Source organism: Cuculus canorus, chromosome 17 (assembly GCF_017976375.1).
Source record: "Cuculus canorus isolate bCucCan1 chromosome 17, bCucCan1.pri, whole genome shotgun sequence".
NCBI lineage: Eukaryota > Metazoa > Chordata > Aves > Cuculiformes > Cuculidae > Cuculus > Cuculus canorus.
The window spans coordinates 5,751,585-5,974,481 of record NC_071417.1 but is presented as its reverse complement, the minus strand read 5'-3'; the positions used below and the strand labels follow the sequence as shown (position 1 = coordinate 5,974,481).

Below are 222,897 nucleotides of genomic sequence, written 5' to 3'. Positions count from 1 at the left end.
AAAGTTCTTGCTTTCAAACTCGGCACAGAACCTAAGCAGCAGGTGAGCCAAGGCTGCTGTGGGCTCATGTCTGACGCTGCACTCTGGCCCGTTTGTGGCTGCGTTATGCTATTACTGCTCTGTCAGTCCTTAACCACACACTGCAGCTGCCGACACAGGGCAAAACCACCTCCATTATTTCCCTGTGCTCATCGTTAAAAGCTTGTATTGACCACAGAAACTACCAGAAGCGTTTTTGTTACTGTTTGCAGCTGGACCCTTGTTGCATTAACTGTCCCATCGCAGTCTTTGCAAACCATTCCATCAGGCACCACCTGTATGGACGCAGCCTTCCCAGCAACAGGGAAGGCAAAAAAACTGTGACAACCACAAAAAACTCAAGGGCTAAATAAGAGACAGACAATGTGAGGCATTTCTTATTAATCTCTAGATTTGATAGGTGTTTTTTTTTTTAATCTGGCAATCAAAAATATGCACCATTTTCTCAAAGGTAAGGAAGTTCCATAAAATATAAAATAACAGAAGGGTTATGGCAGACAGACAATTGATTATTTTGAGAAAAAAAAATGATGAGAACATATAACATCCACAATGTATGCGGACGTCCCTTGGAAGGTTTATATACGCTACATGTACTTCAAAGTACACAAAAACTGCCTGTTTGGCAGGCTGAGAAAATTGGAATACATTTTAGGAAGGTCATGAAGAAAAAAAACACAAAGTAAAATGAGTTATTTACATTCAATAATTCAGTACCCTTTAACATCTCTATATACATACACACTGTCAGTCACATCCAGACTGCGACTGGATCCAAATGAAGCTTCTTGCAAACACAAAATACAACCCCCCTTTGATAATTCACCTGACAAGCATTTACAAGTTGCAGAGCTTTCTTCATTTACAAAGAAAATTACCACAGACTGACCAGCGAACCAGCATCCTTGGGGAACGTGAGGTCCTTACAGAGGTGTGTGTTCTCTATGGGCCATACAGCAAGGGGAAAAAAATGGAAAACTTGCAGTGCAGAGGGGGGTTTAGGAGGTTATAATTGCATTTACTTGGTCAGACACACCTTAAGGATGAAACAAGTTAACAAGTCAAAAATGAGTTGCTGTCAAGGGACAGTTTAAAAAAGAAACCCCAATTTTTTATCCCTTCAATTCTGAAGTCAACTTCAATGTGCATCTTCTACAGCATGCTTCCCAACCTCAACCATTTTACATCGAGCTTTGCTCCCATTAGAGACACCCATCCTTTTTAAATTTTATTTCCATTTCAGATGGTGATGTGTACAAAGCAGATCAATGCCCCACAAGCAGGAAAAAAAACAGAGATGGTTCTTGCCCAGCCAGATAATTTATCTGACCCGACAACTGGTGTCTCCTTTTTCCTCCCTATGAAGATCTTTGTCTTATGGGCAGTGTTGCAAGGGGATACTGCAGAGCTGTTCCTTATCCCATCCGCTGTTCTATTTATATTCCTCTTCTCCCCCAAGCTTTATCAGCAACTCTTGCAAGGAACAAACTGCTGCTGAAAAAATACACCCCAACAGCCGAGCAGAAATTGTTAAGAAACAAAAGTGTTTCTGTAAGCATGAAGACTAATTTTTTTAGGTTAACAGTTAAGATGTTATAACACTCCAGAGCTGGATGCAGAGGTGTTAGTAACTGAGAGAACAGGCACAGATGACCAAGTGAGGGAATGGATTTCAGGAATGGGAACAGTTCTTATTGGTCTTTAAGCTGTTTTTTTTCCCCTCCAGGAGACACAAGTCCATGGGAAGCTGAAAAGAGTGTGAGTGAACAGCACATGCTGCGAACTCCCCAAATAAAGCAGTACGGTTTGGTTACCAGAATATCCAATGCAGTATTTGCCCATCTCAACCACCAAAGTCAGCACTGCAGGCTCAGAAGAGCACTTAGGAATAAATTGTATTTAAATAATGACTTTTGTAAAAAAAATTAAAAATCAGTATTTGTGAAGCTACCACTTCTAGAACTATCCATCTGAGGACTGAGATCTAAGCTACTGTCATCATCTCAAGCTGGCAGAAGTTTCTACCCCAAATAATTAAAAAAGGACACACAAGTCCACACACACCATGCTGTTACCAACGACTTGGTTCTCTGCTGCAATAGTAATCTGTCAACACACTACTCAAAATCCTATTTTCCTGGAATGGATGCCAAATACATCCCGTGGTGGGTACAAGACACTTGAACATCCTCCCCCAGCCCCTGTCTGTGGGCTACAGTTTTGCAGGGCATCAGTTCCCAGTGGGAACACGTGTAAACTTCCCTCTCCTACTGGAGGATTAAAAAAAAAGCAGGTCAGCACACCCAGGCACCTGCATTTCAAGCACTCAGAGGGCTGCAGCAGGTGCTACAGCAACAGGGAACACACCAGGCTGCTCTAGACCTTATTTCCAGCCAGGCACAGGTGTGTGCAGGGGATTCACCCCCTTGACCCTTTCAGACCAGGAGCTGAGGCCAGCAGGCAGGCACGCTGTCACTGCCCCAGGTGCTCGCAGGCAGCACTAACAGAGCCTCAAGCAAAATTATTCACCTAACCAAACTTACTTCAGCCTGAAGTTGTGGAACTTCTGGCATGCTACTGCTGTGACACTTGAATGCAGCTCACCAAGTACTTACAGAAGTGACACACTGCAGGGGATCGCTCCTCTGTCAGGTGAGCATTGCTTACAATACGCATCAAGGTTTACACACAGTTTAGTTCTTGCCTCATTAAGGAGCTCAACTATGGAACAGCTGGAGTGCAAGAGAAGCCTGGTTAGAGCAGACTAGAGCATGCCAAGTCCTGTCAGATTCCAACTGTACAGACTTGTTAGTTTCTTTTGGAATACAGCAATTGCCTAAACAAGACTCCACTTCTTGTTAGTACAATAACTTTTATTTGACATCTACAAGATCATTATCTTGTAGTATTTTTGGACAGGTTTATACAATCTCAATTTTTCAATAGTGCAACCTGTGCAAGCAAGAAATGACAAACATTGTCCTTCACTTTCTTATAAACATCTACTATTATAGGCAAAACAAAACTTACCCATATTATAGATAAGTGACTATTCACATTTGTACATTACAATTTCTTTTAAACAGCTCCAGATAAACTCTACAATGTCTTACAACATATTAAACAGTATTCAAGTTACTGGGTAACAGAAACAGCACATACAGCGGAACCCTCAAGTGTTTCCCATTCTCTAATTTACAGCTCAAGAAAGGTTCATTTTACAAGTGACAAATTAAATTACATTAAAGAAGTAAAAAATATAAGATTGTATGCGAGATGGAAGTGAATTTGCACTTAAGTTTCCATAACCACCTCAGATTAAGGAAATGCTTCAATTTAAGGAAAACCGGCATTCAGCCATCTTTGCAGTACACATTAGGAATACCATTAATACATTAAAAATTAACTAATTTTAAGATGTTTATCACAAAAAGAACATGTTGTAGACTCAAATATATAACCCCCAGGACAGAACCAGAAAAAATGCAACACCTGGGTATAAACACTATAAAAATGCAATAATCAATGCTGTACAACTAAGATTGTGTTTCTCTCCGAATTCCTGTTGCGTGTATTTATCCTGCCCATGCCTGTTTCCAAAGACATGCACTGTCAAACAGAAACTGGGAAGGAACCCGAATGCATGATGTGCAACCTCTAGGTTTCATGCTTTTATAAACTCATAAATTGAAGAGAAAAACCCAATATATATTTTCTATATATATACCCAATACATGCATTCGAGGATATCTCCCACAGCAATGGCATCGATGCACTGCGTTAAACCCTGAGCATGGTATGACAAGGTAAAAATAAAGCCTGCTTGGGGATTTTCAAGCATTTTCAAACAAATTGTGGTTTGTAGCTTAAAAGGCCAAAAGTAAAAGCAAACAGGAAGCACTACAGAGAGCATAAGGAAAGACAGATGCACCACCATAAACAACTGCTGGCTTTCAGTTCTACCAACCTTTTTAGATCTCTTTATTCTCATTGAGAGCACACAACCAAACTTAAAAGGTTATATTTCTTTGGAATCTGTCCCTGATTTTTATGCAAGTGATATGCTTTTACAGCCTTTTCCTCAAACACCAAAGTCAACACCTGTGGTTTGTCCTCTTATGCATTGTTGAAGTTGGTGATGCTTTGCGGGTGATGCTGCTGCCAGATCTGCTGCTGTTGTACTGCAAGCTGCTGAGACTGGTCTGATGTCGACAGGAGGTTTACAAGGGGCGATACACAATTTGCAGGAATGATCAAACCTGAAAACAGCGACAAGTCAATTGTTTCATAAGCATGCAAGCAATCCATTATTGAAACCTCAGACTGATATTTAATTCACGCAACAGTCAAAGATAGTTTCCAGCATCAAGCCTAACCAAGCAAAACTACAAGTTCTACTTCTCAATAACAGGTTTATCTTCAGAAGCCACTAGATGTGTTAGGTCACAAAGCACTGGAAAGAAGTTGCCATTTTGCCCTCGAAGACAAGTTTTATTCTGCTGTTACCCACCACCACCTAAAACCAGAAGTCGCCTACTTTTGCTTTTCTAGTCTCACAGAAGTTGCAACACCATCGAAGTTTAAATATTAAAAAACTAAGTTTGCGTTCTTAGAATACAGTTTCTAGAGCAGGAGCTGACATGGTATCGCACATCCACAGCGAGTCCGTTTTTTAAAAAAAACCAAAAAACAGATTTCAACCTCCCAGGTACCTGCTACAGGGGCTTCACCAAGAGGTTTAGCAACAAGAAATTACAATCATCTTGAAGTCACTCTGAACTACTGACTACGTGTGACTCTCAGTAGCTCACAACCATGAAAATAACCATTTCAAGGGCTTGCTATTCTTTGCCAGAAGTGAGAAAAGAGCGAAGCCCTTGGGGTTTCACAGGTAGCTTGGCTGGAAGAGGCTGAATATGACATTGTTGTTCCTAGTGTACCAGAAGAATCCAGAGAATGTGTTCCAAAAGCTGGTAAAAGGTATCTTCCTTCTCTAACCTGACTCAAAACAGCATTTGTACTACAAAGATTTTAACACATTGACAAGCATCTTGATAAAGATGCACATTACAATTCCTTTTAAACAGCTCCAGATAAACTCTACAATGTGTCACAACATATTAAACAGTACTGAAATCTGCTACGTGATTCTCAATATAGACTGATCAGTAAGTTACAACTTCCTTCTGCTCCAAGATGGAAATAAAGCACTTACCTACAATCCTCTGCCCATCTTCTGTTCTTAGACGAACGATCTGCATTTTCACATTAGTACCACTCACAGAGGCGAGAACACCTTCTACTTTTGTCCAGACGCTCAATACTGAGCCACACAGCACATAGTAAGTTCGACAGCGGAGTCCCACTTCACAAACTAGTCCCAAGCCTGCCTTCTTACAATTACCTCTCCTGCAGCATAAAGAAAGAAAGCTTTCAAAAGAATTCTGCAAACAAAAACTATCCGATTTCATTAAAAGTGAGACTTGAAGTTATTTAACATTCAGAGCTGAGCAAGGGCTGCAAGTACACAGTAAGGGGAGCATACTTTGTCCACAGTGCGCCTCTAATGGTACAACTTTGAGAAGTGCTGGTCTATGTAGGACCACATCATCCAAATGTGCAGCAGAGCTTTAGGTCAAAGCTATCACTCATTTACAATCACCTGAGAACCAGAATGTTACTACGAAACTGGTGTCTGATCAGTGTATTTCAGAAGCTCCAAGATTAATCCGAAACTTCTACCAGTTTCACTGTTCCTCAGGAATTAAGACATCAGCTGCTGAGTTCTGACACCGAAGAGGTAGCACAAGAACAGCTGTTCCCAATATCCATCTCATTTCCACCCCCCCAAACTCCCTCCCCCCCTCCAACAACATCTGAATTAACCACCCACAATAATAGATCAGATCAAGACACAAAGTACAAGCTACTCCTGGGTCATTACACTTCCACTGGAGCACAATCTATAAGTCAGCATTAATTTAATACACTGGGACTTCAAGGGCAAGTGCAAAGCTTCATGTTTCCACTCAAAGGTTGGGTCAGTTGACTGATCATGAGACAATTTTTCTTTAACAAGAAACACAAAATTGCACATCAGTAAGAGAAGAACAGAAGTAGTGGTAAACCCATTAAGGTAAATGGCTTAATTGAAAGCATCTATGTGCATGCAAATACTAACCAGTAAGCATGGGTGCAGGTATCCGCAGAAGAATTGTACTGCTCTAGCCAGTGTGGCAGAGCATCTTCAGAAGGTACCTGAAAAAGTAACTCAAAGTCAGAATAACAAAGTAAAACACATCAAACCTTGTAGAGAACAAAAGCAATCTGGTCATTACTATGAGAAAAGAGTGAGCATCAACATTCTGATGGTAAAGAGGTACATTATCCTATGTTACTATAATTTCAGGCTATTCACTGGAAATGCCATCTCAAAGGATGAGCAAAATGCTTGAACAGAGCAGGATCTCAGCAATAAGAACAGCAAAATTTCAGAATGTTTACAATCAACTTAAACCCAGAGCATCCTCAGGTTTTTATGGTGTTGAATCTGTAAAATTGTTCAGGTGTTAGGTATCTTCCCAGCCTCTAATTAGGACAATCCATTGCAGCATTTAAAACATCATCAAGCAAGCAACTGAAGCTTCAGAATAATTGCTTGGCATGCACAGTATATAGCTGCTTATTTAAAAGTATGTTCATACCCCCTATACAGAAGCTTTTCCTTGTTTGATCCTAGAAAACTCATTTTGCACTACCCCACCACAGATGATTTATATTCAGAAAGCTTTGGATATAAGAATGCACAAGTCATACAGGCCCACTTGAAGGGACCCAAATACAAGCTCTGCTCTGGAAAAACAAGCTTCATTTTTGACCTGCCAGAATTTTTATGTAAAAGGGAAAAAAAGAAAGTCCTTCTGTATCTTTTTAACTTTCTTCCAAGTTTAAAACTAGCAAAATTTTAATGGTTACCTTCTTATATTTCTTTCTCAGGTCTGCACATGTTTCTAGTTTGAGTTGTTTCCCAGTATTTGGTCGGTATACTAAAAAAAGTTTCTTTTTAGGATTCACCTCTTTCACTAGAATAGCAGTTTTCTTGTTATTTCTTATCTGAAAAAGAAAGACAAACCAAAAACTGCCTAAGTTTAAGCACACTGACAGTACCTACCTTGAGTGATTCCATCATGTGTTCTTTACAGAGCAATAATGTGTGTGTGCATGCAATTAAGATAACAAGTAATAATGACACCTTTAGAAGGCAGCAACACTGATATATATTAACGTCGCAACTTTTCCTTACAGTGAAAACATCAGGTTTCTTGATGCAGACTTAAATTAGAGCTATTAATTTAGCCTCACATTCCTTTCAGAAAATAGTCTAAGCAGCTGAAAGAAAGAGTACTTCATACTTAGCATTGGAAGCAAACCTAACATGAATTTTAATGTAAGATTAAAAGTACATTGCAAAACTGGACAGTAATTTAATTTGAACAGTACATTTTTCAGGTGGGACAGCACATTTGGTTAGCCCCCAAAACACTTCTCTGAACGTAACATGAGACAAAGAACCTTACCTGTAGTGATAAATAAAACCCATCATCTGGACCCGTCTGTTCCGCCCAGATCTTAGTCGCTTCATCCCAAGACATTCCTCTCTCTACGCTGATCTAGAAGACAGCGATGCAGGGGTGTTTGGGAGCAGGCTTTAACAGTTACAGACATGGGAGCTGAAGAACCATAGAACCACATATTGCCCAGGGACAGGCCTGGAAACTCCCCTCACTCAGCTAATTGCTGTGTTCTAACTTATTGGCAAGAAAGTTCTATCAGTTGATATAAAGAAGGTACAGATTTGACTTACAGTGTACAGTTCTACATGTCCAGAGGTAGAATATCCAGGAGTTAAAAACTTCTTGACATCTGCCTTCCTTACTTTCTCATCTCCAGAACCCAAATCTTGAAAGGAAAGGAGAGTGTTATTCTGTTTTCTTCTTACTTAAGTACAAGAGTACTAAGAAATCAATTTACTCACCTAAGATGCCCATATCATATCTTCCATTCTTTTTAGCATTTTGAATAACTGCATTTAATGTGTCCGAAAAGTACTGGAATAAAGCATTTTGCTGATGTACTTCCATACCAAGAATTCTATTCAGAAATTTCCCAATATTGTTATAATCTTAAAAAAACAGTAAGAAATACACATATTAGGTCGAAGACTAAGTTTGATGATGACAAGCTCTCAATCAGCATTCAAAGCATCTCAAAAAGACTACTTAAATACATTCGGAAATGAAGAAAACATTCTGAAGTTCTCAAAAACCCCAACTTTTTCAATAGTTAGAAATTCAGTTTTCTTGCTAGGAATTCACTATCATGATATTCCTAGAGACATTCTAAATATATACTAAAAAAGCAAATACCTTTATCAAGTGTTAATATTCCAGATCTGTCTTCTACATTTATCAAGCCCACGCCAATTAATCCCTGACGAACATCTAGGAAAAAGAAAGGAGTTAAATCATAGCAGCTTTGCTATCTAAAAATAAAACGAATGAAACAACAGCTTGTTTATCATTCTTGTTTCAGGATCCAACTCCAGAACTTCTGACACCCCTCAAACACGTGACTTGCAATTTTTACCCAAGACACCAGTAAGAGAACTTTGCCTTCTACGCTTCCAAGAAGCACAGGCAGGGACAACTACCAATGGCACTAGACACTAGCCCAGGGAAGAACAACATATTGCAACAGATAATGTGAAAATTAAGTTAGAGAACTGTATGCAATACTTTGGCCAAACTGATACAGAACATGCCTTATACTGAGAGAGTTCACACATCTTAGTTCATACATGAACTTCAACATCCAAGCAATGTACACAGGAATAACATCCAGCAAGAGCCTATCTAGGCCATCTGATTGGTTTAGATAGTAACAGTGTTTTCTAGCTCTGAAGTTATTTGCATTTTCTGCATACCGGTGAACGAACAAAACTTGGTTATTACATCCAGCTAATTACACTTACCTTTGAAGAAGTCTCCAGGAAAATCAGGAGGTGGCGAGACCATCGGAGAGTCCAAGTTCACAATGGATTTCATAACAATCTCTAAAGCATTTCTGCCATACTGCATAAGAAAGAGAAAATTGTTCTAAAAACATGATCCAGCGTTTATGCCTCAGCCCCAGGCACACGTGGTTTAACAAGTATTTGTAATTCACAGTAAAACATTTCTCTGCAATAGTAACGGGGAAATGGGTATTAGCTTTGCAGTTATAAACTACACTTACACTATATAAACAGCCCAGATTTCCAATTAGAACTACTAAGTTAACCTTTTGGTTGTGACCAAAAGGACATATCATTTACTTAAGACTTAAGCAAATGCAGAAAAGTAATTTAAACACCTATGGGTGTTCCACATAGCCAGTTCTTACTTCTGTTGGCAAAGCCATCTCAGAGAGAGGCCTCCTACCAAAAAGTAATGCAGTTAAAAGTAATACACATCACAGGAAATGGAAGAAATCCTTCCTCAACAGGTCACTTGTGGAATAAGCACCACAATACGAGCTTTCAAACAGAAACAGAACAATCACCTTGTTGTCAAAATTGAATCTGCTGAGGTCTCGAGTTTCCGTAGCCCGTCTGTCACCATGGGTGAGGGCTCCCTGTTGAGACACACTTTTGTAATTAAACCAAATTTAAACAAGAAAAAGTTGTATTTTCTCAAATGAAGGATCAAACTTCTTAAAAAAAAACCTTACCAAGCTCTCCAGTCTTTTTGCAACTATAGATGCAAATCTTTGCTCTCCTGCCAATTCAGAAATAAGGAAGACATACTCTGGAGCAGTCACTTGGTTGGATCTATGAGTCCTTCCTGGATAATTAAGTCGAAGTACAAATGTTAAATAAATTCTGCCTCACTGAGCATTTCTAATAAACTATGAATTGTGAAGAGTAAAGAGAAAAGCTAGAACTTAACTCTGTCGAAAATTAGCTTCTACTGTAATGCAGCCAATATAAGGTAGTACAAACACCCTAGAGTTGTGACAGCTTTCATAAAGACACTCTATACGTGAAAAAAAACCAAACCCCTATGCTGCAGCATAAGTTCATTTCCTAGGTTTCTCTCAAAGCTTTCAAGACTATTAACTATGACTATAGATATAGCTGGTTCTGTCTACAGATAAGGGAGATCGGAAGGTCTGCAAGAGGTCACTTAGTCAATCTTAGCTGCCGTGAATTAGCAGGAAATTCAGTTAGTGTTACTGAGTTTGCTAGGGGAAGGATACAAAAAAAAAAAGTTATTTACCAAACTGCTGTATCGCTCTATCCGCGCTCCATGGCAACTCCAGAGTCATGTGAACTCTCCGTCTCTGATTCTTAGCTCTACGGTCTGCTTGCAATGATATACCAGAGCTGGCAGCCTCCGAGATTATGGCAATGTTCTTTTATTAAGAAAGAAGTTGTTAGTCACCAATAAATCCAAGATCAAGCTTCAGTTTTCAGTCTCCTAAAACACTTAATTTTACAGTTACTACCAACATGGGTCTGGAATGGTTTCACTGTGATTTGGTCTTCCTATCACGAAGAGCAGGGGAGGGGAGAAAAAGTACAGTTGTCTCTAACAATTTTTGAGTGAAAGGAGTAGGTTTCGCTTTACTTTTCAGCACCACTTTTCTGTGCAGATGAAGAAAGGCAGTATGCTGCAGTCTCGCCATTCCAAAGGGCAAGTTTCTCTAATGCCAGCCTGCACTTAAGAAAAAGGGAGGAACACAAGGAAACTTGCTCCAAGAGCAAGCCACACAGAAAACAAATTTGCTGCTAGTAGCGTGCAAGGAAGAGGATCTGGACATTCTGGTATCTGAAAGCATTTGTCTTGAAAGAATGCGTTTGGACTGTGCACAAGTGACTGACAGGAACGTGAGCATTTACACATCACAGATCACAGAAGTTCCACAGAACAGCTATATTTACTTGATTTGCCCTCTTGTGGTAGCTCATCCCACATGAGCCACAGGCAAGCAGAGTGGGATTTCTTCCCCTGCCCCTGCTTCCTTCTGATCAGCTTCAATCCTATCATTATTCCAGTCAGTATTTCCTTTCAGAGTGCAATGTAAAGGACAAAAGCTATCACTCTTTCCAGCATTCCTTCTCAATATTTGTTAAGGTAAAACAACCTCCACCTTTTCCCTTCAGCCCCTCACTGAAACTTTTTTCATACCATGTCAGTCTGTTTTTTCCCATTTCTTAATTTCATTATTTCCTCTTGGAAGCAGAGGGAACAGTGATCCAGATAAAGGAATCACAGAGACATGGAGGGTTTATCTGCCTTTTAAACAGATGCTGTTTTACATGACCAGCTTAAAGGTTCCAACTTTCAGTTTGGCACGTGTGTATGCTTAAGTGCAGGCCTCCGTGTCCACCAAAACTACAGCCTGACCTTTAAAGCGCTGCAGCCACCTACTAGGCAGGATGACTGAACATACCAGTTTGAAAAACAAAACACAGCAGTAAACAGAAAATGCTTGCTAGCTAGTACTTATAGTATTTAAAAAGTGACTGTGGGATAATTGCGGAGTAACTTAGGCTAAGTTACTACAGCATCTGGCAGGTTTTTCTAAACTGTGTCTCTTTAAGCAGTACCTTATCTCCATCCATGAACCTCTGCTTTTCTGTGATGTTCAGAATTTCAACAGGCACATCAAGTTCAGATCTTGACTCATAAGATATGCTGCCATCATCATTGCTTACAACTCTCCCTTTGCGGCCTGTCATCTTTAAAAATAAAAGGGAACACAAGCTCATTATGGCAATACCGAAAGTATCACATGACCAAAACCTTCAAGTAACAATGCCATTTATTCATACCTTAAAATAGATTCAGTAATTTACTCCAAGTGCAAAACTATATTAGAGAACTTGGATTATTTTTTTGCTCGATGCCATTATCTGCTATGTGAAACACTTAGAAGGAACTCGGGGGGGGAAAACACAACAAAGCATATCTATGTAGAAATGATCTAGTACTGTATTACTGTGCATAAGGGATTTACCAAGAACACTACGAAAATAAACTGACAGTCACGATTGTCACTGATTTTAACTGGGTCTTTTAAATCACAGTGATGTTTTTACTTGATAGAGACAGGTAGCTTAAAGCATATTTCTAAAGTTACTGAGAAAGAGATAATTTATCAGGCTTTTCACTAATGAGTTCCAGTATACAGGTTCTTATTCTTCATTGCCTAGGAAGATGAGCTAGACCCGCTTTCTGTTTCATATACACCAGCTTTAAATCTACCACAGCTAGAGAAATATCACTAGAAAGGTAAGTAGTAACTGGTATGATTTACCCAACAATAACCTGTTGATCCATTCAGAGCTCTTCTTTGTATTCTAATACAATCTTCAGGTATCTTTTTAATTCAAAGGCATTCACAGCAAAAGTAACTCATATTTTCATCCCTGTCAGATTACCATATAGAACTGCTAAATGAGCTCTCTTTAATAGATACTCAGGTCACACACAATCCCGAAGAATGACAACAATGACTTACTGCAGACAGATAACTTATTACAGCAGAAAAAAACCCACAAACTTTCTTATTCCGAGCACCACCTCACCTCTGCAACATTTTCAGGACCACCCAATTCATCTATAAGCTCATCCAGTGTATTAGGTGGAAGGTCTTCAGCCAGTTTTTCCAGTTTATCCAGCAGTTCCTTTTTCATTTGTTGGGCCCTTTCCACAGCATCCTGACTTGTTACAAAGCTGCTGTTTGTGTTACTGCTCGCTGAAATTTAAAAGAGACTCTTCAAGATTTAGAATTTCACTGCCTAATTGCTAAGAACATGAATCAATGCCAAAGAAACTTATTCTTACCTGATGTGTTGGTACTAGAAGTGGTGGTACCAACAGTGGAAGTAAAACAGCTAGGTCGTTTTGATCCGAGACCAGAAGCTAGTAAGGCACTTTGAATAGAATCTGGGTCTATACTTTTCTTCTTTTTCTTGTCTTTATTTTTTTTATGCTCTTTTCTAATTAACCATGGATCTAAAGTTAAAGAAAATATTTTCAATAAGTTTCAATCATTTACTAAAAAGCCATCCTTTCCTTTGAAAGGCTACATTCTCATTTTAAAATGTGAGTTATAGATGCTTTAACTCCAGCCTGTAAAAATCTACTCGAAGATGCAAACAACATTCCACACCCAATTCCAGTCTCATTAGAATTAAAATTACATGCTTATCAAACACTCATTTTTGGCTCACTGAAATAGTTAGGGAAGACTTTATGCTTCCTATCTGCAAGTACAGTTACTTGCTTGATGCAACACAAACTGCCTTACCATCTTCATCATCTTCACTGGATTCATCTCTGAATGGGTTGAAGTCATCATCATCTCCAGAGCTCAAAAATTTGGAGCTCTCATTGTCACTTTCTTCGTTATCTGAAGCATCAGACTCGCTTTCACTCTCATCAGAGCTGCTACCTGCAAGGCCACCTGTTTTGCGAGCTTTTTTGGCTTCTCTGCTTATTTCTTCACCTAATTCCATCACCACCATCACCCCAGAAGAAAAACAAAGATTAGTTTGGACTTTGCAGCCTAATTCTGAGTTATGTTTTGTCACCACTGCATACAGACTCGAGAAATGCTCAATTTTAACCTGTTTAAGACAATCTAATCTAAGTTTTAAGAAAGACCTCTCTCCCAAGATTTGTTATGATCACCTACTTTTCAGTAAGAACATAATCAATCTGGTAGGGAGGAGTGGTATTAGGCTTCTCTTTACTGAGCCTCAGGAAAAAGAAAGCAATTATTTGCATGATGGCATTAGGAAATGATCTGACATGTGCACGCCATTTGGGGCTATTATCCCACACTACATCCATTCAATTTTGAACAAAGTAGTAACCAGAATCTACAGGTTGTATTGCTTCAGCAGCGGTTTTAAAATCTACCAATGGAAATTTCTAACAAAGTATCACAGACTTGTAATACATACTTTGTCATGACTGTACTGATATTCCCATATTTTTTCTTGAGTTCATTGTTAGACAGCTCTGAAATGGTGATTTTCACTATAGTTTTAGCTTAGAACTTAACAATTACCTTTCCGTTTCTTTATTTTGTTCTCCTTGCAAGGGCTGTCTCTGGGTGAATTGTTATTACTTTGAGCAGTCAAGTCAATTCCCAACAAGCTAAACAGCTTCTTCCTGTCAGGAGCTGGAAAGTGCTTTTCAATAAGAGACTGGAATACTCCTCTGTTTAAGAAAAAAGGGTTCTTCAGTTTAATTTGCAATTATTTGAAGTAGAAATCTAACATTTTAACAGCCTGATTGACTTAAGTATTCCTTGCAAATGTTACTACACAAACACTCTGTATAATGATCACTCGTATTACTGTATGGTCACCCTCTTAAAAGTAGGGGACATTGACTTCACAGCACTGTTACTTATAACTCATTAACATTTGATATCAAAACCAAATTTATTGCTACTGCCATTTTCTTTTTCGCTCGCAGTTTAAATGACAGATTATAAATTAAGATCTTCAGCAAGGCAGTCTCAAGATTTTATCAGATGAGCCAGATCCAAAGAGGGAAGTTGATACAAATGCAGTGCACACTTGCCAAGTCTTTCCTTCCTCCCAGCTGCTCACATCTGAAAATGCCATTTCACAGAGCGCTAGTAATACTAAGAACTAACCAATGGTTCACTTGAGTAGTACCGTCAGAGTTCATGTACAGGTAGTTTAAGTAAAGAATATCTGTACTAAGGGATGCCCAATTTTCTGCACAATGATGCATGTTTTACACATGAAAAGACAAATCACTACACCCGTACAAAGATGGATTAGGATTAGTTTTGCAAAGGACAGTTCCAAAATTCAGTCTTACTTTGCTGTAGAAACAAAGTCATTCAGTTCACCACCACCTTCCTCCAAAGCTTCTAATGTTCTTGCTTCTCCTGTTGACTGCAGGCCAATAACAACACACTAAAAGACAAATGCAAGGCATTGTGACCAAGACGACTAGCTTGCAAGTTTTTTTACCTGAATTTCAGTGCATTAAATAGCTTCAACACCATAAAGTCCAAAAGTATGCTACTACATCTGAAAATATTTGTGTTAAGCAAAAAATCCTAATAGCTTTACATTTAACAAATAATATAAAATAGGTCTTGATCAACTTACTTTCCCATTCTTGATTTCTTCCCGAGCTAGCTGCACCACTCTCTTCACTTTAGACGCTATGCAGAGGTACTTGAAAAACCTCTGATGAGCTGACCAGAACTGACCCCACATAGACTTTTTCATTCGTTGTTCAGCATCAATAAGATCGGCTGCTTGTTGAAATCTCTCTCTAGCACTGACCCACTGAAGAAGAAAGTTAATTGCTTTACACTTCACATTTCAAGGCTACACAGGTACATTGTCTAATATTCAAACGAAGACAGAAGACAAGTTTAAAGTTGCAGTACTACGGGACTGCAAGTCAAGCTGTTTTAAAGCTGATGTTATACACCTCTAAGATAAAATTTAGTCACTGTAGCTGTACAATATAAATACCAAGTCATACTTAAGCATTTCTTCAGCAGGTAGAGACCTTGCTCATTTAAATCTATGTACAAGGACTTATTCATTTTATCTAATACAGCAGTGGTTACGTACAACTAGAATATGCACTCAAGAAAGACAGTCCTCTTAGCATTATGGACAAAATAATTAAGAACAACATGGAAGAGAACACCAGCAGGGGAATAAATGAAAACGTTAAAGGGAACCACAGCTACAATGCTTTGGATTTGATCTGCCACGCAAGTAAAACTACCACTAGGCACTGCTTAACAATAACCAGCACACCACTTCATTCAAGAAGTGCATGCAGCCTATCTAATGTTTCACAGCTTGTTCTCAGCTCAGTTGCCTGAAGAGCAAGGACTGGGGCAGACACGCGACCAACAGGTGAACAGCTTTATCTTGGGCAGCAATGACCCAGGCCTCTGAAGTAATGCTAGAATGCAGTGGATCTGGAAGATACCCCAAAACCCACTTACACTAAGATCAGACAAGATCCCATTCCTGACTCTGAACAGGTACTACATGCTATTTCAGGAACATTCAATTTTAAACCAAGTAACTTCAAACTCTCTGAACGCAATACAGAAAGCGAATTTTAAAAGGTATTCTTACCAGTTTCACAGATTTATTGTACATTTTAACATATTCCTGTGAGAGCAGAACTTCATCGATTTTGAAAGTTACACCTGAAAAACTCAACTGTCTTGCTATGTACATTCCTCTCAGCTTCATATCCATGGCAACTATTTCCATGGCACCAACACCTCTAAAATAAAGGAAAAAAATTCAGTCCATATCAGAATTTTGAAGAGGAAGTATTTGTTAAAAAAACTCACGCGTTTTAGAAAACGGCATGCTTACAAATGTGAAGGACTATGTTTTCAAACTCGTTCGGACTGTTCACATACATCCAATCAGGGGGCCTTGATGTTTAGCCTACACATCCCTGGCCCGTGAACATTAAGTGTATCCCAAGAGGTATAAACACTTAAATAGTTTCTTTTTCCCAAAAGACCTAACATGCATTAGGAGACAGTACCTCACAAACTGTAATTGAATAATGAGGTTGGCCCTAGTACATAACAATCTTGCATTGCCATTTTATAAACTCCACTGAAGATTTAAAATAATGAATACAAACCGTATTAAGCTATTCAGATTTATGCCAATAATAGAATAATTAAACTAGTAGGAAACTTCAGTTCTTCTCAACAGCAACACACCTACAGCAATACCTCAAGAGCACAGTCAACTGCAAAGCTACCCTACTCACAAGCTTGGGCCTGTAATATCATCAGTGCTCAGTGGATACTTACTCAGTAATGAGGTAGAGACTACACTCACACTGGCTAGAAAAAACAGGCATCATGTAGATGGTATGCAAGGACACGCACACCCAGCCCTACTGTTGCACTCTAAAGAATTCAAAATTCTTAAGTAGGTAAAGCTTTAAGATGCTCTCCTACCAAAGCATGTAGGAGTTGCATTTTCTACTGATTTCTCACATTTAGTTTTAGTAAGCTCTGAAATACAAAGTACCTTCCAATGGTATATCTAACTTTTCTGAACTGAGTTCTTAGGCCAGAAAGTGCAAGAACTTCTTCCTGTTGAATTAAGCTGAATGCATAAACATGATAGTGCTTCTGCACATTGGGACATCAACTACACTGAGCGTACTCACTATACAGTCTGTTTTCATGACAAGCAACAAAATATTTTCATTTCTTATCACCCACATTTTAAGAGGGCTATTCTCCCAGCAAGCTTTTAAGTCTCTCAAACTTTCCCATCAGTGAGGGTAATATCCAATTTTTTTGCCACATAAGACAGATTACATTTCTGCTTGATTTAAAAGCTAGTCAGAAAGGCAGAGGACTATGAGTGAGCAAAGACAAAGGAAACAAAGCACCAGTGCAACCATATGCATTCTTGCCGAAGCTCTCTGAAATATTACCTTCTTTCCACAGCCTGAATAAAATCGCTGAATTCTCTAAATGGAGTTCCTTCACCCCATATTCCAAGACGGTTCATATATGCCATATTTCTTGGCTCAGATGCACCTATGAGAAGAACACACTCAGTGCCAGTGCCAGTAAAAACAGAGACATTTAACACAAACCAAGCAGTACCTACCTGTGGCACTAGCATAAACAACCCTGGCTTTTGGAAGTTTATTTTGAAGTTCCAATACAGCCAGACCTGTTTTTGTTGGTTTTGATGAACCAACAGGACACAGATTCTTAGCTTTATGACACTCATCAAATACAATCTGAACCGTAACTAAGGAAAAAAAGTTGTTCCACTTATTTTTAGAAAGAAGAGCTAAAACGGAAGACAAAAGGATCTGCTAATTAGAACAAGAACCACTAGTAATTTTTCACTAAATCTTCACTAATATTTGGCAAGTAATTACTTAAGAGAACAACTGCCAACAAGAGTTCTTTAAAGAACTATTGGTACTAAAAAAAAAAGTTTAGGAATTCAACAGAGAAAATTTCAGTGTGCACTTAAGGCAACATCATCTTTTAATTTGATGTGTTCATTATAGAAAAATCAGAAGCTTCACTCTTGTACCAGAGTTGTGTGGCAACAATAGGACAGTAATAGATTTGGCATGAAGTTTGTAAAACTTCAAGTCCCATGTCATAGCACACACACAATTTTCTGTCAGGAATAAAAGAACAACACTTAAAAATATCAACAAATAAGAAACCCACAAGACTTTCTTTGAAGATGTAAGCTTAAACAGTAATTTGGTTACAGTCAACTGAACTCCAGATAAAGGATACAACTCCATCAAAGTCTTCACCGCACCAGTGTAGAAGCTGCTTTAATCTGGTTTTGTATTTACCACCAGACTGACTTTCACCAATAAGAGAAGAATAGGTAGCAAAGATGACACCTTTCTTCACACTTCCATTATGTTTGGAAGAGATTTTCCCATACTTGAACTGCAATACAGAGAAAAGTTACAGAAATTACTCAGAAGAGAGCCCTCCTCAAACCCATTTGTCCTTTGATTAAAGTGCATGGGTGGTCTTAACCTTAAGCTGTGTACACTCTGAATCACCTGTATCCCTACACCTTGATTAAGGCATAACTGGCATCTGCTAATGTGGTTAATGGGTTATACAGGATCTGAGGCCTCAAAAGGACAGCCACGTCCTTTGACTACACAATTCCCTTAACTTAAATACAATTAACATTCAATTCGTTACCATAAATGACAATTTCTAAAGCTCTGCTGTATTTTAGAAATTAAGACTCCACAAAGCAAAAATACCAACTTAAAACAAACTAAGTTCAGCGAATTCAATCGGGAATCCCACTTTACAATTTATGCAAGTGGCTAATCCTGAGCAGAGCCAGTCTCCAAAAATAACTTCACATGCTACAACTGCTTTAATAAATAACTGAGGAAGCCTATTATTCAAGTAGTTGATACAAAACATATTAGATAAAACGTACGCTGGGAGATAGAAAAGAAAAAAATAAAATGCTACAAAGCCTAAAACATTTAAAGAACACTTCCAACTTCTAGAACATACTCCATTAGTAGTGTCAGTAGTGGCTTGAAGAGTGAGGTTTGGCAAAAGATAACACACACTGTGACTTAACCCTACAGGGGGCCTATTTACATGATTAACTTAAAGCACCATGTGTTCTTGGTAAGATTAAATCCTGTCAAACAAGACCTAAACAAGTTTACAGAAATTAGTACATTCTTGCTCTTAAAACAGTCAACATGCACAACTTGTCACACAAGCGTACCTAAAGTTTTGTCTCAATTGTACATAGTAAAAAGTTTCCACACCTTGTTTAATGAATGAACCAATATGTTTTTTGCTCCAATATCTCTCAAATCTCTTTCAGCATCGTATTTCAGATCATTGGACACGCTAAACCTGAAGATATAAAACAAAGTATAACCTGTAAGTTACACCAGAAGCTCAAAAAGCAGTTAATACAACATTTGTTGGAACATAGATTACACACTACAGTGTTTGCTAACAAATCCTGACTTACCAGACTGCTCTTTTTCTGCCTAGCAAGTAATTTTCATAGATTATTCCAGCTATGGTCCTTCCTTTTCCTACACCAGCACCATCACCTATCAAGAATCCAGCTCTGTCTCCATTGGGCAGGAATGTTTCATGTTGCTGCAGGAGAAAGAAGAAAAAACTTGTACCCGTTCTCCAGAACACGTTGCTGTGGATGGCAGAAGTGAGCAAACGTAAGAAACATCCTACTGGATGAGACCAATGGTCCACCCAGCCAAGCAGCCTCACAACCACAGGAAGACAGGATTTTTAGGGACAGCACATGAGCCTCACTGCTTTGTGATCCATTCTCCTCCTCCTTCCCTCTGCACCTGGAATTGCTGTACAAATCTGTCAAATTCTTTACGTGCCTACCACAAGACTGTCTGCTTTTTTTTTTAAACCCACTGATATGCACCTCTACAGCCTTTTGTGGCAGCAAGACCTAGACATCCACCGCCTGTGTGAAGTATTCTTCCATTTTAAACCCATCTCCTATCAGTTTCACTAGGTTCTGCTTCGGTCTTGGTTTTGTGGGATTCCACTGCCTTCTTGATTATGTAAACCTTGACTTTGTTACCTTTCATTTTTCTCCTCTCCAGTCTGAGAGGTCCCAGCCTCGTTATTTTCCATAAGAAACTTCTTCCCTCCTGTGACAATCTTAGCTGTCCTTTAGCTTCACTACCCTCCCCTCCGAGATGCAGAGAGCTGCATGAACATCTGATGTGGGCACACTGAAGTTTAATATAGCAGAAAGTAACACCTAGTCTTGTTCTCTATACCCTTCACAATGATGCCAAACTGTGTTGGCTTTCTTAGCCTGCTGCTACTACAGCCATAAAGTTATTTCAGAGAAACAAAAATAACGAGTAAGATTCCCCTTCTGATTTTTAAGACAGTTTGAGGTCAGCACCATGGAAGTGGTTTAGACAAAGCTTTCTAGGCCTACTATTCTCAAATTCATCTGAATTGAAACCCACCTGGCATCTGCCATTAGAATGCAACTCAAACCTTTAAGATCTTATTATTTTATCTCCTTTTGAAACTGATATAGCTGCACTTGTCAGATACAAAGTTTTTCTTCTTAAGTTCTATGTTAGCTTTTAAGCTATACTAATGTCTAGCATACCTGGGCTGCGTAAGTGATTGCTTCAAGTTGCAAAGCCGACAACCAGCCACTGTCAATTGTTTCTTCAGATATCGACGTTTGGTACCACACATCAGGAGGAGTCACACTAGACAATGAGCTGGTTTCCACTACTGGGTCAGGATGACGTAGACCGATTTTCACTGGTTGGGGAGGCAGAGGCAGGGAGAAGATGAAAACATGAAACAGTTCTGTCACTGCAGCACAGACTATTATATTTCCCAAAACAAATTATAACTGTACATTGCAACGGCTGAACTCAAGAATTACAACATTTCATTGCAACAGTACATCAACTGTTAAACAAACAGCATCACATGTAAAGGAACACACTAACATGAATTTACATAACACAATCTTAACTTTGTTTCTCTTCTCACTACTTCCAAATTTTATGAAATTAGATAAAATCCAGTTCATAGAAAAGTGTCTGTGTACTCAACATATTTCAGAAAAACCGGTCTGAACCTTGCCTTCCCAAAAGGCCAGAGGCAGCTCCAAGACGTCAGAATCACAAAAGCAACATTCTTAGTGCTGTTTTCAAGCAGCATGAGAAAAGATTTAGAACAGACAGTTTAATTGCTGACCTATCTCAATGACAACAACAGTAAAAGATTCACTTTTTAAAAAAAATAAAGGAAATCAGTTGCCAAGCAGTCAGTCAGGAACAATGCAGAAAGAATGTGTTTAGGGTAATGTCACACCAAAAAAAACAAACTAGATTCTTAAGTGCAGCAGTGACCAGTCAATCCTTTTACAAACTTTCCTCTGCTCAGGCATGAAATGTCTTAACACAAGTAGAAAAGCCTCATCTTTGTTTAATCATATTTCCAAAACAAGCACTGCTCAAAGATACACCACAGAACTCCTTTTCTATAAAAAAAAAAAAATCTGCATTTGTTCCAAAACTAAACACTATAGAAGAGAAAAATTTCCTAAGTAACTACAGAAGAGTAAACAACAAACTAGCTCTCAAAACATTTCAGCCTTTTGATGTAATGAAACGTTAGGTCATACATTTTATTGGCATATACTCAGCATAAGTTTCTGCATGGCCCATTTCCTCTTCATCTTCTTCCTCAGGTTCCTCCTCTTCTTTTACTGCTGGCACTTTCTAGAATAGAGCAACACCTGCATTAATCACACAGCACATTGTTAACACTTGATGTCCAGGAAGTTAACACAAGAAATGAAGCAAGCACAATCTTGCACCTAAATGTTTTAACATGTGTACTACATGAACCAGTGAACACCTGGGAAAACAACAGACAGAAACCTAGATTTCTTACACTCTGAACAATCCTCAAAAACAAAGCCAGGGAACTTCCTCTCCTTTGCAAGGAGATTCAAGTGCTCCAAACTCACACAAACAGAATTAAAAAAAGGAACACTTCTTACAGAATACTAAATCCAAACTATGACTTAAAGAACACTGCCTTGAAAACACAACAGCTAGTTAACAGCTGACACCTGACTTCCAAGCACTCCCATGAAGTCTCCTGCAGTTTCACACTCACTGCGATTTCACAACTTTGGGGAGTAGTTACAAAAGTCACAGTTCTATCCAGTACTCTCTGAAACCTGACAGTTATCTTTTATAGTAATCTTGAGCAATGTAAAGATATGAATTTAAATATGTGAATTAAACTATTCGCTAGATGACAAAAAAATAAAATCTTCCATAATTGCTAATTTAACATTTAATATTAAAAAAAAAAGAACTCTAATAACCCCTTCTGTTTGCCAGTCACTAAGGAGCACTGCTCATTACATCCCATTTCTAGCTATCAGTGAAGATGCTGGAACTTAGGTGTTTACAGCATCAGAAAGTATTTATATAATATTTAGAAAAATCAAATGATAGTTTGCATCTTAAATCAAACTGCCCAGAAGGTCTGCATTAAAGCCTTCTTGTTTCCTCATTGCTAGTTTAAGACATTTAAAGAAAATGTCTTAAAACACAGAGCAAGTGATTCATTTATCAGCTTTAATTGGAGCACACACTTCTGTGTCCAAAAAATGACTTTCTGTTGAGAAGAGTAATTTCTTGAAATTGTCATTTCCTACACATTTCCTACGCAGCTGTTAGTTTTAGTCATCTAACCAAGTATTCATCTAGTGGAGAAACTACCCTTTTGAACAAATACATGCACTCAATTGTACTCACAAAAGGCAGATATGCGTAACTACTGAAACTAGTCACATGTGGTTGGGGCCACTTAAACAACATTCATTTGGCAAGCTAACCATTTGTACTACTTACCATAGTAGGTGAAAAACTTCTCATTTTAACATCATTTATCCATATTCTTGCTACTTCTTTTGTGGAAGCCTCCTTCTTCACTGCACCATTGCTTAGATCAGCTACAAAAGAAAAGCTGGGTTTTAACAGAACTCTCTCCGAACATCAAACCAGATTAATAAGCTGGAAGAGAAGTTTAAAATACCAAGAACACTGATGCTTCAAGAACACAGTCAATGTTTTGTCCAAATTAAAGTCTCTGAGCTAGCCATTAAATCTTGGTATTTCTTTGACTGAAGAAACTTCCTATACAAAACCACTGCACAATTGTGTATTAGTTTCAGTATTTCAAAAAAACCTAACCCATCTACTTTGGACCTTCACCAAATCTATGCACAGCATTTGGAAACACTCCATTTTGTGAGCCTTTGAAGTTTAACAACAAACCAGAAAGCCCAGTGTTTCAACAGAAATTAACTTACCTGGTCTGGTGGCATTTACCACCTTAGGAGAGACTACAATTATTTCTGCAAAACAAAAAGCCAACACTTTCAACTCAATTGTTTAAAATCTATAACAGTGTCCTTCAAGAGGACAACTTATTAACTCTCCTATCCCCTGCCACATTTGGAAGCACCTGGCAATAGGGCTTAGAAGGGAACTAAAAAAATTTAAACAAGGATAGACGTAAAACATTGAGAGCAGTTGTCAAGCTTCCACTATGCTGACAATCAATGCATGCAATAAATTTAGCATAATTTTCCCTAAAAAACAATTAAGGCAATTGCAAAAATAAAATTTTCCTCAAACAGGTTGCATAATTTAACTTTAATATTTTCCAATCTAGAACTCCTGCTGCCTGAATTATATGAAAAGATCACATTCCATTCTCTCCCTTTGAGTTTTCTACAAGTACTTGTCATTTTTAGGAACAAATAAAGATTCTGAAACACAAGCACACAAATAAGAAATGCAGTTCTAGAAACTGCAGGTCTCCTTTTTGCTTAATACAGTAACTAAAGATTCAACTTCTTTTGGTAGCTGCAACAGCTACTATGTATCTGTGTTACCTATCACTTAGTGCTTCTGACATTTTTCATTTAACAGAGGGAATAAGCCAGCCCTATGAAACTTTCTTCCCTCCTTTTCCTTGCTCCTTTATGCTTAACCCCCACTTCAGCTGGTGTCTCAACTTCAGTTTTTGGTCAACCACTCCCTAACAGAAAGCAATGAAACAAGGAAGCACACCCTTTGCTTGAGTCCTGACAGCTTCATTTATTGCATACTCTATCTACATCTGAAAAAATAGGTTACTTCCAGCCCCGCCTATAAAATCTGTCTCACTTCATAGACAATGAAAATACAGTATTTCACCCTGTGTACCTTTCAGAGTACCTTTCAAGTAGCAATATAGATATTCAAACTCAACCAGTCTGATCTTGACCTCATGCTAAAACCAGAACTTGAAAGAACCGCGTCATAAAAATACACACATGCAGCTTTTGCCTTACATTAAGCTGACCCTTTAAGTTGCCCACACATTAGAAATAACATCCAAGCTAAAAATATTAAAGGAATCACAAAATGAAGGGTTAGAGCATGGTAACAAAATACCTATGGCATTTAACACCACATTTAAGTAGTAACATGGGCACAAAGAGCAGGTTTTTATGATCTGATGCCTCCCTATGGAGCACACATGGATAGAGATTTTTCTCGCAGGAGATGCGTTACAGAAACGCCCTGTCAGAGGAGCTTCAACACGTAATACAGGTCTAGTGTGGAATATGCCAAAAAGGTACTCAATTGTCACAGTTCCACAGCAAGTACACAGAACAGAAACTGATGTAGACTGAAGTTATACAGTTACATCAACTTCAGTAATGTTCATGAGTTAGTCTTTCCCAGCTGCAATCTAAAAACATCATCTTCCTCAGTCTTTGCAGTAAATCAAGAGGTTGGGGGTTTTGTTTTGTTTTTTGTTTTGTTTTTTTTTAACAAGCCTGTTATTTTGTATTACTTCACCCTGAATTCTAACACAGGTAAAGTTAGAATAGAATTTATCAAGTTTTCTGGACCATTTCATTTTACTGTTATATCCTACTAATCAACAAAAATACAAGATGTACAAAGATCTCAACATCTTATTTCACTATTTGTCTGAACGCTGTATTACGAAGAAAGAAGAAAACTCACTTGCTGCTGTTGCTACTGGTTGGGCAATATTAGGAGGTGGCTTCAATTTCATGAGTTCATTAAGACTATTATTCTTTAGCAGATCTTTCAGCTGAATCTGGTCCTTCGAAGGTGCAGTGGTCAAGGCATTGCGTACTGCTGGTGCTGCAACTGAGGGCCGAGTGGTTGTGCTGGTCTGGATGATTTTTGCTACAGTGATAGTCTGCCTCGTTGTTGTAACAGGTGTTGTTTTTGTCATCACTATTGTAGTCCCTAAAGTTGGAAGCTGATTTATTTGATTCAGCACAAAAGTTGTGGTGGATGGTGGTTGCTAGTAACAAAGAACAGGAACATTTTCAGAAGACAGAAAAAAACCTGACTTTATTAGCCTTCAATCTACAGCACAGGAGTCATCATTTTTAAGATACTTGTATGTTAGAAATGTCTCCCTATGACATGCTGAAGATGCTAGAGTAATTATCTTCCGGTGCAACAGTCTGAACTAGAAGCATCTATCAATGTATTGCCAAATTTATTTTTCAATAGTATTTTTAAATTACATTTTAAGGAAACATAGGATATAAAACAATAGGATGAAGGATTCATCACCTGGGCACAAAACACTACTATTACACATACATGCACAGAAACCCTGACCTGAAGAGAATTTCCAGTATATAGGTTAGCTGCACAACTGTCAGAATACATAGCTTGGATTATTGAAAGTGTACACACAGCTGTAGAGGCACTGCAGCACACACCTTCCTGAAGATCTACTCTTTTACATTCTCATGTCTGGTACAACCACTAGCCTGTGGTGCTTGGAATTATCTGCAGCTAGAAAACATAGCACACAATTCGGGTATAGGAGACAAGTATACATAACCTCCCCCCATCTCCATAATTTGCATGCAGGGGAAGTCAAAGGCACACAGGAGATCTCAATGTTTTTCCGCATACTGCTTTGTCCTTCTTGTCATAGAAATCACATCAACTCATGGATACACTAATCTTTCACATTCTTAGTACAAGCAGAACAGACAGTGGCAAATTAGCATTTTACAGTCCCGGCTCTTTTCTTACATATGACTAACGTACTGCACTGGGTTTAGGTGGCAAGGTTTCGGTAGCAGGGGTGGTATCTGTGAGAAGATGCCAGACACTTTCCCCAACATCTAACAGAGCCAGTTCTAACCCACTAGAAGACAGACCTGCCACTGGCCAAGGCTGAGCCAATCAATAATGTTGGCAGTGCCTCTGTGATAACGTATTTAAGAAAGAGTAAAAAAACTGTTGCTACAATCAGCAACTGGGAGAAAGGAGCCAGAATGTGAGAAAAAACTACATGGACACCAGGGTCCGTGAAGGCAGAGGTGCTCCAAGCACCAGACCAAAGACCATCATGGAGCAGACTGTCTCCCTGCAGCCCATGGAGGCTCATGTGGCAGAGCAGACATCCAATCTGCAGCCTATAGAGGATGCCATGGTGAAAGAGGTGGATGTGCCTGAAGGACACTGCGACTCTGGAAAGGTGGCGAGGCTGGATCAGGTTTGTTGGCAGGACATGTGGCCATGCAGAGGACCTACACTGAAGCTGTCTGCTCCTGAAGGACTGCACCTCATGGAAAGAGCCTACGCTAGATTAGATCATGTACAACTGCAGCCCATGGTAAGGACCCATGTTGGAAAAGTCTGTGAAGGAACTGATGGAGCAGGTGGAAGAATACAAGGAAGAAGGAGTGGCAGAAAGAATGCATGATGATGCTGGGAGCAAAGCTGAGCCCAGGAAGTAGGGAGGGATGCAAGGGAGGTATTTAGATTTGTTCTCATTTCTCATCATCCTACTCCATTTTTAACTGACAATAAGTTAATTTCCCCAATTTGAGCCTGTTTTGCCTGTAACAATAACTGCTGATCTCCCTGTCCTTATGTTGATACATGAGCCTTTCATCAGTTTCTCTCCCTATCCAGTTGAGCCATAGAGTAGCTTAGTGGGCACCAGATGTCCAGCCAAGGTTAACCCACCACAAACACACACACAAAATCTTCTAGTACCAGTTCTTACCCGAACATTTAGTAAGGCTGGAGCTGACAGTGTCTCCGTTTCTTGCTTCACCGCAGCTGTGGCGTCAGTCTCCAAGCCCACTTCTAATGCACTAAGTGGCACTGACTGCAGATGAAAGACAGCATCAGGAAACACTCAAATTAGCAGGAAAAAACACCCTTAAGATTAAATATCCACCCACAAAATGCGAGTTTATGGGGAAGTCCATAACTGTGCTCATTCACAAAGGTTTTACTGAAAATAATCAAGTGTTTGATTTAACACTCAAAGAAGTTAAACATACAATACCTTGTTACTTAAATTGAGTGAAAAAGTAATTAGTTTTGTGATCTCGATACTCAACATGCTACTATTCCCAGTCTATGTCTGAAATGGTCACGTTCCTGCAGATTGAATGCTGTCATGGAGCTCGAGCACCATATTATACTACACTTTTTGCACATTTTATTGGACAGCAGCTAGACTGCAGTGATACCGAGTTCTCCACAGATACCTGACAGTATGCCCCCACTTAGTGTCTAGAAGCTAAGCACATTTAAGTTTATACTGATCTCAATAGATTGCTTTTATTGTATAAAAGTTTAAAATTATTTAGCAAGTCATTTTCTAATCTCAAAACTATGACAGAAAAAATTTAAGCAAACTCCACATTCTTCAACCATTTGCTAATGGACACCACCCCCCACTGCACAACATATGAACTACAAGCTCTTATGTCCTCTAGCAAATGAGCTAAGTTCTTGTTTTAACCTGCTGAACAGCTGGAGTTGGTGCTGGATTTGCAAGAACCACATCCGGCGAGTCAATATCAAATAGATCATTCGGACTTATTCCACTCTCACTCAAAGCAGCAAGCAACAGATCTTGTCCTGGCTCCACCATCTCTAAAAAAATAGAACCATAAACATAAGTTACATTTAATTTTTATTTTGTGCACACACGCTCATATTTAAAGTTCCCTTTCCTGAATTTAAGGGCATAGTGATGCAGTCTCTTACATACAAGGAGTTTCACTTTCTACATTTGCTCTGGCTCTTCTGTTCATTCGTAGATTTTCCATCCCCTTTATTTTTAAAATCTTTTCAATATACCCAACATATTTAGAAGCTGGAAAAATAGTTTACTACACAAAACACTACCACACTCATAACCTTAAAAAGAAAAAACAATACCTTTTCCAGTCTTCATCACATTATATTTTTAAGCATTACAAGAAATACGAGGAGGCAGAAATGGTGAGATTGTGTTATGCTAATAATATGTCTCTCAGTGAAGCACACCGCAGGTGAAAAGCACAATTAAAACTCAATTAGTTTATCTTGTAACAACAAGTTAGTGATAAAAAGCTTATAAGGAAAGCTTTTATTTTTTTTGCTTGTCATTATATTAAATAGTAATTCATTCATTGGAGAAATTCTGTTTTGCCTAGCGGAAGGAACAAATGTTCCACTATGTCTTAGTGTACTATGTATTAAATAGGTCACGAACATCAGGTCACAGATGCCAAGGAATATTAATTTCAAAAAACTATTCCAGAGAATGTAAATTATTTAAAAAGCAAAACTCTAGATGTTTTAAGACGAAGAGGAAAGATAATGTGTTTTGCTTCCTTAAGAGGAAGCCCATTTACCCTAACACTAAGGCAAAATTTAGATGAGTTCAAATAACATGCTGTTGCTTATTCCAAGCAGCAATTCCTTTCACTTATTTTCCACCTCCCCTCCCAGTAACACTCACTGGTAACAAGATATCAAAAACTAACAGAGCTGAACACTGACTCTAAAGCACCTAAGTACACAAAATTATGTATTGTTATTTTAGACACAATTATTCAGGGACTCTGAAACAGCACTCGCTTGCTTATCCTTCTCTATGCACACAGCTAAGCCACATCCAGCTGGTTGGTCACACATTGCTTAGCACGTTTGGCAGAACAGGTAATTCTTGTAATAAAACAAGCCTCAGGCATTTAATTCTTATTCTTCCTAGTTTTAGTCCGTCCAATAGTAGGGAGAGACCTTCTTTTAGTGGACTAATTTTGAGATAGTGGCACAACTGAAGATAAAGGCAGGATGTAGTAGGACAATTCCTGACCATAACACCTAGCGGTAACAAAACATCAAAAACTAACAAAGCATCAAAGACTGTACTGTCCAAAACACCACCAAAGCAACAAACCCTAACTAGTGGGACTGCTACCAACCACATGCAATCCCATTAAACAGCACTTGCTGTGCCAGAATTAACGTTTTTTTTTTTAAAAAAAAAAAAAAGGCATTTGAGGTGAACAGATAAAATTGGCAGTATGGCCTGGTTTGTGGTTATCAAGTACAGAAAATATTAAGAAGTATTAAGACATCTAGTAGATTTAATTAACATGGCAGCTCCTTCAAAGGATGTCACGTCCCACTAGTCTGTCTCCTAGAACCCTGAATGGGTCAAGAAAAATGAATGAGAACAGACTGTTAGCTTTACCTCTCAGAAGGATTAAGCTTCCCATCTCAAAAGGGGACTACACATATACTAAGTAGGATAAATTATTCTCATCAGATTACTAATTCAAAACAGGCAAGAGGAGAAAGAGTAAGTCTGCAGATTAAGTTTTAGCTTATCAGTACTTTTGGTACTAGGAACTTCAGAGCAGCCATTGCAAGTGAATTTCTCTACGGAAGAGGAATTAAGGCTGGTTATCCTGTCAAACCAACACTTTGAAGTTTTAACTTAGTAGTATCAATTTGGGAAAGAGGCATAAGCACTCTTCTACCTTTGTTCAACATGGTCAAGAACCAAAAAAACATCTACATGCACAAAGGAAAAGAAGTCAGTTGTGCCATTATTCACTCCGCATGTCGTTTTGATCACGCCATCTATAAAAGAAGGTAACACTAAAACTTGGTTGAGAGATAAGTGGCTATACTGAACAGAGGCATAAAGTCAGAAGTTTAAGGTCGTTTACTTAAGAGAACTAGGGTGAAAAAAATTACTCAAGAGAAGTCCTAGTCGTCTCTTGCAATACATGAAGGAAAGGCCTTTCTATGAAGCCGAGACTCAAAGCAAAACCAAGGTTCAAAAAAAAAAGCCAGCATCACACAAAAACACATCTTCCCCAACCATCCTAAAATGGTGCCATAACCTCCCAATAGTGGTTATGGACACAAGTCTTTCAAATTTGACTTGTGTCAAATTGGACACAAGTCTTTCAAATCAAATTTAACACATCCACAGTGATACTGAACTCTGCGTTTTTAACCTTTAAAACAGTCATATCTTGGGTATCTCGAGACAAATCTCACCAAGTTCAGAAAAAAACCCCATTCACAGCACTAACACTAATTGCTTACTTCAAAGTTTTCACTAGATGACTAGCGCATAGCGATCCCTACCATTCCAGAATAAGTTCCTTCAGTGTCGAAGATGCCTTTCTTAGCAGGGCTGCTTTCATGTCCCCAGCTGCATCTCTCATGCTAATCCCAATTTTAACAGTCTTAAAATTTAGCAGTTGCTAACAATCTGGTAAAAAGCTAAGTACAACAACAACAATTGTTTATTTGTCTGCCAGACAGTTTGGACAATGCAATATTGACTAGTTTCACCTACTTTGTTTCTGTACACTAGGAACAGAGCTGCATTGTTTGGAACTGGAACAAAAGGAATTCTGAATTTCTAGAATTTTACATTAAAATAAATGAATAGTTAGCACAAATTTCAGGCTTTGTAAAACTTTCAAGCACCACAGCTTCCCTCCCCCCACCCTCTAATCTCCCCCCATCAGTTTTAATTTAGTAAGGAAATTAAATGAGAAAAAAATTCAAGAGAAGGCTGCATTGTGGTGGCTTAGTTTATTTTTTGTGACACACACAAGTCAAGCCTAAAACGTTATCAAGCTGAAACAGCTGCATAATCTTAAGAGGTAGGAGGCTCCTTCGTTAACATAAGTGAAAGCAACTTTACCAAGCTCTGCAGCTCAGCTCTGGCAATACTATATAAGGACCTGCTTGCCACATCCTAAAAATCTCCAACAGAAAATACTTATAAAAAAAAGTTGTGAATATTACAAGCTGTTCCACAAGTGTGTCACCAGTCAAAGAACTGTTCCGAGCATACAGAATCCTGCAGAGAAGGTCAGTGTTTAGTGAGGCTGTCCAATGTCACTAAGCAAGACTCAACCGGTTCGATAAAACTAATAAAAAAAGTCTATCAAATTACAGCAGCAGTAGAATCTCGATTATTTTCTTTGTCTTGAGAAAAAATATAAACTGTTGCCATTTCAAGAAGGGCTACAAAACACATCAAGAATTTTGGTAAGGTGTTCTTCTGGTGAAGAGCACAGCCCAAAACCTTTTTTGATTAAAAAAACCAGTTTTGCTACTACTGCACATTAAGTAAATAATTTCTGATTTAAACATACTAAACCAGAATGCCATGTTTAATATTATGTCACGTATCCATGCCAACCCGGCTGTCTCCCTCCCTCCATTTTAGCTATGGTACAAAGAGGAAAAAAAACAATAAAAAAACCCAAGAAAAATAAGAGGAGAATCCTAAACCAGGACAAGGCTTTTGATTTTTGGGTCTGCCAGTTACACGTTGTAACACTGTATACCTGAAGTATTTAAAAATCACAATGAACTACAGTATCACAACTTAGCCCAAATCAAAAATTGCAATCAACCAGGCATAGCTGTTGCCAAACCCATCAGACACTGGCCCCTGTGGTGTCCCAGCTGCACACTCAGGTTTTAATCTTGGCCTTGAGCACCAATGCATTTCCAATGTATTTCAGCAACTAATGTTCTCCTTTTATCAGAAGGATTTTTCCCATCAACTTTGAGGAATATATGTCACTGGAACTATACTGGAAGCCATTAAAAACAAACTCTGAAGTGATAGAGAAGACAGATATATCCCCCAAATTCTCTGGCTGTCTAAACTGGGAGTTATTATCCACCTAAAGATGCCACATCTCCATGGGTGGACTCTCAGAAAAGAGGTGGAAGGGCTGCTAGCCCCCAATCCCACATAAGGAGATTATCTGGTTGTCCAGATGATTTCTGCACATCTCGTAACTTTTGAATCCAGGAGGCAACCGAGGTAACAATAAAAGAAAAAATCCAACTAACACATTGCCTTCTGGTCCTTTCCAAGTAATCATCCAATCAAAGACTAAAATACTAATTACTGAACTCGCTCATCCTTACATGCTCTAACCTTAAGACCAACGGTTAACACTGCATTTACATGTACAGAGTTGACTTTTGATTTTTGTGAAAACAACACCAATTCTGTAAAAAAACACACTAGTTTTTCAAATGTTAGTTACCTCTCTAAAATCAAAGCTTGTAAGGACATAAGGAACAGTTTGCAATACCGTGGGTTTCAACTGTGCCTCAAAGCTCTCTTACAACTGTTGCATGAAATTTACAGTAGGGAGGATGCACTATCTAAAAATGTGAAATTCAGAAGTTGTTAAAGAGACTAAACAATGCAATTACTTGGAATGAAATCAGATTTTAGACTAGATACTTGGAGGCAATAACTTCGCCAACATTGAAAGTTCCTAAGAAATAAAAACCCAGAATAGATAAGAGAAGTATCTGAGTACTAGAACCCTTCCTCAGTTTTGCCTGGGAGTGAGCTCTAGGTTATCTCAAGACACAAGAAACGGAGTAACCACCTCCACTACCTACTTCTAAGGCTTTTAAAATAGCTATAAGCCAAAGAACTTGCCTGGACAAAAAGACAAACTGCCCACGTCTTATTTTTAAAGACCAAGAATTACATTTAAATATAACATATGCCTGTAAGGAAGATATAAAAAAATAATTCCTATGTTGTACTGTTACACAACTTCTACTGTACTAAATTCTTCGCTTTACCTCATCAACCCGAGTTTCTCAATTTAAGGGGAAAAAAAACCCATGCAAAACATTCATCTTTGTATTTAAATAAACTCTGTAGAACAAAACCAAACTAAAAACAGAATACAAGCACCTGGAATAAAGTACAAGAGTTCCAGTTTACACCTTCAAAAGCAGCGCGGAGCCCAGTCAGCTAAAAGAATAACGAAATGACCTACAAAATAGCAGACAAACCCACAAGGCCTCTTCCCCTCCGGACTGTAAGGGCATTTTTACATTAAACAGTTACACACCCTAGCAACCTCTGTTTGAGGAGCGCTCGCTCAGACGCGCCGGGCTCCGCGGGCCCCGAGGGGCGGCGGGGGGGGGCTGCCTCGCTCCCGGCGCCGCCACCCGCCTCACGACACGTGTTCCCGACATAAACTTCCGGGTTGGGCTGGAATTGGCTGCGTAATCGTGTCCCATGCGCGACTTTTTGTTTGCGGCCCTTCGCCTGCTTAAAAGATCCCCTCCGAAGCGCCGGGACCCCGGAGAAGGGCGAGAGGGCCGCGCCCACAGAGCCGCTCTCGTAAATCACCAGCCTCCGCCCGGCCACAGCGGCTTCATTTGCAGCCGCAGCCGCTCTCCCGGCGCGGCCGGAGCGCACAAAGGCTGTAGCCACTGTGTCGGGAGGGGAGGCCCCGGCCCCCGCAGCCCCGAGCCGGGGGGGCCGCCCCAGGGGGCGGGAAGCTCGCCCAGCGCCGGAGCAGCGGCGCCCCCACCGGCCCTAGCGACCGCAATGTAGGGGCTGAGGGAGCGCGAGGCGCAGAGCCCCTAAGGGGCAGCCACCGCGGCGCTGAGGCCAGGAGACCCCCGCGGGCGCCGCCGCCGCTCAGGGAGCGCCCCAAGGCGACGGAGCGGGCCCTCTACCAAGCGAAAAGACAGAGCGGAACTCACTCTCTCCTGCTCTCGGGTCCTCCCGCAGCTGGTCGTGGAAGCCTCTGCTACTGGCGCCGCCGCCCGCCGCTTTCTAACTCACCGCCGCCATCTTTGCCCTCCCTCCCCTCTCGCACGGAGGGGGAAGGGGGGGGTTGGGGCTGCGCGCCGCGCCGCACCACGTGACCGCCGACGCGCCGCGCCCTCCTCCACGTGACACCAGCCACTGCCCGCCGCTGGCGCGCGCTCCGCGCCACGTGACCCACCCCCACCCGCGCCAACCTGGCCTCCCCAGTCACGTGTCCTCCGCCGTCTGGCGCTCACCCCCCCCTTTCCCCGGTCCCGCCGCCGCCAGGCTGTGTCGCGCGCTGCCCCGTCACGTGACACGCCGCGCCTCGTCCCTCCCCGCCCCAGGAACGGGTTGGAGGCAGCGAGCTCCCCCCCAAAAAACCCTGTCATATCCACCGTCCTCAAAAAAAGCGATGTCCCCCGCGGGCGGGCCCGGGCCCAGGCCGGCGGCGGGAGCGGAGAGTGACAATCCGGGCCCGGTTCCCGGTGGGTGGGGGAGGGGAAAGACGGAGGCGGACGGCTGCACGCGGTCACGTGACCCTGGCTCCCCAAGATGGCGGCCGGCGCGATGAGGCAGCGCTCTCGCGAGATACAGCTCCTCTCGAAGCATCGCGGGGGTGGGGGCTGCGCGTGCGCGGAGGCGCGCGGCGGGCGGTCCTGCCTGAGGCGGTGCGAGGGGGCGGGAGCGTTCCTGTGAGAACCGGCGGGGCCTGAGGAGCTTCCCGGGGCGGTGAGGGGCGGAGCCGGCTCTGCCGAACCGCCGCCGCAGCCCCGGCGGGCCCGCCGGCTCGTGGGGTTCCTTTCCTCGTATTTTACAAGCTGCTAATGCGAATTTTTTTGCTGCAAAGGAGTTTAACACTGGGAGAAAGCTTTTCAGTACTTAAGGCCCTCAGACTGACAGCGCCTTGATAAAAAAACATCTTCCGTTCCAGCTTAAGACTCACAGGATGGTTTGGGCTGGCAGGGGCCATGGCGCTCATCAGTCCAACCGCCCTGCAGGAATATCTACGACTCATCGAGTTGCTCAGAGTCCAACCTGACCTGGCCTTGAACACCTCCAGGGATCGGACATCCACCACCTCTCTGGACAACCTGTGCCAGGGCCTCAGCACCCTCAGCGAGAAAAGTTTCTTCCTAATATCTAGTCTAAACTTCTCTTGGTTTAGTTTAAAACCATTACCCCTTGTTCTATTGCTAAAACTTTTTTCCCCTTCCTTCTTAGAAGCCTTCCTTAAGTATTTTGAGGCTGCAGTAAGGTCTCAGAGTCTTCTCCATGTTGAACAACTGCTCTCTCAGCTTCGCCTCATTCTCAGTTGCATAACAATACAACCGTTTTTAAGAACTTTTAACAGAATGGAAGAAGATACAAATTAAGTGTGGACGGTCATGAAATCTGCTTAAAACATTTGGTACTGCTCATTCAATTTTATACAAGTTAACTTATTTTATCTTTAGACAAACTTAAGGATTAAAATGACTAATACAGGATCAGCCAGATTTAGGCTAAGCTATTTAAAGACAAAGCAATGTTAATTAAACGAGCTTAAGTAATTCAGATTCATCAGTGATGCTTCAGACACTAAATGGAGGAAAAGATGATGGAAGCCTGGCCAGAGATGAGAACAATTTTAATGGCAGCTAAAACCTTGATTATTACCCTCTACACACTTCAAATAAAGGCACAGTGAAGAGTAGTTCATGTGCAGTCTATCTAATGTTAGCTGCATCTAAACAGCTCCCTACAATAGTGGCAAGAAAGTGAGTTTTGATGTGTTGAGTTGAAAAAATAAGTTACCTGCCAGGCCTGTGAGCAGAGCTGATGATTGTCCTCGAGTGGGAGAGGTGAGTGATCCTGCTGTATGCTTCTTACTGGTGTGAAATGAGCACATGCAGAATTATCCGCAGGATGCTGTTTCCATAGGGTTTTGAATGCAACAAGGATCTCACTGAATGCATTTTTGTTCAGAGATGAGCTTTTTTATCCTTAGTAGATGCTATTCTGAATGTAATTATATTTTATAATGTATGGAATATAGCTAGCACCCACTGGCATTTTACTATATGACTTTATACAAGAATGTTGCTTAATGTAATGCTCAGGAGTTGCCCTTAAGGCATCATTTTTACTTGCTTGCTAATGGAGAGATACAGTGGCTGAGACACAAATTGTCAGGATTTCATCTTGTTAAAAAGTAATTTATCTAACTGTTATGATAGTGATTTTATTTTACAAAACTGACAGGTGCTGTGTGAGAACTATATTAAGAACTTGTTCTCAGGTGGAAATATTTAACTAACATCTTGTGTTTTATTTGAAATAAACTGCACTTTTGAATTTAAACGTAACCTGTCCTAAAAAAATAAGAGATTTTTTAAACTGGGTGAAATATTAGACTGCAGGTGTTTACTTTTAATATTTTCTTTCCTTTCTGAGGTAATCCAACTTCATGTTCATCAATTTTTCCCTTCCCCCACAAAAGTATTCCATGTTTCCATATTAAAACGCCGTTCTCTCAGAAGCTGCTCTCACAGGGCTACACAAGATAATATGTAGGTCACTGGGTTTTAGAGCTGGTGCTGGCAGCCGCGCTGTGCCCCAGGAACATGGGAACCGGCCAGCACTTCCCGTGTGCCGTGTCCCGTGTGACCTGAGTCACGGTGACAGGCGCTTTCAGACAGACGCCTCCTCTTTTGGTCTACAGCCTTACGTGTGATAATGTTTTTACTTCCTCTCAGTACTGGGTTTTTGGAGCCAGTTTTTTTTTTGGTTTTTTTTGGTTTTTTTCTCTTCTCTTGAAGAGAGCCGGCGCGGGGGGCGATGCCTCAGCACGTTCTGTCAACGCATAGCGCGAGCCTACCGTGCCGGTTGGAGATGATGTCGTTTCCTTTGTCATTCTAGAGAAGGTAATTACTGGGCTTGCTTTGCCCTCTACTGGGGGCCTGCACAGCTGCAACGCAAACTCGGTTGCTTTGTTTAATATACATCTATAAACTTAATATTAAAACACATCCAAGCCAAAAAAAGCTGAGCAAAACCACAGTAAAGGTGTTTCCACAGCTTTCCCAAGACATTAGAAACAACGTTCCCCAATTACTGCCAGAAGGAAATCATTATTAGTAATTTATGAAGGATTTTTTCCCAGTCACATCCTAGCTGTGTGAAAAAAACCGTGCGAATTGGGGTGGAACAATCAGAGCAGTGTCTGTCGAGGGCTGCAGTGCTCTTCTGGAGAGCTCGGTGTGCCCGCCTGAGTGAAGTGCATCGCCATGATGCGCAGTTAATGTCGGCTGTCTGCAGTCTTGTGTCCGACAGAGTTCACATGCAAACCCCAAGTGCGTTGCGCTCTGTGAAATGCATATGTACGCCTTGTTAGTGACAATGCAGACAAGAAATCATGGTAATAATGCAGAGACAGACTTCTTTTGCAGAAGAGCTATCATAAAATGCAGGGAGCGTAAGCCCTCTGTCTCCTCTGCAGTCACACTAACTTTGTGTCTTGTCCGCTCGCCGGCGCAAGGGACAGCCTGGGGAGGATGGAACCGTCCCTTTGGGGCATTTCTTGCTGAAGTTGACAGTGGTTTTTTTCTGTTCTTAAGGAGAGGGATAGTTTCTAGTTGCATCATCATGCTGGACTGGCTATTTGTGTTGCTGTAGGAATGCCAGAGGGAGCAGCAGCGAGCCTGTGGCTGCAGATAAGCCCTGGGTGGGAAGCCACCCTTGTGCTGATAGCACTGTGGGTCAGCTTACTTATCATGGCTCTGTATCCTGAGCACACACGAGCAGCTGCTGTCAGGCAGGTCTTCAAAGGGCTGGCACAGATAAGAAGACAGGTTAGTCACACGTTGTGGCTCAGTGTGATTGTGCTACTTAAGATGGTGCATCAAAGAGATCCTGCGGGGTGATTTCCTAACCCCGTGATGACACCCACTGCCCAAGCAGAAACAGGCAGTATCCCAGGGTCTGCGTGCCCTCTCATCTCACTGCTGCTCTGCCCTTGGCAATCATCCTCACCAGATTCTACAGTACCCGTAGGAGACCTGTCATGAGCTTCATTCAGAACAGAGCAGCGATGCCGGAGGCTGCCTGAGCCCTTCTGGTGACCGCTCTGTGGCTTTGCCATGGCTTAGCTGCCATCGCTATGGAACGAGGATTGCACAAGGATTTTGATGCTCAGGTGCAACGTTTGAGTATTATCTGTTCTCCAGGCAACCTTGGAGGGTGGAATTAACGGATTTAAGTTTCAACCAGGGGGATTTCAGCTAGACGTTGCATAAAGCAGCCTAGTAATTTTGCAGACCGGAGCTTGGCAACCCCGCTAGAACCCGGGGTGCCCCGGATCCCCTCCGCGAGGTGGCGAGGAGCCGCGTGCGCTGCGGGAGGGGCGGAGGGGCGGCACCGGGCGCCGCTGCGGCTCCCCCAGGCTCGGCGGCCCCGGCGGGGCGCGCTCCCCACGTGTCGGGGCGCCGCCGCGGGGGGCGGTCCTTCCCGCCCCGCCAATCGGCGTGCCCGTTGCCATTCGCACGGGCCAATCGGCGCGCAGGGGACGCGCGTTTAAACCGAGTTCCCAGGAGCGGCGACCCCTCGGCGGGATGGGGCGGGGCGACCCCGCGCGCCAATGAGGGCGGCTGGCGGCCGAGCCGATGGGGCTGCGCAGGGCGGCGCGGCGGCTTGGCGGGGCCCGGCGGGGCGGCCCGGGCGCAGGGCGCCGCGGGGCCGAAGGTGCGGGAGGGGCGGCGCGGGGCGGGGGGCGCGGGGCGGCGGGGCTCCTCCCCCGCGCGGTGCGCGCGGCTCGCGGGAGGGGCCGGGCCGCCGCGCTCGCCCTGCTGCAGCCCTTTAAACATGGCGCAGGCCGTGGCGGACGGGCGATGACCGCGGGCGGCCGCGCCCGGCTTAGGCGCTGCTCTGTGTCCCTCGCCCCTAGGGAGGAACATGCCCGGTGCCGAAGAGCCCGGCCCCGACAGCGCCGACAGGAAGGGACCCGGCCGGCCCCATGCTGGCGAGGTAAGCACCGCTCGGGCGGCTCCGCGAGGTCCCGGCCGCGGGGTGGGCGGTGAGCTCTAGCGGGATCGGGCTCTCTCCGCGTCCACCCGGGGCTGTCACTCGGTGGTGTCTCCGTGCCTCCTCCCTTCCCCTTCCCGTAGCTCAGCCGCGGGCCGATGTCTCCCTGCGGCGACCCCCTGGGACAGCCCCTGCTTCCCGGGATCTGGCACGGCCAAAGACGTGGCAGCCGTGCCTCGGTAGCGGGCAGGGAGCTGGCAACCAGGGGAGGAAGCCCCGCTGCGGAAAGAGTCGTTCTTTCCATGCTAATGGTGTATTGAAAGCTTGAAGGCTCCGCTGCAGTTCGCAGCTTCCTTCTGGCTTCCTCCAGAAATTCCCGTATCTCACCTCTTCGCTGAATCTTGATAACTTTGCCGCGGGGGATTCGCTGCTTACAAATGCTAAAATGGAGTGGTTTTATGGTATTTCATCCTCAAAAGCTGCTGTTTTTGAATGAGGAAGGCTTGTCTTTCGCAGGCCTTCCAGAAATACTGGGGGTCGGGGACTGACCTACTTTTTCTCAGACCGTTCTATTGTAATATCCATCTTCACTGAAGTTTGTTTGTCGCCCGAGATTTGAGCCTCTAACTTGCCTTATTTTGTGTATTAATTATGTACGCATTTGTTACTTGTGATTATGCTAACTATTGAAATTATCCTGTGTGTTCTGCTGTGTGCTTTCCTTACGTTTTTGGTGTTTGTATGACTGCATATGCTGGAGGATTGTTTAGCCAGCTATATTAGAGCTATTTTTGAACTAATAGGGACCTTTGTGTGCTTTTATTAAAAAAAATGCATGTTTTTATTGTTTTAACTGGCTTGCAGTGTCTGAAAATTGTTTTTAGTTGAGTCAAAGTATGGCCAAGACAAACTCATTTTGGCCAAGTGTTGATGCGGTGCAGTTTCACAGCTGAATCTGTGTGCCCTGCACAGCCAAACTTGGTGAGGTGGCAGGAGGCCATAAAAGCAAAGGTGACGCGTCTCCACTGAACTCTGTTAAATTTGATACTGCTCACTGTTGATGTTCTTGGAGCTCGAGCTAGTGTGCAAACACCGCTCTGTGGTATTGGACCATACCAGAGGGTTTTACCATGTTCCTGGCTAGTTATGAGTGCTTTGTGGGGGGTCTTCAAAGTTTCTTTTGCTGTGAAGAACTTTTACACGTTATTTTGTGAAATATATTGGATAAAAAGAAAGCATTGTTGATCTCCCAGACCTCACCGAGAAGTGTCACTCAAGGTAGACTGTGTGACACATTCCTGTCTTCTGCGTTGCTCAATTGAGCATATGATTAACTGCCGTAACATTTGACACCTCATGAGAGCGTTTGAGTAAGCTCATACCTCTCTGGCTATGAGAGTTATGTTCTGGGCTTGGGCAATTTTTGCTGCGTTACTGGTATTTTTTTTGGCTTGCACTCTTTGAGGCCACTTTCCTCAGCTCTGGGTTGGCCTTTTTTTAGCAGTAGAGTTCATACTGTGAAGCACAGATGGAACTCGGAGTTAGTTATGACTACCCCATCCTGACACGTTTCATATGAAAGTCTTCTGGTATTGAGAGTTTGCATTAGTAAAGTTCTCGGAGTGCTTACCACTGTTACGTTTTTAATTAGTAGAAATAGCAACAGCAGCAAGGGTGATGCATTAAAGCACTGTTAATTTGCATTAGCATGGTCAGCCATCAGCCTTGGGTTTTGCAGCATGTTATGGGTACCAACGTGATGTACCGGGCATCTCTGATGTACTGATTTCTGTGTGGGTCTGTTTTAGGAGAATGTGTTTATTGGTCAATCCAAAATCTACAGCTACCTGAATCCTAGCAAAACTGATGGTGTTCGTCCTCCACTCCAAGAAGAAAACTCTGTCATGTATCACGAGATGAAATGTCAGGGCAAAGCACTAAATAAAGCCTACAGGAAAGGAGATGGTAAGATTGATCTTTGGATTTTTTTCCTCATTAAATGTTGGTTGTGTGTGGGGTAGACTTCTTGTAAGTGCCGGCCCTTTAGCTCCTGTGGGTTTTGGCTGAGTGGTGTTGGCCCCTTGGTACCACAGTCTGTAGCTTTGCACTGCAGGATCCACAGAGGCTTCTTCTCCCTTGTTGGTGTTGGATATTGTTTACGGCAGTAATTTAGTATGCTGGATGAAAACTGTACAGTTGTTTCAAGCACTGCACTGAAGGTGCTGCATGCTGAGGTTTGGAAAACTGAGCCCCAAGCCTAATGTGACAAGTGCTTGGGCTTTGTTTTACCCTTTCTCTGCTCACCCCTGCCTCTGTCTCTGTTCTGCATGTGCTGTAGCAAGGACTAGTCAAAAGCTGAGTAACAGCCTATGTGGGCTCTGGCAGAAAGAGATTGTATTATTCTCTCCCTCTTTCTCCTGTTTGACAGAACTAGAAACTTGGACTAGAAACCATTGGAATTCATTTAAAGCTCTCTGGTATAGATGTTCCAAAGTTCAGAGCCTTGCTTTATTTTCCTATCACCAGGAAAAAAGAATGGTGGCAATATAATTGAAGGTGCTATGAAACCAGAAGACCAGAAGGAGAAAGAAGATGGGCACAATGCTTCGGTGCCCTCCTCTGATCAAAACCAAGAAACTGTAGAAACTCAAAAGACACCCCTGCCTTCAGATGGTGCTGATGAGGCAAATGCTGCTAAGCCAGCTCAGAAAAAGATGGTTAAAACAAAACGTGGACCAAGAAGAAAGTGAGTGACTTCTGGAGTTGGGAAAAGCTTTTCTTCTGTTTGTCCACAGGAGGGTTTGATCTGTGTTTTTCCTTTAGGAAATACATTAATGTTGCTCTTGTTTTGCTGCCTCTTTTAAACAAATCATTATGTTCGGGGAACAAATCTTAAAAGGCAACTTGTTTGGTTTGGTTTTTTTTTCCCTCAAGAATAATGTGTTTGAAAATAACATATAATGTTGAAACTATTTATCTACTCTGTGGAGGACTTTTGTTGTTCTTGCAAACAAGGCTGGAGTATTTTATCTCAAGTCAAATACTTGCTGATCACCTATAGGAAAATAAATTAATGAACCATTAAGACCTACTTTTCTGTGGACAAATGGGAATTTGTCTTGTCAGAAACAAAATATTAGGTTAATTACAGTTGGAGGCCTCCTAGCTGAACTGATGATCTTTCTCATGATATCGGAATAATGTGACCTAATGAATTCCTTGCCAAGCAGTTTTCATGACCTAAATTTTAGATTCCCTACTGCCAAGGCACACAGGGCTCCTCAGACTTTTAATGTAACCTTCAGCTGATTTCCAATGGCATCTCATCCTTGTTGTTGAAGAATTAGTATCAGGGTAGTGAAAATAGCATGGGGAGGAAAGGGACTGTAGCTTTTGGCTTTAAGTGGAGTGTACTGATAACAAACACTGGTTCATATTGATCATCTTTCAATGTACCAAGATGAAAATAAAAAAAAAAAATCTTATTGTTTATTATTTACCTCTGTCCTAGAGATGTCACAGTCTGAAATACTTGTGTTTTGTGTTTCTTATGCCTTAGAACGCAAGGAAAAACACCGAATCGAAAAGTGACAGATTACTACCCAGTTAGAAGAAGTTCCAGGAAAAGCAAATCTGAATTGGAGGTAGCGCTTCTTCTTAAAATAACATTACTTACAGCATGGCCAGTTAATTGAATAGCGTGTAACTACCTGTAAATGGCTTCCATTGGCCAAATACAGAATGTTTTGCACTGGAAGTATTATTGAGAACATTCCTAAGATCTGTAGATGCTGATCCAGTCCTTCTAGGACAGACTAACTGCTTGTATATTTGGGGGGCAGAAATCTCTCTACCATTTAGCTCTGCTAGAAATATGGGGTGGTTTGGAAAAATAAGTGTCGCTGGCTAATAATTTTTTTTTTTGCCATAGAATAAGCAACAAAAAACTATCAACATGGTTTTGTTTGTTCTTGTCTCTCCTGCAGACTGAGGAGAGAAGGAAAATAAATGAGCTAATTACAAGTGGGAAAGAAGAAGGAATGAAGGTAACTGCAATGCCAGCCTGAGTAGCCATGTAGCGTTTACACAGTACCTTGCAGTTCGTCTGTTTAAGCAGAAAGTGGTGGAACTTTATCAGAACTGCTGCAGTTCATCGGCAGTGGAGAAAAACTGGAGCACGCCGTCCTCCCTTTTGCTTCGGTGCAGTTTGGCTCTGGAGAATATCTGTGTGCAGCCTCAGTCCTAAATAATGAAGTGGTTTCATAGTCTTCACTGAAAATGCATTTGCTCCCTTTACTATCTCATTTCTTGTGTTACCTTCCAGAAATGGGGTTATATACAGCATCTTACTTGTCATATGTTTAAAAGGTAACACCCACATACTGTCTGCTTGGTAATGGATTCTCAGCCTGCTCACAGCCGGTTGCTGAGAATCTTTGTTATGGCATTTGGGATAATGGGTTGTGCTGATTTTCCTCCCTCTGCCAGCAAATACTGATTACTGGGACCAAGTGCTTACCATTTGGATTACTCTGATCACCCTTATAATTTAAAGCAGAAATGGTTCCCGGGAAGTGCAGAAAAGCTGTGATTCTTGACAAGCAGCAGCCTGCAGTTAGCATTGTTACATCTGTGACAGGGACAGGAGAACTTGCCTGGAGTTGTCTGGTTTACACGGGGAGGCAGGAATAATAAATTATACTGGGTGATAAATGTAATTTCTGTGATTGATCTTTCCTTTCTCTAGCTTTTTAACCTGTGCATGGTGATGATGATGGTGCACATGAAATGGAAAAGCTTACTGTCTCAGTTAATACATAGTTTAAAAGAAAATATAGACAACTCTTCTCTGTGTATGCTGTTTTAAAAAGTAGTTCTTTGATTAGAAGACCTGTATCAAAATACCTGGTAACTCGGGGTGTATCCCAGATTCATCCTGTGTCTGTAGTACACACAAATACCCTGCTGTAGCATTTTCATAAGGACAAATCACTAATTTCCTGGGAAATGGCATATTTGTAGTCATGTAAATAGTTTCTAATTACCCAGCTGATTTTCTTTTCAACTCAACAGATTGATTACATCGATGGCAAAGGGAGAGGAGTAATTGCTACTAAACATTTTAATCGAGGAGATTTTGTAGTTGAATATCATGGGGATCTCATTGAGATCACTGATGCTCGAAAGCGAGAAGCCGTGTATGCTCAAGATCCATCCACAGGCTGCTATATGTACTATTTTCAGTACCTCAGCAAAACATACTGGTAAGCTTCTCTTCCCTTACATGGATAATTGAGTGATAGAGGCTTTGAATGCTGCAAAGTCTTTTCTTATTTTCATGAAAAAAAAAAAAGGAATTTGAACCCTGAATGAGGAAATTACTTGGAGCGCTCTTTCATGGTTCAAGAGCCTCCTGTACCTTTGGGCTAAAAGGAGAAGTGACTCGAAGCCCTGTTGTCTGAAGTACAGCACAAGCTAAATGGAGGGTTGTATTTGATTGGACGAGACTTCCAGCTCTGCCATGGACTTCTGCCTAAACTTTTTCTTATGTAAAATTAACTGCTTTTCTTGAGTTGCAAGGCTTTGTTCATGTTGCAGGCAATGTGAACAAGCTCTCAGGGAGAAAACCATTGCCTTTCAGTCTTTGACTGGGTCTCCTCTCATGCCTACCTCACCTGCATGCCTTATCACTCTATTTGCAGTTTCATTTGCTGCAAACTTCAGTTCTCTGAGCAGCTACTTGGGCTAGGCTCTTTCCTCCTTGGCTAATATTCCTGGATACTGGAGTATTGGTCACTTAGCCTGTATACTGATTACCATGAAGTGCTCTCTATCCTAGGTGTCTGACCTTCAGGCTAGATACCATAATGATAGCTGCTAGAACAATTTTGTGCAATAAGGGGCTCTAGAGCTTTAGTTTCCAGGCCTCTAGAAGTTGGGCATGTAGTGTTTAGGCATTCTCAGCCTTCTGTGTGAGTAGAGACTCTTGCTGGTTTACTCAGCAGGCATTGCTTAGCTTGGAGACAGCTTTCCTGAGGGCAGGGTATTTAGGTTGTCAAGCCTTTCTTAGGCTGTTGTATACCTGGGTTCTGCTGTTCTTATGAACAGCTGAAAGCTGCTTGGAAATGGGCAGCTCCAAAACACAGTCCAAAGTTTTCCATTTCCTGGGTTTTGTGCTAACTTTAAAATCTTCCAGAATCCCTTTAGTTTACCTGCATCACTGTATCATGTGATGTCTGTTTAATCATGTGCATGTTTAGTAGTGTTCTGTTAAGCCTTGTTTGGATTCCTCATTCTTTATTGATTTACACTTTGGCTTTTGTCCACGGATGTGATTGCGTGATATGCAACAATCCTGCATTCTGTTCTTGTTCTTTCAGTGTTGATGCCACAAAAGAAACCAATCGTCTCGGAAGACTGATTAATCACAGCAAATGTGGCAATTGTCAGACGAAGCTTCATGACATTGATGGTGTGCCTCATCTCATCCTGATAGCTTCCAGAGACATTAAAGCAGGTGAAGAACTGTTGTATGACTATGGAGACAGAAGCAAAGCTTCCATCGAAGCTTATCCCTGGCTGAAACACTAATTCATCCTCTCTGTTTGGGTTTGGTTGTTTTGGACTGAGTGCTGTACAAGGAGTCAGTGGATTTTTCTTTTTTTCTTGTCGTCACTTCCCTCAGCTTTTAGTGGATTGCTAATGTTGTTCCAAGCTCCTTAAAAACTACTTTTTTGCTTTGCGGTATTTAAATACCCATTAGAGTTTTCCAGGCAAGCTTGAATAATTGACCTTAGATTGCCAAAACTTTTATATTGTGAAAGGAAACCCTCCCTAAAATTTGAATACTTCTCCATAGTGACTAGTGCCACTTGAGCCTGCAGTCAAAGACTTGTGCAGAAACTCACTTTCTTGGGGTGTGCTTCTGCTTTCGCAATGAAATGTCATGCTCCGCTTTGGGGTTAGCGTTATGACAGCAGATGTACTTCTGTGCTCTGACTCGTGCATCCAGTGGCTCGGCTGCTTGTCAGACTGCTTTTTGCAACCCAGTGCTTATGGGCTTCTCTGAGGTGGATGCTGCTGTTGTTCTCAAATAATTTGTGGTAGGGATCCAGTTTTTCCAGTGTCATATCTCCTCTTGGAAGTGAACTTGAAGGCACTGGTGCTGAGGGAAATGGATGGTCAAATTGGCTGCTTTCTTCAGAGAAATGACTCCAAGCCAAATTGGGATAGATTTTGATAGGCTGGGGTGAATATTGATTAGAAACATGAAGATAGAACTTCACAGCGAGAATCAATGTTTGAAATTACTATTTTCTAAAATTTAAGATGGTACCTTTTTATAGCTAATGGCTGATTCTTGGAGATGTCTCCCAGAGGATTTTAAAGAAGTAAAAGAAAAGGCTCTCTCCAAAAATGTTTTATTACCTTCCTATGCGAATTAGCCACATCAGAAGCTATTTATTTACTGTGAATGCTTGTAGTAGAGCATAGCAGTTCCAAAAATAGGAGTCGTCTTCATATGCAGCTTCAAACTGTAATGATGGAGTTCATGCAGTGAAGAAAGTAGATTCCTTATTGCCTGGTCCTGTAGGTCTGTCCAGCATGGTCTAGTCCCACTGTCCTGAATGGGAGTTGAGTGCTTAGCATCTTGCAGATGTTTAACGTTACTGTTGGAGAACCAAATCTGTGATGTAGGCGGGCAATACAATGCAGGTCCTTTATGTTAAAGATGAATTCTTACCAGTTGGAATTTTTGCCAAGGCAGGCTTGGCACTTGTGTAGATGAAAATGGCTGTGAGCCATCGGCCACGCTTGCTGCTGGAAGATGTCGGCAAGGGACCTGTGGCTCCATTAATATCTTTTCTTCCTCATGTCTTGAAGGCTGCTGCTGTTCCAGCTAATGCCCTCTAGGACAATCCTATATGCTTGCCTATGTGATAGGCCAAATGGCAACAACATCCTGGTTGTATGCTTCAGCAGCAAGAGAGGTGGCTTAGTGATGTGTTTTTTAAATTTAAAACTTGAAGACAGTGTCTCTGTAAAATAAAGAATATATTTATTATTGATCAAGTGGCTGCTATGGTACCTGTCTCCATTGGAGATCGTTAGCATTTTGAAAGAAAGCTGTGAAAATCATTAGCCATTAAATGCTTTATATTATTTACCACTGAACACAAGGCAAGCTTATTGGAGACAGACTGTGTGTTTTCACCATTTCTGAAGAATTAACTGGAGACATGTTACCTTATGGATATCAAGTTACAGGTAAGTTTCGTTGGCTGACTTGTTTGGGTTAGCACTGATTTTTTTCTCTGGTCTCAGTAACAGAGACTACAGCAATGTGTACAGTATCCTGTTTTACTAGAGCACTTCCTTGAAGTCAAAATTGGAATAAAATGCTTTTTTTTTGTTTATTTCTTTTTATTTAAATATTTGCTCATTCGCTCTCAGGTCAAATAGCTTAAAATATCTGTTCTTCAGCATCACTTTTGTAAATGAGAAAGGGGGAAGATCTCTCCCTATTTCACATTAAAAATATTGTCTTCTCTGAAACGCTTAACAGGTAATCAAGTAGCACTGCATCGGAAGATGGTAATAAAGCTGATGTTGCACTGAATAAGTATACTTTACTTTCTTAGGAACTGATCTGTGTATATTATTTCAAGAGTACTTTTTGCTGAAACATGCCATTTGGATTTTTATCCTTGTTCCTTATAGGAAGGTTTCCCCTTCTGGTAAGGTGTAAAACACTCAGCAGGCAAAAAGACGCACTTGGGTTGGGAGCTAAGCTTCCTTTGTCAGGCTCGTGTGGCTTTGCCAGAGGCAGCAGGGTTGCTCTAACAGGACAGGAACCTCTTCTGAAGTAGCTCTAGCTGAGGAATTTCTTCCTGTTTTGAGAAAGCAGCTGTGCAGCTCACTTGGCACCAGAGGAAATGTAACTGTAATGGTTCCCCAGAAAGACCAGCCCAAAAAGGCTGAGGTGCTTTCCTGACTGCTTTAGCTAGTGAACTCCCCCCTCTTTTTTTATTATTATTTTTTCATAAAGAACATCTTAAATGAATAATTGCAGCTTTCATTATTGTCTCTTTCCACTGCTTGTGGAGAGTGGCCTAGGGCTATGTTACAGTCTTCCATCTCTGCGGCAGGGTGGTACTTTAGCTGTTTCATCTATGCAGTTCATTACCTGAAGTTGTTTCACTAAGACTTAGTGATTAGTGTGTTCTGGGGCATAGTCCCACCTTTTTAATGGTGATTAGAAAATGCTTTCCTGGGTTAAACCACAGGAGAGGATGGAGTTCAGAGCACACATGAAAGTCTCTTCAGCTCAGAGCTGTATTGTAGCTCTTGCTGGCGAGTGATTAATTGGTGGTGGTTGGGTTTCCACCCTTCTAAACACAAAGCCTCTGCTAAGGAAATGCAGTAACTTCCTTCCCTGCTACCCTGCTCCAAAAAATCCCTTGTGGGGACCTGGCCAAGGCTTATTAGTATGTTGAAGATGGCAAAAGTACTTTGGCAGTTGTGTGCCCTGGCTAAACCAGCCTGCTTAGTTCAGATGTCTTTGATGTTGCCTTGCTAACCAATTCTCTCTGAAAGGAGACTGTGGTTCTAGCTTCTGCAAAGCCACATCCACATTGTGCATCTGAGCAGATGTATGAAGTGTCCTATATTTTTCATGTTGCTAGCGTACAAGAGGGAATCAAAAGATTTCAGAGCCTGCTTTCACTTCTGAAGATAGCAAGATCATAGCTTGATACCTGTCACTGCTGCTTTTATGTCTGTTCAGGCCTTTCTGCTCTGGAAATTCTACTTTTCTAATTGATATCTTTTGAGCTTCTCTTTCTATTCCTTTGTTTGCCCTATATGCTTCCACTCATAATAAATCTCATTACCTGGGCTAATGCACAGCTTGTGACATCTGACTGAAAGAAGAGAGATTATGAAAAACACAACTGTCTACTGTGGGAGAGCTGTAGCTGTTGAAAGTGAAATGTTTGGTGCATCTGTTCCAGTTGGAGCATGTCTGCACCTCTGAAAGAGACGTCAGTCCTTCACATGGGCAGAGTGTGATGCAGCAGCTTTTCTTCCCTTGCTGTGCTTTTCATCATCTTTCATCTCTACCTCAAACAGCCACTCTGGGGTGTGCAGGGGCTCTGTTGTCACAGCCTGAGTGCATTGTCCTTTTGTGGGGCTGGGTGTGACAGGCTTCTGCCTGCATATTGCCCAGCTAATGCAAAGAAAGACAAAAGCCACGGTGGCGTTTTCTTCAAGTAGTTCTGTGTTGGTGTAGGATAATTACTGTCTGCAGAAGATCAGTGGGGACTGCAATCTGAATGGGTACTTCCTTCCCAGCACTTCTCTACGAATGCACTTCTGAATGGCCTGTAGCTCTTAAATATCTTCATCCTGCAAAATCATTAGGGCTGAACACTTTTATGGGTGGGCAGGATAAATATGTGATGGTACAGATCACAGGCTCTTCTACTAAGAATAAAAATCGCCTTTGTATAAACGTTTATTCTCTACATGTGTGTAATGTCTGGTAGGAATCTTAAGAAATATAAAAAGGGTTTGTTTAAAACAGTTCCTAAAACAGTGAAGTAAAATCTATTCTGAAAGAATATTATACAACACAATTTTTGAGTGCTTCTTTGCTACAGCAGGAGCTTTCTCTTCCAGTCGTTGACTCCCTGATGCCTTAGAGGCAGCCATCAGTGCCACTTCTTGAGAATGCTCATTTTCCATGTTTAAAAGAGAACCTAAAAAAAAAAACAACAAAAAGGAAATTATAATGTACAACTGGAAAAGGAGTGTGCAGTGATAAGGCCGTGTGGATGTGTTGTGGGGGACTGGAGGGAGCAGTCTGGGATTGTATGAAGCAACTCTATCCACTACCAACAAGGTAAGTAAACCCCCAGGGAGAGCTGGCTGTTCCCACAGCAGAGTTGTGATGTCCTAGAGGAGAGGAAAGGATCGCATAGTTTTGCTCTGAAATGCTTGGTTTTCCTAGAAAAAAAACAATGCCCTGCTTGCCGGTGTGGACACTGCTTTCCTCTGGAGTGCTTCTTCCACAGGAAAGGATTACTCTATCAGGGTTTAATTTTACAGAGAAAGGAGAAAAACAATACACAGCCAATACACAAGGCTTAAGTTCAGAATTCGACTCTGGATTCCCTAGGCGTGAAGCAGGCTGGAGTCTGCCTAAATATGCAGGCACACTTACAGTCGTTTGATGATTGTCTTCTCTTCACTGTCCCTGCTGGTGCCAGGGCTGCTGCCGCTGGCTGCTTTTTCTAGTTCTTCAGCTTGGTCTCTTTTCTGTGAGATGATCCCACTAGGAAAAGAAGAGGCTTTGTTTTTTTGGTTTTTTTTTTGTGGCTTTGTGCATAATGTGCCATTGCTGACTGTGTTTAAACCCTTCCCTGGGCAGCCTCGGGCATGGGTGAATGGGTGCTCACAGGACAGGGATGGCAGCCTTGCCTATTTCTTGTAATGAATGATACTTATATTCCTTAAACACGACAATGTCATTTTGCTTATGCGGAGCTTTAATGAGAACACAAAAAAAGTAACAACCTGCCTTCTCCACAGGGAAAGAATGTCAAAGCATAACAGGAGTGAAAGGGAAGTGTAATCAGACATTGGATATGTTACAAGAGTCCTAAGATGACAGTAGGGTGCAAGACAAATGGTGAATTTCTGCATGGGTGGATCTGTGGTACCTTCAGCGCAGACACCAAAGGCTCACACCACACAGCTGGGAACAGATGGGAGATTCCCAGCTTCCCTGCAAGGCAAGTGGCTGTTCCTCTTTCCATCCTATAAAGGAGAAAAGAAAGGCTTTGCCTGAGCTGTAGATTTTGTCATTATGCTTCAATGCTGCTGCACTTCACACACCTACTTTAAGCAAAAGTTTCAGATTTACTGAAGGAGGTTTTCCCTGCTTGGAATGGGGTTAAATTTTACCAGCTTGTATGCTATGCGATGCTTTCACAGCATGCCAGTTTACTGTCCTGAGCTGACCTCATTTGTCTTGAGAGCTGAGTGGATCACAGCTTGTGACTGCAGTAGCTGAACGCTGAAAGTAGCGAAGAACCACTTGTCTGGAAATAAAAATACAGGAGAGGATCTAGAAACTAGTGTGACATCAGGTATGGGGTAATTCTGAGGCCAGTTCTCCTCTTAGAGAAAAATGGGACTGTGAGCTGTGTGGTGACACTGCAGAGCTCTCTCTGCACTATAGCTTCTCAGAAATCATGATTAAAAATGCAATCCTCAAATATTATCAGTCACTTTAAGCCATTATCTGTAATGATGTCAGTTACCTTGTGCTAACAGAGCTTATTTTCAGTTTTGGTATTTTGGAACATACATTGCACCCTTAGCAAGTCTGCAGATGACACTAAGCTGGGTGGAAGTGTGGATCTGCTGGAGGGTAGGGAGGCTCTGCAAAGGGATCTGAACAGGCTGGACCACTGGGCTGAGACCAACGGCATGAGGTTTAATAAGGCCAAAGGCCGGGTCCTGCACTTGGGGCACAACAACCCTGTGCAGTGCTACAGACTAGAAGAAGTTTGGCTAGAAAGCTGCCTAGAGGAGAAGGACCTGGGGGTGTTGGTTGACAGCCGACTGAACATGAGCCAGCAGTGTGCCCAGGTGGCCAAGAAGGCCAATGGCATCTTGGCTTGTATCAGAAACAGCATGACCAGCAGGTCCAGGGAGGTTATTCTCCCTCTGTACTCGGCACTGGTGAGACCGCACCTTGAGTACAGCCTTCAGTTCTGGGCCCCTCACCACAAGAAGGATGTGGAGGCTCTGGAGCGTGTCCAGAGAAGAGCGATGAAGCTGGTGAGGGGGTTGGAGAACAAGTCTTATGAGGAGCGGCTGAGAGAGCTGGGGTTGTTTAGCCTGGAGAAGAGGAGGCTGAGGGGGAGACCTTATTGCTCTCTACAACTACCTGAAAGGAGGTTGTGGAGAGGAGGGAGCTGGGCTCTTCTCCCAAGTGACAGGGGACAGGACAAGAGGGAATGGCCTCAAGCTCCGCCAGGGGAGGTTCAGGCTAAACATCAGGAAAAAATGTTTCACAGAAAGGGTCATTGGGCACTGGCAGAGGCTGCCCAGGGAGGGGGTTGAGTCACCTTCCCTGGAGGTATTTAAGGGACAGGTGGATGAGGTGCTGAGGGGCATGGTTTGGGGAGTGTTAGGAATGGTTGGACTCGATGACCCAGTGGGTCCCTTCCAACCTTGTGATTCTATGATTCTTTCCTATATATATATATATATATATATGGTTGTACAATTCTAATTAGGATTTTGTGTGAATGTTTAAAGGGAAGAATTTTTTTTTTTTTTTGGCTTAAGCTCTATGAGGAGACAACCACACAGAATTACTGGAACTGGAAAGCAGCCTCGACACACTTGATGCACAGCACTTTGATTTAAATCACTAAAAACCTGAAAACATTCACCATGTTAATTTTTAACTTGGCCTGTAATAAACTGGGTAACAGCTGGGAAATCAAAGTGAGAAGCCATTCCAATGACTGCACAGCACAAGTAGGGAGCTGAGATGGGGAACTGGTGCCTCACTGTGCTGTGAGAAGTGCTATGGAGCAGTTCGTAAACAGAGTTGGATATACCTTTAACTTCTTGGTTTAACCTGCCTGTTACAGATACCACAGGGTTACTTACTGGGTCTAAGAGGTTGTTACTGAGAGCTCTCAACTGACTTCTAAAGGGCTCAGACATTTTGTGTCTAGATTAAGAAGTAGTTTCTTGCCCCAAAGAGTTTAATACAACCTGATGATGAGGGGAGAACAGCCTTGGAGGTGAATTTGTAACACCAAGAACAACACCCTTCCTGCATCCCACCCTTCAGCTCCCACCCATCTTCCCAGCTGGTCCCTTCTAGAAAGACCAAAATCCTTCTCTGAAAGCCCTTGTTCTGCACAGTTCAAGTGCCTGACACAACCCTCTGTTGGCAGTTTTAAAAAAACCCTTCAACTTATCTTGAATGATGATGAAAGGGCTTAATATTCTGCTTTCCAGATCAATGTTGTACCCCTTGTGGGAGCAAAGGAACAGTGGACAAACCAGCATCCCCCAGGGGAAAGCTGCAGGAGGAAGGAAATTTTGACTAAAGCTGAGCTGGAAACCCCCGTGCTCTTTGGTACATAGTGTGGCTTTAGACAAGAACTGTACATGTGCAGCTGCTGTGACTACATAAACATGTGCAAGAACCAGCCTGTATGTGGAGTGGGAGTAGGTGTATGTAGGCTGATAGCAGTAGAGTTACAGGAACAAGCTGCAAACTCTGCAGAATAAGAGGAAGTTTAGTTTTACAGTTATGTGGCATAGCAACTTCATGATTACCCCAGTTTTCTTTGCTTATTTGTAGGCTCTGGAGAGCAGAGACATCCCTTGCACACCCAGACAGCCCACTCTAGGTGCTCAAACCTGCAATACTGTGATCTAATAAGCTCCTCAGACAAGAAGTAACTGTCATTAGTTCTTTGCTGGCTCCACAATATACCTCTTGTAGCATTGTAGCTCCTCTTGCATAACAAGAAGCTGAGCTTTCAGCTGGTTACGTTCCTGCAATACATCTTGCAGCTCCTGTAATGTGAACCGGGGCCGGTTTGGATCTGTGAGGTCTATTACCATTTTATCTGGTCCAAGGCTGAGCTGTAAAATAAACGGTGGTGGTCACGATCTTGTAACCTGACAAAAACAGGGGTCTCCTAGACTAAGAGCACTGAATTTTATAAATATATAATAATTTGTAGAACTACTGGGAGTTACTTCATCACAAGCCTGATTTTTCAAAGCAATTAATTATAGTTCTTTATATTACTTTGGTATTCCCTTTGTGTCTGAATTTCCCAAAATAGGGCCCAACTGTGATAAGCTCTGGTCACAGAGAAAAGCAACATCTTGCAATCCAATTTGCCAAGAAGCTGCTTTTATCTGCTCTTCTGATGAGGGGAGAGACTGAGTAATCTGTCAAATGTCACACCATAACTCTGTGGCAGATATAAGAACTGAATTTTCCTTTCCTAATTTAGGACCTTTGTGGTACTGGCTTTTTTGGTCACAGACACAAGTTTCTCTTGCATGGGGTAACAAAGCTTTAGCATTTGCATAAATGGCAAGTTGTCTTCCCGGGAATGGCGCTGTCAGACCTGCACAGCGGTGGGTTTGTATGCTGTGAAAACCTGTCCATGTGTGTCTGCGCCCCTCTGCCAGCACAGAGCGGGGTTGGTGACTACAGTGAAATGGGTGATGATTCAGAGCATGGTGACTTTATGGGTATGAACTGGAGACGGGCAGATTTAGACAAGGCATAAGGAGGAATTTCTTCCCCATGAGAGTGGTGAGGCCCTGGCCCAGGTTGCCCAGGGAAGCTGTGGCTGCCCCATCCCTGGAGGGGTTCCAGGCCAGGTTGGATGGGCCTTGGGCAGCCTGAGCCAGTGGGAGGTGTCCCTGCCCATGGCAGAGGGTGGAACTGGATGGGCTTTAAGGTTCCTTCCAGCTATTCTATAACTCTATGATGCTACCAACACCCAATGAAGAGCTGCGCTCTGGAAATGTCTTCAAGGCCTTCTATAAAGACAAGAAGCAAACGTTTTGAGGGTTGTTCTGCTGTGATAAAAGACACTGGTGACTATGGCACAAGCGTCCTCCAACCCCTCTGGCGGTTCCCGGCGGAGTGGACGGGCCACGGTCTGTGCTGGGAAGAGACCCCCTGGCCCTGTGCCGCTTCATGGCCGAGCGGATCCCGGTCCCGCCTGCCTTACCTGGGGCTGTGGGCCCGGGTGCCCCCGCAGGCTGTCCCGGGCCGGGCCGCCGCTCACCAGCGCCTCCAGCATCTCCAGCACCCGCACGATCCTGAACTGCAGCCGCGGCAGCGCGGCGGGCGCCGAGCGGAGCTGCCGTAGGTCCCGGCCCACCACGGCCGAGATGTCATACACGTCCCCGGCCGTCAGCTCGAACGGGCTCTTCTCCAGCGCCCGCTCCGGGCCGCCATCCTCATCCTCATCCTCACCCTCCTGCTCCTCCCGCACCTCCTCCCCGCCCCGCTGCATGCCCCGCGGCACCGCCCCGCCCCGCCCCGGCCGGGAGGGGAAGGGGAGGGGCGGAGAAGGGAAACGAGGAGGAGAAGAGTGGAACGAACGCCTCTGGGGGCGGAGGAAGCGGCGGGGAGAAGGGGAAGGAGCCGGGAGAGGTGAGTGCGGGCAGCTCGGGGGGAATTTGCCCTGGAAGGGGCCTCGAGGCCCACCCGGTGCCGCCCCCTGTTGCAGGGGCGCCTCCCGCTGGATAAGCGGCTCCAGGAACCATCGACCGGGCCTGGAACCCCTGCCGGGATGGGGCAGCCCCGCGCTCTGGGCAGCCTGGGCCAGGGCCTCCCCGGGAAGAATTTCTTCCTAATGTCTCATCTAATTCTTCCCCTTATAATTTAAAGCCATTCTCCTTCTCCCTATCACTCCATGCCTTTGGAAAAAGCCCCTCCGCAGCTTTCCTGGAGCCCTTTTCAATACTGGAAGATGCTTTAAGGTCTCCTCGGAGCCTTCTCTTCTCCAGGCTGAACAACCCCAACTCCCTCCGCCTGTCCTCGTAGCGGGTGAACTCCAACAACAGCGATGTTAGCAGTTTATTTAAGCTTTTCAAACTTTTGGGGGATTTTTGGATGAAAAATACTGTATAGCAGTGCTGAAAGTGGTTCTTGTATTCCCTGCTCTTCTTCTTCCTAAAATCCCTGTGCATCCATGTGACGCGTGTTTTTTCCTCACAGGACAATGACTGACTGGGCCCCCATCGCAAAGGAGTACGACCCCCTCAAAGCTGGGAGCATCGACGGCACGGATGAAGAGCCCCACGACCGTGCCATATGGAGGGCTATGCTGGCACGCTACGTACCCAACAAGGGAGTTACAGGAGATCCTCACCTCACCCTCTTTGTAGCAAGGCTCAATCTTCAGACAACAGAGGAGAAGTTAAAGGAGGTATTTTCCAGGTATGGAGACATCAGAAAGATCCGTCTGGTTCGAGACCTGGTGACGGGCTTTTCAAAGGGTTATGCATTTATTGAGTACAAAGATGAGCGTGCTCTCTTGAAGGCCCACAGAGACGCCAACAGGCTGGTTATTGATCAACATGAGATCTTTGTAGACTTTGAACTGGAAAGAACCCTCAAAGGATGGATTCCTCGGAGGCTTGGAGGTGGTTTTGGAGGTAAAAAGGAATCTGGGCAGCTACGGTTTGGAGGACGGGACAGACCTTTCCGAAAGCCCATCAATTTGCCAAACATGAAAAATGATTTCTCTGGAGAAGGATCAGCAGAGAAAAGAAACTGGTCTTGTGAAGGAGCAAGGGACTGGAGAACAAGGGACCGAGACTACGAAAGGAGCAGAGACAAGCGATGGTCAGAAAGGGAATGGTCTTGGGCTTGGGGTGACAGTGAGAGAGAGAGGGACTCCAAAGAGGAGAGGAGCAGAGGGCGGGACAGGAAGGACAGAGACAGAAAGGACAGGGATAGAGACCGGAGCAGGGAATGAGATACCAAGGAACAAAGGGACGATGACTCCTGCACCCATAATGTTTCAGTTGCAGATGTTCCCTTTAGCTTGGGATTGTGAGCAGCGTTCCCAGAACCAGGATCTGTGCTTACTGCCTTGGACCTATGACACTTGCCTGCTAGGAGTTGTCTGTAGTTTGGTCGCTAATGCAGTTGATCCGTGTTGAGTTGTTCTTCAGAGAAAATAAACTTATGTATTAATATTTGTGAACCGGTGAACACATTAAAGAAATGCACTGCGTGTACGGGCACCCCCCTGGAACCAAGTGCACCCCGCGTTCCATGCCTGTCGGACTGCCTGGAGTAGGGCTCATGAGAGCACTCTCTATTTAATTATGTGCCAGATGTCCACACTCAGCGAGACAGGTGCTTTAGTCACTTGTTGAAGAAATAGTAATGAAATACAAACTCAGCTTCTGAAAAACAAGGCCCAAACCAGAAGCTGATGGAAAGTGATTGTTTTCCTGAAGACACTGGGACAGGCGAGATCTTTAGCAATAGCATATCCTTAACTTGTTCCATGAGGGAGAAAATCGTGTAAAGAATCTTTTCTTTTTTACACCATGGGATGATGTAATTCCCTTTTATTAGAGGAATGTGCACTGCAGAGCAGGAAGCAGGTCAGAAAATGCCTGACGTTCCTGATCCATTCATGGACCATCACTGAAGGATGGTGGTGTGGTTAAACGTGCCTGCAGCTGCTCCCACTCTGTCCTCTTCACCTCTCACCTCAGTGAGGTCCTGCCAGCACAGGGTTTAAATCTTGTTCTGAACACTGGGCTTACTGCTGGTTGTAGCTGACCTGGGGAGAACGGAGGGCAAAGCATCTCCTTTTTCCGAGCCAGGATGTGCATACACAGAATACACACGTGCATACACGTCTCTCATTGAGAAGTTTACAGTGTTTTCTAGAAAAGGCTCTGCTGCATTCTTTATAATCATAAGCCATCCCAAAATATTTGCTAATGTATTTTAAGTTCTTTTGGGTTTTTGTCAGCCTTTGAATGACCCTAACCTAAACCTTGCCCAGTTTGAGGCTTATTTCCATGAAGAATGTTGTATGAGCCTTTTCCAGGTGAACGAAAACAGACCCATATCCCCGTGAAGAGATGGTATTAACCTTCTACAACAGAAAAAAAGACACAAGTCTGCAGAAAAACTTGTTTTTCAGAAGTATTTATTAAACTGTTAAAATTATTTCCTGCCAACAAAAAAAAAAAACAAAAAAACAAACCAAAAACCATCGGTGATCCTGCCCTTTGCAGACAGGATTGTTACACCCCTCACCTGGTAACGTCCCAGCCCCTTTCCTAAAAGCAGATTTTATGGAATATTGAGAAACAATACATGACAGATCTTCAAATCTTTATATACTCTTCCCTACGTGCCATCCTTTCCGATGGCACTTGGAGTGTATAAACTCAGCATTTCAGATGTGAGAACGAGGAGCAGAGTGGTTAATGCTAGTGGATCAGGAATAACTAATTAGATTTTTGAGGTAACGGGCTGCAGAGATGAGTGGGGAAGGCGGCACTGTGTAGTGATGGTGTGAAACTGGCTGCAGAGCTGACCTGCACTGGGCTCTGGCGCTGGGGAGGAGCTTTATGTGCACAAGGCCAGGAGATGTCCTTTGTGAAACACCTCCTTAGGTGTAGGGGAAAACCTGTGTGCTCTGTGTGTTTCGGTTATCCCCGCTCACGGCTCTCGGCTGATTATGCTTATTCAGGCTGTGCATCTGCTGCAGTCTTGCATTGTTTCTGATCACTGCATCTTCCGAATGTGCTAAATGACTGTAAACTACACTGGGGAAAGACTCTACAGGCATCACTCACCACTTAACTGCCTGATGTAACCGGAGTGTATTTTTTTTTTCTAATACAGAAGTGAAATCGAGATCTTAGCAACTCAATTATCATTAAATTAAGACACTCCCCGCCACTGCCACTTAAGAGCTGGTTTTCACCCAAGAGGGGATAAGTGCTGCTGTTTTGTCAATACAGCTTTCTGTAAGCATAAAACTTATGTTCCTAAAAATAACCAGGCAAGAGCGTATCTGCCCAATGCTACACCAACGCTACCATCACCAGTTCCAATGCAGATGTCTTTCATGAAAGGCCACGTTTCCTCCCTGCCTCAAACTGCAGTGGCACCAGGGAGGCCCAGGGAACACTTTTGCTCCCTAGAGCACGTGGGAGGTCTGTGTTGAAAACAGCACAGTGACAGTCGGGAGCAGAGCAGAATGCAGCCCCTTGTTGCCAGGAATGGTTTCCTGGCACAGTTTCCCTACAGACAGGCTAAGCATATTAAAGAATCCACAGTCTTGGATCACCCTGCATTAAAAATGCCTGGGCTGCACTACACCCCTCTGGCTCACTCTCATCTAGGGAGTCCTTTGAGACCTCCTCCTCCATTCCACGCCTGTGAGCATGGTTTCCTGCTCCGAGTGCTCTCCTGAGAAGAGGCTCTTTCCAGAGCAGCTGTAGCTGCTGTGTGCGGGTGAGGCACGAGCAGCAATTGCAGCCCCCTATGCTGTGTGTGCAGGTGTTACCTACGGCCTCATCATGCCAACGGCAGCGGCGTCACGCTCCAGCACACGCTCACCGAGCACGCAGCCCAGCTCACAGGGGACTTCAGCGCCTCCCTCACGAGGAGCCGTTGATGCGCTCGTCCTCTCCCACACAATTAAGTGCCTCCATGGAAAGTGTGGAGCAGAGACAGGGTGTGCACCGACAACCGACTATGCGACAGTTACGCTCCATGGGGCTTTAGTGTGATGGGTTTCTTAAGCACAGCCTCAGTCAGATCCAACGGCCTCACAAGTTCAGGTGCAAAGGAGATCCAAATCCCAGCTCCTGGCTGCTCAGCTGGGCTGGGCGCTTGCTGGCAAGTTAAGCCCCTGTAACTACAGGCTATCAAACATCAGCCAACACCAGGGGAGCAGCCCACACATAGAGAATGCATCTGCCCAAGTAGTGTTTAGACTGTCAGAGGAAACGTTTTGGGTTGGGCTCCTCGCTAAGTTAGTTAAAATAGTCCCTGTCAGCTTGGCGAGGCTGTCTCCCACTCGGAGGTCAGGCAGTCTTATCTAGACAGAAAAGTGGAGTGTGACTTCATCAAACATCTGCCCATGGGAAAGAGACCTGGTTCCTTTACAGCAGCTCTCTGCTGCTCTAGGGGGAAGAACTGGTAAGAAAGAAACAATTCAAAGTGTTGGACTTCCTCCTTGTAAGCCATTTGTTTTCATTAATACTGCAGAACTCATGGCAAAATTCAAGGCATGCTCACCTCATACCTCGGCTTCTTTACGCTTTAGGCACTATGAGCAGCAAGGTAAATGTACATTCACTCTCCCTCTCGAGGCTACTCCAGTTTATCAGTTTGCATCGGGTGGATCTCCAAGGGGTTACTCTGCAAAAGGCCAGCTGGCCTCGACAGGACACAGCACTGCTAGAAACTGCCGCAGAACTGTCCAGCTGGCACACCCCTCCTGTAAAAATCCTTACAGAAGTAAAAAGCAAACAACCAATAGTGTTACAAACAGGGTAAAGGAGTCTTTGCCACTACATACTGTACACTGCAAACAAACTTCTAATAATGGCACAGGTCCTTTTTTTTTTTGGTTTAAAGAAGCTTGTGTTACTGTAGTTAATGCGTGAACAAGACCGTAGACTTGTTATTCAGCACAAAACAAGTCATCTAGAAGCTTCGATGTCCCAGGGTATCGGCTACTGTTACTACAAAGCTTGGATTCTGTTTTCAGCAGTCACCAAGTAAACAGCGAGGGATCCCTTTCGAAGAGCACGTCTCAAACACAGCCACTGAGGTGTGCAAGGCAAATAACAGTGATGAGCTGCCTGATTTGTTTACAGAAGCTTCTTGTGACTGGACTGTCAAGATCTACTGCGGTAAACTGAATGCCTCAAGGTTTTAGTCACAGGTGCTGCAGGGCTTCTTGTCCATGTTCAGTGTAGGCGTAATCTTTATGTGAATTTGACCATTCTCCAAAAGTATCCTGGAAGTGGACATTTTTCTGTGATGCCTGCATACGTTTCTTATCACGAGAGAAGAAACTAAACCTTCCAGGAAGGGAGGGAAAAGAAAGACAACCGTTTGCCATCTTGAAAACACTTCAAACACCCAGTACGATGCACAGCACAACAAAACATCTGCAAAAATCAAGGCAGTGAAGCCTGATGGGAGCACATGTCAAAATGTTATTAGCAATGAAGTCATTGCAATCTCAAGCGCTTTGGCTATGGAAGCTTCAAATAAGCTCTAAATGCTGTTGACTCTACGAGGTGCAGGTATCATTTTAGATGTATATCCCCTTCCCCAGCCCTGAGATAAAGCAGCGCCACGGTACAGCTTAGTTTCTTGGCATAAGTAAAGTGGTATCTTTGGTAGTAAATATATAATTTACCATAGAGCAGAAATAGAAAATGTTTTTAAGGGTGTCAGCAGGGAAGTTCATATGAAAACAAGCCTCCACATTTTTTCCAAATGTACAGATTTTGATACATAGACTTGATTCCTGCAAAAATAAGTAAATGCATGCATGTGCACAGGAGTTTGCAAGCTCCAAAGCGATGCACGCAAGTGTGCACGTCATTTCCTGTCACACGCTTTGAGTGCTCTAAGAGAATGACGTACATGAACCAACAGCCATTTAATACAACAATAAACTGCCAGCTGACAGCAGAACAAAAAAAATACAGTTGGAAAACTCCTTAGTATTGTTTTATTTGTATAGGATGAAATTACTCGATTAGTTGGATTTAATGTCCATCATGAGTTCAGTAGAGGAGGTGTTAGTGCTGTGTTTAGGTCTGCTGAGAAATGCAAAAGTTGTGGTTCCAGCTACAAAGGTTTGAGTTGGCTCCTCACCCTTTGGGGTGTAATGGTGCTTTAGGAGGTAAATATCGTTTTGCTTGCACAGCACCGAGTATAATGCAGTTCTGCCCCAGGACAGGGATTGCTAAATGCTTCTACAGTAAGAGGCTATGCAAATATAAACTCAGCTTTAGTAGGTGATGGAATGTTTGTCAGGGCACAAGCCTGGCCCTGTGTCCATGCCCCACTGTCCTCACCATTCTGCCTCCACCGCTGCTCCTTTCAGTCTCCCCTCAGCACCCTGATCCCAACCAACCGAGCCGCCCTGTGCAGACCCGGGAGCTCTGCTTTCGCTGTCTCTGGTCACACAGAAGGCTGTTCTTGAGTGTCAGGTGAGGTTAAAGGCAGCTTTCCTGAAAAAATATCCTATCTTATGTGCAAGTAAGCATGATGGTAATTATTAAAAATATCAACAATATTAAGAAAAAATATTTCCTGACTAGAAAGGGATATAAAAAGCTACACAAGTGCAAAGGCAGATAACTAACATTGCTAGCAGGACCTGAACTTTTGCATTTCCTGGCTTCAAACGTGCAGCCTTAATAGTGAAATAAGTCTTTTGCGCTTAATTAGCCTCATACTTTTCTACCACCTTCATCACATTCACACACATATGCTGTGTCTTTTCAGGGCCAGATCCAATCCCAGCTGATAAAAGAAATATCTGGCCACTGAGGCTTTCTGTGGAGCATTTTGGGTCCTGCACGGTCAGGCTTAGTACCCTGAACCCAGACAAAGCAGGGCTGTACTTATGCAATAAGTTTCAATAGTCACAGTTCAGTAATTTTTCATTTTACCATGAATTGAAGCGAGAGAAAAATATGTTCATAAAATCTCTACAAGAAGCAGAAGGGTTAGGCTTTTAAATTCCTTCTGAAACAATGAAAATTGTTATTATGCCTAGAAAAAGCTCATGTCTGGAAAAAGCATGTCTGTGTGGAGAGGAAGGGAATTCATTACGGTTTTGCTGCTGCAAATATGAAGATCGCTAAAGCAGCAGTTCTGAGACTTTGCATTAACAATGATCAGCACGTCTCTCAGGGACAGCCAAGAATAGGATGACAGAATTGATTACTGAGAGTGTATACACTATTCCAAAATACATAATTAGAGACAAAATATACAGTGCATAGATAGAAAGATATGGAAACAATAGCCTATAATCCACACTGGAAATTAATGTAGATATCAGCCATTACGTTCTGAGCCATTTCAACTGAGTTGTAACAAGTCATTAGAATGGGTTTCTTAAAAAGCACCAGTGTAAATTGTGTATAGGCACACTTAGTGAGCAAAATTAACAGATGCTGGTTAAAACTGCACATTGCAACGATTTCTTATGGAATAACCATCGGTTTAGCATGGTACATTAAGGCAAAACGTGATAAAATGTCAGTGCTTGAGGATGAGCATGGAGGACTGCGATGAGCTGCGTACTGACTGGTCATTCTGATTGGCATTTTTTCTTCTGTGATCCCACAGGCAGCCAATGAGAATGCAACCAGCAGTGCATGTTAATGCCGGATCATGCAAAAGGAAACCACGGTACCAAACATTTAAAAAAAAAATCCTACAAGGGACACAAGTCTTCTTATTGGCTGCAATGTGGGATCGTCTGGAATCAATCCAGCTGCTACCATGGGCATTATGGCTGTAAAGATCCTGGTCAGGAAAGTACAGACACAGAAGAGATAAGACTACAGCAAGGGAAAGAAAAAGCATTCCATTAAGAAGAAAAGAGGCAAACATGATACACAGGGTTACTCTGAAGTACCACGCAGGACATGTTACAGGGAGAGGTGGATCTGCATCACCCAAGACAGCTCTCCTCAGTGAAAAACTCTTACTTAGAAAAAGCAGCATTGTAACAGTTTGAATTGCTTTTGAATTTCTAAAAGATACCACTTTTCTGTTGTGAGGCAGCCTGCAGCCTGGGTTGGATTTCATCAAGGTATCACCACCTCTAGCAATGCAGAGCAGAGTGCACATTTTTCTTCCCAAGAGACAAACAGGCACATACATCATGAAATGAGGGATGAAGGTGTATGTTAAGAAATACAGAACAGGACTCTGCTGTGACTACTGGGTATTTGCATGGAAAACAGGGTTAGACAGGACCAGCATCACAGTTAAAGATTCTACAAATGTTACAACTGATAATTTTAAGTTAAAAAAGAGTTTGCAGGTGAAATCTTGAAATAACCTCCTATGCAGGCTACTTGGTTAAAGGGCTTGTGTGTCTGTTCCCAAAGAACCTGCGTTGCTTCACATGCAGAAAGATGCCAACTGCAGGCAGCTAAATACTTAATTGAAACCTTGCAACTCCTCTAGCAGAAATGCTTTCCAGCTGGCCAGCAGCAGCAAGACTGTTTCTTTGTCAGAGTTCAGCACTTTCACTCTGCATTATACAACTCATGCAGCGCAGAGGCTGGGAGAGCACGCCAGGGGGGTGCTCTGCACCCAGACAGCCCCACACAAACCTGCTGACACACCTCCAGCCATACCTGGAACACCCTCTGTTTTTCTAAGGATTCTCCTCACAGGTTCTCCCTTGTGCCAAATATTTTTTTGAACTGTGGACTAATGTCAATTAAAGATTAAGTTGAAATCACGAGAAACATTTCACTTGTGACCAACCGCAGCTCTCCCCAATGCAGTCACTCTAACGGCTATTCTTAGATTAAATATGCAAACGAACAAGCAAACATTATCATTAGCAGAGGCTAGGACTTCTCTTTCTATGCATTGTGGCACAGTCTCGGAGCTGCAGAAACGAGACAAACACATCAGCTTTTGTAGACTGCAAGAATAGGAAGAAAATTTATGGCTGTTTCAGGCATTACATCAGTGACAAACAAGCACGTATGCTTAAAAAGGAAACAAAAGGGCGTTTTCTGCTCAAAACAGGGAGCATTTTTAATCCCTGTGCTTTTCCTCCTCAGGGAAGGCCCCTGCTTACACCATTTCATCAAAACTCTGACATGTGCTGTGGTGGAGACAATGTAGAAATCAAATCAGTCTGAGATCAGAACTCAGAGTTCGCCTCAAAAGTGCAAATCCTGGGGGTGAAAAGTGTTGATTTCTGTAACTTCTGCTTTCCTTTCTTTATGGGGATGGAGCATAGAACTACCTCAGCACATCTTAGATGGCAGAGGCTGCATATACCTCTGTCTCATACCTTGAGATGGTCAAGAGCCCATTACACAGGCAAGCATAAAACTTCTCTTGAGAGGCCAGTGGCAGTGTCTCCTACTTTTGTACTTTAGCTTTTTGTTTAATCAGGAGGAAAAGTCTGAAAACAGAGGGGAAAGCAACCCTGCTGTCATTTGCAAAGGCGTCCTGAATGTAGATGTCAGCATTTTTCTAATGTGACATGAGTTTTTCTCATGTCACAGGTATGGAGAGCGTATGCGCCTCTGTGCTACCCAGGTGGCCAAACAGCAAGGTGCTGACCGCATCCTGCCCGGGAGAGCGAGAGGGGGCTCTGCAAACAGCTCGCAGCGGGCAGGGCTGCAGATAGGGTGTTACAACAGGGCAGAGCAGATGCCGCATTCGGGTTCTTTGTTTTTTCAGCAGTGAAATTTCCTGTCCTTTTAAAACCCATCCACAAGTACACTGTTGACACCACCACAGAGGAGGGGAAAGAAAATAAAGCCACACCAGACAAATCCTATCTAGACAGGCTGCAAGAATAAGCCAAACCTGAAAATTATTACCATCCTTCGGGTTACTTAAGTAGATAGTTTTATCTTCCTTTTTTTAATATGATGGCTAAATGAAGAGAGAACAGAAAGAAACCTGGGGACAGAATGACAGCTAAAGGAAGTAATTTCATCTGAACAGCAGGTTCAATACGTGCTTCCATTGTTTGGCAGAAGAATACTCTTGCCTCTTCCAAAATGGGCCAAACCATGATTTTGTTTTATCGTGTGCAGTTTTAGTTACATGAATTTAATGCAGAATCTGAGAAACAGAAGCATTAGACAGGTGTTTGAAAATGCGCATTGACTGAGTGGTCTAGTGCCCAACAGACTTTCCCTAAGAAATTAACCGAAAGGGAGAAGGCAACGAGATAACCAATTGAAAACACTTTTGTGGCTCCTGCCATGGCTCCCTGCGTTGCTTACGCGCGTGTGCAGAAGGCAGAGTCAAAGCCAATACCGTGTCAGCATGTGCTCTGTCTTACAATGTCTGTTTACATTTCTATGTTGCATTTGCTTCATAAATCAAGCATGGAAAAGTGCATTCAACACAAACTGCGTAAGCTGAAACCAGCCATCCCCTCCAACAGGAGAAGCTGTAAAAAGTACTACAATAAATTTAAAAGAAAAGATCTTGTGAGACAGAGTATTATTACCATCACAGTTACTGAATGAAAACTTAAGTTCAAGCTCCAAGTGTGTTTTCTAGTCATGTGAGAGGAAGGGTTCTCTCAGCAAACAGAGCAGCATGGACAGAACTGGAGTCTACTGAAAATAATCAAAATTGCCCTCCTGACTTTATGGTGTTTTGGATCCCATGGATCTTCCCATGGAGCTTTCTCTCATAGGGCTGCTGCTATGATTAAACAAGGACTGAAGGTTGTGGACATGTGGGACGGCTTTTTATGTGGAAACAAATGACTCTTCCAAAATAATTTATGCAGTTAAAAAATAAAGCTTCCAGAATGACAAAAATCCAAAGACTTGCTATATGGTTATAGGACACAATTTGGAATAAATGAATGTGCAAAAAGGGAGTTTCAACAGACAAATGGATTGGCTAATGCTGTGGTTTATAATTAAATGGTGTACCAGTAAACACACACCTCCGACAGTAAGCTTGGGTTTCAGACAGCAATATGAACTACTTCACCAGAAGAAGGTGGGGCTCCTTATAGCCAAGAAAGCTCTAGCATCCTCTCCAGTGAATTTGTTAAGCAAAGAAAAGGGTTTTGTGCTACACACATTGTGCAAGTCGGGGGCCAAAAGCTCAGGTCAACATGACGAGGTTATGGGCAAACCTTGCTCCGCACGCCGAGCTGCTACAGGTCTGAAACTGGTCTTACTCATGAACAACGCTCTTTATGGTTTTGCAAATGTGCCTGGGGGGCCAGTGGCTGCTGACAATCCACCAACTTAGGATCTGTGTGTTGAGTAACTGGGTCTTGAACTTGAACGGGAGCATTGTTACTGAAGTTTTGCACACACAGGACAGGCTGAGTGCTGCTCTGAATTACTAGCACCTCCCTCCGGAGTATGACTGTGTGGTCCAAACAAGAAAATTCTCTAGGAAGATCAGGTGTCTGTGTTTAAGACCTCAACTGCACATACAGGCTGTAATAAAACACTGAAAAACACACTCTTTTGGTTCGCCTGAATAGGAAACATGAGAACCAGAGTGGGCTTCTTGCGCACACCAGTCTGGCCCATCAACAAGAGCACATGGAGTGCTGTTGGACTCCCTGCTGGTCTCTGCACAGAGGGAGCATAAGATCCTGCAGGAAATGATCTGAGACTAGATGACCCTGGAACCAGGCAAAGTTTTGCTCAAAGCCAACTGCTGTGTCATGACACCTGTCAAATGCTCCTCCAATGTCTCTCACAAATGCATTAGGGATGTACTTAACTTTTAAATTCTTTAAAATTGTCCCACCCGTAACAAACTTAGTATTTGTAGGCTATATCCAGTATCCTTAGAAAATATGCTACTTACAGTCGTTTGATTCCAGATTCAGGCTGAGTTGAGGGTTTTGGTTGAATTATAGGTGGAGGTTGAGGGGATCTAGTGTCTTCTTCTGTTTCCTCACTTGAAAGAAAGTATAATTAATGTTCCCCTCCCGAGCCATGGCAGCACTTTCAGTTCTAAAATGCAATCTAACGTAGTACTGTTGATGAAGAAATGCAAAAAAAAATCTGTCCAAAGCTCACTGAAACCACTAGGAGATTTTTCTGTTGACAAAGGAACAGCACTTGGAACTGGGTCTCCTTTCAATATTTTCTTCCCATTTGGACGAGGAAGAAGAGGAATGCATTGAATAAAAGGTCTGGAATTTTCATTTTAGATCCCCTCTCATCCTCATGTTTCAAGTTCAAAACTACTAAATGTTTATAATATTTCTAAGATTCTGGAGAAACTTGGGAGTTAGGGAAGGACATAGTTTTTCCTGATTTTGAGGAACCAGATTCAAACTAAAGCCACATGCTTGCTATCTCTACTTTAAGTCTTTGCCAAACTAAAAACTTGCTGGATACTTCAAGACTATGTTTATTGTTTCTAAGCAATGTCCTGTTTTTCACAGCTTCTCTGTGTACGGCACACAACAGGAGAGGCAATCTAACCTACCTTTTGTAATACAAAAGCTCCTCTTGAAGTAAAAACACTTTAGATTTCAGTTCATTTCTTTCATGAAGGACATCTCGGAGTTCCTGCAAGGTGAATCTTGGACGATTCGGATCTTTTAAGTCCATTGACATCTTATCTGACTCTGAGAGGCAGTCATCATTGTTTGGTTCTGCCTAGGAAGTGAAACATGGGCTTTAAATTTACCATGTGAGTGCACATCTGAGAAGTCTAAGGTATTTATCAGTCTAGTTCCCAACGCCTTCATTCAGCACTATTAAGTCCTCTTTTAAGAGAAACACAGCAGTTTGAAGAGGACAAAAATGTAGAAGGAATTTGTTTTTCATGTTACAGACCGTCAGCAAGAACAGCTCAGTGATGTGATCCCGTTGCTCTGTCCTATGCACAGGCTGGTGAGACCAGGCAGGCTCTGAGAGACCTGAGCTCTATTTTACCTCTCTTCACCTGGTGTTTGGGGGAAGCTTGCAAACAAGGAAGACCTAAGTGTTGTGACCTACAGCCATAGCCTTGTGCTCAGCAGTCTTTCATAGCATTACATGTTTGGGAAAGCAAACAAACACCAATTGTTTCTAGCAGGCCTGAAAACAGGGTCCAACCTGAGCGACCTCAGAGGTGAGAAGTTTTCTTGTGCAGAAATTCCTGCAGAATCCAGACTGCCAGAAGGTTCATGGGAAATGTATAGTTCAAATTCTGATAAGCAAGTCAGTTTAAGGAATTCATACTTTTAACAAATGTGGTAAATCAAACATCAGCCTTCCACATAAACACTGAAAACACTGCATAGCAAAGACCATGAGAGTTCCTTCCGGCTCCTCCCACAAAGAGAAACCTCCTTTGGATGTAAATATATTAAGTGGAGATTTAAATTTATATCTCCTTAATGCCTTTATTAAAAAAGCAGGATTGGTGTTAGCACCAAGATCTAGCTGCAAAGAGGAAGAAAACTGCAGATGAGATAAGGCATTTACACGTGCATATCCCTGCCTCTTTATTTCCTCAAAGATGAGTTCACTGGAAGGAATTTTCCTGGAGGAATTTTCTCTCTCCCCACCCAGTTTCTGTGGCTCCCAACAAGCCAGCACTTGCAGTGTGGGAACATGGTTGGATTCCCAGGCCTGCAGGGTTGCTTCCAGTCACCCAGCACTTGCACACAACTATTTGGCCCCAACTACTTCTGACAATGTAGTCTGTACAAACACAGCTCACAGACCATCGTTCAGGTCCTCTGCTGTTGTTCCACTCAGTGGCTGCTCAGGACCAGTCCACGAGAAATCAAAAGCTTCTGGGAAGGGCACTTAGAATCAAGATGCTGAAAAGCAGCTAGAAGCCTTTAGAGGTCTGCAGGATTTCTGACAACGTAAGCAGGGCACGCTGTTCCAGCAAAGTACATTTGAAATGTGATGCTTTTTGCAAGGACTGACTGGAGTCCAGCACATGAAATCAGAGATGACAGCAGCCGGGTCAGCCACCCGTCCTTCCAGGAGGATGCAGAGATCAGAGTCGCAGAGCTCCTGCATTGCACTGATGCCTTGCTGGGATACAACCTGGAATCTGAGGAGCTAAGTACCGAAATTCTTAAACAGAGTCCATTTTTTGTAAGCCTGATCCTTCCCTCTTTAGAGCTTATACATTTGTGACACAGTTTTGCTACCTATTCATATTTGATTTCAGGTTAAACTTGGCTGGGCTAAGGTTGGTGCAGTATCAATTCCTACAGCAGGGACTGCAGTCCTTGTCCTGCAAAGACAAAGCAGCAGAGCAATGCTTGCTTGTCCACTTATTGGGATCCACCCTGTTCATTCAAATGCATTTGTTTACACAGCCTACAATAAAGATTGATGCAACCTAACAAGAGGTTCAAAGGAAATTACCCAAACAATTTTCCACTTCTTCACCTCTCTAGATTAGAATCTGAGCCGATGCCTCTTTTTTGGTTGTATACATGCCCCATACTTTTGCCCAAACAAGCTGGTTTTGCTAGGTTCTGCTCAACTCAGTAAAGACTGAGCAGTCTGTAGTCAACAGAAACATTTTTGCCTGAAGCCAACAAGCGATGTCCATTCCAGAGCATGCAGCTATTCTAGCTTTCTGCTTGCCACTGCAATTCCTGTCTAACCGTCATCCTGGCAGAGCGAGCGGGGAATGGCTCTAATTAGAAGAGGCGTCATTGCCACAGAACTGATGAGTTAGAGAGAGGTAAAGAATGTGTCCTTTCTCTCCAGAGACTGAAGACACTTTCACTCCCACTGGCTCCAGACCTAAGCTCCACAGCCCCGTTTTCAAAGCTGGGGGTCCTGGCTGAATTAACAGCAATGAAAACATTCTTTTCATTATTAATACAGTGCTCACCCCATTCAGCAGTGACATGTTAACACAGCACTGGCTGTCACACTCCAGGGGGTACCTCGGTACCCCATCAGCCTTTGCCTCTGTTTCTTGATGTATATTCCTGCCTGCTACAAGTGAATTGGATGTTTCACTCCCTGATGTAACCTACAGGCGTTTACAATGTCACTTGGTACTGGAGCTTCTACTGACACATCCAGCCAAACAGCTCCACGTCACAGTGCCCCTCTAAGGCCTTTCAAATCACAATATCCCTTCTTCTATTTTGTAGTCTTCTAAGGGCTTATTAGGAAAGGGAAACACAGCATGTTTGCTTTAGTAAGACAGAAGTAGCACAAAGAAAAATAACACGAACCAGGAAGAGGACAAAGGGATGCAAGAGATCAGAGCTCCATCTTTTTCTCGGGAAGCTCCCCTCAAGCTGGCGTTCCTACTGCTCCGTTCTCAGCTCAATTTGCAGATTATCACTTTGCCTGTTCCTGCAAGTACTGAGCATGCAAGCAGTAACATTTGCTTTTCTTGAACACTTGTGCTAGGAACATCACAATGCACAAATTCTAATCAGTATCAAAAGCAGAAATAAGGCCAAAGCTGGTTCCTCTAAAAGATGCCTTCAAATATTCATACGTTGATTTGGTAGTAAAGATCAGCTTAGTCCTGACAGATCAAAAGCACCATAAGCACTGCGAGGATGAGGAGCTGGGGGTTCTGTTGCCTCTGGAACCCCCTCTGACACAGTTTATTTCCTACTGTGGTTCATGTGCCATCACCATCACAGTGCATTGCACAGTTGGGACACCTTAGGACTTGCATATTTGCATACTCAGCAGGGCTTTAAATACTTGTCAGCCATTTATCTTTTGGAAGAGGCAGACCGTTAAGGGATCAGTTTGATTTCCTTTAGGGGACGGGGCTGATCTATACAAACAAAATTAATCCAAACATACTAATACAGCAACACCAAAACACCACGTGCCTCCAATACAAACTCCACAGAACTTGTATTGCCTCTCCATGTTCTTAGCAGCACACACTCTTTTGAAGCTGTGATTTGTTCTTGTATCTGGCAAATTCTACAGCCTAGTGCATGACCCATAGGTTACACTTGCTAGGAGACAGGATGGGTAGCCAGGTTTTAGGGGAGAGCTGTTTTCTAACGCCCACTGTGAACTTCTGCTGCCACTCCGCTTTCTGTGTGACTGATTCCTTCCTTTAAGAAGGGGTCTGTTCCACTGAGTCATCATTCATCCTTACAGGGCCTTTCCTGTCACAGTGCTATGAGTGATGTTGCTTTCTATAAGTCATATTTGAACATGAGATGCTGTCCTCAAGTCCCACCATTGCCTCTGCTATATATCAATCACATTTATCAAAACAAGAGGTACTTGGCATGAAGTCCAAAGCTTTTGGAAAGGCTGTTTAATAATTGACTTAAAATGCCTCTTACCTTTACTTCCTCCCCATCTTGGCTGTCCTCACCCTGCAGTTTTTCTCTCAGTTTCCCCAGCTCTGCTCGCAGGTTGCCCATCTCCTGCTCCTTGGTTTGCAGGTATGCTTCTAACTCCACCTTCTGCTCAATCAGCGCCTTCCCCTGAGCCTCCACCACAGTGATCCGGTGCCGCAGGTCATGGTTAATCTTCATTAACCTGTTCTGCTGCTGCTGAAGCTGCAAAACATTGACACAGTAGATCAGCATCCATTCTGCCATGATGGCCAAGTCCCAAAACACCATGATAAAGAAAAAGTAGTGGGTTCCCGTTGAATTTAATCTGGAAAATTATCCCCCTCCCTCACCCCCCAATTAGTTGTTTTAATGTCTAATTATCTACTACTGTTGCAGTCACCAGATTTTAATTGGTTTCTAGAGTAAAGCAGCATGTCTCCCCTACCACAAGGAATTCTCCAGCTAAAAGCAAATCCCTCACTCCTGATATTATGTTTCAAAAAAGCAAAGTTCAAGGACAGAGTGGCTTATGGGATTCTGGATCAAATCTTAACCCAGAGTAGAAGAGAGAAAGACAAGACAGAGGAATCTTTATTATTCAATTTATATGATAAGTACTTCACCCGGAGCTCTTAGGCTCTCTCATAAGGGAGGATGTGTCCTGCTGGGCACTGTATGGACAGCACCAACTTGAAAGGCTGTGGCATCTGCCAGAGGCACTCAGGGAAAGCAGAGATCATCTAGGTTGGGCCCTCACTAGCACTAGAAAAGTCCCATGGCCTAAGAAGATGAGGCAGCATGAGTATGGGAAGCAAAATATGGGTAAGGAGGTCATTCCTCCTGACTCCGAAAGAACCAAGACATCATCTGATTCCCAGAGTCACAGTGGAGTCTGTGACTCATCTAAGACTAAACCTGGATCTCTTGCACTCATCCTCTCAGTGACCTTCTGTTCACTGTTGGCAAAAGTGACCTGAGCTGGGCTCTGGCCCCTTCCTGGGCACAGGGGTAAACTACCCTGCATCCCTGGAGCAGGAGCGCATTGAAGTCCCTGCTGCCAAACTGCAGAGCGTGTGAGTAAAATACACAACAGCCCACTGGGCCACAGCAGGGAGCTGGGGGTGGGGTGAGGCAGGGCATGCTGAGGAGGTTTGCACTGCCAACACACAGAGGCTCAAGAAGCCAGAGCAAGTTACCCATCCTGTTCCCATGAAAGGGGAGAGGTACCAGGTCTTTAAGGAGACAAACAAAACAACCTCTCCATCTTCCTCTCTTGTTACACTGGATTCCAGTCACATTTCAAGTGTGCCTGGTCCTTCTGAACATAGCAGAGGATGCACGTCTGCACTGAAGACTGCCTAATACTTGTGGACACTCCACAGTTAGGCCAGGTGCTTCAGTTTCTGGACTAATGACCTGGCATTGCTTACAAATTCTACATTAACTTAAAACCTGAAACCAGGCTATGGAAGTATGGGTGAGAAAGAAGAGAAACAGGATGATAAAGAGCCACTTACAGCCTCTACATCCTCATTTTTAAGTCCAAGTTCCCGGTCCTTTGCTCTGATTTCATCCCTCTGTTTATCTACCACTTCCTTCAGCTTCTTCATAACTTGCCGCTCTCTCTCTGACATTCCTGGTTAAAAAAAGAACACAGAAAACAAACTAAGGACAATCAGGAACTGCTGAGACTGAGAACAAGAACAGTAAGTAATAATCAAGTAAAGACTGGAAGGTGAAGGTGCAGGCTAGTAAAATTACAGAGAAGCTGTTGGAAGTTGCTTTACAGATTACTCCAAGGCTAACAGGGAACAGAGATGACACAAACCACTCCATAAAGCCATAGCACAGAAACTCCTTATAACAGTAGAGGGACACTGATACACCTTGCTGCCTCAGTGGTAGTTCTACATCAGTGTTTGCACTGTGTCCCACGGAGCTTGGTTATCTGTGTGATAATCTGCAAAACCAGCTAGCCAAGACCCTGTGAAAATTGTAAAGAAGATGCTCTGGATCCTCAGCATGATCTAAACAAGAAGTCACGATTGCGGATTGCGCCTAGATCCAAGCCAGCTGAGGTGCACAGGGCTAGAATGATTCTATGCTGAAACCCAGTTCTGTGCTGGGTGAAAGGGAGGTGAAGCAGGACCTTCACAAGGTACCTCCACCCTAGATCTAGAACAGAAAATTAATCAGAATTACAGTCACGTATTTTCTCCTGATGTTTTGCAACCTCCTCCCCATCTTATTGTTTGACATTTCACATTTAGAATAACTGCACTTCAGACAAAAAACCTACATGGCATTTTACTTGTGAAAAATGTTTGGAACATTGCCAAGAATCCAACATTGATCCTGTGTAAACAAAGGATTAGATTAATCTGAAATCTGACTAATGAATCATTAGGAAATGTCATCAATCAGAAACCAGGAAGCATTCTTCAACTATTTGCCATTAGAGAAATAATCAAGAACTCCTAGTACTGCAGTGATAGGTTCTTCAGAGCAAATACAGACTAGATGATTTAGCTCGGTGAGATGACAAATCTACTACACTAACTGTTCCTGATATCTGCACACAGACACGTAGTTTGATGGTCCTAAACTGTCACATCACATCATGTTGCGTGACATCCCATAGGATGGCTTGAAGATGAAAGACTGGGACTGGGGCAGTGTGTGGCTGCTCTGGCCAAAGTCCAGTCCAAGCAGGAGCTCAATTTCAGGGCCTACAGCTTTATTCTATTACCTCTGGCAAAGTACTCAGTTACGTGGGTCCTCAGCTTCCTCCATTTACAGACTGCAAGTGGTGATAATTCACTCACCCCGCTGGGGTCGCTGGAAAGCCACCTCCTTTTTCATACATTAAAGCAGTTCCACATCACTCATCAAGAATATGCTGGATACACATCACACGTATCCAATGGTACAGCAGAGAACGGGTCACCCCTCTGCTGGCAACAGGACTGGTGATCATGGCTGGCCGGGAATTTGGTTCAGAGGACTTGTTTCTGTCAAACCTCAGAAAAGAGCTGAGCGACACAGTGTTTTCATTCTAGTATTACGTTCTCTTCTTATTTTAATTCTGTGGTAAGTTTGTGTGCTTCGGCCCCTGGTCCTCATTATCTCTCTGTTCTATGTTCTAGTTCTTCATAGGATAATTTCAATTCTTCACCGTAGTAACAGCTCATATCCACCAGGAAGGAGAAGCAGACACTGACACATACTGCTACTTATCTCTTGTAAATGATCCACACTTTTCTATTGCAACACAGGTCTCACACACCACTGCACCCACAAATCTCACGCCAGGTTCCTGGATGCACCCCCTGCAGGCAGTCTCAGGGCTGTGACCTAAAACATCAGCTGTATTTTAAAACAAAAAAAATCCAGACCTTTGCCTTGGAGTACAGAGAGACCGCAGTGAAACTTTAGACTGGAGATTTCACCCCAGTAGGAGCTAGCAATAGTGAGTGCAGCTATGTTCATTAGCACTTGTGAGATGCTTTGAGATCTCTATATAGCAGCTGCTATTTAAAGTATTAAGTACCATTTCAGTGCTGATTGCTCTTCCTCCCACTGTGCTCATTTTTCTCCCTAACAGTGAATGTAAAAGACTTCAATTGTGTCACTACATTATCACTTTCATTTCAAGAGAAGAGGAAAGAAAAGGTGGGAAGTGTTTGTGAAACAGTCTTCCATTTCCTCAGGCACTGGGGAAGAGGTGAGGGAAATCACTAAGTGACCTAACTTAAAGTAATTATCTCTAAATGATTCCAAGTCTACAATCTGCAAGATCTGAAACGGCACACCCAGCTGGCTTCCCTAAGCACATCCTATGAGCAGCTTCCTGTGGATTGCTGTGGTCATAGCATTGTTCAAGCAAGAGAAAGGAAAGCAGCCAGGAAAAAAAAAAAGGAAAAGAAATTAAAAAAAAAAACCAAACAAACCAGCATCTTTTATGTTTATGTTTAGGGACATTTTTTAACCATTTACTGTTGTTTATACAAACTTCTGTCACAACAGGCCAAAGCACCAGTCAGGGCCTGCGGCACTACACCACTACCCAAACACTCAGAAATTTGCTTTGCTATTTGAAAGGGAACTGTAGGTTTTTAAGCAGCCTAGCACAGGAGGTTCACGCCACTGGTGACATCCTGCCGCTTGTCTCTGCTACCACAGCCAGGCTGAGACAGCAGCTCTCTTCACTGCAGAGGAACAGCAGCTTGATGGTTCCATTTGACACACATTGGGTCAAGTTTGCTTGTGGAATATTATTAGGATATCCCAATCAGTCAGAAACATCACGTAGTGCTCAGTTTGATCTTGGAAGCAGTAGCATTCAGTGTTGCAGGCTCCTCTTCAACCCCTCCTGTGTGTTTTGCATTCTCCCACCTCCTTTCACATGAACCCTGGTCCGCTCAGCCTCTCAGCAGATGCCCTCTGTGCAAAACACTCCTATTTAGATAAGATTTCATCTGCCTCTTAGAAACATCTCCATTATGCTAAAGGGAGGCTCTGTGAACTCTGATGTGACTATTAATTGGCAAGGATTGAATCTCAAAGTCTTGTATATCTGAAACACTGGCCTCTGTTGCCTGTGCTAAAAATAACTCCTTTAACTGCCTGGTGAACAAGCAGCAAGCTGTTAATCCCAGGGGCTGGCCGCTATGGGGAGACATGACCACAATACTAAATCACACTGAGATACAATGACTGGAGTCCGGGCAAAGTTAGTCCAGCTAGCAGAGCATTTAGCTTGAAAACCTTCCTCTATAGACTCTACGTGTACCTGATCAAATGATGGAGACTGAAAAAAACCCAGCATGACTGCTTTTTGACACTACCCAAACAAGTTAGTTGAGACAAATCTATCCCTAGTCATTAATGACAAAACTTCCTGAAAAGAAAACAATTGAGTTTGATATAATACATGGTCATAAAAAAAGTGGGGTTGCTATAAATTAATGTGATTTCAATTAAGTTGATGACTTTGGCTAAAGAACATCAGTGATTGCAGAATCTGGTCTCTGAATGGCTTTATGGAGTTTGTTTGTGTTATTATATTTGGGCAGACACAGTAAAAATAACATGAAAAGTATGTCTGGCATTTGCTTGGCTAGCTGAATGTGAAGAGTATGGCTATATTTAAATAGCACATGAGCTGCAGGGAGCTAGATACCTACTGGGAGAAGGAAATAAAAAATAAAAAAACTAAAAAAAAGGAGAGAGAGAAAACAAAGAGGAAGTTGTTTCTTTATAACACGATATCGTAGTCTTCACGGTCCATGATGGACCACTGTCATCCTGAAATTTTGCATGGAGTTCATAAGGGTGACACCGAGCTACTTCTATGTCATTAATCGAATCCTGCACAGGAAGTGTTCCGCTTGTTTTTAAAAAGTGGTGATCTTGAGAGGTACAAACAGTTTTACTTTTTGAAGACATCATGGTACTCCTCCACAGGGCAGGTGAGCAGTACCTGACTTCTGGGAGGAAGCAGTGCAACTTCTGCAGTGTTGGATGGAGTTCCATCCACCTACAGGAAGCTGCCATTTAATCCCAACCTTCATTGTCTGGAAAAGGATATTGCTTTGTTCCTAGTGCTTTACTGGAGAGCTGCCGTGGCTCAGCTGCATGGTCTGAAAACCAGAGTGTCAGTGACTTTGCCCACTACACAGAATGCCAGCCTTTGAGGGAGCCAGGACTCTACTGATAATCAGAACCTACTGTGAAAGCAAAGCTGGGGCTTGAAGAAGCAGCAGCGTCCTGTCCGTGTACAAACAGTTCAGAAAGCCACCCACTTGCAGACAGACTCATCATCACAGGCAGGTTTTGCTCCTGGAGTAATGCTGTGGCCACTCTCAGCTCTCTGCCCCATCTCAGCTCAAGGCTATGTCACTCCCAAAGCTGCACAGCCTTTGCTTTTCAACTCCTCAGCTTAAACCTCAGGAAAGTATCAGGAGCTTGCAGGGCTCATAGAGAGCTACAGCTTCCTCCAGCTACAGAAGGCTTCACGCTTGCAAGCTCTCAACCTACTCGAGGACTTCAACGACCGTTACATATGCTGGAAAAGTAGCACAGGAAGCTGTAGTCAACCCAAGAGACTCCTGGAGTGCATTGAGGATAATTTCTTGGTCCAGCTAATAGAGACTCTGACCTGAGGGGATGCAGTACCAGACCTGATGGTCACTATTACAGGTGAGCTTATTAGTGACTTTAGGACTGGAGGCAGCCTGGGCTGCAGTGATCATGTGCTGGTGGAGTTCAAGGTCCTGAGGGATACAGGACAGCTGAGGAGTATACTCAGGACCCTGAATTTCAGGAAAGCAGACTTCCAGCTGTTCAAGGAGTTACGTGGTATGACCCCCTGGGACATGGTCCTTGGACATGGAGGGCAGAGAGGTGACTATTGGCAGCCAGCATGGCTTCACCAGGGAAAAGTCCTGTCTGACCAACCCAGTGGCTTTCTATGATGGAGTAACAACAGCAGTGGACACAGGAAAACCAATGGATGTGACCTATCTGGACTTCTGTAAAGCACTGGACACGGTACCCCACAATACCCTTCTCTCTAAATTGGAGAGATATAGATTTGACGGGCGGACTGTTTGGTGGAAAAGAAACAGGCTGGATGGTCATATTCAGAGAGTAGTGGTCAACAGCTCAAAGTCTAGATGGAGGTCCGTGACAAGTGGTGTCCCTCAGGGGTCCGTATTGGGACTGGTGCTGTTTAATGTCTTCATCAATGATATAAACAGTGAGATTGAGTGTACCCTCAGCAAGTTTGCAGATGACACCAAGCTGAGTGGTGCAGTTACCACACTGGAAGGACAGGATGTCATCCAGAAGGACCTGGACAAGCTGGAGAAGTGGGGCGGTGCAAACCTCATGAGGTTCAACAATGCCAAGTGCAAGGTGCATGCGGGTTGGGGCAATCTGCGGTTTCAATACAGGATAGGGGAAGATGTATTTGAGAGCAGCCCTGCAGAGAAGGACTTGGGGTGCTGATTGAAGAGAAGCTCGATATGAGCTGGCAATGTGTGCTCACAGCCCAGAAGGCCAGTCATATCCTGGGCTGCATCAAAAGAAGCGTGGCCAGCAGGGCGAGGGAGGGGATTCTGCTCCTTTATTCCACTCTTGTGAGACATCATCTGGAGTATTGTGTCTAGTTCTGGAATCCTCAACATAAGAAGGAGATGGAGCTGTTGGAATGGGTCCAGAGGAGGGCTACAAAGACGATCCGAAGGCTGGAGCACAAGAACAGGCCGAGAGAGTTAGAGTTGTTCGGCCTGGAGAAAAGGCTGAGGGAAGACCTTATTGCAGCCTTTCAGTACCTGAACGGGGCCTACAAGAAAGCTGGGGAGGGATTGTTTACAAAGGCTTGTAGTGATAATATGAGGGGGAATGGCTATAAACTGGAGAGGGGCAGATTTAGACTAGACATAAGGAAGAATTTCTTCACCATGAGAGTGGTGAGGCCCTGGCCAAGGTTGACCAGAGAAGCTGTGGCTGCTCCACCCTTGGAGGTGTTCAAGGCCAGGGTGGACAGGGCCTTGGGCAGCCTGATCTAGTGGGACGTGTCCCTGCCCATGGCAGAGGGGTTGGAACTGGATGACCTTTAAGGTCCCTTCCAACCCAAACTATTCTATGATTTGATGATTCTATGAAATGGACTCGGTCTCTACCAGCCTCAAACAAAGTGCTACGGACTGTGCACCTGCTCATCTCCTCTTGCCCTTGGGAAAGAGCTACTGCAGAGCTGTGGGTGAGAGCTGAGGGCAGCAATTGTTTCAGTTGCTGCAGTGAAATCTATCTGTATTCACAAGTGAGAATTTTACGTCTTGAACTTCATTCTGCTTCAAGAAAGAAGTTGCCCTCAAATTGGTTGTTTCAGCTCTTCAGAATTCACCCACTCCCTGGATGATAAACCTCTTCACTTACCGGCTGTTGGTCCCAAACAAGTGAGAGAACCCTGAAGGCAGGTAAAACAAGTAAAATCAGCCTCCTATTCCAGAAGAATATCATGATAGTCTCCTAGAGAATCTCCATATGGCAGACTGATATAATTCAAAGAAATCTCAATTTGCTGCTTTTCAAACAGTTATCCTGAAGAGATCAACAGCTGCACTTATTTTTGTGCATAATGGTCTGAAATAAACACTTCTGGATTATTCCATTTGTAATAGAAAACACAAGAAGCACTTAAGAATGTTTTTTTCAAAATGTGAACTAAAACGATAGATCAAAAAGTGAAGCTACACTTTACTTTCAGAGATGCTTCTTAGCTAAACAAAATGTTGTTCAGGCTTTTCTTTCCCTCCTGCCTCCACCTTTTATCATGCAGCGTCATTGTGTTTTATGACATTTTCTATTCAGGTGAAACATCCACCTACCCATCCACGAAAAACCCCAGACCTGCATTAATCTATAGGAAAAGAGCCAGAATATCCAGTTAAAAGAGTATTGCTTTTTATAACAAAAGCGAGTACTGAATTTGAAGTATAAAACTTGCCTTCATGCTTCTGAAATTCCTCTTCTGTGAAATTAATGTCTTTGTGAGACAAGTTTGTCATCAGTTGTTTATTCTCCTCCTGCAGCTGTGCAATTTGGGTAAGAAGGTCCTGTGCTTCCCCTCTCCAGACATCCTCCACCAGTTCTAATTCCTAAAGGGTAGACCGGGACAACACATCTTTATTTTTAAAACATGTTAAAGAGTCTTTGACTCAACTATTGACAGATGAAACCAGTAACAATCGTACTACGATTCTTACAGGACACAATTAAGTGAAACTACTTTGAATTTCTTAAAAGACATTTTTCAAATGCCTGCATAAGGAAACAAACTATCAAAGTCTCCTTTTGCTGTATGCCGAACATAAATACATGAGGAGACAATTCCTGATCCAAACATTTCTGACATGCAAGTTCCCCAGAGGTTGACTCCTTATGCTCAGTTTTGCTGTGAAGAGCAGATTAAGGGGACCGCTACGTTAAACAAGACAACCCAACATGAGCAAGAATTACCTCCTGCAGCCCAGGAAGCAGCCAGAAAGGCTGTTATAATTGTAATAAATCACATCCTGTGGGCCAGGGGAGCCAGCGTGAGTCCTGCTCATTTTGAAAGAGTAGTCTAGATTTCTGTTATGAAACAAAACAGTGAGTCCGTGACAGAGCAGAAAACCTCAGGCTCCTGGTCCACGCAGTAAATGCAAGACAAAACTGTGCTGCTTCTTATGTAAATTGTTCTATATGGAATGTCTCGAGTGGCATCTACGTTAGCGGCAGTGAGACCCATCAAAACAACAGCTCCCATTTGTCAGGACACTGCCCATCAAGAGCAGCTGTCGCCAGTCCCCTGAAAGGTCAAATTAGGACAAAAAGTGTAAAGTCTTCAAGGAAAAACAGCTGTATTTAGAGATCTCCTTGTTCCGAAAGCCTTGGCCAAAAATCCTACTTCTGCAGTGGCGGGCATTCTCTGCTCCATTTTCATGTGTGTGCTTCAAACAAAAAAAAGCTGCACGCCAATCACTGGAGCCAGGCTGAGTCACTTGCTGACTCTTACATTCATCCAGCATGCTCCTCTCCTACCTAACAACAAAATACATTCAGACAACAACCCTGCCAAGCGCAGCTCTAGGCTAAAATAAGCTCTGCTGAGAGATTAAAGGATAGCTTTCTGCTATGAATGCATGCTCTGATAAAGGGAAATCGTGGCCCTATTGACTTCCCAGTCCAAATACTATTTTATTCCACACGTATTTCTGCATCTCTGTCTTCTTATAACGCTTGCTGAAAGTTTCACAGAAAATAGTAAAAAAAGATTATAAGTAACATATAAGCTATATGGACTCAATTAGTAAGAGCATTTCACAAATCGCCTCCGTTTTACTTTGAACTATCGTGAGAAAAAGCAAACCTGCAATGATACTTAATATTGCCAAATACCTCGACTATTTACAGCGATGCTGCATATTACAACTCTGACGTGCTGACCTAGTTTAGATAACAAAACAGCACATTCATTGGTTAAAAGCTGTAAAAACAAAATAGAACATACACAACCCCCCCAAAACTATCTAAACACATATGATTTCTGTGTGGCCACATTATAAACAGACAACTATATTAAACTTTCTTATTTATTGCTACTGAAGAGCCAAATGAATTGGAGCAGAAATTAACTGCCGAGCCCTCAGAGACAGAAGGCAGATCCATGGGCCAGTCAGCTCAGGAAAATCCAAGTGGTGCTAAGCCAGGGTTATAGGCGAAACAGAGTCACATCAAAAGATTTTGAGTGCTAAAATCTCACAAACTGATGCTTGCAAGGATGACTAAAAGCTTTTCTGGATTGTTTTTTGGTGGCTTCTGGGTCACAGTGATTTCTCAGTCTCCGGCTTTTTCTGCTTACCATGACCTGTCCTGTGGGGGAGTCTTACAAACCCTCATGCTGGAACACAGATGGATGTGACACCACTGTTCCATGGGGACCTGGTGCACTGGGAATTGCCTTGATTAAAGAAGTGTGTGTATCTCGTATCGTAAAAACGGATTTCCACCAAAGTTTGGCTTGATAGTTTGAACACTCTGTGAGCCGTTTCTTGACTACTGTAGAAGGTGGCAGAGTAGAGATGGTTAACTGGTGGGGATCAATTGACATCTGGCAAGCATTAAGCAGTCAACGCGTTAAGGAAACTTTTTAACACCTATCTGAACTTCAGAATCATCTGCACGGAACATCAACTTGTACATCAATACCTGGCATTGCTACCGGGCCCAGGTCAGTGTCCACATCACCAGGCAGCATTTTGTAAATATCTGAGGTAAAGAATTACTGGTGATACAGTGGTCTCTGTGTGAACAGTGAAGAGATGGGATTTAAGAGCAGTTCTTCCCAGAGGTGACATGCCGCTAGGGCTCAGGAAGAGCTAACTGGATTGTAGTTAGTTTGTCTGGGCCCAAACAAACAAAGCATGGAACCTGCACAACAGACCACCCATTCACCTCTGAGTTAGATCTGTTAGACCTGAGCAAAGACACAGGTTTGGTACACCTATCTATTCTCTCAACGCTCTTCATACTCTGGAGACTTAGGGCTTTATATATTAAAGATCCAATAGAACCCTTTTCAAAGACACTGCCCTGAGAGATCTTCTGCAAAATGTTGCCGGAATTACCCTGGATTTTTCATATGCTAAGCAAAAGTCCTCTTTTTAAATCATAAAATTAGAATTTATTTAAATTAAAGACAAGTCTTGAAGTTTGAGGTCTCTCTTCCAGAAATCCCCTGCCTTCTCTTTATTCTGAATGTGTGTGTGTGTGTGTGTGAGCGGCATGAGGCAGCAGCGATGATTTAGCACAGCCAGGTACTAGAAGTGGCATTTCTTCAAACCAGGTGTTGGGATGGTTTAAAGAACAGATCTGCCACTTCCAGCGCAATAAGGGAAGCAGCTCGTGCCATGTCACCACTGATCTCCACCTTGTGCTTTCATGGGAGCGGGGTCAGGGGACACCACGACCACTGCAGACCAAGCCAAGGGACAACACCTTACCATCAGAGCATGGAGCAGGAACCCAGGAGAGTGCTTTTCCCTGGTATTCAGCTCTAACACTGCCCTGAGACCCTCCCTCCTCCGCTCCTCTCCTACCACTTCACTGCCCGATGAAGCCAAACCATTGCCAGCTCTGGAGAGAGCACAGACCTTTCCTGGCCTAGCAGGATCCGGCCCCGTCCTCCCACCAGGAGACACGAGGGGAAGCAAACGCAGCTGCTGGAGAAGGGGTGGGGAAAGGAAACTTCCAGGACGGAAGAGAACCACCACCGACCCCCAACGCCGGGGCCCGCCCGCGCCCCGGCCCCGCTCTTTGTTCCCGGGGGGGCCTCGAGGCTCTCCCGGGGAGGGGGGGCGGTTCTCCCGGGGGGCCCGAGCCCCGGCCGCACCTTCTGGTGCTTGCGCTCCTTCTCGATGCGGTCCATCCTCTCCAGCCGCAGGCGGTCAAGCTCCAGGCGCAGCTCCTCCATCTCGGGGTTGATGTGGTTGCGGCTCACCAGCACCTCCAGGATCTCCAGCACCCGCACCACCTTAGGCATGAGGCGGGCGATGGCCTCGCACCCGTGCTGGTCGATCACCCGCTCGAACTCCTGCCCCACGGCCGACGCGATGTCGTACACGTCCATAACCGTCAGCTCCGCCGCGTTCTTCTCCAGGGCGGGCGGCACTCTGCCGCCGTCCATGGCTCGCCCGGCGCCGCAGCTCCCTCATAGGCGGAGACGGGGCCGCTCCAAGCTCGGGACCGCGCGCGGGCCGCCAGGAGCGAGGGGGGGCGTTAAAGTTGGCCGGGCGGTGGGAGCCAGGGAGGGGCCGGGAGCGGGAGGCCACGCCCCATAGATGGACACGCCTCTCGCTGGCCCCGCTCCCACTGGCCCCGCCCTCTCAGAGACGCATATCTCCATTAGCACCGCCCCCATTGACCCCGCCCCCTCATTAGCTGCACCGCCCCCTCATTGACCCCACATCCTCGTTGGCCTCACTTCCCCGCTGGCTCCGCCCCCTTGCTGGCTCCGCCCCGCCGCGCCGGCCCCGCCCCGTGTCCTCGCCCAGCACCACTAGCCCCGCTCCCTCCATTGGCCCCGCCCCCTCAGACCCTCACCTTCCCATTGGCCCCTCCACCTTTCTGGCTCCGTCCCCTTGTTGGCCCCGCCCCCTCGCTGATCTTATGTTCCTGCTCGCCCCCTCCATAGCTCGCTCCGCCACCTGATTGGCTCCGCCCCACATTGGCCACGCCCCCTCAGGGTACACAGATCTCCATTTCCCCGCCCCCTCGCTGGCCCCTCCTCTCGTTGGCCCCACCCCGCAGCGCCAGCTCCACCGCCCTTGCGCCCTCGCCCAGCCGCCCTGGCCCCGCCGTCTATGCTGGCCCCGCCCCCACCGTCCCCTCTCCCGCTGGCCCCGCCCCCCCGAGCTCTCATAATCCCTTTGGCTCCGCCCCCTGCTGACCTCGTTTCCCCACTGCCCCCGCCTCCATAGCTGGCTCCGCCCCCTCGCTGGCTCCGCAGCACTAGCCCCGCCCCATGTGACTCCGCCCCGTGCCGTCGCCCAGCCGCGCTAGCCCCGCCCCCTTCGCTGGCCCCGCCCCCTCAGAGCATTCACTTCTCCTTTGGCCCCGATCTCCTCTGGCTCCGCCCTCTCGTTGACCTCACTTTCCATTGACCCCTCCTCCACAGCTGGCTCCTCCCCCTCATTGACCCCACCTGCTCTGCAGCACTAGCCCCCGCCCCTCTCTAACCCCGCCCGCCCTCGCTGGACCCGCCCCGCCCGCCGGTCGCGGCCAGTGTCGATGTGGAGCGGAGCCGGCGGCTCTCGGGGCGGTGGAGCGCATTTCCTGTCGCTTGCACGAGGCGGTGCCGGGAGGGGCAAACACGGCCCCGCTTACTTGGGAATTTAACCCGAAATGTCTCGCTTTGGCTACGTTTTTCAGCATGTTTGACCTCAGGTGTGACAGGGCCCAGGCGGCCACCAGCACCGGGCTCGTGTCAGCCGTGGGGCGGCCAGCGGGAGCAGGGTGGGGAGCGTTTTCCTCCCCTCAGTCTGGCAAAGCCGCTCCTCGAATCCTGGTTCAGTTCTGGTCCCCCCTCCTTTGGAACTTGATGATCTTTAAGGTCCCTTCCAACCCAAACTATTCTATGATTCTACCGCCAGAGTGGTGAAGCACTGGCACGGGCTGCCCAGGTGGAGCCTCCTTCCTTGGAGGAGTTCAAAAAATGTGGAGATGTGGCGCTTCTACACAGAATTGGCACAGGGGTGTTGGGCTGGCGGTTGGACTGGATGATCTTGGAGGTCTTTTCCAACCTTAATGATTCTATGACTGTTCATGTCAATGTTCTTATTCTCACAGTGCTTGTTACAAGTTGCTCCAGAGGAGTCTTTACAGACAAATTAATTGTGCCCTAAATTAATTTTGGGTTGCAGTCTTGCTACTTGCTGGACACAGTGGACAAGATTTGGACAAGATGCTATAAATAACGTCAAACACTGGAACTAGTCAGAATAAACAAAACGGGAACTGCAAAAGCAAAGTTTAGAGTGAGCAATACCTCTGTGCGCTGTGAATGCAGCATTAATTTTCTGGTTTTGGCAGATGTGAAATGGCAATGAAAGTAAACTGGAGGTGTGAACGATGCAAAATGCAACACTGTGACAGTCAGACAAGCTTTCCCAGGCAATGCTGTCAACCTGTTGTTTGGTCACAAGTTACAACATTTTAAATTCCTCATGTTCTGGCAGTGGGTGCTGATCTTCACTGAGCCGAGCAGCCAGGAGGAGGACAAAACAGCCTCCAAACATCCAAGTTGGACCCTCAATTGCCTAACTTATTGTAATAATGATATCCCGTGAAAATATATTAGGAAATTTATTGCCAAAATCAAACACTGCAGGATATTACACAAGGTTCCAAAGAGAGCATGAGGATGAATAACGGCATAGTCATCCTTTCCAAGCAAAGACTGTTTGCAAAAGCACAAGAAGGGGCAGCAGTATGAGCAGAGCACTAGGAAAACGCTCTTCAGCACCGCAGGGAAACAGATAGGCTGTGAAATCATTGTTTTGTCTGAGTAAGAAGTGAGCAAGACAGTTCATGCCACCAGAATTCAGTATTAGATGACTTCCAATTGCTATGTACAAATGCACGTAGAGGAAAAAAGTTCATTTAGAGAATGAACAAGACAAAAACTGCTACTGAGATAGATGAAAAGCCAGCACAGCAGTTCATGCTGAGCAGTAAATTCCAGGTTGGCTTGCTCTAAACTCATGGAGAACAATAGCAGTTCTTGATGGCTCAGCAGGAGAGATCTTTTATCCAGCCATGTATGTGACCCGCAGCACCTTACGTTCCTGCTCCTCTTGCCCAAAGTCTCTGCACACACAAAGTCTTTGCCTGCCTAAGCGCCAGCAGATCTGCGAGCTCCAACCAGCAGCTTGAACAAGAGGAGCTGAATTTACTGCTATAAATCAAGCGTTAGGATCGCATTTGTCACAGAGCTGGAGATGAGCAGGAGCACAGCAGCAAACCCAAGCACATCCCTATCTCCCTAGAAAGCTGGATGCGGCGCCAGCCTTTACTCCTTCTGCATGTACCCAAAGCACTTGTCCACAAAAAGAGACTAAGTAGAATCACCGGGTTGGAAAAGACCTCTTGGATCATCGAGTCCAACCATTCCTCTCTGCCACTAAACCACGTCTCTGAGCACCTCGTCCACCCGTCTTTTAAATCCCTCCAGGGATGGGGACTCCACCGCCTCCCTGGGCAGACTCTGCCAGGGCCCCATGACCCGTTCTGTAAAACGTTTTCAACTGATGTCCAGCCTGACCCTCCCCTGGCACAGCTTGAGGCCATTCCCCCTCGTCCTGTGCCCTCTCACTTGGGAGAAGAGGCTTCACTGAGCTCAAGCGCGACCGCCCGCGCTTCTGACCGGCGCTTAATTGGCGCTCGGGCGCGGCCACGCGTGTTTGGGGGCGCTGCCGCAGCCCAGCGGGGCTTCCACCGTGCCCGCCGGTGCCTCCGGGCTCGGGGACCCCGCCGCCTTCCCGATCGGCTCCACCCCACTCTCATTGGTTTCTCCCACGCCGCGCGCTCTACCCCTGGTCCCTCGACGGCCGCCGTAGCACAGCCCGTACGTGGCAGCGGGGCTGTGCCGGCCTATGAGCGGAGGCCCCGTGCCCCGGAAGGGGCGTGGCGAGAGCCGGAAGCGCCCCCTCCCGTCCGGCCCCGCCGCTCGGTGCCCCTGCCGCTGGGGTCCGCCATGTCGCCGGTGCGGGCGGTGCTGGCGCTGCTGGCCGCCCTTGTCGCCCCGGCCGCCGCCTACTTCGTCAGCATCGACGCGCACGCTGAGGAGTGCTTCCTGGAGCGCGTGCCGTCCGGGACGAAGATGGGGCTCATCTTCGAGGTGGCGGAGGGGGGATTCCTGGACATCGACGTGGAGGTGAGGGGGCTGCGCGGCCTGTCCCGGGCCGGGCGGAGGCGCTGCCGGGCACAGGGCCGCCTGCCCCTCCTACCCGGCCGCTCCCGCCGCGTGTCGCACGGGCTGGGCCTGGGGCCGCGAATGGTTCGGGAAGGAGGGAGCGGGGTTGCCCTTTACAAAAAGGAGGGGCCTGTTGTGGGAGCAGCGCCGTGAATCGAACGGTGCTGGCGTTCATCTGGTTAATTCCTGTCTCGGAAGTTGTGGGTGAGTCCTTTTCTTGTTTTTTCGAGGCATCGAATCGGTAGGAGAGCGATAAATGAGAATTGCTTTCATCTCCATGAAGAGCAGAAGGCTGTTTGTTTGGGATAACTCGAACGCGAGAGGGTCGTTGATGGCAGGGAATGTAATAGTTTAAAATTACACATCACTCGAGTGCAGGACAGGGTTCAGGCCATTGTCTTCCATGATTAGATCCAAATCCCGTTTAGATGTCACTGTGGAAGCTCAGCAGCTGGGTTTGGTGGCTTGGTGGGAAGGAACTCTTAAGATCATGGTGATCCTGAGCGCTCCCACTTGGACTCTAAGCCCGTGTGCGGTGGTAACTGCAGCAGTGCACAACTGTGTGCCTGAAGCTGTACTGCCACTTGGGAGAATATCCTTTTTTTCCTTTGTTTTTTCTTCCAGACATCAGAGATAATGTTTCCCCTGCAGTTGTTAATTTGGCAAACAGCCCGGCCAGGCCTGTAGATAGCCTGTGGCTTACTTGTTCTTGAGCGCTTCTTATCTTGACTACGGGAGGCCAGTAATCTTGGCCAGCAAGAGACCTTTGTATGGCTTTCTTTACCAAGAGGGTTGTGAGTTTTTTGAAAAAAAGAAAAGATTTCTGTGCAGAAAAACATCTCACTCCTTTGGAGTTGTGGGAGGGAACGTACGAAGAACGCCGAAGCAGTCGGATTGCAGATAGTGTTGGTAAATACGAGTGGGTAATTTCAGGATATGCATGCAGTACTGTAATGGTGTGTTTAAAACCGCTGTATTTTGAATAAAATGTATGATATTTTGTTCCCCATCCAGATTACAGGGCCTGATAATAAAGGCATTTATAAAGGCGATCGAGAGTCCAGTGGAAAATACACGTTTGCTGCCCACATGGATGGAACTTACAAGTTTTGCTTTAGCAACAGAATGTCCACCATGACTCCCAAGATAGTGATGTTTACTATTGACATTGGAGAAGCTCCAAAGGGGCAAGACATGGAGACAGAAGGTGAGGAAGATTCCTGGAAAGGAATTAGCTCCAGCATGGGAGCTGTTCCATACATGCATGACTTCTGAAGTTGACTAGGGTTCTCAGAACTCCTGTTTATTCAGGCTGTCCAGCTAGCTGTTCTCTTGCAGAACTAAGATGGATACAGAAGTTTTTTAGGCCTCAGTACGCAGTTTAATGCAAAATTACCAGAGAATCACTCGGTCATCTGCAGAAACTAATGCTTTCATCCTTTAGTCTTTTCATCAGATTCATTCTCTGATTTCTAGTTGGCTTAGCGGTTTGTAGACCACTGCAGGTAGTTGTTGAGCTCTTTGATAAAGGTGCTAATATAAAAATTTTCTTATAGCCATATAAATGACTGTTTTATCTGGAGCCCTTTGTCCCGTACTTGTGTTCATCTCTTACACTTTTCTCTAGGTGGTGGAGATACCTGGGATGGTATGTGTACTGCTTTTTGAAAGCTCGTTAGCATCCTGTCTTTTGCATACGTTCATTCACTAACAGCTAACGTTTGCTTTTTCTCTGTAACATTTGTTTGTAGCATGAGAATGTCTATTTAATAAACTACATAAAAGGTCTGATTCTGAGCAATGCTGAGCTCCAGCAAATTTCCATCGAGATGTTTATATACTTAGCGACTCTTGGGATCAAGTCCTTGAACTGTCCATGACAGTTTGTCTTCAGTGGGTTTTTATGGCTAACAGAAAGTTTAATCAGGAGTTTTAGGTGAGATTAAACTAAAATACTGAACATGCAAGAAACTGGAGTTATAAGACAGTGTTTCCTTTCTATTGCTAAAGTGCGTGTTGAATAATCTGGGGCTTTGGGAAGCCATGAGCTGCTTTTAAGTTATGAACTATCAGTAAAGTTATAAGGGGAAAAACTTCAAACTTGTTTTTTGCTTTAAGAGAAACGCATTAATGTATTGGGTAACAAGTTATAAAGTTTTATTTAGAGATCACTAACTAGGTAGCTAGAAAGGCAGTAAACGCTTGTTTTCTATTTTAGCAAGTAAATATCTGTGCATTGAGTGCTTGATGTCACTGGAAAAGTAACAAATTCCTAACTTTTGATTGTTTTTTTTAAAGACTCAGTTAAATCTTTTATTGAGTCTGAATAGACCTGCAAAGAATATTAGTGCAGCTTTAAATTTTTAAGGCAAGCCATTTTCTTGAGTGTATTTTTTTATTGAATGGGCATAAACACACCCTGCTGCTATGATTTCTTCTCTTACTAATAAATTGCACTTATTGCAATGACCAGTGGTCCCTGAAAATAAGGGATTTACGATAGTAGAAAAGTGAGTGTAGATTACACAACTATTTAGATTTTAACTGTACCTTGTATGAGTGTTATTCTTTGGTCCTCTTGACTGCCTTCCATAAGGTGTGCATTTTGAATAGCTTTGTTTTCAGATTGTGATCTGGAAATAGTTAATTTATTTGTAAAAACGTAATAAGGTAGCTTCAAAGTCAAGTATGTCCCTTGAGTGGAAAATGTGTTGGGTTTTGTGGCTTTTCTTAAGAGGGCTGATGGCCCAGAGTGTGTCGTGGAATGATGAATTGAACCTCTCTTGTGCTAGAAAACTTTGAAAATTACCTGCATAATTTATAAATTTGTGAGTGGGCAGCTCTTTTGAGCGTGTTTCAAAGGTCCTGCAATTGACTCAGATCACTCAATCATGGGTCTCTGATCCTTCCATTTGCTGAACTAGCTCAAGCTAGTTTTTTGTTATCGCTGGTCTGATATTTTCCTCCTCTCCTGCTTTCACGACACAGCAGAACTGAAAGCTAGTCCTGCCCCTTTGGCATTGTTTCCGCCCGCCAAGTGCTGTGCTTCAGCTCAGCTGGGAGATCACAAGATGTGACATGTTGCTTCAGAAAGTGATCTCGTTTTGCCAGCATCATGATCTTAAGCTAAATTCTCAGTTGTTCTATTTTTGCAAGCTTAACAACTAGGAAAAGCTGTAATGTTAAGATAATTTGCTTGGAATATATTGGGTGAGATTGGCAAAATAGATACTCGTGTGTGATAGTGATCCTCTTGTGTACTTAAGTTTTCTTTTTCTGGAAGAGTATACCTGTGTTGGAAATAAGTGGTCTGTGCTGACTCTCAATTGTGTGTCTTCTGCCTTCTTTTGGTTGTGGAGAAAGATGTTTTCCCACTCATTAAATACCAGAGAGATGTGTTAAGAAAAGTGGCACTGCGAAAACTAAACTGTACTTTGTTGTAAGGGTGGAAAGTTTTCAGCTGTACAGACTGCACTTTTCAGAATTTCTTCTGCAACAGGAAATTAAGTATAACTGTTAATAAATTTGAATTATTTGGGTTTTGAGTCAATAACTGATGCTTCTGAAATTATTCTGCAGCTCATCAGAACAAGCTAGAAGAGATGATTAATGAGTTAGCAGTGGCCATGACAGCTGTAAAGCATGAACAGGAGTACATGGAAGTTCGTGAAAGAATACATAGAGCAAGTACGTGTCTCTTCCTTAAAAGCCTTCTCCCCTCTCCAATGAGCTTTCAGAATGCAGTAGGTGTGCTTTAATAATTGTGCCAAAGTATTTTTTAAATATTTTGTTGAAACAGGGCAGCGCTGCTGTTGTTTCCAAGTAGGGAATATGGTGAACTCTCCAGTCACAACCCTCACTTTCTGAAGTGCCACTTTAGAATATTACTGAGAGTGCCAGGAGGTGAATCGCAGGAAGCCCAGTGATGATAAAGGGCAAATATTCATTATGTGAAAGTACAACATTACATTAAACTCTGGCACCTCAGCTTTTTCAACCTATGGATGTGTCCAGTTTTATGACTTCTGTAACTAATGCTCTGATTCAAGAAAATGCTGAAGCTTTAGAACTAAAGGTGATGAACTGTTAGGTATTAGAAGTTCCCCTCTTGGCTTTGAGACCATATTATGCAGCTGACACTTAAAAAAGCCAGCGACTTCTCTTTGGCAAGTTTCCTTTGGCCTTTTCGAAGGTGTCAGAATAGAGAAGTCTGCTGCAGTGTGTCTGGAGTTGATGTGAAAACATCTGCTTGTGTAGGGTTGTACAAGACCCTCTCAGCTCTTGGATCTCATCTCTTTAGACCAGAGAGCGCTTTTGGGATGCTTGGAGTGACGTGATACAAAGATCAGTGGTTTATAGGCAGTATTTCAGTTCCAATGACAAAGTACGTGTAAAGTTTTTTTTTAAATGCTTTGATACTCACCGATTTCTTTTCTTTCCCCCCAACAGTTAATGACAACACAAACAGCAGAGTGGTTCTTTGGTCATTCTTTGAAGCCCTTGTACTTGTTGCCATGACACTGGGACAAATCTACTATCTGAAGAGGTTTTTTGAAGTCCGAAGGGTGGTTTAAGAGCACTTTCCTGGTCCCGGCTTTCAGCTCACTGTCTACCAAACATCCTGGTCACAAAAAAAAGTCATGTAGTTTCTGAACCCTCTTTACTGAACTGTAAAACTTATTTGCTTATGTTCTTTCCTAGTTAAAAATGAATTGTTTTTATATCTCTTCTGTAGCAAAAGCTGTGCTGAAATCTTGTCACTTAATTGGTACATTTTTTTTCCACTGAAATCTGCCTAGTCTGTACATTAAGCGAGGTCCAGGCGAGCTGCAAACGCTCTAATTCAGCTGTAGTAACAGGCACTGTTGCCTTTTCTAACTTCCCCCCCTCCCCCCCGTTTTCATAAATCCTTGCGGTTCTATCTAGGGAAACGGTACAAGGCCCTAAGGTGATTGTTTGCATTTTTGACATCTTTAACCCTGCAGTAGGTGTTAGGAAATTGAAATAATCCCTTCTTCACACAAACTGCAACGGAAAATCGGTTGGAACTATATTCTGCTCTTGAGTAGGAGGCAGCTGGCCACGTCTAGTCTAGCGTTCATACCTAGTTGCTATTTTAAAGTACGTCTTCAGTAACTATCCCAGTTACAGCAACTTATTCCCAAAATTCTTTTTAAGCATTCAATCTGAAAATACGTTTTCTCCTCTCATTGCTGAGTGTTTATCATGTGGTTTTAAGTCTTTCACAGATTTATAACAAAGCTGACTGCGTGCAGTGTCTTGGCAAACAAAAAATAGTTAACCCTTTGGGTTTGCAGGTCCAAAGCTCAGACTGTTGGCACTACTGTGGAATGCATTAGTGTTCAGGAAAACTGGATTCCTGATGCCAAAGGGTTAATCGTCCTGGGGGTTTATTGCAGTGCTATGCAGTCCTTGTGTTTAAGTTCAGTGGCAATCCCTGCCATTATCTGGTTATAATTAGCACAATGCTAAATACCGGCATGTTTTCTTTTTTCAGGCACATGTAGATTTGTTTTTGTATAAAGTCTCTTTCCTCAGTATCTGACGATTGGTTTAAAAATTAAAGCAGAGCCTGATGTGGGTGCTGAGCCTGATGTGGGTGCTGAGCCAGGATTATGTTGTGACTGATGTATATTAGTTGTAATCATCTTGGGGTGGGGTAGGGTCTTTTCCAGGGGGGAGCCTCTACAAGCAACATGCAACAGTTTTGTACAATTAATTTAAGATTTGTTACAGGTTTTCATGTTCCAGGTAAAGTTTTTTCAACCTCGGGCAAACACTGGCAGCAGTTCTTCAGAAAGGTGGCTGTTACACCTTACTGTGACTGTTGTGTGCCAATATTTTTGTGTAAAACACTTAAAATTGAATTCAAAGATGTACATTTAAAAATTGCTTGTGAATTGAAATATGACCCAAGTTCGATAAATAAACAAATTCTTTAAAAAAAAATAAAGTAGCTTTGTATTTTCTTTTTCTTTGATTTTTTAAGGAAGCACAGTTGAACAGTCGAAGCTTTTCATATTGGGAAAAAATCCCTGAAAGGGTTCTTGGCTGCTGGCACAGCTTGCCAGGGAGGTGGTGGAGTCTCCATTCCCGGAGGGATTTGAAAGACAGACAGATGGAGTGCTTAAGGATCTGGTTTAGTAGTGGACGGGTACGGTTGGACTCGATGATCTCGCAGGTCTTTTCTGACCAAATGCTTGTATGGTTCAACCCAAAGCCATTCCGCTCTGTGGGTGGGCAGGAGGATCCTACTTGAGAAATTGGCCACCACGGGCCTGGATAGGCGCACCCTCTGCTGGGTTAAAGACTGGCTGGATGGGTGGGCCCAAAGAGTGGTGGTGGATGGAGTTTAATCCAGCTGGAGGCCAGTCACGAGATGTGTCCCCAGGGCTCCGTACTGGGTCCAGTCCTGTTCAGTATCTTTATCTAAACAATCTGGATGAGGCTGTCGAATGCACTCTTAGAAGGTTTGTGGATGACACTTAATTGGGAGGAACTGTTGATCTGCTGGAGGGTAGGGAGGCTCTTCAGAGGGATCTGAACAGGCTGGACTGACGGGCTGAGACCAATAGCGTGGGGTTTAACAAAGGCCAAATGCTGGGTCCTGCACTTGTGGCGCAATAACCCTATGCAGTGCTACAGACTGGGAGAACAGTGGCTAAAAAGCTGCCCAGAGGAGAAGGACCTGGGGGTGCTGGTTGACAGTGGCTGAACATGAGCCAGCAGTGTGCCCAAGAGACCAAGAAGGCCAATGGCATCTTGGCTTATATCAGAAACAGTGTGACCAGCAGGTCCAGGGAGGTTATTCTCCCTCTGTACTCAGCACTGGTGAGGCCGTACCTCGAATCCTGTGTTCAGTTCTGGGCTACAAGAAAGTCATTGAGGCTCTGGAGCGTGTCCAGAGAAGAGCAATGAAGCTGGGGAAGGGACTGGAGAACAAATCTTACGATGAGCGGCCGAGGGAGCTGGGGTTGTTTAGCCTGGAGAAGAGGACGCTGAGGGCGAACCCGTCTGCAGCTCCTTGAGAGGAACTTGTAGCGAGGTGGGTGTTGGTCTCTTCTCCCAAGTGACAGGGGACAGGACAAGGGGGAATGGCCTCAAGCTGTGCCAGAGGAGGTTCAGACAGGACATCCGGAAAAGTTTCTTCACTGAAAGGGTTCTCAGGGCCTGGCAGAGGCTACGAGGGAGGTGGTGGAGTCCCCAACCCTGGAGGAGTTTAAGAGGTGGGTGGATGAAGTGCTCGGGTCATGGTTTAGCAGTGAACAGGGAGGCTGGAGCTGATGATCTCGGAGGTCTTCTCCAACCCCGGTATTCTGCGATCCCAGGAATCGCAGCTATCTCACCCCTAGCTTTGCGACTCGGCCCCGGGCGGGCGCCCCAGTGCCTCCATGAGACCCCAGCGGCGCCTCTGACAGGCCGGGCAGCGCCCGGAACCAAAGCGCGGCGGCCCCGTTCCCCGCGGCGGCCGGAACCAATGCGCGCGGTCCTGTTCCCGCGGCGGCGCCCGGAAGCGAAGTGCGGCGGCCTCGGTCCGGGTGCGGTGATGGCGGGCGCCCATGAGCGCTGGGAGGCGCTGCCCGTGGCGCTGAGCCCCGCCGTGCGACGGGCGCTGCAGGAGCTCGGCTTCGCCAGCATGACCCCGGTGCAGGTGGGAGCCCGGCGGCGGGGCAGGCGAAAGGGACCTCGGAGCCCCTCAGGTCAGCAGGAGATGGAGCTGTAGGGACGCATCCAGAGGAGGCCACAGGGGTGACCGAGGGCTGGAGCAGCTCCCGTGCGGGGACAGGCCGAGAGACGGGGGGTTGTACATCTTGGAGAAGAGAAGGCTGAGGGGAGACTTTAGAGCAGCTTCCAGTGCTGAAAGGGGCTCCGGGAAAGCTGAGAAGGAACTGTTTACCAAGGCATGGAGTGAGAAGGAAGACCAGGGGGAATGGCTTTAAATTGGAGGGAGGCAGGTTTAGACTGGCCATAAGGAGGAATTTCTTCACTATGAGGATGAGGAGGCACTGGAATAGGTTCCTCAGAAAAGCTGTGGCTGCCCCATCCCTGGAGGGGTTCCAGGCCAGGTTGGATGGGCCTTGGGCAGCCTGAGCCAGTGGGAGGTGTCCCTGCCCATGGCAGGGAGGTGGAACTGGATGATCTTTAAGGTCCCTTCCAACCCAAATTATTCCATAATTCTGTGATCAGTCCGAACCCTGCTGTGGGCAGGGCGGCTCCTGGCTCCCCTTGCCAGGCAGCTTTTGCGAGGCTTCAGTGTCTCCGGGCTTTGGCCTCTGCAAGGTTTATTTCCACTAGAACACACTCGGGTGATGTTTCTCTTTTCTCAGTCTGCAACCATCCCGCTCTTCATGAATCACAAGGATGTGGCTGCAGAAGCGGTGAGTGCTGTTCCTTGGTGGAGTTCCTGGCTTTTCCCAGGTTGTCTCTGGAGCTGAGGCAGCACTGACTCGCTTTCCTTTCTCACAGGTAACCGGCAGTGGCAAAACCTTGGCATTTGTAATTCCCACACTGGAAATTCTTCTCAGACGGGAAGAGAAATTAAGGAAAATGCAGGTAAGGTTAAGTTATTCACTCCTGAATGCTTTTTTTACGATGTGCCAATAAGATTTGGGGACTTCAGGAAAAGCACCCGTAAGGAAAATTCTGTACACATAAAGTGACTCGTTGCTCAGCTCTGTGGGGTAATGGTAACAAGAAACTGCTTAAAACTTGAACATAAGTACTGAGGTGCTTTCTCTTTGTGCTCAGATATGTTGTATGTATTTGACATGATTGAAACAAGTTCCTGAGCTGTGAGAAAAATGTCTTAAAGTATTAAATGCGATGATGTGCTGCAAACAAGAGCCTTTGATTCCTTTTTAGCTTCCATTACCCTTAAATAGATTTTGGTGTACCGAGAACTTTGCGCTGTTATGTGCTGTCAGTATTAGCTACTGCTCCTTGAGCAGAGGTATTTCATGCATCAGTGTAGTACCTCTTTTGTAGATATTTTCTACTATTTTGTATACTTTATTTTATTTCTTTGGGAATATTTTGTCTAAAAGTAGCATCATAAACAAAGTTTATCTTTGCTTAGCTTGTAAGGGAGAATTTTTCCCAGATCTTTCTTCTAGTCTGCTATTTTCCTTAAATTCCTTTTGGTTTTCCTGTGCAGGTTGGAGCCATAATTATCACACCAACGAGAGAGTTAGCGATTCAGATTGATGAGGTCCTGTCTCATTTCACAAAACACTTGCCCAGGTTTACGTGAGTGACCTTTAGGCTTGCTGTGACTGTAGTTCCGTTTTCTTTGGATGTCTGTCATGCGTGGACTTGCAAAACTCAAAGGTGACCTGAATCTTTCTGTTTTATTGTTTCAGTCAGATTCTTTTAATTGGTGGTAGGAATCCCATAGAAGATGTTGAAAAGTTTAAAGAACACGGGTGAGTTGCCTGTCAATAATTTTTATCAGTTCCTCGCAGCTGTGATTTTCTCAGTCTTAGGGTTTTCAAATTAGGGCTTTGGTGTTGCTGGCACTAAAATTAGGTGGTGCTACATGAGTTTGTTAGGATGTATGCTGAGGAAATGGTAAATTCTTTTCCTTGCATGAGATATGCCCCAGTGAGATGCTAAGAAAGGATCAGATGTGCAGTCTGTACCATTTTGTGCTGTTTGGGCCAAGAACAGCATGCAGCACGGGCAAGTTGAAAACTGTCTTCGCTGAATATTTCAGTTTCTTCTTTCTTGTGGACTTTGTACGATCAGTAGGCCGTAGTGAGATTGAGACTGCTGATGAATAACTTTCAGGAACTGTTTGGTGCCGATAGCTGTGATGAAGTTTTGAAGCAATCCTAATTGCCCCTGTCTTTTGCACGGAGTTACCAAATGTTTCTGCTAGCTGACAGTTGCTTTCCATAGCTGCTGATTGTGTTCTAAACTTGGGTGACCACAAATGATGTGTTTTCACCTGAACATTTCTTCTCCCATCAACTTGGTATCTGAAAGGCAGTGAAACATGAATACAGTTAGAGGTGACAAACTGAAGTTGTTTTAGTGACAAGTGTGGTCAACTTGAGTGTTTGTGTGGTGCTGATTTTGGTAGCAGCTCTTCTGAAGTGTTTACTTTGTGGTTACAAATTGCTCCGTGTCTTGTTCATGAACAGTGGGAACATCATTGTGGCTACGCCGGGCCGCTTGGAGGATCTGTTCAGAAGAAAAGCAGATGGGCTGGATCTAGCAAGTTGTGTGAAGTCTCTTGACGTGTTGGTGTTAGATGAAGCAGACAGACTCCTCGACATGGGCTTTGAAGCAAGGTATTTAAATAATACATGAGCTTTGATGTAACTTTTCTCTTAAAGTTAATTAGCTCAATAGAAGATGCTGTATACTTGGCACTTTGGTTATAAACTCTCATTTCCAATGGTGAAGCATCTTTCCGAGAGCAGTCTTGGGACGGTTACGTTTTACGTGTGCTCACTTGCAGTTTGAACACCATTCTGGACTTTTTGCCCAAGCAGAGGCGCACAGGTCTGTTCTCAGCAACTCAAACTCAAGAGGTGGAGAACCTGGTGAGAGCCGGTCTCCGTAATCCTGTCCGCATCTCGGTGAAAGAGAAGGGAGTGGCAGCAAGCAACACACAGAAAACTCCAACACGCCTGGAGAACTATTACATGGTGCGAACCTCTGTGCTTAGTTTCTTGTTCCTTCTCCTTTTCTTCTGGTTCCATCAATGAGTTTTTAAATCTTGGCCAGTTACGATCACATTAATAGAGGAGCTAGAAGTCTCCAAGGCTCTCGTGAGTACTCTGAAGATCAGTAACCAAGCTGAGGAGAAAGATCTGAATTAGCAGCCCTGTTGTTTCATGCTGTGAGGTTTATTGGGTTGGCCAGGACCTGCAGTCCCAAACCAGCTGCAGTGCTGCGGCTCCTCAACCTGCTCCTAGTTGAGTGGGTGTGAGAAGAGGCACTGGCGTTTTCAGAGAAGTGGCCAAGGGAAACCTGAGAAACTGATGTGGGAGAGGGATTGTGGCAGGGATGGAAAGACTACGAGTTTAAGTATTTATTTTTACTTAAAACAGGATGTATTTCCCTTTTTTTTTTTCCTTTTGCATTGTGTAGGTGTGCAAAGCAGATGAAAAATTTAATCAGTTGGTGCATTTTCTTCGACAGCACAAACAGGAGAAACATTTAGTCTTTTTCAGGTAATTCTGTTTGGTTTCTTTGTGACAATAGTGTGGTGGTTTATTACGTAAATTCGCAAACTGTGCCCTCTGTGGACAAGGACACAATTAATTTAGAAGTAATTCCTTTTAAACAGTGCATAAACCAGATTAATGTCAGGATTGCGTTGAACTTGATTAAGCAAAACATACTTTAAAAATGCATTTAAAATGTAAGGCATTCTAAAGGATTATATATTAATTCTAAAAATTATGTATGCATTTTAAATAAAGGTCTCAGACCACTCTAGCTTGACTGACTAAACCGGATTAAAAATGCAGCATAATCGTTTGCTTTTATATCTGTCCTTATTGCAACAGCACGTGTGCCTGTGTGGAATACTATGGAAAGGCTTTGGAATCCTTAATTAAGCAAGTGAAAATAATGAGCATTCATGGGAAAATGAAACACAAGCGTAACAGGATTTTTACTGAGTTTCGGAAGCTCCCAGGGTAAGAATGTTTGAGCGGGGTAAGCCAGCCAGAGTGAAAATGGTAAGGGATACGTAATTTTGTCTGACTGCGTTATTCCGCCACGGAACTGTGGTGTTGTGGTGAGGAGAAGGATGCTTCTGAATGTGTTTATATTAACACAAACTGTGCTTAGGTGCTCAAAAGTGTGATCACAGAGCGGAAATGTGGCTGGAGCACATCCAGTCTAATTTAGAAAATCTGTGGCAGCACAGAAGGTGCAGGAACATGGATTTAGGATACTGTGCAGTCCAAGACCCCTGTCAGCTTGCGGTGCTTCCTGCTGTTGCCTGTGGTGCTCTTTTACTGGGCACACCGTACTGTCACACTGCAACCACACATCAGCCTCGCTGTATAAATGTACCAGCAGCACCTGAGGGTGAAAATAACCTTTTCCCGATGGGTAATTGGAGTGGAAACCCAGGATACTACTTTTGTTGGTATACGAACAAGAATATGGCAACACGGTGCTGTAATTTACCTGCAGAAAAGTGTTCTTAGTCAGCTTTGCAGGGTGTTAAGAGACTCTCGACCCGTTAGCTGTCATTCTTTATTGCATGGGAACTCGGGTTTAGCATTGTGCATTATAAGAAGAATAATTACCAATGGACTGGAGGAACAACTGTTTGAAATGGGGACTGACAGTTTTAGCATCCTGAGGTCTTTTATTAAACCATTTATAGTACTATGTTCAGCTGTGGTGGATGCAATGGTGATGTAAAAATAGAACTTGGAATAGGGAATTTTTTTTTTCATAGTGACGTGTTGTCTGTAATATAAATCACATTCCTTTTCCTAACATTATGTAGAATTCTAGTTGGAAGTGGCACCTACATTACATTTTGTGTCTTTTCAAAAACCAAATATTTTAGAATGCTTTGTTCCTCATTCTCCAGTGCAGATGCAGAATATGCAGTTGAGGGAGGGGGAGCAGCTCTTCTCAAAGGACACTTTAATGAAAGTGCACTTTTTCTTCTTCCTAGTGGCATTTTAGTTTGCACTGACGTGATGGCCCGTGGCATAGACATCCCAGAAGTGAACTGGGTTTTACAGTATGATCCTCCCAGCAGTGCAAGGTACGAGTTCCGATCTTAAGAACCTTTATTCTACTTGTGGTCATGTTATTATACTGTTAAGATGCAAACTCAGAACACACAACTGTGGAAAATGGAGAACAAGTCTTATGAGGAGTGTCTGAGAGAGCTGGGGTTGTTTAGCCTGGAGAAGAGGAGGCTGAGGGGAGACCTTATTGCTCTCTACAACTACCTGAAAGGAGGTTGTGGAGAGGAGGGAGCTGGGCTCTTCTCCCAAGTGACAGAGGACAGGACAAGGGGGAATGGCCTCTAGCTCCACCAGGGGAGGTTCAGGCTGGACATCAGGAAAAAATTTTTCATGGAAAGGGTCATTGGGCACTGGAATAGGCTGCCCAGGGAGGGGGTTGAGTCACCTTCCCTGGAGGTGTTTAAGGGACGGGTGGATGAGGTGCTGAGGGGTATGGTTTAGGGAGTGCTAGGAATGGTTGGACTCGATGACCCAGTGGGTCCCTTCCAACCTCGTGATTCTGTGATTCTATGAAAACGCATGTAATTGCTGCCTGGAAGTCAGTCTGAGTGATCACAGAATAACACGTGAGCAAGGGAGGATGAAATGCTGTGATTTTTGTTGTAACTGCTGTGAATTGGAATGACTTTGTGTTGCTTGTGTGTCAGTCAAATGAGTATTTGCCACTTACAGTGGTGGGAAGAGGCTCTCTGGGGTAAGGCTTGGTGTGAGAGTATCAAAGCAGTGATGAGAGGTGAGATGCTAGAGTGAATGAGAAAAGAGCAGGGACAGAGCTCCTCAAGGAACGTACATTGGAATTTCAGGTGGGAGACGCTTTTCCATGTATTTTAACTTCCAGTGTCACAATTCTCCCTACAACTTGCTTACAATCCATCCCAAAACAGATGCCCATTGTTTTGATGTACAGTCCTAACAATGGAGCGAGGCTGCTACCTGTGTTGTTTGTACCGATTCCTGCTGGATTAGTTCAGAAGTGCATAGAACATAGCACAAGTATTTACCATCCCATCAGATTTACCCCTTTTGCTGTCTAATACCTTAAAAATGGACTGAACATCTCTTGTTATGTGAACTCTGTTGTGTTGTTCCAGTGCCTTTGTGCATCGGTGTGGTCGAACAGCACGGATCGGCAACGCAGGCAGTGCACTTGTATTTTTGCTTCCCATGGAAGAATCTTACGTTAACTTTCTCTCAATCAACCAAAAGGTGAGTTGGCTTTTATTCTATCCAGAAGCAGTAAAGGGCAAGGGGACGAGTTTAATGATGGCACGGGAGCTGGAACTAGACGATCTTTAAGGTTCCTTCCAACCCAAACTATTCTATGATTCTATGATAGCAATTTTGAATCAGAATTTGTAGGCCTTATGGTCATATGCTTAGATCACGCTTTAGCAGAGGTGTATGGAGGGGAAAAAAAAAAAAGACAAAGAAAAATGAAGACAGGAGCTGCTTGTTAATTGCTTGTTAATTGCCAAATGCAACTCTCCATTGGAACATGATTGCTGCCACTGTTACCTACTGAGTTTGTAATAGGAATATGTGATGTACTGAATAAGGAAAGGCTTTTCATTCTAAGGGTGTGCAGATGAAGCATTTCCAGAAAGGCAGCCCTGCCCCTGCCAGTTTATGTACTGCTCTCAGTGCTGTTTATTTTTAACTCAAATGATTTCATGTGTCTGGTCTTGCCTTTATGGAGTTAATTGTATAAATTCTCCAGAGCCCTGCTCGTGAGAGTGTAGCTCGATGAGGCACAAGACAGAGGTGTTGCCTTTTGAGCTGCAGCGCACAAAGTCTGTTGCTGGGCCGGGACACCTGTGTGTGGGGTCAGTGGTGAACCAGCGTGTTGAAATGACCAAGTAAAGGGGGAAAAGGGGCTTGCGTCAGTTTGCCCAGGATTAACTGGAGAAGTTTCACAGTACATTTTCAATCATTCAGATGAACTTTTCCTTTGTTTTTTTAAGTCTTCTCTGGTTTTCAGTGTCCTATGCAGGAAATGAAACCACAGACAAACGTGTTGGATCTTCTCCCAAAGCTGCAGTCCATGGCCCTGGCTGACCGGGCAGTGTTTGAGAAAGGGATGAAGGCCTTTGTGTCTTACATCCAGGCTTACGGCAAACACGAATGTAACCTGATCTTCCGAATAAAAGGTAATTCCCAGACGGAGCTGGTATCTTTTACTCTTCTTTTAAGAAGACAGTCTTTGGTTTGGCTAAAACCAGTATTATTGTCCAAAAACTTCAACTACTGATTCCTGATATCAAAGTTAACTTCCCGCAGCATCAGATTCTAATAAAACACCTATTTTTACAGCAACATTTCTCATAGTTTTCAGAACGTTTAATTATCAAGTTTGATAGACTTATGATATAAATAAAAGTGGCTTAGTGTTGTTACTGGTATCAAATGCAAACAATACAATAAGATAATTTTTTTTTCTGCAATTTGCTACGTGATATTAACTTTTTATCCAGTAGGAAACTGACTTTATCATCTTTATTTTAACAGATCTGGATTTTGCTAGCCTCGCCAAAGGTTTTGCATTGTTAAAAATGCCAAAGATGCCTGAACTAAGAGGAAAATGTTTTCCAGACTTTACTCCTGTCATTGTTAATACAGACTCCATTTCATTTAAGGATAAAAATAGAGAAAAACAGAGAAAAAAGCAATTGGAACAACAAAGAAAAGAAAGAGAGGAGAACGGAGGCAAAAAGAAATTCATAAAGAACAAAGCCTGGTCGAAGCAGAAAGCCAAGAAGGAGAAGAAAAAGAAAATAATGGCTAAAAGGAAGCGTGAGGAGGTAAGGCATGGCCGTTGTGTCAGACTACGTGTGATCACTGAGCGCATATAGGTACTTTCAGATAGCAGAAGCAGGGTATTTCAGTTTGATGCAATAGGACCTTGGCAGACAAAGCTTAAAAAAATTGTAGAGAAGCTTTTTAAAGGCAAACACCAAACCAGCTTCTCCACACTCGGCTGCCAGTCAATAACGCTGCCACCACAGGCAGTGAAGGTTTTTGTTTCTCAGAGGTGCAGCTGTTGGGAATGATGGTGGGCAGTACTTAACTGTTTTTTTTCTCTTTGCTTTTTTCAGTTCTGAACAAGTGTAACTGAGGGTGAGACAGTTTACTAGGTAGAAATTAGGAATTATTTCCTGCTTGGAAAGTCCTGGCAAAATCTAAGTTGTAAACGCCTCTTGTATTTAGCCGTATCAGAATGAAACTTTGGTGTTGTGTTTAATTTGTTTTTCAACTGCCAACAGGGCTCCGATATTGAAGATGAAGATATGGAAGAGCTGCTGAATGACACGAGACTCTTGAAGAAATTAAAAAAGGGAAAAATTAGTGAAGAAGAGTTTGAGAAGAGACTAACGGGCAGCCAGGGTAGACTGAAGGCAGAAACTGTTGCTGACTGAAGGCCGAAACTGTTGCTGACTGAAGGCCGACAATTGTTTTAACACTTTTACACTAAAATACTGCCCGTTTCAATAAAACTGTCTTTTAATAACAAAATGATGATGAAGAGAACAGAATTGATCTAATTTCTTCAGAAAGAGACCTGGTGTCCATAAAGACATGCAAACAAGACTGTGGTGAAGAACAAAGCTAAAAGCACTGCTCTTGTATGGTATGGCAGGAGCTTTGTGTGTTTTCGTTTTGTTTTGCTTAGGTCAGCAGCCGCCCACCTCACTGAGTCTGAATACACCGCAAGGTATTCTATTTTACAATATCAAAATACTCCACCCATCTTTTAAAATAATTTATTTTAGGTCTTCAGAAAGTGCAGTAACTTCTGGAATTTTTTTAACAGTGGTCCATCCACATGTAAAGTTTTGCTTTAAAAACTCAAGGCAGCCAATAATTACATTAATCCTTATAATGTTGTCTCCTTACTGTGTCCATATAACTTGTATCATCTTCCAAGTTTACACAACTGTGATAGTCACTGAAGAAGATGATACATCCTGTACACCCAGTCCTCTGTTACAGATAGAGTTTAATAAGTTCATCGCTGACAGCTGATGGAGTTAACACACCGAGGTCTGTAAAAAGTAGTGTAATTAGTGATGGTGACGTGTAGTCGATCCAGGGATGCTCCTCTGTCAGATTCTGACTTGTTTTCAGAGTGTCTGCTTTGTACTAGAAAGAAACGGGGACCGTTATTACACAACTCCAAGTTAAACCTCTTATAGGCAAGAGCGGGACTTGGTCACAAGCAGATGTTTGTGGTAAAACTGAAGGAAGCCAACTGCTTTAAAAAGAGGCTGCTGCCGCCTTGGTCTCAGCTGTTTTACCTTCTGTATAAAGTACAACCTGTAGTTCCGGGGTGTATTTATTTAACTCTTTCTTGCTCTCAGCTCTGTTTGTGCCCTAAATGAACTAGATGTTTGTATTACAACAAATTATGGCTGTTGGACGTGTGACTGTACCTAGCATGGAGTTGCTCCATGTTAAAGTGAGCTACAGCAGAGGGGTCCAGACAAATGAAGACATGCTTAGACGAAAATTATTCATAGATATGTAAGCATGTATCTTAGCTGGCGAAGAGGTAATTTGAATTTCTCTTACCTTAAACTTATCTGGGACATCCTGCTGATTTAGAGGAAAAAGTCTTACAAACTTGAAACTTTCTGCTACCACATAAAATGGCTTATTCTGAGCTTTGGCGCACACAGCAATTTGATTAGTGCCAATCTGTGGAGACAGATGGAAAACAAGCAGACTCAGTGCTAGTGAGCCATAATATGGCCCAGTTTCCAACGATAAATAGATGTTTACTGGATAACATCCAAATGGAAAGATTTTTCAGAAAGCCTTGAATTCCTCAAAGAAACCAAACTTTTAAAGTCTAGAGTTTACAGAATGATGTAATGAATTCACTGCCCGTTACCTTGTTAATAATGCCTCCGCTTTCAACTACACCTTCAGCACCAACTAACACGAGGTCCACTTTCTCCATAATGTAGCTGTTCATTGGGGAAAAAAATCCAAGTCTTACTGGGTAATACGACAAATGACTCACAGAACAGAAATCAGTGACTCAATTCTTTCACTTTTCTGAACTAGTTTTGTGTACCTATGTAAGTTCACGTCCTGTTACACATCCTTGGAGTGAGCTTTAAGCTGCTTCCTTGGCAGGAATATTAAGTAACCATATCTTCTCCAGCCATACCTGACCTTGGCATTTTTGTGTAAATGCTGGAAGAAGTTGAAATCTGACTCAGAATGATACTTGGTTGCAGGACGTGTGTGCCTGCACAGTGAAGCGTAACTGCATCACGATAACCTTGGCCAAGCACACAGGGTACTCCTCGTTCCCCTTTCTTTACATCCCTCCAATGTGTTTTGTTAATTGAAAATACAGATCTAAAAAGAAAACCGTCAGCTAGGTGATTTGAATAGACTTAAGGTGTTCAACAGAACTTGTGACTCCTCCAGTCGAGCTGCTATCTTTCCTAGATAGAGGTGCCTGGGTACACACACTGGTACATGTTCTCTTGGAGGCAGCCTCTTGGGCATTTTGCACTTAAGCAAGAATTGAGATTTGGATTTATTATTGTTCTTTCTTTCTGGAAAAAGTAAAAGTTTTGGACTTTTTACTAAGCAGGGGTAATTTAGCAAATAGCTTCAGAAGCCCCAAATGATAATATATATGCAAATTAGAAAAATATTTAGGCTTTTTGTGTAGCACCTTAGGCTTGGGGTTTTTTTTTCCCCAAGTTCTATGCTGAGGTCTGACTCCATTTTTCATTCTAAAATGCAAATATCAAATACTTGTTTTGTAGCAGGCGTAGTCTCCTAATTGTGCACCTAAAGGTATAACTTGTTTAGCTTGTTTGATGGCTACAATGAACTAAGTAATAACCTCTGTAGTTTGAATAAGCTTCTAGGAAAATTACATACAACACTAACAAAACTGTGATGAACAATATTAAGCTTTAAGGATCAAACTTACCCAACTGCAGCATCCAGAATCACAGTCACAGGAATGTTGAGCTTCTTCAGGGCTTTTGCCATTTTTTGCCTATAAAAAACATATGAAGCTTTAACAGCAGTGCTGGAAAAAGACTGAAACCCATGACTGCCCACGTTTGCCTTGTTTGTAGTTTTGGTTTGTGATGTACCCTCTAACAGAAAATAAGTTCTTGTGTAGAAATGGAAACAAATTACTATGAACCCAAGAAAAGTCAAGTCAATTTGTTTCAGTCAGGAATTACAGCTACAGAAAGATGAGTCTGTGAACTACTACTGAGATGACAGGTTATCTACATTGCCCCAGCTTTTCCCACAACAGAGTGTAAGAAACAAGTGGTAAAGCATATGGGGAGCATTACTAGAAGTTACTTTGGTGAAGCCGGAAAATTGTACGTACTTCACTTGACCAAACATCCTTGATTCTAGTGAGATGTGTTAGCGACATCTGTTATCCAGCACAGGATTTACTGCTTCACTTACACAACAGTGCATGCTCTGAAGAGGGAAAGCTTGCTCTCTTGCTATCAGTGATATAATTTATTTGGCATATTCAAAGAAGATCGTTAGCCAAATGTTTTACTTTCCTGCACTTAAGACAGTACTGATTGTTAGCCTACTTTTGAAGCAGGCAACTAGAAATCAGTCGTCTCCTGTCTCAAGGGAAATGTAGGTTGCCTGGCACTGACTGAAAGTTTGTAAAACTTTGAGGAAAGTCTAGGGAACATTAATTAGAATATTTAGTATTGGAAATTACTTGCCGATATTGTTTTTTTTTAACTTGTTCAGAATAGTGTGATAGTGTTAGCGAGGGTGACCATTTGAAATGCTGCAAACAAGCCTAGTGGCTTTTAAGGCATGACAGACTTGATGCTAGCTGTGACTTACCCTGTTAACCAAGATAAAACAGAACTTAATAAGTACTTGCCCTGCTTGATCTGGCTGTGATTCAGTAACATAAACACTGAAGCGCTTCTTTGCCTCCACAGCTGCTTCTAACACTCGCAGGACCACTCTCGAGTAGGCGTGTGTCAATATTTGCTGCCGAAAAAAAAAAAAATCAGACATTTTTTGCTGAGCTTTGGGAAGTCTTTACTTCTGTCAATGGTTTCACGGCTTTTACTCCCCAGAGCTGTCAGTCAACATTGCATAACAGTGCGTCACTTGTGCTCTACAGACACAGGATTGCAAATCTCTGTGTGAGTTGGACTTGATGTGACCACCCCAGTGTGATCGAGGGGTGATGATTTTGTTCTTTAAATGAAGTTTGAAGATGTGACTTCTCAGCAGCTCTTGGAAGCAGACCCCAAGTTAAAGCTGGATTGCATGGCAGTGGAAGTCAGGGCAGGAGACGAGTCTTAACGCAAAAAAGTGAAGGGCAATGTCGCACCTATCTACCTGCAGTAGCCACCACCAGAGAAGGTTGTTGTGAATGTCAGTAAACTTTGCTCCCCTCATCTTTCTGTCTTTCCCCTCTGCAAGCAGCAGAACACCAGAATGACAGCAGCCTAGCCTCAGCCTACTTACGGCACCATCTCTGATGAAAGGATGACACAGCTTGGCGATTTTGTTCCTTGAGAGGGAGACTTTCCTCAGGAAGATCTCCCCACGCTCGATCATGATTTCTTTGCACTTGGAGTAGTCCTGGAAAAGACAGCCATGTGGGCTGTGTGGCCAGCCGGTCCCCAACAGGCAGGGGAGTGTGGGGCTGCCCTTACAGAGTACTCCAGAGAGGTGAGGCTGATGAAGCGCAGGAAGAGCTCCCCGGCCGAGGAGACGGCCACGGAGGAGTCCACCCGCGACAGTGTGTTGATGGCGGCCAGCAGGCTGCTTCGCAGGCCCTGGATAGTCTCCCCTGGGCAGAGGTGATGGCATGGTCAGGGCCTCGCTGCAGGGAAACCCGGAGCACAGGGGGTACCTGGGCACGAAGAGGGGACCCAGCGGTGGAGATAGGGGGCTGGGGGAACCCAGGGTCATGGGGAGTACCTGGGAACGGAGAGGAGGGCCTGGGATGGAGGGGGGGAAGCTGGGGATGGAGTGGAGGGACCCGGGGATGGAGGGGGAGGATCTGTGGGCGGAGAGGGGACCCAGGGGTGGAGATGGAGGGTTGGGATGTAGGGAGAACCCAGGGTCGGAGGGGGGGACCTGGGAGGGGACTGTGGGATGGAGGGAGGGACCTCAGATGGAGGTGGGAAGCTGGGATGGAGTGGAAGGACCTGGGGATGGAGGGAGGGGAGTGGAGAGGGAACCCTGGGACGGACGGAGGACCCGAAATTGAGGTGGGGGGAACCTGGAACGGAGAAGGGGGATCTGGGGGCGGAGAGGAGACTCTGGGACAGAGGAGGGTAAGCTGGGACGGAGTGGACGCGCCCGCCGACGGAGGGAGGGACCCGGGGATGGAGGGGGGACCCGCTTCCCACCTCGGTCCTGCTTGAGGAAGTCGAGCAGCGCGCGGATGGCGGCCACGGCCGAGGAGAGGTCGGGGTCGTCCCTCAGCTGCGCCCGGAAGGTCTCAATGAGGTCTGCAAAGCATCGGGGGGGGGGGGGGTCAGGGGCTGCCCCGTGCCCCCCCGTCCGCCCCGCCCCCTCCGTGCCCTCAGCTCCGCACCTTCGGTACCCATGGCCTTTCCCCGCCGGCTCCGAATGAGGCGGGGCCGCGTCTCGGCGTCATCTGCGTGCGCCAGGACCGGCCGCAGCGACCGGCGCGATGAGCTCGGGTGAGGGGGCAGCGGGCGGGGCTGGGGGCGACAACACCCCGGTGCCATCTACCCCCCCCCCGTGCCACCCCCCCCCGTGCTATCCCCCTTTCTCCTCCTCCCCGCCCCCCCCCCCCCCGCGTCGTGCCATCTCCCCTCGGGGCTCAGGGTGATGTCGCTGCATTGTCACCTTTTCAGAGGACGAGCTGAGCCTGCTGGTCATCATCATTGACACCAACCCGATCTGGTGGGGAAAGAGGGTGCTGGGAGAAGCCGAGGTACTGAGTGCTGGTGCTGCCGGTGGCGGTTTCTGAGGCAAACAGTTTGTTTTTTGTTAATGTTAGTAAGTAGCCAACGAACGGGATGGGTCTGTGGTTCCTGAACCATGCTGACATTGTCTGTGAAACAGGTAATCATGCACAAACAGGCTGGGCAGAAATGGATTTGGAGTAGAATCATGGAATCATTAAGGCTGGAAAAGACCTCTTAGATCTCAAAGTCCAACCATCAACATGACACCAACGTACCTAATAAACCATGGCCCAAAGCGCCATGACTATGTGTTTTTGAACTCATCTAGGGATAGTGAGTCCTGAGTATCCCTGAAGAGAAGGACCTGGGGGTGCTGGTGGACAAGAAGCTCAATATGACCTGGCGGAGTGCGCTTGCAGCCCACAAAGCCAACCATGTCCTGGGCTGCACCCAAAGCAGCATGGCCAGCAGGGTGAGGGAGGGGATTCTGCCTCTCTGCTCCACTCTGGTGAGACCCCACCTGGAGCCCTGTGTTCAGTTCTGGAGTCCTCAGCACAGAAAGGACAAGGAGCTGTTGGAGCGAGGCCAGAGGAGGCCATGGAGATGATGTGAGGGCTGGAGCACCTCCCATATGAGGACAGGCTGAGAGAGTTGGGCTTGTTCAGCCTGGAGAAGAGAAGGCTCTGTGGAGACAGAGCCCTTAAAGAGGGCTCCAGGAAAGCTGGGGAGGGGCCTTCATCAGGGCATGCAGAGATAGGACGAAGGGTTTTAAGCTGAAAGAGGGGAGATTGAGATGAGATTTTAGGAAGAAATCTTTTCCTGTGAGGGTGGGGAGGCCCTGGCCCAGGCTGCCCATAGAAGTTGTGGCTGTCCCATCCCTGGAGACGTTCAAGGCCAGGTTGGATGGGGCTTGGAGAAACCTGATCCAGTGGGAGGTGTCCCTACCCATGGCAGGCAGTGGAACCGGATGGGCTTTGAAGTCTTTTCTGACCCAAACCATTCTAGGATTCTATGATATTGTCTTTTTGTCAAAGCTTTTTTCCTAATCGCTTCCTCTTAAGGAAAGAGCCCCTTCCTGTCTTCAAATTCAATATCTCTTAACTGCAGTTATTTGAGAGACTGATTTAAAATCACTTAACTGTGAATGTTATTGTGCTATATTGACTTTCTTCTTTTTTTTCACCCCACAGTTCACCCTATCAAAATGCATCGATGCAGTGATGGTACTGGGAAATTCGCACTTATTTATGAGTCGCAACAACAGACTTGCTGTAATAGCAAGTCACACGCAAGAAAGGTGTGTTGCCTGTTAACAGCATAAAGGTTTAAAGCATACTTTTCTCTATCTGTCTCCTGATGTTCTTGTTGGACTGAAGTATATAATTGAAACGACCTTTAAAATGCTTAACATATCGCTGTCTTAAAAACAGAAATTAACTAAAACTGCGTAGGAAAGAAATAATCAACTTAGTGCCGTACACAAAGCAGCAAAGAGGCTTATAAGACAGAAAGGAGGTTTAAACAGAATTTCACTTAAATCTGCATGGAGAGAGGGAGAGAGAGGATGGTAGCGATGTGGCCAGCAGGACAATGGAAGTGGCTGAAGTTTCCTTTTTAGTGGATGTTTTTCCTCGAGCTATTCGTGAGTCTCAGGATCTGCCACTAAGGGCAGGCATGGTAGCTGTTTGCAAATTCTCTTAAGAGGTGTCTTGAAAGGAGGGAGGCAAATGTGGGTTCTGCTCCATTTCGAGTCTGACGGTTGCCTGCCCTGTGTAGCCTCTTTAGTGTCTAAAGTATTAAAACTATTTGAAACTGTATTTCAAGTATTGCTGTCTACAGCCAGTTAGTTTATTGCATTTTTTTCTTATAATGTTAAGGATAAAAACATTAATACTTTGTTTTTTCCCCTGTTTCAGCCGTTTCTTGTACCCCGGGAAGCATTGGGCTTCTGCAGATCTCTTTGGAGATGGCAGTAGTTCTGTGGAATCTAATTGCTCTGGCAGCAAGGATGGAAAATACGAGTTGTTAACAGCAATAAATGATGCGATTGCAGAAGAGATTAAAGACCTCATGACAAAAAGTAAGGAAAAGAAAATTCTAGACTTAATATGGAGAATTGCAAAACACTTGGACTCTCAAGGAATTGTAGGAATTTCCGTTATTTTCATAGACTTATAAAATGGTTTGGGTTGGAAGGGACCTTAATATCATCTAGTTCCAAACCCTTGCTGTGGGCAGGGACATCTCAAGCTTCTCATCAATCATTGAACTCACATTTTGATCATGTGAAGTCTGTTATGGTTGACACTTCAGGCCTCTGTGTTAATAATATTTGCCAAAGATAAAAGTTGTAATATTTGATATGGTCAGTTCAGCAACCGTTTTTATGTATGAAAGTAACTTTTGCAACTTTCTCTTGTATTGCAGCTGACATGAAGGGTCAGCAAACAGAAACTTTGTTAGCAGGATCACTTGCTAAAGCACTTTGTTGTATCCTTTTGATCGTGGACTCTTCAAAGCCTTTATTTTTGACTGTTTTATTATAATAATTATATTTTAATATCGGTTTTACTATTCCTGTTCTGTAATAATACTAAAACCTGAAATGTTTGCATAACAACTGTGGGTCCTGCTTATTAAAATGCATGTTGGTGAAGGCAGTGAATATGTGGTTTGGATACTGGAGTTATTCCCAAGTACAGAATGTAGATTCCTTAATGTTTGCTAATGTAGTTATCAACAAGATGAGCAAAGAGTTAAAAGGTAAGGCCTCTTCTCTGGTTTTTAGTACTTACATAAATATTTGAATCAGAACAACTGAATATCTTACTTGGCTTTGGTTTTCCTCTTGTGACTTATAAAATCAGGTACAGCGCTATTTGTGCAAATACTTCTGCTAGGAGCATATCGGACTAGAATCAGCTGTACATTTCGGATGACTTCAGTCAATAAGAAATACCATATAACTTGAGATATGGTCTTTAAGCAGTGAGTTTGTAATGAACAACATTTCTTTCCTGATCAACGTCTAACAGAAACGGGTCTGCTTTCATAACAAGTCTGGATTGGTTTACAGATAGTTGTCAATTGTTTCTGCTGCTCTCTGTGCCACTGGGACTGTAAAACAGTTTCATGTACATATTTTAATCGAAATGTTAGATGCCTGACAATTTGAATGTTCAGTATCTAACAGATGTTAGATGCTACAGAATTATAAGGACAAACTACAGGTGTCAGAAAGAATGTACTCATGCGATTCTTTTTCTTTTCAATACTTAGCCAATCAAGAAATGAAATCAAGGATTTTGGTAAGAACTTCTGCTGTCAGTTTTCTTTTAGTCTTGAAGTCCAGTGATTTTATGTAGGCTAACAAGACTGAATTGCTTTATTTAGGTCATAAAAGCTGCAGAAGACAGTGCATTGCAATATATGAATTTCATGAATGTGATCTTTGCAGCACAGAAACAGGTAAAACTGTCATTTTAGTTTGATGTATATTATCTTTCATTAATGTGCAAAGATAACAAAATTTTCATTTGTCTTATTTATTCCTTCTTGCAGAGTATTTTGATTGATGCCTGTGTCTTAGACTCTGATTCAGGTCTTCTACAGCAGGTACAGATGTCATATTCTTACTTGCTGTTTACATTTATTCATAGGCATTTTATGATATATAGCTTGACATGTTCTTAAGCTCTCTCTTGCCTCTATTTCAAGAGTGGGTGTGGCCATATCTGTTAGTGGCTCTGACAGTTCAGTGGATCTGATCCACCTGTCAGTGGATCTGACAGTTCTAACATGCAGGCCTTGAGCAGTATCTGGATATTTTAATTATCCTGTTAATATCATAAAATGTAACAATCTGATAGTGCTCTCTGCTTTCCAGGCTTGTGACATTACGGGTGGCTTATATTTGAAAGTGCCCCACATGCCATCCCTTCTGCAGTATCTGTTGGTAAGTCACTTAAAAAACACTGCAGTGTTTTTCAGCTGTCAGATGTGAAATCTTACTGACTTAATGATGAATTAATCCAGCAGAACTATTCCAGTTTGCGAAGTATTTTTGCTTTGTTCACACAGTGGGTATTTCTCCCTGATCAAGAGCAAAGATCCCAGCTTGTCCTTCCACCTCCTGTTCATGTTGACTACAGAGCTGCATGCTTCTGCCATCGAAATCTCATTGAAATTGGTTATGTGTGCTCTGTGTGCCTGTCAAGTAAGTCTAGAAATATTTAAGAGTGTGATTTCTTACCTTCAAATAAACTATTGTAGTGAAAGTTGATTCTTTTATTTTCCAGTATTCTGCAACTTCAGTCCTATCTGTAGTACATGCGAGTAAGTGTTGTTTCTTCTTGTTTCAAGATTGGGTGTGGAAATGTGTTCAGTATCTGACAGTTCCTTTTTTATTCTATTTCAGGACTGCTTTCAAAATATCGTTGCCACCTGTCATGAAGGCTAAAAAGAAGAAATTAAAGTTAGCTGCCTAACAGCATTCCGTAAATACCTCATAACCTCCTCTAGTAATTCCATGAAATGAAACATACTTGAAAAATCAGTGGCATTTTTAATTGGATGTGAAAGAGAACTGTATGTACTGTTACTACTTGTTTTTTAAGGGATGAATATTTAAATTGTATGCCTTCTACAGAGCCCTTTAAGTAACAAATCACTGTATTACCATGTAACTGGTGCTGTTTTAAATACTAATTCTTAATTGTGTGAGGAGCCAGAAGCTGCAGCCTGTCAGGAAGCACACTCTGTGAAGCTGAAGGTATCTGGCCACTGCAGAGCTTCACTCCCCCAAGTTATTTTCAAGGACAAGAAAGCGAAAGCTCTGATTCATTTGTATGTTGGTGTAAAGATAAGAATGACCATTTCTGGTGTGCAGGATCAGAATTGTAGCACTCTGTTATTCAGGGACTTCAACTTCTTACCAGCTTTTGCTAGCAATTTTTGGACTGAAAAACTTATCAGTTTCAAAGTAAATGAGCCCACATTTTCAAGATACCTTAGAACTCACTTTATTTTTTTTAATATGCCAACTCCCCTGCCTGTGCATTTGTGTGTATATCCATATTCTTTTGACTGCTCTGTCTTTGTGGTATTGCTTTCTCATTTGGATTCTCTTCGTTTGTGAATAAAAGTGTCCTCTTTGTTTAAAATAACTTCAGTAAATGCAAGCCAGCTGGTTAGTCTTTAAGGCTGTTTTTGAAAGTGGAAAAAAAAGTGTGATTTATGCAGTATCATAGAGTGTAGATTTAGAAGGGACCCACAATGATCATCGAGTCCATTTCCTCTTCCTGCATAGGACAGCCGTAACACCAATGTGACACCAGGTGGACTTTCTTTTTAGTGTGTGGTCTTATGCCTGGCATTTTGAGAGGCAAGAGGAATGGGGTTTGGAGTGGCGTCTTTATGTCTGGGCAGGCAGCTGTGCTGCCTACTTCTGAACAGGGCTTTGCTTGAAACAAAAAAAAAATCTCTCTCTGTTAAAGGCTAACTGTGTGATGTGGGGGTTTTATTCACTGCTAGTAGCTGATGTTCTCCTAAAAGGAATAGAGAGAACTTGTTTCCCACATTGAAGAAGGCAGTTGTTTTTCCAGGAATTTATGTCATGTCTTTGTGCTTCATAGAATCCTGGAATGGTTTGAGTCAGAAGGGACCTTAAAGCCAATCCAGTGCCACCCCCTGACATGGGCAGGGACACCTCCCCCTGGATCCAGTTGCTCCAGGCCCCATCCAACCTGGCCTTTAACACCTCCAAGGAGCTCAGCAAGAGCCAGCAAAGTGCGCTCACAGCCCTGAAAGCCAAACAGAATCCTGGGTTGCACCCAAATCAGTGGGACCAGCAGGGCCAGGGAAGGGATTCTCCTCCTCTGCTCGACTCTGGTGAGATGTCTGGGAGCTTCTCATCCACCAGATCCCAAATGCAACCTCCAGGATAGAATCACAGAATCCTGGAATGGTTTGGGTCAGAAGAGACCTCAAAGCCCATCCAGTCCCACCCCTTGCCATGGGCAGCAGCATCTCCCACCGGATCAGGGGCTCCAAGACCCATCCAACCTGGCCTGGAACCCCTGCCGGGATGGGGCAGCCTGGGCCAGGGCCTCCCCACCCTCACAGCAAAACATTTCTTCCTCAAATCTCATCTCCATCTCCCCTCTTTCAGCTTAAAACCGTTCTCCTCCTCCTGTCCCTGCACTCCGTGATCAAGAGTTCCTCCCCAGCTTTCCCGGAGCCCCTTTCCGCACTGGAAGCTGCTCTAAGGTCTCCCCAGAGCCTTCTCCAGGCTGAACAACCCCAACTCTCTCAGCCTGTCCTCGTATAGGAGGTGTTCCCGCCCTCGCATCATCTCCGTGGCCTCCCCCGGCCTCGCTCCAGCAGCTCTAACTCCTCCCCCTCGCCCTCTCCCTGCGCTTCCTGATCCAGTGCTCTTCCCAGCCCTCCCGCAGCCCCTTCCCTCACCGGTAGCGGCTCTCAGCTCCCGCGGCCCCTCCTAGCCCCGCCCCCGTCGCCATGGCGACCCCCCCGTGAGATGGCGGCGTGGCTGGTGCTGCTGCTGGCGGCGGCCTGTGCCGGGCGGCGCGCGCGGGAGCGCGGTGGGTGTGGGGGGCGGAGGGGACGTTATGATCGCCAAACGATTATATGTTTATATGTATATTTATATGGTGTGAGTCTCATGAGCTTCAGCAAGGGCAAGGGCCCACCCCGGGGTCGGGGCAGTCCGCGGTTTCAATAGGGGCTGATGTGATTGAGAGCAGCCCTGAGGCGAGGGACTGGGGGTGTGGGAAGGAGAAGCTCGATATGACCAATTAATGGTTGGACTCGATGATCGAAGAGGTCTTTTCCAGCCTAGTGATTCTATGATTCTGTGAGCTGGCAATGTTTCTCAGCCCAGAAACCAACCGTGTCCTGGGCGGCATCAAAGGAAGCGTGGCCAGCAGGGCGAGGGAGGGGATTTCACCCCTCTGTGCCTCTCTTGTGAGACCTCATCTGGAGTATTGTGTCCAGTTCTGGAATCCTCAACGTAAGAAGGAGTTGGAGCTGTTAGAACTGGTCCAGAGGAGGCTACAGGGATGATCCGAGGGCTGGAGCACCTTCCATATGAGGACAGGCTGAGAGAGTTGGGGTTGTTCAACCTGGAGAAGGTTCTGAGGAGATCTTATAGAGACCTTCCAGTACCTGAAGGGGCTACAAGGAAGCTGGGGAGGGGCTATTTACAAAGGCTTATAGTGATAGGGCGATGGGCAGTGGGTATAAACTGGAGAGGGGCAGATTGAGACTGGACATAAAGAACAATTCCTTCACTATGAGAGTGGTGAGGCCCTGGCCCAGGTTGCCCAGGCAAGCTGTGGCTGCCCCATCCTTCGTGGTGTTCAAGGCCAGGTTGGATGGGGCTTGAGTAGCCTGGACTGGTGGGACGTGTCCCTGCCCATGGCAGGAGGGTGGACCTGGATGGTCTTTAAGGTCCCTTCCAACTCAAACTATTCTATGAATCTATGATTCTATGATCAGTATGTATAGATTTTGTGATCTAAAATGTAGGATTAGTTTGAGTAATAAGTTTTAGCTCACCTGTGCCTGGATACTCATGCTTAAGTAAGGACTTTTAGCAAGGTTGTGGTTAGGAAGAATGGGAAGGAATATGACTGTGTCTAATTAAGCCAGATAACAGGGATGAGTGCAATGATAAAGGGAGAAGAACCATCTAAGACTGGATGCAACCCTGAAAGGAGCCCAAGGAGTCTTAAGAGCAAGCACAAGAAGGGGAGCTGAAAGTTCAGCTGTGAGGGAGACCTATGGCCTTCATCCAGAGACCCCCGAAGCAGAGCACATGCACAAAAGGGAGGAAACTTATGTAAATACATTCTGTGAACTGATTATAATAGACACACCTATTCCAGGAAAATAATGAATATGTAAGTTGTTTCCTGGAATCTATGTAAATATATATATTTAATTAGTATAAAAATCATATAACCAGCCTCATTATGTGGAGCCTTCCCCTACGTGCCTGACGTCGCATGAAAGGATACTTTACTTAATAATAAAATAGGCATTGATTATTAAGTCTGGCTTCTCATGGTATCGTAAGGTAAAGCAGAGTTAGGTTTCATCTAAGTAATTGATTTTTTTTGAAAGTTAGACAGAATGTTGGTCTGACAGCAGGTTTTCTCTCAAGCAGTGTTTTTCCAGACGCTGCATCCTTTGGAAATGATAACGTCTTGTGTTCAGTCTAATCTGTGCCGAACAGATGTGTTGTCTTCTGGGATCCCCTCTATTTGCAGCCTTTCCCATCTCAAACAGAAGGTCAGGCAAAGCTGGCTCCAAAGCTTCAAATTAGCAAGAATTTTGACTGTTGTGAAGTTCATAATAACATTAAAATGAATCCTTGGAAAGTAATAGAATATGCACAAGATTTCTGGGAAAATGTATACATGTGCATGTAAGTGGAAAATCTATTCCGTAACAGCTCTTGTCTTGCTGCACAGGACTGTTAGAGCTCACTGCCTTGTATTGCCCAGGCCTGATAAAGGCTGCTTGCTTTCTAAAACACCAAAATGAGTCTTAGAGGGTTTTATTTGCTGACATTTTTGGTATTATTGGGACAGGCAGAGCTGCTGGTCCTGAGCCTTTCTGCATCGGGAAAGTCTAAAGGGAATTCCAGTGGCACTGCCAGCTCAGAGCCCTGTGCCCCGAACTGCATCCACATGCCGAGGGCAGCAGCCCGTCACTGCCGATTGCAGGCACTAGTGCACCCCAGTACCTGTTGCGGCTGTGAGGAATTGAAATCTGTGAGCCAAACTTGGCAAGTAACGCCAAACACATTGCATGGACCAGCGAGTGTCTGTGTGGGCCAGTGAGTGCTGCAGCCTCCTGTCTTCATTCCTGCATTACTCCTGAATATCCTGGTCAGTGTAAACTTGTAGTATGGAAGGCTGTGGTGCACTCGCTGCTCTAGACTGTGTGTACTGCCTGGTACTGGGCATCGCGAGGTATTTTTGTTTTACAGATGTTACCTTTTTCATTGTGTTAAAACTTCTTTTTTTTCCTCTTTAGTCTTTCAGCCTTCATTTATCCATATGTCTGGGTCCAGAGTAAATTCATTTTTTCTTGGAAATTCTTCAGGAGTTAATTTTTCTATAATTTTAAGTTCTATAGATGAAGACACAGGTAAGAGCACTTTGCTTCCCCCCCTCCAAAATAACATGTAAACAAATATGTTTGAATTCTGAATGTTTTTTCTGCCACTAAAATTACCAGTGAAACAGCAATGCACTTCATTTACTGCTTTAATAGTTACTGAAATAGGAATGCCGAAGGACTTCTGATGATTAAGCCCTCAGTCCTCTGTCGACTCCTTGTCTGAGCCTGTGCCTACTTGAAAGCATAAGAGTTTAAATGTACTTACAATTTTCTAATCATTTTTTAGTGACAGTGGAATACATTTATCATTTTTATTTTGATATAGGAAAATTGCAACTTGCAAATTGCAGTGGAAGTAAGAGGGCTCATGACTGGAATTTGGATGTAAGACCTGGTATGGTATGTAAAATACTGATTCTTCACAATGAGAAGGATTGAACTGCCATATATTAAAGGCAAATGAAATATTAGCAAAATGTTAGTGCACTGACAGACAACCCAGGTTGAAGGTCTTTCCCTTGCCTTTTTTGCTTGACACATCCCTTTGTATGGATGCGCTTGCTGGAGTTACACAAGTCTGCTTTGACATAGGTTCCTTGTTGTCCTCCGCCTATAAGAAATTGCCTGTACTTCCTGGCTGGCTGCAGTGTTTGATACTGCTTCAGATCTGCTGGAAAGAGCTACTAGAAATAAAAAAAGGTTTGTTTTTATACAGCATGAGCACTGGAACACTTATATTTTTTTGGACTTGCCTTCAGTGTTATGTTATACATAATTCCTTAGGGGTTTTATCAGCTCTGAAGGCATTGCAGTTTCCAGTTGAAGGTGGCTGTAAAAACAGAACTTAATTTTGCAGTACTTGTTCTTTTCTTTAGAATTGAGCGGGTGATTTCTGAAGTAACTGTGTGCATGCTTAACGAGTTCTGATTACAGTTCATATTCTTCCTGTATTTACATATCTCAGTAGCAGACCTTTTGTCACTTTATTCTCAACAAATGTCTGGTTTTAGATAGGAATGATCCTTGCCTTGTAGTGCTGACTAAGCACAGTGGTACTGAAACTCTTTCAGAAGCTGATGAGTCATATAAATAAGAATAATACAAGCCGTCGAAACTGTCAAACATTATTGTGCATTTTTTCAGAACACTTCCGAAGTGACTGTAAGCTTGACTAGAAACCTGCAGCTGTGTTTGCCCAATGCCACTGACTGCTGTACAGAACCTCTCTGCGTGGTTGAAACACTTCAAGTTTTAGCTTGCCACGATTCAGTGGTGTTGGCACATCTCCTGATCCAAGCTGAAATATACACCAACTCTTCCTTTACAGGAAATGTGTCAAGTAAGCATTTAGATATACTAAAGAAGGAATGCCATTTTAGCTGTTCGTCTCCTCTGTATATGAGAAAGTAAAAACTGAGATTTAGGCAGCAATGAGAGATGCTGAATGATCATTAATGGAGTTTAACAAAAGGTTTGTGCACAGTCACAGTAAACTACTGTGCACATGATCTCTTTATTTGGATCCCGGTCCATTTAATCTATTTTTATCTTTTTTTTTTTTTTTTTTTTCTTGAATGCCTTTACAGAAAATGGGACTGCCATCCCAAACCAGGTGTTTCAGCCCTTGGGCTCTTGTCCTTGTGACTTGACAGCTGGAGCATGTGATGTTCGTTGTTGCTGTGATCCGGTACTTTCAAAGTTTCTAGCCTCTTTCTGTTGTCTGTGGGGAGAGCGAGGTACTGAGTGCTTCAGACCAGATGGGGCTAGAGGGCTTGTCTGGATTTCCCAATATTTCTTCAAGTAAATGTGACCTCTCTCCACAGAATTGCCTTGTTCTGCCTGTAGGGGTGGCTGTAGTGCCTGTAGTAATGCAATGACTGCGCTAAAAAGTGACCACTCTTTTCTCTTACAGGCGTGTACACCAGACTTGAAGCAGTTATTCAATGGATCGTGTTTCACTGGAGTGTTTGGTGGGGATGTAAACCTGCCTTTTGATTGGCTGTGCTCTTCCCAGTCAATGGAGTATAGCCCTGACTGGTTTCCCTTCATTTGTGTACAGTCTTCTCTTAACAATACACCATTCCTTGGCTACTTTTACCACGGCTTTACGTAAGTCTTAAGAAAACTTATTTTTTTATCACATTCATTAGAAACACTACTGAAGGTGTAACTATTTTTATAATGGAAGTTATTTTGAAAGGAGAATATTACGATGTGAACTTTAAATGCAAATGAAGAAATGTCATTGGTACTGCATGAGAACATGGGACATGAAAGCAAACGTGTAATAATTTGTGTGAGGTAGAGAGTAAATTTGTGTGAGGTAAAGAGTTTAATTTTTAAACTTGCTTGCAGTTCTACACCTAGAGTTCCTCCGTTTAAGATCCCTTTACCAACTTCTCCTGGGAAACTTTTCACTGGTTATGGACAGAAAGATCCAATTATGACAGAAGAAAATGACTATTTCACCATTCCCCAGGTAATCGCTTCATGTTAAATGTAAACATCGTTCTTGATCACCCTGCATGTCAGAAATGTCTTAATTATGTCAATTAGAAAGGAAGGTTAAAGAAAGCATACCTCCACTGACAGATGAAAATGGGGACCTCTTATCAGCAGACAAGGAGAAAACTGAGGTACTCAACAACTTTTTTGCCTCAGTCTTCACTGACAACTGCTCTCCTCAGCCCTGCTGGTTCTGTGGACAACAAATGGGGACCAGGAGGGTAAATGCTCTCCCTCAGGTTTATGACCACCTGAGGAACCTGAACATATATAAGTCTACAGGACCCGTGATATGCATCCCAGAGTCCTGAGGGAATTGGCTCATGTGGTGGCCAAGCCATTCTCTGTGATATTTGAAAAGTCATGGCAATCAGAGGACCTTACTGACTGGAAGGAGAGAACATTGTTCCCATTTTTAAAAAGCCTAGTAAAGAGGACTCTGGGAATTGCTGACCTGTCAGCCTCAGCTCTGTGCCTGGGAAGATGATGGAACAGCTCCTCCTAGAAGCTATGCTAAAGCACATGGAGGGCAGGGAGGTGATTATTGGCAGCCACCATGGCTTCACCAGGGTCAAGTCCTGTCTGACCAACCCAGTGGCTTTCTATGATGGGGTAACAACAGCAGTGGACACAGGAAAACCAATGGATGTGGTCTATCTGGACTTCTGTAGAGCCTTTGACATGGTCCCCCACAACATTCTTCTTTCTAAATTGGAGAGATATGGATTTAATGGGTGGACTGTTCAGTCGATAAGAAACTGATTGGATGGTCGATAAGAAACTTGGTTGTCAGTGGCTTGAAGTCCAGATGGAGATCCGTCACAAGTGGTGTTCCTCAGGGGTCCGTATTGGGACTGGTGCTGTTTAATGTCTTCATCAATGATATAAACAGTGAGATTGAGTGTGCCCTCAGCAAGTTTGCAGATGACAGCAAGCTGAGTGGTGCAGTTGCCACACCAGAAGACTGGGAAGTCATTCAGAAGGACCTGGACAAGCTGGATGGGTGGGCCTGTGAGAATCTCATAAGGTTCAGCAAGGCCAAGTGCAATGAGGGCGGTGAGGCCCTGGCCCAGGTTGCCCGGGAAGTTGTGGCTGCCCCATGCCTGGAGGTGTTCAAGGCCAGGTAGGATGGGGCCTTGGGCAGCCTGATCTAGTGGGACATGGCCTTGCCCATGGCAGGGGGTTGGAATTAGATGGTCTTTAAGGTCCTTTCGAACTCAATTCATTCTATGATTCCATGATATCGAGAGGTAAAAGCAAACTTTGCATCCCAATTAATAGTTTATGACTTTCCACATTTCTGTATTTTTTGGCTTTCCCACTGCGTTACTGAGCGCTATCGTATGTTTTGCCTTTGAATCTTGTCATCTGGTTGTACTTGTTTCAAATTCCTGTTGCATTTTAAAGAGACTTGTTGGTTGTAATTATTATGACAGATTAGGATAAAATACCTCAAAACTATTTTGAAAGCTATGCTTCTTAAATTTTAACCTCTCTTTTGCTACACATGGAAGTGTTTTGATAACATCAGGTTACTTTGTTATCAAAGTGTCATGTAGCTGTCATACATATTTGGAACGCTTCACAAACAAATAGTCTTAAAATGAAAAGCAAGGGTCTAGAAAAGAGTCCAATGTTCTTATTTCCGTTGAATCACCTGCAGCAATCCGTGGCTGGCCAGTGTGCTGGGAATGCCCCCGTAGCGTATCTCCAGAACTTTGATGTTAAATGCCCTACCACCCTAGCATCGTACAAGGAAGGACTGCCCCATGACATGAAGATAAACAGTGGTAGTGGAGGTACGCTGCATAAACTCTACAGAAATGTGTGTTATGTTTCTTGGTACTGCTAGAACAGAACAAACTTGAGGGCTGTTGACACAGCAGCTACAAGCAATATCTTTGTTATCTGGTGGCTGTAGTTCACCATTTGGGGATGTTCTATCCCCATTTCTGATGACATTCTACCACCATTTCCCAAGATTTGGGATATAAGAAATAGTGGGATTGGCCTTTGTTTCCCATTTATTCATTTCTGGTGACTCGTACTGGTTATGGCTACACACAACACATCATCTCTTGCTTCTCATTCTCTAGCAGAGCCCTTTTCCATCAAGAGGGTGCAGTATCATTTTAGAATTAGTGAGAAGCAGTTACTTTCTGCATCTCAAAAGCATGTACTTATGAAGCATCTTTCTGGAGTTTGAGAAAATATTATTACCAGCATGAAGATAACTTATTTTACCCTATATACTTGTCTCATTCTGCTCACCTGTATTGCCTTAGAGATAACTAGCTATGCTGGTCTTTACCAAAATTAATTTTCTAAATACTTCTCTACTCCATTTTCATAACAACAAGGATTGCACCTTGGATGTGAAAACAGTGCATCTGTCTCTTATTAGTCAGAATTACTGCAGTGTTTGGTTTTTGTTCTCAGACTTCATTCAACAAAATGTCATCTATAGAACTGTCACTGACATGGGCAAATTCATCACTGAAAGTGGTATGTTTCTTTCATTTAATAAATGTTTTTTACTTAATCTTGACTATATAAAACCAGATTATTTTGATGCCTAACATGTTTACCTGCTGCAATTCTTAGGAGGGATCTTACATATATGTTATCTAATGCTTAAGAAGTAAACTGGCTTACTGCCAAGTAGGAAGTATTTAATTTACCCCAACTTCATTTAGAGTTGGTCAAGAAAGTTATGTTAAAAGTAATTTTTGAGAAGACAAAAAAAAAAAAAACCATAAAGAATGCTTTAAAGAAATCTCCTGGATGAACACATAAGTGGGATGGGTAGACTGTAAGCAGATGTGTGTGTCCCCGTTTTGTAAGCTGTCGTGCCCTTTTAAAGGCCTTTTTCAACCAATGAAGCAGTTATTTGATGTGGAGCAGTGGGAGGGCAATGCAGCACAAATGGAGCTAATGGAGTCCAAGAGAATGTGTTTTTTCTGGGCAGCAATGGCTCCCTGGGAGGGGTGAGTTGAAAGCAGAGGGGGCCCACAGTCCAGAGAGGTGGTTCATCTGGTGATGTGAAGTCCAGTCCTAGGTTCTTCTGGAGACGTTTAGCTACAAAAGGACCTGTGACCGCTAGTGTTAAGATATTGATAAGCTGAGAGATTGTACTGTCACACTGACCTGATGAGACTTAAAAGAGCAAAATAAATTCTCAAAAAAATGATTGTTAATTTCCAGACTTTTGCTGGAGTCTTTTAATGTGTTCTTCTTCAGCTACAGGAACAGAGCTTTCTAATTAGCAGAGCTTTTCATTGTTGCCTTTTCTTTTTTTCATTTCTGCCAGGGAGCCTTCCTACTGCTGAGCTTCTGTGTCAAAATGTAACTTTTGCAGAGCATTATACATTCATTTGGGAAGGCAAGAACATAGAGCAGATAAATGTCACAGTCTTCCTTGGAAGTTTGTGTGATGGAGGTATCGTGAATTTTAATTTTTTTTTTCTGCAGCATGGAAATTCTGTGATAGAATCTCTTATTTACTAATAATTCCTAAAAATAATTTCTCCTGGACTCTGGAAAGAAAATTTATGGGGCTGATTTCCATGAATTTGTATTGTTTTTGTATTTTCTGTTACAAATGAAGGATGGAAGTTTGTGTCCCACATAGAGCAAACTATTTGCTAGTTTACTTACTGAACACTAAAGTAATGTTTTTTTTCTTTCACCAGAAATACTGACACAGAGATTCACAGTGAAATTTTTAAGTGTAAAGAGCACAAATGCAGCAAAACTGCTTGAGAATCCAGGTATTAGTACTTTGCCTCTTAAAAGTGAAAAGAAAAAATTTCATACTGTAGAGATTATTATCAGTGACTGTGTTTTATACCTCTTTCATACTTTCTGTTCTAGCCCCTGCCTTCCTGTATTGATGCACTGCAGATTGTAAGAGCAGTGATTGGTTTTTAGGCTTTTGTCATATAGATATTGATGATTGAAAGTGAGGGTATTTGCTACTGTAATGGAAATGCCTATTCATCCGCTTTGAGATCGATGACATTTATTATTAAAACGATGCTAATGCTTATAGATTCTTATACAATGTTCATGATTTACCCTTCTGTGTTTAGGTTATCGAGTTGGAAAACCAGTGAGAGCTGCAAATATTAATGCTTCTGATACTTCTGGAAGCCTGAACATTTGGCAGCCAGGTACTGGCTTGTGAGGTTACAACTTCAACTGTAGTTAATGTTAAAATGTCTTTTTTTTTTTTTTGGTGCCTATTTGAGTTAGGAATCTCTGCCAAATTTTGCTTTTCTAGACTATTCTCTAGCCTTTATTCAAATTTCACTGACTGAACCTCTAATCCTTTTTTGGAAAATTTAAGTTAAATGGACTTCCTATTGGTATTTGAACTATGCTACTCAATGTTTTGCATTGTAATGTTTAATATTTTTGCATAAAATTGAAAGCTAGAGATCAAAAGGTTGATCTAGGAAAGCTCAAGTAAGATGTTTTCATTTCATAGCTGGCAGAGGTTTATGTACGTCGGCAACTTCTACACCAGTTTTATTTGGATTAGATTCACTCTCTGGGTGCATTCTAGAAGTTGGCATGAATGAAGACTGCAACCTTTTAAGGTGAGCAGTGTAGGTTGAACTTTTTCCCTGCATCCTGATGTTTGCATATTACATGATTCTCTCCAAGTGCCAACTATCAGCATTGTTACATTCTTTTTAAATCTGTACATTTCAGCTTTCTCTGGTTTATTTTCTCTTTGTTTTTTATTTCAAAAGGGAAATTATTATAATGGTTTCACTCGGATCTGTGTCCAAATGAGGATTATGTTGGGGTGCAATGCTTTGCCATTTCTTCCCTTCAACAGATAACAGTTCAAGGTTTTCTTGTTGAGTGCTAACATCTTTCAGAGGAAACTAACCTTAGGATGTGATAGCATTGCAACCCAGAGTGGCAGGCAGTGCAGATTGCTTTCTGTGTAATCTTACATTCTTGTTTTGCAGAGGAAGTGTAACTTTGACATTGAATTCATTGATACAAGCTACTCACGTTGGAAAGAGGCACAATTCTAACTACAGTGATCTAAATGACTGGGTGGAAATTATAAGTAAGTGAGGTTTGTGGTGTTGTTTGTAGTCTACATCTGCCCATATGATGAGTAGAGCATCTTAAAACTGTAATTTCAAATGCCCAGAGATACTGATCTGTGTGCCCAGATCCACCCATCCATTTCAGTGTACCCACATGCACAGAACTCGGTATGTACACGGGTGCTGCACTAACATGTATTTTACTGTCAGCCTGTATGTGTATGAATTGGTATTTTAGTTCTCTGTTGATAAAGTACTCATTTTCTGTATGTGTATTTTTTTGCTGTGTTCTTGTGTTACCAGTATTTCACTGGACTATGACAATAATTTAATTATGGAATGTTTTCCCTAGCCTTTTAATTTAAATAACTCCATTCTCTTCCATAGGTCTTGATCCATTTAACGCTGATACCAATGTGAGTGCTGGAAACTTAAAAGGCATTTGTCCAGATATTCCTGCAAACCTGAATATTCGCATCATGTTTGCTGATGTTGGTGCAGTACAAGGGATTCCCCAGCAAGAGATTCTTGCTGTGCAGATCAGGTAGAGTTGTGTCTCTGACAAATAAATGTTTCATTTTCAGACTTGCTTACCTAACATACCCAGATTAAATTTTACAAATAAAAATGTTATATTGTTATTTCTAATTCTTACATGCCTTTTATTTGTATTTGCAGCCCAAATTCCTTTGACCACAACTAGGTTTTCTTTTCTCCCTCTGAAAAGAAAGTAATAACAAAAATATGAATGCTTAACAGTAGATAATCTTTCTACTTCACTGAAATGTTGGCATTTGATCAGAAGAATGTTTAATTTGTTGTCATGTGGTGGAAATGAACATTCTCCTGTGCTCTGGCTTAGAGCTCTTCTCAAGACCTGAGATAAATGCTTTGTTCTTTCCTGAATCAGGGAATTTTCACTTTGCAAACACTTCTTTTTCTCAAGTCAATTCTAATCAAATACATGTGGTTCTGTTCCACTTTACCTCATTTCCAGACTTTGCACGTTCTCTCCCAGCATGATGTTGAAAATCCAGAGATCATCAACTGCCTCCTAAATACCGTGTGTTTTGTCCTTTCATGGTTATGCTTAGGCTCTTAAATTTCCGTTTACAGCCCTCAAGTAATAGTTATGCACATTCTTACAGTTACTCAACAGTCATATGGCAATTCCAGTGCGGGCTGATCTGTGAAAACAGCACCAGCTTTCTTCCCCTCACTGCTTCTGTTCAGTTTATTCAAGTGCCAGCACAGCCACCCGTTCCAATGACAAGGTAATGTTTGTAAAAACATTGATACTCAACATGACATTAAGAAGATGTGAATAGCACTGATCAAAAGCTTCCCTGGTTTTGTGGAGTACAGAGCCAGGATGGCCTGGTCCAAAGATTTGTTAATGATTCTGTTGCTGGCAGTTGTCCCAGGAGTGGGAAGAACAAGCAGGCCTGTAAATACCCTGGCAAAGCTGTCATTTGGTCTCAAAGGAGCGGATTTGGTCTTTGACTGGATAAGGGGTGGGGTGTGAGGTTCCCAAACTATCTGTTGTCTGAAAATGTTCATCACGAAAAGAAACATCTGATTAAAAATAATAGAAAGGGAGGGGAGGCTCCTGTTTCCATTAGAGAAGGAAGTCATAAGCGAGTAACGAGAAGCTGCTGGTGTAGGCTTTGGGTTTTTTTTCCTGTAATCTGGACATTTTTTTCATTGTTTTTTCCACTTGTGCTGGTGTTCTGCTACTGTAATTATTAAACCTGTTTGTTTTCTTCCTTCAGATTTGAGATGAATTATACAGAATTTGACTGTAATCGAAATGATGTGTGCTGGCCACAACTTTTTTATCCATTGACAGTGTTTTACACAGGTAAAAATAAGAAGCAACATGGAGGACCATCAATTGGCCATTATTTCTTTGAAACATAATTAGGATGTGTGGAGTTCAGTCTGAAGGAATGCTTTGTAGTAGGAAATTTGAATTTCTCTTTCAGAAAGCAAGGTCCAAAGAGTCTGTTTATTTTTTGTTCCTTGATAGTGCATTAATTTCTTTGTTAGATTAGAGGAAAAAATAATTACTAGGTGTACTTTGTGTATAAGCTTTTTCCCTCCCCCGCAGAGTTCAGAGGGAGGTGTGCTTTCTAGGGCAAAGGGAATGAATATATTGCTTTATATTGTTCTATTTCCATTCTTTGCTGTAGTTGTAGCATTGTCACTGGCCTTGAAGCATGGAGCGAGACTTTGTTTCTCCCTTTGCCAGTTTTTCAGCCAGCTCACATGAGTTCCAGTAAAAAATTGCCGTATTGGCAAAAGTTAATTTTTCTTTCCTCTGTGTAAAACTGTGGTAGATTCTGTTTTGTGGGAGACTCTGGGGATTAAGCACCTGGCATCTCAAAGGGCATCAAAGCACTTGGACTCTGTTCTGAGAGCTGCATGAACAGAGGCAACTGCCTGGGTTCATGATCTGTATCAGGGGCTGAAGTTATATGTAGTTTGGAGTTCTAGCAGTACGAAGCATCTTAATTCCTGGCTTTGTGCTCTATTTTAGTCAGGCTATACCTAACCTGTATCTTTTGATTTTTGTTGAAACTAACATTTAGCCCTTTTATGCTTATACTTGTCTTTTTTTTTTTTTTTTTAAGGAGAACCATATTCCCAGTGTCTCGCTAAAGGCCTCGCATTGGTGTTTCTGGCTTTACTTGCAGTGATTTTGAGTAGCCCTTGGTTTTCTAAAATATGGGATAGTTGCTTGGTTGGAAAATCTTGATGTACAGACAACCCCTTTTGTTAATATTTTAAGTACTTTTGGGCAAAACTTATGGATAAATATTCCTGGATTTTGTAAACATTTTATATAAACATTTGAAGATACATAAAATGAATGAATGAATGAATGAATGAATGAATATGATGTACAGAAAATGGTTGTCTTGTTTAAAAATAAAGTGAGAGGTCTTTGCAGGTGCAGTGTTCGGAGAATCCTGGAATGGTTTGGGTTCAAAGGGACTTAAAAGCCCATCCAGTCCCACCCCTTGCCGTGGGCACGGACACCTCCATTTGGATCGGGGCTCAAAGCTCCATCCAACCTGTCCTTGAACCCCTCCAGGGATGGGGCAGCCACCACTGCTCTGGGCAGCCTGGGCCAGGGCCTCCCCACCCTCACGGGGAAACATTTACTCCCTAAGATCTCACCTCCATCTCCCCTCTTTCAGCTTAAAACCATTCCCTCTCGTCCCATCCTCGCCCTGAGCCAGAGTCCCTCTCCAGCTCTCCTGGAGCGGAAGTACTGGAAGGTCGCTGTAAGGTCTCCTCAGAACTTTCTCTTTCTCCAGGCTGAACAACTCCCAACGTTCCCAGTCTGCCCCGGCGCGGGAGCTGCTCCAGCCCTCCCATCATCTCCGTAGCCTTCTCTGGCCTCACCCCAACAGCTCAAAACCGTTCCCCTCGCCCTGTCCCTCCGCTCCCTGATCCCGAGCCGCTCCCAGCTCTCCTGCAGCCCCTTTCCGCACCGGAGGCTGCTCTAAGGTCTCCCCAAGCTGAACCACCTCAGCTGTTCCCTCACCGCTCCACTGCTCGGATCCCCCGCGCTCAACTCCCTCCCCCTTCGGGGCGTTTTCGAGGCAGCAGGAGCGCAGGGTCGGCCCGGCCGGAGCGCTGCCCTGGGGCCGGGGCCGTGCGGAGGGGACAGCCCCGCTCCTCTAACGGCTGCCCGGGGCCGCCCCTGCTGGGGGGGGTGTGGCGCGGCCCAACCGCGCTCCGCGCCTGCCGAGTAGTCCGTGTGACAGCCCCGCCCCTCTCACCGCCGATTGGTTCCTGTGCCAGCCCCGCCTCCAAGCTCGCTTCCTATTGTTTCGTGTGAAGGCCCCGCCCACCCGCTCATAGCCAATTGGTCTGTGCGACATCCCCGCCCCCTCACTCGTCTTCTATTGGTCCCTAGAACAGCCCCGCCCCTTCTCTCCTCGCCGATTGGTCCACATTACGGACCCACCTTCTCTCTCTCCGTCGATTGGTCCGCGTGCCGGCCCCGCCCCGTCCCCTTGGCTGCGGCCCCGCCTCCCGGAAGCAGCTGGCGGCGCGGCCGGGGCGCTGAGCCATGGCTGCCCGCGGTCGCAGCTCTGCGCCGCTCCGCCGCCCGCCAGGCTGAGCCCGCCGCCGCCGCCATGGGCGCGCTGTTCCGCGGCGAGCCGATGTGCCTGGCGCAGCTCTTCCTGCAGAGCGGCTCGGCCTACGAATGCCTCAGCGAGGTGGGCGAGCGTGGCCTGGCCGAGTTCCGAGACGTGAGTGGCGGCGGGGCCGGCGGGGAGGGCCAGGGCGGCCGGGTCGTTCCGGTGGCGCCGCGCCGGGCTCCGGGGCCGTTCCTGGGCCCGTCTCTGCCCCGCGGTGGCCGCAGGCGGTTGGTGCGGAGCCCCGGCTCTGCGGCGGGTGCCTCCTGCCGTGCCCTCCCAGGAATCATAGAATCAGAATAGTTTGGGTTGGAAGAGACCTTAAAGATTATCCAGTTCCAACCCCCTGCCATGGGCAGGGACATCCCACTGGCTCAGGCTGCCCAAGGCCCATCCAACCTGGCCTTGAACACCTCCAGGGATGGGGCAGCCACAGCTTCCCTGGGCAGCCTGGGCCAGGGCCTCACCACTCTCATGGTGAAGAATTTCTTCATAATGTCCAGTCTAAATCTGTGCCTCTCCCGTTCCACCTCGTCCTGTCACCACAAGCCTTTATGAATGTCCCCTTTCTAGCTTTCCTGTAGGCCCCCTTCAGGTACTGGAAGGTGGCTATAAGATCTTCTCTGAGTCTTCTCTTCTCCAGACTGAACAAGCCCAACTCTCAGCCTGTCCTCGTGCGGAAGGTGCTCCAGCCCTCCAGTAATCTTTGTAGTCTCATCTGGACTTACAAATAAGCGCAAACCTGGGAGTCTTTTATGTCAGGATCCTGTAGAAGAGCCCCTTCTGCCCCCGAAGCCGCTGATGAGGGCCTGCGCGTGGCCGATGCATGCGGATCATAGCGTCATAGAATCATCGAATCACAGAATAGTTTGGGTTGGAAGGGACCTTAAAGCCCATCCAGTTCCAACCCCCTGCCATGGGCATGGACACCTCCCACTGGATCAGGCTGCTCAAGGCTCCATCCACCGGGCCTTGAATACCTCCAGGGATGCGGCATCCACCACTGCTCTGGGCAGCCTGGACCCCTGGGCACAGCCTGGCTGCGTCTGTTCCTGCAGCACCGTGGGGCCCCAGGAGGAGCCACTTACCTTGGGGGAAGCTGTGTGCCTGACTAATGCAAAATGGAGTCCAGTAATAATTAACCTTGTTTCTCCATTGTCACGTCGCAATTATACGATCTTTGCTTGCAGACTGAGAGCTTGGAGTTTCTTCCAAGTGTTCTTCAGAGATCTGAGTTGCAAAATCTTATAAGGAAAGCTGGGAGAATTGAAATTAATGGCTCGTTAATAAATACAGCTGGTAGGAGGAGACAGATCTGTAAGAATCGTTGCATGCGTGTTATATTTCATGTGTTGATGTCATTCTAGGTATCTGACACACCCTTTATTCCAGAAATGACGTGTTATTGGGTCCGGCTTAAGAGCTAAATAAGTAGTCAGAGACCCTGCACCCTCATAACATATGGATGCACATAAAACGATTCTTTCAACACTTAACATTTCAAATAGCTTCTGTGGAAACCCGTCACAAAACTTTGCTTGAGAAAGGTTTGTTCATTTGAAGTCATTAAGCAGTATTTTAAAACTATAGAAATGAGATCAGGAATGGTTTCTCTAGTAGACCTGGTTATTTTATTATTTGAGTTAAACCAGCAAAAGCCATTGACAACTCTGCTTCCATAAAATCTTGCTGTTTGAAGACTTAAATCTTTTTAGGTTTTTATACCTTCTTAGCTGAAAATCAGTATGTAGAAAGAGAGCACATAGAATGGATGCAATATTGTCTCCAGGAAATCATGGGAATAGCTGTGCTGTTTTAGAGGTGGCTGCTGTCTTAAATAGCTAATAAGCGTTTTGTCCTTCTGCTTCAGCTCAACCCAAATGTAAGCATATTTCAGAGAAAATTTGTGAACGAAGTAAAGAAGTGTGAAGAAATGCAAAGAATACTCGGTGAGCTCTATTTTCATGTCTGCCCTTTCTTGTGTGTGGTATTATTAGAGCTTACTGGAGCGGTACTACAGTGAAGGTTTCAGTTACAGGGTTTTTAATCTTCCTGATTTTGTATGATCTGAATACTCTAGAGTCTTATAAAATTTTTATGTGTGTGAAAAAATACACGCTTCTATAGAGTCTTTGTAAATTTGTGGAGCTGGAGATGACTTGACTGTAGTATTGAATTGGGCCAGAACATGCAGATATATTCCTTAATTTGTGTTGATGTGCTGCAGCAAGTTTGAGTGCAGAACAGTTTAGTTTGGAAGGGACCTCTTGACATTACGTTGTCAACCTCCAGCTAAAGCAGGGGTAGCTAGAGCTGGTTGTCCAGCCCTGTGTCCGGTGGGATTTTGAATATGAAGACTCTAGAACCTCTCTGGGCAGAGAACCAGAGAGACTCCAGAACCTCTCTGTTTTATCACTGACCTCGGTTTCTTGGTTTTGAGAGCTGTAAAATTTGCTTACGCAACAACATCTGTGTGTGCTAAATGTAGGTCGGAAGTTTTTTAAGCTCAGAGATGAAGAGAGGTGCTAACGATAAATAATTAGAACAATTTCAATATTGACTGCTTAAAACTCTGCTAGGAAAATGGAAGCTTTATTTGGGATATTTTGTTTTTCATGTTATGTAGCTCAATATGTTCAAGTTCAGAGCACCCTCAAAAATATCTCAAGTTAGCTAAGGAATAGGGAAGAGTAGGCAGAGCATTACAACCAAGATGCAGATTTCTTCAGTGTATCCCAAGGAAAAGTTACTCTTGAAGGATTCTTTTATTGGATTCTCTCAGCAGAGCACATGCTGGTCATGCCAAACCATCCCAGCAGCTCTTCTGGTGATCTTCCTGCCCAGTGTGAGTTGCGTTTGTCGTCAGAAGTGCTTAAGGCATCTTGTTCGAACACTTTTTATTCAGACATGGGTCAATGAGCAGAACGTCAGTGTTTGGCAGATGGTGTGATTAGCAGGAAATGATATCTTCCAACAAAGAGGTACTATGGGATGTTAAAAGCTTCTTAGAAAGTACTTGTGGTTGGAAAACTGGAGTCAGAGGACTCTGAGGATTGCTTACTCCTGCAGGCTTCCAAGACAGAACTGTTTTATATATTTTATTCCTAGGACTCCATAAGCCCCTCTTTTTTATTTCCTGGACGAAGTAGTCTTCACCATCTCCTTACATTCTTTTTGAAGGCTCTGATGTGTGTGTGTTGTTGCTAAAATAGATGAATACTATCGCTAGGGTAGCGTGATCTGTACCAGCTGAAGGGCAGCTCTGCAGCGTTCTAGGAAGTATAACGCAATACTCTTTTCTTTCTAATTTTTTCTTCTTCTCACTCCAGGATATTTAATACAAGAAATAAAAAAAGCAGATATTCCACTTCCTGAAGGAGATGTTGCTCCTCCTGCCCCCTTGCTGAAACATATTTTAGAAATCCAGGTAACTTTTCCACACCGCAGGTGGCAGAGGTGTAGCTCTGGATCTTGGGACTTTATTTCAAACTTAGTTACTTGCTATCTTGTTGCTTATGTATTAGGTTATATGGGTGTGGCAGGGGGTAGCAGATGCTTTTGCTTTCATTTTTGTCCATTTTTTTCTCTTTCTGACGTTGTTACTACAAAGACTGCCAGTGAGGATTTGATATTAACACAGAATTCCTCTGAAAGGGTCAAAGCGAACTCATGGGATTTGCAGTCATCTGTTTGATTTTGATGGATGGGCATATTACACCGTTCCAGGCAAACTGTTGTTTGTAGGTGTACTCCTTCAGCCTTATTTATCACTTTGGGATTTATCTAATGCTCTTTTAGTGCATCCAAAATTTCCAGAGGGTGTGGGGTGTTGTACGTCCAAAGCTCTGCAGGTTTTAGTGCTGGCTGCAGAGCGGAACATGGTGCTATTTTCTGGTATTGCAGTAGAAGTAGATGCTTGTAAAATGCAGATAGAATTTTGAATGGCATTCAGTTTTCCTGTAGGTTTATTAAAGGAGTAGATTGGTGTCTCCCACCCTGTACTGTCTCAAGTTCCAATTCCAAGACCACATTACGTAGCCCAGACATAAGTTGGGGGCAGAACAGCAGACTTAACAGATGCCAGAGGGGGATCAAGGGTACTCAATGCAAAGCAGTCTTTGGGAGGCTGAGGGATAAAACCTATGGAGCTTAGGTTGATTAAGAAACTTGAGAAACTCCCGTAATTGCGGCACATTAATGTGCTTAAAATTCATCCTCCTTCGATTTCCAAAACAGTATAACTGATTCTATGTCATTTTTATTTCCTGTCTTAGGAGCAGTTGCAGAAGCTGGAGACAGAATTGAGGGAAATAACTAAAAACAAAGAGAAGTTGAGGAGAAACCTGCTTGAGCTGACAGAATACATGTACCTGTTAGAGGTCACACAAAGATTTGTCCGGAGAACAGCTGAGGTACTGCTGGTGCTGTTTGGTGAGGATGGTGTCACCTGGTGTTTTGGTTGCATTCCATCAGCAGTTCTAGTTAGGGAATTGGGCTTTACAGCGCTGCCCTGTGTTCTTTGTTACTGCTGCTCAGGGCCAGGAGAACCTGGCTGGCAACCTTCCGTGCTGGGCTGTGCTTGTAGGCATAGCAACGTGCAGTCCTGAACTTAGTAAGCGTTGCAATTTCTCTGTTGTTTGAATGTTAGTGCTGACGCCAAGTGACAATGAACGTCTGTTGGTGCTATTTTGATGCATAAATTATGGTAAGAAATTCACCATTTAACCTTTAGACTGTAAATGCTAAAGGCAGTGCACTCCAGATCCCAAGATTTTCCTGTTGTCTGAATTGAACACAGGGAAGGGTTTTATATTATTATTGAAATAATTGACTTAATTAGCATTTTCTTCTTTAGAATAATAAATGAATGAAAGTAGGGTGGTTTTTGCTGAAAGCTGTGAATAATCTTTCTTCTGTTTGCTAGTATGAATTCCATGTATATTCAAATTATGAAGAATTTCCATCTGTGGAAGATGAACCTTTGGTGGATTACAATTGCATGCACAGGCTGGGTGCCAAGTTGGGGTAGGTATAGTCCTGTCCGCGTGTGGCAGGTTGTGTGTGGGCCATTATCAGTGTCTTATCAAGAAAAATAGAAGATCCTTACTATCAAAATGATGTCAGATATGATTCTAGTTGTGTGCTCAGGTCTACCGTCTGTTTTCCAGATAGATACTAGTTTCTTGCTGGTTAGGAGGATGCTTCCTTCCCTAGAGGTGGCGGACAGTCAGTTGTTGTGGCCGTGTGATCCTGAGTGATGAGGGACTCTGAGTCTTTATTTTTTTCCTGGTGGATTTTAGCTTATATTTCAATTTTTTTTTCTTTTTCCATAGATTCATATCTGGATTAGTTCACATAACTAAAGTTGAAGCATTTGAGAAAATGCTGTGGAGAGCCTGTAAAGGCTACACTATTCTTACATACGCGGAGCTGGATGAGTGTTTGGAAGATCCAGATACGGTAAGTAAAGGTTGCAGCTATCAGTTTATTTTGTTTGTAGTTTTCATAGTAATTGGAAGAATCACTGCTAAGATCTGCCTGGGGTGAATGTAAATGGTTTCCCAGTGCCCTTGGAGGCAAAATTATTTTAAAGTATTTGAAATTGTAAGACTTGAAAATTGGAGGTCTTGATGCCACCAGAACTATGGGAGTGGCGATTAATTTATAGTGGTTTGGCTTGAGGAGTGCACAGCTTTATTGTGGACTACTGGTGACTTTATGATTGTCTGCCTTGAAAAAAATATGTGGCATGAATAGCTGCTTAGATATTTATTAACTGGATCTGTACAGTGCATTACCTTTCAATAGTCATTTTATTTGTTCTTTCAGTAGTTAAGGAAAAAAAGTCTGGAGTACAGTTAGTTTTCTGTGAAGTTTTTCCTCTGAACTTATAAAATTCACTTTCTGTAAATCAGCAATTATGGTTGCCTAATCTGTCACTTTTAAATTTTTCTTCAATTATAATTTGTAACATTTTAATTTTTTAAGACTTTTTTTTGCTGTTACTAATTCTGAGATGTTAAAATGTGATATCTCTTATATTCCTTGAAAACTCTTTTCTGGTTTTCTCTAATAATGCCAAAAAGAGAGAGATTGGCACACTTGAATTTTATTTTTTGATCCTCACCATAATGGTGAAAGGTTAATACTACTAACATGGCTTTTTCTAATTATTCATATTTGTTATTTTGCACTATTATATCACAATGGAGTTGTTGGTTAAAAACAAACTTAATCACCTTAACTTTTTTGTTTCTATAGGGTGAAACCACAAAATGGTTTGTCTTTTTAGTGTCCTACTGGGGTGAACAAATTGGCCAGAAAGTTAAGAAGATTTGTGATTGGTAAGAAGTAAAACTAATAGATTTAACTTCTTTATACTTGTGTTATCTTATTATTAGTTTTCTCTCTGCTCCCCTTCCTTGTAAGGATTGATATTTGCGCAAGGTTTTTGAAGTTAAATTTGTTCCTCCCCCTCCATTCCATCTAGCTTTGTAATTTTTCAGTATACAGATAAATGCACGAGTCACTTATCTGCAGTCCTTACTAAGTACAAAATACCAACTCTCTCATTGGAATCTGTTCTGTGGTTATTCGGTGGTGTGTGCAGATTTGACTGGGACAGGAAGTTGGGTAATTTGGTTTGGTTTAGTTTGGTTATTTAACACAAACTTCTGTTTTTCCGTAGCTATCGCTGTCGCATCTATCCCTATCCAAACACCATGGAGGAGCGCAGGGCAGTTGTTGAAGGACTAAATGTTCGTATTCAGGATCTTCATGCTGTGAGTAGCTAACAGTATTCCCTCTGTGGTTATTGCACCGTAGGAAAATAATTTGATGAATTGCAGCATTAAATACCTGAATATGTTATACATACAGCTTTGGATCTGAATTTGATTGTGTGCTGCGTCCCTGGTCTCACCTTGCATGTACCTATTAAATTTCAGGGCATTTGGCGTTGGTTTCTTTTTTAAGCAGTGGTTGGTGTAGCCTCCCAACAAATGTGATCGGACATTGGAGAAACGCTCGCTGCTCCTGCTGTGGTTAACGGAACCAATGGGACATTTTCAATGAAATATTTTTGTTTTGTTCTTGGGCAAAGGTGCTGCATAAAACTGAGGATTACTTACGCCAAGTCTTGTGCAAGGCATCTGAATCTGTCTATACGTGGGTCATCCAGGTGAAGAAGATGAAAGCTATTTATCACGTACTCAATCTGTGCAGCTTTGATGTCACAAATAAATGTTTAATTGCTGAGGTTTGGTGTCCGGTGGCTGATCTGCAGAATTTGCGCCATGCCTTGGAGGAAGGCTCAGTAAGTCAACTGAAGGCTCACTAATGTTAGAACTTTTGTCTTAGACTAACTGTACAGATAAGTAAAGAAAAGAATTACTTAAAATAGGCACAAGCAGGTCTGGGTGTCTGTGAACTCATATAAAACAGTGTTTTTATTAGCAAAACATTTATTTAGTGTTGTGGGGTTTTTTTTATTTTTGGTTTTATTATTCTTGAATAAGAACTGTGTTGGACCTGAGTCTGCCTGGGCTCACAAAGCTGTTTGCAGTCAAGCAGAGGTGCTCGTTCCCTTTTTTTAGTTGTATGGAATGCAGCTCTGCCTTTTGGTTTTACAAGAGGGAATTTTTAGTAACAAATTGACTGATGATTCTCATTTGGGTATTTCATGTAAAGTAAGGCTTAGGGCACTGTATGTAATTAGTGGTTTTAGAGGAACAGATCAATGTAATGTATTTTTTGTTAAGAAGGCACAAATGGATAAATGTTAAGCTTGGGGCTTAATTTAGGGATGTTTCAGGATCAGTGAAACTGCTGATAGAGAAAATGTTTTCGCTTTGATTAGATTAAGTATCAATGAGTTCTTATATAAATGTGTCTTTTTCTGCCTGCAATTAGAGGAAGAGTGGAGCTACAATTTCTTCATTCATGAATACCATCCCAACAACACAACCTCCTCCAACTTTGATACGTACCAATAAATTCACCTCAGGGTTCCAAAGCATCGTTGATGCTTATGGAGTTGGGAACTATGGGGAAGTTAATCCAGGTTGGTCCTTCTCAAATCTGGGCTGTGAGCTGTGCTATCATTATGGATTGCCTTATGTGTTTAAGGCCTTGTTGAACTGGACACCAGTAAAGGCAAAATGTGACAATCATGCTGCTTAGTAGTAGATGTTTTAAAACATTTTAGTAGCTCATCAAAATTCCAAATGATGCTCCAAGCAGTAAGATGGGGTTTTATTTTGCTGAGTTATTTTAGCATTAAAGATACCAATAATAGGTGTATAATGTTTCTTTATATGCTTTACCTTGGATAAGATGAGATATTTAGGGGGAAAAAAGAAACCTTTGGTAATGGCTATTGATCTTACTGAGGTGTGGAGCTCATCACTTGAAAAAACCAAAAACTCTTGTTCAATAGCGCAATTAGTTTAATGTCCGTATGTATTTTTGCAGCTATATTGTCTATATGCTGTACAGGAGACTGTATGTTACAGCACAGAGCCAAAAAGAGCTAGGAAGGGAGAAACAGCTGTTTGTTTATTTTTTATTTCCTGGGCTTGTATTATTATCCTCAGAATTGTTGGCTAATGCTCAACAGCGGCCTTGTCATTACTAAGGGATATGCATAAGCAAGCTTTAAATTGAGTTAAATTTGTGGCTTGGGGGAAAGGTCTGTTAGCAGGGGGTGAAAAGTCTTACAAACTGAACACTGAAAATTGTTTGAGATATTAAAGTAGTTGAATTGCTTAAGCATAAGTCAAGTAGCATCATCATCTGTTGTGTTGTGCACCTGAAATCTGTTATGTTGTCATTTCAGCTCTCTATACCATCATCACTTTTCCCTTCTTGTTTGCTGTGATGTTTGGAGACTTTGGGCATGGTCTGCTGATGTTCTTTTTTGCACTCCTGACAATACTGTATGAAAACCACCCTAGATTACAAAGATCACAAGACGAGGTAAAAGGAATTAAAAATAATTTACTCCCCACCCAGTAAAATAAATTTTTCAGAATATACTTCTTGCTGCTAGCTCTGTTCCTAACGCATATACGCCATATACCCCTTTGCGTACAGATCACCTGACATAAAGCTGTGAATGTGGGCAGATGAATTGCACCCACTTGGTGACTGCCAGTTGTAAATTGCATAGTTATATGCTTAAGGCAAAATTTTGTGTGTTACATTTTGGTTGGTCTTAGGTTTCTTCATATTCCTGAATTACTGTTGACAAGAATTTTTAGTTTTTAGAAGTCTTTGTATGGCCAAAAATTTGTTTCTCTTAGAAATATGTAGGTAACGATTGTTCACGCAGCAGATGATGTTCTTTATTTTTGGTTTTTTTTTTCCAATTCTTACAGATAATGAAAATGTTATTTGAAGGCAGATACGTTATTTTATTAATGGGTCTGTTTTCTATATACACTGGATTGATCTATAATGACTGCTTTTCAAAGTCATTAAATATATTTGGTTCTGGATGGAACGTTTCAGCAATGTTTGAACAGAAAGTTTGGCGGTGAGTAGCATGCTCTGTTTGCTATACCATTAGAACAAAAATGTACTTCCTGCAACAGTTTAACCCTTTTACTCACCCATTTTAACCACCCTTTTATTGAGAGTAGCAAGTATATGTAGTGAAATCTGGCAAAATTGAGTTAAGGTAGTAATTGATAGATCTGTGCTTAAAAAAGGCAATAATAATTATTTAAAAACAAATCTAATTGTCATCTTAAATTGGGAAATCCACAGAGAACACAATGTCTTGCAAACCACTCTTAGAATTTAATTATATTTACTGTAGTCAGTCTACCAGGTTAATAATGTATTCATCTGTGCTGTTTTACTGGATTTGAGTGTCCTCAGTCACCTGGAATGTTTTCTAGAATATTATCATTTCGTAGAGGTGACAGTCTTCTCCTGGAACAAATTCTGCTGTAATACCTTAATACTAATCCAGGGGCTTTCATTTCAAAGACAGTGCAAATTAAGCTGGATTGTGAGTTTCTAGCATTTTTTTGCTATTGTTATTAGCCAGTCTCTTTGGTCTCAGAAATCCTTTTATTCTTTTAAAGTCTGACAGTGGGTGAACAAGTCCTATAAAGGAAAGCAGGAGCAGGGTCCTGCGGAACTGAAAGACTATGCTGGCACTTGTTTTAAACATCATCAGAGCTGATTGTGTTTTTCTTTCTCTGCAGTCTCGATGATCTGAAGTCTAATCAATTTTTAACACTGGATCCAAATGTTACTGGTGTATTCAATGGAGCTTATCCCTTTGGAATTGATCCGGTTAGTTTTATTCTTTTAAATTATCCATTTGTATGATCAGTAATTTGTAAATTAGATTTTGGGATCTGTATTGAGGAGATAAATTTTACTATGAAAAACTACAGTTCTATTTGCATTTTCCATTCAGAAAGAGCTTCTCCCTTAACAAGTCAAAGATTTAACTATTTTCACAAAACTAAAATTTCTGGTGTGATTCCCATTTGAGGTAGAATTCTGGTCTCTGATAGGGAAAAGATAGTGTTTTATTCCTTCCATTACACCATTCTTAAATGCTGATGTTGTCTTCTTTTCTTCAGATTTGGAATTTGGCAAGCAATCGTCTCAGTTTTTTAAATTCTTTCAAAATGAAAATGTCTGTGATATTTGGAGTGAGCCACATGACGTTTGGAGTTGTATTGGGAGTATTTAACCACTTGTAAGTACAGGAAGTTAAGATTATATTAACATTATAGTTTTTGTCAAGTCTTGAATTATAACAGCTAATCTGATAAGGAGAACTGGAAAAATTTTGAGAAACAGAATAGTAGTAATCATGAAAACAGTTCTTAAAAGAAGACAGTAACACAGAGGTCTTCTGTCGCACACATAAAATAGTAGATCACTATTATGCCAAAAAAAAATCTGAAGACATCAATTAATACAAGACTTTATTTCACTTGTTTCTATAGTTGCTATATAGAAATACACGCCTCTTGTGGTCTTGATTTTCCACTGAAATATCTGATTAAAATTGAATATGAAGAAATCAGTTCTGGATTCTAATTTCAGTCTTGCTCTCTGGAAGTTCTGAGTTCTGTTCTGTTTTATTGAAAACATGTTTGGGCCATGTATTTACCTTGGTCGACCTTTGTAAAACTTATTTTGTTTTCCTCCCATCTTTTAGGTATTTCAAGAAGAAGTATAATATTTATTTGGTTTTTCTTCCTGAACTTTTATTCATGATGTGCATCTTTGGCTACCTTGTGTTTCTGATCTTCTTTAAATGGTTAGCATACTCTGCAGAGGATTCTACATCTGCCCCCAGTATTCTGATTCAATTTATTAACATGTTCCTGTTTCCTGGTGCTGATACAGAAGTTTTTTACACCGGACAGGTTAGTAGTGTTTTTACAAGCTCCTGAAGATCCATTTGTTCCCTATTCAGATAACTTTAGCAGTCATGAAAGGCTGATGGCTGAGTTTTCCCCTAGGAAGGGGAATGTATCAGACTAGGGAAACTGAATAAACATTATGATTAAATATATTTACTCTTCAGTTGGTTGTAAGATTTTATGTAGTGACTTGTGAAAATCTCTGTTCCTACAGTAGAATCTCCCAGGTTAAAATTAAGGCTAGAGAACAGTCTCCTGGTTGTAATTTTGATGCTTTTCTGTGTGCTGTATGTAATCTTATTAAACTGAGTATCAGTAATGCTTTAATTTAGAACCCAGTCCTGAAGATGCTTGAGTGTCTGTAACCCAGCTTAAGGGCTCGATTAATTAAAATACTTACATGCGTGTTAAATTTGGAGTGCATGCCCACTGAAATCAGTAGTATTTTTCTTAGGCTCTAACAGGCCTTTAAAGGAAAAAGGAAGGATTTTCCTACTTTTGATTGTGTGACCTAATCTCATTTTTTTCTTCCCTGCCAAACAGGTTGCTCTGCAGAGGTTTTTACTTAGCATTGCTTTTCTCGCTGTTCCTGTAATGCTTTTTGGTAAACCGCTTTATTTATATTGGTTGCACAGTGGAGGCCGAGGCATCAGAATGTACAGGGTAAGTATTAAGAGACGCTTGCACACATCTTCCCTACAGAAGAGTTCAGCTGCTGTTGTATTGTATCTAGAGTCATGTCCTGACTGGATATTTCTACTCAGCTTCGAAAGCTTTTGACTGTAGCACACAGTAGTGTTTTGTTTTCCTAGCTCTCATTTTGCTTTTGCCTGCAGCCGACTTTAAATAAACTTAAAAAATGACACTGGCAGTCCACTTAAAGACACGATGTGTTTCCGTTCTGCAGAGTGGCTACAAGCTAATTCGAAAAGAAAGTGAAGAAGAACTTTCTCTGCTGAGATCTCATGATGTCGAAGAAGGAAGTAGCCACTTAGACAGCGGGCACAGAGAGGGGGATGGAGAGGAGGTAATGTTTTTACTTAATCTCTGTTGTATGTCCTTAAAAGCAAATTAGAAGTAGAAGATTAACAAGAAAACTTGTGCACTGAGTCCCTGGAAGTTAAGAAAATCAACTGAACCTTTACAAAGACCTTGATTTCTGAACGCAATTTTCTTATTTTTGTCTCTTGCTATTTTATCGTTATTTCTTGGTATATTCAGATCATGCCAGTGAACCACAGTCTAGTGGAGAACGCAAAGAGTACTTTATTTACATCTATAGACTTTGCGTCTCAGACTACAGTTTTTCTTAAATTGAAGAGTGGGATAAAAATCTTGGGTTTTGAATGGTTTTATGGATTATTATAGTTTAATGCACAAGGGCAACTGCCCAGCTTCCTGTTGATTAATCTTGGCTTTTCATCCAGACAAAAGTCTTGTGTCTGCAGCTTGGATCTTGTGATGAGGATTATTACTAATGGGGGTTGGGAGACATGAGCTGCATTCCTAGTCCCCAGCTATTGCCAGATATTTAGTTTGGCCAGATTTTTAAAGGTCTTGACTGATTCCACTGATTTCATTTGAACCGAAAGACCAAAATTGCTTCAGTTTCCCAGTGTGCAGACTTTATCGCGCTTGCTTCACTGGGGTACTAGACTCTTGCTTTTTATGTAGCGAAAATACAAGAATTGTTGTCTTAACTAAAATGTCACAGTTCCATGCAAAGTAATTGTTGAAACTTGCAGTAAAACTTGCAGTCTTGGAACTCTGTTAGCAACAAGTGTGTATATTTGGAGTGGACAGTATTAATGTTGTTATTTTTCTGTCTCTGGCATTACTAATAATTAATCTTGGTTTTAAAGATGCAACAATTGACATTGTAAAGTTAGGACATCAACAGAACGGGAATTGGAACTGTGACTGGTTTTGCTACTTAGAGTTTTCAAGGATTAGATCATATTCCTTGTGGAAAATATAAACTGCATTCATTTCTATCTATCAACAAAGTAACTAGTGAAGCTAATTGGAAAACGATAGCGTCCATTTTCTTTTTTAATATTGTCTCTGTAGGAAGAAAGTTAAACATAGCAGATCTTTTTTTTTTTTTTTACTTGATACGAAATCAAAATCCCTTAATTTTTTTCCACAGATGTGCAGATGAATGTTTTTGTTCTGTCATGCTGTGCTGTTATTTAAATGGGTAAAAATGTATTTGTATTTTTATATTTTAGCTTAATTTTGCAGATGTCTTCATGAATCAAGCAATCCATACCATTGAGTACTGTCTAGGATGTATTTCTAATACAGCCTCATACCTGAGACTCTGGGCATTAAGTCTTGCTCATGCGCGTAAGTTGGAGTTGGCTGGTTGTTTACGTCTGTCTTGATTTTTAATGCTGGCTTGGGGCAGACTGGCCTGTTAAAGTGATACTACTATGAATTTATCTTTTTCTTAATTTAAAAAAAAAAAAAAAAAAAAAGCCCTTTTTAAACTAATGAACTGTAGAAAGCTCCTGAACTGAAATTGTGATTAATTGTTTGGAACCTGGTAATTTTCCGATAGGACAACATGAACTGGGGCGTGGAGTTGCCCTGTTCAGCGCATCCCATACTGTTGTTTAGACTAGAATACAGGTTGGTTAGAGTAGCTCACTGGGTGAGTGTGTGCAGTATCAACATCAATTATGAAAACTTTTTTTAATAGAGTTATCAGAAGTTCTGTGGCAGATGGTGATGAGAGTGGGTCTTCGTGTGGATACAACATATGGTGTCTTACTGCTAGTCCCCCTTCTGGCCTTCTTTGCTGTGCTAACGGTTTCTATTCTCCTGGTCATGGAGGGGCTTTCTGCTTTTCTCCATGCTATACGACTTCACTGGTAAGTTCATTTTTTCTTTATAGCACTTCAGTATATACTGGCTTGGTTAAGAGGAATTTTTATGTCAAAATCCCAGGTGTCTTATTAAAAAGAAAAGTGTAAATTTCAACAGCCTCGTGCTACTGCAATAGATTTATTTAATCATATTAAATAGCGGCTTGTTAGTTGAATGTGATTGTTCCTCTGGAATATTTTAAAAAAGATTAAAAGATTATATTAGAAGATTATATAGGCTTATGGTGTGTATTAACCTCTACCACATTCAGAGTTGACTTTGGTGCAGACTTTCAGTACGTTTGCAGCTTGTCATACTGTAGAATGTTATTAATGTGGGTAAGTAGTTTTAATTTCGGTCTGGTTATATCACTGAGTGGCTTCAGTTTATTTTATTTATTTGGTTCAACGGAACATTTATCTTAGTGAGCAAAACTTCTGCTAAAGTGGAGCTGCCAACCCTTAAGCATTTTAATCCTGTCTTACTGTTAATATCATGTTAATATCATGTTAATATCATGTTAATATCATGACCTCTGCATGTTGCAGTGGATTCAGAGAATATTTAGTTTCAAACCAGATAAAACTTGCAGCACAAAAAAAGGCAGAGATATCATAAACATGAGGCAGAGCTATAGGCTACAGACTATTGTCCTCATGATATTGTATATTTGCAAAACAATGAGCTGCAACTAGATCAAAAACAAATTAGTAAGACAGAAGTGAGAAATGAGCCATTACAGCACAATGTCAGTTTGTTTTAGTTCCTGAGAAACATCGGATTTGCCTGGGACTGTGATAGAAAGTTAAATAGCTGCACAGAAAGCCTAGGTGACAGCATTATCATTGGTTCTGTTCAACGTCTTGTGTTCTATCCTTTAACAATCAGTCACTCTGGATTCATATACAGATTTTGTGTTTTTTGTGTCATTTCAGGGTGGAATTTCAGAACAAATTCTACTCTGGTGGAGGATACAAGTTTACGCCTTTCTCTTTTAAGCATATTTCTTTACGTTTTAATAAAGATGATATGGCATAGTTTGGTGGCTGTCAGCAGAAATGTTTTTTGAATCATCTGCAAATAATCACGTGATTGGAGCTCCCCTACAAATGGTTTCTTGTAGGACAAAGTGTTTTTCACTGAATGCCTTATAATGCAGCCAAATAATTCTGTAATATATACCTCCCATAGAAATACATAGCAGATTTGGAGCATCTTGTAAAGTATACAGATAAAAAAATGTACATTTTTATTAATAAACTAATGTTGTAAATTAATTTTATTCTTAGAAACAATTGTTACTGCTTGTCCTAAAACTGGTGTAGCCTTTCTTTTTTTTTGCTGATGCTGTTTATTTTCGTCAATGGTTACTTTTAAGTTATCTAGAAGACTTCACCATATCAAACATTGATTACGGATTACATACTTAAGCAACCTACAGCCTCACGCACTTTGGGATGGATCCAGCAATGCAGCAGGTGCAATGTCTGTTTTCAGTGTCTGTTCCAGAAGGATTATGAAAGTTTATACATAGCGATGCAGACTGCTCTTTTTGGCCTCATTTAAAATTGCACTGAAAATGTTAACTCTTTATTCTGAGTTCTGCCCAGACTTTAAACTTTCAGAAGTCACAGTGCTATTTAGCGCTAGGGAAAAAGGCAGGATTAGAAGTGGGGACAGGAGTTATTAGAGGGAAATGAGAGAGCTAGTGAGGAGCTTCTACATCTGCATTGGGTGCAGCCCATCCCTTGTGTTGGTCTTGATGGATGAGGGCCTCGGTAAATGTCTTACACTGCCTGGGTGAGACATAATAAGGGTGAGGGCTGAAATAATCAAACTGCCTGCTGGATGCTTTTATCCCCGACTTTTTACAGTGAGATTCCATGCAGCATTTCTCCTCCTAGGGATGACTTTGGCATAGGGAATGAAGAACTCATTCCTCAGTCCGTTTTGGTGTTTGGCTGTAAGGCGTGTGTGCCACGGTACTTGCCTGATGTTTGTATGGAGTGGAGGGAAGGGGGTTGTTTAGTAGTATTTTTGTTGTACCAGTGGGACAAGGGGGATGTTGCCGTCTGTGGAAGTGACCTCAAGGTGCAGCAGGGGATGTTTAGATGGGATTTTTAGGAAAAAATTCTTTACTGAAACAGTGATGAAGCCCTGGCACAGGCTGCCCAGGGAGGGGGGAGTCCCCATCCCGGGGGGGCTTCAAAAAGAGCACTTGGGGCTGCACTTTAGGGGGTGCTGGGGCTCAGGCTGGTGCCTGGACTGGAGGAGCCGGGAGGACTTTTTCAACCGTAATGATTCTGTAAACTTTGTACTTGTTTCATACCAATCCCGAATAAAACCTCCTTTGCGCTGCAGGGGGGCGGTGGCCCTGATGGCTGTGGGCAACCCCCTTCCCACCGTGGGGCGCCAGCAGCGCCTTCAGGCGGCTCTTGGGCGCTGGGAATGAACGGGCGCGCGCAGCCCCCGGGGGGGTGTGTGTGTGTGTGTGGGGGGGCAATGAACGGGCACGCGCAGCCCCCGGTGTGTGTGTGTGTGTGGGGCAATAAACGGGCACGCGCAGCCCCCGGGGTGTGTGTGTGTGTGGGGCAATGAACGGGCGCGCGCAGCCCCCGGTGTGTGTGTGGGGGGGCAATGAACGGGCACGCGCAGCCCCTGGGGGTGTGTGTGTGTGGCAATGAACGGGCACGCGCAGCCCCTGGGGGTGTGTGTGTGTGGCAATGAACGGGCGCGCGCAGCCCCTGATGCGGGAAACGAGCGGGCTCTCGCAGCCCCCGCGGGGCCACTGACCGGGCGGGGCGCTGGGCGGGACGCTGGGCGGTGCTCCCCGGCTGTTGCCGTGGCCGCGCGGCGTCGTCTGTCGCTGTGGTGGCCGCCATGGGCCGAGGCGACCCGCGGGTGCGGTGGCTGCGGGAGCGGGCGCTCTCGGCGCTGGGCCTGGGCGCTGCGGCGCCGCTCGGGCAGCGTGAGGCGCGGGCCGTGCTGCGCTTCTTGGACCGCGAGGCGGGGGGCGCGGCGCTGCTGCTGCTGCGGGCCGAGCGCTGCCAGGAGCCCGCGGGTGAGGCCCCGACGAGCGCGGCCGCGGCCCAGCCCTTCCCTGCGGCCGCTCCTCACTCCCCTTTCCTTCGAGCCTCATGAGCCCCAGCCCCGTTCCCCCTGCCCGTTCCCCCTTCTCTGCCTTCCTGCCGCTTGGGCCGGTCTGGTCATACGTTCAGAGTGGTTTGGCTTGGAAAGGACCTTAAAGGTCATGCAGTTCCAGCCCCCCTGACATAGGGGCACCTCCTGAACCCCTCTATCCCGCCAATTCCCATAACTCTCCGGTTGTGCCTTGGAGGGATTCGTGCCACCCCCACTGCAGGGTGGTTTTATCCTGCTTTCCTCCCATCTCTGGTGTGCAGACACAGGCGAAGCAGGCGAGCTTGTAGAGGAGCGCCAGGAAGAAGGTGCAGATAACCTGTCTCCTGATCAGCTGGACGAAGCTGCCTGCTCCGTGACATTGGAAGAAAGTAGGTGGTTTGGATGGACAAAGTGTCGTCCCTGCAGGTCACGCTGCTGTGAGGCTGAGTGCAACTGCCTCGCGTGGTGCTCTAAAGCAGATCTAGCAGCAGTTACATCAATGACTGCTTTTCCTAGGAAAGCAGATCTGATTTTGTGGGCAATGTCCCAGGCAATGTGGCTAGTTAATGTTTTATCAAGAGCTTCTGCTTCAGGATGTTCCTTTGGAAGAAACCTGTCCTTGTTTAGGTCTTTTATCTCCATCCAAACAAATAGAAAGAAAGAGACTGACTGGGATAAAAAAAGTCAACCCTCCAAAACAGATCTTCCATGCATTCTTTGTCTGCAACATCTCTTACTGGCTTTTATAATTTAAGATTTTGAGAGATTAATATGATTAAAATAACTAGAATGAGGATGTTCCCCTTAATAGGAATGAATAATTATCCTTGTCGTAAGAGTTGCGAGCTCTTGTCTTTATTCTGATGTATTCTGTTGAGGATAGAAATGGTTAGATAGAAATCCCGTTAAGAGTTAAGATTGCAATACAGTGGTTAAAGTACTGGACCAGAGGGGCCTTTCTCAGGACATTAGAAAAAAATAACAGAAAAGCGATAGAAAGGGTATCAGAAGAGAGTGCTGATTTTCAGTAGCTCAGAGATTCATTTCACTGCTGACAGAATCTGTGTAACTCCCACGAGCTTCTGAAACAGTTCCTTGCAGAAGCAAAGAGCCCTGGCATGGTATTTATATCCATAGAAGAATGTTGTTCATGCAGTGCAAAAAAGGTAGGACCACGAGAGTTAGTGCTGAAACCTGGTGTGGATGTAAGTGGACTAAAGGAATGATATAATTCAATTTTCCACTCTACATAGAATCATAGAATAGTTTGGGTTGGAAAGGACCTTAAAGATGTTCTAGTTCCAGCTCTGGACCCGTTCCAACAGTTCCATCTCCTTCTTATGTTGAGGATTCCAGAACTGCACACAATACTCCAGATGAGGTCTCACAAGAGAGGATTCACAGATTCACAGGCAGAATCACTTCCCTCGACCTTTGATGCAGCCCAGGGTATGCTTGGCCTTCTGGGCTGTGAGCGCACATTGCCAGCTCATGTCAAGCTTCTCTTCAACCATCACCCCCAAGTCCCTCTCCTCAGGGCTGCTTTCAATCACATCATCTCCCAGCCTGTATTGAAACTGTGGATTGCCCTGACCCAGGTGTAGCACCTTTCACTTGGCCTTGTTGAACCTGATGAGGTTCTCACAAGCTCACTTTTCCAGCCTGTCCAGGTCCCTTTGGATGACATCCTGTCCTTCTGGTGTGGCAACTGCACCACTCAGCTTGGTGTCATCTGCAAACTTGCTGAGGGTGCAACTCGATCTGTCTATGTCATTGATGAACATATTAAATAGCACTGGTCCCAGTACGGACCCCTGAGGGTACCACTTGTCACTGATCTCCATCTGGACATCGAGCTGTTGACCACTACTCTCTGAATATGACTATCCAACCAATTTCTTATCCACCAACCATCCACCCATCAAATCCATCTCTCTCCAATTTAGAGAGAAGGGTGTTGTGGTCCCTCTGAGTGGAGGCCGCTGCGATGCTGCAGGTTAATGCTCAGAAGCGGAAAGATGGGGAGAATTATTTATTGCTTGATAATAATATTGGCACACAAAAGATCGAGTTATGGATGCAACTATGCCTTTTCCACTTTTTTTTTCTTTAAGCGTACAGAAATCTGTGCTGAAAGGGGAAGAAGACGTGGTGCACCTTCTGAAAGACAATATAAAATAAAGTTTGAAATTCTTAACTGGCCCTGCAATTCGCAGACTTATTCCGATGTTCCAGTGTCTTCACCATCACTTCTTGAGCATGACAGAACTATAAATATTTTCTACATCATAGAGCTGGCATGACAAAACCCTTAATTGCTTTCATTTCCTATTGCAAAATGGTTTCAATTTCAAATGTGTTAATCTACTTCATTTGTCTTAAAAGATCAATTGCGTTTGAAAATGCTGGTAAGGATATTCTAAATAAAGCCCAGTTACCTGTACAATGCAGCCACTTGCATATTTAGATTCAGCTCTTTAGCAACAGTGCTGTCCTATGGGGAAACATACAATTGACACCTAATTTTCATGGCTAGTTATTGAATGATGATGCTGAAGATGGAGAAAACCACTCAGGCATTTAGTCTGAGAAGAAAATTGGAAGAATCCATTGAGGAATAGCTGTTCTTTGATTGAGTTGCTTGTGCTATTTCTCAGGGGTGACTCAGAAAAGCAAGACATCCCCTCTGCAGTCTACAGACAGTGAAAGTGTGTCAGGTCATGGATCTGCTCCCTCTAGTGGGTCTGAACTGACTAAACTGGAGCAAACATTTACAACTGACAGTGTGGAACACATCCCACGGGTAAGTCAATTGTCCTTCACCATGTTCTTTTGTGAACATGCTGGCTTTCTGATGCAAATGTTTCAGGAAAACTGGTAGGCAAATTAAGGAGGTGCAGTGCAGAGCAGGTATGCAGAGTGGAAGAGAATGTTTTATGAGAACAGGAATTTCCTTTCAAAACTAGTGTCCTGTGGTGTCTGCCACAACCTCGGACAGTGACTTACAAAACATTGCAAAGGTTGTTTACTTGGTGAAATGCTAACTTCTGGTGAGAAAATGCAGCAGTGAGTCACTTGGATACCGTGGTAGCTGTTGCCAGAGTTGCTTGTAACAGAAAAAATGCGATTAGAGTAATTGCTAGATAAAAAGGCCGTGGGAGGAGCATGTATGGCACAGTGGACAAAGGCTTTTGTCCCTCGAGTCTTTCACCTGATAGATGGTCAGGTTGGAGCCTGGGGTTTCTAACTGAGCTTGGTGAGAAGCAACTGACTGAGAAGCAGGTGGAAGGGAAGTAGATGCATGCACATTCTCAGAAAGGCATGAAGAGCAGGCATTTCAGTGCTTTCTGGTATCATATGTTTCAAGCACTAATGCTCTTTCTCCTCTTGGCCCGGAAATCAACATTGTTTCCAAAGCTGATAATTTTTGCTGTTAGCTGAGTGATTTTTTAACATTTTATTTATGTTAGTAATTTACAGCAATATGAAGATAATGGAGTTAAACTAATGATTCTGTCCCATTGCTGACAGCATTTGCTCACGTTTTCGTTCTGATAAGATACGTGGCAGCAAATCGTAATAGTCATACTTCTTTTCTACTTTCCATTTCAGCTACAAGAGCGTAAAGTCGACAAAGTGTGTTTCTATGTAGCTCTCGATGAAATTCCTGAAGAATTTGTGTCAGATTGTACTGTATATTTTCTGAGAGACACCAAAGGTATGTGCCCTGATACTGTAGGCTCAGCGTTTTCTGTCTTTGCATCGAACAGTACTTGATGTCGAGAAGAGATGGTACTGACTGGGATTCAGGATGGTGCATATCCAGCTTAAGTAATTGGGTATGAATACTCTCAGAGTAGAACAAGGAATCAGGAACACTTTTCATATGAAGTTTATGGACAGTTACACATCAACTGCATTTTACCAGCAAGGTTGAAGCTTCCCTGCTGCACTCAGAGGAACTAAGAAGGTTTAGTTACTCCAGCTGCTAGAACTGTGTGAAGTGTTTTGAAGACGAGAAGCTGTATGTACAAGTTAGACCATAGGGGAGTGATAAGCACAACTGAGGTACCAGAGTTCCTGACCCGACTCAAATTCTGATACACAACAGCAGCATGTTTCATTCTGGTAGTTCATACTTGTATCATACAACCAATGACAGAAATTATTCCAGCATCTGGAGTAGCTCTGGTTCTGGTTGCAATCAGATCTTAGTATCTAGCTCTAACCCCACCAGGAAACACTTTCTACACTAAAGCAAACAGCTTTTTCCACGTCTACATCCAGGAACTGTCAACAATCTGTTAACTCCAATTTAGTGCCAGAGACTGGCCCCAACACAAACATTTATGTGGGCTCAGGGAGCAGCAGTGTGCAAGGTTCGGAGCTACAAAGAATTTTGTGTGTGCCCATTAGTTTCTGTTTTTCTAGAAATAGTGCATTTGGGACAAAAGAAAATGATGGTAATATATTTGGTAATTTTGTGGCAGTTCTGTGCAAGGTTTTCCTGGTCTGTCTGTAGAAAAGGAGTTCAAATCAAGACTACTGTTTTGTTTGAATAGAAAACCACTTCCTAACTAGAAGGCTGGATTGTGAAGGTTTAGAGTCAGGTGATGACACTTATATTCCTCTGCCTTTTCTGAAAAAGCATCTACACTACTGCAAACGGCTCTAGCTTTGCAAGTGACTTGCATCAGACCTATTTTATTATAAACAGAGTTTGTTTTATTGGAGTTTTAGCATTATTATTTAACTTAAATAATAAGTTAAATAATAACTTATTATGCTTTCTGTATCAAAGAATTAGATTTGTGCTAACTGTTTGTATACTGTTTAGAAAGAGTTACTGAACCTGATGACCTGACTGAAGCTAATGAGGTTCTTCCGAAAGTGATAAAGTTTGGTGTACTGACGGATGATACTCTTCCAATGCTAAAGAATGTCATCTCACAGGTAAACGTGTTACAACTTTTATTTATGGAGTCTTGAGTGTTTATGAATGGTTTGCCCATTTAGTGTTCTACTGACAGTATGGACTGTGCATAAGGAACACTAATATTTAATGAGTGGCCTTCATATGAACAAATGAAGTTTTAATTCTTATTTGATATTTTGTTTCTCACGTTTTTGTAAAGATGTGGAGACATATGTTTTTCATTGCCTGGCCCTATATGAGAATCATTTAACAGTGTGAATCATAGAATAATCAGGTTGGAAAAGACCTCTTGGATCATTGAGTCCAATCATTCCTATTATTATTAGCCATTTATTTTTATCACTAGATATGTTTATTTTTGTGTTGATAGGCTTTTGCAAAAGCATGCTGGAGCTATTTCAGTACAGAACTGAATGTTGCTAAAGTGATGAAATGGAAGGAGAAGCACTCCAGTTAAATTTTAGAACAACATATCCAACACTTAAGTGTATTGCTAGTAAGCTGACTTATTGTTTTCTTTTTTAATAAGAACCATGTAATCTGTGGTGCCTGTTTGAATTACAGGTGGTTTTGCCAGCTTCCTCCTATGGTCAGCAGACCGAGGAAGCTTCCGTTCATCCAGATAGTGAGAACACAGGTTCTGAAGAAAGCAAGTTACCCGAGACTGAGCTTGCAGAAAAGAGAGAACAGCCTGTGGAATACTGTAATATTCCAATGAGCAATGAAAGTCAAATGAATGGACGAACATTACTAAGTGCTACCCAGGAGACTGTGGAACAAACTGAAGGCGAGTGTCCTGTCTGTGCCAGCGCTGTTCTATTCAGAGCATATGGCAGCAGGAGGTTCCCCTAGGAATGGCCATCTCTGTGATGTTGCTTTGCCAATGCTGATGGAACAAGACAGTTAATTCTCTGTGCTTTTTCTTCCAATAGGAGATATTAACCTGGAGATGCCAACTATAAATCTAGAGGGAGAAGTGACTGTTCTTGCTGCTGTTCCTGAAGTGGTTAAAGCTCTGGAAAGTTCTGCAATGACCTGGCAGAAATCAATATCCACTGCCTTAGAGGAACAACTGAAAAAGGTTCCACAGGTAATGTTGCCTTTAACACCAAGTTCCTTTTATTCCTGGAGACATTATGGCATTTCCCCACAGGAATCTCTTGGAATGGATTGTGCTCATTTCTAATCCATCTTCACGTCTGATTGTTGGAAAGCCATTCCCTAAGTGATGTAAGACAGAACAAAAGTAGCGTGAACTGTATGAGTCTGGGAAATAGAATATAAATAGAAAATAAAGTAACTCACTGCAGATACTATCCACACAGGATAATCGTGGAAAACTAAGGCACTTGTGTTATCTGCACTCTTCTAAAGATAGCCATGAAATATTAAAAGCTGCAGTGATTCTTTTTTTTAAAATATGTGACTATACTTTTTCTTGAAAAAAGTCATCTCTCTCAAACAGAAAATTCTGGTTCTAAAGTTCTGATTCTGCAAATGCACGGGTGACTGGTAGCAGTAAATATAATGGTGGATTTCATGTCTACAAAGTTACTTGTGCATAAGCTTTTGCAAGCATGGACTCTCCAGCTCCAACTCGGGGGCCCATGAGTGGTTCCCTTCACTGTGTATAAAACTGTCTTGATTTCAAGGATCTTCTTCTGTCTGGGCTTTTTACATGGTTGAACGGTACAAATTTTGCAAGGAGTGGCTGAGGGAAGTGCAGTTGTTTAGTCTGGAGAAGGGGAGGCTGCAGGGGGACCTTATTGCTCTCTACCATGCCCTGAAAGGAGGTTGTAGAGAGGTGGGTGTTGGTCTCTTCCTCCAAGAAACAAGTGACAGAACAAGAGGAAATGGCCTCAAGTTGCCCCAGGGGAGGTTTAGATTGGATATTAGGAAAAATTTCTTCACCAAAAAGGTTGTCAAGCACTGTAGCTGGCTGCTCAGGGAGGTGTTGGAGTCACTGTGCCTGGAGGTGTCTAAAAGACCTGTAGATGTGATGTGTAGGGACATGGTTTAATGTTATGGTTGGACTCAATGATCTTAAAGGTCTTTTGCAAATGAAGTGATTCTATGATTCTATATATAGTCCTGGTTATAGGTTTTCACTCTTTCATAATGCTGATTTAGAATTTTTATTTTATTCCACATTACTTCTAGGGTAACGGTCCTCTTGCAGAAGTTGACCTATGGTGTGAAATAAATGATACTTTAAGTGTTCTTACTGAGCAGACAAAGCTTCCAGAAGTGCAAAAAGTCTTGAAAATATTACAGGAAGCTGAATCTGAGCATATTGGAGGTTTACAGATAGTCTTAAGTGACCTCAGAAAACATTATGTGGAAGCTCTGGATAACGTTAAATGTCTTTCAGCTGTCAAACGCCATTTGAAGGTAACTTTCTGAAGTTTTAACTGTAGTTACCCGAGTTTGATTTCTCTGTTCGTATAATCACCTCTTGTTTATTTTTTACTTTTTATCAGCAGTAAAGCTATCTATTAGCTTTTTTTTTATATTTAATAAGAAAAGGACTTGTGTATTTTCTTTGAATTACAGTTGGTCTAATATTTGAAAGCAGAAGCCCAGAACTGTGAACAGCTCAGTCTGTAAATCAAAGCCTTGGGAGAACCTGATAGCATAGCTCAACTGAGGACAACAGAGATTTCTTTACTCCATTTGTGAAGTAGCTTCTATCAGTGATAAGAGCTAATGTCTCAGTTTTTAAGTTTTATTGAAAATCATCCAAACATACAAATAAAGAGTTGAGCCAAAAAGAGTCTTCGGATGTCTTTTACAGAAAAGAGGACACTAATGAGATAGGACCTAAATAGCATTTGAGCAATAGAAGCGGATTTGCACATCCAAAACCACGTGTTTCTTGGGCAACAGGGTGTTTTCTTGACTGGGTTATTTATTTAACAATGTCACAGTCTTTCTTAACTTCGGGTATCTTTAGAATAAATACAGGTTTGTTGAATGTGTACCTGTGTGTTTTCATGACATCTTATTCACAATATTTATAATACACTTATAGAATTTAACGTATGGCACTGAATTTAGTGTTGTCTTGAACACAATTCCTTCCCTGATGAATGCCCTGAGAATGGTATGGACTATCTCACGGCATTACAACAAGGATGAGCGGATGGCACCCCTCATGGAACGAATTGCATGGGAAATTTCAACAAGAGTGTGCAGAGTTGTGGATTTACACACATTATTTAAGTAAGTATGGGATTCCTGTTTAACTAGGCTGTATTTATTAAAAGTTTTGCTTGCTTTACATGAGGTGCAGTGGGTAACATTTTCATCAGGTAGCTTTTTCATTTTTCACTATTTGAAGTTGTATTACAGGGCCATTTGAAAGTAAATTTGTTTTATAATATTGATAAATTACTAAATCAGCACTGAAGAAATAGGTGCTCGTCCTCTTTTGACTGGAAAGGACGTAAATCTATAAAACCAACAGAATTACAATAGTAAAAATGTGGCATAAATACTATCAAAATCAGTCCTGACCTAATATCTCCTTTCAAAATCGTTCATATTGAGAAATAAGAACTCACAGATCTAAGTTTTGCCTTGGTCTTGTATAATTAGAAGCTGCTAAACCAGGGTATATTAATGTAGTTGAGATATAATTTTCTATTTATGGTCTTTGTCTAGTATCTTAACTGTTTTGATTTGATTAATAGAGAAGATAGAGCTGTTGCCAAAAAGAAAGTTGCGGAAGCAAAAAGGACTCTTGAACAATGGAGGAATTGTTATTTTGATGTTCGTGCTCAAATTGAAGCTTCAGGAAGAGAGCAACACTGGGAATTCGATCGAAAATGTTTATTTGAAAAAACAGATTATATGGCCTCAGTCTGTCAAGATCTGTATGATATTTTGCAGGTAGTAATGTAGACATTAAATAGAGGGATTGTGTGATCAGTGTCTTATTCTGTAGAGGAGAGTTTTGTATTGTAGTTCTTGAAATGTTAACAGCCTTTAGTTTTGTGAGTGGTTTTGGGTTTAAGGCCTTAGCAGTGCCTTTAATTCCAGCAAAGCTGTACTTAACGCTTGAGACAAAATAACTCTTCTCAAGGTACTGGTTGAGGAAAGATATTACTTTGTACATCACTGTTATGAACATACAGCCTTGTAACAACTGTTTCACAGATCTGGAGTTTGCATTAGTTGTCAGCTTAATGATATAATTTTAGATAAAATAACTGTTCAAGTAAACTATAATATAAAATGTGACTATATATGAATCAGTATATCAATTGCTGGATAACATATGAATAGGGAGATGCTATGTTCAGGCTAATTTAAGTGAGAGTAGCTAGAAATATTAGTGGTCTATCAGTGGTCAGATGCTGTAGACTGGAAAAACCGTGTATGCGAAAAACGGAATAAAAAGGAGTAACAACTGAGTATTGTCTGTTTTAACAACTAAAGTATTAGTGTGAGGCCTGTACAGTGTGGGATTTTCCGTAAAGCTTCTTAGTGTCTTATATAGAAAATGTAAATCACAGAATGAATTGATCATTCTCTGAGCTGTTTTTAGTTTTTTTACAGAAATTATATCAGTAAGATGTGTCAAATAGCAGAAAAAGCTTTCTGTTATGTTTTTCTGAATCAACAGATCGTCGAAGAGCTATACAATGTATTTAATCCTGAACTGAAAGCTGTCACAGGGGACCCAAAGCATATTGATGACCTAGTGAGAGGATTAAAAGGGCTGACACGTCCTATAGAAGAGCTGACTTTTGACCCTTTTAGCATCAAAAGCGCGCATGACTGGAAATTAATTATGGAAGAATTTAAAGAACAAGTTTCAGTAAGTACCATATACTGTGATCCTTGCCTCATTAATTCCTATGTAGAAATTCCTGCTAGGATATCAACATTTTCATTTGAAGAAAATTGTATGTTTGTGAAACAAAAGAATATATGTATAAATATGTAAATGAAAATGTAAGGAAACAAATTTTTAAGTCAGTATTCTCTTTCCAAGTTGTTTTTGTTTATCATTTCACTTTTTCTTGAAAATGTTGAAGCACACTTGTCATTCATTGGCAGAATGACCACAGCATGAACAGAGGCTACACTCGGCCTCTGTGCTCATGTATGGGCACGTCAAATCGTATCCTACAAAGAAGTAAAACTTCCTTTTCTGGATTCATTAAGACCTTCACTCGACAGCTAAGAATATGAACAGAGTACAAATTGTTACTACGGTTTTTATGATTTATGTGCCTACCCAGCAGACACATTAATTATCATCAATTTCCTGGAGCTTACGGGAAAGCCATCCATTTGTTAATAATTTAAAAGACAAAAAATAGCAAAAATATGCTTGTCCACTGTTATAAAAACGTATTTTCATTTTGCCTTCCGTTCTTTGTTTCGCAAGATGATCTTTAAGTGATAGGGTTTCTTGGCCGCCTTCGTTTAGGTTATTGAAGAAAAGACCAAAAAATTCATTGGTGAGTCTTTTAAGAACCTTCAGTCAGCAGAAGCTGCATTTGACATGCTGTTAAACTTCCAACACATCCGCTGTCGTGAAACCATTAATAAGCAGATGATGATGAAGTTCACTGATGTTTTGGACCAATACTGTAAAGAGGTATTTAATTTAAGGAATTCTTATGTAATACGTAAAGCTTTTTACTTAGTGAAAATTGTAAATCTACGTATATGTCTAAATACCTGATAGTGTCATTTAATACCTGGAAGGCTGACAAGTTTTATAAAATGAATATAATAATTGCCCTCACTTTTTTTTGGAGCCTGTTGGACAACTAGTGTAGTTTCGAATCCCTACGATGGAAAAGATTAAGCTGAAGTAGATGTGCGTATCTCTGTATGTGTGGCATTGCATGGGAACTGAAAGATGTTTGCACTCTGAATTACAACAAGGCTTATGGCCGTTCCTTTACCTTGTGAACAGCAGTTCAGGAGCCCTTCCTGAGAAAACAGGTCTTTCACACCCTACATCTTTCTTGTGGTGTACAAGTTCATGGTATGACCAAAAGGTGCCAGAAATCAAGAGTGAAGGCAGAAATAATTTGTGACATGTTGAAACCTATATTTTGGAAAGCTTTTCATGTCATAGCCTTTTTATTGATATTTCAAAGAACATTGAGTTTAACAAAGAAACATAATCTTACAGTAAACGCTGCCACAATAGCAGTTCCAAAAGACAGAGAAAGAAATACGTTCTCTGTGATGCAATTCAAACAAACAAGAGATGCATGAAAAAAAAAGAATTGTTTTTATCATGCTGCTGGAATTATCTTCAGAGCTTCTGCTGTGTACCATTGGCAAGCAAGTGAAGAAATGACTCTGAAATATTTTATCCTCTTCAGGTTGAAAATGTTAAGCAAATCTTTCTTCAGAATCTGAAGGATCCGCCTCTGTGCAAGAATCATCCTCCAGTGGCTGGAGCAATATACTGGTCCCGATCCCTTTTCTATCGAATCAAACGCACTATTATTCGATTTCAAGAAGTGGAGGACTTGCTTGCTAGTGAACGTGGAAAGGAGGTATGTTGGTTCTTTTGACATTTAATGAATACATGCTTTCTTCATACTCTTCTTCTAAAGATGTGAAAGTGCTCTTATGTGTGGTGATGTTCCAAGAATGTCTTTGCACACAGGAAGCCATGTTAGATGTCGAAAGTTGAGACCTTCCCACTGTTTCGCAGAGAGACAGTGATACAATCAGTGACAGAATTGAAGAACCTACAGTCTCCGTTGTCTGCATGAATTACAAGACATTAGTTGTCCTCTCATCTAATAAAAATTAGAAACCATAGTAAGACAGGTTGGTTGAACACTTCTCATGGTCTTTAAAATGAATTACACAGAATTTTTGTTTCTAGGTAAAACATATATATCTTCAGGTGGCCAAGAAGATGAAAGAATATGAAGATCGAAGATATAGTCAGTGGAGAGCTGGGACAGAAGAGAGACTCCCACAGCTACTGAGAAATACTCTGCTAACTGTCAGCATTGGTGGGGATGCAACCCATGTTAATTCAGAGGCTTCTAAGCAGGTGAGATATAGGAAAATAGTATCTCAGACTTCTCTTTGGGGAAGAACTGAAACCTGTCTCATGGTCAGTAAGTTTTTTTCTAAGAGTAATAAACTGGTTTTGAAAGGAAAATTTTGAAGCTCTGAGCTCAGAGTGGTCCATTATAAGACATGGTTGCTGAATGACCTGGCAAATGGATTAGTGTTGTTACTGTGTGTTCTTCTGTACTGTAATTCCTGTTAATTTTGGGGGGTTTGTGCAACTTTTTTGGGATTTGGGATTGAAATTAGATAGAGGTAGGTTCCCAGCAGAGCCCATGCAGAATCCTGTTCTAAGTAAACTTGTCTGATTATGAACTTCCACTGGGATTTCTGTTGTAACTGCAGCAGTATATAAACAGAGGTGATCTTGTTTGCTTTTTTGTAATCAGCTTTCATTGAAGAGGTAGTTGTGCATAATTTCTGAAACTAGAATGCTGAGGTTACTAACGAATTTCAAAGGCATTGCTCTGAACGTCAGCCATTCAGACTTTTACCTATTGCCCTATCAAACGTCTCCAAGAGCTATCCTTTTCGTTGCATTAACAGTTTGGTGTTCCTCTCCTTTCTGCTGCCCTTTCTTGTGTTGTAGAGCTCTGCAGCATATGAACCTGGCACCACAAAAAACACCGTCCACTTCCTAGTGAATTTTTCTCCTCTACTCCAAGAGACTATCATTGAAACAAAGTACATGGAACAGCTAGGGTTTCCAGTCCCAGAAATAGCAAGATATGTGGCATTACAGGAAGACAAGTATCTTAGGTAAGGCTGTAACGGAATATCTGCTCACATACAGACTTGTGACAATCGAAACCAGTGTCATTAAGGTTATCAAAGTTTGGAAATAGAAGAGCTCTTAGTGACTTCTTTTTAAGTGTGAAACTACTAATGGCCATGTTGCACTAATAAGCTTTTCTCTGATGCTGTCTGCATCCTTCACCTGGTAGGACTGTCATACAAATTGACATCACATCTGAGAGAAAACAAGGGAAGTAATTTATTTTGCGATTAATTGTAAGCGCGTTTTAGATTTCAGGTCGCAAGTAAACTCACTGCTGCTTTCTTCTTGTGCAGCTTTGGACAAGTCACTTTTGCCCAAATTATCACAGGCATTTAGCACACAGGTACGCCTGTAAGAGCCCTAATTGGATTTTAAAGTTCACCTCTTGAGTTCACTTGTGTGCTTCAAACTGGGGCTGTCTTAAAAACATTTTCTGATTTGGGGCAAGGGAGGTTTGTCTACCGGCTACTGGAGCCATGGGAATTTTTTCTTTTCAATAGGAAATGAATTGCATTTATAATCAACTCAGTGGTTATTTCTGCAAATTTTGCTTTTTATGGAAGTCTGAATGGAAGAAAGATGGGAGTGACCTGCTCTTTGATCTGTGTTCAGAACTGTATTTCCAGAAAACTGCAATTTTATGTTTTGTTGTTGTGTTTCTTACACTCAGGTATACAAGTGGGTTGAAAAACATGCTGGATCGCTATCACAAATTAATGGGATCACTGAATGAAGCAGAAACCAAACTTCTTGATGACCGTATTCGAGACCTCTGGGGAGTATTCAGATTGGGGCACGAAAGACTCTGCTGGAACTCCTTGGGTAATGGAGATGCTATTTTAAAATGACCTTAGATACCGATTTTCAGTAAAACAATGTCTTCAGTTCAGCAATCTGTTTTTTATGTCACACGCGTTTGACAGCAATGTATCACTAAATGATACATCCTGTTGCCATGGTCAGGGTCAGCGTAGTAGGTTAGACAAACTCTGATTTCCATTCTGATGTTTTTATTAGATTTAAAAAACTGAATGAAAATAGGTAGAGAGCCTTAGCTAACAACTGTAAGGGAGCTATGTGAAGGTTTAGTGAGAAATCATCTAATCTGTCTTACTGCAGAGCATAAGTTCATTCTTACAGATAAAACACTTCTGGTTGTGGCAATTTTGATTCATTGGTGAAATATTTGTTAAAAGAAAAAAAACCCAGTCATTATTTCTTTCAAGGTGTTGGCGACTTTATTGTCCAATGTACTCGGGCCATCAGGAAGTTTGAAGTGCTTGTCCGTCAGATTTGTAATAATTCTGAAGACATTAACAACAAACTTCTGTTTATAGGATCAACAAATCTCTTTAAGTTTCCTCCTTCAAAAAATGGTGATGAACTTCCTAGTAAGTCCTTATATTTTTATTTTGAAGCTCTGTGATGTTTTATTTTGCTCTGTCTGCTACTTTGCGTTCTTAGTTGCTAAGGTCAACCCTTTTAATTGTTACTAAAACTAATTACCGTAGTATTTCATGGTGTAACAGAGGAAGCACAAACAGAGGTTCAGTACCCTAAAGCTCATGGTATCAACCAGAGAAACGAAGATGAGTACACGAGTAGGTAATTTGACTCGTGCCTACCTTGCTTTTGATCACTTTCCCGCTAGCTTTCCTTTGATTTCCTTATCCTTCTTGTATGTAGTAATGTAGTCCTAGAGCTGCGATCTGCATGAGTGTCAGCTCCCTTCTGGGCCGTCTGAACTGGATTCCTCAGATGGAAAGGGCAGTGAGGTGATTGTCTCCCAGGTCTCCCTGTCACTGGAGGGAGCGGGTGATGGACCAAATTTCTTTCAATACTTTTAAAGTCTTAAAAAGGTTACTTTTACATCTAGTGATTTCTTTCAAATGATTGAATCAATATAAAACCAGAGGGTTGAAATATTAATGTATTAAGCATTTAAAAAGTGAAGATATTTTTTATCAGAATACATGATTAATTTAGTGTTTCCAGAGGAAGCCCAGCTAATTATTCCAGTCTGTTAGGTCTTTTGCAGTTACTAATGCTATTTTTTGTACCTTTTGCAGAAGTGAAAGAGTTTTTTGAGTATGTTAAGTGTGAAAGATCCAAAGCTGTGGCACACCTGGTTAGAAAGTACACGGCCATTCCACAATTGCTAATAAAAGTGGAAAGACAAGTTGCCAATACGAACAGTGGCAAATCTCCAAAATTAACTTCCTATTATGCATACTGGGAAAATAGGATTTATGAGGTGTTGACACAGTTAATTGTGAAGTAAGTAAATTGTTTGCTTTAATGGATTTTTAGTCTTTCATCTTCAGGCTTTTCTGGATCTGTTGATCAGTATGTGTACTGATGTTCTGTTTGAACACCTCAGTGATTTGCAGTTTGAGACATATTTGGTTTTATACTGTTTTTGGGTTTGTTTTTTTTTCCCCTGCAAAGAATGAAGAGCTGATGACAAGGCAGAGGAGAAACCCAAATTCTGAGAAAATAGGTATTGGTTTGTTGTTGGCAGAAGGGAGAAACTAGATATGTTTTCTGTCATGTGTGTGGTTACATATTCCTCATTTATTTATAAGATTTTGTTTTACTAAAGAATGCAGTTTTGAGAACTTGGTGTCTGGGTGCCAGATGCATTCTGTAATGCAGGGTACACCAGTATGAAAAGAAAGGATTGCTGGATTTTACTTTACCTGTTCTGCAGCGGGTGAGACCAAGGAAGTTCCTGTAGCAAGATATTATATAGGCTTATATTATAAGCAAGATATTATTACAATAGAGCATTGCAGGGTTATAAAAGCTTTCCAACATCTCTTCTTCTCATGATCTGTGTCGTTATAATCTGATCTATGCTCAGCTGAGTTCATTTTGCTGTCTTGGCTGGACTCTCGCAGTGGAGTTCACCGTAGTTTCAGGGTCCTTTTGCACCCCATTCATTCCTTCCAATAGCTTCTTTTAGCTTGTCAAGCTTTTGCATTATATCAGTATCAGTGGGACAATTTTGCTCTGATACACATCAGTGTTTCCAGGTGAAATCACTGGTAACTGACTTCAGATGGATTTGCTTACATATCTAAGCACACACATGACAACTGCAATCTCTGTTGGGTATTGCCATGGGAGGCAGCAGCTGATTATTACTTTCTTTGATGTGAATTTTTTCCTTTTCTAGGAATTTGCAGGCTTTTAATGCGGCTGTTCTTGGAAATGTCCCACTCTTCCACACAGAAGCTGTTTTGTCTGTTCCTGAGATAGTATTGCAACCTAATGCCAGTGAGATTGAGAAAATGACTGTACAATGTGTCCAAGACTGCATTGAGATCACTAAGGTGATTTTTGATAAAGATTTGCCTATTGACAGAGGTTTCTTGTGATTATAATGAATTAATCTTGCTTTATGTTTGGGCAAGCATAAATGTCAAAGGGAAGATTCATATTGCTTTATCTTGAGATCAAAATATCCAATACATTGTTCTGATTTTACAGACTGTCCTAATTTTACAAACTGGTGACAAAGGAAAAAAAAATCCATAAAGCTTCATACAGTTTTTATTCAGGCAAAATTATTTTTTACTTTTCAACAGGTTTGCCAGTGTAAGGATGCAATTTGGTTCTATAAGTTGTCATACATCAGAAGGAAATAGTTTTCAGATTGCTCTGCAGACTTTGCTTTCTGATGTATGAATGGTGGAATAAAGAATGTGAGTAGCCTTTGCTATATTACATCACTCCTCCAAAAGTGCAGAAAACCAGTTCATAGAATGTGGGGAGAAGGGCATCCAAGATGTCTAGTACAGTAGGTTTATAGCAGTGGAAGTATCTAGCGTGCTGGCAAAGGTGTAGCAATATTTCCCAGCATGAGTATGTTCACACTGGACTTCTCTCCAGACAAAAAAGCCAAATATTGTGTCAATTTTCTTGCCCTGTGCTGATGGAAAAATGATTTCAGATCTTACCTGAAATCAATACATTTACATTAGATGAGCTTCCTATGCTCAGATTTGCTGTTGTGCTCCACTGCTCCATCCAGGCTGTTTGACCTGTTTCTCTGTGTCATCCTGTATTGTTGATCAGTGGAGATTTTGTAAAGACTTTTTAGGATGAGGTGAACTTTTCTCTGAAGTTTATGGGAAAATGTAATCTCTTTTCTTGCTGTCAAAAAAACCCAATTGATCTTAGAAATCATTCACACCGCGTCCTACATTGTGTTCTAAGTAACACTGAATTTCTGCGCTTGAAAGGGTTGTCAAGCGCTGGAAGAGGCTTCCCAGGGAAGTGGTGAAGTCAGCATCCCTGGAGGTGTTTGAAAGATGTGTAGATGTGGCACTTCGGGACATGGTTTAGGGGCAGTGTCAGATTTATGGTTGGACTCGATGATCTTGAAGGTCTTTTCTAGCCTAAATGATTCTATGGATGATTTGACTAAAATGACTCTCTACAAAGTAACTGTTTTTCAACCCTGTCTTGAAAACTCTAGCATTTTGTGCGGTGGATGCGTGGTACATGTATTGCATGCCCTCCTCAGCATGTCAAGGAAGATGAAGTTATCACTTTCAGCTTTTACAGTGATGTCTCCCAGAATCCTCTGGTAATGGAACAGGCTGTTCTCATCACTCATAACGTCCACAAACTCCTGGCTTCTCTCAGCAAGTATTTGAACCAATGGAAGAGGTACCAGCCCCTGTGGAAATTAGACAAAGGCAAAGTCATGGAGATGTTAGCTGCAGAAAAGCCCACTTGTGTCACCTTTGATGATGAGTTGCAGTTCTATATGAAGGTAGCTCAAGAAGTAACTCAACAGCCATTGATTAAAGATGAGCAATTCATCAGGCTTCAGCTGGCTCCTTTAGCCTACGCAGTGCAGGACAATGCCAGAGGCTGGATTGTTTCACTTGGAAAATTGCTGAATGAATCTGCAAGAGAGGAACTCTTCAGCCTTCGGGAGGAGATTCAGGCACGTGCTTTCAGTTCCTCTTGTACCATGTAGCTAGCACTGAGTACTAGATGATGATCTGAACCACGCTGCAAATAGGTTGAAGCTATCTCTGCAGGAGGGAAACAGGAGAGAGTAGTAACATGAAAACCCAGGAATTCTCACTCCTGCACTGGTGAAAAGTTCATACTGGTAGTTCTGAAGTTCCCTTTAAACTGCTGCTTGCAACTTCTATTTTGTTGTAGGAAAACCACTTGGGGTTTACTTTTTCTTGATTTTTTTTTTTTGTGTGTGTGGTGTCTTTATCACATAGACTAAAGATGAAAATTAATCTGCATGTTATTTACTTGTGGTTTGTGTTTCATAATTATAATTCTGCCTAATTGCTTTGTCAACTTTGCTTCTTAAAGCTATTTTTTAATTTTTATTTTTATTTATTTTTATTTTTTACAGAGGTTATCACAGAGTCTTAAGACACCTCCAGATTCCCTGGAAGACCTGAGAATTACCCTTGGCACAATTGCAAAGATCAAAGGCATGTCTTTCAAGGTGGAAGTGCAATATTTAGACATCTGGGAGAGATACCGAACTCTTGCAATGTACAATATTCCAGTAAGTGCATGTTACACCTTGTCTGGTAAAACGTTTCAGATTTGAGCTAGAGAAGACAAATGCCTCACATGTGAATGAATAAATGTTTTCCTTTTAAGACATTTTACAGAATCACAATATAGTTGAGGTTAGAGGGGATGTCTGGAGATTGCCTAGTCCAAACCCCCTTCTCAAAACAGTAGCTCTGCTTTAAAATGGCCCTATTGCATGTGTTTAAATCTGGCTCACATCACCTCAATGCTGGTTTCGTGTTTTGCAAATTTATGTGAGCGCATATTCCTCACTTTCTTGTGACTAATTATTTCTTGTGAGAGATTTTACTTGTTTTGGTTTAGGTAGATAAAGAAGAGCAAGAGATGGCAGACAAGATTAAGGAAAACTGGGAGGCTGTCTTCTTTGAAGCATCAGTAGTTGACCACAACCTTGGAGGAATAAAAAGAACATTTGCAAAGGTAATACTTGTAATTACTGTTGAAAAAAGATTAGAAATGGGAAGGAAAATAATTTAAACACTGTTCTTTTTAGATTACACAGCAACAAGTTGAGGACTACAGCAAAGATATAGGAGATTTCTTCCAAAAATTCATGACCGAGGGACCTGGTGCTGTTGGGGAAGATCTTGATAAAGGTAGATAAATTGATATGTGTAAAGTGATGTCTTAAAAATATTGGTCTTCGGACAATTCCTCAACTTTTATGTAAAACAAGAAAATTGTGCTTTCATTGTTAACATACAAACTGATCAACCAGGAATGTGACATTTTTAATACTATAACTTCTACAGACTTTATGCAACATGCAACTGCTGTCTTATGATTTTTTCCACATGACCCATGGGATTGTTTTATCTAGAAAAATTCCTTTCCATTCCCAGGATTGGAACTCATGGCCATTTTTGAAAAAGAAGTCGAAAAGCTGGAAAAAAATCGTCAGGAACTGGGCAGTGCTGAGAAGCTTTTTGACTTGCCACTTACAGTGTTCCCTGACTTAATTAAAGCACAGAATGATATGAAAAGTCTAAAGCAGATCTATGAAATTTATGAGTTACAAAGAGTAAGTGTTACACTGTGTGTTCACAGACACACACATACACAAGTGTACACGTGTATACAGAAAAGCCGGGGGAAAGAAGAGCCTGCCTTGTCCACTAGTTGCTCTTAACTCTGTCTTAAGCCTTTGCATGAAATAAGCTGTGACTTGTAATTGACTGTCACCATTAAATGATTTTAATGATCTTAGTAGAGGACTGACAGTGCCTCTATTGAACCAAACACATACTCTTCTTGGACAGGAGCAGCCCTCCCTCCCCGCTAGTAATTATCGCGTGGCATTTTATTGCATGGGTCTCCTGTTCATCTCAGTGGAACTAATCTTGGATATCATTTGTGCATAGGTGACAATGGGTATCTCAGGCTTTAATTGATCTTAACTACTTTTCAATAAGTTTGATTTTTACCAGAATTAAAATGCCATGTGAAGTATGCTCTTATGGATTCTTTTCCAGTTCCCCATATTTGCTTTTCATTATTTCTTTATGTAACTGGTTGTGTTTGACTGTGAGTGTGTCTTTGACGTGAACTTGTCTCTCCTGCTGCTTGCAAACATCTGCATCCTGACTGTGGTCTCTAGATCCTACTGTAGTGGAAAGATTTTTTCTTTGTCAGAACTAAAAGGAAATATGATTTTTTTCCTCCTGGTGACCTTGTTCCCAGGCAGCTAAAAAGGAATGGTCTCAGACGCTCTGGATAAACCTCAATGTCCAGGTTCTTCAGGAAGGAATTGAAAGATTTGTTAAAGCCCTTCGAAAGCTGCCCAGACAAGTGCGCAGGATGCCAGTAGCCGTTCACTTGGAAACAAAAATGAAGGCATTTCAAGACTCTATTCCTTTGTTGCTTGATTTGAAAAATGAAGCTTTAAGAGAAAGGTTTGCTTTGATTTATTTAAATCCAGTTTCTCTGTATAAGAAGATTTTGCTTGTTTTGTTAGAACTTTTAATTTAAATTACTGATGTGCAAGGTGACTACAATGGCTAGGATATTCTGTATATTCAAGACACTAGTTCTTGTTTAAACAGTAGAGTGCTAAATATGGGCTCATTATCAGACGTTAAATGACAGTTGTTTTCATTTTTACTGTATCGTGGGAGCTAGTACAACTGTTGATATGTCAATTTAAAACAGGCATTGGCAAGACCTTATGGAGAGAACAGGAACAAGTTTTGAAATGACAAGAGAAACATTCACTTTGGAGAATATGTTTGCTATGGAACTTCACAAACATTCAGACGTTATCAGTGAAATAGTTGGAACTGCTGTTAAGGAACTTAGTATTGAGAAGGTAATGTAAAAAATCATAGTAAAACTAAGAAGACACAGATGACAACAGTCTGTTTTATTTGAGATTTTTATATTGTGAAGACAGCAAGTTCAGTCATATTGAGGGAGCTGCCATGGTGTGACTGATGGCGACTAAGACCAACAGCTCTTTTAATAAGATGCGACATGGCACAGAGTCCCAGTTATCTTGGCTTTGCCAGCAGTATGTTGGATTTCTGTTATTACAATAAACAAGTCTGAGCTATGAAAAAGGATCTGTAGAAGGATCTATTCTGTTGCTATTATGATGTTATGAAATAGACCCTTCTTTATAAACCAGAGTTAGAAAATCTGTGCAAAATTTTTGCTGAATTAGTTGTTTCATTTATATGCTGAGATTATAGTTCTTTAGTTTTTGAAGACTGAAATATGCATCTTTTTATGCTCACATGCAGGGTGTGAAGGAAATAGCAGAAGTATGGGAACAACTGAAATTCACTGTACAAATGTACTTCAAAGGCACTGAGAAACGAGGCTTTATTCTGGGATCTGTAGATGAAATTTTAGAGATTCTTGATGACAACAATGTCAATCTTCAGAGTGTTTTGGGCAGTCGATTTGTGGGTCCTTTCCTTTCAACAGTTCACTACTGGGAAAAAACCCTGTCATTGATTGGTGAAGTAATTGAGGTAGGGAGGAAAGTGCTGGACTAAATAATTAATGTTTATTATTAATGTTTACTATTTATAATCAGGATTTTGAATTGTATTTTTTTTTCCTGATGGTCACATTTGGTTCTTAGATTTGGCTGGTGGTTCAGAGAAAATGGATGTACCTGGAGAGCATCTTTATTGGTGGAGATATCAGATCACAGCTTTCAGAGGAAGCTGAAGTATTTGACAGTGTAGACAGGATGTTTAAAAAGGTGAGTAACTGACTTGACTTGTGATAGATGTAGTTATTTAGTGCATTTTGCTTCCTGTTCTGTACTTAGCTGTAGTATTCTGTGTCATTTGTTGTGCTGAGAATGGTTTGTTATAATGAGTTGAATAAGAGAATATGGGAAACCAAAGAACTCTGGTGCTTCACTTCACATCTGTCATACACAGAAGACTTCTCCTGATTTAGCTAAGCTGGGCAGGGGTGTGATCCTTGGCTGGCAGTACTGGGAGGCAGAATCCCCTTTTCCTTTCATTGGATATGTCTTTTTACTTTTACCATGATAATAAGAAGCTTAGATGTGTTTCTGTAGGTTGAGGACCTACATACATGCTAAAAAGGCTCTGCTGGTATAATGCTGCTGTTCTCATATTGCGCACACACTCTCAGTATGAACACAGCTTACTCTCCTTTATCCCATCTGCAATATTGAAATGGTACTGTGATTTCAAAGTGCTGTGTTTGTCCTTCCGTTGAGGGACCATTGTGTCCTAGAGCAAAGTCAGGTATATGCTTATGTTTGCATGACTTGGGATACAGGCTTGTCTTGCTTACACTTGCTTTTACAGTAAAAAAAACTTTGAAAGCATACTGTGTCAATGTTTTCATATAGCACTGCAGCAACAGGAAACTGTGGTTGAATTCTGATTCACTTCATCAAGAACCTATACTGCTTGTCTGCTTTGTCAATTGTTAAATATAATTTAATATAATTGTTGTTTGGTATTTTCTAAATTTTCTTTTCTCCCTCTGTAGATAATGGATGAAACTGTAGAAGAACCGACAATTAAAAAATGCTGTGAAGCCCCAAATCGTCTGTCAGACCTCCACCATATAAATGATGTGCTGGAGAAATGTCAGAAAAGCTTGAATGATTATTTGGATTCCAAGCGAAATGCTTTCCCAAGATTTTTCTTTATATCTGATGAGGAGTTGCTTAGTATCCTTGGCAGCAGTAACCCGCTTTGTGTCCAGGAACACATGATAAAGGTACGATGTCTGGCTTTCCGCAGTGCCTTGTGCTTTTAGGTGCTTTAAAAAGTTTAACAGACTGTACTATCCATTCTGGGGAGACTAATATTTATTGTGTACAAAGAGCATCCTGGCAGCACCTTGAAGAAGTCTCTGAATAACCAAATCAAATCTGATTGATAGTCTCTCCTGGCCAGTAGCACTTAGAGTAGAGGAACATCCATGACACACCAGAATGTTCAGCCATTAAAGAACCTTTGTGTTGCTTCTGATCAGTCTTTGTTTTCTAGAAAAGAACATCACTGTAATTTAGGCCAGATCATCTCCTTGTCTACGCTGCAGTTGAGCTGATGAGACATATTATCGGCATTTGTATTTGATTACTTAGAGTCAGATCCATTTCTCTTTATGGTCCATTGAAGTTTTCTTTCAAGGTTAAATGAGGGCTGGATACACTTAAATCTTTGAATTTTTGTTTCTAAAATGCCAGTGCATTTCTTTGTTGGTGCCTTTCAGATGTATGATAACATAGCCTCGCTGAGGTTTCAGGACAGTGATAATGATGTGAAAATCGTAACAGCCATGATTTCAGCTGAGGACGAGGTGATGGAGTTCCGGCAGGCTGTAGCTGCAGAAGGCAGAGTCGAGAATTGGATGATGGCAGTGCTAGCAGAAATGAGACGAACAAACAGACTCCTTACTAAGGAAGCTATTTTCCGATACTGTGAAGACCGAAGCAGGTGAAACAACCAGTGTCAAGTATAACACAAACACCTTATATGTTATTATGAGCCTGCGGCAATACAGAAGAATAAAGACTTAATTTTTTTAATTCTTACACAATTTAGCCTGTATCACTCTATGTGGAGGGATATGAATACATGCATGTGGAGTATTTTAACTGACCAGAAAAAATTGTGTTATCTATTGTATCTAATTTCCTAAATATTGACTTTTTATCTTTAGTGTTGTGTTCTCAGTATGCTTTTCCCACTATGAATTCCACTTGGCAATCTTTACACATGAAACAGGCAGCTTTTCTATCAGAGGATTTCCTAGGCTTTTGAAGTACTGCAGCACACCTTGACAGAATTCTGTACAGCTCTGCAAAGTTTGGCTCATTTTGTAATTGTTGCAGAAATAGGAGGAACTTTGTTCTTTCTTTTTCTTTTTCTGTCCTGATCAGTTACTCAGAATAAACAGTAACTTGGACTTCCTCTGTGTGTGCATTTCCCGTAGGGTTGATTGGATGTTACTGTACCAAGGCATGATGGTGCTGGCTGCTAATCAGGTGTGGTGGACTTGGGAGGTAGAGGATGTCTTTCGGAAAGTAATGAAGGGAGAAAAGCAGGCAATGAAACTTTATGCTAAGAACATGCATAAGCAAATTGACGACCTGGTTACCCGCATTACAATGCCTTTGAGCAAAAACGACAGGAAAAAATACAACACTGTCCTCATTATTGATGTCCATGCCAGAGACATTGTTGATACATTTGTAAGAGACAGGTAAACACCACCCCCAAAATACCAAACACATAACTGGTACTTGCATCCTTTTCCCTCATGTGAGCAAGTCTTTCTTGTGTAGCATTCTGCAGGCTCAGGAGTTTGAATGGGAAAGCCAGCTGCGTTTTTACTGGGACCGAGAGCCAGATGAACTGAGCGTGCGGCAGTGCACAGGCACATTTTCGTATGGTTATGAGTATATGGGTTTGAACGGACGTCTGGTGATCACCCCACTTACAGATCGCATTTATCTTACACTCACGCAGGTATCTATTCAAGGAGCCTTTTTAGTAACAAGCTATTGTAAAATACACTTCTGGGCAATCGTGTAATTGTTTTATTGCCACGTCCTGTTATCTCCTAGATGCCAATGTGAATGCTAATGTTTGAAATCAGTTGTGACATCCTTCTAACCTGATTGCCTCCAAGATAATGTAGAATGCATTTGCAGATAAAATTTAAGGCTTTCTGTACCCAAGTGTTCATTTGTAATTTTGCTACCAAACTAATATAAATATACTCCAAGCTTTGCTTTGCTTTTTGATCTGTCTCCAAAGGCTTTATCGATGTTTTTGGGAGGAGCACCAGCAGGGCCAGCAGGTACAGGGAAGACGGAAACAACTAAGGATCTGGCCAAAGCACTGGGCTTGTTGTGTGTAGTGACAAACTGCGGAGAAGGAATGGATTTCAAAGTAAGACTTAAAGATCTGTGTTCTCTGATAAAGTGCCAGTTATTGCTCTTTTTCAGTGCCGAGGGTAAGGACATGTCTGAACTTATGAAGACGTGACTCCATTAGAGATACGGTGCTGATTGATAATGAAATGTAGTAAAAAAAAGTCTATTTTAAATACATTCTTGAAGGAATTTCAGATGCTTTCAAGCAGTGGAGCAGTAATTAGATGATAGGTGTTTAAGCTCATTATAAGCAATCTGCATTTAGCAAGTAATTACTGCAAGATTTTATGACAGATTGCTAGCTCCTGTATGTGTAAAAATCCGGAGATTTTACCCAGTCATTAAGAATTTTAGCATACTCTAAAATTTGCTGATGCTGTATGTTTTATATATTCGTTGCTGAGGTATTTTTCTTGTTCTTGTTAGGCAGTTGGTAAAATCTTCTCTGGTCTTGCCCAGTGTGGAGCATGGGGATGCTTTGATGAATTTAACCGTATTGACGCGTCTGTGCTTTCAGTCATTTCTTCTCAGATTCAGACCATTCGAAATGCTTTAATGAACCAGTTGAAAACATTTCAGGTAAACATTAAAAAAAAGAGTGCTTGTGAAGTCTTGTGTTGTTTTTGAGGCCAAGATTCCGAGCTAGATGCTATCATTAGATCAAAAGGCTGCTTCTTGTGTAATTCATTTGTGCTGAACATTTCAAACTCCAGAGTGCGTGCTCTCAGTTTTGGAGATCTTAAATCCTTGCTGATTTCCTAATCCCTTTCTAGCTTCTTCCTTTGTGAAATGGGGTAAAAGCAAGCTAAATAGAATAAGTGAATGGGACAATAGTACTGTAGTAGTTAGGGAGAGAAGTAACTTAACTTGATGTGGATTTTGAAGCTTTATTTACAGGTATTTATTGGAATTCAAAACCCTCAGACAGAAAATTTGATTGAAAAGTGTGAAATGTCTTGATGTTCATTTGTAAGATAGAAGCAGTGGGATGAGTGTATCTGGATGACTATCTAAAGCTAAATATTTTACATGTTGTCCCAAGCGGGTGCCGCAATATTGCTGGTTTTCTCTTTGAGCAAATAATACTATTTATTTCAACTCCAAATACACGTTGTTCTAATGTTTTCTTATGCTTTTAGTTTGAAGGACAGGAAATTACCCTTGACAGCCGAATAGGCATTTTTATTACAATGAATCCTGGTTATGCTGGCCGGACTGAGCTCCCTGAGTCTGTGAAAGCTTTGTTCAGGCCTGTGGTTGTTATTGTACCAGATCTCGAGCAAATTTGTGAAATCATGCTCTTTTCTGAAGGGTTCCTTATGGCAAAGGTAAGAAAATTTTTTTGCTACCCATATCCAAGTATGCATGGCCAGTGTTTGGTTGTGACTTGCACATTTGTGATTCACTAACTTAAATCTCAAACAGGTGCTTGCCAAAAAGATGACAGTGCTATACAAGCTGGCAAGAGAACAACTTTCTAAACAGCATCATTACGATTTTGGACTGCGGGCCCTTAAGTCAGTGTTGGTGATGGCTGGAGAACTGAAAAGAGGGTCAGCAGACCTCAGTGAGGTAGATTTACTATTTAATTACCCAGGGCAGATCCTCTTTTCTCATTAGGAAGACGATGTGTTTACACATCTGCTGTGGCTTGTCTGTGTTGGAAGTAAGAACACTGGTGTTATTTTTCTTACTATTTCACTTTGTTCTTACTGAGTTTCATCATGCCCTCTGCCAGCAAGTTACCATCAGAACTCAAGTCAAACTAGGGAAATCTATAGAAAATGAAGGATTTTACCTCTTATTAAGTCCAGGATGCAAGTAGCCAGATGAATGTCTCTGGATGAATAGCAAAAGCTGGTTTCTGAACAGCCATGTGGCTGTTAATTTTGTGGCTCAAGTAATACAGCATAGTTATAAATGAAAGTTTTTCAGTACTGCATTACTTTTTATGGCTTTCTTTTACACCTGTTTTTCATTTGCATATGTACATTTGTGATACACAGTTTTCTAGGGAAATTCCTATTCAAATTTTTCTTAAAAACCTGGAGACTGTTGAAGGAAACTCTCCTATGAAGTTATGTACAGATGCACATTGCAGGTTGGCACGAAATTGGGTTCTAAATGTTGCTCTCAAAGGGACAAAAGAACTTGGGTATGTTCGTAAAACAATTGGTTACTTTAATGTTGAATGAGAGAAGCTGTGGTGTGGCCTACTGCAGCCATTTGCCATTTGGTCAACGTGGTAGAAAAAGCGTATTATTCTTAGCTATTTGTTTCCACTAGTAACTAATGCCAAGAAAACATTCTTGAAGCTGATCTAAAGTAGTAAGGCAACAGTTTTTAAGAGATGTTTGAAGTTACAACATGTTAGATAACTGGTTAGCTATTCAGTAAACACTGATTCTGCTATGTTTTGTCTAGGAACTTGTACTGATGAGAGCTCTACGAGATATGAATCTTCCTAAATTTGTATTTGAAGATGTACCTCTCTTCCTTGGTCTAATCTCTGACCTGTTTCCTGGCCTGGATTGCCCTCGAGTCCGCTATCCTAATTTTAATGATGCTGTGGCACAAGTGCTGGAGGAAAGGGGTTATGTCGTTTTACCGGTCCAGGTACAAAAAATGTTAATTGTTTGAGTTTTTATTGTAGACATCAGGCTAGATATGCATTGCTGCTCTCTGGAGTGGCTCCAGGAAAGCTTAGCTCGTGTAGATCAGCTGCTGATCTTTTCCACAGAAGAATTATGGACAACAGTCTGTTGAAACAATATTTATTTTTCAGGTGGATAAAGTAGTTCAGATGTATGAGACAATGTTAACTCGTCACACTACAATGGTAGTTGGACCTACTGGAGGGGGCAAGTCAGTTGTCATTAATGCTTTGTGCCAGGCTCAAAACAAGTGAGTACAGAATCGAAGGCATGGAAATCTGGTTGTAAAACAGCACAGACTGCATTATTTAGCCCTGTGTAGTCATGTCAAGATCAATAGCTGACCATAATATTTGCTCAGGTTAACATGAGATGGTAATGTGTCATTCTAATATTGCTTTTCTTGTCATATCTCTAGGCTGGGATTATTGACAAAGCTTTACACACTGAACCCTAAAGCTATGACTGTGATTGAGCTCTATGGGATCCTTGACCCTACCACACGAGACTGGAAAGATGGAGTCCTGTCAAACATTTTTCGTGAAATCAACAGGCCTACTGACAAGAAAGAGCGAAGGTAGACAGATAGGAATCATGGTGATGGATTTTAGATACTGAGTTTTGCATCAATATTTTATTTTATTTAGTTTTAAATATTTGAAACTGCACTATTAAAAAAAAAAGAGGGCTAAATAAATAGAAAGTTTCTAGGTTTTGGTTTTTTTTTTCTGTCTTCTGTGAGTTTCCAGCCTCAGTGAGATGGATGGAAACTATGCAATTATCAAAAAAAAAAAAAAAAAAAAAGTGGGAAGCTTCGAAACGCCTACGCTGATGTTGACAGCGTTGATGGCATGTCTGAATTCTGAAATATGTTAGTAAAGTTAGAGCACGGATGATCCCCCTGGTCTCTGTATCCACAGGTACATTCTTTTCGATGGAGATGTGGATGCTCTCTGGGTTGAAAACATGAATTCTGTCATGGATGACAACAAGTTGTTGACCCTGGCAAATGGGGAACGGATTAGACTTCAGTCACACTGTGCTTTGTTGTTTGAGGTAAGTACTGACTATATCATGTAATACATGGGAAGGGTTGGATACAGATAGGTCTACAAAGCCTGAAAAGCAGTTCCTGTGACTGTTCTTTGTTAAAGTATGTGATTATCTTGTACGGTTGTTTTATAGGTTGGTGACTTACAGTATGCGTCTCCTGCCACGATATCTCGCTGTGGAATGGTCTTTGTAGATCCTAAAAATCTGAAATACAAGCCCTACTGGCAGAAGTGGGTCCAAGAAAGAGAAAATGAGGTGGGAGTTTCTCTACTTTTGTTCAGAGAGTTTCTCTATTAAATACTGAACTGTAGACAGCTGTTAAAAGAAAGGTCATAAAGGCAGTCTGATTTTCTGACAAGAAATATAATTGCTAGGCCTGCAGCGCAGGGCTAAAAAGAGTTCCTAGGTTTTCTAACTTCTGTTTCTGTGAAGAACCAAGAAATCCGTTTACCTGGTCTCCAAAGAGTTAACAGTGAGATTGCTCCGGTCCTTGTTTCTTACATTTAGATTAAAAACTGAAGTCCACAGGGAGCTGACTAAGACAACTTAGTTGCTTTCACATGATGAATGCAGATCCTGCTGAAAACCCGGTCCAAACAACAGTGTCACATTTCTTCATGTGGCTGTCCCCTGTCTTTGGTAGAAGATTGCAAGATTGCAAGAGCAATCATACTTGGTCAGCCAGGTATTGATGGGAAGCTCTGCTATCAAAAATTGACTTTCTAGGTTTCTGTACGCTGAATTATTGTCATTTTCATTCCTCAGGAAGAGAGAATTGAATTGAATCGTCTCTTTGAAAAATATGTGCCCTACCTTATCGATATGATTGTAGAGGGAGTTGTGGACGGCAAACAGGTAGAAAGGCTGAAGACCATTGTTCCTCAGACAGATTTAAATATGGTAAGAAATAAGAATAAAGATGAAAAGATTTATCTAAAAGGAGAAATATAATAATGGACAGAGTAGAAGCCTCCCGAAAAACCCACAGGAGCAGAGTCCATGCTGAAATGTCCCTTTGCCAATGATGAGCACCAAGAGATAAAAGAAACAGTCAGTTCCTTTCAGTGCTCCTCCACTGTCATTGATAATCATATCAGTAGATACACAAAAGATTGTCAAACACTCAAACTGAAAACATATTAGGAGTTTTCATCATCCATGGCAATTCTGTTTATGGTTTTGTCTTGTTTCACAACAGGTGGTGCAATTGACTGTGATGCTGGACGCTCTAGTTGTGGTACAGCCTGATGATCCTGATGTTTTGGAGTGTTTTTTCTTGGAAGCTTTGTATTGCTCCTTAGGTGCTGCTCTTGTTGGTACTGGGAGAATGAAATTTGATGAAAATGTTAAACGTATTTCCTGCATGTCTATTGTTCACGATGACAACATCCTGGCTAAGCCAGGGGAGCTGCCAGGTAGAGTCTTGTCATAATTTAGCCTGAATCCCATTGATTATATTAGAAAAGTTTTAGTTTCCATGAAGGCAGAATATTGTACTTCCTTCCAGCTAGCTATCGTGGCTGCAAAATGTGCTCTCTGAAGGACTGTCACTGGAAACCACACAGAGATACTGATGTTAGTTAATTCTCAGCTAGTGGGCTGTCTTCACAGAACAGCACTTTTCAATGCCAAGCGCAAGAGTTAAACAGTGAATGGAAAAATAAAATGTGGAAGGAAAGCCAGTGGAATCTGCTTAAAAAACAATAGTATGATCCAAGTGCTGGACTAGGGGAATTTTGGTTGTCTTACTGGGTTAAATGACAAGCAAACAGTACAGTGTTGCCCAGCTTGATCCAGACTCTTACCCTTCACTTTCATCTCAATGAGATTATTTTCCTATGAAATATTTCAGTGTTGTAGAAAACCTCCCACTGCTTAATCTTTTGCAGGTCAGCTGCCAACTTTGTATGACTTCCATTTTGATGCATTAAGAAAAAAGTGGGTACCTTGGATGAAACTTGTTCCTAAATATACTCATAAGCCTGAAGTGAAATTTCTTGACATTCTAGGTGAGTGCAAGATAAAATTTAGTGATGATATGCCTTTAATTTTGAATGTGCCACCACTGAGGGCATGGCACTTAACATGAGACATTCTTTTTCTGTACTGAAGGTCATCTACTCAGGTTCAGTTTCTTGTGACAGCACAAATCAATTTCTTTAGTGTTCTTGTCATAGTAGTTTAACAGGAATAGAGTTGATATTTACTGCACCATATAGTAAAGAAATGAGGAAAGGATGAAAATCTGTTTCAGTTAGTACGGTTTATTAGGAGCTAACAAGGCCTTTTACAAGCCAGAATAGCGAAGATTCACAGCCTGCTCTAGCAGAAACTCTAGGAAAAATATCAGCTCCATAGTTCAAGTCCTTAGTAGATAAAAATTCTTAAGGCCATTATTGGTTGTTACTTCAAGCACTGTATAATTGTGATAAGTGCTTTTCATAGTCAAGGACAGATTAATGCAGATTGCTTTATAGAAATACTTCAGCAAGCATGGATTAACTTCACTGACACAAGGGATGATTATATGATCTCTAGAGTTGCTCCTAATGGCAGGCTACTCACACAGAACAGAAGTCATCTCTGTAGAGTTCTGGGAAAACGCTTATGATCCAAATAAATCCCGATTATGTCCTTGAAATAGGGATTAAATGGGACTTAACCAGTCCATGACACTCCTATATGGAAGATAATTTATTTTTTTAATATACCTATGGGAGAAAAGTTCCCAGTGATAAAAGCTGAAAAGGTAAGCTGAAAAGATTGAGCAATTAAAATTTTGTTTCATCATTGTTAGTGAGTTGATATTTTGGTTTATGTCTTTGTGCAACTGCATATTAATACCTTGAGAGTCTGATCTAACACTGTTCTATAAATATAATTCCTCCAGCTGTGCTGCATTTTAATTTAACCTGCTGTCATATTCCTGATCTTTTTCAGTGCCTACAGTGGATACAACACGCACTACTTGGTTACTAGAGCAGATGGTAAAAATAAAACACCCAGTTATTCTTGTAGGTGAATCGGGTACATCTAAAACAGCAACTACACAGAAATTCCTAAACAATCTGGACAAAGACCTTAATGTATGTATGAGTCATTTTGCCTTGTTTGTAAAAGATGCTTTTTTGTTCTTTGTCCGTGTGTAAATTTGCATTGTGGAGTCTGTGGGTAGTCTTTGGTAACGTGACTCCAAACTTGGAACCAAAGTGTGTGAATAATTTGAGAATCTATCAGGATCAAAGATGCTTTGTTCTGTTCTACCATGTACAGATTCAATTTTATAAAGTAAATATGTGTTCTCAAAATGCTAAGAATGAGGTTACTTTTCTTTGTCATCTGTAATTCAAGTAAATAAATGGACTAGGGAAGTGTTTCCCATATGTCTGACAGTCTAAGAAAGAGAATATATGAATATGTGAGTTAAAAAAAAAAAAAAAAGAAACCATGAAAATCCATTCCTATTCATTTCCTCCCCTTTGCAGCTGCTTCTGGTAATTAACTTCTCTTCTCGTACAACATCAATGGACATTCAGAGAAACCTAGAGACAAATGTGGAGAAACGAACCAAAGACATTTACGGCCCCTCTATGGGAAAACGTCTCATTATTTTCATGGACGATCTGAATATGCCAAGGGTAAGCTGCCAGTAGTTTGCCAATAGAATGGAAACATTTGGGGTGGCACTGACATAGTCCCTTCGGACACGGCTCCAATGAATCACAAGTCAAGGAGATTCGTGGCAACTGCATAACTGGATTTCAGCTTAGGATCTTCGGAAGAGATGGACTTGTGTGCAATAGAGGGTGATTCTGTTTGTTGCAATATTTGTCCTAAATGTAAGAGAGGTCCTGTTGGATCATTTCTTTATGCCATTAAAATTATGTCTCTGTGGCCTGATATTGGCTGCAGGTATTGTAGAAACCAACCCTTTCTCTTTACAAGTGGCGCAAAAGAGTATCTGTGCATTTATTTCGTCTCAGAGAAGAGGCACTTTTCCCATAGGAGATGTTGGAATGAATGTTCACGATAAGTGATAGAGCTTTGCAAAGTGTCACTTAGTCCTTGTAATGTTCTCTGGAGTATGGAGCACAATATTTCCGCATTTGTAGCAGTAATTGGCATGCTGAGGTACTGTGGTCTAAATATCTTTACTCTTCTCTACTACAAAGGTTGATGAGTATGGCACACAGCAACCCATTGCCCTGTTGAAGCTGCTGCTAGAAAAAGGTTTCTTGTATGACCGGGGCAAGGAGATGAACTGTAAACTTCTTCGAGACCTGAGTTTTGTTGCTGCCATGGGAAAAGCTGGAGGAGGTCGGAATGAAGTTGACCCACGGTTCATCTCACTCTTCAGTGTTTTTAACATACCGTTTCCTTCTGAGCAGTCACTGAATTTGATCTACAGCTCCATCCTGAAAGGCCACACTGCGGTAATTTCACTATTTTTAAAGAATTGCTCAACAAGTTTATTGTTTTTAATTAGACGTTTATTTATGTGTTACCGCAAGACCTGAAATATTCTGTTATCAGGCTTCCTTGTCTTTAGAACCTTATGCAGACCTTTCCTTCCTCATCTCCTCCTCAGCGGCTTTACAGTCTTTTGATAAATTCTTGAGTAATATATAAACATTCAAGTCAGCAGATAATTTATAGACCTGATGCTTTTCATAGGTTGAAACCTGTGAGTGATTTGATTATGGTTCCAGTAACCAAATACAAACAAACTCTATCCTAAATGACAATGAAAAATTTCATGTGATGCAGTCGCCTGCATTACTAGCAGGAAACACGCAACATTGTGTAAGAAAATAGCAGTTTATTTTTTCTGCTATAGAAGTGCTGTGGAAATTCCAGTCATGGAATTTGATGTTCTTTTGAGCACTGTGCAAGCTCAGAAGTGAAGGTGGAGCCTGGCCAAAACACTTAACTGCAGGATGTTCATACTACAGGAGAATATAAATTTCTGAAAATGTTTGCCCTCAGTTATTAGAAATATACCAAAAGTCTTAAAAGCTGGAAAGCAGAATTTGTTTGATAGTATTGAGTTCTCTCTGGGCAGTCTCATGAAAACACGTATTGTTTCTTGTATTTCCAGATGTTTAATAAGTCAGTATCAACCATCTGTGACAAACTCACTGTGTGTACTTTGGAGCTTTATAAAATGATTATTTGTGATCTACCCCCTACTCCTTCCAAATTCCATTACGTTTTTAACCTTCGGGATCTTTCCAGGCTCTATAATGGACTTATTCTTACAACTCCAGAGAGGTAAGAATAGAAAAATTTTCTTTAGTGGTCCTACATCTATTTATGTTAGATGAATCTGTGTGAAGATGAGGTAATTTGGTACTTGAAATTGGTCACATTTTGTCACTTTTCATTAAACCTTTGCCACAATGAGAAAATGTTCAGAAACATCCTAAATTGCAATCTTACTCTTGATGACAAACATTGATGCATTAGTCTTTCTTAAATAAGATAGCCAGAGGAAAAAATGCTAGCAAAATAGTTACTATGAAAAGAACAGACCCCAAAAGAGTGAAAAAAGTCAATACAGAATTTGGTCAGTATTACCTCTGTGGCCTTAGGAATCACGTCAGCTCATTTGGGGGTGTCTGATATTTTGATGTTAATTCAGATTTCAAACAGTGACCCAGATGGTGAGAGTTTGGAGAAATGAGTGCCTGAGGGTTTTCCATGACAGGCTGATTAATGAAGCAGACAAAGCATTGGTGAGTAATTTTTGCAATTTTTAGTGGTCACTGACTATTCCTATGGTAAATAATTTGCAACAGCAACATTTACCAACTACTGTATTCAGGTCGTGCAGACAGTCTGCAGACTTGTCTAACCACTGTGTTGCTCCATTAATTTAAAACGTAGCTCACGGAGTTTTCTTCTCTGAAATAAAGTGACTATGGCAGACTAAGTGAGCAGATCTGCCGAAGGTAAGTGTCACGGACTTTGCCTATCCAGGAAAACTGGCTAGAATGGCACAGTGATACAGATGACAAAGTGTGAGAACAATGCAGGGGCAAACTCAGAAAATCACTTCAGGTCAGTGTTTTCCTTTAGGAAGGATTCTATCAGAATATGACGATACAATCAAGGAGGAGGAATATGGGTTAGAGCCAAGTCTTTAAACAATAGATTTAGTTTTGGCTGTTATGCAGTCTATAAAATGCCCCAAATTATATCTTAAAACACAAGAGAGAACGATCCCGGTGTTATGCCTTGAGAAACAGGGGAGGAATTGGGGTAAAGTTTACTTATATATAAGCAGCTTCTGAAGCAACTTGCTTAGATGAAAAGACCTGGGTTAAGATGCTTCAGATTTTTCTACTTAAATCTTTCTCTTCTAACAAACTAAGATTTATTTCTAGCTCAATTTTCACAACTCAGAATAATTGTATCACAGGTTTTCTGTATTTGTACATTCATTCAGACTTACAAAAATTTGTGAGAAATCTTGGTGGTGAGCCATGTATGAATGACGATAAGGAAGGTTTATTAATATGATATTTACACTAAAATATGCAAATGTATTTTTTTAACAGGCTTATCCTTTTCTGTCTTAAACTTCTGCAGTCCATTGGTTTGAATAGTTCTTGAACTGCCTGTTAGGTCATTTTAAATCATACATAGAACATAGTAGGAGGCTGTAGTCTTTGAATCTGGTAGTGACATAAGTATGCCCTTGAGATCAACCAGTATTTGAGCAGGAAACTGCATTATCATCCTTCCAAGAGTTACTTGATTCAGAATCATCCGCTTTGTTGTGTTGCCTGACTCATTTTATATCCTTGAAGGTACAAGGTCATATAAAAAAACTGATTGAAGAGAATTTCGAAGATGACTTGGAGCAGGCCATGAGAGATCCTATTCTTTTTGGAGATTTCAGAACAGCACTGAATGAAGGAGAACCTCGTATTTATGAAGACATCCAAGACTATTATGCAGCAAATGCTCTCTTTCAGGTAATGTTCATCAGCTTGGAATGGTGCCTGATTCTCTCTCTGTGCCTGAGGAAAGGGCAAGAGCTTGCCCCAAACTGTAGGAATTCTGTTTCTTTCTGTGTGCACACAGAATTTTTTGGGCATTGTTATACATTTGGGGTCTGGAGTATCGAAAATTGAGGATCAGCTACAGAGTAGGCAGTGTTCTCCAATAGCTTATTTTTTCTGAGGAAGTAGAAAGGAATAATCCTGCTAAATGGGTTGTTATTGTATTAGTTTTATTAGTTGTTTCATTAATCTCCTCGTAACTTACTGTCTTAACTTTCTCTGCAGGAGATTTTGGAAGAATATAATGAATTTAATATTAAAATGAATTTGGTTCTTTTTGATGATGCTTTGGAACACTTAATCCACATACATCGCATCATACGGATGGATCGTGGGCATGCCCTGCTCATCGGAGCGGGAGGCTCAGGAAAACAGTCTCTAACAAGACTGGCTGCTTATACGGCTGGGTGTGAGGTAAGTGACCCTGCATTTTTGCAGTGAGAGAAGACAAGGGAAAGCAATATTGTGATACTGTCATCAGGATTAAATTGGCAGAGGGCAGAAAGTCAGATGAATTAGGATAAGATCAGGCTGGCATCTCTTCTGTGTGGAGAGAAAAATAAGAGTGAGGTTATTGCCAAGAGGTCTAAAATGATGACTGGGCAGGAAGCTGTCAGTGCCTGAATCTGAGCTTTGGCACTGGGGACAGAAAACAAGGACAGGTTTGGTGGTGAACAACAAATAGTCCCTAACTAATGCTTTTGTTACTTATCTGTGTTATAGCAGCACTCCAGTGCTGCTTGAAGAACCTTGTGATTGAGGCTGTAGTATTTCAGATAGGAAATGTTCCTCTCTCAGAGGTACTTTCAGTATCTTACAGAGGCTTGGAAGGAAAGAACAACACAAAGAGGAAGAACACAAAACAATTTTGAAAATGCGATCCTGGTGGGTTGTTCAAATGTAATTTTTAAAAGGGATGCAGTGCATATTTTTTTTTGATACTCTACACGTGTACTGATGATGGGGCCAAACCAAAACATAATCAGCCTAATTGATTTCAGAGTTACCATCATGCCTTGGGTCCATCTGTATCTTCTCAGTGTATTTTTGCATTCTTAGGTATTTGAGATCATCTTGAGTCGAGGATACGGAGAAAATAATTTCCGAGAAGATTTGAAAAAATTGTACCAGAAGCTGGGTATTGAGAACAAGTCAATGGTCTTCTTGTTTACAGATGCCCATGTAGTAGAAGAGAGTTTCCTGGAGCTCATCAACAACATGTTAACTTCAGGTGGTGCAGGCAGGCTCAGTTACCCCTGATCAGTACCTACTTGTGACTTGTAATCTCAAATGTACCCGTGATCCAGCTATCACAGTTACACCTTTCAGTACTACCAGAAATGATCTTGGCCTTAATAATGGCTTTTTTTTGCATCTCCGTACCATCATTTGTATGTGCCTGGGAAGGCTTTAAGGTTAATTCACTGATCATGATGTTGCTGATTCTCAGATTTTTTACAAGACTGAGACATAACTTCAGCTGTATTTGGCCACAAACCCACCTTTTGTCCCACAAGCTTTTGAATAGTATTCACCTGGACTGCAGCTGCTTCTTATATATACACATCCTACACTGTAGTTTCGTATTTTTTAGTGTATGCAGCAGCTGAAAATGAGTGGCAGCTGGCACTGTGTGACTGTGCTGTCTATAGAAGTCCCTGCACAGACTGATTTGGAAAAACTATGTGTTGAATCTTTCCTTGGTCTGGTTTTCACTGTTCCTGCTCTGCTTATGTCTGCCATTAGGTAACTCAGACAACACACGACTAAGAGGATGAAAATGCAAACTGATGGTTTGTAGACGATAGTAAAGATTTTCTTTGCAGAATTAGAAACTCTTTATGTTCTTGTGACATTTTGTGCACGTTTGTGAAGCCCAAACAAAAGTGAAGCAATTATTCCTCTAAATCGCCTTGCATCATCCTAAGTACTCTCTCTGTTTTCCACGGGGGGCTGGGGAGGAGAAACGTAGAGAGAGGAATAGTTTAATTCAAAACTACTGAGAATCATTTTTGCAGAACTAGGTATAAAATTTGTGACTCTAGTGTCCCATCTGCCTTATCCCCAGCCATATGGTTTTCTCTTACTGTTTTTTCTCACTAGCATTCTTCTGTCCTTATGTTACAGGAATGGTGCCAGCCCTTTTCCCAGATGATGAAAAAGATGCCATACTGAGCCAGATTGGAGATGAAGCTGCTAAAGCTGGTGTGAGCCCAGCTAAAGAGAGTCTCTGGCAATATTTTGTAAACAAATGTGCAAGCAACCTTCACATTGTCCTGGGAATGTCCCCAGTCGGGGACAGTCTAAGAACATGGTGCAGAAATTTCCCAGGTATCAGTTGTCCACACTGTGTAGTCCCTTCCTGGCTTGCAGGCAAAGAGAAAGTCTCCAGTGGACCCTCAGAGATGTCTGGCAGCTAAAACTAAGCAGCACAGCTTTCATGATTAAGGGTTTGCAGTGCATGTTTTTTTTGTTCCAGTTAATTACTATGTATAAGTGGGTATTATTGATTAGCATTTACCAGATCAGTTCATTTTCCAGCAGACCAGCTAGAAATCAATTAGTCCTCCTCAATGAACTGGAAATATCAGCCTGTGTCTGCAGCCTCTCTTCTGTAGTTACAGAAGAATGCGTGTTATTAAATTATTGTGAAAGTAGGATGGTGATAAGTGAAATACTTTTGTATCTGAAGCCAAAAAAAAGGCATGGTGAGAGGGACACCCACTGAGAGAAAAAATACCTGCCCCTGGTGGATGCTGCGGTACCGCAGGTGGCTGAAAGGAGTCCTGAGAGACTGAAGAGACAGGTGAAAAAGCGGTACAGGTGGGAATCCTAAGCCAGGCATTAAAATACCTTGTTGCAGCTCTTGAATATGTTCTGTAGAGTGGCACAACCTAAAGACTAGTACAGAGGGGTTGGCAAGACAGGGGTGCAAAGCTGATTACTGTCAAAATGGAAACACTGACTTTGTGGTAAATATTGTTGCTAAACAAGTCAAATAAGACAGATCCTGCAGATTCTTGATGCAGATGAAGTTAAGCATCGGAATGCCTAGCAGATTAGGGTCTAGTTTTACAAAGGTATTTTTCAGATAACACCATTCTTTTATTTTAAGGTCTCGTCAACAACACTGGTATTGACTGGTTCTTGCCCTGGCCCCCCCAAGCCTTGTATGCAGTTGCAGAATCCTTTATTGGTATGTAAAATGCTAGTATTTGAACCCATGAATCTAGGGATAGCCTAAGAAATACATTCTTTACTTTGCAGATATTGTAGGTTTCATGATTTGATTTTGAGTCTAAATGGGTGATGCAAAATTCTAATAAAAATTGGTTTTGGATGGAAGTTTCTTACTCAAATAGACTAAACTTGCTAAAATTCAAGCTCTTGCCTCTGCAGACAATGTTCCTGCCTGCTGGGAGGTCCCAGGTTCTCTTTGGCTCCACCTTGATGTTGCTTTTTGCCCCAGAAAAGACTTTTTTTGTACCTGGCTTAGATGTGCACAAGAAAGATAGTAATTGGAAGGCTCTTAAAAAAAACAAATCCAGAACCTTAGAAATTTTTATCTCTTCTGCCCAATTATAGGAAATAGCCCACGCATCCCACCAGAGCACTCCGAGTCAGTGATTGAGCACATGGTCATGGTGCATGAGTCTGTAGGCGATTTCAGCAATAGGTTTCTGCAGAAACTGAGACGTAGCAACTATGTCACACCAAAGAATTACCTTGATTTTATCAACACTTATTCAAAATTGCTGGAGGAGAAAAATGAGTTCATTTTAGGTAAGGCTGTGTAGATTTCTTCTACTTTTTAATAAGTAAATTAAATATTTTAAAAGGAAAAAAAGTGTAGTGAGAATCCCGCATATTACCTACATTATGCAAAGATAACTTTATCAGTACTAATCTCAAATGCTGTGCTGGTGTTGGGTTTTGCCATTGGACCAATATGCTGGCCACATGTGAATGTTCAGGCTGTCTAACTATGGGCTCTCCGCACATTCTTTTGTGCATGAACCTGTGCCAGAATCTCCAAAGTATCTCCACTCTTCTGCATGGGGAAGAGTCTGATTAAATCTAATACCGGCTCAGCCTGGCCTGAGATTTGACATTCCTCCTCATGCAGCATTTCTTATTCATGCTTCAGTGGGCACTGAAATATGTGAAGAGGATAAAATATGAACAGTGTAATATGGAAAGCAACTTGTGGCACAGGGTCACTATGTGGCAACTCTAGTGTTGTTAACACCATCTTGGGTGGGAGGCTTAGGAAGGGAAAAAAACTCTTGGAGTCATTTTCCTTTCATAACTGAGGCTGCCTTGCTGCAAAGTGCACCTATAAGCACATCTGCCTTCTGTGAGACTGTCTGTTGTGGTGTGATAGTAAACAATCAATGAATTGCTAACATTTCTCCCTTTTTTTCTACCTAGCACAATGTAAACGGTTGGATGGGGGCTTAGTTAAGCTGAAGGAAGCCAGTATACAGCTGGTTGAGCTGAACAATAAACTTGCTGAGCAAAAGATTGTGTTAGCAGAAAAATCAGCTGCTTGTGAGGCTTTGTTAAAAGAGATTGCAACAAACACAGATGTAGGTAGGTAGCTCACAACTACTGAAGTGTCTCACAGGCTAAGCAAAGCTCACATATTCTGTGTTGTGTTGGGTCAGGAGATGCCCTACTAGCTCTTGCAGCTTCTAGAGGTAGGTCTCTTGTTCTGTCTGTGCTGATCTAATATCATGCCAGGAGAGTAGGTCCCTTATCTTGCCCAGATTGCCTTGGTTGCTTTATATTTGGCCTCCAGTACTTTATACAAATCACTGCTATGTTCACCTGCCCTTGTCTTGCCTTTCCAAGCTGTAGGACATAACGTGGGAAAGAGGTGTTAGCAAGAAAGGGACCTTCTGATTCAGAAAATTACTATTAGAGGAAAACAGAGGGAAGCGTGGGAGGAAGAGTTTATGTGCTGTTGTGTGGAACACTAACAGTGTTCCTAACCTGGTGATGGAACTGTAACTGTTGGCAAGCTAACCACAAAGAGGTACTAAGTCAGTGGTAATTTCTGATTTTCAGCCAAGAGCAAAGCTATATTACTACGTGTTCTGTATGGAAATTTAAATAACCCATTTGTGGTCCTATCTTTACAATTCCTAGCTGAGGAGAAGAAAAAACTGGCTGAAGAAAAAGCTGCGGAGATAGAGGAACAGAATAAGATTATTGCTGTGGAGAAGGAGGCTGCTGAGACAGCTTTGGCTGAAGTCATACCTATTTTAGAAGCTGCCAAACTGGAACTTCAGAAGCTTGACAAGTCTGATGTTACTGAGATCAGGTGATCATTTGGATGTACAGTAGCATAAGCTCGGAAATTCACTGAGAGACCCTTGTTTGCAGGGTCTGAGACTTAGCTTCACCTTTCTCACCTGCATGTGTATGGGTGAAGGTCAGGACATCAGGGTGCAGAAGTCACAACCGAATACCCTGATTCCTAGCCCAAGAATTCCCCTCAAGCCTGTTCTTCCAGTCCTTTATTGATGTCTTCCCAGTATTTCTCCACTCTCTGTCTGATGCACAGGCTATCCAAACCCTGTCGTTACTCTTCTGTTTCTATTCTATGTGAATAGGAACAAATACAAATTATTTTTCAAGGATGTTTTGATAGCATGAAAATGTATTTCTCTGCTAAATTAACTTCTCCCTGTGTTTTTATAATGCACTTGGGGACAGATATAAACACCTAGTCCTTGGCTCTCCCTCAGACAGCAGCAGCCCTCCCTTCCCTGCCCCACTTCTTTAGTTTCCTTTCTCTAAGATATTGTTGGGTTATTCCAACAGCTGCTTTGCTGCCCTGAGGAACAATATCATGGCTCAGAATTTTAGGCCTTCCACTATTGAAATCTTTTAGTATTTCATTGATCAAACTGCTTAAATTCAAGTTTTGAGCTTTTAGCTAGTTAAAAATTTCTTGTCTGGCCTGGATTATCTTTTTCCCTTTGTGAAGGATGTCTGATGTACATTGCAATGACCCTCGTAACAGGAAGTACTGTGTCTGGCGACCCGTGCTTTGTCTCCTCATTTTTCTCCTTCACTGTCTCCCTCCTCTCTTTTCTAGATCCTTTGCAAAACCGCCTAAGCAGGTGCAGGGTGTTTTGGAATGTGTTCTTATTGTAAGAGGTTACAAAGAATTAAACTGGAAGACAGCCAAAGGAATGATGTCTGAGGCAAATTTCCTACGATCCTTAATGGAGATAGATTTTGATGGAATTACTCAGAGCCAAGTGAAATCTGTCCGAGGTAAACTACTGTGTACTTGGAATGAGTGTAGGTTCTTGATAATGTGATTAGTCATGCCAGTAGCAATCCTTCCAGTGTTGTTGGGGAGGGTGGGATTCACATTGTGCAATGGGATAGCACTGTTTGTGATGCTGCAGATATGGTACTGTTGGGGTGACTGGATTTTTCAGAGTTCAGAGACCTCCTGCTGTGTGTTACATCTGGTTTATACCTTAGCCTGGGGTCTTATGCACTGGTGTGGAACAGCCAAGAAACAGGCAAGACAGCTGCGCAGGCCTGCTGTCTGCTTTAGCCACCAGAAAGTAGCATTATAACCTCATCCATGTGGTGACAATTAAAGTGTGTTATATACAGAATGGAAAGAAGATAATCAACATCTGAAGTGATTTCTCTGAGGATTTCTGCACTGTAATTCAACTCACTTGCAATATTTTTCTTTTTGCACATTCAGCTCTGTTAAAGAGTCTTAACACTACCTTCAATGAAATGGAACAGGTTAGCAGAGCAGGACTGGGAATGTTAAAGTTTGTTGAAGCAGTGATGACCTACTGTGATGTAGTTAAAGATGTCAAGCCAAAGAGAGAAAAGGTAAAGTGTGTGGATTCAAAATCAGAGGAGGATGAAGCATGATCCTGATGAGAATGTCAACTCAATTTCATAGGCTGCCCTCTTCTCCTCCTTGAACTGCTTAGAAAGAGATGTTTAGGAAAGTTATCGCAGTAAGAGTGAGGCAGGTACTCAGTTATAAACTGCTGTTTATTGTGTCACGATGCTGGGATGTGGGTTTCTATCGACACCAGTGCTTGAAGGAGAAAGGAGGAACATATTCAGTTGCAATTTTGTCATCTAACATCGTTAGAAAAACACAGATAATAGCTGTGTACTGAAAAGGCATATGGCATTTGGACAGAGCAGAGCTCAGTAGTACACAGCATCCACGTCCCTTAAGCACAGACCTTTTGCTTAAGTTGTTTTAGAACAACTGGAAAGCGAACTGTATTACCAAAGGAAATGTAGTGCCCGATAGATGATGCTGGAAAATTTTCTTCAAGAAAATATTATTATATACCACTGACTACTGAGGAAGTATATTCACGCTATGATGAGTCTGACTGTTCTTGAGGTCTTAATATTGCTGTTAATAAGCAGTCAAACCTTCCCTTTTGTCACAGGATGACAGTTCTCCTGACTTCCGACATCAGCAGGACTGCTCATGTGCATTAATGTACCTGGTGGATACAAAACTCTAGGAGATTTTTCTGCTTTGGATCTGCAGTATCAGATCATGATGTATATGGCTGGGATGGGGAGAGGTGGCGGAGAAACAGGCAGTTATTTTGGCTTACATGGTTTATTACCAGGACACTGAAATATTTGAAATAGCTAGAAGAAATCTGAGAACTTGAGACTTCTCTCAAAAGCTCTTCTTTCCTCTTATGTTTCCTTCAATATAATGCAGGTGGCTAGGCTAGAACGGAACTATTACATAAGTAAGCGGGAACTGGAAAAGATAAAGGCAGAGTTGGCTGCGATTCAGGATGAGCTTAAAGCTTTGGGGAAAAAGTATCAAGAGGCAATAAAAGAAAAGCAACAATTACAAGAAGAAGCAGAGATTATGGAGAGAAGATTAGATGCTGCTGACAAGCTCATCTTTGGCTTGAGATCCGAGAACAAGAGGTAGGTCTAAATTCAAAGAGAGACATTTTTTTACATCAGAGGGTCATGTGCCGGGGATAAAACCTATCAAACTGAGACATTTTTACTAACATCACTTCCTTTGATTTTTTTTTCTGACACAAGCTAATATCTGTCCTAAGCTAATATCCATTAGCTCTTGAAAAGTAGTAACAACAATTTTTTGTGCAGAAGAAAAGGGTCAACTCAGATTAAAAGGAAGACTGTTCAAATCAACTCAATGTCTGTGGTCATCATAGCGCTGGGAGAACAACCAACTGTAAATTTGGAGGTCTTTACCTACATCTAAAATAGCAGCAGCTGGAAATTCTGCACATAAACCCCATCTCTCCAGTACGGACTGACTTTTTCCTTTTTCATTCTGTCAGGTGGACAGAGGAATTAGAGGACTTTGAAATACAAAAGGTGAAGTTGCTTGGAGACTGTCTACTCTGTGCTGCCTTTCTGAGCTATGAAGGAGCATTCAACTGGGAGTTTCGTAATGAAATGATCTATCAAGTATGGCAAGAAGATATCCTCTCACGAGAGATTCCTCTCAGTCAACCATTTAGGTTGGAAAACCTCCTGACTAATGAGGTGGAGAGCAGCAGGTATGTCCAGTCACGAAACCCAATGACTGCTTGATATGAAACTGTGAAGTGAGAGTCTTGATCTGGATCTGTAGCACAGAACTGGCATTGTGGGTGGAGGTGCAGTGTGTAATAGAGTCCATTTTACTTTCACGTCTCAAAGATTTTAAGGAGACAAATTATTTTTCTTCTGGTTAACAGAGGCCTTTTGTTCCAACGAACCATTGTACTTTACACTCTAGGCACATTCATTGATCCTGGACACATATCTTTTTAAAAGATTTTTAAAGGAGTTTTCTATAATATGTGTTCAACCCAAAGCCCAGCAGGAGTCTTTTCATTGCCTTCAATGGGTTTGGAAATAAATCCCCATATTTCAACTGCTGCAGCATTAGTCACCAAATACAACAGTTGGTGTTTTGAGTGCATTGTTACAAATGACTCGGATAATGAGTCAGTTGTAGTTTTGACACTATTCTCACAATCCCATACAGCCTGTCTTTCCTTGTGTGTCTAAGAGTATGCTCAGTAAATTGCATAATTTTACTGGAAAATGAAACGTGCTGCTCTCCCATCAAGTTTATGTCCCAGTGTGGTCTTTGATCCATCCTCTTCCCAGGTGGGTTTCCCAAGGGTTGCCTCCAGATGAGCTGTCAGTCCAGAATGGCATCTTGACAATGTATGCAAGCCGCTTCCCTCTCTGCATTGACCCACAACAACAGGCATTACATTGGATTAAGAAGAAAGAAGAAAAAAATAACCTGAGGGTAAAGATAAATAATCATTTAACCTTGTTACTGGTTGTCTTAAAAATGTCACCTTGAATGGGAACCAGTCATGTACTGACAAACATTTTGACTATTGTGTCTCTAAAATAGATTGTGAATATCGCTGTTTACATGACCTTCGGTTGTTTGGGACAGGTGGTTGGTTTGGGATCTGAGCCAGCCTCAGTATATGCATATACATGCAGAAATGGTATAACCAAAAGGCTGCTGTAGCTTGTGTTTTATCTCAGCTACAAGATGGAGTTTCTATGTATGACAATAACACAGAGGTGCAGGTGGAACTTTGGAGAATAGTTCTCCAGCTGGAAACTGCGCTCAAGTGGTAAGAGAAAAATAAGCACCTTTACTGTTTTGTACCAGTGTAGTTTATATGATCTGTAAGAGGAAAGTCAAAAAGCAACAAAGAGCAAACTTCATTAGGGCTCACAACTATAGTAAAATAATAATGTTCAGCAAACTGTATATCATTTCTTTTCATATCTTCTCATTATTCTTTTGCAGATGGCTTCCTTCAATGACCCAGATTTCCTTAAACAACTAGAACTGGCCATAAAGCATGGAAACCCTTTCTTATTGCATAGTGTCGATGAGTACATTGATCCTGTGATAGACAATGTCTTAGAGAAGAATATCAAAGTTGCACAGGGACGAACATTCATTGTCCTAGGTGACAAAGAGGTTGACTATGACAGTAATTTTAGATTTTACCTGAACACCAAATTATCGAACCCAAAGTATTCTCCCTCTGTGTTTGGCAAAGCTATGGTTATCAATTATACAGGTAAGCAGAACTGTGTATTTAGTTACAAAGTAGCGATTATGCTGTAGTGCAAGTTTAGGGCCTGGATGTTGGTCTGAAACAGCAATGAAACTGAAAAATTCAGTCTTCCTTATACTTAGCTTCTTATTTAATAGAAAATTCTTCTCATTTCTCTCTTTTAATCTGAAACTTCCTGGATATCTCTTGCATCTGTCAGATTAGGATGCTTTGGTAGAATTAAGATATAGAGGTATCAACGAAGTCACTCTGTTGCATTGCTGTAGCTTTATGAGATCATTGAGATTAAATAAGTTGTGTAAAAGCTCTTGTGTTTAAAAAAACCTGTGTGCATGTTGTATCTGTAGTTACCTTGAAGGGTCTAGAGGATCAGTTGCTCAGTGTCATTACGGGTTTTGAAAGAAGCGAATTGGAAGAACAGAGACAACAACTCATCCAGGAGACAAGTGACAACAAAAATTTGCTGAAAGATCTGGAAGACTCTCTCCTTCGGGAACTGATGTCTTCCACAGGAAACATGTTGGACAACTTGGACTTAGTGCAAACCCTGGATGAGACAAAATCCAAAGCAACTGAGGTACAGGCTCTGGGCTTTTTGGCAGGATATCTGCTGATAGAACATCCTCATTGCTTTTTCATTGTGCTCCATCTTTCACACTTGAAGCTAGGAATTAGTTTGAAAGTAAACGAAGAGTTTTCACAAGAACATGCTGCATCTTTCAGTGTTAGGCAGTATTTTATTGCACCAGAGACCTAAATCCTATCTTCAGGAAAGTCCTTATGAGGACCAAAGTAATGTTTATTCACAGTTCTATTGCAAAGAGGTTATGATATATTTCTTTTAGCTCTGAAACAAACTTTGTTTTGTATTGTATCAGAACTGAACTGAAAATGAATAAAATAAGATACTTGTTGCTCAGAGAGGGTGTAGAGTCTCCGTCCTTGTAGGTTTTCAGGCTGTAGTTGGACGAAGCCACAACTGACCTGATCTAGTGCTGGTCATAGTCCAGCTTTGGGGAGAAAGTCAAACTAAAGATCCCTAGAGGGCTTTTCGCACAATATTTCCATGATTATTTATAGATCTTTGCTTTTACTTTTCATAACTATACAGAGTGGGATTAATTTCACCTAACTTTTAATTTTTGCAATTCATGATATATCTTTAGGATTCCCTTCCCAGATTCCCTTTGTGGTCAATATAGAGAGGCAGACACTGAATAGCTTTGCTTATTGTGATATAATATACATCCTATGGATCAGTGCAGTAATTACATGTCCATAAAATCAATTTATGGCTAGGTGATTGAGAAACTGAAGCTGGCTGAGAAGACAGCGGTGGATATCGATTGTCTTCGAGATGGTTACAGACCAGCTGCCAAGAGGGGAGCCATTTTATTCTCTGTTTTGTCTGAAATGGCACTTGTCAACATCATGTATCAGTACTCATTGGTCTCCTTCTTAGAGGTTTTTGGATTCTCTCTTCGGAAATCCATGCCCAGTCCTGTTCTTCAGAAAAGGTTAAAAAACATCATGGATACATTGACTTTCAACACCTATAACTATGGCTGCACAGGTTAGTGCAATTCAGAGATGGGCTGATATTTTGTTGTGCAAATGCTTGCTGAGAGCAGTGCCTTCATCTGGTTTACACTGAAGAGACAAGTTACCAGACGGCAAATTCCCTCTTGTTCAGTTCTCGGCATTTGTCTTGGTCTATGCTTTACTTCCTGCTATTTCTGTTTGAGGAAACCATGCATATGCCCAGTGTAACCTTTAAAGAAATGCTTTACTTAGTACAATTACTAATGGTAAATCACATCCCTGGATGTAGCTCACAGGTGTTGTTTCCACTCCGTGTGCCTGACCCAAAGCCCCATCTTTGATCACCCTGATGTTTGTGGAGTGACCAGATGCAGGATGTGGATTTAAAGTTTGCTCCAGTTCCGCAAGTTTTGGCAGCTGATTTTTGAAACTATTGTCCTTTTAATGTAGGCTTGTTTGAGAAGCACAAGTTGCTGTTCTCCTTTAATATGACTGTCAGGATAGAACAAGGTGATGGCAGAGTTCCACAAGAAGAACTTGAGTTCTTTTTGAAAGGTAAAATGAATATTTATGTATAAATATGTATCTATATGTAGCAATAGCTAAAAGATGAACCGGTGAAGGGGCTAATCATTCTCTGCAGCTGCTGACAAAGCTCTGGGTATTTAATTGTTAGGATATTACCTGAGAAAATAATCCTTAGTTATTTTCTGAGTATGTATAAATAATTTCAGCACTCTGGCTTTTACAAGCACTTGTAAAATGCCATCTTTTCTTCAGCAAAATTTACTCTTACAGTGCTTTCAGAAGCAAATTTCCAATTGGTTCCTCTGTGGGGCCTGGATGTGTGGTCACGTGTTGGAGAATTTATGACATGGCCATTCACTCTGGTTTCTGCTTGTGACTAGGCAATGTTTCCCTGGAGAAGAGTGCACGAAAGAAACCATATGCTTGGCTTCCAGATCAAGGCTGGGAAGACCTAATTCACTTGTCTGAACTATTTCCTGAGAAATTTGAATCTCTTCCAGATGATGTTGAAAAAAATCCAGATATATGGAAAAATGTAAGTGCTTTTCTGCATTTCTGTTCCTCTCGTTGATTTTCTTCTGTTATTTGATATTCAAGTGTGATGCCATGTGCCATAGCGCTTGGCAGGAGGCATGTTGCAACTGGGCTTTTTCTGTCAGGGCCTTGATTTTCTTCTTGACCTCAGTTAGTGACTGGCTGAATGTCAGAAGAGTTGGGGCTCTTATTATTTAAAAAACAAAACAAACAAACAAAATCTTCCCTGTTCTACTGTAGATTTTGTTTTCCAATTAAATGCCTTAGATGAGTTATTTGCCCTGCTGAAGTCTGGAATTTTTGCTGTTTCAACAGTCAACATTTCACTGTTATTTTTGTACAGCTGAATTGTACTTCGATCTTGTGGCAGTGAGTTCTATAGGGGTTACAAACACAGACTTTCCTTTGTTGTGCCTTTAATTTCATTCTGTCTTCTTGCTTCATAAGAAGTCTTTCTGTAAACAGCCAGTAAATATTTTTTGCTTAAGATGGTATTTTCTGTATCTTCAAAGATTTACTTGATGTAAAAGGAAAACTATATATGTGTTTCTGGACTTGAATACTTCATACTGAGAAAGTTGACTTTGTTGCATTTCTTTGCAGCTAATGGACTTTATTCTTTGTTCTTTTTGTCTCTCTTTGCCCCTTATTAATCAAATCGCTTTTGTCGGCGTTCCTAGTAATTGCATTGATAGAACTCTTTAATGGATTTGCATTGTGTACCATCTTTTCTTGCCAGTGGTTTGACACAGATGCTCTGGAGCAGATGCCCCTCCCCATGCAGTACCAGAACAATCTCACAGACTTTCAGAAACTCCTACTCCTACGGTGTTTCCGGGTGGACCGGCTGTATCGGGCAGTAATTAACTATGTTACTCTGACAATGAGCGAGAAGTAAGTCATTCTCCTTTCAAATCCCAACCACACCGTTCAGGTATTTCACAAAGAACTGGAGTTGTAATTGACTATGTAAATGACTTTGTAATTTGCCCAAACAACAAGGCATGAGTTGCTTCTGTATCGTTTATGTGTGAGGTCTGCAATGAGCCTCAATGTTTGTGTAGCAGTTTTCTTTTACACGAGATGGCTGCTCTTGTGCAAATCAGCAGTTTATTGTGATTCTTTTCCTATCAGGTATGTGCAGCCCCCTGTGATCAGCTTTGAAGCTATCTTTGAGCAGAGCAGTCCTTACTTGCCGGTTGTTTTTATCTTGAGTCCTGGCTCGGATCCTGTCAGTGACCTCATGAAACTGGCTGAGAGGACAGGCTTTGGAGAAGATAGACTCAAATTCCTAGCCATGGGACAAGGCCAGGAACAGGTAACTTTGGTGGAGGGTAGGAATGTGCTGTGTACCACTGGTCGGTCTGTGAATTGCAAATTGTGCTCCTGATGTTGTGGGCCTCTTCAAATTTCCTATCCAAAGGCCTGGTCCATTTCACATGGAGATACTTTGTGGTTCAGACATAGCACACAATTTGCCAGCCTGGGAATAATGCTTTCCTGTAATGTGAAAGGGGACATTTGGCTGATTTTATGGTACGGGTAGATGCAGAATGATACTGTCGTCTGTTAAAAAGCAGTTGAGCTGAGAACTGTTACTCTGCAGCCTTTGTTGGCGACCCTGGTGCTCTACGTGGACGTAGGTTGATTGGATGCCACGGGGTTTGTTACCAAGAAGGTACCCTGCCGCTCTTTCTGTCTTTCTCATAGCTTTCCTTTTTGTTATGGACACTAAGGTAAAGGTTTCCAAAGCTTAGTTGCTGACTGAATTCACGGCAAATTCAGTCAGTAGGAGAACTCTTAGATTCATTTAGACCACACTTCCTAGGCTTTGACTTTCACCCTCTTTTGGGCAATGCACGCTTCTGTACTGTTTTGAAATACTTCAGTGCTCTGCATGGCTTTTAATTTCAAAAGGAATTTATGCAATAAAAAAAGCACCTCAGAGCAACTTCTTGTGGTCTCAGAAAAGGTCTGTTCTCAGCAAGGAGTGTTCTAATGAGTCTACTAAAACTAAGTGGCTGAGTGTGGCTGCTGGCCAGAAGAGATCCATTGCACTAACCCATCAGAGTCAGTTTGCTGACAGGATGAAGGGAGAGTTACTCACTTCCCCTCTCAAGATTGCTTTGCAGATGCTGGAGAATGTGGTGGTTCATGGAGAGTGGCTGATGTTGCAGAACTGTCACCTTTTGGTGAGGTGGCTGGTCAATCTGGAAAAGGCCCTGGAGAAAATCACAAACCCTCACCCAGACTTTCGCCTCTGGCTGACTACAGACCCAACTAAGGGCTTCCCAGTTGGAATACTGCAGAAGTCCTTAAAGGTACTGGGCAGTGGGGAAACCCCAGTCAGGAGGGCATGTCCTGCCAGTCTTGTTCAGCAAAACAGACTGGCTTTGCGAGGAGCGTGGCCTGAATGCTGCGTGTTGTCCTGAGCTGTAGGTAGTAGCTTTTTGTCTTCATAAGCCAAATCCCTTTTTCTCATCCTGTTTATCTTGTGCTGATTTTAACTTTGGGTGGAAGCTGCTAAGTGAATTTTTTTCTGAAGCAGTTATTTCAGAGTAAATGTTTGTGAGTAAACCTGGAAATATGACAAATGCTGTCTAGACTCAAGTGCCACCACAAGTGAGGAATATCTGGAGAGACAGAAATAGTCCTGTCAGCCCTGACACTGGAGTGCAGAACCAAGGTCTGTGCCTTGCCTGGCAGTAGTGCCAGTGGAGCAGACGTTGTAATAGGATAATGGCTCCCAGCTGCTACTTCAGGCTGCGGCATTTATCACAAGCGAGCTGAGCTGATTATTTTGAAGGCACGAGCCATGATGCTGTCCTAATGTTATTTTCTGTGTCTGCTTTACTTCTGTTGTGGTGAGCCAGTTCTGTAAACATCGTTATTTTATTCCACCACTCTTGAAGGCAGTGACATGACAGAGCTACCTGGGACATGGATCGATTCACCCTCAGCAGTGCTCAGCGCTGCCCTGGGGAGAAGGGAGCGGGAGCCTATCTTTAAGACTGCAAATATGCACTTTGTAGGTCTAGGCGTGAGCGGTGAGAAAAAAGGATTTCTAGCATTTTTGGAAAAGCTGCCAGGAAGCTGGCTCTGCCTCTTTTGACCATCAGTAAAGCCATATTAAAGACTGTTAAGTCATCTTACTGTGGTGATATGTAGGACACACCAAAAAGCGTAAAGTACTGATATTTCAGTAAATTAGATCTTCAACTTTGAAAAATACTGATGTCTTTACAACAACATGACTATTGCTAAAATAACATCGTTTCCCCTTACATATGTGTGTTTACTTTGACAAATGTAAAAGGTCTTTTTCATGTCTTTCCTTAAGAAAAACTCCATACTGATATGAATTTGGACAGCTGCTCAAAATTTTCAAGCTTGCGTTGCATCGCTTACTTTAGAGAGTGTGATCTATTTACAGCTTCTCTTCCCGAGGCTGTCCAGTAATCCATGGCTTCCCTAATTATTTTAATAGGTTGTGACAGAACCACCTAATGGTCTGAAGCTGAATATGAGAGCCACCTACTTCAAAATTCCCGAAGAAGCCTTATTGCAGTGTCCACATCCTGCCTTTAAATCCTTAGTCTATGTCTTGGCATTTTTCCATGCTGTGGTTCAGGAGAGAAGGAAGTTTGGGAAGGTTGGCTGGAATGTGCCATATGATTTTAATGAATCTGATTTCCAGGTAAGAAAGTAATTAGGTTGCTGAGATTACTTTTAAAAGCAGATAATCTATCCAGCTTTAATCCTTTCCCGCAAGATTTTCGCTTAATTTTTTTTTCTGCTGCTGGGTCCTGTAGGCTCCTAATCTTCTATAACATCAATTTTAACCACTAAAAATGAATCAGATTGCCCATCTTCCATGTTTAGATCACTTCTCTTATGGGTTTCTTTTCTTAAGAGGATTTATACTTAACTTTTTAATTATTTGTGAAAGAAATGTTGGTCTGATTTAGTGGGATGGCAGCCTGATTTAGTGGGATGTCCCTGCCCATGGCAGGGGGGTTGGAACTAGATAGTCTTTAAGGTCCCTTCCAACCCTAACTATTCTATGATTCTATGTAATAATTGCTAATTTTCAAACAAGAAGTATGTTAAATAAAATTGCTGAATGTCTACAGCTGATTTATGAATCTTCTTATCTCACTTGTTCCCACAACTTTACTAGGTCTGCATGGAAATTCTTCACACATACTTGACAAAAGCCTTTCAAAATAATGATGATAAAATCCCCTGGAGCAGTCTCAAATATCTTATTGGTGAGGTGAGTGCCTGCAATGTCCCTAAGGAGCACTTGATGGTAGAAGAATCCAGATAAAAGAGTTTTGGGCTGTATCATCAAGTAAAGCTGGCTGAGCATCTCTCCTGGGCAGTCTTAAAACTCCTGTGAAGCCCTGAGCGAGTCACCTCATCTCATTGTCTCAATGAAATAGGGACAGTGTGTGTAACAGCACAACAGGGGAATTACGGTGCTTAATTAATTTTCAGTGAGAGGGCCCGTGGGATCCTCTCCTGAAAGGTACTGAACAGCACAACTTGATAGTGCAGTGGAGTTCACAGCTGCGAGCACCGTACAGACATGTCTAGCTCTGGCAGTGCTCTGTGTGATACGAGCTGTGCAGTGGCTGGGCAGGTCCATGTAGCTGCTGTGACGTGAAATCCTGCAGAGTGCTGTTATTTTGCAGCACTTAATCACAGCTGAGTGTAGGCTGCTACCTAGGGAAGGTACCGCTGCATGTAAATCACCAACACCGGTTGTCAGGAGTGTCCCAGAGCCGCTGCCTCCAGACTGAGTCTGAACACTTCCTGCTTGTTCCTCCTTGAGAGAGGGCAAGAGATGTACTCGGTATCCCTTAAGGGGAGCAGTGTTACACTGCAAAGCAGTGTCACTGCAAAAGGCAGGGGAGTTTGGACCTTTCAGTGATTTTTTTAACTGTATTTACTGCCCCAAAGGGCAGAGCGATGATACTGATGTAACTGATTTCTAGGTCATGTATGGCGGGCGTGCAATTGATAGCTTTGATCGTCGCATTCTGACCGTCTATATGGATGAATACTTCGGTGATTTCATATTTGACACATTCCAAGAGTTTCATTTTTACAAAAATGACAAGGTTGATTATAAAATTCCACAAGGGACTGTAAAAGATGACTTTGTTGGTAAGAAAATGCATTTCCTTCTATGTAAGTTAGCATTATATTTTTTTAAAAAAAAGCCTACTTACAGTGTACGTCCTCTGTGGTGTCCATTGCTGGGCATGAGAAGTTGAAAGCAACTTCAGGCGTTGCATGTGTGTATTGCAATGTTATAATCCACTGATGATGCTCTCCTTGCTTTAAATGAGCAGCCCCTTGCAATGGGAGCTTAGCAGCCAGCTCCTCACATTTCATTTAACAATCAAATGATCTCCAGGTAAGCAGCATGTTAATTATATATTATTAAGCAATACAGATGTGTGTGTGTGTGTGTGTGTGTATGTATGTGTATTTTGTGCTTAAAAATGTTTGTTGGGTCCTTGCGGTGTTACACCACCAGCTATAGCATATGATTTTTTCCAGGCAGTGTAATAAAAATCGCTGCCCTGTTCCTTCTTGCGTGGCAGCTGTGGTTTAATGTAGTGCATCTTTAGGGAGTGCATTTTTTGTATTGCAGAGGCGATAGAAACTCTGCCACTTGCCAATACTCCAGAGGTATTTGGTCTTCATGCAAATGCTGAGATTGGCTATTATACACAAGCAGTTCGCGATATGTGGTCTCATCTCCTTGAGCTGCAGCCTCAAACAGGTGCGTTCTCTGTTACTTGGAGTTGGTTTTGTAAATCAGAAACACTGGTGGTGAGCTCCTTGCCAGGGGACTGATCCTGCGGCGTGCCTGGGTCGGGGCACCGCAGCTGCAGGCTGACAGTTGGAGGCAGGTTTTGGCAGCAGCCCGGGTCAGTGTCTGCCATCGTGGGATGGAGGAGCACGGTGGGACTGGGAAATGACCTGGGAGGGCTGAGGCAGCAGAACAGTGGATACGGGGAGGGAGGAAAGCGGGTGATTGCTTAGCCCTGCAGGCACAGAAGGAGTTCAGCACGTGCTCAGAGGTCCAACTCGAGGCAGGCAGGGAGTCTTCTGGTGCAAGTACCAGTGCTGCGGAGGGTGGCACACTGATACCAAAAGGGGAGTGTGTCAGCTCCCGGAGTTCTCTTAGAGAATTACTAATCAAAGGGGTAACCTGTGCAGTTAAGTCTCACTAAACCATTTTTGTTTCAGGTGAAACTGGTATGGGAATTAGTCGAGATGAATATATTGCAAATGTTGCCAAGGATATACAAAACAAAATACCCCAAGTATTTGATCTTGACCAGATACGGAAAGGTTTTGGAGCACAGATGACCCCAACTACTGTGGTGCTGATGCAGGAACTGGAGCGTTTCAATAAGCTGATCATTCGAATGGCCAAGTCATTGGCTGAACTGCAACGTGTAAGTAAGGACACAGCTAAGCTACTGCTACTCACAGCAACAAGAGGAATTCAGTCAGGCTTTACTTGCCCGGGCTGGCACTCAGCCTCTCGCTGTCCTTTCAGGCCTTGGCTGGAGAAGTGGGAATGAGCAGTGAACTGGATGATGTGGCTCGGGCTCTCTTTAATGGACAGATTCCTGCGATCTGGCGGCGGCTAGCCCCAGACACGCTCAAAACACTTGGAAATTGGATTATTTTCTTCAGAGCTCGGTACGACCAGTATGCCAGCTGGGTAAGTGAGTACCTCCGGAAAGCTTTTTGTTTGGTTAATCTGCATGATATGCCATGCAAATTGGTGCACAAGTCAGTGAACACAAGCTGCTTTCAGTAAGTTACTTGGACTGGTGCCAGTCACCACCAGGAAGGGTAACGAGTCATTGCAGGACTGTGGATGCAAGGCCACAGGTGTGGTGGGAGAATCAGGTGCTGCAGGTTGTCTTTTGGGCTTGCAGGTCAACAGTGGTGAGCCCAAGGTGGTGTGGCTCTCGGGCCTGCACATCCCGGAATCGTACCTGATGGCTCTTGTTCAAGCTACCTGCCGGAAAAAGAAGTGGCCCCTGGATCACTCCACCCTCTACACCGAGGTAACCACATACAGGACTGCAGAAGACATCACCAAAGAGTCTATTCCAGGTGCGTGTTTAATTGATTATTTGGCAAAAATAATGATGTAGTTAATTGGTGAGAGAGCGAGCCTGCTGGGCACACTGAGTAAGTGACTTCAAGCACACTCCGCAGACTGTAGCTTTGCTTTCGCGTTTCACAGTCCCCATGAGTTCAAGCTGGGAAGCAGCTGGGTTCTGGTTTCTACTTTCCTGCTGCTCCTACACACACAAAGTATGATCTTGTTCCTTCAGCTCTTTTCACCCTCACACACATATTGGAACTTACACCTCTCCCTCTCTCTCTCTTCTATCTTTATATAGCTGTATGCTTTATATATATGTATGCTTTCCTCTTAATTGCTAGAATATTACCCATTCTCGCAGTTTTATACAGATCTATTTACACCACAAATAAAACATTGAAATATATATTTAAACAAAACAGTAAAAACAACTATTTATGATTTATTGTGTAAATATATCTTTATGAATCTCTGTGATGGCAATGCTCTAACAAACTCTGGGCAAAGGGAGAGCTAAGCAGAGCTTTTGAGAACCAAACCTGATAAGGAACATGGCAGGAAAAAAAAACACCTGGTTTTTTTGCTAAATCTAACTTTCAGTTAAAAATAAAACTCACCTCAAGGGCTACCTAGACTGTTCTTTATTTACTAACATTTCATCAAACTGCTTGGTATTTGTACCAGAAGAGCTGTACCCCGGCCCTTCCCCTATGGTCAGAACGATCTGATGAGCAGCCCCACAGAAGTTAAAAAGCTCCTACAATTTGGCTGTTACTTGGGCAAGGAGCTGCAAGCGAACCAGTGTTTATTCCTAATAACAGTTCTGTCCTGTGATGCACCCGAGACAATTTTGATATGAAAAAAATGTTTAAGCACAGTAGGTCACAGCTGGATTATAAACCCAACCACCACAGTTAAACATACTGCTGCGTGGCTGCAGTGTGAAATGATGACATCAGTTTTGTCCTGACCGAATGCCAGGGACAGCTGTCTCACACTGGTGGTGTGATGTGTGCACACCTCACAGAACACGCCACTCCCCTTACTGAGGATGCTACGTTTTCTGCCTGTACAGGCTGCTTCGTGTCGGGTCTGTTTCTGGAAGGTGCTGACTGGGACCCAGAGCGCAGCTGCCTCACCAGAAGCAAACCCGGGGTCCTGGTGGTGGAGCTGCCCATTCTAAAGATAATCCCCATAGAAGTGCACAGGCTCAAGCTCCAGGTACTGCTTCTTTGGGGACACAGTGGTCCCTTAGCTTTTTAACTCCCTTCTGTGCTTTCCCACTTCAGGAACGGGTAGTCCCTTCCCTCTTGGCACAGGTAGCATTTATCATTCCCTCTAGTGTTTGAGGGGTGTGGTTTAACACATCTTACAGTGGCCACGAGTAAAATTTCACTCAAGGGGGTTAATAATTTTGCTGCCTCTTTTCCATTCGGGCAGCATGGGACAGGCATCTTGGGACACTCCTATGCTCCCACAACTCTTTAGTTATTTCCCATTATCAGTTAATGTCATAAAGGTTGTTTACATTTCCTGGGTATCAGATATTTAAGACTTATAACAAAAGAAGTGAATTTCTGCAGACAGTCACCTCTCCTAGAGGCCCTTCTTGTTCCCAGTGTCACGTAGCTCTTCAAGCACTACTCGGTGTCCTTTCCTCCCTGCTCTTTCAGAACACCCTCCGGACACCCGTGTACACAACCTCCTTGAGAAGGAATGCGATGGGCGTGGGCCTTGTTTTTGAAGCTGATCTTTACACTACAAAGCACATTTCCCATTGGGTCCTTGAAGGTGTCTGCCTTACCCTGAATGCTGACTGACAGCCTGGAAGCGCACTGGATTCTGGTGAGGGGGGTCAAACTAGGCAGAGTCACACCAGGGGTGGGACAGTGTTCACTTAAGCACACCTGACTTTAAATAGTACAATGCAACCAAGTTTGTGTTGTCAATAAACACATTTGAAGAGAAAAAGTGTTTCTCATAATGTGCATTTCCTTTCAGAAAGGCTCCAGACTGGTCTGTGCATACAGAAGAGGGAATGTGTTAGTCTCGCACACACAAAGACCAAGGTTTGCCTGTACAGTTGTTAAGAAATGTTTTTAATTGCCCAAAGCATCACTTCTGCTGCGCTTAGAAGCGGTGCCTTCCATCACCCTTGAGCAAGTGGCAGGGTAGGTCAGACATACAGTAGATCGCCACAAAAATATGGCAACAACAACCCAAAACCCCAACCACTGCTGGTTAATGCAATACACTTAAAAATAGTAAACCACAGAAGAACAAACTTTCTTTAACCCACCATTTTCCAGGACCACAGTTTTTCCCTATCCTTATCCCCCAGTCATGAAACAAATTCTACCACGCCACCCGCAAGGCGTCACACCGAAGAGGCTTTCTTGGGCTTCAGAAGTGCCCAGGTGGTGAGGGTGCGTGGGGCAGGGCACAGGAGGCCTTGTGGCCCGTGGACAGCCAGACCCTCTCCAGCTGGGAATGACCTGCTGTGCACCGCTAGGCTGCACAGGGCGTTCTGCAGTACCACAGGTGGGAAGAACAGCTTTTCTCATCCAGCCAGTGCCTTTGTGGGGGAAGCTGACAGTGATCCAGGGCTCCGGAGGGAGACACACCAACACAGAGCTGCAGAAAAAGCTTAAGAGGGGCAGACTACGGCTGGCAAGGGGAAGGACAGAGGGCAGGCAGGGATCCTTCATCAGTTTTCACACAGATTACGCGTTCTGAGTTTTTAAAGGCACATCATAAGCTTAGCAGCATTTGGGAGCCATTGTTTCTTGCTGTTCCTACTCAGAGGCTGCAGACAAGAGTGAAGCAGAGGCGAGCTGGAGGTGCTGATCACGATTTAAGAAAAATGGCCAAATTTGTGCTCCTTTTCCCAAAATTGCATACTCTCACAGCTCTCAGTATGCCTTTCTTTCCTAGGAAAACACAATAATAAAAAAATAATCGAGAAGTCTAAGAGGCGTAGAGTCTACCTGTTGCTTAGAGTAAGGAGCAGGGGAACCAGGGCAAGTGCAAGACAAGTCCATTCCAATCCACAAGGATAAAAATCAAGGATGCCAGGTTCTTCTCCCTGTGTGAATTGGTTACAATGGTTAAATTTAGAATTAAATACAGACATTTTATAGGGACAGCTCAGGTTTCTAAGCTGACAGAAGCCAGCACTGTCCGATGATGCCAGAACAAGGCTAAGATTTTCAGGAAACAAAAATCCCTTTACAAAAAAGAAGTGCAGGTTAGAGCATAATGAACCATTTCCATATTGGATAGCCAGTTCTTTTTTCTCCCTGGAAAAGGAGCTCTAAGCCAGTATGGAAAGTGCTAGAAGTGCAGGGTATTGACTGGTGTAACATGTAATGGAGCCATTCAGTCTGAAAAAAACAACCACCCCGTGTTCATACTCTTTCTTTAAGGACCTCATTAACCCTTTTAAAGAGTACTTTATTCCCTTCCCCCTTTTCTTTTCTATAAATTAAGCAAAGCCACAAACCAAAGTATTTGGGATTAATTGGGTAATGCTTGCTGGGACTCTCAGGATTTTGAGAAAGAGGGAACTATGAACACACTTTGCAACTGGGAGCATATGCATGTGAAGGAAAAGATGTCCTTAGCTCACTTTAAAGTGTACATACATCTGCGTTCTTTTCCATGCTGCTGTGAGAAAGGCTTTGACGTGGAGGTTAGCGCTTGTGTATGGAGTGCTGACAGATACAGTGAAGACAAAAGAACCACAGCTTGTTCAAACGTTAACAGCCAACGCGCATTGCTGCAGGTTTAAGTTAAGTGTGGTTTCACTAATATTGATTAATGACGCAGCCTGCGCCTTTGTCCACAGGTGGAGTTACAATAAATGGAGTAGTGCTCAGAAGCAAGCAGTCAGGTACCCCTGATTTGGCCACAGCATTGAGTAGTTATATACCTTGCCGTATGAACACAGTCGTATAAGGTTTCCTTAGAGGAATATAATCTATTAATGATGTATCTGGAAGAAGTTTGGCATGCATGGGGCATCGAAAGAAACTTTACTGCAGGTGCTATTCATCCTACAGGATCACAGTGCATAAACAGCAACAGAGTAGAGCATTTCAGCATTTATTCAAACAGTTCTGTCTGTCCCTGAGTGCTTTCTGACCACTTTGCTTCCATGGACTTGATCCACTGCCAGTGTTTCAACCTCTGTCTGAGGCTGGGATGGTGCAGCATGGTGGATGCGATGCGCCACCCCGATGTGTGCCTTGTGCGGCTTCTCTCGGGCTGGGCTGTGTGATTCACCAGAGGCACGGTCTGAAGCAATAGGTGGGATAACTAACGGCCTCTCCTTAATAAGATGCACCTCTGCCGTTTCCCTGGCCAACAGAAAGGGTGTGGGATCAGGCATGGCATCCACATGCTCTCTCAATAGCAGCTTCCGGCTTTCCACTCCTATTCTGTAGGCCTCTTCAAACTCAGGGTTGAGTGGTGTTGACAGACTCTTCTTCATTCTGCGCCGTGGCGTCTCCGGCAGTTTATCTTTGGGAGGGGACGGCTTATAGTTGGACAACACAGGACTGCCAGAAGGGGTCCCCTCCGAAGTCCCACTGGAACTCATCAGCTTCTTCTTTGTAGCATGCAGTTGAGAAGTTAAATAAGCAATAGTGCTTGCTCTCTGCTCTAGTTCACTTGACAACATATTGAGCTTATGGCTTTTCATTTTTAACTCTTCCAAATACTTCTTTTCTCTTTCTTTAATGGTGTTTTCCAGCACCATTATCATTGCATTCTTTTGTTCAAGTTCTTTCAATAATTCATTATTTTCAGCCTCTTTGACTTTCAGCTGACCTTCAAGGTCTTCACACTTTCTTTTGAGTTCTTCAGTTCTTGAAATGCCATTTCCTAGAAGAACAGGAAAAGCAGAAGCGTTTTAAATTACCAACAGCCACGAAGTAAAACAGTGCAATAGGGTTCCTTTTACCAGTCCAAAGCCATAAGAGAAATCCCAAAGAGTAACTTTAGCTACTACTCTTAAAATTACATCTTCAGAAGCAAAGGGGCAGCTTTTAAGGAAATGATGATGAGCTCATGCCACTCATCATGACTTAATAGTGTTGATGCTAGGTAGAGACACTTCACGTGTTCTGGGGAACAAAGATCCTGGTTACTCCCAGGGAGTATTTTATTCTTGGACTTCACCTGTTGATAACTTAATGCATCTGAAAGAACTAGAATCTAGCATACATATATATATATAAAATAAGCTTTGTGATGTAATTACAGTACAATGTAAGCTTCAATAATCGTCTCCCTCTTCTGCCCTGAAATTCATGTTCCCTGCTCCCATACTGCATGCATGGAACTGACTGCCTCATAAGAGAGAGGAGTCGGCAGTTCTACACTCTCTTCCTGGCTCTGTCAAAGATTTCCTTTGTGACCTTGGTAAAGAACTTGTGACATTTACTTTATAAATAACAGTAAGTCTAGAAAGTAGAAAACTACTCTTATAACTTTAGAATTTATAAAGTCAACATCCCAAGTGCAAAGGATTCTCACCTACTTGTAATGGAGAAAATATAAACATTTAAAAAGATGAGGAAATTTAACATGAATGGTGAAATACAAATGCTATGTATTCCTTACCTGATAAGTCTGAACTCTTTACAGTCAACTCATAGGTTAAATCTGAGGAAAGAAGTTGTCTTTGTTAGAACATCATCATCTACCCCGTACAGCACATGCTGAATGCGTTTACAATGAAACACTTCAATACAATCATAACTAACGTTCCCCCCTGGCTGGAGCAGTACTAGGAGCTCCGCTGCAAGTTATCAAATCTGGAAAACAACTGGAACTATCAGGTGACACTTTGCTTTGTTTCTAAAGGAAGAAAAATCTTAGTTTAATGACTGCATAGTTGTGCCCTGAGATACATGCTGACCACCCTAAATATACCCCTCCGTTGGGCTTTGTTGCCAAGGTTTCACGGCTGAAGTAGGAAGCATGAATAAGTAGGATTCTTGTGGATAAGAATGAAGAACCAGATCAGCATCGGCACCCTCTCCCAGCTACCTGTGCAGTGCTGCTGCAGGCGCCGGATCTCTGCGTGCAGGCCTTTCAGTGTGTTGGCATGCTCTTTCTGGAGAAACAACAGGTTCTTCTGGGCGCTCTGTAGCTGGTTCTCCAGGTTTGAAGCTGCCATCCTGACATGCAGGTACCCTGTCAGTAAAAGGATGTACAACTGTAACGGTGAATTATCTTAGACATACAAGGATCCTCACTCTACTGCCAGGATCAGCAGGAGTATCTGAATTTTACTATTATGGAACTGATACGCAATCCAGAAAATGCCACAAAGGTTTTTCTGTTTCATGACTACTTCAATTACAAGTGTTCTAAGTTCATAGAAAGCCTAATTATACTCTAGGCCAGAGCAGTGTAGGGAACTCATTTGTTTGGAGTTAACACATTTAAAGGATTAACTTCAGACAGACTAAGTCACTAATCCTGTTACAAGATAAAAGTGGAGCTAGTGTGGGCTAGTATGTCCCTCTGTCTTGTTGGGGGAGGGTTCCACTTACCTCCAGGGATACTGGAATTAGTAACATCCCTGGACAAGAGCAAGGAAGAAGGCAGTAAAATGCACCATCTCTAAAGAAAAACGCAAATGGGAGTCGTAAGAGGCAGCCGGGCCCAGCGATACTCGCCATGGATGTGGTTGCTATGGGTGCTTGAATTTCACTGTGTGACCATGAACCCCCTGCGCACGCAGAGCCTCGCCCTGCAGCCAGGGCACGCGGTGCTGCTCCATCTACAGCAAATTTACTGAGGCTGCTGGGTCTACACAGGAAGAACTTCCAAGAAAACTGATGTCCTCAATAACTCCACAGTTAACCACGCTTCAAATGTCTTCAGCAAGAAAGTTGTCATGCTTGAGAAGCTTCCTGAGAACTCCTGAGAAGCCATCCTTCTTCCCAAGCAGCTCAGGAGTACGGTGACAGCACAAAAATAGGTGCACAGACAGATTCTAGAGAGCCAAGCTCATGGGGACACCAGCGTGACAGGCAACGGCACATCCTGGGTGGGAATTACACAAGCCATGGTGCAAGAAATAACTTTCAGGGGGACAGAGCAGAGGAACACCGTCACAGCCCCTCGGCTACCACAGGAGCAGCAAGGAGAGGTTTGCCAAGTGTCTCTGCGCGCTCCCTGTGCACAGCTGATGAGTGCCTTGCCAGGGCTGGGAGCCACAGCAGCCCCTCCTGCTGCTAAGGAGGCGGGAGATGGATGAAGCAGTTGAGATGCTGGGTTAAACACTGCTGATGCACCAGGAGCATTAGCTTTGTCATTACAGAATGAAAGGCTGAGTCCCTTACCCGTGTGATTGTGTAAAAACAATTAAGAATATTTCGGTGACAAAAACATCAGACCTTCCTTTGCCTGGACAACCATCTGCACCAGCATCACCACCAGGACTGTAATTATAGGACCACATGGTGTGCATAGGACAGGCCTTAATTCTGCCTCCCAGCCAACATTAACTGCTCTCACTCTGCTATCTTAAGTGTATATCCACTGGGCTCTCCTGGTATGTAGTTTTATGACAGAAATGTGATTCTGCAAGGTTAAAACAGGCAGAACATACAACTCAGAGAAAGCGACACGCTCCTGTCGTGCCTGAACACAACACAGCCCTGCGTTTAATTTTATACTTTTTATTCCCCGAAAGAACACCAGACTCTGTGCTCCTGCACCTTGGTAAAACATTGTCAGGGAGGGGGAGGGTAAACACACACCGGCACACAGAGCCTTCCTGATGTCACCTGTGACCTTAACTGACATCATCAGCAACTGCGCCTGATCCCTACAGAAGCACTGATCTGCTTGAGAAAAAACAAAGTGAGCGCGTGAAAGACATTCAAGGAATCCACTTCTGTGCAAGGGGCAAACCAGAGCTCTTGGTTATTTTATAACAGAGATCAAAGATTAAATTCAGTGCTCAAGACGGAGGGTAGCAGTGCCAGTTTGCGCTCTGTGGAGTGGAACAGCGTCGTTTCACAGTCACCATCAACAGCAGGCAAAAATTATGGTCCAAGACCATTCTGAGAAGAGGTTTCTGGGTTGGCTAAATAAGAAATAAACACGAGTTGTGCATCTGGGCTCGTGCTCTACCGCTTCTGAAGAGCAGCTCATCCAAGCTGAGACTGCTTTCCAGAGCCCGGCAGCAGAGGCACTGGGACACTCCTGGGCTGCCACAGAGCATCCCCTGCTGCCCACAGTTGCTCTAGGATGGACTATAAAGCTCATGGCAATTATGGTGGGTCTTCATGACTTTTAGGGCTTGATGATACATTAGCTGTGTTACATTTCCAAAGGGACATCGTCCTGTCTGCAAAGCTGATGTCAGACAGAAGCTTTACCGAATCACTCGGTCTGAGTGATCATTATACTCTTACCAATTGCATGTGATAGCAGAGTAAACCCCCCAGAGCCTGTGCCTTCCCCATTGCTGGGGCTCAGGCTCCGGCACTCCAAGGCTCAGAAGGGATTTTTAATCAATAAATGTATTTTCCAAAAGCGATTCTAAGCACCGACAGCGCTAGGTGGAAGGGCAGCCTACACACAATATCCCGAAGCCTTTACTGTCACAGGTTCACACCTGTAACTATAATACTCGAGAGTCTTTGCACATAAATGCAGTTTTTAAAAGCTCGTTTCTAAATCTCAGAAAAAGCAAAACAAGGCCATCACTATTAATCCTCTCAATTGCTTTTCATCTTGATCTCTTGCATCTTTAAGATCACACTGGGATTAACTACTCTACAGAAAACAAAAAAACCCAATCAGAGGCCGGCTGGTTTTATAGGCTAATAGGAAAATACAAATTACCTGCACCAGAGCATCCTCTTCCCCGCAGCACCATAAGTTAATCCGTCAGAGCAATTAAATCAATCCACTTTGAATTTTAGCTGCAGCCCCTCTGCACAAAGTAGTTTCTCTCCTCATAGGATCAAGGATCAGAGGGCTGATACACTAATTTTTAAAGCAAAACCATTGACAACTGTCACAAAGTTAAAGCACACATTTAAACTTAAAAAAAAAAAAGCTCTTATAAAGTAACAGCTCCCATTTACTTCCCAAGTAGACCATTAGTGAAAGCTGCTATCATTGCATAAAACATTTTACTTAATGTTAGTCTCAAATTTGCCAGCAGGTCATAGGACAGGATGCAAGTGAGACCCGCTGACCCAGGCAGTCTCAGGAAGAGTTTGAAATGGGAATGAACCCAGGAGATGTAATGAAAAAGAAACAAATAATAAAAAAAGAAATAACAGTTTCTTTCAATACAAATCAGTGAACATTTTCCCATCACTCCTCTATGCAGATGCTTTGACTTAATTCCAGGGAGTTTGCTCTCTCACCATGGAAATCGGCAGGGCAGCTCTCAAAGCAACCACTCTCTGGCTGGATTTCATCAGATGAATTAAGTCAGTGCTGGGAAAAAGGCTGTAACTGCATACACCAGAGAACAGTTATGTCACTATCGTTTCTCCCTCTTCCCCCTTGTCTCTGTGTTCTTACACCAAAGGAGCTGCGCAATGCAGAGCTACGCCAACTTGCACCAGGAATGCATGTGTCATTTGATAAGGATGGTAAATCATAAACGGGCGTTGCAGTGTTCAACACCACAACGGTAACAAACCTCCTCTGTCGCGGCAAGACTCGTGCGGAACACCAACCCGTCACAGTTACACAAGCTGTATGGATGGGATGCTACATTCCACCCTTAAAACAGGCAACGTTTTTCATTTCTCAGGATCACCACCATCACAAAATGTTTCTAGACAAATCAGGACTGTCGGCCTGGAGACAGATTGGAGATTGAGCCTCAAGTCCTCCAGGCCTTTGCTGATCTTAAGTATTTGGATAGAGTTCAAGATATTTAAAGACGATGAGCATCTGGCTGTGTGTTAGGTATCTCTACACAAACTCAGAGCATTTGTGCACCCTGCTGCAAGATAAGAGGGGGAGATGCTAATCTATGACTTTAGGCACAGCCCAAAAGAAGCTACTGGACTGAAGCCCAGACAACCATAGCTATTCAATATTTTCATTCCTCTTCGGTATCCACCACACAAAACACAATAACCTCTTGTTACGTGGATGGGGTGACTGTCACCTGAGAAGCTGCTTTAGCTCCCTGCCAACACATATCCAAACCTTCTTGAAACGTGTATACCTCCCAACTGGTATCCAGCCAGTGCTCCCTCAAATTGTGACAAAAGCTGCGCCAAAATGCTTTTTGTATGTTATACAAAATACAATTTCAAGAACTACTGAAGGACACAGGAGTCTTCTTGTAGGAACCTTCAAAGTTCTATCCAGTCCCCATTTCAACTGAACTGACCAAACATTTCTAACTAATGTAGCTCTAATGATTAAATGCCTAGCTGACAGTCACTTAGCTGTTCTTTGCTTAGATCAGCTCTCCATCTCCAGAGACGTATGCCATCCCCAAACTGTGTGTTCAGCTTAATTCAAAGGACATCATCCAGGAAACCCCGCAATGTCCACAGCCCGCTCAAGGCTTTGCTATCTTTCTGCTTGGATGTTTGCTTTAATATCCCCTACCGTTACACTTCTGATGTAGATCTGGCAATAACAGCCTAGCAGTTTCAGGTTTATGTTTGCCCATCATTCAGTTGTGCATTAGACTGAATCACTTTAACTAGTTCAATATTTCTTGAAGTGGTGTTTTTCACACTATACGCTACGCCTACACAACCACCTTCTGAATGTCCTTCCCCTTCGCCACTGCTCCCTTATCAGTAAACGGTACATTCAACAGCAACAATACCCCCTCCTTCCTCTGCCTCCTCTGTTAAAGTACAATACTTACACGTAATTATTGTTCCAATAACTTGTTTTCATATACTTTTCATTTGTGTGTTATAAGCCAAGAAAAATTAGACAGCCAAGGGGAGAAAGGAAATGTGCCACTCTCCTCCCAGAAGAAGAATACGATTTTGATTCCTCAGCTCATCTTCTATTTCTACTGCTTTTTGATGCCTTTTACTCTGCTGTTTCTCTGCCTGACTCCCCCTCCATCTCCTGATCAGAGATGCTGCAGACTCTTTACAGTTAATCGCTGAATGTCCCTGAGGAAGCAGAGGGTTTAGTATTTTAGTAAAAAATAATTTTCTGTAACTCCAACAGCAATTGGAATGGCAGAAGGAAGAATAATTAAGTGGGCACACTCCTGGTGGCAATGATTTAATTCTTCTAGATGCTCTAAATGAACAAGCTGGTATTCTGCACAGAAATTGCTGACTGCCTCCGTGCCTGACTGTTTACCTAAAGTCACGATGACCGACAGGAATAATTCATGTGGAGTCTTCTCCATCCTTGAGACCACTCAGCCCCAGAGTTGCCACAATGGAAGAAGACTAAAAAGTAATCAGATGTTAAGATCATTACCATGACAGAGACTATCAAGAACCAAATCAAATGGTCCTGCACTGGCATTTTCCAAGGATAAATTATTCTGGGTACCCAACGCTATGGCTGTAGAGCTGTCCAGAAAAAATTGTTTACTCTGGCAGAAAATTAAAAAAAAAAGACCTAATTTGGGAATACCTCAGAGAAAGAAAAAGGGTATCACACAGATAACACCAACTACTTCAGAATCACCCCTTTAACAGTGATGAAGCCCATGTAATTTTCATTTTTTTAAGTGATAATAAAAGCCCTCATGAGTACAGCTGCATCGTAAGCCAGAGGAATAGGCTGGTTCTCTTCGGCCGTGTAGCACGCGCTCCTGATAAGTGGCTTTTCTATTTTACTCACCCCTGCGTTCTGAGGATAAAATAGCTTCCCATTTTAATACCATCTCCATCAAAGACACAAAGCAGACTGCACCGCAATCACAAGTACTCAGCTATAATATTGCAAAGGCAAGGTAGTCTTTCCACTGAAGTCACATTCTTTTGTCAGAAGGGCAGTGAAAAGGAAAATTGAAAAGAAATATTAATATATTTCATTCCCCAGACTAAGACAACATCAATGTTACACATAAATATGATCCTGATCCTATTTCTCTCAAATTCGTTAAGAAAGTTTCCCAGCTTCAGGTAAAGGTGAATCAGGACTTCGGTTGGTAAGGTGGCTGTGGGAGGTTTTTGTACAAAGATATGTTAAGAATAACTCCAAACTTATGCTTAGAAGTAATACTATACTATGGAAAAGTCACAGTGGGGGGTTTCAGATATCAAATATCCACTTACGAACACTTCACGTTCCCTTTCCACTTTAGGCTCTATGGTCAGGAACATGGGAACTGCACAAGAAGAAAGCGTACTGTGCAGGTTTTTAGAATTTCACAGTTCTGAAGGCTTCATGAAACACAACTCCCAAAAATTACAATGCTGGTTTCACATAAGTGACTTCGTTGGGCATTTCCCCCCTCTCCCTTGCAGGAAACTAACCTGCCAGCACAGAAGCATGCAATGATTTAGCTCTCCAGCCTAGCCGTGACTCTGCCTCACCCCTTCCCACTGCATATTTTGAGCAAGAATTTATGGTCGTGTTTCAGAAACACTTTGAAATCACCTTCCTGGTCATTCAGTGAACCAGCTGTGGGAGCCAGGCCAGCCGACTTTTTCCACTGGCTATTCTTCATGTCACGGGTTCACCACGCAGCACCGCAGATACATGTGGGGCTGATAGAAAAGGTGGGAAAAAAAGCCCCCAATGCCCACAAAAAACCCTCAAACCAGTCAGCAGGGCAGGGACGGGGTGTACAGAGAGAACTGCCTCCTGCAGCACCAGCCTCAGGCACTCACCTGAGCTTGAGCTCCCACTGCAAGAACTGCAGAAATCAGGATTTTCAGAGTATACCTGGATTGTTTGTGAAACATATCAAAAAAGGCACTGAAGCATTATGGCAGCTAAATGAATCTGTCCTCCAAGGAGAGATCCATTTCCAGAGAAGAGCAGCTCTACAGAATAACACAACTACTTCTCATGCAAGCGTACCAGGCTGAGGACTATGCTTTTCTCTAATGCATTTCGTGATGCTGTTTCATAAGCCATTGATTTTATTATTTTAGAACAGCATCTACAATCAGACATAGAAAAAATTGGTCTCCATTTTGCTAAAGATTTTGAAAGCTGCTGATGAAGGAAATCTAGTGGTGATGACCTATGTCTAAGTCCTCTCTTAAGTAAATATAAGTTTTTTGGTTTTTTTTAAAGTAAATAGGATCTCAGGACACAGAATTTCAAACAGAGGAGCTTTATAGTCTTACTTACATAACCTAAGTATCTCCAACTGAGACAATGAAGCTCTACACAGGTTTCTCACGGTTTCATGAGGATTGGAAGGCAAACAAGCACATCTATTTTTATTACAAAGGAAACCTGCCACGAATGACATCATTCACACGATTTCTTCCACACAGATAGACACTTCCTAAGGTCGACGTCTCTACTCCAGTGATGCGATATGCTGCACCTTTTGTGCCCTCCCTCTGGGCACTGACTCCGATTACAGGGAGCTACTGTTTCCTGCCGTGTTTTCAGCCTTTCTAGAGGCAGCGATCTCTCTGTTTAGGGAGCAGCCATGAAATTTTAGTTTTAAGTCAAGTGATGTTTTTAAATAACGTTGATCTCAAATCCTGTCTCTCAGCCAAAGACCAACAAGTAGCAATGTATTTTAACATTTTAAATAGAACGCAAAGGTTTTCTAGGAGAGTAAATGTGCTCCTCATTAGCAGGAAAGAAACAGCAATACAAACAAAAGGCTTTTTCCCCAGGATTATTTAAAAAAACCCCTATTATCTTGCAGACGTTCTGGTACACTCAAGAGTTCATTGTTTTCAGCAATATTTTTCATGCCTATAATGTCTAGTAGTAAATAAACATATTGCTCTATTTTATAGTGCCATGCTCTTCAACATCACCAGGAGAAATGGGCTGATAGAGAAGAGTAAAGCATTGTTAGATAAAAATCACTCACTGATCGCATGGACGTGCTGACTGACACCCATTACCGTACTGCTGGAGACCTTTGTTTAGAGGAAGACAATTTTTAGATCACTTAATAATCAGAACTTAAAGATCAGAGAGACTAATCAGGCACACATTTGTTGAAGACTCTACAGCCGGATCTATGAAGGATGCCAGGACTCAGAGGGGAGGTACGGCAGGTAGCAACCAGGGACTGACACTCAAATTTGGCTCTACTAAATGCGCTATTCATTATGTCCATCTGCTTTTCAGATACGGCATTAGGTGAGCGTGCAAGAAAGGAGTGGAGGGTTTGTTTCGGCACGCTGCAGACGCAAAGGGAACCCGAGCTCTAGTGATGAGGTTTCTGGCTCAACAAAGGGCGCCCTCCCTGCTTCAACCCCACCCCAGCTTTAGGCAGCAGCACTCTGCACTGCTGTTCCTACTGATGGGACAAGCTCTGCCGGAGACGGTTCGGACACCACCAGCTGTGGTTACACAATATTAGCTTATTGCAGCACGTCTGTATCAATAACAACAGTGTGGAAGCTCCAATAAGGCACACAGACAATGCCTGTGCTCCTCTACGTTTCACAGCTATTCACAGCGTTTTATTGTGCGCTGCAGCAGAGGAGAAAGGCTGCGGGAAGCCAAACCAGAGACCTTTCCTGCAACTATCTTCTTCACCACGAAGATCCTTCCTTCTCCATCGGTGGGCTTTGCTTTTCAAACAGCAGCAGGAGATGCTACGCACTTGCCTAGTTAGGACACATTTAACCCTTTCCCCTAAAGCATCACCATTAAGTCATGACACACTGATTTTCCAGTAAACCACTGCTCATCAAACCCCACCACCACTGCCAACAGACACGCGTACAGAGACAAAAATACACGCAGAAAGCGTCACTTGTCAGCAAAAAAAATCTTAAGCATAATAAATGGTTTCAGAAGGCTGAGGGTGTCTCTTCTCTGTATGACACAAACTACAGTTTGCTAAGTTTTTTTAAACTTTACTGCCAAAAATGAGGTTAAATGTGATTTTGAGTAAAAAATATTAATTACATAATAGTATTCTGTTTACACAAGTAAGTATTGCAATATATTGTGAATCCTGAGGATGTAAAAGCAATCCTTCAGAGTTTTGCTACTTTAAAACTCAATTTTCTAAGCCACTGAAAGGCAATGAGACACCAAGAAATGAGAGTCTAACACAGCTTTAAAAATAAACTTGCAAACTAGGTTATTACAACTGCGTTCCCTCTACTATTCTGTTTATAATGGTCAAGAAATATTTTACTTTACATTATGGTCTGTGTCCTGGAATAGTAGCACTGAGGACCTTTCCTTCTGCCTATTGCTGCTAAAGGACTAACGAACACATTAGGTCTGGACAAATAAATTGCCCTTAATTCCCACGGCCTCTTGAATTAGGACACACAGAAGAACACAGTTGGGTTTTTGCACCTCCAATGACAAAATGCATGCAAAAAAATTCAAAAGCTCTGAAAGTAGGCGATTATATCTGAAATCTGAAGTAAAGAAAACCACTTTAGGGAATGAAATAAATGCTATTTTAGAGCTTGCAACAACTATTGGGCTGAAAACTACCACAGTAGCTGGACTGGTCATGAGACCATCCCTTCTAAGGGGATGGAGGAGGAAACTTTTAGATGTATACTAAGCAGGAGTATGGTAAGAAAATGAAAAGAAGCAGCTGTGCATCAGTTCAGCCAATATTCTTTTTTTTCCTACTCAAGCAGCTGCTGTTTTCCTTCGCTGGGATCTCCCAGCCTTTGCTATTTCACTAAAAACAACTGCCGGAAGCCCAGCACAACCAAAACCCTGAAAAAACGAACAATATTACAAGTCTGACTTTATCTGCTTATAACGCGTTTACTTTAAAGAGTCAAATCAAAACGCAACGCGCAGATTAAGAGCATAAACCTCCGCATTTGGTTCAGAGGCTCAGTGACAATAAAGCACCACACAATTACATTCGCTGACGAGCGAGTGAGATGCGAAAAGGCGCCGTATTTACAGTAACACCCATTTGGTTGTTGGTTTTTAATTAATTAAAGAGCACAATGGCTTTCGCGAGGGCACCCACAAAGCGTGTGGAGCCCAAAGCACCTCCCCAGGCGCGCGGCCGAGCGCCCCGGCCGCTCCCCGGCCCCTGCAATGCAGATCGGGGCGGGCGATGCCCCCGGGCGGCTCCCGGGGCTCCTCCCGGCTCCAGCGCAGCCCCCGGCCCTGCTCGCTGCGGGACCGCAGAGGGAACCGCGGCAACCCCCGACCCGGACCCGAGGGAAACGGGGAACGGGGGAGGAAAACAGGGAGCAGGGGTGCGGGGAAGAGGGATGCGGAAAGCAGGGAGCAAAGATGCGAGGCGCAGGGATGCGGGGTGAGGAAAAGAGCGAGCAGGGGTGCGGGGATGCGGGCCGGGATGCAGAAAACAGGGAGCAGGAATGGGGGACGTGGAAGGCGAGGTGCGGAGGTGCGGGAAACACTGGGAGCAGGGATGGGGGAAACAGGGAGCAGGGGTGCAGGGAGCAAGGATGCAGGGATGGGGGAAACGGCGGGCAGGAGTGCGGGTGTGGGAAACAGGGAGCAGGGATGGGGGAAACAGGGAGCAGGGGTGCAGAGAGCAAGGATGCGGGTGTGGGAAACAGGGAGCAGGGGTGCGGAAAACAGGGAGCAGGAATGGGGGACGTGGAAGGCGAGGTGCGGAGGTGCGGGAAACACTGGGAGCAGGGATGGGGGAAACAGGGAGCAGGGGTGCAGGGAGCAAGGATGCAGGGATGGGGGAAACAGGGAGCAGGGATGCAGGGAGCAAGGATGCGGGGATGGGGGAAACAGGGAGCCGGGGTGCGGGAAACAGGGAGCAGGAATGAGGGACGTGGAACGCGAGATGCGGAGGTGCGGGAAACACTGGGAGCAGGGATGGGGGAAACAGGGAGCAGGAGTGCGGGGAGCAAGGATGCGGGGATGGGGGAAACAGGGAGGCGGGGTGCAGGGCTCTCGGCGCCGCGCTCACCTGCGCTCCCGGCTCAGGCGCTGCGGGCGCCCATGGCCTCGCCGCCGGGGCCGCGCGCGGGGGGCGGCGCACGCGCAGGGGCGGCTGCGGCAGCCCGGACCGTCGCTATGGCGACCGCGGGGACGCGCCGGCCCCGCCCGAGGCGGAGGGGAGGGGGAACGGGGAGGCGCGAGGAGCGCGGCGCGCGCACGGGGAGGCGCGTGCGCGCCCTGGGGGGGTTGGGGGGCGAGGCCGGGGTCGGGCGTGCGCAGAGGGGGGCGCGTATGCGGAAAGGTGTGCGGGCGCACGCGCAGGTGTCTGTGGGGCCGCGTGTGCGCGCAGCGGTGTGTTTGCTTGTGGAGTGGGGTGTGTGCGCGTGCACGTGTGTGCGGGGAGCTGTGTGCATGCAGGGGCGCGTGCGCATAGCGGGGGGGGTGCATGCAGAAAGGTGTGTGTACGCGCACACAGGTGTCTGCTGAGCTGTGCGTGCACACGGCGTGTTTGCACGTGGAGTGTGTGTGGAGCTGTGTGCGCAGAGAGCTTTGTGTGTGGAGTGGGGGGTGTGTGTGTCTAAAGAGCCGTGTGTGCACACAGGGGTGTGTGCACGCACATGTATGTGTCTGTGGAGCTGTGCATGCACACAGTGGTGTGTTTGCTTGTGGAGTGGTGTGTGTGCACGTGTGTGTGTGGAGCTGTGTGTACATAGAGGGGTGTATGTGGAGTGGCACGTGCACACACGTGTGTATGTCAGACTGCGCATAGAGGGGTGTGTGCATGTACACTGGTGTGTGCACACGTGTGTCTGTAAAGCCGTGTGTGTGCATGCAGAATGGCGTATGTGTATGCGCACATCTATTTGTGGAGCTGTGTGTGCACATAGCAGTGTTTGCTTGTGGAGTGGCGTGCGTGCATGCACGTGTGTGTATGGAGCTGTGTGAACATAGAGATGTGTGTGTGGAGTGGTGCATATGTGCACATGTGTGTCTGTAGAGTCTTGTGTGCACACAGAGGGGTATGTGCGTGCAAACACAGGTGTCTGCCAAGCCACCAATGCTGGTAGTGGTGTGTTTGCTTGTGGAGTGGTGTGCATGTATGCACACGTGTGTATGTGGACCTGTGTGCACGTAAAGGCATGTGTGTGGAGTGGTACGTGTGTGCACATGCACATGTCTGTGGAGCCATGCATGCATGTAGCAGTGTGTTTGCTTGTGGAGTGGTGTGTGTGTGCACGTGTGTGTGTGATGTTATGCGCACCTAGAGGCATGTGTGTGTGGAGTGGCACATGCACACGTGTGTGTCTGTAGAGCTGTGTGCACATAGAGGTATGTATGCGTGTAGAACAGTGTGCGCACACACACACGTGTCTGCAGAGCTGTGCATGCATGTAGCAGTGTATTTGCTTGTGGAGTGGTGTGTGTGCACACGCGTGTGTGTGTGTAGCTGTGTGCATGTAGAGGTTTAGTTTTGGAGTGGCGCATATGGACGTGTGTCTCTAGAGCCATGTGTGCACATAGAGGTGTGTGTGCATGCAGAAAGATGTGTGCACACACAGGCATCTGTCTGCCAAGTCATGCATGCACGTATCAGTATGTTTGCTTGTGGAGTGGTGTGTGTGTGTGCACGTGTGTGTGTGGAGCTGTGTGTACGTAGAGGCATGTCTGTGTGGAGCGGTGCGTGTGTGCACACAGACGTGTGTGCACACATGCGTATATGGAGGCGTGTATGCACATAGCAGTGTGTTTGCATGTGGAGTGTTGTGCACGCACACGTGTGTGTGTGGAGCTGTGTGCACATAGAGGCGTGTGTGTGGAGTGGTGTGTGTGCACACAGCTGTATGTGCATTTAAGAGGCATGTGCGTGTGCGGAGCATGCGTGTGCACGTGGAGGGGTGTGTGCACACAGGTGTGTGGAGCCTTGTGTGCGCGTAGAGGGGTGTGTGCCTGTGCAGTGGGGTGTGTACGTGCACGCACGTGTCCGTGTGGGATGGGAGGAGGGGGCTGCAAACACACCTGTGCTCAGGAGCTGTGCGTGCTCCGAAGGACCGTGCCGATGTGCATGCACAGAGACATGGAAAAGAAAGAGGGTGCCTGAAACGGGGGGAATTTTTGTGCTGTCATCTGTATGTCTGCACACCTCTGTGTGTGCCCATGTAGTACATGTGTGAATTCCCTGCTGGCCCTCTGGAATGAGCCCAGCTGCAACAGGGCCCCTGGAGCACACTGCCAAGGGCGGAATTCCTGCAGCCTGTTCATTTCTGCCCAAGCCCCTTGGCTCTGCGAAGCTGTTTCTGCATGTGACCTAAAACCGCACACCAGCTGGGCAGGTCCTGGATGTGCATCTGTATGTGGTTGGATATTCTCTGCGCATCTGTGTTTTCTGCATAAAACTGTGGGGAAGAGGATGCCGCATGGCATAATCCGTGGCATGTGATGCACACAAGTCTGGATGAACATTCCTGGCAGATGCGCACAAGTCTGGATGAACAACGTGTGCGCTGGAAGACACGCACAGAAATCCCCACACTGCTAAGGAGTACAGGAAGGTCTGGGCAACTGGGGATTTGCCCACAACCGGGACATGGCCCCTGTGAATGCACACAGAGGAAGAGTCAAATAAGATTTATCTTGCACACAGACTTGCACGCAGTGTCTTGTCTGTGTTTGTGTCGGGCAGAAAATACTTTGTTATAAGGGACTTCAAAATTAAGAGATAAAAGCTTGATTTTTGCAAGCAGCAGACAGAAAATTTCTAAGAGTTAGAGAGAATAATTTTCTAAGGAAAAAGCAGTATTATATCACACGCAGATAAATATTTCAGGCCTTA

At 42.8% G+C, this 222,897-nt stretch overlaps 13 protein-coding genes across 22 annotated transcripts; 8 read left to right on the top strand and 5 right to left on the bottom strand.

Moving 5' to 3' along the window:
* Positions 1-2,891: 2,891 nt before the first annotated feature.
* SBNO1 (strawberry notch homolog 1) lies at positions 2,892-34,253 on the bottom strand. Its single transcript, XM_054082329.1, has 32 exons — positions 34,095-34,253; positions 28,051-28,184; positions 27,301-27,405; positions 25,257-25,566; positions 23,082-23,182; positions 21,836-21,932; positions 20,801-20,961; positions 19,658-19,791; positions 19,446-19,536; positions 18,421-18,582; positions 17,765-17,900; positions 17,586-17,691; positions 16,244-16,397; positions 15,245-15,427; positions 14,949-15,046; positions 14,161-14,312; positions 13,396-13,593; positions 12,930-13,100; positions 12,671-12,840; positions 11,690-11,821; positions 10,356-10,491; positions 9,808-9,920; positions 9,640-9,711; positions 9,071-9,170; positions 8,466-8,540; positions 8,075-8,221; positions 7,904-7,998; positions 7,617-7,709; positions 7,015-7,152; positions 6,221-6,297; positions 5,255-5,448; positions 2,892-4,298 (listed from the first exon to the last, which is right to left on the bottom strand). The coding sequence occupies exons 2-32, from the start codon at positions 28,180-28,182 to the stop codon at positions 4,156-4,158; spliced, it is 4,176 nt and encodes a 1,391-aa protein (XP_053938304.1). The 5' UTR covers positions 28,183-28,184; positions 34,095-34,253; the 3' UTR covers positions 2,892-4,155.
* Positions 34,254-38,712: 4,459 nt separating this feature from the next.
* KMT5A (lysine methyltransferase 5A) lies at positions 38,713-47,214 on the top strand. Its single transcript, XM_054082029.1, has 8 exons — positions 38,713-38,862; positions 39,065-39,144; positions 40,950-41,106; positions 41,668-41,887; positions 42,701-42,785; positions 43,128-43,187; positions 44,215-44,405; positions 45,522-47,214. The coding sequence occupies exons 1-8, from the start codon at positions 38,784-38,786 to the stop codon at positions 45,730-45,732; spliced, it is 1,083 nt and encodes a 360-aa protein (XP_053938004.1). The 5' UTR covers positions 38,713-38,783; the 3' UTR covers positions 45,733-47,214.
* A 142-nt stretch (positions 47,215-47,356) lies between these two features.
* Positions 47,357-55,245, bottom strand: RILPL2 (Rab interacting lysosomal protein like 2). Of its 2 annotated transcripts, XR_008452691.1 has the most exons (5): positions 54,939-55,245; positions 53,675-53,826; positions 50,865-50,961; positions 50,366-50,476; positions 47,357-49,901 (listed from the first exon to the last, which is right to left on the bottom strand). XR_008452691.1 is itself a non-coding variant. In XM_054082033.1 (4 exons), exons 1-4 carry the CDS (start codon positions 55,224-55,226, stop codon positions 49,877-49,879), a joined length of 576 nt encoding a protein of 191 aa, XP_053938008.1. In that variant the 5' UTR covers positions 55,227-55,241; the 3' UTR covers positions 47,357-49,876. The 2 variants fall into 2 exon arrangements, 1 of the variants encoding a protein (XP_053938008.1); XM_054082033.1 differs by lacking the exon at positions 50,865-50,961 and having other exon boundaries at positions 54,939-55,241.
* SNRNP35 (small nuclear ribonucleoprotein U11/U12 subunit 35) lies at positions 55,239-57,250 on the top strand. Of its 2 annotated transcripts, none has more exons than XM_054082031.1 (2): positions 55,239-55,366; positions 55,934-57,250. In XM_054082031.1, exon 2 carries the CDS (start codon positions 55,938-55,940, stop codon positions 56,694-56,696), a length of 759 nt encoding a protein of 252 aa, XP_053938006.1. In that variant the 5' UTR covers positions 55,239-55,366; positions 55,934-55,937; the 3' UTR covers positions 56,697-57,250. The 2 variants fall into 2 exon arrangements, with proteins under 2 accessions (XP_053938006.1, XP_053938005.1); XM_054082030.1 differs by lacking the exon at positions 55,239-55,366 and adding an exon at positions 55,629-55,783.
* A 30-nt stretch (positions 57,251-57,280) lies between these two features.
* Positions 57,281-84,122, bottom strand: RILPL1 (Rab interacting lysosomal protein like 1). 3 transcript variants are annotated; one of them, XM_054082027.1, is made up of 8 exons: positions 83,680-84,122; positions 80,254-80,404; positions 73,256-73,374; positions 71,742-71,960; positions 67,931-68,103; positions 67,301-67,393; positions 63,181-63,268; positions 60,650-60,792 (listed from the first exon to the last, which is right to left on the bottom strand). In XM_054082027.1, the coding sequence occupies exons 1-8, from the start codon at positions 83,971-83,973 to the stop codon at positions 60,787-60,789; spliced, it is 1,143 nt and encodes a 380-aa protein (XP_053938002.1). In that variant the 5' UTR covers positions 83,974-84,122; the 3' UTR covers positions 60,650-60,786. The 3 variants fall into 3 exon arrangements, with proteins under 3 accessions (XP_009569587.2, XP_053938002.1, XP_053938003.1); XM_054082028.1 differs by lacking the exon at positions 63,181-63,268 and adding an exon at positions 64,111-64,186 and having other exon boundaries at positions 60,654-60,792; XM_009571292.2 differs by lacking the exon at positions 63,181-63,268 and having other exon boundaries at positions 57,281-60,792; positions 83,680-84,120.
* A 3,354-nt stretch (positions 84,123-87,476) lies between these two features.
* On the top strand, positions 87,477-93,305 carry TMED2 (transmembrane p24 trafficking protein 2). 2 transcript variants are annotated; one of them, XM_009571290.2, is made up of 5 exons: positions 87,477-87,720; positions 88,774-88,966; positions 89,387-89,407; positions 91,339-91,446; positions 92,209-93,305. In XM_009571290.2, the coding sequence occupies exons 1-5, from the start codon at positions 87,541-87,543 to the stop codon at positions 92,331-92,333; spliced, it is 627 nt and encodes a 208-aa protein (XP_009569585.1). In that variant the 5' UTR covers positions 87,477-87,540; the 3' UTR covers positions 92,334-93,305. The 2 variants fall into 2 exon arrangements, with proteins under 2 accessions (XP_009569585.1, XP_009569586.1); XM_009571291.2 differs by lacking the exon at positions 89,387-89,407 and having other exon boundaries at positions 87,481-87,720.
* A 1,972-nt stretch (positions 93,306-95,277) lies between these two features.
* DDX55 (DEAD-box helicase 55) lies at positions 95,278-107,982 on the top strand. 2 transcript variants are annotated; one of them, XM_054082529.1, is made up of 15 exons: positions 95,278-95,431; positions 96,108-96,158; positions 96,247-96,333; positions 96,935-97,026; positions 97,140-97,202; positions 97,923-98,072; positions 98,243-98,432; positions 98,878-98,960; positions 99,300-99,431; positions 100,433-100,525; positions 101,603-101,717; positions 102,490-102,658; positions 103,017-103,309; positions 103,772-104,220; positions 107,967-107,982. In XM_054082529.1, exons 1-14 carry the CDS (start codon positions 95,327-95,329, stop codon positions 103,922-103,924), a joined length of 1,776 nt encoding a protein of 591 aa, XP_053938504.1. In that variant the 5' UTR covers positions 95,278-95,326; the 3' UTR covers positions 103,925-104,220; positions 107,967-107,982. The 2 variants fall into 2 exon arrangements, with proteins under 2 accessions (XP_053938504.1, XP_053938505.1); XM_054082530.1 differs by lacking the exon at positions 107,967-107,982 and having other exon boundaries at positions 95,379-95,480; positions 103,772-104,108.
* Positions 104,256-109,211, bottom strand: EIF2B1 (eukaryotic translation initiation factor 2B subunit alpha). Its single transcript, XM_054082532.1, has 9 exons — positions 109,090-109,211; positions 108,902-109,003; positions 108,200-108,336; positions 108,009-108,125; positions 107,410-107,522; positions 106,465-106,533; positions 105,400-105,475; positions 105,078-105,203; positions 104,256-104,648 (listed from the first exon to the last, which is right to left on the bottom strand). Exons 1-9 carry the CDS (start codon positions 109,100-109,102, stop codon positions 104,493-104,495), a joined length of 909 nt encoding a protein of 302 aa, XP_053938507.1. The 5' UTR covers positions 109,103-109,211; the 3' UTR covers positions 104,256-104,492.
* On the top strand, positions 109,134-114,742 carry GTF2H3 (general transcription factor IIH subunit 3). The gene is made up of 13 exons (XM_054082531.1): positions 109,134-109,198; positions 109,376-109,455; positions 110,620-110,726; positions 111,346-111,509; positions 111,857-111,919; positions 112,163-112,192; positions 112,709-112,737; positions 112,823-112,897; positions 112,991-113,044; positions 113,316-113,384; positions 113,510-113,645; positions 113,728-113,764; positions 113,847-114,742. The coding sequence occupies exons 1-13, from the start codon at positions 109,189-109,191 to the stop codon at positions 113,914-113,916; spliced, it is 924 nt and encodes a 307-aa protein (XP_053938506.1). The 5' UTR covers positions 109,134-109,188; the 3' UTR covers positions 113,917-114,742.
* A 1,153-nt stretch (positions 114,743-115,895) lies between these two features.
* TCTN2 (tectonic family member 2) lies at positions 115,896-129,042 on the top strand. Its single transcript, XM_054082785.1, has 18 exons — positions 115,896-116,028; positions 118,490-118,603; positions 118,902-118,975; positions 119,720-119,915; positions 120,163-120,263; positions 120,489-120,685; positions 120,932-121,055; positions 122,745-122,880; positions 123,521-123,586; positions 124,392-124,520; positions 124,774-124,851; positions 125,173-125,253; positions 125,571-125,682; positions 126,064-126,167; positions 126,538-126,694; positions 127,299-127,424; positions 127,923-128,011; positions 128,784-129,042. The coding sequence occupies exons 1-18, from the start codon at positions 115,965-115,967 to the stop codon at positions 128,906-128,908; spliced, it is 2,073 nt and encodes a 690-aa protein (XP_053938760.1). The 5' UTR covers positions 115,896-115,964; the 3' UTR covers positions 128,909-129,042.
* Positions 129,043-130,193: 1,151 nt separating this feature from the next.
* On the top strand, positions 130,194-145,835 carry ATP6V0A2 (ATPase H+ transporting V0 subunit a2). Of its 3 annotated transcripts, XM_054082572.1 has the most exons (21): positions 130,288-130,418; positions 131,672-131,851; positions 132,175-132,253; positions 133,634-133,731; positions 134,579-134,716; positions 135,229-135,329; positions 135,638-135,764; positions 136,566-136,648; positions 136,993-137,086; positions 137,407-137,619; positions 138,216-138,366; positions 139,141-139,280; positions 139,682-139,839; positions 140,519-140,609; positions 140,906-141,024; positions 141,493-141,703; positions 142,244-142,363; positions 142,608-142,727; positions 143,932-144,049; positions 144,405-144,576; positions 145,507-145,833. In XM_054082572.1, the coding sequence occupies exons 3-21, from the start codon at positions 132,238-132,240 to the stop codon at positions 145,607-145,609; spliced, it is 2,373 nt and encodes a 790-aa protein (XP_053938547.1). In that variant the 5' UTR covers positions 130,288-130,418; positions 131,672-131,851; positions 132,175-132,237; the 3' UTR covers positions 145,610-145,833. The 3 variants fall into 3 exon arrangements, with proteins under 3 accessions (XP_053938546.1, XP_053938544.1, XP_053938547.1); XM_054082571.1 differs by lacking the exon at positions 131,672-131,851 and having other exon boundaries at positions 130,194-130,385; positions 145,507-145,835; XM_054082569.1 differs by lacking the exon at positions 131,672-131,851 and having other exon boundaries at positions 130,194-130,418; positions 145,507-145,835.
* Positions 145,836-147,451: 1,616 nt separating this feature from the next.
* Positions 147,452-204,982, top strand: DNAH10 (dynein axonemal heavy chain 10). Its single transcript, XM_054082364.1, has 79 exons — positions 147,452-147,632; positions 147,973-148,080; positions 150,349-150,494; positions 151,304-151,409; positions 152,529-152,644; positions 153,192-153,381; positions 153,560-153,717; positions 154,788-155,018; positions 155,659-155,849; positions 156,320-156,518; positions 157,255-157,449; positions 158,068-158,238; positions 158,981-159,157; positions 159,496-159,669; positions 160,279-160,448; positions 161,138-161,289; positions 161,694-161,858; positions 162,537-162,744; positions 163,646-163,802; positions 164,951-165,427; positions 165,860-166,018; positions 166,354-166,470; positions 166,544-166,646; positions 166,893-167,071; positions 167,731-167,942; positions 168,199-168,355; positions 168,789-169,022; positions 169,136-169,258; positions 170,029-170,262; positions 170,761-170,984; positions 171,484-171,753; positions 171,836-172,019; positions 172,311-172,445; positions 172,856-173,008; positions 173,569-173,757; positions 173,855-174,001; positions 174,854-175,045; positions 175,215-175,333; positions 175,502-175,660; positions 176,004-176,139; positions 176,269-176,391; positions 176,902-177,036; positions 177,335-177,551; positions 178,026-178,145; positions 179,077-179,222; positions 179,622-179,774; positions 180,309-180,569; positions 181,235-181,407; positions 181,778-181,871; positions 182,949-183,116; positions 183,429-183,617; positions 184,263-184,434; positions 185,331-185,534; positions 186,319-186,399; positions 186,789-186,986; positions 187,635-187,796; positions 188,355-188,529; positions 189,310-189,491; positions 189,943-190,079; positions 190,951-191,168; positions 191,555-191,776; positions 192,375-192,522; positions 193,045-193,324; positions 193,669-193,898; positions 194,621-194,894; positions 195,314-195,418; positions 195,772-195,926; positions 196,665-196,819; positions 197,060-197,243; positions 198,046-198,246; positions 199,413-199,622; positions 200,106-200,201; positions 200,926-201,097; positions 201,591-201,722; positions 202,193-202,404; positions 202,509-202,676; positions 202,897-203,077; positions 204,148-204,293; positions 204,746-204,982. The coding sequence occupies exons 1-79, from the start codon at positions 147,452-147,454 to the stop codon at positions 204,890-204,892; spliced, it is 13,824 nt and encodes a 4,607-aa protein (XP_053938339.1). The 3' UTR covers positions 204,893-204,982.
* A 203-nt stretch (positions 204,983-205,185) lies between these two features.
* Positions 205,186-220,244, bottom strand: CCDC92 (coiled-coil domain containing 92). 2 transcript variants are annotated; one of them, XM_054082363.1, is made up of 4 exons: positions 220,096-220,244; positions 209,127-209,273; positions 208,698-208,739; positions 205,186-207,956 (listed from the first exon to the last, which is right to left on the bottom strand). In XM_054082363.1, exons 2-4 carry the CDS (start codon positions 209,254-209,256, stop codon positions 207,181-207,183), a joined length of 948 nt encoding a protein of 315 aa, XP_053938338.1. In that variant the 5' UTR covers positions 209,257-209,273; positions 220,096-220,244; the 3' UTR covers positions 205,186-207,180. The 2 variants fall into 2 exon arrangements, with proteins under 2 accessions (XP_053938338.1, XP_053938337.1); XM_054082362.1 differs by lacking the exon at positions 220,096-220,244 and adding an exon at positions 211,944-213,178.
* Positions 220,245-222,897: the final 2,653 nt, after the last annotated feature.

What these genes read in the sequence shown, in the direction of transcription:
- SBNO1 (XM_054082329.1), bottom strand. Translation starts at nt 28,182, where the DNA reads ATGGTGGAGCCAGGACAAGATCTGTTGCTTGCTGCTTTGAGTGAGAGT. An exon ending in CAACTCCAGCTGTTCAGCAG is followed by an intron (nt 27,406 to 28,050) that starts GTTAAAACAAGA and finishes TTTCATCTGCAG; the next exon opens with TCAGTGCCACTTAGTGCATT. An exon ending in TTCTAGTACCAACACATCAG is followed by an intron (nt 12,841 to 12,929) that starts GTAAGAATAAGT and finishes TTTAAATTTCAG; the next exon opens with CGAGCAGTAACACAAACAGC.
- KMT5A (XM_054082029.1), top strand. Translation starts at nt 38,784, where the DNA reads ATGGGGCTGCGCAGGGCGGCGCGGCGGCTTGGCGGGGCCCGGCGGGGC. An exon ending in AGCCTACAGGAAAGGAGATG is followed by an intron (nt 41,107 to 41,667) that starts GTAAGATTGATC and finishes TCCTATCACCAG; the next exon opens with GAAAAAAGAATGGTGGCAAT. An exon ending in GGAAAGAAGAAGGAATGAAG is followed by an intron (nt 43,188 to 44,214) that starts GTAACTGCAATG and finishes TCAACTCAACAG; the next exon opens with ATTGATTACATCGATGGCAA.
- RILPL2 (XM_054082033.1), bottom strand. Translation starts at nt 55,226, where the DNA reads ATGCAGCGGGGCGGGGAGGAGGTGCGGGAGGAGCAGGAGGGTGAGGAT. An exon ending in ACCCGGGCCCACAGCCCCAG is followed by an intron (nt 53,827 to 54,938) that starts GTAAGGCAGGCG and finishes TTTATTTTACAG; the next exon opens with CTCAGCCTTGGACCAGATAA. An exon ending in AAGACAATCATCAAACGACT is followed by an intron (nt 49,902 to 50,365) that starts GTAAGTGTGCCT and finishes TTTTTTTTTTAG; the next exon opens with GTTCTCTTTTAAACATGGAA.
- RILPL1 (XM_009571292.2), bottom strand. Translation starts at nt 83,973, where the DNA reads ATGGACGGCGGCAGAGTGCCGCCCGCCCTGGAGAAGAACGCGGCGGAG. An exon ending in AAAATGAGGATGTAGAGGCT is followed by an intron (nt 71,961 to 73,255) that starts GTAAGTGGCTCT and finishes AATGTTTTGCAG; the next exon opens with CTTCAGCAGCAGCAGAACAG. An exon ending in GAGCTTTTGTATTACAAAAG is followed by an intron (nt 67,394 to 67,930) that starts GTAGGTTAGATT and finishes CTTTCTTTCAAG; the next exon opens with TGAGGAAACAGAAGAAGACA.
- TMED2 (XM_009571290.2), top strand. Translation starts at nt 87,541, where the DNA reads ATGTCGCCGGTGCGGGCGGTGCTGGCGCTGCTGGCCGCCCTTGTCGCC. An exon ending in GCAAGACATGGAGACAGAAG is followed by an intron (nt 88,967 to 89,386) that starts GTGAGGAAGATT and finishes ACTTTTCTCTAG; the next exon opens with GTGGTGGAGATACCTGGGAT. An exon ending in TGGTGGAGATACCTGGGATG is followed by an intron (nt 89,408 to 91,338) that starts GTATGTGTACTG and finishes ATTATTCTGCAG; the next exon opens with CTCATCAGAACAAGCTAGAA.
- DDX55 (XM_054082529.1), top strand. Translation starts at nt 95,327, where the DNA reads ATGGCGGGCGCCCATGAGCGCTGGGAGGCGCTGCCCGTGGCGCTGAGC. An exon ending in CCAGCATGACCCCGGTGCAG is followed by an intron (nt 95,432 to 96,107) that starts GTGGGAGCCCGG and finishes CTCTTTTCTCAG; the next exon opens with TCTGCAACCATCCCGCTCTT. An exon ending in TTCTCTCAATCAACCAAAAG is followed by an intron (nt 101,718 to 102,489) that starts GTGAGTTGGCTT and finishes TCTGGTTTTCAG; the next exon opens with TGTCCTATGCAGGAAATGAA.
- EIF2B1 (XM_054082532.1), bottom strand. An exon ending in CTTCCTCAAGCAGGACCGAG is followed by an intron (nt 108,337 to 108,901) that starts GTGGGAAGCGGG and finishes ACCTCTGCCCAG; the next exon opens with GGGAGACTATCCAGGGCCTG. An exon ending in ATTCTGGATGCTGCAGTTGG is followed by an intron (nt 105,476 to 106,464) that starts GTAAGTTTGATC and finishes CCCAATGAACAG; the next exon opens with CTACATTATGGAGAAAGTGG.
- GTF2H3 (XM_054082531.1), top strand. An exon ending in GCAAGTCACACGCAAGAAAG is followed by an intron (nt 110,727 to 111,345) that starts GTGTGTTGCCTG and finishes CCCCTGTTTCAG; the next exon opens with CCGTTTCTTGTACCCCGGGA. An exon ending in GTGCTCTGTGTGCCTGTCAA is followed by an intron (nt 113,646 to 113,727) that starts GTAAGTCTAGAA and finishes TTTATTTTCCAG; the next exon opens with TATTCTGCAACTTCAGTCCT.
- TCTN2 (XM_054082785.1), top strand. Translation starts at nt 115,965, where the DNA reads ATGGCGGCGTGGCTGGTGCTGCTGCTGGCGGCGGCCTGTGCCGGGCGG. An exon ending in GCGGCGCGCGCGGGAGCGCG is followed by an intron (nt 116,029 to 118,489) that starts GTGGGTGTGGGG and finishes TTTCCTCTTTAG; the next exon opens with TCTTTCAGCCTTCATTTATC. An exon ending in CCTGAACATTTGGCAGCCAG is followed by an intron (nt 125,254 to 125,570) that starts GTACTGGCTTGT and finishes TTCATTTCATAG; the next exon opens with CTGGCAGAGGTTTATGTACG.
- ATP6V0A2 (XM_054082569.1), top strand. Translation starts at nt 130,302, where the DNA reads ATGGGCGCGCTGTTCCGCGGCGAGCCGATGTGCCTGGCGCAGCTCTTC. An exon ending in GCCTGGCCGAGTTCCGAGAC is followed by an intron (nt 130,419 to 132,174) that starts GTGAGTGGCGGC and finishes CTTCTGCTTCAG; the next exon opens with CTCAACCCAAATGTAAGCAT. An exon ending in GAGAGGGGGATGGAGAGGAG is followed by an intron (nt 142,728 to 143,931) that starts GTAATGTTTTTA and finishes TTTATATTTTAG; the next exon opens with CTTAATTTTGCAGATGTCTT.
- DNAH10 (XM_054082364.1), top strand. Translation starts at nt 147,452, where the DNA reads ATGGGCCGAGGCGACCCGCGGGTGCGGTGGCTGCGGGAGCGGGCGCTC. An exon ending in CTAGTGAACGTGGAAAGGAG is followed by an intron (nt 159,158 to 159,495) that starts GTATGTTGGTTC and finishes TTTTGTTTCTAG; the next exon opens with GTAAAACATATATATCTTCA. An exon ending in AATGAAGCTTTAAGAGAAAG is followed by an intron (nt 167,943 to 168,198) that starts GTTTGCTTTGAT and finishes AATTTAAAACAG; the next exon opens with GCATTGGCAAGACCTTATGG.
- CCDC92 (XM_054082362.1), bottom strand. Translation starts at nt 211,977, where the DNA reads ATGGTGCTGCGGGGAAGAGGATGCTCTGGTGCAG. An exon ending in CCTGCAGCAGCACTGCACAG is followed by an intron (nt 208,740 to 209,126) that starts GTAGCTGGGAGA and finishes TTCTTTCCTCAG; the next exon opens with ATTTAACCTATGAGTTGACT. An exon ending in AAAGAGTTCAGACTTATCAG is followed by an intron (nt 207,957 to 208,697) that starts GTAAGGAATACA and finishes CTGTTCTTCTAG; the next exon opens with GAAATGGCATTTCAAGAACT.